The sequence below is a fragment of the Diadema setosum genome, chromosome 14 (genome assembly GCF_964275005.1).
Source record: "Diadema setosum chromosome 14, eeDiaSeto1, whole genome shotgun sequence".
NCBI classification, from domain to species: domain Eukaryota; kingdom Metazoa; phylum Echinodermata; class Echinoidea; order Diadematoida; family Diadematidae; genus Diadema; species Diadema setosum.
In genome coordinates, this window is record NC_092698.1 from 542,171 (window position 1) to 830,528 (window position 288,358).

The window sequence follows — 288,358 nt, forward strand, 5'->3', positions numbered from 1 at the left end:
TCACCGACAATTTATTTCGCCACACCCATTTTTGAGCGATTTGCAACAACACTTGAGAAAGAGCGAATCGCTCAAATATTTGTGTGCTGTAAATAAATTGTTGGTGATCAACATGAACTTGGTTCCTGTTTTACTTTCGATATCATGATATTGCTGCACCAACAAGTAGACTACCCGGTACTCAATCAATATATATATACATATATATATATATATATATATATATATATATATATATATATATAATTATGTATACAGTATATATATTATATGTATATATATATATATATGTATTCACACACTCACACACACACATTACAAGCATGAACTCCTTTCAAGATTGTCTTCCCACAAAAAAACAGGAAGTTAAGTTGGACAGAGTTAATTTTCCTGATTTTTTTACAATTTATTTGACATTTATCAAGGTCAAAGTTGATTGCTGAGAATCAACCACAGTACAGTGATATACCATTTGCTTGAAGTACATGTACCATTATCATACCTATAATACCGCGGCTATAATCACAGGCAGTACATGCGTCAGGAACATATTATGCAAATTAATGATAGGCAAGACCACCAGTGTCGCAAATTTGTGACAACTATTGTAATCACAAAAGCAAATGCATATACAAATGTATACATCTATAATGGACATGCAATAGGGCAACAACATAAAATTCATGAATAATGAACACTGTCTGGCAAGATTATCTAAGGCAATACATCAATATAGTGCACAATTTTACTTGCCCTTGATAGCTTCAAGCGTGATTCAAAAAGAAAATCCTAATGAGTGTAAAAACGCACTATGGTATAGTATGAAAACATATTGTGTTGATCCGCATGCACTATGGCAATATAAATCTACGAATTATGGACACTGAAAAGAACACCAAAGGCAATCCTGGCAACAGTATTAAAGGCAATACATTTGTAAATGTAAGATTTCACTTGTACTTGTTAGCTCAGCATGATTCAAAATTAAATCCTTAGTAATGAGTTTAACAAAAACTATCCCATACACTGTGTAGTATGAAAACATAATTTGGTAACAACATGTAGGCAAAACAAGTATCACAGATATACACAACAAATGTTGTATATCATGAAAGCAAATGCCTGTATAATCAACTATCATGCAATATAGCAAGAACATAAAATCCATAAATAATGAACACTGTCGGGCAAGAATATCAAATGCATTCTTGGCATAACAATATCAACTAAAGGCAATACATGAACATCTGTATAATGCAAGATTTCACCCGTTTGCTTCAAACGAAATTCAAAGTGAAATCTAAAGAGTGTGAAAACATACTACACTGAATCTCAAAGTATGTACATGTAGGCAAAACAAGTGTCACAAATATGACAACTACATGCCTTGTATATCATGAAAGCAAATACATGTACAATCACTTAGCATATGGCAGCAAAATAAAACCATGAATAATGGACACTGGCAAGAATAATAAAAAAAAAAAATATCAAAGGCAATACTGTATAATCCATGATTTCACTTGCACTTGTTCGCTTCAAGCGCAATTCAAAATGAAATCCTTATGAGTGTGAAAACATACTATGGTATAGTACGAAATTTTAATGTGGCAACAATATGTAGGCAAGACAAGTCTCGCAAATACATGTATGACAAATATTGCATATTGCGAAAGCAATGTTTCATGAACATGCATTAAATTGGCAATGTGGCAACAACATAAAAATAAATCCATGAATAATGGACAATGTCTGGCAAGAATATGAAAGGCATTCTTGGCAATGATAACAAAGGCAATACATTCATATACACATGTAGTGCAAAATTGCACTTGTTCTTGTTAGGTTAAGCACCATTTAAAATAAAATCCTGCAATATAGTTTGAAAGAACAGAATTAATGTGAATGTGATAAAAACCTAAAATGGCAATAGACCTCAAAACGCTTTATCCTGGCGAGGAAAGCGCATTATTTAGAAACAAGACACCAAACAGGTTAGTCATCGCATTCTTCATCAGCGACCAGGATGCGATGTGATGGTAGATTAAAATCCGTTTCTGAAGCAGACATACACACAAGGGTATATGTCTGCTCTTGGTCGGACGGATTTCAACACTAAAACTCAAATTTCAAACACCTAACATGCAAAATTAAAATTTGTTCTTCTGCATGTACCCTCATGAGATGTTGTGGAAAGTTGAATAAAGTTGGTACAGCATCTGCCCGCAGCCTTGTTATCTGGCCGGTGCGATCGAAGTACTTCTCTTCAAAGTGGTCAGAACACAAGGTAGAGTATGGTTTGGGAATCCAGTGGTCTCTTCTCATGTTCACTATCCATCTTTGGCAAAGCGCAACACCCCTTCTTGGAAATCTAGGATTTTTAACACACAGAGAACATGATACATGTGAAAATTATTACCATATCAGATTTGTATAGACCTCATATTCATAATCATAAAACATGTGTACCTACAATACAACTATGGCAAGCATGATGATGATTGCATGCATGGACATGCATGGTCCATGGAAAGCTCCTGATAAGATTAATAACAAGGCACCGGCAGCTGACAGTTTATATCCAATATCACCCCTAACTTTGTCGTAAGAAGAGACTTACATGTCAGCGCAATAACAGTTAGTGAGTTACGCATCAGTCAGGTCTAGCTAATAGACAGAAGTAAAAATAAACAGATAAAGGTTACCAGAAATTGGGCAGAAACTAGAATCTACAGACTCAGTACTGACGTGACACTGACATTACCTAGTATCAAAAGGAGGTAGTTTGAGTAATATACTAGAATAGTTAAATTTATTCATTATTATCAATATCATTGGAACTTCAGTCTACCCTATAACTGTTCGTACTACTACTACTACTACTATTACTCTACTTTAATACTAGAGTACACAGTCAGTCTAGACAATCTAGTATCTCCTAAACGACTGTGGGACATAGTGTTGTCACTGACACTGACCCACCACTGGTACTGTGACTCTAGCTAGACAAGAATAAATCTAACGTTACGTGTAAAGTTTACACCTAACACGCTAAGCTCAAATTTACATAAATAGATAGTAATTTTTTTCATGTACAAAGCTGCTTGCCCCAATACACAACGTACAGAGTGTATAGCCCCAGGGCCTAAATTAGGCCTACTTGATCTTTTTTATTTTGCATCATTTTGGTAGTTGGTGGTAAACACATATGTCGACGGCAAACACAAAATCCAGTGTCTGGGACTACCTTTGCTACTGCGCTCACAAGAAAGCCAACATACGACCGATCCGCCTAATTGCAACGTTACTTGGGGAATTAATTACTTGTTATTCTCATCATGGCTTGGTGTCAAACTTACCTGTTTCCAAATCCTTTTGTCAAGTGATTTGTGCAGTTTACAGCCGCACAATACGGCATTTTAATGCCTCGTTCAGGGTCAGAAAAACACGGTGCAACATGCAGTCACTGTATGTGGATAGCGTCTGCTGGGATTTGCACGCAAAAAAAGTTCCGCTAAGCAAAATGGCGGACGTCACGTGACAATGAGTCGAGCGACGGCGACAAAACGGGTGGCGAGTGATTCTTCTATGTGTAAGAGTTCTGTGGTTCCGCTACGTATTTACAAAAGCGATCCGCATTTCGTCATAACGGAGCTCATTTCTTTTGTTTTTCTTTGTCGGTGGTGCTCGGAAAAGACTTCGTAATAACGAAAATTTCGCTATAACCGTGTTCGTTATAAGCGAATTTTTTTAACCATAGACTTTAATGGCAATAATTTTGGGACCAGAAGTTTTACTTCGTTATAACGAAATTTCGTTATAACCGTGTTCGTTGTAACGGGAGTGCACTGTACTTGCTCGACGGACGGTGCACGTAGCACTTGCGAGTTGAGTGTTGAGCACGTGATGAGTGCGTGGTCCGTGCTTATTCGGCACTGCCTCAGCGTGAGTTCAACTCTTCACAGAGCACGCAGATCGTACCGAATAAGCACCTGCACCGCACTTAAACGCAAGTTGTGCGCACTGATTTCTTCAAGGCACACAAACCCAGCCGACGGACGAGTGTCATTAATTTTTGTCTCCAAGATGTTTGCAATTACGTATTCGTACTGTTCTACTTCACTTAGGGGGCAGAAAATTCCCTATTAGGATTGTTGCCTAAAAAAAAAAAAAAAAAAAAAAAAAAATCGCATTCACAGAAAATGATTGTTATGTTACATGAATGAGCTTTCAAAACTCTATCGAATTGTCATCGCAAACCAAAATGTCATGCTATAGGACTTTTCTGCCTGGCAGGCGATGAGTGATAATTACGGTTATTAAAAAATATATAATCATATTTTGCAGAACATAAGAGACAGTCAAAAAATACTTAAAGAAGAGAAATCTTGAGTTCTGAGTGGTCAGTGCATGAAGTGACCAGGTTTTTGAAGTTTTGAAAAATTGTTTCATTGGTCATCATTGTTTTTGTATAGAGCAATGATAAGGTCAGTACAATTTCAGTTAAGCTGAAATTGAGAATGCGTATACAGTATTTGAAATTATGCAAGGAAGAAATTGCTATAATGACAGTATTACCTTATATAAATTGCAAACGCGACACCTTCAGACTCGGAGAAAAATGGAAAACCATAGGCCTACGTTCATCGTTCCAGCAATATGCTGTTAATCTAGCTCAAGATATGACTGGATGGTTGAAATGAACCACTTGCCGCCTCTGAAACTGGAGGCAAAGATGGCAGACTTCATAACAGCAAATAATACGCATCTGAAGTAACAAACATATATTCTCAGCGCATCTCTAGTGCCAATGTGTTAGGCTACTTAAACTATACTAATGTTTTACATTGTATACCCAATAATATGTTTATACACAATAATATGTTTAAACGTGTATTTTCAAATATGTTTAAACGTTATGAGGGCAACTCTTGCTGGAAGGACAACTTCCAATGGCAACAACCAATCAGGAAGCTGGATTCTTGTCGTTACCATGACTATTGCAATTCCAGCAAGAGTTACAGTATGTTTTGTGATGAGATTGTAAAACGCATAGGGAACATTCATTTGCTATATGCGCTATAAAAATGTCATTATTATTATTATTATATCAACTTTTTATGAAATATAGGGCCCAGATGTATTAACCCTTTCTCTGTCAGTGAGTCATATTAAATTCACATATTTTCACATGGAAACCTATGACCATGAAATAAATATGGTACAGAGAAGGTTAAACTGCCATGTACACGTATGATGGAGAAGACGTATGAATATACATCAGAAGTATCTCAAAGCTGGCTCAGTGAATGGTAGAAACATGGTGGAAAGATCCAGAGAATATAAGAATCAAGCGAAATATGATAATACATAAAATGTTATATTTTATCCCAAAACAGAGTTCGGATGATACTATGGATTTGGTCTCGTCGCGCCGCGTCCGCCGCCGCGTCCGCCGCCGCCGCCGCCGCAGAGATTTCCTTGTGAGCGCTCTACCAGCTGCGTTTCTTCTCCGATCATCTTCAAATTTGGCATGAAGGTGTATTATGGGGTGCGTTTATCAACTCCTCTTCTCGGCAGAAACAGGTTATCCAAACAGCTTTCAAGGAATTTTTACGAGTTGATAAACGCAAAGCTGTTTTGATAGCCCTTTAGGAAAGCCTTTTACGAAAGGGTGCGTTTATCAACTCTCCTTTCTCGGCAGAAACAGGTTATCCAAACAGCTTTCAAGGAATTTTCACGAGTTGATTCATACGCAAAGCTGTTTTGAAAGCCCTTTAGGAAAGCCTTTTCGAAAGCCCGAAATTTGTGACGATCCAAACAGGTTTCCTAAACAGGTTATCAGAAACCTGTTTGTAAAAGCCTTTCGAAGTTGATAAACGCAAAGCTGTTTTGAAAGCCCTTTAGGTCGCCCTATACTGTGCGGTTGCGCAACCATGCGTTTCCAGTTTCTGAAAAGACGCGCGCCACGTAAAGTGCACACGAGTACGTGTACACAGGACTGGTGTATACATACAGATGTGTGTAATGCACGCATATGCTTGGAACAAGGAGGTGTTTCTCTCACCAACAAGGTTTGAGAAATAAAGTAACAACAGTCTCATTCCCTTTGATCCCATGTCTCATGCCGCTACTCAGAAATATTTGACGTATGTGCTAAACTGCATGGAGCTGCCTCACAGATAGGAAGACAATTGATTCATGTGGCATTGTATCGTGACTCCTCAGTCACTCTCAAAGGAAGATATGTCTTTATGATGGTAATTGCTTTTCGCCGTCCCTTCTTAGAAAACAAGCGGCACATTAATAGTACAGGCAGTCAGGGCTTTGGAAAGGGCTCTCGAAAGGGCTATGGAAAGGGCTATGGAAAGGGCTATGGAAAGTTGATAAACGCAGCCGACGAAAACAAGCGGCACATCAATGGTACAGGGAGTGGACAGGGCTTTCGAAAGGGCTATGGAAAGGGCTTTCGAAAGGGCTATGGAAAGGGCTATTTAAAGGGCTATCGAAAGGACTTTCGAAAGACGTTTAAACTGGGGAAAGTTGATAAACGCAGCCTTGGCAAGCCGAGGAGGTCTATCGTTTTTGGTGATGGCGCCCTCGCTTGTTCCGTCTTTATACATGAAAAGGTAAATTCAATAGGGTCTGCTTGTGAGTGCTCTACTAGCTGCAGTTCTTCTTCGATCATCTTCAAATTTGGTATGAAGGTGTATTATGGTTAAGACGAATATGCCTATTGTTTTTGGTGATGGCGCCCTCGCCTGTTCCGTCTTTATACATGAAAAGGTAAAATTTTAAGGGTCTGCTTGTGTGTGTGACTCTGGCCTTGTTTCTTGACCATTTTTTTGTTTCAAACTTGGTATGTAAGTATATCATAGTCAAATCTATACATCTATTCCTATTGATAATGCTGCCCTCACTGTTCCACCTTTTACAGGGTCAAAGGTCACCTTGATCATGTCAAAATTTGCAAAATTGCTTATTTATGCAATAACTTGATTGTTACTCAACGGATTTTTATTCAGACTTGCAAGAAAGGAGTATGGGTGATCATTCTACATTAAGGACAAAACAGTTTATGGTGACGGCGTCCTCAGTGTTCCGACTGGATGCCAACGCACATTTCTTGTAAGATTTTCTTTAAATTTGGCAAAAAGATGCATTATATTGAAATGAAGATGCCTATATTATTTTTGGTGGTGGCGCCCTCGCTTGTTCCGTCTTTATACATTTTTCATTCATTTCATTCATTCATTTATTTTTCATTTCCAACAAAAACATATAAATATATTACAAAAATTGAATACAGTGGATACATTTCATCATACAAAGTAAAGGATAAATTTACAGAAAACTTGTAGGTATAGGAAAATGTTGGAAATGGGGAGGAATGCTAAAAAGCTGAGCTTGTAGTCTGCATTCCCCCCACACGTAATACAAGAAATCATATGATCGATAGACTGATAAGCATTGAAAATGGGTGAAACAAAGAAACTTTACTAAGACAAGAACACCTATAACCTAACTTATCCGAAACAAAAACCCTGAACATGAAAAGGTAAATTTTACAGGGTCTACTTGTGTGTGCGACGCTGCCTTGTTTCTTGACCGATTCTTTTCAAATGGAATTTTTTTTTTCAGATGGAGTATGGGAGACGCATTTGTCGGGTTCGGGGATACATGTGCTCGATTGCGAGTGCTCTAGTTTCATTGTCGATTTCTTCATTCCGACGACACGCTCTTGGTAGCATTTCAAACCGTTGGGATGGAACATTACACACCCTGCCTCTATGCAATAGTTTTATTGTATATCATTGTGCTATGTCTATTGACTCAACGTTTCAATGTCTGATATGCAAATACATCGCACATACAGCCAAGGGCGAAAACTGGCGTAGTTTCTCCACCTGTCGACAGCCACAATACACCGCATAATGCACACTTTGCATCGCTCTATGTAAAGATGTGAAAGCGTTTTACTCCATATTCCAATGACTGTAGTCAATAGGCGAACTTTAATAATGTGCAATTTTTGTATTATATTCCATTAAAGAAATGCGTAATTGTGTTTTTTTCTCTCTCTTTTCAGTAAAACTTCACAATTCCACAACGTAATTCATTTTATATTCCATTTTGAACAAATTTTCATCGTTTTGCTTTTTCACCTTCTTGTTGTTTGTTGTTGTTGTTCATTTTCCATCTGTGACGATGGCTGGATAGCCCATATACAGCTACACTAAGCTGGTCTTCCATGCTAGGGGTCCAGTTGGATGAGAGGTTGTACCCTAAATGTAATATCAACGCTAAATGTAATATCGACCCTAAATGTAATACACCTTAACCCTAAATGTAATACATTTTAACGCTAAATGTAATAATCGAGTCAACCCTAAATGTAATACATTTTAACCCTAAATGTAATAACCGGAGACAACCCTAAATGTAATACATGTCAACCCTAAATGTAATATCGACCCTAAATGTAATACATGTCAACCCTAAATGTAATATCGACCATAAATGTAATACTTTTTAACCCTATATGTAATATCGACCCTAAATGTAATACATGTCAACCCTAAATGTTGTATCGACCCTAAATGTAATACTTTTTAACCCTAAATGTAATATCGACCCTAAATGTAATACATCTTAACCCTAAATGTAATATCGACCCTAAATGTAATATTGACCCTAAATATAATACACCTTAACCCTAAATGTAATAACAACCCTAAATATTATACATTTTAACGCTAAATGTAATAATCGAGTCAACCCTAAATGTAATATCGACCCTAAATATAATACACCTTAACCCTAAATGTAATAACAACCCTAAATGTAATACATGTCAACCCTAAATGTAATATCGACCCTACATGTAATACATGTCAACCCTTAATGTAATATCGACCCTAAATGTAATACTTTTTAACATTAAATGTAATATCGACCCTAAATGTAATACATCTTAACCCTAAATGTAATATCGACCCCAAATGTAATAACAACCCTAAATGTAATACATTTCAACCCTAAATGTAATATATACATGTCAACGCTAATTGTAACATCGACCCTAAATGTAATACATCTTAACGCTAAATGTAATAACAACCCTAAATGTAATACATTTTAACGCTAAATGTAATAACAATCCTAAATGTAATTCATGTCAACCCTATAAATGTGATACATCTTGACGCTTAATGTAATTACCACCCTAAATGTAAAAACCTCATTATAGAGAGTGTAACCAACGCAGAATATCGGGCAAAAGGTCAGGGGGTATATGAAGGGGATATGACGCAACTTTTTACAGCACTCTTGAAAGAACAGCAATAGTTGCTTGGATTTGTTTTTGTTGTTTACCCAGGTAAAGATCACACAGTCTTATTAATTCCTTTGTTTGCTGCAAAGTTAATTAGGTACATTTGACATAGTTTTTCTTTTTAATCTATACCTTTATCATACAATCACATAAACATTTTGTATTCCAATCTTCATTCAGTGTTCATGTTAGTTTAAAGTTTTGATGAAAAAGAAAAAAATGGGCAAAAATTCTCTGCAAGGAAATTCTGAATATAAATAATATTGCAAGAAAAAGAAATATACCTACTCATGAAACGGGATGATAGAGCGAGTAGATTGAGAAAATTAGAAATTAGGAAAGATTTAGAAAGATTTCGCAAATTCTTTACGAACCATCATTATCTGATATGTAATGTTTCAATGACGAAATAGCTGTCACACATTGACATGGCAGCAAATCACTGTCCGAAATATTAGCCTCATGACATTGTTCACCGGTACTCCTGGTATTAGTGACACGAAACTGGGACAATTGGTCGTGGGGAGGGTACACGAAATAAATTTAAAAATGCCAGTAAAGCAAAAAGAAATAGATGGTTTTTTTATCATCTTTGAGTCACCATTTGTATATTAATTTTTCTATGATATGTAAATGTATGAGTAAGGCAAACTGACTTAACTTTTGCCCATTTTTTTCTTTTTCAACAAAACTCCAAGCAATAATGAACACTGAATAAAGATTGGAATACAAAATGTTTATGTGATAGTATGATATTTAAGAACTATGTCACATGGACCTAATCAACTTTGCAGCAAACAATAGATTTAATATGACTGTGTGATTTTTACCTGGGTAAACAACAAAAACAAGTCTAAGCAACTATTGTCGTTCTTTCAAGAGTGCGAGAGAAAATTGCGTCATAATTATCTCTTTCGTATACCCCTGACATTTTGCCCGATATTCTGCGTTGCTTACCCTCTCTATAATCAGGTGTATTGCATTTAAGTTCGTAATTACATTCAGCGTTGAATGTACTATATTTAATAGGGTTGACATGAATTACATTAAGTATTTTTATTACATTTAGCGTTATAATAAATTACATTTAGGGTTGTTATTACATTTAGCGTTAAGATGTATTACATTTAGGGTCGATGTTACATTTAGCGTTGACATGTATTACATTTAGGGTCGATATTACATTTAGGGTTGTTATTACATTTAGGGTCGATATCACATTTAGGGTTAAGATGTATTACATTCAGGGTCGATATTACATTTAGGGTTAAAGGACAAGTTCACCTTTATAAACATAAGGATTGAGAGAATGTAGCAATATTAGTAGAACACATCATTGAAAGTTTGAGGAAAATCAGACAATCCCTTCAAAAGTTATGAATTTAAAAAATTTTTGTGCAGCAACCGCTGGATGAGAAGACTACTGCAGTGTATGAATAACTTGCGTACAACAATAATAAGGAAAATATAAAGAGAATTTCACAAAATTCCATCTTTTCAAAAAAGTACACATTCCCCTGACTCGTTACCGACAAATGTTATGGGCAATATCATTCCCCCTGCCTATAGAAAGAGGCAAGTCAAGAGCTCTTTTATTATGCGAAAAAAGTGAAAATATGTTGAATTTTCTTTTACATTTTCTTTATACTGTTGTACGCATATGACTCACAAGCTGTAGTAGTCTCCTCATCCAGCGGTTCCAACACAAAAATTTTAAAAATTCATAACTTTTGCATCGATTGTCCAATTTTCCTCAAACTTTCACTGATGTGTTCTACTAATATTGTTGCATTCTCTCAATCCTTATGTTTATGAAGGTGAACTTGTCCTTTAAAAAGTATTACATTTAGGGTCGATATTACATTTAGGGTTAAAAAAATATTACATTTAGGGTTAAAAAGTATTACATTTAGGGTCGATATTACATTTAGGGTTGACATGTATTACATTTAGGGTTCTCTCCTGTTATTACATTTAGGGTTAAAATGTATTACATTTAGGGTTGACTCGATTATTACATTTAGCGTTAAAATGTATTACATTTAGGGTTGTCATTACATTTAGGGTTAAGGTGTATTACATTTAGGGTCGATATTACATTTAGCGTTGATATTACATTTAGGGGTGATACAAGGTGGGACCACTTCACCAGGTTAAACACCTTGCTGTTTGCGATGAATGCATGAAGCAGGATCTTTTACGTGCATGAGTTGTGACTCTCTCACACACGGGACCTACATTTAATGTCCTATCCGAGGGACAGTGTTTAGCCTCTTGCTAGAGGGGACGGTATGTTTACACACAACATTGCTCTGTCCAGACTCGATCGGGTTCGAACCCGGGGCCGTGGGATCGTGAGGCAGACGCGCTGCCGACTGAGCCAACTGACTGCCCTTCATCCACTGTCAATGCAAATCTATAAAGCAGCGTTTAAGTTTGTCTCCATTTTAGAAAACTGTTATGGGAGAAAGACGTCTGATCCATTCTTTCTTGGCCGAGTGTCAGAGGTAAACGGCACGGAAATTTTTTTTTTCTCCTTTTCTCCTACCCTCTTGTTTACGGGGGGGGGGGGCTACTGTCTAGGCAGAAAAAGATTTTAGGCCAACAGCTGGCGAGATCGAGGGTTTGCAAGATGCACTCTTCTCGCAGCACGGTAAGAAATGCTTGGCTGGGTTTCCCGCGAATTTTGTTACGATTCATTTGGTAATCAATGAAGGCCGCACCCCGGTATTTGAATAAAGATAATGCACGGGAAGCCAAGTAGTTAAATCCGGGTTAATTATCATTGAATTGGTACGGGAGTGAAAGGTTGAAATTAAGGAAATCGTACTGATTGGAGAGTGATAATGTATGCGAGGTGAAGGGCGAGCGAGGGAGCGTGAGAGAAGATAAATAGCGGTGAAGGAGAAGCTAATCCGACGCGAGAGTGGAAAGACCGTTTGTGCCCATTGGGAAGGGTCCAGGCTCGTCGAAATAGGTTCAGTAGGAGGGAATCGAGGTTAATTAAGGGCTTTTTACACTTGTGTTTCTTAACCCCGGACTTTCTCTGACCCAGGACTATCGTTAGTCCCGTACCAATTTTTTCAGCTTTTTACACTCGCCAATTAGTCCCGTACTATCTCTTGTCCGGGGCTAAGGAGAAAACTGACCTTTTTACACTCGTATTTCTTAGCCCCGGACTTTCCAAACCACATGGATATTCATAATTACGCTGTGTACTATACACGTACACGCACGCACCGGCAGCACTTGATTACCTCGTTTCTGATTGGTCAGTGAGGGTCGGACTTCGTCTCCGTCGCTTAGCCCAGGATTATTTTTTCGTTCTGTTTACACTCACTTGCTTGGCACCGCAAGGCCCCCCCCCCCCCCTTAGCCCCACCGTTGGCCCGGGGCTAAGCAAAAATTTACAAGTGTAAAAAGCCCTTAAGACTTCGCGGAAATCCGAGCTGAAAGGCTGTGAGGGAGAAAGCGAGAGAGAAATTGAACCTGTGATACTCCGAGGCCAAAGTATTCCTGCTGCTGAGCGGGACACTGGACGACAACTCCGAGGGCAGACGGCAACTCTCCGCGCGGGTGCAGGGTAGAAATAACTGTAAGTGGAATTCATACGTTGATTTCCGTCAATTTTTATTTCCAGTTAGTTTTTTTAAAGGACTCAATAAAGGCGCTGTTAAAACGAGAGGCGCCCGGTATGAACTGGCAGCATTATGGTTTTTGTATGCAGAGAACGATTTGATGTGTACAATAAGGTGAGAATGAATTGATATGTTGAAGAAAGTAGGGTTGTAATTTTTGTGCAGAAATAAAGGACATAATCATGAATGTTAGATAGGAAGACATCAAGTTTACAGAAGTAATTCCGATATTGTTATAGCTGTTAAACCAGTAGTTCGGCTATTGTTTATGCACACATTGTAATGATTGGTCATGAATTCGGAAGCTAGGAATTATGATGAAGAGATTCCCCAGGTAGAGAATTGTTTTTGTGTGAACCTAAAGGAATAATTATAGCAGTAGTAGGTATTACATTGGCCAGTGGCGTAACTACGGGGGGGGGGGGGGGCGGCATGGGGTAAAATTGTAATTCAAGGGTTAGTAAACTGCTTTTAAAATCGACATGAAAGGGTGATCAAGAAAAAAGATATTTTTCCAAGATTTCTTTTAACCATATAACTAAAGAGGTATATATAGTGAAACATTGTTCAAAAAGCCCGGAGACGACAAAAGATTGTGATTCAGCTCGATTCCTGATTGGCATTTTGAATATAAGGCCAAGTAGAAAAAGAAACCAGTTTCTCGCCCTCGCGCGCATCGATTTTGGCCGCCGCATCGATTTTTTTACTATTTACTATTTTCAAAATGGCGCTGAAAATACCAAGAAATTCATAATTCTCGTCCCAGCCCGCTCCCCGCCCGCATCGATTTTCAGTTGCCGCTTCGACTTTTTTGATATTTACTATTTTTCGGCCGCCGAAAAAAAAAAAATCGACAGTTCACCTACCAGTACCAATCGTGATATCTCATTTCTAATGTTGTACGCCTTGCGTCCTCTACTTAGCTGTAGTATAGCTGTAGCTTCCGTAGTGCGTATGTAATAACGCATGCATTTCATACAGCGAGCTCGACAAGAAGGAATGACCCACAAAGCAGTCGAACTGTAGTTGGAAGGGCTGTGATGGATACAGCGCACTCGGTACGTCATGAACGCGACAGCGGCAACATTTTTTCGAACAATCGCTGATATTCCACGCATATTTCGCGCATTGTTCGTATTTTCCCCGTTTCTCATATTTTAAGCGAATGAATTGTAGCTGTACAAATGCTTGTGAGGATTGTATCGAGTTTGTATACATTTTCATGTCATTGTGACTATGTGCATGTGTGTGCAGTGTCGCGGTACGGTGCCAGTGCACCGTGGCCGTGCCGGTCGCGTATGCGTGTCTGCACTGTCTGTAGGTAGGTGTCAGGGTCCCCATCGATCCCCTGGCCTGTCGGCTGTCTGCACGCACGCATGAACACATTCGAATGTGTAGAGGCCCGTACACTCTGCTCTGTAACGTTGCATCTGACGGCGATGACGGATTTGTTCTATTTTGAAGAGAAAATGAATGCACTTTTCCAGCAAATGTAGAATTATTAAATGGGTGTATCTACAAAATAAATAACTTTTCCACGGATTCTGGTTTGTCTCGTATTTCTGCGGGATACATGTACTTTTCTTTACGATGTAAATTCACGGACACGGCCGTGAGTCGTATCCCCTGTAGTGTGGTATACAATCATTCATCATCCAAATGATGAGTGATTATCAAATGTCTAGAACATGAAGAAACATCTTTAAAGGTTTAATGCTGTAATGCCATATCAGTATCATTTTGACATCCATCTGCAATTGTACAAGCCAGTTTCCAGTTGAATGTGCTACAATATATTTGTACTGTGAAGAGATGCAGATACATACCAGCTGTGTGGACACAAAAAGTCACAAATACCAATGATAAATAAATCAGTGTTTTGAATATCATGGAATTTATTTCAGTCGTACATTGGTATTTTGTTGAAAGACATGTTTTATACCTGTTTCAATCAATAGCACAATACATCAGAATTGCAAGCTTACACTGGTACCGGGTATCAGAAATGCCATTATAGTCTGGGTGCCAGAGGCTGAACCTTGTTTTACCGTCCACCCAATGTTTTTTGATGGTTTCACCCTATTTCGGGGGTGCTGAATCCGAATCCGGATGATGCAACTCTTGCATCCTTGAGGGTTTTGAGATATTCAAGATGGCCGCCAAAATGGCCGCCAAAACCGGAAATTCCCACGTATTTCCTTCTTAATGGTGAGATATTGAAAACAATTGATGGTTTTACCCTATTTCGGGGGTGCTGAATCCGAATCCGGATGATGCAACTCTTGCATCCTTGAGGGTTTTGAGATATTCAAGATGGCTGCCAAGATGGCCGCCAAAACCGAAAAATCCCACGTATTTCTTTCTAAATGGTGTGAAATTGAAAAGAATTGATGATTCTCCCTATTTGGAAGGTGCTGAATCCGAATCTGGATGATGCAACTCTTGCATCCATGGAGTTTTTGAGATATTCAAGATGGCCGCCAAAATGGCCGCCAATTAAAACCGGAAATTCCCTTGTATTTCCTTCTAAATGTTGAGAAATTAAAAACAATTGATGGTTTTACCCTATTTCGAGGGTGCTGAATCCGAATCTGGATGATGCAACTCTTGCATCCATGAAGTTTTAGAGATATTCAAGATGGCCGCCAAAATGGCCTCCAATAAAAACTGGAATTCCCTCGTATTTCCTTCTAAAAGGTGAGATGTTGAAAACAATTGATGGTTTTACCCTATTTCGAGGGTGCTGAATCCGAATCTGGATGATGCAACTTTTGCATCCATGAAGTTTTAGAGATATTCAAGATGGCCGCCAAAATGGCCACCAAAACCGAAAATTCCCACGTATTTCCTTCTAAATGGTGAGAAATTGAAAACAATTGATTTTTTTACCATATTTTGAGGGTGCTGAATCAGAATCTAGATGGTGCAACTCCTGCATTGTTGAAGATTTTGAGATAGTCAATATGGCCGTTAAAATGGCCGCCCAAAACGGAAGTTTCCATGTATTTCCTTCTAAATGGTGACAATTTGAAAGCAATTGGTGGTTTTTATCTTATTTTGAGTGTGCTGAATCCGAAGCTCAGGATACAACTCTTGCATCCTTAAGGGTCTTGAGATGATAAAGATGGTCGCCAAAAATGACCGCGAAAAACGGAAATTCATATGTAGACCCCCTATTTCCTTCTAAGTTGTGTAAAATATAAAACAGTTGGTGGTTTTACACTATTTTGAGTTTGCTGAATTTGAAGCTCCAGTATACAGCTCTTACTTCCTTGAGGGTTTTGAGATAATAAAGATGGCCGCCAGAATGGCCCCTAAATGGCCGTCAAAAACGAAAATTTCCATGTGAGCCCTATATTACCTTCTAATTGGTATGAAATTGAAAACAAGTGGCGGTTTCACTCTATTTCGAGGGTGCTGAATCCGAACCTGGTTGATGCAACTTTCATGTTCTTTTTTAAGGGTTTTGAGATGTCCAAGATGACCGCCAAAATAACTGTCAAAAATTGGTAAATTTTAGGCCCTATTCAGCACCCTCGAAACTTGGTTGTTGAAATTCGTCCATTCTTTAGGGTTTTTAGACGTCCAAGATGACAGCCAAAATAAGTGGCAGAAATTCCGATGTCAATATATTTTTTCTTTATGGTAAAATTTTTAAAATAAATTGATGGTCTTACCCTATTTCGAGGGTGCTGAAGGTCTTTGAAGGTTTTCGGACAACTAATGTCCTGTATGAACGGAAACTCCTTAACATGTTCTTATACTGAAATGGTGAAGTATTGTGCTCCAACGCGAAGCGGGAGATTAAACCCATGCAAGGTGAAAAGCAATAATTCGTATTCTTGAATTCAACTCAGTTGAGCGAATTTGTCAAATCAGCCAAAATTTATTGAAAGTCAAAATGACAGTCACAATGGTATTGTAATATACTGAGATATTCTGATATGTCTCAAACGGAACTTTAACACGTACTGGAAAAAAGAAGAAGTGATATTGACATACTGAAACGTACAAACGCAAAGAAAGATACGATTGAAAATGTCTTTATGCATAATTGTTATGAAATAATGCTTGTGGTTTCCAATGATATGGCTCCATAGATGTAAAGTTAATCCTTTTCGGCTATCAATATCAAATAATGGCATGTTGGTATTTGGTGTTGAAACTTGTCTTGTATTCTGACGAGTCTCGCCTCGTATTCTTGTGAAACTTGTCGCATATTCTGATTAGGTCATTGGAAATGGTTGCATCCATGAACACTATAGTAGATATCAATAAGGGTAATTTCAAAAGCACTCTGCGCGATTATGATATTCGTAAGTACTGGATTATCAACTATTACCTTCCATGTTGTCGTTTGATTTTTATTTAGCTTTTTTTTTCCAAGGCGCGTTACCTGTGATTTGTCCGTCCCCTCGTGTGTGTTTGTAATAGATTATATATACATATATACATACATAATGTTACATCATATTGAAGAAAAAATTGAAGCATAACAATAAAAATGTCCCACTCGTGTCTTCAACAATGTCATCAAGACCACCAATATAAACCAAATAACCAATTTGAGTGTTCATGGATAAAGAGATTAAAACTGCTCATGGATTAAGGCAGGTAATGTTGGGTAATTTCAGTACACTTCTCTACATCACTATCACAATATGATTTAGATGAACATGTCTTGTCCATTAATTGTTAGTGTTCAAAACTTATCCATTATATGTAGAGGAAACAGTGTAATCTTGCAATTATTCAACCGCATCTGTAGTCTTGAAGGGTTAATTATTGCTGGCACACTTGTATCGTACCAACTCAAAGATATCCAGTAGAGCTGGTTTCACTGTATATACAGCAAGTTCAAACTGTGCCATTGACGAAAACCATCAATTGTTATCAATTTCTTACTATTTATAAGAAGGAAATGCATTGGAGTTTCCGTTTCGGCGGCCATTTTGGCGGCCATTTTGACTATCTCGAGGTGCATCATCCAGATTCGGATTCAGCACCCTCGAAATAGAGTAAAACCATCAACTGTTTTCTATTTCTCACCATTTAAAAGCTAATACATAGATATTTCCGGTTTTGATTGGAGGCCATTTGGCGGCCATTTTGGCGGCCATTTTGGCGGCCATCTTGAATATCTCAATACCCTCAAGGATGCGAGGTTTGCATCATCCAGACTCGGATTTAACACCATAGAAATAGGGTAGATCCATCAATTGTTTTCAATTTCTCACCATTCAGAAGGAAATACATGGGAATTTCCGGTTTTAATTGGCGGCCATTTTGACAGCCATTTTGGCGGCCGTCTTGAATATCTCAAAAACTTCATGGATGCATGAGTTGCATCATCCAGATTCGGATTCAGCACCTTCCAAATAGGGAGAATCATCAATTATTTCCAATTTCACACCATTGAGAAGGAAATACGTGGGAATTTTCGGTTTTGGTGGCCATTTTGGCGGCCATCTTGAATATCTCAAAATCCTCAAGGATGCAAGAGTTGCATCATCCAGATTCGGATTCAGCACCCTCGAAATAGGGTAAAACGATCAATTGTTTTCAATATCTCACCTTTTAGAAGGAAATACGTGGGAATTTCCGGTTTTGGCGGCCATTTTTGCGGCCATCTTGAATATCTCAAAACCCTCAATGATGCAAGAGTTGCATCATCCAGATTCGGATTCAGCACCCTCGAAATAGGGTAAATCCATCAATTGTTTTCAATATCTCACCATTAAGAAGGAAATACGTGGGAATTTCCGGTTTTGGCGGCCATTTTGGCGGCCATCTTGAATATCTCAAAACCCTCAAGGGATGCAAGAGTTGCATCATCCAGATTCGGATTCAGCACCCCCGAAATAGGGTAAAACCTTCAAAAAACATTGGGTGGACGGTAAAACAAGGTTAGGCCCAAAAAGTGGCTTTGGCACCCAGACTATTACAACACTAGGCCTAAATACCAGTATTAAGATGGTCATTTTCCCTTGACATCTGTAGTGGAAAGAAAAAGCAAATGTATTTCTGCATGCATGAAGCTTCATTTCAAGTATGGTACATAATTGTTTGAAAATGCACAGAGTGCAGGCAAGACATACACTTGGGACCTGGTCTCTCATAACACAGAAACCAGAGTGATATTTCATTTCATAAATTGGATATAGAAAATAGTAAAGCCCTCTCTCATTACCTTTCTCAAAATTACCGGACGAGAAACGCATATTACTTCCATTTTGACAATCCTCGAAAAAATAGTAAGATATCAAATAGTAAGGACCTCCCTCATCGCCTTGCTCAAAAACCCCGGACGAGAAACTGCTTTCTTTTTTTACTTGGCTTAAGCAGGATGTGCGCAGTGTACTCAGAACATCGGAACGGCAAAAAGAGTCGCTGCAATGTTGCGCAATGTGATGTAGGTTGTACACATTTGCTATCGAAGCTAGATCATTGGCTGTGTTTGGCTGTGGCTGTACTATTAATGTGCCGCTTGTTTTCTAAGAAGGGACGGCGAAACGCAATTACCATCATAAAGACATAATTATCTTCCTTTGAGAGTGACGAGTCATGATACAATGCCACATGAATCAATTGTCTGGCCTATCTGTGAGGCAGCGCCAGTTTAGCACATACTTCAAATATTTCTGAGTGGCGGCATGAGACATGGGATCAAAGGGAATGAGACTGTTGTTACTCTATTTCTCAAACCGTGTTGGTGAAAGAAACACCTCCTTGTTCCAAGCATATGCGTGCATTGCACACAGCTGTATACACCTGTGTACACATACTCGTGTGCACTTTACGTGGCGCGCGTCTTTTCAGAAACCGGAAACGCATGGTTGCGTAACCGCAGTAGGGCGACCTAAAGGGCTTTCAAAACAGCTTTGCGTTTATCAACTTCGAAAGGCTTTTACAAAGAGGTTTCTGATAACCTGTTTAGGAAACCTGTTTGGATCGTCACAAATTTGGGGCTTTCGAAAAGGCTTTCCTAAAGGGCTTTCAAAACTGCTTTGCGTTTATCAACTCGTGAAAATTCCTTGAAAGCTGTTTGGATAACCTGTTTCTGCCGAGAAAGGAGAGTTGATAAACGCACCCTCTCGTAAAAGGCTTTCCTAAGGCTGCGTTCACATAGAAGTATACTTTTCGGGTATTCGGGCTCGTTTTTCGAGGGCACGCGAACAGCTTGAATCGAACGATAGGATTTCCTCACACCGGTTCACATAAGAGGGCACTATTCGAAAGTACGAATAGCTGCGAAAAGTATAGCAAAGTGGGAATCGAGCTTGTTCGATTTTCTTGCAGCGTATACCGTCTCTCGTTTATGAAATAATGACACTTACGGTCTGGATTTGCCCTTTAGCAAAAATAAGCATGTAGACTGACATTCTGACGCAGTTTAGAAATTGTTAATAAGATTTGCTGGGATGCAGGAGGAAGAAATCCTCACTGCATGGGATGGTGAGTTGACGGTGCGGGTGGCGGTGTATTCGGTGCCCGAATACCGAATAGCGAATACCGAATACGAATACCGAATACTTCTATGTGAACGCAGCCTTAAGGGCTTTCAAAACAGCTTTGCGTTTGCCAACTCGTAAAAATTCCTTGAAAGCTGTTTGGATAACCTGTTTCTGCCGAGAAAAGGAGTTGATAAACGCAGCCTCTGATTTTGCAGTGTCGCTTTACATATTAGTCTATATTAAATGCCTTGCATTGTCAATAATAGACTTGACCTTGGCTATTTCCTAACTTTTCAATCTATATGAAACACACACACTCACAAACACAATTAGGGGATGCTCTATATAAAGTGCAGATTTTGGACATCCTTCCCCCGCTTGGTCACTTCGACCAGGGAGGATCCTCTCACCTCCCTGCTTCGACGCACCCTTGCTGGTCATACCTCCCCCAATCATGAACATAAACCGACACCCTTGACTACCAGTGGCGGATCCAGGGGGCGCACCGGGCGCCCCCTCCCTCCAAAGCGAAAAAATATATATGTAGCTACAAACGACAGTTTTTAAACTGTAAAATGTCAACATTTTCAAGCTCGCTCGCTTCGCTCGCTCGCATTTAATCGTTATATATGCCATTCTCATGATGTTACTGCCAGTAACTGCCAGCAGTTGCGCCCGGTGCGGCCCCCCCCCCCCCCTGAATTTCCCAAGCGAAAAAATATAGCTACAAACGGCAGTTTGGGGACTGTAAAATGTCAAAATTTTCAAGCTCGCTCGCTTCGCTCACTCGCATTTAATCGTTATGCCATTCTCCTGATGTTGCTGTCAGTAATTGCCAGCAGTTGCGCCTGGTGCGCCCCCTCCCCTTAATTTCCAAAGCGAAAAAATATAGCTACAAACGGCAGTTTTGGGACTGTAAAATGTCAAAATTTTCAAGCTCGCTCGCTTCGCTCGCTCGCATTCAATCGCTATGCCATTCTCCTGATGTTACTGCCAGCAATTGTAAAATGTCAAAATGTCAAAATGTCAAAATTTTCAAGCTCGCTCGCTCCGCTCGCTCGCATTTAATTGTACCGTTATGCAATTCGGATGTTGCTGCCATGAGGTGCCCCCCCCCCCAATGTCTTGACCCACGGTACGCCACTGACATTGGCCATACAGGGCGCGAATACCATGATGTTATAAGATGATTTTGATATTGATATTATAAGATGATTTTGATATTGCGGTCATAAGAAGATTGTGATATTGATGATATGAGTGTGACACAGAATAGTTGCCATGTAGTCGGGGAACATCAAAGTGAGGATAGATTAGTATTAATATGGATGGATATTATTGTGTTAGTGATGGCTAATTGTAAATTTACAGCCGCATCCTTATTTAGCTACGAGCTGTGAGACGCATTGCTACGAGTGAGGCGCAGCCGCAGTGCTACGAGCTGGGACAGCCGCACTACTACGAGCTGAGTCCGGGACCAGCCGCTGCTCGGTGACTCCAATCACGGTCGTCAACAGAGAGACGCTGTCGATCGTCACTGACCGGGCTCGACTGGTCGACGTCGACACCGACGCCGGTGCGCCGCACCCTAGCGACCTACAAGACACACGAGGGCGCCCTCCAGCTCCGGTCGCGACGTCATAGGACACCGAACTCTGCGAGATAACGCATGACAGTTGGTAGTTACAGGAGCTCCGTAGGTAGTGTAATGTGATTGTAACCGGTAGTTTGATGAGTTTGATTTAAAATCCAGCGGAATATTTTAGTTAAGTATATAAACAGATAATTTATCTATGTTGAATTGCGTTATGATGAGATTTGTAAGAAAACATAGAACCCGCAGAGGAATTAAAATTTTGTTGATTGCATTTTGGACTCAAAGAAAAATCTTCACGCTGTGTTAATTACGTGGTCCATACTAGAGTAAAGTAGCGCAGTAAGCTCCCCCTGACACCGAGGGACGGCCTTATGGCCATTCCTGGCTAGCCGATTGAATTCTTCCTTTACGGTGGATCCGTCTACTGTACAAATTGCACTCCCGTTTGATAACGAACACTGTTAACCGGAATATATCGACATGTAAACATTTCAGACGTAGAAAAAGTCATCTATACCCCTTTACAACCTTTATTCGGCTATAACAAGGGGAATTCCCGGTCCAGCGCCGAGGACTTCGGTTTGATTGTTATAACGGGAGTCGCTTGTACTTTGTGGAAAAAAAAAAAGATTTTTTTTTTTTAAATCATCATTACAGGCAATATAATCCATATCATAGTAATAAGGTATTCTATCAATTGGGCTGATCATCATTTAAACCCTTGTAGAGATTAACATAGTGGTGTTTTATCAAAGGACATCAGGGGGTGTTTCATGAAAGTTGTCAGTCTCTAACAATCACCATGGTAACAGTCAGTGACCAGAGCATCTCAGCCAATCAAAACCAAGGATTTTGCTGAAATTGTTCATAGGAGGGACTGAAAATCAGAATTGGAACAGAATAAGTTGGTGTCATCAGCAAACGTAATACATTGCAGTAGCATAGATGAGTTTGAAATATCATTTATATACACTAGAAGTGGAATAAGTTGAAGGGAATAGTAGAATGTTTATCAAAATGGACATCAGACAAAAAGCTAGGTAGTGTTGAAGTTTCACTGCATTGTTCGGTGGGGTGTTTTTTATTACGTATATCAGTCGCAACCACACATGCAAAAAAAAAAATCTTTTCACAACGCATGATGATAAGTTGTGCTAAAAAAAATGAATTTTTCAAATACTTTAGGTGACTGATTAGCACTACCAATTTTCTTCAAATCGTCTTCGTTGCTGGGATACAGCAAGACTACAATAATTTCACTTTATGTACAACGATACATTTTTAGCAGGCAGGTGCTTTGTACATGAACATGGAGTGCCAACTCTTCGTAATCGATAAAAATGCGTTTGGGTTCTAAAGCATTTGAGACCATGTTCTAGGCACTCTTACTCCAAGATGAAATTTGAAGACGAAGTTAAAGTTTCATTTCACGAAATTTAAAGCCGCATTTCAAGGTAAGATTTGAGATGAAACACTAGAATTCGTTGGGAACAGTTATGGAAAGAAAGGTATACACATGCATTTCTGTCCTCATAATGGGCAAATCAAAATAAAATGAAAATAGAATCATCTTAAGTTTACCAATGATGCATATATTTGCTCATGTTAGTATCCTATCTTTAAATATATTGTCACAAATGTACACTAGTAGTTATGTACATGTATGATGTACTGCATGCATGGTTGTTTTAATGTGTATGTACACAGGTTGACCAGATTCATGGAGAACATTCTATATGGTATAGATATAGTACATACAGGCTGACCAGATCAGTGGAGAATTTTCTAGGTGGTATACAATGAAACTATACAGTACATGCATGTAACAGGAACTACATTATAGCTCACTCAATCTAGAATGATTTCACCCGTTCCAGAAAGTTCTGGGAAGTGCTAACATATTTGGCTGAGTGAGGCACTGTCCCTGTAGCCCAATGTGATTGGTAGTTATTCTTGGCAATGATGTTTTGTACATAGATAGGCAGTGAGTCATCCAGGTTTCCTGGAACTTACACTGGCTAGTAGGTTGGAGAGAGTTATAGAATGTGCTAGAAGCGGGTGAATGGATAGTATATAAGCCAGAGAAATTCTGCAGTAGGCAGAGTACCCAACACCTCTGCTCTGAGAGTTACGTCACTTCTGGCTCTGAAGCGACTTGTTATAGTCAGTCCTGTGTTACCTGCTGACCTGTTATGTTTGTGGAGATACTTGGCCTGGGAGACATTTTGCCTGCAGATAATTAATGTGCCTTCATTGGACTCCATATTTCAATGTCAACGGACATTGCTACGGCAAAGCTGTGACGGGCTGGATTCCTAGCCGGACAATATTAAGTGAATCATCATTCAACGCATCAACTGGACGTGGTCGTCACAACGTTTGGACTCTGCACGTTTCGCCGTGGACATATATCGTGGATTTTACCCCGGAATTATAACGCGGACTATTGTAACCTGTGCCTCTGGATTTACGTCGCAGGAATCATTCATCGGTGCATCGCGGATCATTCATTTGTGCATCGAACATCGTATATGGACACTACCAGGGAACTGTAGCGACTGTGTGATAGTTTGGATGCATGTAAGTGATTCCATTACCGATTTGTAATTGTTTCTATTGATCATTGTTGTACTGATATGACGCCGATTACCAGTCTGTACCCACAATATCATTGTTAATAAACCGCCTGAACATCAGTTGATTGTTTCTTTTGTGCGATCATTCTCAGAGTGATTTTGGTCGTAACAAAATTGGGGGCTTGTCCGGGAAGTGAATTTAAAGCCAAAAGTTAGAATTCGGAACGTTCCGGAATCCAGAGTATTAGTACAGACAAAACACCGGTGGAGTTGATTGTTCAATTGTATATTGTGTGTTACACATTGTCATAATGTCAATCAGTACAATGGATGTTCAGGCATTTGTTCAGAGGACAGATTTGTCCCTGAAAGATTTGCAAAGGTTACGCAAATGTGATTTGACTGCTATTGCACAGCATTTGAATGTAGATGTTCCACAAGGTGCAAGAAAGGTAGAGATTCCTGACTTAGTAGCTGGTCACATGGAGCTCAAAGAAGAAATTGACACTCCAGATCAAGCTCAAATTTCTGATCAGACACGGCTTGAGCTTGCTAAATTGGAAATAAAGGAGAGAGAAAGAGCAAGGGAAGTAGAACTGGAAAAAGAGAAGATGAGATTAGAAATTGAAATGAAGAAACTCGAAGTGGAGCAACAATTGAAATTGCGTGAGATGGAATTGACTCATGCACAGACTGTTGGAAATCGTGAAAGGGCCGGCTCCGCCTGAATTCGATTTGGCCAAGAACATTCGATTGGTGCCAAAGTTTGAAGAAAACAGAGTTGATGCATATTTTGTGTCATTTGAGAAGGTGGCTAACAGTTTGAACTGGCCACAGGAATTTTGGCCCTTGCTCCTTCAAAGTGTGTTTGTCGGCAAAGCAGCCGATGTGTACTCATCTCTCTCTGAAGAGCAATCCCGTGACTATGCTACAGTCAAGAAAGCAGTGTTGAATGCTTATGAGTTGGTGCCAGAGGCATACAGACATAAGTTCAGAAATTCGTACCGCAGACCAGGCCAGACACATGTTGAGTTTGCCCGTGAAAAAGAAATAATGTTTGATAGGTGGTACAGGTCCCTGAAAGTGGATCAGGATTTTGATAACCTACGTGAGGTTGTTCTCTTGGAAGAATTCAAAAAGAGTGTTGCTTTCAGTGTGAGGTCACATTTGGATGATCACAAAGTGACAAGTTTGCATAAAGCAGCCTTGATGGCTGATGAGTATGAGCTGACCCACAGAAATGACAACAGACCACCTTTCAGGAATTTCTCTGGAAATAAGAGAGACAAAAATCAGCCGAGCAATCCAAAGAATGCTGGTCTTGAAAAAGGCACGAGTTCTGAAACTTCATCGGCACCAAAGCCTCAATCTGACAAAGGGTCCAGTACAAGTGCAAATGTCATCAAATGTTTTCACTGTAACAAGACAGGGTATGTAAAGTCACAGTGTTGGAAGTTGCAAAACAAAACAAAGAAGGACTTGGGATTTGTCATGTCAAAAAGTGTCCTACCCGAAAACAGTGTCCCGTTCAGTGAAACACAGGCCATTGAAAGTCAATCTCCCAAATTCAAAGATAGGCTGAAGCAGGTGGATGAGAGCTATCGTAGCTTTTTGTTTGATGGTGAGGTGACCCCATGTACTTCTGGTGAGGCAGGTAAGCCAGTAGTCATCCTGCGGGATACGGGGGCCTCTCAGTCGTTGATGGTGGATGGTGGTATGACTTTTCCACCAGATAGTGCAGTGAATGCAAAAGTCTTGATTCAGACTGTTGATGGCAGTTATATGTCAGTGCCACTGTATAGAGTGGATTTGAAGTGTGACCTAGTTTCTGGTCCTGTCACTGTTGGAGTTGTTCCTGAGTTGCCCATGGCAGGCATTGACTTTTTGTTGGGGAATGACTTGGCTGGGGACAAGGTGGTTGCGTCTCCAGTTGTTTCGGAGAAACCAGTGGTGGTTGCTGAAACTGAGCAGTTGCAGGAGGAGTTTCCTGGGATTTTTCCAGATTGTGTTGTGACTAGCTCTCAGGCTCGTAGAGCTGTTCAAGATGATGCGGATTCTGTTGATGTGGAGGAGAATTCCGGTGTTTGGTTGGCAGAAACCTTTTTCAAGGATTTGAATGATGGGGTTGATGTATTAGGCTCCAAGGCTAACAGTGATGGGCTGTTTAGCAAGTCTTCCTTGGTTGAAGCACAGCAGGCAGACTCTGAGTTGAAAGGCTTGTCTCAGACGGCGTGTTCTGAGGCTGAGGCTGAAAAGGTCCCTGAGTGCTATTATGTCAAAGATGGCATTTTGATGAGGAAGTGGAGACCTCCTCATAGGCCAGCTGATGAGGATTGGACGGTGGTCCATCAAGTTGTTGTCCCTCCTAGTTACCGCGGTGAGATCTTGAGGATTGCTCACGAGTTACCTGTTGGCGGCCATTTAGGCGTCAGAAAGACAAAGGATCGGATCATGAGGCATTTTTATTGGCCAGGGTTGAATGTGGATGTGGCTGAGTTTTGCAAGACTTGTCACACATGTCAGGTGGCTGGTAAACCACAGCATTCAGTGAAACCGGCGCCATTGATTCCGATACCTGCGTTTGAAGAACCATTCAGTCGGGTTCTAGTTGACTGTGTTGGACCTTTGCCTAGGACTAGGTCGGGTCATAAGTACCTCTTGACAATCATGGATATGTCTACACGGTTTCCAGAGGCTATCCCATTGCGAAATATCACTGCTAAGACTGTGGTAGATGCTCTAGTGCAGTTTTTCACTAGGTATGGGTTGCCCAAGGAAGTGCAGTCTGACCAAGGGTCAAATTTCATGTCAGGCATATTTCAAGAGGTGATGTATCGTTTGGGTGTGAAGCAGCTGAAGTCATCAGCTTATCATCCCCAGTCCCAAGGTGCATTGGAGCGCTACCACCAGACCCTAAAGACAATGATTAGGGCGTTCTGTGAGGAGTATCCCGAGGATTGGGATAAAGGCATCCCTTTCCTGCTGTTCGCAACGAGGGACTCCCCAAATGAGTCGACGGGTTTCAGCCCATTTGAGTTGGTGTACGGTCATGAAGTTAGGGGCCCACTGAAGCTCATCAAAGAGAAATTCATGACTGAGGATGATGAGGTCCACCTACTTGACTATGTGTCAAAGTTTCGTGAAAGGCTTTCAAAGGCTTGTGAGGTAGCTAGGGAACACTTGAAAGTGTCCCAAGACTCTATGAAGAGAAAGGCAGACAAAAATGCCAAAGCCCGAACCTTCAAACCAGGTGACAAAGTTCTTGTACTGCTGCCCATACAAGGTAAACCACTGAAAGCCAAGTTCAGTGGCCCATACTGTGTCAAAAAGAAATTCAATGATGTGAACTATGTGATCAGTACACCAGACAGACACAAAGAACAGAGAATGTGTCGTGTTAACATGTTGAAAGAGTGTTATGACGGAAAGTCAGTTGGTGTGACATAGGTAGTGGATAGCACAGTAGAATTTAAAGGTGAAAAGTTTTCACCGTATATCATTTCCAGTGTATGTGTTTAGCATATTCATTAATGTGTGCAAAACAGTTTGATATGATTGTATAAGCTCTGAGAATCCAAGCAATATTATTGTAAATGGTATCCATGAAAAGATAACATGGAATTAATACAGCTATCCAAAAGGCATGTGATAGTATGTGAGTGATTATTGTAGCTTGACTTGAATTTTACCTCACATTCATTGTAAATGATAATGAGAAATTGTGAAGGTAAAAGAAACCCTTGCTACGGCAAGGCTTTCTTTTTCCCATGGGGGATGGTGTCACAAATGTACACTAGTAGTTATGTACATGTATGATGTACTGCATGCATGATTGTTTTAATGTGTATGTACACAGGTTGACCAGATTCATGGAGAACATTCTATATGGTATAGATATAGTACATACAGGCTGACCAGATCAGTGGAGAATTTTCTAGGTGGTATACAATGAAGCTATACAGTACATGCATGTAACAGGAACTACATTATAGCTCACTCAATCTAGAATGATTTCACCCGTTCCAGAAAGTGAAGTGCTAACATATTTGGCTGAGTGAGGCACTGTCCCTGTAGCCCAATGTGATTGGTAGTTATTCTTGGCAATGATGTTTTGTACATAGATAGGCAGTGAGTCATCCAGGTTTCCTGGAACTTACACTGGCTAGTAGGTTGGAGAGAGTTATAGAATGTGCTAGAAGCGGGTGAATGGATAGTATATAAGCCAGAGAAATTCTGCAGTAGGCAGAGTACCCAACACCTCTGCTCTGAGAGTTACGTCACTTCTGGCTCTGAAGCGACTTGTAATAGTCAGTCCTGTGTTACCTGCTGACCTGTTATGTTTGTGGAGATACTTGGCCTGGGAGACATTTTGCCTGCAGATAATTAATGTGCCTTCATTGGACTCCATATTTCAATGTCAACGGACATTGCTACGGCAAAGCTGTGACGGGCTGGATTCCTAGCCGGACAATATTAAGTGAATCATCATTCAACGCATCAACTGGACGTGGTCGTCACAACGTTTGGACTCTGCACGTTTCGCCGTGGACATATATCGTGGATTTTACCCCGGAATTATAACGCGGACTATTGTAACCTGTGCCTCTGGATTTACGTCGCAGGAATCATTCATCGGTGCATCGCGGATCATTCATTTGTGCATCGAACATCGTATATGGACACTACCAGGGAACTGTAGCGACTGTGTGATAGTTTGGATGCATGTAAGTGATTCCATTACCGATTTGTAATTGTTTCTATTGATCATTGTTGTACTGATATGACGCCGATTACCAGTCTGTACCCACAATATCATTGTTGATAAACCGCCTGAACATCAGTTGATTGTTTCTTTAGTGCGATCATTCTCAGAGTGATTTTGGTCGTAACAATATATTTACCTTTTCACTCCGATTAAGCGCGGTGTTCCAACACGTGTTGTTTCTACGTTTTGCTGTTAAGAGTGTAATTGTTATACTGCGTTTTGATTCGCTTCTCCACCAAGCCAGTTCGAAGTTATACATTCTCCGTATGAAGAGGTGAAGGTCTGCTGAGAAAACAACAAACTGGGGCACAGAGCAATAATGTCACGGACAGGGCCTGAACCTGATTTGTGAACAGTTTTTCGGCGTTGCAGAAAAAGTACGCTTTGTATTACAGGCCTACACTCCTTGGAGCCTGTTAGCACAAAAGCAAGTCGAAAAAACGCATACAGCGTACTCGTATATAGCTTGACAACTTTTTCGCTTCGATGGACAATCAGGTTTAAAATTTGGGGTCACTTGTGTTGAACGTTTGTTAACCTGCGAACTGGTCTATTCAAAGCACCCACATTTATTGTTGCCAACTTGCTTGCTCATTGAAAGAAAGATCAACCTGCACAAAAACGAGGAGGACTTGTCTGCTGTGAGTTCGCTTGTACTATTCAATGCGAGACTACTTTTTTTTCGACAGAGGTTTATCTAATGTATTAAATTTGTTTGATATACTTTTATTGAAGTTACTCATTTTGCTAGAACATCTTGATATATATACCACATGCAATGACATGTAGTTAAACACATAAATTCTCCGAGATGTCGCCCATGAATTCAAGAGAGAGCAATCCCAAATGATAAGCTTCTCTGCAAAGAAAAATGTCGGCACTTCATGGAAACTACAACCTAAATATGTGATAAGTAAATATTTTGCCTGGGAAGAACAAATGTGAACTCATGAAGAACTTAGTGTTGGAAAATAACGTGAAGCTTGCGACCTTTTTGTGAAGGACGGCAACATGAATGAATGTGCCATCGTCTACTGAGGAGTCCTGCTAGTCCCATACCACATGCACTTCCAACGGTTCCAAGAAAGCAGTGACTTTGTGAGTATAATATACTACATGTGAGACTCTGACATTGGTGTTACGACTTCATCATCTGTTCATTGCAACATCAGCCTTCTGCTCCTATTTCTAAGACTGTCATAATTTGCAACCTCATACCGGAATTTATGCTATAGCCTATACGTTCATACTTTATTTGCAACTTTGCTGTACCCCAAGTATCTGGTCACTTTGGAAAGTGATGCTCCTTTCGTATAATACCGACCCCGGAAGACAAGTTTCCTGAATAATATCTACACATTCAGCAGTTGTTCCAGTATTTGGTGCGTGATCATTTGAAAATTCAATTTCAATTAGCACTGAGGTGTAACTGTATCCTGTACTGCTTCTCAAAGTTCTGTATTTGCATCAATTACATTCGGGAACTCCATTTCCAAAATGACGACTGACGAATCAACACAAGAATCAACACAAAGGCTCATCGAGGAGATGTTCGCGCGCTTCAAGGCAGAGAACAAGGATTTGCTTCGTTCTATTCAAGCAACTATTGGAGATTCAGTCCAAAAGGAATTCTCCAAATTACACACTGCAAAAAGTCCGGTGTTAAATAGTGAACACCGAGCTGGTGATAAATTTTCGGTGCTCATTTATGGTGTTAAATTAACACCTCCGGGTGTCATTTCCAAATTTTAAACTGTTTTTTGAAGAGTTTCTTAGTAACTGCACTTCTTGTTGATTTTTAATTTAAACAAGACGATCAAGAATTTTACATTAAAATACTAGATTTTGGAAAAAATGTGAAAATAGATTTACACCAAAGTAACACCAGCTGGTGTGGTCTCTTATTGAAGCTGGACGGGTGTTAAACCATTGATATTAACACCAACAAATATCAAATCAACACCATGTGGTGTCATTTTTGAATTAACACCAGCACAGTGTCAAAATAACACCGGGTACAGTGTCAAATTAACACCATGAAGTGTCAGGTGAACACTTTTCAACACCATCACAGTGCATTTTTAACACCTGTGGGTGTGGTCCTTTATTGAAGATTGATCGGTGTTAGATTTAACACCCGTGGTGTTAAATCTAACACCATTGTTTTTACAGTGCACGATCGTTTGAGCTGTATGATTATCTGATTATCTTTGTTTATCTGATTATCTTTGATTATTTTTGATAAACTGATTATTTTTGTTGCGTAAAATGTGTTGATTTGAGCCGTATGACAACACAACATCTGTATTAATTAATAAGTATAAATGACCGGAGTACATAATTAATATAAATTTATTCTTTTATATAATCATTGAGAACAGTTATATATTGTATTTGTAATATCTCTTTTTGTTTTGTATTATAGGTTAATCTAATTGTGCAATGGGTAAGATGAATAAGATTGACCCTTTGTTGTTTTATGTATTTTCTTTTTTCATTGCTACATTGTATTTTGTGAGTATTTTTAATATAAATACATGGCCTTTGTTAACAATGTCTGTAATTCAGCCTCCGGGCTGCGAAAGATATTGATTAATAAAACACCATTTCAATTCAATTTCAATTCAATTCAATTTCGATTGAATTGATCCCACACAAGAAGAGGGGGAATGATGCCGACTTTTCGTAGTTCATCCCAGGTGACCAGCAATAGTCAACAAACGATGTTAACCATGCACATCGCGTCATGTGCTCGAATGAATAAACCTCCCTGATTCAATGAAGTAAATTGTGTAATTGGGAGACAGAGACAAGAGAAGTTGTGACGTCATCACATCTGCCAATTCAAATACACCGTAACTCCTTGTTAGTAAGGCTAACATTACTGTCCGTACGTGAGAGCATGACAATTTTACATTTCGTATCATTCTCATTAACTTAGGTCCAATTTTAATGAAGGCCCAACCGACCTATTCTTGAAACCAACCTGAAAACATTAAGCGATTGTATTCCAGTTATCTTATTCGTGAATTTAGATGAAAGTTCAACAGATCAAGTTTCATGTCCATTATTCTCTGTTACTTTCCTCTCATCACGTCACAGCACGACGATGAATCGTTGGATTGGTCGAGTCGCCCTGGTGACTGGGGCCTCTGCCGGCATCGGTGCTGCTATCACCAAGGACCTTGCTCGCCAAGGCATGCAGGTCGTCGCCTCTGCGCGGAGCCTAGATAAACTGGTGGTAAGCTCCTTCAGTTTTTTTGTCATCATAATGAAGTGAAAAGTGTCACCATCTTAGACCTTGCATTTCTGCCTCAAACAGTAACTAATGTAATGAACTACTAAAGATTGGTTCGACTTCATCATGTCTACAATATCATGCTTTATTCCAGACATGAGTCCATGAATGCTAAATGGCTGTTATGATTGCAGGAAACTAGAACGTATGCCCAGACTTTGGAGTAGAATACTGTTGTTGTAATGTACGTTTACGGTTAAGACGGACTATAGTCGCGTCGGATGCACAGACTTTCTGCACAAGACGAATTCTGAGGCCACATACACCAACATGTAGATTATTCTGTTCAAGTGAACTTAGGTGGATTACAAACACTGAGAACACTATGAACCTCTTCTCATTTTTTTATTTATAATAAATAATAACATTGCATATTACACCCGAGCATAGAGAAAATCAGCAACATATCGGTCTGTAAGCACACGGGCGGTGGAACAGGGAAGGGAGTATAATTCTCACCCCCCCCCCCCCAAAAAAAAGGGTCCTGATGTTAGCTTGTTCCTTCATGACACATGCAAGCAGAAAACATTGAAGAAAGTACGTTAGTCATTCCGTTATGCCAATTTATAAACTTTATCGTTGCTTGCCCTGACTACAGACTCTACGCAAAGAGGTGGAGAGTGAGTCGTGGAAGGGAAGCGTTGCTCCAAAGCAGTGTGACTTGTCCAACTCAGCCGAGGTTGAGGGCATGTTCTCCTGGATTAAGGAGAAGTTTGGAGGTGTTGATGTCTGTGTTAATAACGCTGGGTACATCAGTCCTGACTGTACACTCCTCGACGGGCAGCCATCAGAATGGAGAAAGATGCTAGAAGTGAGATTTTTGAATAACTCTCCCCCACCTGGTTCTTGACATTTACTTGCTTAAACTTCTTCATCGTCCAACGTATAAGCGATTTCACATTTACATACTTATGAAGGAAATATGAAACACGGTACTGCTGCAAATCTTGTAGTATTTCTCTCTCTTTTTTAGCACACAGGGAAATCTACACTTTTCATGTGTTATCATGCACTATGCGTTATATCTGTAAGCACTGTTGATTATTATTATGGTTATGATTATTATTATCATCATCAGTGCAGGGGCGGATCCAGGAATTCCGTAAAAAGGGGGCGCGTTTACAAAATTAAATGGGGGACGCACGCACCCCTCCCCCATTTTTTTTCTTTTTATTTCTTTTGTTTCAACAAAAAATAAAGGGGGAGGGGCGTGCGCCGGTTGCGGTCCTCCCTGGATCCGCCCCTGTCATTGTTATAATTGCTATTATTATTATCATCATTGCTATTATTATCATTCTTATTGTTATTAATGTTATTATCATCATTATCATCATCATCATTGGTAGTAATGTCAGTATTACCCCAAATAACACGATAACTTCAAAAAAGGGTATTCTGAGCAAAAGACATTGTAAATGAAAACACTGTCAGGGCAATAATATTTGTAAAACCCATGACCAATTACTCGTTACACCTTGTGAGGTTTGGAAGGATTTGTCAGGGAAAATTATTAAGTGTCTTAAGTAGATTGTCTACTAATTCAATACGAGATTCTAAAATGCCTGAAAATTCACGCAGGTATAATGGGAAAGAAACGAATGCCAAGTGTAAATCAGCACATGGCTTACTACATTTCACCCACAAGGCAGGGAAGTCACATCTGTTCCAAACGCTCTCAAATTGATGATTGTAGGGAGCTTTAGATTTTCGGGACGGGGACGTTCAGAGGGGGAAAAGATAAAAATCTTAGCATGCGCAAAATTGCGTATCTCAGTCGATCTGTATTTGTAGCTCGCGTCGTCTATTTTTACGTCCGCTCAATTCACGACGTAGAGAGCTACTTCATGCAACGATCATATGGGGGCGCCATTTCATTTGGGGTTGCGTCCCGGCGTAATTTAAAGCTACTTTTCAGCACAACGCATGGGAGAGGAGAACGTCCAGCTCAAGCGTCGTCTCAAACGTCGGCACCGCAAATCTAAAGCTTCCTAATGTTCGGACCACTCGATTCACTGGCAAAGAAAGCGTAAAATGTCTAATGATTTTTAACTCCATTGTCACTTTTTTCATGGTTTCCTGAATTATTAATTTTGTAAAGGCTGAATTTTATGATACGTATTTTGCAATATTTATGACCAGATAAAAAATGTAATAAATGCAATTCGTGTCGTCAAAAATCTGTTTCATTACAGGTGAACATATTAGCGTTGACTGCTTGTAGCAACTTGTCAATCAAACACATGATGTCACGAAGTGTGGATGACGGTCATATCATCAATATTGGGAGGTATGTCAACTTGTGGCGAGGCTATGATGGCATCTAATTCTGCATCTTTTTACAACATATTGTGGTGGATAAATTTTGCAAAAAGAGTAAAAAGTGGCAAAACGTTCAGCACATAATGGAAGAAAAAGAACTTTACCAAACTTTTTTACTTCATATCTGAACATTCTTTTTTTTTCGATCAAACATGCTTGTTATTTAAAAACTGATTTTTTTTTTTCAATCAAACTTGCTTGTCACTTTTTTAGTGTTTACTTATTCTTTCATGAGGATATGATCAAAGCATAGACAACGTGAAACCCATGGAGCATGGAAGGGAACAGAAAAGAACATGAAATAGAAAAAAAGTAATGTCGGTATTAGCTACAATTCATTAGAAATTCAGTTCCAAGTTAGGACCTCACTATAAGTTTGTCAGCATTCAATATCGGTCACTCAAAGTGGCTCCTACAGTGGGAAATGGAAATGTGTATTTTTTTTTTTGTGTGTGTGTTTTTTTTTTTTTATGGTGGAAGTTATTTTGCTTTACATGTACATTAAAAAAAACCGAGGGAATCTGAATTCGGAAATATAACCTAGCCATTCCCTTAAAATCTTAGCTTCCTAGATATCTACAGTGTACTCCACTGAAAAAAAAAAACAAAACAAAACAAAAAACAAACAATAATTGATATCACCTGATCTGAGGCTATCACGTCTTCATTTTGCTAATGGAGAAAGACTTCTCTTTGAATTACATTCTCCTCCAGTTCACTTTCAGAAAATAAAAGTTGGTATCAATAATAATAGGTAACAACAGTATTAACGATGTGCTCATTTTTTATTCTCCATAATTCTGTTTGGCAGCCTCCTGTGTCATCGGGTCGTAGGTGGACGTTATGCTAAAATGCGCTTCCAAGCAGCTATCAAACACATGACTGCTGCCCTCACCGAGGGTTTGCGTCAAGAGTTGCGGGAAAGGAACTCGAACATTCGTGTTTCGGTAAGGTTCGCAATAGCTCGAAATGAATCAAAATCATAATTGTGATTGTCCAAGAAGCAAAGCACAGTAATGACAGTTTCCTCATCTATTTTGACAAAGAAAAGAAAAAAGGACTGTGAAAACACAGCAGTGATTTGCAAACCCAATCATTCACACGGTAGCCGCGTTCGTTTGGCCGTTGGCTGCTTTTTCCACGCATCTAACTGATCGGTATGTTTCCATCTAAGCTATTGTGACCACGTGAAAATGTGCCTTTAGCCTTTGAGGTAGGATAGCGAGGAAAAAAATCTTTGTATCAAATGAATGCTACAGGGCATTCCATATTATTCGTCGAAGAATAATGTCCCTTAATCTCCTGGTACCTCAAAATTTCACATCATTTTGTTTTGTTTTGTTTTTTGGGTTTTTTTTTTCAGAAAGCGGTAGGTCGTTGTTTTTAGTATGGTGACACGACACCTTGTTCCTGCGATTATTACATCTTTCTTACTTTCTCCAAGGACTTATATATTAGGCAGGGCTCGACGCTAACGGTGGCCCGGTGGCCCGGGGCCACCAAAAATGAAAGTCGGGCCACCAAAATTGAAAAAGGGGCAAATTTGGTGGCCCGCCTCGGGCCACCAAAATTTTTTGAAAAGTATGTCAATAAATTCGTAACTTTGTGCGCCGGAATAAGGACTGAATGAGTGCCTGAGAGTGAGCGTTGCAAGTTTGTTGAAGTTTATTTATGAGTAGATATATGTGTAACATTGTGGTTTTTGTCAAAACAAAGAGAAAGAAAGATTTCTAAGAATCAAAAATTAAAACAAAAAGTAACATAGAAATACATTTTCTGGAAAATGAGTCACCCTGCGTCATTCAGGAAGTCCAATCCTTCCGGTCACATTCTCCACTTTTACTTGCCAAATTTGGGCATAATGTCCACTCTCTGCCCTCCTTGGGTCAAGCTATGACCTCATAGCCAGACATAGCCCTCCACCCAAACAAAGTGGCAGTAAAAGTGACGTAGAACTGTGCGTCGGTGGATTGGAATTTAAAGTTAAAATATATCTTTGGAAAGGGTCCTAAACCCAATAAATAGCGAAGTTTTCCTCTCCTCACTTCATATTGGAATCTTTGACAACGAAGAAGCAGCAAGATATTTTGAAGCAGAGCGAGTGATCGGGAGTCAGCTATCTTTGTCTCCGGCAGGGGTAAGTTATCTTCCTTGTCAAGCATAAACTGTGAAGTCTAGTTCGAGTCTAGTATGTTGTCCAGATAGTGTTAGGATTATCTATGAGCTGCTACTTGCGCTATAGATCAGTGATAACATTGTTGCTATTTCAAATAGAGTTGAAATAGGGATCCTCTGTTATGTTGAACAGAGTGATGCGAATGTGCATGGGCACATCATGAGATTTCATTGTCGTTCATATACATCTGACTTCTGAAATGTATGGCTCAAACCTGCCTCAGACTCAGATTGGTTGATATGACATTGTTTATCGGTTATCGAGCTCCTACATTATGTGAGTGGACGTTGAGTTGAGTTGACAAATAGGAAGAACTTGTTAGAAAGCTGGTTAAAAGATAGACTTGACAATTTGAAGATGTATGTTCATTCCTGCTTTCACAACATCTTGTTAGCTGACATTGTGTGTGTGACGACATTGTGGAGTAAACACTCGTGAATGTAATGTTCTAGTCATATTGGAGTATGCACTGGCTAGGAACCCCCCCCCCCCCTCTCTCTCTCTCTCTCTCCTTCTTCTTCTCCTTCTTCTTTATTCTTCCTCTAATTCCTTTCCCTATTTCTATATCTTGCCTCTTGAAGATGATATGAGCGTTTAGCAGTATAAGTCTATAATAGAGAACTTATATGTCCAGTATTGAATGTATACTGGTGGTTCTTTGAGCAAACAGAACCTTGCTTTATTAATGTTGAGTTGTATAAGAGAATATTGAGATATCAATATCTATACTTTGAAGTTTGATTCATGTTGATTCTTTGATGTCTGTTAATTACATTTGCTAATAATTCAGCTTAAGATGCATTACTCTGATTTAGCATGTGATTACTTGCTCAAGTTAGCAAGACATTTATGAATTCAAGAGCATTGTAGAACAATTCATTGTAGCAAGAAACACTGTGACGTCAAGATTCTAGAAAACAGAGCAAATTCACTTTAACCTAGTGAGCGGACTTCGGACCTAAGGTCATTCAATCCTCTCTGGTCAGTGAGAGCATTCTTGACACATTTATGACCTAGGAGCTTTCACATGGAAACACCTGTTAGAGAACAGTATAGCTACAGTTAAGCCAATACAAACGCTTTCACATTGGAGTCTGTATCAGAACTTCTGACATAAAGTCAACTCTTTGGACTGTATAGAGAGAAACCTAATGCGAATTAGAGATTTGCTATTGTAAATATGGAAGCATAATGGAATAGCTATAATCATGCAGTGGAAACAATTAGTCAATGAGCATAGCATGAACTATCAGAATTAACCATTCACTGTGAAATGTCAATAATCAATGACTATGTGCCAATTACAAGTTGCAGAAACTATGCTAATGAATGTCGATACAGAATGTATTACGATGCAATGATGCAATAAAGCATCACAAATAAGAGTGAACACAACTGAATTATAAGACTGTGTATGCTATATTAATGTCAAATATTCATTCATGTATTCAATGACAATACAAATGTACTCATTATCCCTTGTACATAATGTTTACATCTTTCAGGGTTTGGGTTCAGTTGATGATCAGAACCTGCGAATAATAAAGAACACCCGTAACCAACACTGCGAGTCCCGGCTCCATTTGTTGTCGTTACAAAAATTGGCGTCACGGACAGGATCGCAGTTCACTGGTCATCAACAGCCCCCTCGCCGGAGACATGATGGAGAAATCAGCAGAAATCGAGGTGTTGAACGGAAGTAAGCTGAAGACGGAACGGGTGGAAGAACGGTCATGTTCATGGTCTCTGGCCGTGTCTATTCAACTGTAAGGAAGCAAGCGTTCAGTCGCAGTTGTTGAGGAGTGGGATGCCTCAACATTACCAAATGGACTCGTTCTCCTACCTACTTTCGTATAGGGTGCCCTCCTCGGGAAGAGCTCCTGTCCAGATGGTAAACTTCAGCAACAGCGACATCCAGCTTCAAGGACGCCGACAGGTCTTCTGGAACTATCTTCAGGCAATCCCGATTCATCTGGTGAGCGTAATGCTGTTTTGAGAGGATACGTGTGGTTCCTCCTGTGGCCTCAATTGGATATTGAGGATGATGCCCAGATGCGATGACGGAGAACCGGGAGATAGCTTAGGAGCCCTGACGTCCCCAGAGCAGTCGTGTATAGGTGACAACCTGGACGTCAACTACCGGAATGACAGCGACATCGTGCCTGTGGCGGATGACGGCGAAGCAGTCATCATGAGGGAGGACGACCTCCCTGCTTTGGAAAAAGCAGGGGAGCACCCGGAAGATGGACCAGAGTCAGCTCCACTCCCAAGGCGCTCGGCTAGGCTGCAGGGAAAGCCGCCACCAACCGTCACTGAGGAGATTCTCGCAGATGTTAGCAAGTCGCACTTGCTACTCCTTACTCTACTTTCGGGTAGAAATTAAGTATTTGAGTTAATTGATATTAAATAATTATGTTTATTGGTATGTTGTCAGGGATGCCAACATGAAGCAGGGGAGAATGTAACATTGTGGTTTTTGTCAAAACAAAGAGAAAGAAAGATTTCTAAGAATCAAAAATTAAAACAAAAAGTAACATAGAAATACATTTTCTGGAAAATGAGTCACCCTGCGTCATTCAGGAAGTCCAATCCTTCCGGTCACATTCTCCACTTTTACTTGCCAAATTTGGGCATAATGTCCACTCTCTGCCCTCCTTGGGTCAAGCTATGACCTCATAGCCAGACATAGCCCTCCACCCAAACAAAGTGGCAGTAAAAGTGACGTAGAACTGTGCGTCGGTGGATTGGAATTTAAAGTTAAAATATATCTTTGGAAAGGGTCCTAAACCCAATAAATAGCGAAGTTTTCCTCTCCTCACTTCATATTGGAATCTTTGACAACGAAGAAGCAGCAAGATATTTTGAAGCAGAGCGAGTGATCGGGAGTCAGCTATCTTTGTCTCCGGCAGGGGTAAGTTATCTTCCTTGTCAAGCATAAACTGTGAAGTCTAGTTCGAGTCTAGTATGTTGTCCAGATAGTGTTAGGATTATCTATGAGCTGCTACTTGCGCTATAGATCAGTGATAACATTGTTGCTATTTCAAATAGAGTTGAAATAGGGATCCTCTGTTATGTTGAACAGAGTGATGCGAATGTGCATGGGCACATCATGAGATTTCATTGTCGTTCATATACATCTGACTTCTGAAATGTATGGCTCAAACCTGCCTCAGACTCAGATTGGTTGATATGACATTGTTTATCGGTTATCGAGCTCCTACATTATGTGAGTGGACGTTGAGTTGAGTTGACAAATAGGAAGAACTTGTTAGAAAGCTGGTTAAAAGATAGACTTGACAATTTGAAGATGTATGTTCATTCCTGCTTTCACAACATCTTGTTAGCTGACATTGTGTGTGTGACGACATTGTGGAGTAAACACTCGTGAATGTAATGTTCTAGTCATATTGGAGTATGCACTGGCTAGGAACCCCCCCCCCCCTCTCTCTCTCTCTCTCTCCTTCTTCTTCTCCTTCTTCTTTATTCTTCCTCTAATTCCTTTCCCTATTTCTATATCTTGCCTCTTGAAGATGATATGAGCGTTTAGCAGTATAAGTCTATAATAGAGAACTTATATGTCCAGTATTGAATGTATACTGGTGGTTCTTTGAGCAAACAGAACCTTGCTTTATTAATGTTGAGTTGTATAAGAGAATATTGAGATATCAATATCTATACTTTGAAGTTTGATTCATGTTGATTCTTTGATGTCTGTTAATTACATTTGCTAATAATTCAGCTTAAGATGCATTACTCTGATTTAGCATGTGATTACTTGCTCAAGTTAGCAAGACATTTATGAATTCAAGAGCATTGTAGAACAATTCATTGTAGCAAGAAACACTGTGACGTCAAGATTCTAGAAAACAGAGCAAATTCACTTTAACCTAGTGAGCGGACTTCGGACCTAAGGTCATTCAATCCTCTCTGGTCAGTGAGAGCATTCTTGACACATTTATGACCTAGGAGCTTTCACATGGAAACACCTGTTAGAGAACAGTATAGCTACAGTTAAGCCAATACAAACGCTTTCACATTGGAGTCTGTATCAGAACTTCTGACATAAAGTCAACTCTTTGGACTGTATAGAGAGAAACCTAATGCGAATTAGAGATTTGCTATTGTAAATATGGAAGCATAATGGAATAGCTATAATCATGCAGTGGAAACAATTAGTCAATGAGCATAGCATGAACTATCAGAATTAACCATTCACTGTGAAATGTCAATAATCAATGACTATGTGCCAATTACAAGTTGCAGAAACTATGCTAATGAATGTCGATACAGAATGTATTACGATGCAATGATGCAATAAAGCATCACAAATAAGAGTGAACACAACTGAATTATAAGACTGTGTATGCTATATTAATGTCAAATATTCATTCATGTATTCAATGACAATACAAATGTACTCATTATCCCTTGTACATAATGTTTACATCTTTCAGGGTTTGGGTTCAGTTGATGATCAGAACCTGCGAATAATAAAGAACACCCGTAACCAACACTGCGAGTCCCGGCTCCATTTGTTGTCGTTACATATGTCCAACTTCTAATTCTTACTATCATGAAACTTAAATATTTGACTCATTAAAAAAAAAGGACTTTTAATGTTTTTTATTGTTTTTTTTTTCGGGACACCAAATTTTTCTCTCGGGCCACCAAAAATTTGAAATTTAGGATTTTGGTGGCCCCATCGGGCCACCAAACAAAAAAGTTAGTGTCGAGCCATGTATTAGGGTTAGGGTTCTTATAGAGTTTTAGGTTTAGTTTAATGTGAGGATTAGGATTAGGGTTAGAGTTATGGTTGAGAATAGAATTTAGGGTTGGTCTAAAGATATTGTAGGGGAGAAATTGTCGCAGGAGCAAATATCATGGAACCTATGAGTACACTGTCATGTTCAAAAATATACGCACATGAGATCAGCCGGAGATGCTGTTTGATTTCCTTGAAAAGTTGGAAGTGCTTGTTATGAACTTAAAGAATATACCTGGGGGCGTTTCATCAACGAGTTCGTCGGAGGTTTTCACCGACAAATTTGCTATCAGCCAATCAGACGCAAGGATTTCAGTAGCTTTTAACAGTTGTCGGTGGAAATCACTGACAAAAAGTTTCATGAAACACCCCCCTGATGATGATATTGATTCGGGTAAAATATTCGAGACGCAATAGTCCTCTCTGGTCGACGTCCAATTTTACCTTGGAATGTTTTGTTCGTCTTTATTTTCAGTACAGTAATGAGAATAATGGAAGAATGGTAGTACTATTCTTATTCTAAACCCAGTGATATTTACGAAAATGTTAACAACACCCATGTTGAAAATGATACTGCTAATAAAATGTATTATGTAATTTTACTCTTTCCAATTTAGCTGGTTTCACCTAGTGGTGTAGACACCTCGATCAGATCGCTACTCTGTGAAGACCTGACGAATGAAGGACAAAATAACAGCGAACGGGTAAGAAGGCAGATTAAGAGAATGAGAAATAATACAGATAAGGATAAAAAAGAAGGGGAGAAGAGATCGGAAAAACAGAAGGTGCGCTGTATTTTATGTGTTTGCCTCTTATTTTCTAATGGCAAGGTTTAGTGTCTTTTTCAATCACTCGAGGGATGGCGTGAGAAGTTTTCATTCAATGTAGGGATATATTCGGATAGTATGTTTCGGTAAAATCGGATAAATCCATTTTTGAAAATTTTGAAGTACGGTCTCTGTCATAAAGTACAAAATAATAATAATGTGATTTTGTGTCTTCGGCATAACCCGTGATCTTGAGAGAGTTTGTTAACCTCCAAATTTTGCATCGTGAAAGTAGTTGGCACAGTTCTTATGAAACTAGAGTTAGTGTAATGAGTTTCCTTATGTCACCATCTTTCCATGTAGTCAGACTTGACGGATGATTTTATAGCAGATGCGATGGTTTTATCTTCTCGTTTTGCCAATGAAAACAGACGCAACTAATAAACGTGCAAGAAGTCGCCGACGTTGTTGTCAGCGTTCTGCGGCAGAAACCCCACTTAGAGGTATGCTACGAAATAAAAGAGCAACTAGATGTGTCGATGTATTGCCATTACACAATGAGATATGAAATACGTGCGAACATATTCGCTCTTGTAATAGATATGAAAATGTTGAATAGCAATATATGTCAGTATGTGTGCGTCATTGCGACATTACTTACACAAGCAGACACGAATGTCTTTACTAACAAAACATACAGTAGATATTGTTTGCCTATAAATATGTATAGAAACAAGTTTGTATACTTTACGTTAAAAAAAACTACTAGAACTCTCGTGGTAAAGGGCTTCATTCGTGTTTGTATCACTAAGGACATGAAGGAGAATGAGCCTTGAAGTTCAACTATAATACTTTTTTTTTCTTTTCCTCATTTTTTTATTTGAGCTATTAATGAAAGTAAGCTTCGGTAAAATCATTTTCATGCCCATAACTGAAGAAAGACTGAAAGATCATTTTCTTTCAACCCCCTTTCGTCCTTCACATCTTACAGGTTCATGAAGTCTTCTTTAGACCCACTTCGCAGAAAGACTGAGATGGACCTGAAAGTCTTTCAGCAAGCTTGTAACCTCCTACGAATTTTAGACAACGAACTCATATTACATTTTCTCAGTGAAAACAAGTGAATGCCAGATATATGTATACCCATTACTTAGCATTTAGTTTGATAAAGAAAAGGCTCACTCACCACATTACTAAAGACGATAGATATGAAGAATGCATGGAACAGCATGTATTTTGTATTTAGGAATGCATGCATGGGAGATGGGGAATAACTAAAAAATAAGTAGCTTTCTTACTCAAACTCAAGTAAAAAATCTTAAAGGCATTTTTTTCTCATTGGCAGATGAAAATAAAAACTCACTTTTAGTACAGTGTACTGTATACTTCAAAATAGTTGTGAAATGTGAGTTAGGGATAGAAACAACCAGCGTAAAAATCAGTGTGATCAATGTGAACAATAGTTCTAAAGAAAAATGTTTCTAGAATAAACCATATTACAGTTGAGGTTTATTGAGAAAAATAGTGTTACCTCTCTATATTTTAACCTTTTGTGATACAACTGACCAACACATATGCCTCAAATGTGATATCTCAAACATCTTAATTCATATCACTGCCCCCATTGGTAAACAATATACCTTAAGAGGAAAACGTATGAATGATACTTGTCAATTAGCTTTAAAGTTTATGAGGTTCGTCATCGTGTTTTCATATTGAAGGGTATGAACGCGTATATTTCTGTCATGATTTCTACTTGATTTTCATGCAAACCACCAAAATAACATTATGGTACATAAATCGTGTCTAGACTTCATACATGCAGCTTGTAATAGGTTTTGCTCTTATACACTGTCAGTGCAAACTTTACGACACACGTGCAGTCATTGTACTCTACCTGTCTACTCTTTTTTAAAAGGTTAATTCACTCATATTATTTCGTTATTTTAGAACTGCAAACAGTGACATGAAATGAGTAAATTGTCATACCTGAAATATGTAAATAAATACATCTTCAATTTGAATGCAAACAAGTGTGTTTGTAACAAGTATGTGGTTCGTGAACTCTTAAAGGGAACGCAAACCCAAAGAGCAATGTGGATTGAATAAAATCATTAACATTAGTAGAACACATCAGTGAAAGTTTGAGGAAAATCGGACAATCGATGCAAAAGTTATGATTTTTTTTAAGTTTTGGTGTTGGAACCGCTGGATGAGGAGATGACGTATGAGTGGACAACAACATAAAGGAAATATAAAAGGAATTCCACAAAAATTTACTTTTCTAGCAAAATGAAAGAGTCCTTGACTAACCGCTTTCAGAAAGCAGGAGGAATAATTGCTACCCCTGACATATGTCAGTATCAAGTTGATGGAGTGTGTAATTTTCATGAAAAATTAATCTTTATTGAATTCCCTTTATATTTTCCTTGTATTATTGTAGTCCACCCATACGTCATAACCACTAGAAGTCTCCTTACCCAGCAGTTCCAACACCAAAACTTTAAAAATTCATAACTTTTGCATCGATTGCCCGATTTTTCTCAAACTTTCAATGATGTGTTCTAATGTTACTGCTTTCACTCAATCCACATTGCTCTTTGGGTTTGCGTTCCCTTTAATTATGTGAGTATTCCTATACTCGCATAAAGTATTCTGATTCCCTCCTACACGCACATCCCTGTCCCTCTCATATTCACACTAAACACAAACATCATTACCACATCCAAGTTTTCATACAGCTACACACACACACACACAAGTATATGTGTATGAAAGACACATACATAATATTATTTTTTTCATTTAAATTCAGCTAATTTTAAAGCGTCCATTTTTTCTTTTGATTGTTATTTCATTTTCTTCTTTGAATTAAAAGAAATGATAAGTTGTTAGGATTCATAAAAAGAGAGCACATCCCCTTCTGACCTTGCTAAGTTTAATAGAATTATAGTCTAGTAGTATAAACAATATTACAGAATTACATCTTTTGCTTAGATTAAGAATTGCAAACTATCCCCATCAATATGCATTATGTATGTTTTCCAAGCATGCATTATCCAGGTCTGTTAATACATGTATCACTTCCTGAGTAATAACCGCTAATAACCTTTGCGCCTAATGATAATCTCGATACAGATGTGACAAGTTTATTTAAAAAAGAACTTCAACTATAGTTCTCTTTGTGTAAATTACTGAAATTTCTTTTAGCTTAGTTACAATAGGGGCCATTCTTGGTCTTTCAAAAATTTAATTGCTTTTTATGTCATGTTCACACATACACAATACAAACACACACACATACACACTTTCTACGTTTTGAAACACCTCACTTGTTCGTTGTATTCTCCGCAGTGCTAAATAAAGGATGCCAACCAAATTCTAGGTGTCTGTTACTTTTACAATATTTATTTGCAATGTGCCGAATATTTACAAAAACAGATATTACATTCACTGAATAAAGTCTTAAAACCTTGGGTCTTAGGTAGACTATACAGAACACACTTCAGGCAGTACAATATTCAAGATATAGACTCTACTATCAGATTTGCTTGGCACTATGGATGAAAAGTTAACATTCAAAGGAAAAATCTGTGGTTATCTAAACGTTGCAATAAACAATGGAAACTGTTTGAATTAATGCATCCACCACAACCAGTTACATTCAATTACCCATAAGTTCTTTATGATCGATGGGGGTTTCATTTACCTTTGGTATTGACGATAATTATAATTACTTTTGAATTTCATGGAAAATTACATTTTCTCATTATCTTCTCTTGGTTCATTTGAGGAACATCGAAGTTTTAAATTGTTCTCGGTTTGCACTGTTTCAAGTCACGTGTTTAGAAGCGTGTGTGAACGAGGCAATTATTACTTTGACTGTCACTTGTTACATAACAATACTTTCATCTGTAATTAGAAACAAACACATGACATTTAATGTCGTCAAGCATCTTTCGTCTGTTGAGAATGATAAGGGCGTTAAGCTGCCACTAAACCTATAAGTGTTCAAGACCACTTAACGCCCTTCTCATTCTTAACAGACGCTTTTATATACACATATGGCAAAGTCTGGCAATTTAATCAGCGTGTCACAAACATATAGACTACCGCGCGACCCGCAGACGCATACATACCAATATAATAATAGCAATAACAATAATAATAATAATAATCATCATCATCATAATAATAATAATCATAATCATAATCATAACAATGAAGAAGATAATAATCATGATGCTTTCATATCAGGGTATGGTAGCCTCTGAGTGCCGGTACTGCTCTCCAACAGAAACCTGCCACCATTATTATTTCTGCATTGCCATGCACCACATTGTTTATCCATCTAGGTTGAGACGGACATCGAGAGGATGACACAACATCCCAGGATAACTACACGAAGAAGGATTTCAACTTTCTTTAAGAATCTATCGTTCACACCATGATGCTCTGTATTACTAAAGGTTACAATTATTGCAAAATGCTAATTTCATCAGATACGTGAACATAATTGTAAATGCACATACTAATTGTGAAAACACTATTCTTATTTCCGTTACACTTTCATTGGCATTTAGTTTATAGACTAATTTAGTTGTGAAACACTGTGACTTATGTCGGCCATAACAGGGGGGGGGGGGGGGGGGGCTTTGAAATAACAATATCAACGTGAGTTAAGTGCATTGCTATGTCAGTGCATAAATGAACCATTGCATACAGGCCTACTGAAGCCCCCCCCCCCCCCCCACCCCCCCCCCCCTTCCCGGTTATATGGCTGAAATAGTTATTAAAATTAAAGCTCTACCCGGACCATTCTTTTTTCCAGCTACAAAGATTTGAGCTTATGGATCGTAAGGTTACAAATACAGTGCAAACCTGTTACTTGATATAATAATTTTATTGAATGTCAGAACATTCATATAGACTTTGTACATATTTCAGCAACTAACAGTATGAATCAGAATTAGTATTGTTAGAGAAACCTAACAGTTGCTGCTACTTTTACTTGTGCACGGCGGTGACAAATAGAACGGAAGAAGGGAAACATACGTGGCAGTAATGTGCAACACGCGCAGGAATACAATCAACTACCTGTGTCTTTTCCTTCCCGTGGAAAAGGGCGGCCAAACTCGCACACTTATCAATTTCCACATCATAAGTAGAATAATCATATTCTACATAATATATGTACCAAAAGGACATTTACTGTATCGAGAAGAAATTGTGCAAACATTATTGTGCACACATCTGGATGACAAAAATTACGAACCCAGTATCTTTCCAAAAGTTGCTGAGAGTTCGAACAATGAATAGGTGATGCAGTCCAATTAAACGGCAATAAATTAATATATATACATGAATTGTACAAAGTACCGCTGGTAGCATGTTCACATCGTAGTTGAGAGTCAGACAAGACTTTTTTCGCCGCACAAAATGACATTTTCTTTTCATGAAATGACATGAAATGAATTCTGTCCAGACGCAGCGATTTCATTCATTTCATTACGCATGTGCCCAACTCATTTTGGACGGCGGCACTTCACACAACTGCAACGAGATTGAGATGAACGTAACTTGTGGTGTCCTACAGTGCATGAATAATCAGTTCTTTGTCTGCTCATATTTTTATGACATTGTGTTGACGTCGGGTCCGATGTCGTGTTAATTATTATATGACATATACTCTCCATTCTCCATCTCGTCATCATCGATGCTGACCACATGGTCGTTAGGCCTCATCTTCAGAGCTGTGTACGTATTGCCATCGACATATTTTTCCTTCGTTTTGGTAGAGAGATTGTTGTTGTCACTTTCGTAAATATAGGATTGATGTGCAGGGGACTCTGGTCGGTCTGAGTGGTGGTTATTAGACGTGTGAGCAGCAGGAGACTGAGGTCTGCCTATGCTATTGTGTATGCTTTGTCCATTACCAGGTGAATTGGTGGTTTTTGGACTAAGATACGCCTCACTGTCCAACCACTCCTGTGATCCTTGGTAAGCTCCATCATCGAAGTCGTCCTCGTCCTGGCCAACATCAGGCAGTGCAAGAGGTTGATAAACGCTTTCAGGAGAACAGCTTTCCTGTTTATGAGCACCAGACTCGTACACAGGGTCGTATCTGTCTCTCAAGCCGTTACTCAAAGTCGATGGCGATGAGTTTGTTCCTACGTTTCGGCCGTCTGTGGCCGAGGAGTCCTGTGGTTTTGCCATCCCTTGTCTGTTGGGCTGATTTGTTGAGTTAACTAATCCAGGGTTATTATATGTTTCTCTCTCATTAACAGAACTTGCCCGACTCGATTCCAAGAGCTGATAAATAGGGGTGCCGTCATCGATGACAATGGGGTCCGTCATCGAACCGGTAGATCCCCCACCTGTCATATCGGGCAGAGACTTCCACTTGCGCATGCTCTCTTGAGATTTTCGGTTGCGGGAATGATAGAGACCGTGAACTGGTATGGGAGTAAAGGCACCTGATCCACTCTTTTTAGACCGAGGGACGGCTTTATGGCCACTCCTGGCTAGCCGATTGTATTCTTCCTCCACCGTAGATCGTCTACCAGTTCCTGATTGGTTGGGTACGAATCGCCGATTGGCTCCGCCTCTCACAGCTTCTCTAGCCCTAAGTCTGGCCAACATTCTATCCACATCAGCGGCACTAGCGTGCGTGTCTGTAGTGTTACTCCGGTATCTGTGGGGTCTAACTGGCCTACGGTCGTTGGGGGCTGGATCAGACTTGGTAGAGGTCACCTTTAGGTGCATGTAGGGCAGCGACTCTGCTTCAGCATCGGGCTGATATTTGGTGTAGCCATAGACATCGAGAGAGGCTGTTTGACCGTCTTGGTCATCGGCGAGGGCGGGGTTGACGCCTGGGAGAAGACTAAGTTGTCGCACAGGAGGCTGCGGTGCATCACCGAGATCATCGATGTCAGAGGATCTACTCCTGCTCATCGACTGCATGGCTGATAGACTCTCGCTTCTGTACAGAAGATTGGGGAAGGCTCCACCGATGCGTCGAGGTGATGCTATACAGAAAGGGGGACATAGAAAGAATAACATCGTGTGCAGGTTTTTTTTATGTGATTCATGAAAGATCACTCATCACCTGTTTCTCTACGAATTCTCTATTATCAGTTTTATTATTATTATTACTATTATTATTATCATTATTATTACTCTCCTCATCATCATCAGAATCATTAGTATCATCTTCATTTTGTTTGTTTTGCTTTTTAGTCTGACTGCGTCTTGGCGCTTATTGTACGACAGGTCTTTTTTCTACAAGTGCGATGTGTTCTGCACAGAGTCAATCACAGCCGAAGCGATGAGCTAATGGTTGGGCCAGGAAAGACTAATACTGTGCAGTCAAGGGGATAAACTTGATGAACTCGGTTTCTCCAATTTAATCCGGCAATACACAATTGTGAGCGTTTCCAGACTTAATCAAAATTCACCTTGTGTAAAGCAAATTCGGAGCACCTGTACGCGAAGGCATTTACTCTCTCTCCTATTTTGCTGTATTTCTATACAAAGATTATCAGCGTTCGGAGATATTTGATATTCTGATTCCCAAAATAACATCAAATTACATCTAGGAATACAAAAACAGGTAAGAACACACAAATAATCTCAAAGACTTGACCAGGTTCGACTAATGTCAACGAAGTCGACTATATCACAATGATATTATTTTCTTCTTTTTTTCACGTGAAATGAAAAAAAAAAAACACTCTTAAAAGAAGCGCCGACATGCATCTCTGTGTATACTTACACCTTGTAGACGTCATCTGTATTTCTTCGATAGTTGCGTAATCTCGGTTGTCACGGATTTGACCATTGTTGACTGGCCGTCTGTTGCGTAATGAATGAATATAGGAGAAAAATTAAACAAACTCACTATACATATCTGAAAAGGAACAGAAGCACAGTAGGTATACAGGTCTACAGCTGTACACACATGTATCAATGATTAACTAACTGGAGACATCAGGAGAATGTCGAAGTTTGGGGAAATTGGGCAATCCTTTATACAAAGCCATGAAGTTTTTAAGTTCCTGGGAAGTATATAGTGTAATAATCACCGGATAAGAAATTTACAGCAGTTCGTAGATGATGTCATAGTTGCGGAACTGCTTAACAGATATCAGTGACAGGTAAGGGGAATGCGTAATTCTAAAAGAAAAAAACAACAACTGTAATATATGGAATTCTTTCTACATTTTCTTTATACTGCTGTAAGATCGTGTCGGCACGTTTTGTAGTCTTTCCATCCAACGATGACGGTAAACAAATTAAACAAAACTTACAAATTTACAACGGCTGGTCCACATTTCCTTGAACTGATATTTCCTTATTTTCATCTGCATTCACTGAATTCACATAATATTCGGAGTATAACTTTAATTTGGTGGTATTTCGTCGGGAACATACACTCGTCTAATCGAGAGTTCTGTATGAACGAACAGAAAAACACGCTCCTATCCCTTTCTGTTGATGTCACTCAGTAAGAGGTCAATAGCTTTAATATCACTTCCCCTCCATCGAAGTTCCTTGTTGGGTTCAACGTAGGGTTAGAGGAAACGGAACTGTAAAGGTGTTATCAGGATTCATTCCAGAAAACAGACAGACTAGTTCACGGATTCAGGCTGGAGTTTGATACTGTGACATCCCTGATATTGATGATGTAATTGCCAGTCAATCGAGTTAAAAAAAAAGTAGAAACGATTAATGTCTTCCAAAGTTGTTTGGGATGAGATTTCTAGAAGTAACAGTAACTACATGTATATCATGTCTCAATACATTCAACTTCTATGCATATTTCATTCACAACAGATTGCCATCACAACAACAAAGCTTGCCGAAGGCCTGTCCTACCTAGCAACAACGTACTGACGAGTACTAAGTAGATTCCTGCCTAAGAAACTCAAGTGAAGGGAACAGGTGAATAAAATCGTCCGTTACGAGGCTGCAGCACAAAAAAAAAGGGAGACATCCTTAAATTTTGACATAATTCTTATAGCACAAACGTTCTAGGACTCACCTTGGCGGGAGCTTGGGCCTGCGATGCTTTCTCTTGTTATAACAGAAGAGAACAATGATGACGCAGATAAAGACACCGGCAAGAAATGCCCCAACGATAATACCCACAAGTCTCGCATCGTTTTTTGACAGCGCAGCTCCATCTAATAGAAACAAAGACAGGGACGTTTAAATCGCTGTGTAGTGTGGACTTATTAGCACAGCATTGACGAAAGACAGCAACATAATAGTATTTAGAGACCTGGAAAGAATAGATGTACATGTTTCAAACAAACAAAAAATTACTATTCCTCCAAGACATATTGAGAACATCACGATCAGCACGTCCTATATTGGTTAATGTTTAATGTATTCTGCAATTTTCGATACTTAATGACAAGTTGTCACTCGAAAAAAATGGGCTTTAACCTACATGTATATGTAGAAAAACAAACGAAAAGAGGTAGAGAGAAAATTAACTAGGGGACGGGGGAGGGAAGGGGAAGAAAATTGAATCTAATATTTTGATTGCATGTGGTAAGACAACGCATTGTGCTTGAATATTAACGGACAAAAACCAACATTGCATCAGAATGATGTCATGCCTCGAATCTTCATTAAGTACAGACTTCATTATACGTAAACCAGAAGGAACTTCAAGTTTTAATCAACAAGATTAGATACTGTTTGTTATCGACAGCAAGCACCAATACTTCAATAGCCGATATTTCCACTTCTGTTTTTGAACTATTTTGAATTGTTTATACTTAGTACTTGTACAGCTTCTACGCGCACCATAAACGTAAGGCAAAACTGTAGTTTGATGAATTTATAATTTCCTGCAGGGCTGCGCGTAATTAAAGCAAAGCTGAAAGAAACTCGACAAACAACCAGACTCAAACATACTTCCGGGTTCGGTAGTGACAGGATCGGGTGAAAACCTCGGGATGATTTCGTCTATTGCACGAGTATTCATTTTGGTTCTGCAGGGAAAAGAAAAAAAAAATCAGTGACTTGGTCAATCAGCAGAATTATAACAATATCCATCTGTACACAGATGGAGAGAATGAGTTAACAGTCGTGTCAAGATACATTGTACATACATACACACATACATACATAATACAAGGGCTATAAGAAAATTAAAGAATGAGAATCATCGAATACAGATTAGACACAAACATGTTGAATCCAATCGCCCTATCAATACCCAGCTAACACACATCCCCCCCCCCCCCAAAAAAAAAAAATAAAATAAAAATCGAGCTTCAGCGAGGACAAAATTAAAGATATTGCAACGGCAACCAAAAATGCAATTTGTGCATTTGTGCAGGGTTTCTTTATGCACAGGTTGAAAAGAAAAGTAATGAAAATTACACAGCCCGTACGTTGTGGGTGGAGGCACTGGAGTTGTGGGTGGGATCGTAATGCCACACTTGGGGTTACAGCTGGCGAAACAGTATTCCCGGACGGGGTATTTCTCTGCAGGATTTTGACTCTCCCACACGACGAGGGCGTGGTCGTTGCCAACCGTCTCGTTTCTGAAGAGGAAGACGTTTTCCGTACTGTCTTCGCAACTTCTGATTTGCGTTGGAGCTATGACCGCGGTGACTCCATCGCCGCAGGAATTATAATAGTCTGAAAGAATCAACGAAGAAATCAGGACAGACCGATAACATAAAAAAAACAACGAAGTTTATCTTCACTCGAATTGAATACATCTATCTTACTGAATTATTGTTTCAAACAGTTGAAAACAGTATCAACTGCGTTGCCATTAGCCCGTAATAGAGACAAAATTAATGAGTCTGCGATGTTTTGGGCTTTTAACAACAAATGACAAGAAATGAATTCTGTATCCATGAACTGTTGACTTTGAATAGCCTATGCATTGGAGAAAGTTGTGGTTAACAGAATAGAAACGAAAAAATATGGATCATAACATTTTCTGTACAAATGAACCACTATAGAGGAGATTAATGGATCAATGGAAACTACATCATTGTTTCATGAAAACAGCTAAATTTTCCGTATTGTGTCTGATGAAGCTTTAATTAAACTTCTATTATTCTGTAGGTTCCATTTTACTCCTTATTAATAGCAAAATCAATCGAGCATGAGTGGCATTTCATTTCAAGCACGTTGACTATCCAGCCATCTTCTCAGATGGAAATAAACAAACAAACAAACAAACTTCACATACCGCACTAGAACACAAAATGGTAATGGTATACTAGTATAATGGGAAAAGATGAATACATTATTGGCGATAAGACATGAATGTACACTTAGAGCCGTGCTTAGTCTATGGGTGGACGGAGATCTCTGAAATCTTATAGGCAATTTACCGTTTCATCTCAACTAGATTTGAGTCACGCCTGTTTGCAGGTCAAGCAAGAAAGCTTGAAATTCTTGTGGGGACACGGCCTCTTGGTAAAGTGTCTTAGACACACCTACCGCCTCTCATAATCTCAAAATGTGAGAAATTATCACTCTGTTGCTTCCAGCTTCTTAAACATTCGAAATGAGAGATTGCCTCTCAAAATTCATGAATGTCTTGATTCACAGAGAGATCATGCCCACTTTGGCATACTCTGACAACTCAACCATGTCAACTCACAAAATAACGACAAAGTCACCAACGATAAAAGCTGATGTTTGTGGATCAACGGAACCGCTGGTGTCATGTAAGGCAAGGTCCGTATAATAGATGAATGAATAAATATGTTAAGTTCATGAAAAATCACTAGAAAGACAAATAAATAGATAAACAATCCATTAGCTACTTTATGACCTACGAGGAGAATGGGGCAGATGGCTTATTTGTACGTCGTCCATTCAGGTGAACTTACCAAACCCAGCGACAGGTTCGCAGGGAGGCGTACCAAATAGTAACCCGTCTCTAATGTTTGAGATATCGATTGATCCTCCGTTACATCCACACCAGTCGAGACACGCCACCCTGTGAACGAGAGGAAACGAGAGATACAACGGTGATTAACGAATCATTATTCAAAAAAAAAAAGAATGAAGGAGGCATCTGACAACAGATAGATTACCGATAGAGGGAAAGAATGATAAGCGAGCGAGGGAGGGGATGGGTGGGAAGGGAGAGATGAGTGATGAAAAATATCTAACCTGAGAGGAAACAAGCATGCCGACCTCATGAAACGAAAAATGGCGAAGAATTGAGTTCATTTTTAGTACACACACACACACACACACACACACACACACATACACACTCATCCATCCCCGCTATGCAGTGCAGACAGGGTGTAACCGAAACGTTACTTATTTTGCCTTCCGAGACAAGTTTGAAAAATACCAATCGACAGTCAGAGAGGGCGCTACACTTACAGTCCTCTGATGCTGAGCTGGTTTTTAATCATTTTTATTTTTTTATTCTTTTTTAGCGAGAGCAAACTGCTGGGAGGTAGGACGACCTCACCACCTGAATACCAGTATATGACATGAAATCATAATCATGTCTCGTTCAGACAACTCGTGTTCATACGTGACTCAGGACGGACGGGGGGGGGGGGGGGGGGGGGGGGTTGTTGATCTCCTCAGACCTTGGGAGGCCGTTCATCGTGAGACCGAAAGGTACCAGTAGTCGAAATAATGGCAACGTTACGTTCACATTTAATTATGAAATTGATCGATATTTCAACGCCCTACGGATTTCTATCGTTCTCGCTGTCCTTGGTCGGTCACTCAACCTCTGCGCCATGGTGAGGTGAATGATTAATTTGTGCATTGATGGTGATCGCTACATCATATATCATAACTGAGTCATTTTCTTAAAGTGTGACTGTTTCACTATAATCAAGTCGTGGTTTTATTGTTCCTTCCTACTATCATTCGACGAAAAAAAAAAAAGGGGAAAGAAAAGACTGCTCACAAAGTAAATAGGAAGGCGGGTCGCCAGGTAGCATTTTGTTCTCACTGGTCAACTATGATTAGGATGAGTTACATAATCAACATGGCCTCATTACTATGACGCTTTAGAATTATGTTGTCCTTGGCATAGATCAGGTAGTGTGAATTATGTAAGATGAGCTGAATGTTATCCCTATCACATGTTTTCAGGAAGAGGTCTAGAAACCGAGATAAGCAGCTTGTAGGCGCAAGAGATTCAGCACATGTTGAACGTATTCCACGCGATAACATAAGTACATGGTAAGCAAATCAACTGGCGAGGTCTTTGATTATCATGACAAAATGTATTCACATTACTTACTAAGGGCGACGATTGTTTTCATGATTGTAGTCAGCTAGGAAAAAGTAATGCCCGCTGGGTCTTTTCTACAGGGAGATGAGACATCGACCCCTGTTCAATCACAATATTCTAAATTCACTTTATCTGCGCACCATCATGCGCGCCAATATCTGTGCCTCGTTTATGTGTAAAGAAAACGTCGGATGAAGCTTCGAGGGCTGGGAGAGGAGGAGGAAAATTCTTAATCAGAATTCTCCCGATTCCTGGAAACAAGACAATGGAACGACTCCCGACGTGCAGACGACGTTCTCTCCCCAGTGGCTTTCAGTTTCAACTGTCAAATCCACGTCAGGAAAAGGAGAGAGGGCGGAATGGCGATAGAGGGAGAGAGAGAGTAGAGACTGCGTTTCAGACATTATATCCCATCAGATGGTGTGGGGACCCAGATTGGCAGTGTAGGGGAGATACACCAAGTAAACACATAAACATGAAAACACTCAAGCATAACCTTGCATCTGAGTGTTGCCAGTTTAATCACCGGGACCTGAGGCTCGAAAAAAGCAATATGAACAATCACTGCAGCTGGTAATTGGCGCACTGAAGTAATGACCGGCGTAGCGCCATAACTGATGGTTGTGTGTGTGTGTGTGTGGGGGGGGGGGGGGGCTTAAAGAGCTGTCAGTAATGTAAAGATGTTCACACACACACTATTGATTCCTAATTCCAAATGACGTTACGGCAAAAATTTGGATAGGGATAACAATAACGGGCTTCCGTGTGAACACGCAGGGCCACGGCGTCACTGATATTGCAAGACAACGTTTGTCAAAGGGCTACAGGTAAAGCTGTGTGGACATAAATAGCACAACAGAGGATCGAACAAGGCAAAGGAGGACGACGAACTGATAACGTAGCGATGAGTCAGAGAACGGGGTCAGGCGGTTCACAACAGCCTACTGACAACTCACAAATTGTGAGGAAGAGTTTGCTTTGTTTTCATCGATCTGTGTTCCTTATAGTGGCGCCACGAGGGCAGAGTTCGGTCTGCACCTGATGTGAAAAGACTAGATCAGGGGTGAATGGACGCACCTTCTGTTCACTGCATGCATCTGTTGGTGTTTAGGGTGACAGTGTTCACACCTCTTCATGATCTAATGTTGGAAGTTTGTCTTTGTGATTTGAGAGGAGCTTGGGTATTTTCTTTCAGCTTTCAAGGTCTCCTGACATCCAATACCATATCAATTCTGCTGATGTACACAGATCAACAAATAACAAATTCTGGAAGTGTTTGATGAAAATAACTATGTATCGTGGATATTTCATCATAGTTTTCCAGCATCAATGAGCTCTATCCACCATCAAAAAAATAAACAGATAAATAAAGTGAAATTAATAATTGTCTTGAGATTGTGACGTCATGAACAATAGGACCAGCTGAAATGAGCACTGCAATGCCTGATTGTTTGCACCTTATACCTTGACTAATGCACAGACACAATAACATCCCCAAACCCCTCAATTATCACATCAATTGTTATCTGGAAAATGTTACAGTATTGAGTCTATATGGCAAGAAAGCTTTAGAACTATAATCTATATAACCTGTCTAGCTATTATAAGCTGGTGCACCTGGTTACAGCAATATGCACATCAGCAGAACCAATCACTGAATGGGATTTTACGGGCCTGGAATTGGACGTACCTTTAAACCACTTATTAACTTAGATCGCCATGGAGACATAGCTATGCGTATATAACTCTCTTCAGTCGATACTGAAGGATGTATTCTGAGTAGTACAAGTGCAACTATACCATCCCTAGATTCCCTACCCCCCCCCCCCCCAACACACACACACACAAAAACATCGTGCCTAATTGCCAGAGTAGTTGAGAGTTTCATTTTTATGTAGGCCTAAGCGTATAATGGCAAAACGAGATCAATCATGAAGCATGACTTCGTGTTTTCGAGGTTCACACTCTTCGGTCTCAAAGTACTTCGATATTTATAAGTGACAAGCAGAGTGTGTGCTAACTTGGATTAGGACTACAAAATTATATCATGCGTGCGTTTCTGGTATGATTTATCTTTGAAGGTTCTCAGTCGAGACGCATTTTGTCTGCACATTTATACTTAGAAAATTAAGGAAAGCTATCGAACAAGCACGACACAAATCTATTACTGTTATCGAGAGGCAGAACTCTTTATCATATGTCTGCAGGAAATTATTAACATAATCGAATAGACGAAAACACGCCGTGTCCCCTCACATGTCCGCAAGCATATTGGGTGAGCTGTAAACAACACATGAGATGTGTTTAGCCCACCACTCTTGGGCGGTAATAACCAGCGACAACCAAGGACATACTGGAGGCATTAGCGTCATTAGTATGTACATACAGTGCCAGCTCATTAACAGCCAGCCATCATGGCCGTGTGTAGGTACCGACGCCCGTCAGAAAACGATATTTAACTTTTTTCTTCTTCTTCTTCTTCGCTTGGCTATGATAGAATGTACATGTACTGTACATCTTTTTATTTTACATTCACCATACGTTCATAAGACATTATAACTCTTCAAACACTAAATATCGCCAAGATTGGGCAGATGTTGCACGATTTCAAAGACATCAACAACCAATGTTTTTCATTCATATTCATAAGTATTTATTTATTGCAAATAAACACATTCTTGAGCAAATTCAATTCCCAGACGATGACATGGGTTTTCAGAGATGGCAGCTCTGTCCTGTGATAGTTTTTCTTTCCTAACATTGAAAAGGTAGTCACTCCGTGTTATGGGGGAAAAAAAAAAAACATCCATTCTTGGAAAATGCGAATAAAGTTATTCTGATGGAAACAAAAAGACGGAGCGAGTATTCTTTCTTTAATACCACTCAATCACATCCCCTCTCCCTCCCTTCCTACTGAATTACTGATGATGTCATTACCAGTGTCTGACTCTTCCATGTACCTCTTTCAGGTTATGAACTCGGCCGAATCAGGGAGGTGGGACCCACCTCCCTAGCCGAATCAATTTGTGTAGAGGAAGAACCCTGTAGCTCCACAGGGAAGCATCGAGGCCTTCACCCTGGAACTCCCATCGACCTTTCCAGGAAGAGCGAGCAACCCACGCCTCCACCACCAGACGTGGGTGAACTTATATCACCACCACATGTCACTGGCAGGAGACGTACGGTAACTAATGGACAGAATGTACACCATGGAGCAGCTCCATGGTTACACCAAGGCGTGACATTCAACCGGTAGAAGAGACAGGGATTGAATAGCAAAGATTGTGCATGGCGTTGAAGCTTCATACACTTTACTGTGACTGAAATGAAAAGTGTCTGAATGTGGCAAGGTAAATTGTTGGATTTCCAATGACTAAGAAATAAATATCTGAAACAAAAGCAAATGATCCAGAGCCCTTGAAATTCTTAAATTTTGCAGCAGTCTGAAAATTCAAGTTTGTGGTGAAAGGCGTAAATACAACGAAATAAAATTGTCTTAAGAATTTGAATTGTGCAAGCATTTCATCCTACAGCTCACTACAAAGCGGTCATTGTCGTCGGGCTAAACTTTTACTCAGTGTAAACAAAGTATAGGCCTACGCTGATGACATAATTTTCCTAAATCCGGAATACGATAGCAAAAAGGTTGAAATTTGGCAATGTATGAATAAATCAAGGAGTTTCCTTGATAAAATACATTTCCGAAACTACAACATGGTATGAAAACGACACGGCATGACTTGGAGGTTATTGCACCTTGACTTCGATGTGACCTACAGGTGATGATCTTTCCTCATCTGCTCCATCACGAGACTTTTCTCCAACTGAGGAGAGTGACCCCCTACCCAGCTCACCGTCAGTAGCAATCAAGAAAATTGGCAGTCATCATGAAACTGTCCTCTCTAACCTAGATGGTGGTTGTACTGCGGTAAACAGCGGCTGGTTAGAGTCATTCCACGTGGAAAATGTCCCAGAGTGACAGACGGAAAGGAAAAGCTGCGCACCTTGAACTCAACCTCGGAGGAAACGTGCTTTCGTGTTATTTCTGGTCAGATTACGTGAAAACGACAGTAATAAGTGATGACTGGTAACATTGCTTTCCGACAACGTGGTCTACTTGAAAACATCAATATATAGGTTATCTATACTTTCAGTTTTGTTTCGTGCTACAATGTGGTCTGATTTCACTGTCTATCACAGGATGAGGAGTCTTTGTTCTTGTAGCAGAAAAGATCCCGTCGCAAAAATCACATCATGGGCTACCAAGATGCACTATGGGCACGTATCATAGAGTAAGACATACCAGTACATGTGATCACTGGTCGAGTGTTAGTGAACTGAGTATTGTCACCCACAGACATGCCAGAGATGAGGTGGAAAGCAAAAGTCCATTTCCCTGCATGGTGTCGCCCTACACTTCTTCAAAGCGTTCGTTTACTAATTGCTGATGCACTGGTATGTTGGTTTGTAAGATGGCTCCTTCATCACAGTGCCATGGAAAGAATGTTGCTGCTGCTGCTCATGATGCTGAGAATAATGTGATAATGATAATTATGATGATAGTAATAACAATAATAATAACAATACATTCTTACTATTATTATTATTACTACTACTACTACTACTACTAATACTACTACTATCATTATAAGCGTCACTATCATCATCATCATAACCACAATAATAATGATAAAATGGCGGAAATAATGGAAAATATCAATTTATCATTCTTTCCATCACAGCTGAAATAATGATTATCATAAATGAATTGCATCATCAGGCCTATCACTATCACTGTAATCAAATACTACATGCTTTATTTAATCACGATTATCCGACTTCCGTACGCTCTCCCAATAGTATTGACAGCGAGTGACAAGTAGAATACAACAAAGAAGTTTGGCGGACACAATTCTACGCACTTCTGAAATGAAATGTATCGGTGTTTTTCTTTCGTGTGTGTGTTTTTTTTTTTTTTTTTTAATCAGAACGCCATCTATAACGATGCAATAAAAGTGAGCCAAAGTCCCCTTTTCCGTCGGTGAAAAGACAAAACAAAAATATGGACACAATGTATTATGTTAAGGGTCTCATGAACAATGTGAAATACGGCATATCCTCAAGTATACATGAAAGCAGACAAACATACTGGTAGTACATAATCATTGTATTGCAGAATGCACAGCACCACAGCAGCTCAACGGAGAGTTCGCCTGTACTCTGCCGTTGTGGAATCTGGTCTGTCCGATCTCCATTCAACCAGGAAAGCTGGCTGAAGCACCTCGCTTCGCCTCAATGAATAGCATTCATCAAAATGAGTTATTATATTTCTACGCAATATTTACGCACAGAAGTGTATCAAAAGTAGCATCATTAATTTTGTAGTGATCTCTTTTGCTCTTATGTTCATGTATTCTGACATCGTCGGTTGTGTTTGGATGTGTGTCATGTGCGTTTACGGAGGCCAATCAAAGGGAAATATATACTGTGCATCGCGGTTTGATTGTTTTGTTTGTTTGGGGTTTTTTTTTTTTTTTGATGAATAATCTAGCATATTGTACGTCATGCTACCTGTTTTTCTTTCCATTTATTCTCTTAGCCATTTATGAATACCACGACCATGGATAACACATACTTTTGCTAGATCATTTCTTTGCCACGTCTTTCAAAAACTTTCAAAACCTCACGCGTGAAGTATTCAACCTTTCACGGGAAATATGATTTCTGTCAAATCACTTTGCTCTATTTTCAGAGTGGTGGCGCTGTAACAATGATACGTTTGTCTTTATTCACTCCTAAGAACTAAGCCAATCCAGACGCACCGATTTTTACTGCAAAGAATACGTCTCATCCCAGGAGATACAATTCACAATCATCACTGCTTGCTTCCAATAAAATAAATTCTCATTTTGAATTGCTCAGACAGGAAGGAGATATTTTCAGCATTTCAGGTATTGTCGTTCCTTTTCATCACTTTCATGATTCCTGCCCTGAAGGATCCCGGCCACTGGGAAATAAGACAGAGTGAAAAGATAACCTTTATCTTGAGAGAAGTCTGAGAGGTTGACTCAATAGGTAATCACCTTGTGAGTAATGATGCTACGTCCAGTGATTGGTATAGCCATGAAGACTGAGCAAATAGACATTCGCAACACATGAGTCATGTTGCATGGTCTTCACACGTATCAGCCATGCCACTCGATTAAACATAATGATACCATCTCTACAATCCTTCATACCCAGCTACGATATCAAAGAAGATAACTGAAATGAATGAAGGCACAGCAGTGTTGCAAGACTCAACACAGACACACGAGTCGGTGGTATAAACTGATCTGGAATATCTGCATGACCATAATCATTCGAATCAAGCTTCCTATAATTATGTGATAACCTGGTAACGGAAGAGTCGCAAAAAATAGGTCTACCGGTAGTTATTTCCACCTGTTTCTCACATAACATTTTATGTTTGTCTATTCTATTTTCTCTATCTCTCTCCCTACCCTCTCATCCCTTCATCTGTTTTTGTTCCTTATTCTCCGAGTCTGAGCACAATGTGCATGTTTACTTTGTGAATGTATGCGTGATCTATACGTGTGTGTGTGTGTGGGGGGGGGGGGGAGGGTGAGGGGGGGGGGGGGGCTGGTACACCACCCCTATGAACAGCGTAGGTTTCCCATGCAGGAAACTCGCAGTTTTGAAGGCTGGGAACAACAAGGCTTGATCAGCATGACTGTTGAATGATTCAGGATTCAGGATACAGAAACTCAGAGAACTGATATCTATACCAACGACAATCACAGACGTGTGACGTAAAGGTTCGTTCGTCATTTGAAGAATGTAACCCGTGTGAAAGTCATCTGGAAGGCTGGAAGAGCCAATCACAGCACAGTCTTCTTGGCTTTCACATCATGAAGCACATCCCTTGTCACTATAGTTCAATACACTGTACCGAAATATTACCGTTACTAATGGCTTTATGGCAATCGTTCTTTCTTACATACACTGGTATATGCTGGGCAATATGTATTGCGTCGTTTATGTTTTGTTTTTTTACTTTGTTTTGTGGTTGTTTTGTTTTGTTTGTTGTTGTTTTTTTTTTTTTTGGTTTGTTTGTTTTAAGTGGAGGTGGTAGTGGCAATCGCTACTCGAGGGTCCAAAGTGTATCCCTTTATAGATTTTTTTTTTTTCACAAAGTATGGATTATCACATTCTACAGCAAGCTTCAACATTAAGAACGGTAGTCCGGACTATGTAGACCTACTTGTGTGTCAACATCCCGTTTGACATCAATTCTCTTCTTCTACTAACATGGTTGGATCTTTCTATGGAGAAATGTAAACGTTGGAGATTTTTGCTGTTGCGCACACCGGCACAAGAAAAGTGTTAGGTGGCAATGCCTCTTCGAATATTACGGAGTGACAACTGCAGTACGAGCCACATTGACAGAATGGTTTCAGTTACCACGTGTTCCCACATAAAATACATGGAAACAAAGTGACAAAAAAAAAAATGAGTAAAAGCAACTCTCATGCCAAACACAGAAATAGGTCGGTTTGTATGTCGAATATATTAATGTTGAAAAAAAAAACAAACTGTCACGTTGCCATATTGGTATTCTTTTAATGTTCGCATCGCGGCAGAGGGGAACAAATCTATATATTAAGAGGTAACGTCATTGACCATCTTCCTTGAGAAATACTGTCCAGTAAAATACACACAGAAAGTAAATGTACCATCCATTTTCCCCATTAACTCGCAGTATGACTTTAGACTGACGATCTTTCGGAGTCTGCTGTTTGCACTTATTTGTCACTCCTCCTTTCTCTCATGCATAGTCCAGTGAAGACAGAAATATAACGAGAGCACGTTGCCGGATTAACTTTAAAATGTCCTCCATCAAATCACAAATGGAATCTAATTGCAATTTCAAAGTTGACTTTAAAGAAAAATGAATTTGATCAAACTCTTAATTAATTTTGATAAAGGATCAAGGATTTAGGATCTTAAAACATTCACATTAATTATATAGTGATAGTGGATACACACCCTAAAATGCAAAACTAACAGAGGTGGTGGTTGCTTTGTCACTCCAAAGCTCTCTACTTAGTGTAAAAGCGATGGTTGTGACTTACATCTTTTTGTGTATCATACCAAACTTTACGACTTTACCACATTTTGCTTAGTATTTTTTTTTTCTCAGAAAACAGGAACTTGAAGCATCATATTCATGATGAAACTGTGCTCTTAGTGAGGAGAGTCATATCCTCTCCTCTGTCCTCTGAGGTCTTTTGCTGCTACATCAAGTCCTATTTTGATCTATTTTAGAGAACATTAGTCGATGTAGTAAAACTAAAAGCGTGATCATCTATCACGCTCACAAGGCTAATCACGTCGTCCTGGCCGCCATTTTGATTGGCGGCACACGTTAATAACTGATTCCTCATCAGCCCTGCTCACATCGTCACATCCCCTCTCCACCATCTCCCCCTCTCTCTCTCTCTCTCTCTCTCTCTCTCTCTCTCTCCCTCCCTCATTCCCTGTTTAAAATTGTAACTGTATCAGGTGGCCACGGACATCTTCGCTTGCTGTAACAAAGGCCAATGAAAGCAGCTAGGGCCGAGTTTGAGATGCTGAAAATGTATCAAGGTAAGAAGTCTGTTCCTTCGCTGGCTACAGACAAGACAGGCAGGAACAAGGAGTAAGGGGATGCAGATTACTGTGGCAATCAGATGCAATATTTGCCTTGGCAAGACATCATAGATGGCCATCCAAGGCCGGTGACTTTAATTAACATCGTCTATTTCAAGCCAGCGAGGGGAAGAGTCCTGCATGTCATATGGGTGATGGAAGATAGATGCACGACGTTTATTGAGACAATGATTCCAGCCAGCATTCTCATGTCAACACGAATAAGGAAGATATTCAAATGCAGAGCTCATCATCAGGACATCTAACTTTTGTAAACTAAGAGCACGTGGTGGATAACCACGTCTACAAATTATTCAATGATTATCACCTTATAGAAGCATCTGTCACAATAAATTTCTACGAGGTTAAGGGAAATGTGTGTGCACACGATGCTGAACGATGGCGAAGCTAACTAGACGCCATATAATTATCAGCAACCCTTTCTCTTCTCCTTATTGGAGCTCATGGAGTATATCATTAAAATAGAAATTTATACACGAGTTATAAACTATTGGATACTTTTAATTAAAGTTTTGATGTTCTTTTTCTTAATCTTTATGAAACATTGTATTAAGCGCATTACAAATGTAATGTATTATTATTATTATTATTAAAATCACACACAGGTAAAATTTTGTTTTCATTTATAAGATGCATTCTGCCCTTGCAAATGGTTAAATCATTTGATTGCTGACTACGGTTAAGGCGAGACATTTTCAAAATACTATCTAGCAATACTTCCCCCCCCCCCCCCTTCTTTTGATTTTAAGCTCTTCCGATTCATTTCCGCCGCCAGATGAGATGGACTGCATGCCTAAATATAAAAATCGCATGCACAATTTATTACTTTACACAGGAAGTTCCAAGTATCATTACTCATAGATCGCAATATTAAAGTCTATGTCACCAGTACACGTACTCTTCAGCTTCCGTCGCCTTTTCGTTGCCTGCTTCCGAACTTCCCAGCATTGTTGCATAAATCCTGTTTCCGTACTCAGTAATTGCATGTAAAGGTTGACATCAGATATTTCCCCCTCTACAGGTCATGAAGATGGCCACCACTGACCGCACTTCAGTGGTCATCGAATAATGTCCAAAAATTCCAAATACCTATGACATCATATTCACATCCTGCCGTCGATATACTGTGACCAAAAAGTAGACTTGTCCACCAAAGGAGGCCTACTCGGTCGTCTTTGTTTTGTTTTATTTCATATTTTGGGATTTTCTTTTTGTTCCCGATTTTATGTTTAAAAACTGTGTATGAACAATTTTCTGGGTCTTAACACCACCAGGACAACCACTTGTATGTGTTTCTTTGTTGTTGTTGTTGTTGTTGGGTTGTTGTTGTTTTTTTGCAATTCCTGTTGCCTATCATACGTGTGATACAAGTAGAAATTCAAACTACCGCGTTTGATTACAATAATTTTAAGTAAACGAAAAGGGTTTTATTACTCAAACTTGTGAGATGGACAATCATCAACAGAGATTCATTATGACTTCTAATCTTATCAATAAAATTCCGCCGTATGGCTGAGTGGCTCGACATACGTAGGACAGCGGGAGAGAATGTGAATACAGAAAGCACATACAAGTACTGTCTTTAGAACTATCTACTACATTGGCCGTGCATCTCAAAACCAACAAATAGTTTTAAAACCCGATTTTCCGTGAGGACTCAACACAGGTGAAAATGGATCAACCTATATAGTCATTTTTTTTTCTGAGAGAGCAATTCTTGTTCTATGTATTTTGAACGTATTTGATAACAAAACGTATAGGAAATCGTCTCTTTTTAACCGTTTTTTAAGAAGACCCTTTTTCAGATTTTTTCGGATTCGAAGCACGAGAAACTCTCTAAACAATGTTCTCTTTCAATTCCAGTAACAAAGATGCTGCTCTTGCAAGTTGGAAGTTAGTACAGTGTATATCAGTCATAATAAGAATGTTCTAGATAAGTGTGCATTATACCTTCTGTTTAGTTTGATAATTGCTTCATGGTCATGATGGTGGTTGCTATGGGTTTTTATACTCTGTTCTTTCTTCCAATAATTGCACAGAGAACCGCTGAGGTGAGTAGGACCCCTATAGATTCTTAACTTCAAAGCTTTCCCTCAGGCCACACTTTTTCAGAGTGTCTATACTTTCTTTCCATTATTTTTTACACGCTTTACCGAAAGTCCACTTGCATTCAGTTGTGTTATTTGACAGCTTAGAATTTTCTGTTTACCAAACGAAGACCAGCTAAAGTCAAGCTGACTTTGGGTTATCCGCAGCCATCTTTTTATCACAAATGGAAAATTAAACCAAAAAACATCGAAATTCACATCAGGCAACTTTTTGGTAGTATTGTGATGTAGGGTAACACATAAGTATTTTACATATATGCATGTATTTTAAAATAATTTGTATAACAAATTTCCTATATTTCCAGGTTTTCGAATATAAAATGATAAGCAATAAAATGATAATGATATTCATTATTATATACCAAGGCTAGCTTCTGAAAACTCTATCTCGGCCTTATTTTTGCAAAATAAAACTGTGATTCCAGCATAAAATTTGATTATTGTCTACATTGTGCTAAAGACAGGCATTTTTGGAGGATAAGATGACCAAATTTTGGTAACTTTTGTTGTTAGACAAACCACAGACTGCTCAAACATGCAAGGTTCGAGGACAGAGGCGCATGATTTGACTCATGTACAGAAACTAGTCAAGAACCCATTCATCTCGAGTTTGAAGGTAGCTCCATGGTTACACACTTACCACTTAATCTGCTCTGCTACTTGAGGTCACAACGGTCTCGTCGACTGCATACAAAAAATTCTGACTTGGACCTTTCTTGTCAAATTGCAAACCTCGATACTACGTATGCTGCAAACCGCTTCTAATACGGCAACAAAATGCTTACTTCCAACTGCAGGTAGCAGTGACTGTGTCTATGAAAGATTGTCCATCTATATATAGAGATAAATAAAATAGTTCATAGAACCAGTTTTGTGAGAATGACGTATAAACTCGAACAGTCATGACCAAGGGCACGCGAGTTTAACCACAATCCCGACAGCCTTATTTGGACAAAGCCAATATTTACGAGATCCTAAAGTGAAGGATGTCATAACTCATCGCTCCACTCGCCAGTTGTCAAACTTTAGAAAAAAACAAACAGTGGATTGGTACGTGGTTTATGAAAAAAAAAACACCCACTATTGTTAACAATGCAAATAATTATATATGTACAGTGTAACTTTACTTTTCCTCGTGGTAATGAATATCTCTCTTTTGCCAGCAACAATATTCGTTGTAAAATGAAAATCGACACAACGGCACCTATCAAATTTGGACCAAAACACAACGGTTCGCAAAAGATTGAAGACTGGAACTTCCCTGATATTAGATTTTGTACTTTGTACTCAAGAGTTAGACCATTAAAGGACAAGTTCACCTTCATTAACATAAGGATTGAGAGAATGCAGCAATATTAGTAGAACACATCATTGGAAGTTTGAGGAAAATCGAACAATCCGTTCAAAAGTTATGATTTTTTGAAGTTTTTGTGCAGTCACCGCTGGATGAGAAGACTACTGCAGTGTATGATGTCACATGCGTACAACAATATAAGGAACATATAAAGATAATTTCACAAAATTTCATCTTTTGAAAAAAGTACACATTCCCTCGACTCGTTACTGACATATGTTATGAGTAATATTATTCCCATTGCCTTTAGAAAGAGGCAAGTCAAGTGCTCTTTTATTATGCGAAAAAAGTGAAAATATGTTGAATTTTCTTTACATTTTCTTTATACTGTTGTACTCATATGACATCATGAGCCTTAGTAGTCTCCTCATCCAGCGGTTCCAACACAAAAATTTTAAAAATTCATAACTTTTGCATCGATTGTCCAATTTTCCTCAAACTTTCACTGATGTGTTCTACTGATATTGCTTCTTTCTCTCAATCCTTATGTTTATGAAGGTGAACTTGTCCTTTAACTTCATTGCTTTCGTACATTGGATCCTGACCAGAAAACCAAATTTTAAGTTATATCAGACTCATTACATCATAAATCGTGTTACATTACAACGTCCATTCATGAGACACTCGAAATGAGGGCCAGTGAATTAGGTGGTTATCTGGAGGTGGAAAAAAAAAGTAATTTGCTGTTAATCTTCTCGTTTTGTTTACTTTCAATTTATTCTCCTAAGCTATTTGAAACCTGGGTCAATCTGACATTGATATAAAGCACGGCTTGCCTTGCCTCCAAAACTCACCACTTTGAAACTTGAAAATCAAAGCCAATTTCAACGAATTTGGTGGCATTTAAAAGACAAACATCGCACGTTTGTTTGTTTGTTTTTGTTTTCTTTCTTTTTTTTTTGGGGGGGGGGGGGTTTCAAATAGTCCCAAGCATCCAGAGAGTTGATGACTGACAACTGCTCAGAAATTTATAATAATGAAGCGATTCTTCGATGAGTCAAACAAAAAGAGATGTGTTCTTAATCATATCTTGCACATCCTGCATATATAGCAAATAAGGTTTTTACGATATTTAATAGATTCATAATGTACGTTATTATTTTCTCTTCTTCTTTTTTTTGCAAGTACATGGTGAAGATTTCAATTTTTCTTCACACAGAAGTAACGAAATGGATTAATATTTTCTTGCAAGTTTACGTATACAACTGGCAATGTATAGCAAAAGGGTTAACTTCGAATCAAGATTGTTTGTTTGTCTATCTATCTACACCGTATTTGCTGAGTTGAACAGAAACACATGCTGCTGAAACTATTGCCAATTAAAGGAACTATGTAACGCAAATGCATATTGACTTGTGTTGATTAAGTTATTTGCTATACCCCCAACATCACCTATATATATGGGCTAAATGATCTCTAAATGCATGCTACCTATCAGATAATGATGTATCTACTATGCAGATTACTTGGATACATCATTGTATTTCAAAGAAAGAAGAAAGAGAGAAAAATGGGGCCCTATACAACAAATAATAAATACTTGGAAACTCCCTCAAAAAAAAAAAAAAATATATATATATATATATATTAACTAAGATTCCGCAAGTGACATACATCTGTACATACAGCCAATCACTGCTTACAAAATTAACAAAAGACATAGGAATGCACCTTCCCCTATAGACTGAGCATGAATACCATGTTTTCATACTACTATAAATGGTTGGCAAAAAACACTGCAGGGAAAAGTGCAGGTTATGTTCCTTCTAGGGGATGGCGTATTCCAGTGTCTTGTGTTAATCATGCTAGCATTTTAGCAATTACTGAAAAATTATGTAACTAGCAGAATTGCGGTCTGGAAGGAAGTAATATAAATGAAAAATTGCAGAAATATTATCATACATATATGGCATATAATTATGTAGATATTTTTGGCCACATGATTGCTGATTAGGGTAATATGAATTAATACAGGTCAACATGCCTTTGCACTGTATTGGTTTTGTACAAGGTCGACAGGAACATATACCAACATCCCGCGTAAATGCGTGGAACTTCAATTTTGTAGGAAACACTGTCTATATCAGGTCATTGCTATGAATTGATTGTTGCCAAGCAATGCCTTCACAACTGTCTATTTGGTCAGGAGATCACGGTAAAACAAAACAAAAAATCACATGCAGGAAAAAACAAATCAAAACAATGTCTTCGCCCTATTAATTCCTAGATCTGTCAATCCAAGCAAATACATGTAGGCAAAGTCCACTCAGGTCCTACACCATCCACAGAGGGCGCACAAAGCATTCTGATTATTATGTGTGTTTACAATAAATTATTATCTAATATGTATACGTTCATATGTCACACAATTTATTCTTTTTATCTATTCAAATTATTCTTTAAAGTTCAGACCTTTCGACAAATACTGGATTTACGTTAGTCTCTCGCATACAGGTACAGTCTTTAAGGGATTAAAGGGACATTCCAGACGATTTTCATAATTTCACATCATGTAGTACATAAATCAACAACTCCACGTATAGATTTGTGGAATTTATTGTGGTTTTTGAGCAGAGAAACAATACTTTGAAAAACCTTAAACAAATTACACTGAACAAGGATGATGACATAGGAGGTTCACATATTTCAGAAATGTAGCAGTGTAATTCCATTAAAATACCACTTGCTTGCGAGTTCACCTGTGTATAATCTATGCATGCCTTCTTCTTTTGTTCTGCTTCCTTGAGCCCCAACTCGTGCATTCTTATGGTGACTCTGCCATGTCATCATCCTTGTTCGTGGCTATTTGTTCTAAATTTTGAAAATATTCTTACTCTTCATCCCAATTATCACAAATTCTGAAACTGTCCTCAGTATAACTAATTTATAGTTGTTCAATTGTAAAAATCTGAAAATCATCCGGAGGTCTCCTTTAAGGGGTCAAGACAGTGGATCCATACAGGCTTTGTTTTGCGGTTCGTTCTGGGAATGTCGACAGGTGAGAAAAGTTGTTCTCTGCTCGAGGGATGATCATTTCTCCTTTTTTTTCAACGGTACAGAACAAGCTGGGTTGTAATATCACAGATGGTAACGTTTATCCATCATCATCCTTCCTTTAGCTTTACCTGCGGCAGGATTAATGTTCAAAGTTACAGATACATTTGTAAGCCTACACCAACCAGTGGTATGATTGATTAATTACTATTATGATTATTATGATATAATCCAACGACTCTGGGGTCATTCTTTTTTTTATCTCATTTTCTTCGTCCGCCCCCAAACTTTAATGCGTCAGATTCAAGATCCAATCAATATATTCCGTCAGCAGTATGCTATGCTGATTGTTTTGTATTATAGGCTTAATCTAGAAGGATAACACTGTGCATGTGATCTCTTTGCAGACTGGGCGAGTATGTATATGCAGGGAGGTGCCACAGAAGGAGAGACAACTCCTGCTCTCCTTTGAAGTCATGCGCGGCACCGTCGAGAAGTTATGCGCTTAACTACAGGTGGAAACCAGGTGCTTTGACAAAAGAGAGCATCAATAATCGGGACTAGCGCTCTCACATCTAGAAATACTTGCCCCCAATTCGCTCTCTCTTTCAATGTGATGGCAACAGTGAATTTGTGTCCCTTGAATTGGAGCAGCGAATCAAAATGCAGTGTAAAGCTGACAATTTTAACAGCAAATAGTTTAAAAGCACACTGGAACACGCTTTAGTGGAGTACTTTATTTGAGAGATCAAAATATCCCAGATTAAAAGATAGAAAACTAACATGCGGAAATGTGCGCATTATAGAAAAATATACGTAAGGTTCTTAAGAGGGCCTAATATTCATTTCATTTCGATTTGCACATTACGAAGAAACTAGAAATATATGTTTATAATATTGAATTCTTTCCTAAACTATTCTAAATCAATTCGAGTATTTCATGTAAAATTTACGGTGAAATAAAACTTGTAATTCAACGAAAGGTGAAATGCGTTCTTCGTCTCCTAACTTCGTCTTGCAACTAGAGCGGTGCCGAGCATGACTTCAAAGCGTAGTGGAATGCTAGACATCCCATTGTAACGCCTTGAACCCAAACATATGTTTGCATGAATTACGAAGAGTTGCCACTCCATCTCTGTAACACCTCCCTGGTATATGCGTCATGTTATCAGTGATAATTACAATGATAAATGCATTTTTGCACGGCCTAATTTGCTTTATGTTTACTTATTTCATTGTATTTTGTTTGTTTGTTTGTTTGTTTGTTTGTTCATTTCCATCTGAGAATATGGCTGGATAGCCCATATTCAGCTACGCTAAGCTGGTCTTCCATGCTATGGGGTCCAGTTGGACACAGTTGGATGTGAGGTGGGACAACTTCACCACTTCACAACTTCAGGGGGTTAAACACCCTGCTCTTTGCGATGAATGAATGAAACGTGTGGAGTTGTGACTCTCTCATACATGGGACCTCCATGTTATGTCCTATCCGAGGGGCAGAGTGTTTTGCCTCTTGCTAGAGGGGACGGTATGATTACACACAAAATTGCTCAATCCAGACTCGGGTTCGAACCCGGGCCCTTAGGATCGTAAGGCAGGCGCGCTACCGACTGAGCCAACTCACAGTAAGTTCTGTACAATGCATTGCAGTAATAAAACCGAAAGTAAGGGGACTGCATCAGTCAAGTTCGTCTTTTAGCAGCCCCTTGATATTCATTAATGATTCATGTTTCATCACTACATTACTTTGTCGTTTGTAGAATACTTGTATATTGTGCTATGATTTTCATCAATAGTATTGTTTCCCTCTGTATAACTGTATTTTTCAAATCGCAACTGATGATCTACATTTTGACAAACATGTCGGAAATTAACCATTAATCAATAACAATTATGGATAATTTCATACTTACATGTAAATTATTTGAAAATTAAAATAAGATAAGAATGAATAAATCAATTAAAATATACAAATGTTTATAGAATATACCTCCAGTATTTTTCTTAATCATTATTATTTTTACACGCAGGGTCGCGCACAATTCTCCTTGTTTTGAATGCAGCAGGAATACCGTCTGGGGTAGGGTTTTAATAGAGAATCGCCGAAGCGAGGACAGCCCGAAGTGATGACAGTCAAATTGGTTCTCACTTCAAACTGTGCTCTGTGGCTGATTCTATCAAAATAATTCAATCGTGACGTGCAAGTTGAATACACAAGAGATGTTTGAGGGTATAATGGTGCCTGCTTCTCCGGGCTAGACTCGCCTCTATTCGATGGGTTGTGCGGGGGTGGCTTGCGGTTTTTCCAAACTGAACAGCACTCTTGTCCCTAGGCATATTAAGCCAGATGTTTCGAATGGCCGGAATGGTTCACAATTCGCTTAACATGTGCATGATCCATTTCATTCCGCCAAAATTTGGAAAATTAACAAAAATAGGTTGAAAATTGTTTACCCTTTCCCCTAAATTCATATTTGGACTTCATCGTATCAGATCTCTTGGAAAGTGTAGTTGTTTTTCGCAAGCTTTTCACGACGGCAAGTGGGCAGGAAATCGCCCGACGGGATCCTGTTATTGTTCATTTCACGATTGTTTTGCGAGTGGGAGAAGCGACAATAAATCAACTCGAGACTCAAAGTTCATGACATTTACTGCTTGTCAAGTTCCGAAGTTCATGGGAATTTTCGTAAAACCGTATTACTACAGAAACAAGATAAAATCTAGTGTAATAACGCTTAACCTTTTGCTCTTTGTATACAGTCGTGAAATCCAAAAGCATTGAATCCCATAATTCGGAAATATCACCTAAAATCATACTTTCTGACAAGAAGTCATTAGCACTTCACATTATATATGTATTTACATACACATGATGGAAAATATATAAATATTTATTTCATCTATTTATGTATAACATTTTAATATATTAGTATTCACATCATATGCAATGTATGGGCGCAAGCACGATACATATGTTTACAATAAAAATAGAAATAGACACTTGGCAAAGATCAGCACAGAAATCGATTTATAATTGCTGATTATTACGTGAGTATGATTTAGACAGTGTTAACATGTTCAGTGCTGATGTCATTGTACCTTCTTTTTACTTTTTTTATTTCCTGTTTGCTGACTGTGTGTATTTCCTTCTTGATGAACAAGCTTAGATGGGATTATCTACGATGTCTTACGACACGAAATTTCCGAGACAGAACTGCCTTCATCAGACTGTAACATAAGACAAAATTCTCAAGTTTGACTAAGGCTGCTGTACATCAAAGGAGACCTGCGGATGATTTTCAGACTTTTACATTTTGAACAGCTATTAAATATATATATATATATATATATATATATATATATATATACATATATATACTGAGTACAGTCTCGGAATTTATAGTGATTGGGATGAGGAATAAGAATGTTTTCAAAATTTATAACAAATTGCACTGAACAAGGATGATGACATGGCAGCCTCACCGTAAGAATGCATGAATTGGGGTTCAAGGAAGCAGAACAAAAGAAGAAGGCATGCATAGATTTTATACAGGTGGACTTGTTAAGCAAGCGGTATCGTAATTGTAATGGAATTGCACTGCTACATTTTTAAATAATATATGAGGCTCTATGTCACCAACACTGTTCACTAATTTGTTTAAGATTTTCAGAGTACTGGTTTCTCTACTCAAGGACCACAATAAATTCCACAAAGATTACATGGAGCTGTCGATTTATATAGTACATGATGTGAAATTATGAAAATCGTCTGGAAAGCCCCTTTAATCATGTTAATTATGTGTTCTCCCGGCGGGCGGCCTCTGTTGAGCAAATGAGCGATGTGTGTGTATGTGTATGTGTATGTCTCTGTGTGTGTGTGTGTGTGTGAGAGTGTGTGACTGTGAGGCGAGGACACAAAGATAGTTGGGTGATGAGTCTTCAGGCTCAAGCTGGTCGGAATGCTGTGTCCGTCCGTATAACAAAGGGCCAAGAATCCTCGATGTGTGTGAGGACTTTCTTGGAGTGATAATAAGCTGGCCTTGGTCTCTTTGTCTGGATAGTACACGGGAGAAACTAGCGTGCAATGGAAGCCATTGGTACATGTCTTGTATATGGTACGTGATCGTATTATGACGTGTTATCCTTTCCCAAGGGTCTCTACCTTGTTATTATGGCCGACGTGGTCATGCTACAAACATTTTCCTTCCTTTGCCATGTCTTGTCTATAGGTACATCATTACAAGTACCACATTGAGTGACAGAAGAATTTCATGGTATCTTTTTGTACATTTCGTAGCACCAATACTTCGTATTTATTCATCTCTGAAATCTTGACACTGGTCGATACTAGTCACATGGCATCTTGTACAACGCTGCAATATCATGTACCCCCTTCAGCACACATGCACAGTGAACACATGGGGTACATGATGATATTAATTTGATGAGAAGCTCGCCTCTTATTTACCCCGTTTAAAATTTAAGAAAAAAAAAATATATAGACCCAATGCCACTGAATTATAAATATGCGATTTCAATACGTGTCCAGTGATATGTGTACAGACTATTTACATTCAGATTTAGGTGTTTGGTACTCATCGTGACTTCAGCGTCACCTAACCGTATTGATGCATACATGTACACTACTGGATTTGCGTCAGAATACGTCTACGTCATAAAAATGTCAATCTCACACTCGGGATATTTCAGTCATATCAAACACTATTACACCTTACCATCATATTAGGGTTACAATTCACTCGGGCGATTTATATATTTGTTTTAAATGCACACGAGTTTCAACTTTAAAAAAAAAAATCGGGTTGACTAGCTTCTCGGATTTCTCTGTGAATGGTTCTCTGAGTATAGTGATAGAACCCATAATACACTAGACACTGCATACGTCTTCAATTCACCATATGACCGGAAGTCGTTTGCAAATACAATGCAAAGATTCAGTAACAACTCGCATTCCAATTTCACTAAAACATCACTACAACATCCATTATAAGCAAAGAGTGATGACGGGCTGATTACAGGCAGCTACACTGTAGTGGTCAGACATGAAAATCAATCAATGTCAATACAGTACGGCTATAGTTTACTGGCACAAAACATTTCGTCATATTTACATTTTGGTGCATATGAAGCATATGCACCATAAAAAGAGGATTTAACGTTTTGCGAGATATTTAGAAACGACTCTATGAGATGTCAAAGAGCATGCAATTCTAAGGGGTATCAAAAGTTTATTTGATGAAAATCGGTTTTGAAATGGCCGAGATATCCAAAAACAAGGTGAAACAAAGAGATCCTAATAAAAGGCGTGGCCTGTCGCCTTTTATTATTATCACTTTTTTTTGGATATCTCAGCCATTTGAAAACCAATTTTCATGAAATAAACGTTGAATCCTTCTTAAAATTACATGCTCTTTCATATTTCACGAGAGGTTCCTCATTATCTCACTTACGAATGTTCAAAACATGAATCCCCACCTCAACCAGTACTGTACAGTCCCTTTAAGTGGACTTCTATCTATTACAAAATTCCATGATATATTATATCAATCACTGCGTGTCATCAGATATACTGCACACACATGAATATTGACATAGTTCCTTCAAATTGGCACCTTTGCGAAGTGGACATGTGGTTAGCCGCATGTAAGAGAGAGAAAAAAAAAACCCCTCTGTGGTAAATCCGCTCTATCAAAACAGAAAGCTGTCAACTCCTTCACTAGTTTAACATATCCTGTGATTTGGACTTCTTTTCTCTCTTTTTTTTTTCAGTCTTTTAAGTATCCACAATCATCTCTATTACCACAATAATCAAAACTAGACTGTGACTTTTCGCCTATAGTGTGATTATAAATCAATAGTACGTGTATGCGTGTACGCATAATCCTTTTAATACTTATACCACTATTACAACTACATGTACTGATATTAATGATAATAATAATGGCGGTCAAAGGTAATAATCGTCATTACATCATCACACCGTAATGGCACTGTTGACATAGGCTAAATCTAAATCATTGAAAGACAATGATCATAAGAGAACAGCAGACATTGCAATTATATATACCTGTCTGTTTTGTCAGTGTTTTTAGTGTGTTTGATAAACTTTAATTTCAACTCTGCTGTGAATACAATGTACAAGAAACATTTTTTTTTAGTTAAAACAGAATTCTCTTTGCAACTGATTGACAAATTGCCCTGCATCGACGTAAATAAGCACTGAATTGATCAGTGTTTTAGAAGTAGCCATGATAAAAAATCATGGGCGTACATACTCGAGCGGGATTCGACACACGACCTCCTGATCACCAGACAGGCGTCATCTCCACTTGACCACCGAGCTTTCGCCCGACAGCACGTGTCGGTTCTAATCCTTAAAAAGGGAAGGTAAACCCAAAAAGCAATGTGGATTGAGTGAAAGCAGCAACATTAGTAGAACACATCAATGAAAGTTTGAGGAAAATCGGACAATCGATGCAAAAGTTATGAATTTTTAAAGTTTTGGTGTTGAAACCGCTGGATGAGGAGACTACTAGAGGATATGACGTGTGAGTGGACAAAAATACAAAGAAAATATAAAGGAAATTCAACAAAAATTCACTTTTCTAGAATTATGAAAGAGCAATGGACCAACCTCTTTCAGAAAGCAGGGGGAATAATTGCTACCCCTAACATATGTCAATATCAAGTTGATGGAATTTGTAATTTTCATGAAAAATGGATTTTTGTAGAATTTTCTTTATATTTTCTTGGTATTGTTGTCCACTCATACGTCATAACCTCTAGTAGTCTCCTCGTCCAGCGGTTCCAACACCAACACTTTAAAAATTCATAACTTTTGCATCGATTGTCCGATTTTCTTCAAACTTTCACTGATGTGTTCTACTAATGTTGCTGCTTTCACTCAATCCACATTGCTCTTGGGGTTTATCTTCCCTTTATAGCATGCAGTGGGTACTGCGTAATCATTCAAATTCATGAAATTCTTCCGTCGAGATGCTTTCATTAGGCGTTTTCACATCAGCCCGATAAAAATCCAAGCTCGAAATATTTTCCGCCATTGCGAATTAGAGCGCTATTTCATTTCTTATTCACATCAGCCCGAAGAGCGAGTAGCCCGAATAGTTAGAAATTTTAAAATAGCTAATTCGACAGCTGAGTATGTGCAAACAGCATCAGTAAGTTGTGTGCCCTCTCAAAAATTCCTCATGATTTGTGTGCAGTGTGTCTCCATCGATCGGGTCACACACGCTAGGCATGATAGGATTCATCGCGCTAATTTCTCGAGTCGTTTTCACATAGCGCGCTACTATCCCGCTATTTCAGAAATTTCCCGAGTTGAAGACGAGAAATTTTCTCGCTCAGGCGATACAATTAGCGCGCTAATTTGTGTTCACATTATCAAATAGCGCGCTATTCCGCTATCGGGAAAATTTCCCAAGTCAGAAAATAGCGCGATATTTCGAAACATCGGGCTGATGTGAAAACGCCTATTGCAACTGATTGACAAATTGCCCTGCAATGAAAGCATCTCGACGGAAGAATTTCATGAATTTGAAGAATTCTCTTTGTCGTCATCATAATTAATACGTCTGTTTTTTCTTCTTTTTTCTCTCCTAGACCCCGTTTACAGTGCGGGGCTGGGCCGAGCCGCGGCCGAGCCGCGGCCGAGCCCAGCCTCAATTGCGAGGCCGGGCCCCGCAATTTTGTCCGTTTACACTGCCGGGCTCGGCCGCGCTTTTGATTCAAACCTTTCAATATGTTGTCGTAGTGGCGCTCTGCTTGTAAACAAATGCAATTTGGTATTGTCTGGTTTTCAGACCCTTTGCCAAATGAATTCCGTGGCGACGAAGTCGCCGTTCGGGCAAAGGCCTTTGCCGATTGAAGGAAAAATCCTTTGCAGGACAAAACCACCTTAAACTATACTAGTTTTCGACGTTGAGGGGGTTAATATCCTGAACAGCGAAATAGTACAGGCAGAGGGTTTGGAAGCCAGACTAAAATTGGCCGCGCATTTGGCCCAGTTTACGTTTACACTGAGAAAAGGCCGGGCTCGGCCGCGGCTCGGCCGCGGCCGAGACCACCTCCAGAGCAAGGCCAAATGCGAGGCCAATTTTGGCCTCGCAGTTGGCCTTTTGCGCGTTTACACTGAAGCGGGGCTGGGCCGAGCCGCGGCCGAGCCTCGCACTGTAAACGGGGTCCTACACTTCTGGGCAATTCCGCGGTAACGGAATTACACATCAGAGAATTTTGGCTCATATTCTTTCACCCTGTATACTGGATTGATTACTTTGCCTTCTCTTGATACATTTAAAAGATGCAGAGGTACTCACACTGTCACCCCAAATACAAATTTGTTAAATGTTCTCACTTGGTTGGTTACAAAGGAGGTCTATGTGCGATGGTAGCGGAATTACCAGAAAATGGAGTCACAACTTTAACTCTGACTTTGGGAGTTGTTTCTCTGAAATCTATAACACATACACTATAGGTTGTTGTCTGATTTCATCTTTGATTGTGTCAACTTCAATTTAGTTGTATTGATTTTCAAATATTTCATCACATTTTTCCAGCAGCAGGCTTTTTCCCTGTAAAGTCAGTGGTAACGGAATTACACAAATGGTAACGGAATTACGCCTTCTGAAATACACTGGAAAAAATACACATTCTTGGTACTCATGTATTCTGAAATGTCTTGATAAAGATTGTTTATGCCTTTAGCTATAATATAACCACTAAATAAGTACTCTCTAGCCTTTGACCTTGAACTGCTACAAGTGTATAGGTGCCAAATGAGTTTTTATTGTCAAAAAAAAACATAAAATGTTCATGCTAACGAATTAATTTGAAGTTGTAACTATGTCAGTCAAGATCTCGTAACTTGTAAGTACCACATCCATCAAAATTTGTCTACTTTCAAGTTAAGAATTTCACTCTCTGCAAGTAAATGACATCTATACATGGTAACGGAATTACGCTAGAATAGCCCTACACAAGTACAATTCTATAAATCCAGTCAACAATACTCAAATTTTCTTGTATTTCTTTTGTTGATATCATGCAAGACAGATTTCTCTGTTTTCTTCTTCCTAAATATGCCAATAACTGATAACATGTGTGAATTGCTTACAAGTATTGTACATAAATATTATGGGCACATGTACAAGAAGATTATAAAAAAAAACTGTCCGGATTGACACTGAATTTAAATCTAAATCATTAAGTGCCAATTTACAGTGCAAGAGCACAGTGTGCAGCCCCATCATTGAACACAATGTTTAATATTAAGGATGAACACAAAGGATGCTTGAAACTTTTAATTTGTTAAGTGAAGAGATGCAGTTGTGGTTCAATGACAAATATAAGAAATTACAGTTCAATCATATATTGAAAAGAAAATTTTCTTATATGATTATGGTACTGTACCAGTGCTCAATCATTATTATTTGTATGTTGTAGCTTATATTAATCACTAAAAACTTGTGACATTTTACTAATAGCTGAAGTTGCTGCATGGTATATAATGTATAGTGCATAATTTGATCATTCCCTTACAGTGTAAGTCCTACTTAAGCCCACCAAAATAAAATGAACTAAACTAAAATGAAATAGAATACAGCAAAATAACTTGAACAACTAAAACTTTTTGAACCAGTAGAGTGAGTCCACCAAATTCTGTTAATTCATAGAAAGGTAAGAGGGCCTCTTTTATCCATCTGCAGCTCACTGTGTTAGAGTCAGATTAATCAACCTGTGAATTATGTTAGTATTTACTTCTGACCACACAAACTTTCCAAATGACGTCTTCAGAAACATGACAGTGATTTGATCATTGACTGTAATCTTGTCTTGGCCTACAAATTTCCTACAAGTTTCCTGTCTCTGTCTTTCTTCTTTGACTTTGTCTATTTTCTCATCCTGGGTGTTGCCATATATTTACTCAGAAGAAATGTGCATCTTCTCTTTTGCAGTAAGTTGTATTTTGACTGCCTGGAAGCAAATGATAAAATACACTGTAATGGCACTTGTATGAAAGGAAACTCGATTGTATAGCAAATGGTTACATGAAGAGTAAAGGTAGAAGCAGAAGCCCATTGACTTTAATATTTAAAATCTTCTTAGGATGGGAAAGTATAGGCCTAAATGTTTTATTTTAGAGCTGTATCACAATTACTGACTGGGTAAATGTTCATCACAAATGGTGTTTTTGTCTTTATTCATTTTAAAAAGAAAGGATTAAAGAACAAATTTCAAAGGGTAACAGATGTCCTGTATCAAATGGGCATGAAAATCAAAATACATATCTCTGTGGAGGAAAGATCTAAGAAACAGATGAAATAGAAAATAGAAAATAGTCATACACTTACCATTAAAGATAAAGGACTTGAGGATGAAAACAGGACATGTTCAATAAAAGGTCAGACTATCGACGTGGTGATAATAAAGCCTTTAGCATACAGAAAGATCAAAAGCGTCACATTCTGTGGGCATCCCGTGTCAAATAATGACTTCTATCACATTGTGTATGATCCTTCTCTTGAATTCTTGATCTTTCCTCACAAAAATTATCCTGTTTATTTCTCTCTGTCAGTAGCAGTGCTCTTTTTTCCTTTTAAAGAAATTTTATGTCCTTCCTCTTGATCTTTCTAACCTTTGTTCAATTTATGCTGCATCACACCCATTCAATAGTCCCTCATCACTATACTTACTGTATAATAGATTTTGTATGAAACCATGAGACTTTTTAACAAGAAAATATACATTGATATCTCAGAATTCAGTATGATTTTTAACATTTGAGAATGAGTATATGTAGCAAACCTTATAAAGTTATCAGTTAGCACAGTCTCCATGTAGTTCTTGTACATGAAAAAAGGTGAAAGAAGGGAGGAGACTTTCAGGACAAGAAGTCTTGTCAAGCATGTACTCTGATGTCAGGACTCACTGTCAGAGGCATCCAGCTATGCTGAGTCATGTCAGTGTATCATACCATACATATATTTCAACTTTCACTGCTTTACTGCCAATCACTAACACTGTTAAGCTCAAGGATAATGCCCTGAAGCTATTTCATGAACAGTTCACATACATATTGGCACGAAAGTAGGTTATGTCATTCTCTTCCATATTAGATGTGCGTAGTATATGTGCGTGTAATTCCGTTACCATGTAATTCCGTTACCGCAATTACAGAAGGACTAAAGGAGGTATTTCACAAAATGTTTTGTGAGTTTTCAGGGAGTCACATGAAGAGAAAAAATTTACAAGGGGAGAAAAAATCAGTGATTAGTTTGTTCAGGAGAAAACTTTTTTCAATTTTATGGTAACGGAATTACGTCAATTTGTCAGTAGATTTTGAAAATATCTCAAAAAATATCATAATGAGAGTGACTGAATGCTTCATTAAATGTGATTGTTGAAGCATAGGAAGAAAGATGTGGAAGTATGGATAAAGCAGAGAGATATTGAAGTTGTTTCATTTTAAATTTTCATTTAATATTGTAAAATTTAAGATAAATACAATAAATAGTCTTCCAACTTTAAAAGTGTGTACAACAAAAACGAGGAAAGTAGATTGGAAAAGGGTTTTTTGTTTCCGTAAATACAACAATCCGTCAGTACGGGAAACTTAAATTTCTGAGCATTTACTTAACTTTGAATTTTGCTGTTTTTGCCCTTCCCATACGGAATTGCCCTTCTTCCTCTTCCTTTTCTTCTCCTTAACTCTAAAATCAACTGCTTTGCTAGGCAGTCCAGTCTAACACTGTTCTTTCGTCAATCGGTGATAAGATATATATAAAAATGTTTTCACGCAATTCTGTTCATCTTAATAAAGATAGAAATACATGTTTCAGCACAAAATATCGCATATTTTAATTTGTTTGTGTATACGTATCTTTTGCTCGTGGTTATGTATCAGTACTTGTTGTACTTGACATGATAATATAATGTCCAACAGTATTTGAAAGACCATTTTGATGGTCGAATTTTACGTATCTTCATAACAAAGATTCAGACAACTATAATCGCCTGAGACCTTCGCGACAAATCAGCACAGAAATTCATAAAAACTATTTATGATTCAAAGTATAAGAATTCATGGAGTAGAATTTGTGTGCACAAGTGGATGGAATAATTGCCTATAAGGCCCTCAGATGGAAAGAACATTTCATGTATATCATGACATGCATTAAATACATTAGACGACGGTTTATTACAAGGCAATGTGAAGGTCTAAATCCATGTTTCTTCCTTGGTTGCTTGGTAAAAACATTTCGACTAAACAAACTGCGTGAATTCTTAGGACGAAAGGTGCAGGAAGAAAGAATTATCGTTATCGGAATCTGTAATAATAGGAAAGTATCAGGAAATCCTCGCACATTTAAAGGAGAATTAACCCCAAATATGCAAGTGGATTGAGTGAATGCAGCAATGAAGAACTCATCAGTGAAATTTTGAGGAAAATCGGACAATCAGTTGTGTGATGTCATGATCCGTAGTAGTCTTCTGATCCACCGGTCTCATCACCAAAATTTCAAAAATTCATAACTTTTGAACGGATTGTCCGATTTTCCTCAAATTTTCAGTGATGTATTCTACTATATACTATTACTTCATTCACTTAATCAACATGTATTTGGGGGTTAATTCCCCTTTAATAGGAGAGATAGTCGTCTTGCGAAGTAACTCGAATGAAAGAATACGCAGAGTGCGAATACACTACAACATTATTGTCAAGATGTTTATACTGTATATTAATGTTCAATGTCATCTAAACGCACAACTCTTGTCAGTCTGTCAGTCCATAAATGGCCTTTAATGAATGTCGTTCTATAAATCACTCCTGAATGAATATTAACAATAGGACAGAAATTTGACGTACAAAGATGGAAAGCAGACACCGACAGCGAGGACCCGGTCACCATATTATTGTAATCATAGACTTTACGACGCAATAAACGTTTATTGGATAATATTAGATTATCATCCACATCATTAAGACATCATCTCGGGGCTGACTAGACTACCACCAGCAGATCGGACATTCCTTGTTGGTGACTTCTTTCTTTTTCTCTCACATGTTACATTGTATATTGTATCTCTCGTGCCATGGTCTCAGACTGCATCAAACGATAATGAATATCTACCTGTACAAGAATGGAGGGATTTACCAGTTTACTGCAGAAGCGATAAAATCTGATATTTTGCCTCAATGACAACTGCCGGTGTGGAACCCTGGCTGAGCAGCTCCTTACACTTTTGGCTTTTTAAGAACGATTAAAAATGCATTGCTGTGTCAGTGCATAAATCATATTGTTGGCTAAGAAGGTGTACTCTTTGCTTTGGTTAGGCATAATTGAATCCAAAAAGTCATGGTTGAAATATACATCAGCATAAAAATCCACGCCAAAGCCTATCTGGTCTATAAGCACAGCAGAAAATAAAAAAAGTCTTCACTGTCATTAAAATTGAGACTGAAAGTCACGTTCGATGGTAAATGTATTTCCGGTAGAAGGAGAGATCGTTCCAATTCTTTAACTGAGTGGTTACGTAACATTCGCAATGACTCTACAGACATATACATGTACACTACGTCAATGCAGATTATGCTAGAACTCAAAGAAAAACCAGTAATTGGAAAACGTGACGCATACGATATAGCTCACGACGTCTTCATAATATGGTTGGCTGTCTACACCACTAGCCAACAATACTGCATAAAATATGCACATGGTATAATTATTCAGTGATGGTTCTGAATGGCTGGTGCTGGACAAAGAATCGGAATCTTACATGTAAGTATATAAATGTAAAATACGAGCCGCCATCAATGAACACTCAAATTAATTCCTGGGTTTATCCTTGGTCGCAATCAGGGCAATGAAGCTGTGAATTACATACGAGTTTGATGATTGTGATGGCTGCCATCATGTGAGTATGCACATTGTATTCAGCCGTATAAGACGTTATACAATATATTTTTACATGTTGTGCTCTAGTTTTGGAATTGGCGACAACCCGTGCATATTTCTGTTCTATTTAACCCCACTATCAATATGCTTCCCTAAAGACAGTCACATATCAGACACAAGGAGTGGAAAAAGTTTCGTATACAAAAGTACATCAGACATGCAATGTAGCATTGAAGAAAAATAGCAAATTTTCACGAAACAATGGCACTGGATACAAGATTCAGGTGAAATCATAAGTGGTGATAGCAGTTTTACACAACAAATTATTTAGAAAATCATGTCTGTTGGTCCATAATATTAGCAACAATACATTTACAATCATACTTGCTATGCTATTGAAAAGTACCAAACGTGACATGATTCTATGTATTTTGTTCAACTTTATTTTCTGGGGGCATTTCATGAAGCATTTTGTCCGACAAAGTTGTTGGACAAATTTGCTCTCGGCTAATCAGATGCAAGGATTTCAGCAGCTTGCAACAGTTTATCAGAAAAATATCCGACTAAACTGCTTCATGAAATGCCCCCCTGAAATGAAATTATGTTCGAATCACTGCCTGAGTATTAAATATGAAGACTTGTTGGATAATGATTGTAACCTGTATCGCTGATGCGTGAAAGCATGTACAACTTTACAATTTTATTATTTTCGCATATTTTGTCTAATTCGCATGAAATCTGTACCCTGCTACCCATCCTCACTCGTTTTTGTTTTGTTTTTTTTTTTGTTTTTTTTTTGTTTTATAGTCGACTTGGAACATGTGTGTTCACTGATACACGCCTGTAGTGGTGCGTGCACGATACGACAAGTATTGTATGAATATAGACGTCCAAGGCCTGCAAATATACAGAAAAATGGAGGTTCAACGTTCTATTGCAGAATCTATCTACAAATGCAATAATCCAACGCAGTCTCTAGTGGCCAATCTGTGTTGGCTGAGTGGCCACTTGACATGGGTCTGTCATTCGGATATACCTAACTCCCAATGTTCCGATGAATGGCTACATCTCAGCCGTCAACGTTTCAATAATGAATTGCTTATAATCACACCCTGGGGATGCTGCGGCTCTGTCATTATGGACTCACACCAGACCCACAAAGCCATCTCATCCATAATCATATATATATATATATGTATATATTTGTTGCTGCAATAGGCCTATATATTTAAAAACCTTACAATTATTTACAACACATTTCTCTGGACAGGAAATTAGAGAAACAGTTTATTGCTAAACAACACGCCATATTACGGTCCTGAATGGTAGGCCTCTAAAATCACATGAATATCTCCATTAGTGTAAGAACAGTATATTGTCCAGGAGCACACATTTTACTATCAAAATGTTTCACAAATGCGTTTGATTTTTTCATCATCAGAAATTGTGGATATATGGGACTAGGGCAGTACTGAAAAGATTATGGAGTTTGTTTATCAACATTGTGGTCTTAAGATTGTAACCTATAGACAATGTTTAAGTAACAGAGGAGCAGTAATTAAGCCTCTTTCTAAAATACACAGTCTTCGTTATAGATCTGCTCGTTTTGGGGTGCTTTGTTTTACGTTAATGTCTGTTTCAGCCATAACTGTACTTAACATTAGTTGATTTATGCACCAACATAGCAATGTACTTGACTCATTACATAACCCACTGAATCTTCTTTTCTTATTATTTTGGAAGCCCCCGAATTGCCGACATACAAAGTTACGGTGTTTTAAAACCGAATACTATACGCACTAAAAAAAAAAACGGAAGTTGGCCAAAGTTCTCTCCTGTTAAGTATACTAGCAGGTGATGTGAGACAGGAAAGAGTAGGCCTACAAGAAGAATATTCTATCCATTTCATTTTCGGACTATTTTGTACATACTTTGTAGGCCTATAAGGATATCAAGTTTTCATTATGCCATTGGATTATCTTCGTCACATCATGTTCATGTCATGATCTTTTTTTCTTTTCTTTTCTTTTCTTTTCTTTTCTTTTCTTTTTTTTTTTTTGTTTTGGCTGGTGGACGATAACTTACCCTACACTTTATTTTCAGGTGCATGTAATGCACTCTTTCAGATGTAGAATATATATATATATATATATATATATATATATATAATATATATATATTGTCAAACGGAGTATGCCTTCGGGTGGGTGGTATATATGACTTAGATCCTATACGTCATCATGATAAGGGATTCCGGATGACATGGAGAGGCAGTAGTGTCAAATCAATGTGCTTACAGATTACAAAACTGTGCCGATTCGATATTGATCATACTATTCATTTAAAAATGAGCTATAATCGCAACTGATCAAATGAAAAACGGGGATATGAAATGTCATCACTCATTACATCAAAGATTGGATACGACTTCTGCTCGTTCATTTCAGCCAAGAGGATGAGGTAGGATGGGTTTCCGTTTGTGGATACAATGTAAGATTGATGGTACAGAGATCCACACACACTGGAATGGCGATGGCTTTAAAAGCGCATCTTCATCGGTATGTTTAGCAAATTACGTGTCAATTCAAATTCAATTTCGGTTTGATAGAAACAAAATACCCATCAAAAGTCTAAAGACTAAACCATACTACAAACTGACAAGTGAAACTTGTAATAAGCCTTCTTCTCAAAATATCCGATGCACCACTCTTCTATTAACTCCTGATACGAGAAACTGTTGAAAACACATGTATGTATCACACAACTCAACGCTTTTTGTAGAATGAGAAAATGATCATCCAGATAGAAACACTCTCAGTACAACAGACGAAACAAAAATGACTTGTTAGACTAAAGCATGATAGAAATCCAATACACAATGCACGCAGATACATGACAATACATGTTTCTTACGCGATCATTGCAGTCTCTCATGCCTGAAATGAATTCTGCACCAGAGGCGTCTGGCCTCCGTCTGTTTTGAACGGGAATAGATTTTATTCAGTGATGGAACAAACACAAAGTTAAGTGTGTTATGCAACAAAGTGGCTGGCAAACATTGTCTACACCTGTACTGTACACATGTACACCCGTCTCAAACGCCGTAAAGCATTGTTACACTGTTTGAACAAACCATAGGTAAATACTTACAAATCGCACAACGCAACGAGTTGGGCGCTGCCGTAATTCACCGATAGTCCAGCCATCAGGCAAACGAACAGAACGATCTTTTTCCCCATGTTTCCCGTACCCTGGCAGCACGAACCCATGGACAAAAGTTCAGTTGTCATATCCTAAATTCAATTCCAGTGTAATAAATGGTGGAAATTCACCAGTGTGGACAGATGGCACGCGATGTTTTCAAAGACGGTCTATTGGTGGTTGACGAGTGAAAAGGCGGGTAACAAACAAGCAAGCTCTCTACTTCCAGGGCCCGATGTCGAGGCGAAAATGTTATGTTCAAAGCAGATAAACACCATGCTATTTCAGAGCAATTCTAGTAATGTTCTCATTGATTGTCTGTTTGCAGCCACAGCCTGCAGTCAAAAAGTGGTTTATAATCTATATAGAGAGAGAGAGGTACGTAATTACGATTCTCTTCAGTCACACGCCAATAACACACCGCAAAGCCGCTCTGACAGAAGGCATAACAAAGGGGGCTGGCCAGACCGTCGCATTGCTTTCTATCCGTTTTCCGTCAGACGTACTTTCCAGACGAGTAATCCCATCAAAATGTGCGCACCCCGTGTAGCAGTGCTATTTCATCGATTTCCATTCACAAATAATATGTGAAGGGGTGATGACGGTCGTGGTGAAATGATAAGCTAGCATGACTTAGTACCTGATAACGTTATTGTCTGCGTCCTACAGCGAACATGAATGAGTCACAGTAATGCGGGGAAGGCAGGTGTACGTACCGCCACGACCCAGTGCAGTGTGTTATCAGGAGTGGTGTTCATTCATTCGACTGACGCGAAGATGAAGATCAGAGGAAAACAAACCCATGCGGAGTGCAGGTACCGTGTACTGTTATAAACATTAGAGGGCGTGATGCATTGGGTAAAGCTGGAATTCCTTCCCTTCGCAGGTCTGATAACGCCATCAACCATTGTGTGATGCTTAGTGCGTACGATGAATGGGTTTCCTGGAAAGGCGGCTGATAAATATCACCTGACGATAACTACAAGAGTGACCGAAGCTGACCCTATCCGGTCACTTAACATCGGTGGTCATCAGAAGAGGTCGACTGCACTGAAAGTACACTGAATTGAAATCCAATCCTCAGTTTTTTCGCCTCTTTTTATAGTATTATGATTGTTACAATAATAATGTTAATGTCGATAATAATCTTAGAATGATATTCATCAGTGTTAAGATTATATTTGTTACTTGACATCATAACTATTATAACTGTCGTAATTTTCCCATCTTTACCATCCTTAACGTAACTACAAATAGTGTATTGCTGTTCAGTAGTTGTTGCATTCAAATTAAGATCTTTCGTGATTTCAGCATTTAGTTGTTCATTGCTACGCTTCGGAGCTCTCAAATTCATTTGGAAATTAGGTAGCTCTAAACCCCCTTTGTGAATTGAACTTGAACTTTATTCTGTTTCATTTTAAAAATATAACGTTTGTACAATAACAAACTTACTGAAGACAGTGAGCGATTACACAGACATTCATTACAGAACACAATATGTGATATCTTAAAATGAAACATGTAAACCATAAAAGACCAGAGGTCTTGTCAGGGTAGTTCCCAACAAAATAAAAAAAGAAGGTGAAACATTATTGTTTTACGATCACAACATACAAATTGTAAAACAAATGAAAATATTACAAAAACATATAAAAAAATACATTTTAGTTAGAGAATTAGAGAATGTAAGTTATAGTGATTAGTCATAAACCCATGGAGAAAAAAAAAGACCACAAAATTATTTATAATCATTGTGTATTCCATAATGGAAAATCTAACATGTCTGACGATTATCTTTTAAGATTCTTCGTAAAGATATCAGAGGTGGGAGAATTTGTAACAGAGTCTGCTAAAGAATTCCATATTGAGGGTCAAGTATTTATTACTGTATGCATTGTATACGTCTTACCTACTTTAGAAAAAAAAAAAAAAAACTATTTCGTGTGTTATAACTATGAATTTGATCATTAAATTCAAACAAACCAGAAAACATTTCAGGTAACAAATTTGTTTTGTATATAAACATGACCATAAGAATATTAAACCTATTCAATTGATATTCAACGGATTCATTTTAGGAATGCAGTATATAATACGACGACTTGTTTTCGAAATGAGAAGGGGAGAGCGGTGTTCTTCAGAAAGGGGTGAGAGTTTTTGTTTTGTTGTTTTGTGTGGACAGGTTGATCTCTGTATTGCCAGTTTTGCTATTCAAACGAGTGTAATGTGTCCATTTCTTTCTTCTTCTTTTTTCGGGGGGGGGGGGAGGGGTTAAAAGCACTCCCATATAAGGTGACGCGAGAATTGTGTGGAGATGACATCATAATCTGATAACTGAATAGGACCGCGGTTCATGAAATCATGTAAAACATTAATATTCAATAACTTCCTTGACTTCATCACAACTACATACATGAGAGGTGCCTTCAAAGTTTTCTGGATGTAATCATCTGCTATTACCATATCAAGATTGAGATGAATCTGATCGTTTATTCCTGGAAGTCTTTGCAGTAATACTGTTCGTTGAGAGTGCATTGTATAAGATGAGATTAAAGGTCACGCAAACGTGAAGATGTTACGCATGGGTGAAGAATAATGTCTCCAAACATCTTGTATAACATCTCATGGTAATACACGTCAGAATTTTTGAAATGTAAATCAAAATCTAATCCCATGCTACTCGAAAATACACCCCTCCCTTTTTTCCACCAAGGATAACGGTTTGAATTGTTTCGGGTCCGAATAATTCATTGCAAACTTAAGGTTTTGGGGGTTTTCCCTCTATTTATAGAAAGGTTTCAAGTTTAATCATTTTGAGGTCTGATTTACCTTTATACCTCGAAAATATACCAGCTCATGGAAATTATCTTTCTCAGAGACTCTTTCTCAGATCGAATTTTCAGAGTTGCAGTAGAGACAGATTAACTTTAAGCATTAATCATTGTTAAAAACAACAAAAGGTTTAACCCTATAAAGCCCGGTTACAGATCGTTATTCCGAAGGAACGAATCTTCGGAATAACGACCCTTCGGATTAACGCCACAAATGTTCGGATTAACGAACCCTTTTTCATTTTCGGATTAACGAACCTCTAGGTATAGAGAATTTGCGTGTTTCGGATTAACGGAACTTCGGAATAACGAACCTTCGGAATAGATAACCTTCGGAATAACGAACAGCACCCATAAAGCCCAAGGGGGGGGGGGGCACATTGTGCCCCCACCATATTTTCGTTTGCCACTCCTACACCCTTTGCCCGATCTCAACGAAAATATGGTGACTTTTCCTAAAATCTTATTGCGAACATTTTGATATATAATTTAGCTATATATGTCTGATATTGCTGGTTGCCATGGCAACCGTAAACTGACAACCATGTTCGTCAGATTTTGCATGATTTTCTGTTGCAATTTCAGTTAACAATATTTTAATGGCTGAAATGGGGATTTTCTTAGCTGTAATTTGCTGAAGGACCAAAATGTAAAGTATCAGAAAATTATGGTTGTGAATTACCCTGAAATGGTCTTCTTATTATTTCCTTTATTTTTTATATGGCATCAAAAATAGATATAATAAAAATAATCGAAGCATTTTTCAAAGACTACCCTTTTTATTTTGTTTTATCTTCACACAAGCTTAGCCAGTAATATCATTTGTTTATCATATTATCAATTTGCAAACTCAAAATTCAATATTTTGGAAATATGAAATGTGATACCAATATGTACCCATTCCAAGCAATACATCATAGGTTTCGTATATTTCTTTATATTGTAATGAATAGCGCTCCCACATGTTGACCTTGAGAAATTTCAACCATAACTGATAGTGAAGGTTGACTTGCTTTTCTTTTGTGGTGAATATGAAAATGATTGATATAAAATAAAAACATATATACTTGGGATAAAGAAATAAGAAAAAAACATGATTTTAGCGTATTTCCTAGGTATTTCTTTATATATTTGGCAAATAGCGCCCTCAGTGGATGACCTTGAGACATTTCTCATGTTGGGTCATGTAGAGGATGAGTTGCTCTACCCATGTGCCAAATATGACGGTCATACATCATATAATACAGAAGTTATAGGGGGCACAATGTGCCCCCCCCCCCCCCTTGCCGGGCATGGAAGGGGTCAAAATAGCTTGGGCTTTATAGGGTTAAGGATGTGCGCCTGTCAGGACTCAAAATGGGGATTTCCTGATCGAAGAACGAAGTTTTCTCCATTGTAAGACAGTGCAACTCCCACAGACCTGTTGAGAAAACTACTACAGACAGAAGAAAGCCGACTGACAAGTCAACAAATAGACCAGTCTATGATAAAGGACAACTTTCAAGCAGAACGAAATCATGAAAGAAGTCACAAGAAGTCAGGCCCTGATAGGTCGCCCGACAGAAACAACTTTGCTGTGATTTTAAGAAAAAGTAAGTAAATCATTTAATGTCAAAATATATAGATTTTTTTATCTAAAAAAAAAGAAGAAGCAGAAAGAATAAGAGCTGGTCATCAATTCCTCAAAGAATGACAAGGATGCATTTGAAGGAACCTCACATTAAGTGTGAGATAGCAGATAGTTCAGATAGCACCTTACTCCATAGAGCAGATAGTTCAGATAGCACCTTACTCCATGATAGATAGCAGATAGTTCAGACAGCACCTTACTCCATGTACCCAAAACCAACAGTAGAGCGGGGGACAATGCTTTTGTGACGGCTGCACCGCGACTGTGGAACGATCTACAGGGTGCTGTTCGTTATTCCGAAGGTTCGTTATTCCGAAGGTTCGTTAATCCGAAACACACAAATTCCCTATACCTAGAGGTTCGTTAATCCGAAAATGAAAAAGGGCTCGTTAATCCGAAGGCTCCTTTATCCGAAAATGAAATAGGGTTCGTTATTCCGAAGGTTCGTTAATCCGAAAATGAAATAGGGTTCGTTATTCCGAAGGTTCGTTGATCCGAAGGTTCGTTAATCCGAAAATGAAATAGGGTTCGTTATTCCGAAGGTTCGTTGATACGAAGGTTCGTTAATCCGAAAATGAAATAAGGTTCGCTATTCCGAAGGTTCCTTTATCCGAAAATGAAATAGGGTTCGTTATTCCGAAGGTTCGTTAATCCGAAATTGAAATAGGGTTCGTTATTCCGAAGGTTCGTTGATCCGAAATGAAATAGGGTCCGTGGCGAACCTTCGGAATAATGAACTCTGGTTCATTTTCGGATTAACGAACCTTCGGAATTATAAACCTTATCACATTTTCGGATTAACGAACCTTCGGAATAACGAATCTTCGATATAACGAACCTTCGGAATAATGAACCTTCGGACCAAAGAACCTTCGGAATGACGAACCTTCGGAATAACGAATTGTAACCGATCTACCTCGGTTCGTCCGCATTTCCCCATCCCTGAATGTCTTCGAGAAGAATCTTAAGACTTTTTTAATGCTAATCTGTGACTTAATTTTGTTGTGAAGTGCTGTGAAACCAGTCATTGACTGGTTTCACAGCACTATAATGATCCGATTGTATATTGTATTGACAAAACTACCAACGTTTACAAACTCTTCATTGTTCTCATCAACCCTATGTGCCTAAGCATTTAGCTCTAACTTTCCAAGATTTTACATCAGTATTTGATGATCGAACCAAACTTGATCCTCTTTTAGATTATAGGAAGCCCACTCAAGACAACGAGTCTCAGTCTAACTGAAAAGGCCACATGGTGCCACAATAGGAAAGGGGGAGGGGTAGACAATCTCTTTTCGTTGACACGCTACTTGTTACTTTCCAGATATCTGCTCAAATCTGCAAATTATAGTGAAGTTTTCATACACTATAATTATTTTTACTTCTGCCTCTCTACATCCCCCTCTCTCTCTCTCTCTCTCTCTCTCTCTCTCTCTCTCACTCTCTCTACCATGTTTCTCTGGTTAGTCATGTCATCAGCTACTAAAATCAAGCGTTTCTTTGAAGTCTTTATCTAGGGGGTGAAAATCATTTGTACACTGCATAACCTGCAAATCACGGTAGAGGATTGAATATGTTACATGACTAAGTTATATACTGACATCCGTTCATGAGAACTTACTCCATCAGTACAAATCCTGCTAATTCTTTAGTCTTCGTGACCTTTTAGTCAATGTACTTTGTGAAGGACAGTTTGTGGTATAAACCCATGTGTCTCGGCGGTTGATGACCGGTATTACAATGTTCAATTAAACCTGTTTGGTTCTATGACGTAATGCTGATTTCTTCCTGTCCGTTGGTTTTCCAGGATATCACACCGAGCTAGTGGGTCAGTTTCGGGTTTATCTAAAACACTTGCTTGTTAAGAATGGACCATTTGTATTAAAATAACGCACTCCGACTGCTCAAAGGATGGGAAGAAATGAACAAAGGGTAAAAACAAAATCAATGGTCTATAACGAGCAGTGACGAGTGCAATGAAGTTCAGCTATACTCTATATGGGTCTGTTTATTCCATAAGACCTTCACATAAAAAGATAAGAAATACCAACGAGTACACTATCCGTATGTACACAATACTTCGCCTAGGCACCATTTACTACTTAATTGACCGAGTCTATAATAAAGGTAGTTAAAGACGCTGATGTACAATTTGCCTATTATGTTGGAATTCATAGGCTTTTATAGACAAGCTGTTTTACATACTAATTGAAGCCAAGGTCTGATAAAGGATATAGTGACATGAATAATCGTCAAATTGTTCATGCACGATCATCATTATATTTTACAGTGTAAACAAACATGAATTGGTTCGGTACCATCATTGTAATTGGAATTGTATGTCTTTGTATGATCTTTCTATTTTTTGATCGCGCATAGAGACATACACACTATGTGCAATACGCTATATAAGCACTGTTTATTATTATTATTATTATTATTATTATTATTATTATTATTATTATTATTATTATTATTATTATTATTATTATTATTATTATTATTATCAATACTATGTTATCATCATCATCATCATCATCATCATCAATATCATCATTATTACCATTATACTATTATTGTTATTATTATCATTATTGTTCGTATCAATGACAAGTGATTTGCCTTAGTCGAGAACATTTTTCCTTGAACGTACAAAGCGTATACACTCCTCATCCGTACAATGTGGATACCTACCAGTTTTAGTACAACACAGAGCTCAAGTATAGAAAAATATATCTACGATGATCTCTTTTTCCCTTCGCTCTCCTTCGGCTACGGTCACAACTCAGAGCGGCGACCGACCGATTTGTAGCCTGCTCGGTCGCTGCTGAAATTTTGGCACTGCCCAGCAGTTTTTGGAGATGTCGAGCAGGCTAATAAAATCTCAGCGATGCCCGAGCGATGCCCTGTCGATTTCCCGTCGGTCACCGGTCGATTTTAGGTAAAAAATGTGAAACATGGGGATCTTCTCCGCGCAGAGACTGAGCAGTCACCGAGCGATGCCCCATTGGCAACTGGACGACCTCCCACCGGCCACCGGCCGATTTTTACGAAATCGCTCGGAGACCGACGGGTGATCGATAGGTCATCTACCGGTGTCCCGTAAGCGTACCGGCGGCGGCCCGCTGGTCTCTGCAGGAAATTTCTCACGAGCTACCTGGGTTTATTCGTGTACCTATGTAATTTGTGATGTGATAATTAATTAATTAATTAATCAATTAAGGCAAAACTCGAGGCAACAGATCTAAGAGTTTAATTACCAACTATACCTCAGCTTTGTGAAACCACAGATAACTAGAAATTAGGAAATCAAACAAAAGGGAGGAAAATCCAAGATGAAACAAAGATTAAAATAGATTAGATTATTCCAAAATATCTTGTGTGCTTCTTTATTCTACAGTATTTTTCTATTCCAATTCAATTAAATATTTTCCTTTTCCCCATTTCTTGCCATTCATTCAAAATGTCATTACTTCTTCATTGAGTACACCTTCACTAAATGTTAAGATAACCCAACCATAATATCGTCTCTAACTTTTAGCTTTCATCTCTTTTGCCCCAAAATGGTTGTCCCTGTCTCCCCTGTTCCTCATGTTGGTTGCCGAGATGTTGAGATGCTGAGATGTTGGTTGATTTTCCTTGCATCCCTCCCCCTGCGTTCTTCCACATTGCACTGGATTCTCTTCCCCATCTAGTCCCTGGTTTCCTTCAGTGCTTCTGTCATTTTTTTTTATCTTTATCATTTTTAGTCAATAAATCGCTCGACGGCGACTGCTCGATCTATTCCCTTGGTTTTCTTCTGTGCTGTTGTCATTTTTGTCTCTATTATTTTTGTTCCCAAAATCGCGCGGCAGCGACCGCTCGATTAGGTCAGTGCCTTGGCGGTTGCCGCTCGGACACCGAGCGTATTTTGGGCAGTGAGTGAAAACTGGTCGGTCGCCGCTGAAATTTTAACTCCGCGTTAAAATTTCAGCGGCGACCGACCGATGCCTCAAAAATCAGTGGTGCCTAGTCGGTCACCGGTCGGTCACCCGTCGTTGTCCGACCGAAATTGGCTAAAAACTCGCCTACCGGTCGCCGAGCAGGCTGATTTTGGGGGTTGTGACCGTAGCCTTACCCATGTCTATTTCCCCTTGGCCTTCTCTATCCATAGATACATGTATATCTTATTCCATTAGTTTAGTGTATCCAGCCATCCGTGCTTTTGTTGTTTTGTTTATTTGTTTGTTTGATTTTTTGTTACTTTACTCTGCTGGGAGAGGGTATTTTGTGTTGCAGAAATCGTGTTTTACATATCCGTCCTCGTTGGTATTGTCTGTTATCATAATTAGTACCAATCGGGTCAAGATTTTGCTGATCGCAATGTTTATAACTTATACACCTGTTTATATCCGTTTTCATGAAGTAAACGGGAAATCCTCCCTCATCCTTGAAAAGATCGATCTCCGGGTTAAAAGATACCATCGTAACCAGTCCCCCTCCCCCCCCCCCCCCCAAAAAAAAAGAAGAAAAAAAAATCACCCTATGAATGAATGGAGAAAAAAAAATCAAACTATACACTGTATCAGCACTGAGCAGAAATGACAAGGAAGATGGGTAGGTAGGTAGAGAGATGAAGAGACTGTATTTTTCTTTGTTTTTTTGTTTGTTTGCTTGTTTGTTTTTATTTGTTTGCTTGTTTGTTTTATTTTCCATCTGAGTGGATGGCTTGATAGCCCATATTCAGCTGCACTAGATGGTCTTCCATGGGGTCTAGTTGGAAGTAAGTCGGGACCACTTCACCGGGTTATGCACCCTGCTCTTTGCGATGAATGAAGCGGGATCTTTTACGTGCTTTGAGTTGTGACTTTCTCACAAACGGGACCTCCATTTCATGTCCTATCCGATTTGACTCCCGCTGTTGATTACTGTATTCAATATTGCCAATCCATAAGCCAGTAGGCATTGTAGGAGATTTTATATCTGTCCTGCTATCAGTGACTATGTCAGCAGCATCTCGCTTTGGTTCTTGCGTATGATCGCTAAGACGTCAACCTGTTATTTCGGTTACAGTTCGTTATTCCGAAGGTTCGTTATTCCGAAGGATCTTTGGTTCGAAGGTTCATTATTCCGAAGGTTCGTTAATCCGAAAATGTGATAAGGTTTGTTATTCCGAAGGTTCATTAATCCGAAAATGAACCAAAGCTCATTACTCCGAAGGTTCGCTACGGACCCTATTTCATTTCGGAACAACGAACCTTCGGAATAACGAACAGCACCCGTCATTTCAACTGCTAACAGTGTAGGATGCATTGAAACCGTGTGAAATATCATCACTCGCAACTTCTCAAAGATCCACATTGGGCTTTCGTCTTCTCGCTGGCAAGGCATAGTGGGGTATATACAAAATCACGATGGAAAACAAGAATTACTTGGCTTTACAGGCATCAATTGACCACAAACACTGAAAAGAATAGGCCTAAGTGAATCAATGTAAAGAATTCATCATTCTTTGTAAAAGAAAGATTTAAGCACAACACAATCTGAGAGAGGAAAAGTTTTGTAATAGATCTATTTTTTTGGGGGGGGGAGGGGGAGTCTACTATTTTCTTCAAATTCACTTGTGTCCGATGTATGGTGGTACAAGTATACAATGAGTGTTGCTGTACATAATACACTTAAATTGGCATATTTAATGGATATGCTACTATATATATATATATATATATATATATATATATATATATATATATATATATATATAATATTATATTATATATATATATAGTGTGTGTGTGTGTGAGTGTGTGTGTGTGTGGCTTGAAGAAACTGGCAAGCCCCTTGCAATAGGCACAAGCTGAAATGGAAGTCATGCATAATAGTGTTAGAAGTGGCAAATACAACATGTAATATCTTTCAGACTAAGGAATAAGGACAGCACATTTTTATTCAACATTTGCACAATGAATTACACACATTTAATGTATTTCACACAATTGACATAAATCACATAAAGAGCATTTTAGCAAGCACGTGTCATCACTCATAGGAACACAAATTACAACTCCTAAACAATCTACATTTACAGACACATCATTTTGATTGTGTCCCTTACACGACTTTGAAAATGTATAAAATTTTGAAATTACCCAATACATGTATCAATTCTCATAAAAACAGCATTCAAAAAGGCCCTGCAGAGAAAAATATAGAGAAATGCTTTCTTAAGTATTATATCTCCAACAACCACTGAAGTACCGATGAGACACAATGATACCCTACCTCATGAACATTGCACATTAGATCATCCAGAAGCTCTCATCGTAATCAAAACCATTTAGCCAAAGCTCATTTAAGTAGAATGATGGGTAAACTTATATGAAAAGTTTGGGAGTGAGCATGGTGAAGTAGGCTGACCAAGCGTCACAACAAACTGCCACATCTAGCACTTTGACTTGGGGATCTCTGTATATTGAAAATAAACTGAAATTAGAATTGACATATTTAGCGCACATCAACATACACCGTAAATGCCTTTAAAATAATTTTGAAGCCTGACACTTAAGTGACTCATTTTAAAGTCCAACATACAAGTAAGTGAATACTTTTGAAGCCCAACGTTTAAGTGAATCATTTTGAAGCCTGAAAATTAAGTGTTTCATTTTAAAACCTCACATTTATATGAATCACTTTGAAGCCTGGCATTTAAGGGACTACTTTGAAGTCCGACATTTAAATGATTCGTTTTGAAGCTTGACATCTAAGTAAATTTATATGAAGCCTGAAATTTAAGTGAATCATTTTGAAGCCTCACCTTTAAGTGAATCATTTTAAAGCTTAACACTGAAGTGAATCATTTTGGAGTCTGATAATTAAGTGAATCTATATGAAGCCTGACATTCAAGTGAATAATTTTGAAGCCTGACAAATAAAATTGTCACACACTGACAATGAGATGAGGGCAAGGGTTTGTTTTTTTGGTTTTTTGGTTTTTTTTTGCATTTTTTTTTTTACATGTATTCACATGAAACATTATTGCAAAGCAATTTGCAGTATACATCTATCCCTACCAAATAGATGTGCAGTATTCTATATTACAAATGTACTTCGGATGCATGGCCCTGTTTGCCAAATGTCATATGGACCTCGCGAGAATGGACTAAATAAAAATTGGTTTAGGTGAGGAGCATTTGTACTTAATTCCTGGTCATGATACTACACATGATTAATCATTTTGATCTGACACAAACTACAAGGCACCCTCCATATGCGGAGAACTACAAGTCACCCTCCATATTCGGAGATCCTGCAAGGAATTTTTAGTAACATTTATATTCATGATTTTTGACACCAAACACTTGCATTTGACTGAAGACTTACAACATGTTTCTCTGATTCCGAGTACCAATTCACAAATGAAATTCAGGGCAGATCAATAACATACAGAATTACTTATTTTGAATTCATATAAGCTGTAGACTTCAAAGTCCCAAATCTAAAGGTGTTAATTTTAAATTCCAACATCTCAGTTCTAACCTGTGCACATTCCTTCACATCCTGACAGTTTCTCTTTGGTTGGTGTAATAGGAGCATCGATTTCACGTATGTCTGGATGAGAAAACATCTATACCTTTCTGTGTCTTCTAACTTTTTGTTTCATGGCCTTGTAAAAAACATCAGAACACAAACTGACCAATGATACACTGCACATCAAATCAGAAGAATAACAAGGTATATTTACAGCAGGTGGAGAGACTGACTGCTCCTAGTTCTATCTCATGTCTCTTACTTATGAGGGGACATTGGATGGAGAACAATGACAAAAAAGGTTTATAGGTGGGGGTCTACACATCAGCTCCACAACACACTGAAACACCAAATGCACATCAAGGCTATTCTACTTACAATTACTGTTACATTACTGTTATATGAGAACTCTACATTCTGGTAACAGTAAAAGTCAGAAAAAGTACAATCACTATTAGTCATGAGCCATACTGCATAAATTTCACAAGACAATGATTTTTTTTTTTTGTGATTAATTAAAATTCAGCCATATATGCATTTTAAAATAATTCAACGAAGCAAGCAAAATGAAATAGAAAACAAATAAAAGCAGAAAGAAACCTGTCTGGAAGACTTATGCAGAGAAGAAAACTCTCTGGCTCAGATGGTACAATGATTTGTACAAATTATATGTCTTTAGATGAAACAGGGTTAATGGGAATTTCTTTATGTCAAGTATACCTTGAATGCCGTCTTGCTAAGTTGAAGCTTATATTTTACCTTTTGCCATTCAAACAGGTCCATCAAATGCAAAAGCATGAGCTTGAATCGAGTACAGACTACATTACCTAATGCATGTTTAAGGGCATGTGAGGGAGGTTTATAATTCACTTGGGTTTACATGAGCAAGTTCTCAAAGCAGCAGGTCAATAAACTTAGTTCATCTTCACTCATGCCATCGTGCATATCTGTAACCAGTACAATACAGTTTGCTGTACTAGTACTAAATTAATCCAGATACAATGTCTGCAATAATTAATCCACTGATGGTCTTTGTCAACTACACACCCTTAAGAGCTTTTCTGTAAAACACTAAAATAACGCTAAAATGTCTTCAAAGAAAAGAATACCCAAATGTCAGCCACAGAGAACATTTTCTTTTTCTATTATAAAAGGATCACATGAACAAATCTGTTATTTCTATTCGAGCTGTAATGTTGTCACACTCGACGTTTAAAAAAACTTAATTTAAACTAGAAATGTCCCTATGGCGACTGGTATGCCTCCGCCATAATGCATGGTTCTCCGAATAGGCCTATAGCACAATGTCTTGACAATGTGTGATGACAGTTTCACATAACTGGCAAAATATTAAAAATGACAGGTTTGTCACAAATGCTGTCAGACAAATCAAATTCTATTCATACACCAAGACAGACTGCTGATGGGAAAAGATCCATCAATTCTTCCTTTCTGTACAGAGTACACTTTATTCCATAAAATATGTCAGATTATACCTCTGTAGTCCCTAAATTATCATGGTGTAGTATATAATGCATAACTCACGAAAAATACCTGCATCTCTAGACATCAAAGCACAAATGAGGAATATATATATGTATCTTTACAAGCAAAAAAAAAAAAGAGAGAGAGAGAGAGAGAGATGAGCAACAAAAGAAATAGTGCAATGAAAGAATATGATGAAAAATATCATCATCACAAGATATTTTGTCCCACTAAAGACATGAAAGTCATGAAAAGTATAGTGTAAAGTTTGGCCTGTATAAAGATAAAAGGCAAAGTCACAAACAATGGGTGCTCTTTCATAAAATGGCAAATGACCATTCAAATTTCAGTTACAACTGCAAATTCTCCACTAGGCCCAGATGAGAAAATCTAGCAATCCAAAACAGCTAATCTGCCTCCCAAGGTGGCATCAAATAATGCACTGTTTGGCCAGGCAAAATATAACATGTGTCTGTGAGCTAGTGTTTTCTTCCTTATTGATACACTATATTGCAAGAAATAGAAGTGTTTGAAAGCATATGAAAGAAAGCACATGCTTTTATAACACAGAAGACTTGATGATGATATCATTTCACCTGAATACCTTCATTGAAGCATCACTTCAAATTTAGCACATTACCATCTATTGGACTATACACATGAGGTTACAAATATCCACATTCCTATTAAAACATCACATTAGGACAAGATGTGCAATGCTAATGCCGAGTGTTCCTGTACACATCCTTTGCGTATCCAAAATAACTAGAAATAAGTCCCCACCAACCAAATAAATTGAGCACTTACAGAAAAACATAAACACTCAAAGACATACTTGAATACAAACTCTTGTGGATAATTTTCATGCAAGTAAAAAGTGCCCATATTTCAGTTCTTCTGGTAACCAAACCTGAATAAACCACACAGGAAAATGTTACAGCTCATTTGTACGAGCAGAATGAACAAGTGAAGTTCTATGTTATGGAGGGGGGGGGGGGGGGACCACTTGGTTCTGACAACCTGCACTTATTAAATGCTATCCAATATTAATATTTCACTAGTAGGATATGATAGGGAACTTTACTTTCAAAGATGACACACATACAAGCAAACAAAATCTGTACAACAAAGAAGACATAGCCATAACATACAAGCATAGTTAAACCACTGGTCAACACAGCTAAAAATGCATTTACAAAATTCTCTTTGTTACCAACAAGCAAAATCTACATTGAAACACACAAAGAGCCACTAGCATCAATGACATCTTTTTGCCAAGCCGGTTGGGTATACACCAACTTGACATTCAGTTTAGAATGACTGAAAGAAAGAGTGCAAATGAACTGCCTTTGTTTCACATTGACTTTCCTCCAAATCAATGCATGAAAACAACTGCCATAATTATACTGACAACAGTATCACAGTTGAGTCTCCATCGCACACTGTAGGCTATAGATACCAGGTTTGAGTTTCAGATTTGTGCTCAGTATTTTATACAGTGCACTCCCGTTATAACGAACACAGTTATAACGAAATTCCGGTTACAACGAAATAACATTTAGGGCCGCAACATTATCAACTCTATGTATTTTTATTGTTTATTCATTCGGTTATAACGAAATTTCGTTATAACGAAAGAAAAGTGCCGGTCCCGAGGACTTCGTTATAACGGGAGTCCACTGTAGTCTACACATGCCTTTGTAGTTGTAAACCAGGTTCTAGGCATTCTAGGTCTGTTGTGAAAGCAGACTGAAATGAAAGCTCTGAAGATAAATAATATGAAGTCATGAAAGCCACAATGTAATGAAATGAAGTGAATTTACCAATACTCAGTTCACACAGAGATCTCTCAAATAATGTGAAGACTATGATAGCAGGTATCAACCCAATACATCAGTCTACACAACTTTACTAAGAAAATCTCAAAGAGGGACAATACCTGACACACAACGTTTACAAGGACATTAGAGAAATGAATCATAGGCAGCTATTGCAGATGCAATAATACTGTAAAAGTGGAATTTTTTGTGATGTGGAAATTTTCGCGCATTTCGTTCAACCAGAAACAAGCACAAAAAAAAATTACAATTTAATTTCCACATTTACAGTAACACTTTCTATAACAACTTGACTTGCACACTCTGGAGGTACATTGTATGTCCAGGCTTTCTAGAGTAGCACTGATTAGATACATTGCAGAATACAGCATGGCTTGGTGCATGCTTGACTGATGCACAACAGCATTTCTATCTAGACTCCTCACCATTTCTAGACTAGCTCCTCACAATACGAGGACCCGAGTGAAACCTCTTACAAGACAGTGCTAAACGAGAAAACTAAAAGGATGACAGGCAGAGACATTCAACAACTTCAAGCTATAATTCACCATCATGTGAAAGAAACTTTATATTTTTTCTGTCTCTTTTACTGAATGAATCAAAGTGCAACACATTAGATGTCAAAATAATTGCAAAAAGACATTTTTGTTGTTGTTGTTGTCAGTGAAAAGACAACATCTTTAACTGCAATTTTCTTTGATACTCAGAGGTTTTCTAAGAGACTGTGGAGCATGCATAACTGATTTTTTTTTTTTTTTTTTTTAATCCTTTATCTCAAGTAGGGTATACTGAATCTCTTTACAGTAACAAATGTCTGATGAAAAAAGACAGCGCTGTATCCTCCCAACTCTCTCCTTGGACTTAAAGGGACAGTACTGGTTGAGGTGGGGATTCATATTTTGAACATTCCTAAGTGAGATAATGAAAAGCTTCTTATGAAATATGAAAGAGCATGTAATTTTAAGAAGGATTCAACATTTATTTGATGAAAATTGGTTTTCAAATGGCTGAGATATCCAAAAAAGTGCTAATAATAAAAGGCGACATGCCACAACTTTATTAGGATCTCTTTGTTTCACCTTGTTTTTGGATATCTCAGCCATTTCAAAACCGATTTTCATCAAATAAACTTTTGATACCCCTTAGAACTGCATGCTCTTTGACATCTCATAGAGTGGTTTCTGAATATCTCGCAAAACATTAAAAGCTAAATCCTCACCTCGACCAGAACTGTACACACCCTTTAAACTGGCATCACAACTTTGTGATAAGGACAAATATTTGGACCATTACATAACATTAATCAGGTAAATAAAAAATATGACACAATCACATGGGGAAAGGAACGGAGGTCACCTATTTATCAATATCTAGACCTGCAGTCAGTCAGATTGCATGATGAAACTCAACAGACCCACTAGTAGACTGTTATGTGAACTGCTCTGTGCATTCTGGTGGGCATCTTGTGACAAGTGTTGGTGTAGTGTCTTACAGACTATTTCTAATATCTAACATGGATGCATGATATCATGTACAGTATGGGCTCGTGGACTGGGATTACAGACAATATGGATGCAGCAACACAGAGACAATGTTCCCAAAGACCGCCTTTGTGCAGAGTCAAATCCCAAATCTTTACATACAACCTCAGCCTGTAGTGTCAAGGTCCTTATGCTGTGAATATGGTTGTGATGATAAGATGGAGGCGTGGCATGGTAAAAGGGGGCGTGGCTATAATGGTAGGAAGGGGTGTGTCAGCGTCATGTGGAGAAGCTTGTAGAGAGGCGGGACACTGAGTCTGGTGAAACACGCTTCAGGTTGTACCTAGCATGGAAAACAGCAGCATCAAGGATTGAAATCTAATATACTTCAAGTACTACATGCAAGGGGAATACACATGTATATTTTGAGTGCTATAATGGTGATGGTATATCTAATTCAACAGTCAGCATGTTGAAACAAGGGGCAAAATGTGCATTATCTAGCAATTTGTGAAATTTTGTGAAACAACAGGCTATCTAAGATTACACCTGCCATCATTCTAATCCCCTCTTATATAATAATAATAAAGATAATAATAATAATAATAATAATAATAATAATAATAATAATAATAATAATAATAACAAGAATAATAACAACAACAACAATAATAATAATAATAATAATAACAATAATAATAATAATAATAATAACAATAATAATAATAATAATAATAATAATAATAACAATAATAATAATAATAATAACAATAATAATAATAATAATAATAATAATAATAATAATAATAATAATAATAATAATAATAATAACAATAATAATAATAATAACACCATGAATATTGGTGTTGTCACATGGATAGGACACAATGGAATTAATGACTAGTCATGCAAGTGATGTAAACCATTTTGGCTGTCAATATAAGTCATGGTTATCTACAATTTAGGAGTATTAGCATACCAGCCAACATTTCAAGATGAAATATCTTACTCGTGGATTGCAAAAATCTTATTTTATATGCAAACTGAAGTTAAAAATCTTACTTTCAGTCAAATCTTCAGAAAATACACATGAAAGGTATATCTAAATATTTTTTTAAATCTTATTTCTCTGACAGAAAATCTTATTTTGAAATTTTTAATGTAAAAAAATCTTACTGAATCTGATAAAATCTTATTAGTTGGCCAGTATGTATTAGATTATATAGATCAACTTTTATCCCCCTTGATCCTGAACAGTTTACACAAGGTTTACTAGCTCTCAACACAAAAGATAAATAATAATGACACACAATCTGAAATCTCACCATTCTGTTGAGGCCTTGCTGAGGTCTAAGCTGGCAAGATCGACATCCAACTGTGAGTTAAAAAATGGAAGAGGCAGGGGCATTATAAACATGGAAGGTGTAAAATACTGGTTGGTGTACTGTCCAAGAAACTGTACTCCTAAATAAATGCAGAATTTCATAGTACTTTGACGAGTGATGAACTTGGCATAAAACATAAAAGCATTGATTGACTTTGGTAGTTATGTACTCAGTGAACAAGGATAATTAAGTTAAACCTTTCCCAGTGATTTGCTGTGTGAGAGAGCAGTTTTACTCTAGCAGTGCAATTCTTTTGTTTTGTTTTAATCTTTTCCCATGAAAATACACATAAAACCAAATAATGTACACTGAGCAATGTCACTTATAAAACCTGCCTTTATGCTCATCATGGTTGAGAAACTCAACAATAATCAAATCTTGTGAATAATTATATCTCCACTATCACATTGTCACCTAAAAGCCACCTAAAGCATTTTTTCTTGTATACATATTATAACTATAATTATACATAATAATCTTAATCTAAAACACACACACCTTGCACTCATTACTTGTACTATTTTTTAATGATTAGTGCCTTTAAGAAAAGCACCAACTCACCCCCCAAAAAAGTGTAAAATAACAAAGACAAAATAACAAAAACATAGGGAATCAAAGCATTGAAGCTACATTTTGTGTACTGAGTAGCACCTGTCCCTAGATATAATTACCTGACCGATGGTCGGATTGGATAGGGCAAGGAAAGAGCCTGAGTGCTTCACTGCAATGTCTAATGTTCTCTCAGACAGCTCTGTCGATGAGCAGACAAACTCAAATCTGTTGAAACGAAAAGTAAGTTCAGGTGTTAATCTGGAGGGAGAGATATCAAAACATAACCAAATATTCTATCATGGAATCATCAACTGAACACCACCATCTTTCAAGACATGGATTCCAATAGACTAGTTGACATCAATCTAGGTGTAACTCAAAGGTTTCATGGATTCCAATAGACTAGTTGACATCAATCTAGGTGTAACTCAAAGGTTTCATGGATTCCAATAGACTAGTTGACATCAATCTAGGTGTAACTCAAAGGTTTCATGGATTCCAATAGACTAGTTGACATCAATCTAGGTGTAACTCAAAGGTTTCATGGATTCCAATAGACTAGTTGACATCAATCTAGGTGTAACTCAAAGGTTTCATGGATTCCAATAGACTAGTTGACATCAATCTAGGTGTAACTCAAAGGTTTCATGGATTCCAATAGACTAGTTTACATCAATCTAGGTGTATTAAAACTCAAAGGTGGCAGATTCTAACTCATTCTGTGCAAATGAGTCAAATATTCACAGTATTCATACACATCATATACCTACGGACTTTCATACACATCACATACCTACAGACAAGAAACTAATGTGGTGCGCAGAGGGTGTATGGATAAATGACCTGTCTTGAATAATATCATTTGTTGAAATATATGTGCAAGGTTAAGAAAATAATACATTTTGAAGTTTGGTATGATTCTATTCATGATTACACTTTAAATACATACATGAAATGCTTTTTCATAATTTTCTTGAAAAGGGCCCTCATTCATTGACATCCTATTATTCTCCATGTATAAGTTAGCTGACATTTTGCAGTCAGAGAACAGATATAACATCCACGTTACTGAATTTACCTTTAATCAGTAAACATTTGGTTCATATCATAACATGTGGATATAGGAAATATATTAGTCTTCATCACAAAAAAAAGAGAAAAAAAAATCATACAAAGGAAAAGGGATTGTGACAAAACAGGTTATATAGGATCTATGACTAGAGAAGAGAGAAAAATCCCTCATGACATACATTTCATATCAAATTTTTTATCTGAACTTCAATGTCAATTCCTTCACAACTATATCAGTTTTCCTTATCACTGTGTATATTCAGGACATCAATAAAATGTTGTGGTAGGTCAGACTAATATTTATCCATCAATGCAACCTACACACCACATCAAAGAAGAAGCCAGCAATCAGTGAAATCTGTTCCACATCCTTTCAAACCATCAGACATACAAGGCAACGAATAAAAGACGAGTTAAAAAAATCTCTCAAAGAATGACAAATTGCCCTTCATCAGCCTAAGTAAGTATCGATTATTAAATGTTTAGAGTAGTAGCAATGATAAAAATCTGGGCATACATGCTCAAGTGGGGTTTGAACCCACGACCTTCTGATATTTAGACAGTTGTCATATCCACCAGACTTACAAGCTTCTGCCCAATAGCAAGTGCTGGTTACGATCCCTCAAAGCAGCCAGTACTGCATAATTTAACAAGACTAATTCAGCCTTTGATATGAATAGCAAGAAACTTACGTGTGGTCAAAGACCGGCTCTCTGGTGTCCTTGATAACTTTAGTCTTCTGTTTGCCATTCTTGGACTTGTCCGGCAGGAGGTAAGCTCTGATGTAGGAATCAGGCATGCTTTCTGAATCTGGGATGGTCAGTTGTCTGTTAGGAAGAAAAAAGAACAATATTCTAGGCAATGGTATAATTACACCTCATATCACTTTCATGTTGTCATTCTTCACACATTTTGAATGCAAGCAAATCAATGACTTCTCCATTTTGTTAGTCTTTCTATACGTGTTTTACATTCCATGCTTGTTTGTCCTTTGTTAGCTTGTAATACATCATTTTTGAAGAGGAAAAAATCTTTTCAATCATGGATTTTTTCATTAAAGAAATTAACTAAAAAGTCAATGTACAGCTAATGAATTTACAGCTCCCCAGTAACACAAAGATTGTGTTGGCATGTATTCTACTGCTGTGTGCTTGGTCATTATCATTACTGTACACGCTGTTTTTTTCGCGTACAGATATTTTTGCGAATGAGGAAGTCACAGACATTTTTGCGAGATGTTGTTTTCGCCAATTGACACAGAGGCCTTCATAAGTGCACTATCACCTGAGAGCATGGTGACATTTTTGCATGTTGTTAAATTCGCAGTCCAACTGCGATTCACCAAATTCGCAAAAATTAAATCCTCATGAAAATATCAGCTTATACAGTATGATGTCAGGCTATGAGACGAGACATTGGGTTATACTCACGATGCCTTGTGCACCACAACTATGACTCTCCCCCTTGGTGAACTGTATCTTATGGTCATCTGGATACGGCCATATGGGAACGGAGCCTTGGGGCTACGAGGGAGTAGACATTTAGAAATGAAAGAGAAAATCACTGATATAATAATAATAAACATGATAAATAAACTAGAATGTATCTTGTTTTAGAGAACTCTATCATGACAATACCCTTTGTAACATATCTGTTGCTGGCAGCAACAGATCAAAGTTGGTTTGAAATGAGATATTATCTGGTGTCTTGATTAGGAAGAAATGTTCTTACATAATCATTTCCAACAGTGAGTGCTCCTCCCTGTCTCTGACTTGGCCAACAGACTTCTCATATGATATAGCTATGATCTTGTGTAGGGTGAATTTACATGCAAACAAGATAAAATTTAATTTAATTTAATCAGTATAATTTGCTTATAATGACTTGACACTTTAAACTTTTTCTTGCTCTCTCTTGTCAATGTCCGACAGGACAAATAGGCACCACACATGCATTTCTTCTTTCCCCCTCATGTTCCCATGCTCTCTTTGTAAATACCCCCCCCCCCCAACTCCTATCAAGTATCATTTAAACTATTTGCAAGCATATAGATTGTGTGCACGGGGGTTGCAACGATTTTCAAGCTTTAAGCTTATGTTGCAATTCCTTTGCGTGTTCGTTACCTTGAATAATGTAGCTCTCTTAGTGGAGTTGTATACTATCCTGTAACTGCTTCTTATCAATGTATATTTATTGTATATATTCTGCCTTGGCTATATGAGATGTACTTGCATACATTTGTATGCATTCCTATTTTGTGAACACGCATGAAATCTTGAATAAATAAATAAATAAATAAATAAGAGGCCAAATTACACAATTTACTTTTGGATTAATTCTTTTCCCTCAGCTGAAAATGAAGCAAAAGAAAACCTCAACCCCCCATTCACTATTGAGAAGACATTCCTAATGACGCCAACACAGATTTCTACCACCTCTCATGACTACCATCACAGTAAACTGTCTAGACAATTTCCACATCACAGTTTTGTTTTCTTTTGTTTTGTTTTGTTTTCAGACATAATCCAGACCCCACAGTGTGACTTATTCAAAAGACACCAATACTACGGCAATAAACTTAATCAATTATTTATATGATATATTACTATAAATAATAGAGACTTTTCCTCAGTGAGAAAGAATATGTACATTTCATTGACTCTAAATCAAAAATTTTCCCACAGCCTTACCAACAGCCTCAATAATTCACATGAATGAACCCAAATGTGTATTAATCCCATATATCCCTCTCATAGGATACAAAGATCACTTATGAAGCCAAGACTACAGAAATCTCTAGTTCATCATGTGGTACCTGGTCTCTTTACCCATTGAGGATGAGCTGATTTTGCAAGAATGCACATTTCCCATAGAATTGTTCTGTTGAAGTACATCTTTAAGATACTATTTAAATGTAGAAACTGTTCTGTTGAAGTGCAAAATTAGTATCTAATTTACAAATGACATTCATCTTCTAATCAGCCATGAGTATATGTGACCCTGCACCACAAAACAAACAAAAAGTCGCCAGCCATGGATTTTTAATTAAGGGCAGATTCTGAAAGAGCAGACTCTAAGCTTTAAAATGATGTATAACTCAATTTAAATGGACTCCCCTAACTTACCTAAATAATGGAAAGAAAGCACACACTCTGGAAAATGTGAACTGAGAAAAGAGGCTCTGAAGTACATGGTCTATTCAAGGGCTTAATCTTTACCAAGTCGTGCTAGCTGTGCCATGAAAGGGACAAAACACAGGATGTAAACCACTGGAGCAACAACAATGAAGGGATTATCAGATTAAGCTGAAATAAAATATTTTATATCAGCACATTCTGCCCAAGATTAATGATAACTTTCAAAGTAGTAGCGTCATCCTTTCAAAAGTTATTAGACTTGAAAGTGAAGAGTGTGCAAAGGATTTCAAGACATGACAAGCGTCCTCTAAGTCACACCTGATCATTCTACTCTTCCCCCAAAAAAGGGTTGTAGAAAAAACTGCTACAAGAACACTTTCCCATTCATGTTAAGATACCAAACTGAACAGTAATGTAGAAGAAGGATAGCTCTTTCAGAAAATATGAAAAACTCAAGATTGAATGATTGAACCATTTCACCTTTTTTGAGTCCTACTTGAAATCAAGGGGTGCGACTTTTTGTTTGTTTTGTGGTGCATGGTCACATATATACATTGCATCATTTGAGTGACATCTAAGGAATCTAACAAATTAGGCTAAATCCATATCTCCCCAATTCTGATAATGTCTTCACAGCTGACTTCTTCACAATTATCTATGACTGAGGCTGGGGAGCCCTCATTTAATATACAACCAGCATCTGTGGAGGAAATATGATATTGTATGTGTTGAGTAGAGGTCAGTGTGTTATGACTATACGTGTGAGGAGCATATAAATTGAAAGTAAAGAACAAAAATATGATTACTACATATACATACAACATAAGGCTGCCATACTAACATAATTCTATATTAAAACAACAGGAAACCAACCAAAGAGAGGGGGAAAACGTAATGTAATAGTAAAGGATTTTTAAAACATGTGATTTTGTGGGTACACACCAATAACCAAAATATTGAGTAAAAACACATGGCAACATACAATAACAAAAAGAACCAAACAAGTTGCATGCTCCTGTTTCTTTAACAATGATGAAACAGTTACTTAAGATGACAAAAGTATAAAATCTGTGAGAAAATTAATGAAGTATCAACAGCTGACTTACAATATCAATCACGCCTGTCCTCGTACAGATAGGGAATATGCAATACAAATGCATGTTGATTTTTATTGATTCATAATACACATTTGTACCCTGATCATCACTGATGTGGCCAAAAGAATATCTAAATATGTGCCATATATTTTGTTGGTGACATCATCTGTCAATCATTGCGTAAAGTACTAACATGATAATACACAAAAGACGCTGGAATGCAACTTGCATGTTTCCCTGCAATGTCTTTCGTTATTCATATCAGTAACATGGAAATACATCCCACAGTGGTATTTGTCAAGAAAAATTGGCAGTTTCTAATTATTTTTGTGTGCAGAATGTATGAGTTTTACCAGGGAGGTGAGCTCATCTCCCTGGTGTGACAAGAACTGTTGTCAAAAGAATTTTTTGTTGTTTTCCCTCAGATAACATCCCTTTTGGCTATCATAAATTATTCTAGGATAATGAAATATGAAAAACAAAAGATTAAAAAAACAAAGATGTATATAATCTATTAGAAATAGAAATACATAAGCATTGGAAAACAAAGAGATAAACAAGAAAATCATACCATAAAACAGTCTAAAATAATGTCAGTGGATAATTATACATTAGTGGAAAATTGAGCAAAGAAAATGAGATTCCATCGGGATTTGGATAATTATTTCACACATTTCTTTTTTTAAATGTTGTTAATAGTGCCGATGGTTTACTATAGGCGCAGTCAGACTGGCAAAAGATGAGAAGTTTAGGATCATGATCTCTAAGTTTTGACAGTGTAACAACAAATTTCCCGCAAAACTTCCCACAAAACTTCCCTCTCCAACGAGGGATAATTTCCCCACGCCATCCCTGCCAAACTTCTTGGGTCTTTTGCCAGTGTGATCGGATTACAAAAGATCGCAAAGACTTTGTGATCTTAAACTGATCAATCTTTTGCCAGTCTGAACGTGCTTTATTGTGTTACCATCAGTAGCTTTTCAACTTACAATGAAATAATCAATCTTTATTGCTTTCGTATTTGAGCATGCTGATACTATTACAGTCATATCTAATATTTAATTACTGTGAAATATTCAACTTTTTTGTTGCTAATAACTATTCATTTATCTCTATCAATTTGGAAAAGCATTTACCACTTTTTAATTATTAGTCAAACAATGTACACTATATATCACCTTTCCTCAATTTACAAACTTTGTAGGAAACAGATTTCTACCCTGAAATGGTAGTCAAAAGGCAATAAATTCACAATTTTACGAGCATATCTGTGTCATTGATTAGAATCATGAATATAAAATCTCAAAACATTTGACCAAGCCTTCTTTTTGCACACATGACAAGTCACAAACGTGCCAAATTTGATTGCATTTTCTCCATAAATGAGGGGAAAACTGGACAAATTTGATTCCATTTTCTCAATAAATGAGGGGAAAACTGAAAAAAAAAAATGAATTCCTTGGAAAAAAAAAATTACATTTGCACAATCTACAATTGTATTTGTCCAATTAAAAATAACAGAAGACTTCATAAATTTGATTATGGTCAGTTTTACGGTAAAGGGTGTAACTTTCAATTTTTAACCTTTTGGCCCACCCTGAACACACTTATAGATTTACAGATCTCAAAGATTTTTTCCCATGTGAGTCACCTTATGAGTAGCCACCTTGGGTAGCATAATCAGGTCCAGGTATTGATGCGTTTTGTTTTGTCAGTCACATATGTACCCTAAAAATGACTATTTTGTTGCATTGAAATTTATATAACATTTTTGAAATGTTAATAATTTTCTACAGCAACTGCAGAGATCTAATTTTTTATGTTAAAAGCATAGTTGTATGGTCAATTGAAATGACCAAATTAGTTTGGTTTGTATCTGGCCCTTAGAATACTATGACTTCAAATTTGAGGTTTCGGAGGCTTCATTTTCCGTTAACAATTGTTTACAAACTTTGATGGACAGTAATGATCAGTGGATGTGTTTTGGTTACTTTCTTTTATGCTGAAAATAGTAAGGTACAGCTAAACTTTAGACTTACATCAAAGTTTACTTGATTCCAGGGCTATTTGAAATTTTGTGATAATTTTATTCCATCAAGTGAAATTTCCGTTAGCAGTTTTGAAGCCTCCGAAACAAAGTGTTTAGTCAAATAATATGAATATAGATAAGAGAAGTGACCTAATCTATATGTCAAAATGTAGGATATGGGGCCCTAACCTAATAGACCAAAAATAGTTAAGATCTGCCAAACTCTCTGAAAATAGGAGACAATACAAATTTTCCGTTAACACGTGAAGCCTCCGAGACGCATTGAAGCCTCCGAAACAGCAAAAACATCTAATTTGACATTTCTGATAAATTCTTTGAGTGTCTGCCCCAAATTATGCCATGAAATCATCAACAGACATGGACAGACAACAAAAATAATAAAAACATTATGATACTGCAATAATTTTTTGAGCTAATACACTTTATAGAGAAAAAGTGGTTTCGGAGGCTTCAAAAGGATGTTAAAGGGAAGATAAACCCCAAGAACAATGTGGATTGAGTGAAAGCAGCAACATTAGTAGAACACATCAGTGAAAGTTTGAGAAAAATCGGACAATCGATGCAAAAGTTATGAATTTTTAAAGTTTTGGTGTTGGAACCGCTGGATGAGGAGACTACTAGAGGTTATGACGTATGAGTGGACTACAATATCAAGAAAATATAAAGAGAATACTACAAAAATCCATTTTTCACGAAAATTACAAATTCCATCAACTTCATATTGACATATGTTAAGGGTAGCAATTATTCCCCCTGCTTTCTGAAAGCGGTTGGTCCACTGCTCTTTCATAATTCTAGAAAAGTGAATTTTTGTTGAATATCCTTTATATTTTCTTTGTATTGTTGTCCACTCATACGTCATATCCTCTAGTAGTCTCCTCATCCAGCGGTTCCAACACCAAAACTTTAAAAATTCATAACTTTTGCATCGATTGTCCGATTTTTCTCAAACTTTCACTGATGTGTTCTACTAATGTTGCTGCTTTCACTCAATCCACATTGCTCTTTGGGTTTACCTTCCCTTTAACACTGCATTTTTGTGAGTTTCTGTGGACAAAATCAAATTAGATTTATTGTTCACCCACCCAATGATCGCTTATGACATATCTAAAGATATTTAATCACATTCAGTTTTCTGGCTGCTTTGTTTACTCACCAATATAGATTTACTATAGGATTTACCTATTTTTCTTAAACCGTGCAGACGTGTCACACATAACTCACTTTTTCATTCAGCAATAAAATATTAGCAGATGAGGATGTTGCCCCACAAATATGTTTAAACAGTGTATATCAACCAAAAAAGACACAATTTACCCATCACTTTCTACATAACATACATGATTTTCATAAAAACATAGGGCATACCAAATTAATTTTCCAGATGTTTCGGAGGCTTCATTTTATGTTAACAGCATGTAAATGGAATGTTTTGATTACAATTTTGTAATTCTAAGTCTATCAAATAACTGTTTGGACTGAATGAGACTTAATGATTCCTCAAGCAAGGTGTAGATAGTTGTTTAAATGTATGAAAAGCATTTATTTTGTAGGTTTCCTTTTGAAACAATGGAACAGGCTAGATATTGTGAGTAATGAAAGTGACTTCCAGCTTGCGTGCATGCCCACATCATGCAACAGTACTGCAACAAAGCAAGTAGTTGTGGATACATCAATGTTCTTAAGTTGGATAACTCATTTTTACTCTTGAGAGAAGTTGAAGTGTTGTGACCATATTTGTATCACTCTTTTGACTGGTTAGACTTTGATAATGAAGACCAAACAATTACTTGATTATTTAGTGTTAAATGCACTTCTTTTTTTTTAAAAGAACTGAACACTATTCCTGTCCTGAAGATTCATGGACTTTAATGGACGGTTATTCAAGAGGGAAGCATACACTTAACTAAGAAATATATTACTTTTGAATTTAAGGTTGTATCTTTTATGCATGATCCAGAGCAAATGGTGGAAAATACTTTTTGGATTTTTACACTTTCGACTCACTATCATCTGAGTGTAATTTTCGAAACACAATCTTTTACATGTCCATTTATAACCCATTGACAAATCCATTCCATTGTTATTCACATGGCATTTGTTTTTGCCATACTAAAATCTTGACTTTTTCAGCTTTCCATTTCTTAACAAGTTCTTTGGCTTTCATTTCCAATACTTATTTGGAGGAAAATTATTAATCAATAAATTTGTGATTGGATTTGAAAATAGCTAACATCTTGCAGATTATCATTTCTGTGGTGTGACTTGGATCACAGGGTACTGTTTTGGAATTTTGACATTTGATTACTTCATTCAGACAGGTTTTCATATCAATCTGTATGTCAGATCTGATGCACGCAAGGTGCAACACAATCTTGATACTATACCCTATTTTCCATACTTTATCATGCTGGCAGTAACCACTTGACTATTTTTGATTAAACAAAATGTAACTTGTGTTATGAAACATCTCTTCGCATGCTGTACATGTGTGAGACTCTATGACATGTTTGCGGATGTAGTTCTCAGTGCAGTAAATGGACAGTAATGGTTGGGATAGGACTGTTTATAAATGACATATAGACCTCTACTTATGAATAGCCTGTTGCCATGGGGTACATGTAGTTTACATGGGTGGGTTACTGGATAAGTTATGTTCATGAAGAACAATATTGAAATGATTGAAATCTTTATAATCTGTTTAGTCCTGGCTTTTCTGGAAAAAGTTACAAGCCCCTAACTATTTTGAAATTCAAAGGGTGGGTTTATATACTATTTAAAACAAACTTGTGGGTTTCTAAAAAAAACTTAGATATTTAAACACATTTGCTGCTTTTTAATTTTTTGGTAAAAAGGTTGTCATTTTTAGAAACAGTAAAAGTTCTGTTAGCAATTTCTCAATGCGTACCTTCAAAAACAGGCCTCCTAGCTGTCACAGGAGTCACACAAACTGGAATTTTATAAAATAACTATAAAAAAAAGAAGCCTTTGAAGAATTAAAAAAAAAATGAAAAGTAAAATGATATGAAACAGGGGTGACTTGTATACCACAGAAAAAGAAAGTAAAATTCTAACTATCATATATTATAGGGAACTATACATTTGGTCAACATTTTTTTTTTTTTTATTCAAATTCGTACACAGTCATGGGTAGGGTACATTTATCTTTTCAACAGGCGATTCAAAAAGATGAATGGGATCTTGACCATTTCAATTTCTATTGAGCTCCATGATAATATCATCAATATATTGATTATTCCAACTCCATTTTGATGATGACAGTTTGATGATGACCCTTACATGGAATGGCTGATCAGTGTTTGAGATTGCTGTTCTATGACCATGATCACTGCATTTGATAGCTATAGTAGGGGATATCAGGCATGGTCATAGGCAAAAGAATGTTTATAAGCCTTTTTTCCCCTTTCTATATTTTACAATGCTATGTTGTAATCTAACCGTCATGCCATCACATAGTCTATTTTCTATCCCTTTCTCATCAACAGTTGAAATTGATTTCACATGTATATAAAACAATTATGATGGGTGGTTTATGTCAATATACATCCCACAAACTGCACTTATAAAGCAAGCAAACATAATCTTTGCATTAAGTCTATAGCTACAGTTCTAACTCACTGAAAGTAATTCTTACTGCATTATGATGAAAAGTTTGACAAATGCATACAGCTGTACATGTGTGTAGCCTAATCATGTTCTGCATTGCCAAAGTCATGGATATGCAAATACAGTGTATGTATACAACTGAGCATAAAGATTTAAAATATTTTTCTTTGTCTCTTAACATATATGTTGGAAAGTCTTTTTTCTGCATACAAATAAATACTATTTTACATGTTACAACATTGTTAGTTATTTGGAAACAATCAGCTGCATTAAAGTACTTCATATCACCTTAAAATGGACCATTTTTGCATGTTAACAGTCATGATGAAGCCTCCGAAACATGCGTTGCTGCTAACTTTAAGCCGCAAAAAAAAAAAAAAAAAAAGAAGATGTTCCTAATTAGTGAACTTTTATTGCTATTTTTGCAGTTTCCTTTAGAATCATATTGCCTCGTGTAATGTCATAAATTTGAACTGAGCATTGCTCACAGTGTACACAGTTTGTTATTCACTTTTGTGGAAGCCAATTTCCTTATAATAATAAGTACAATTTGTATGAAGGGTAAACATTATGCACTGCCATAAAATGTACATCTGTATACTGTTATTCACATTTTATTGATGCCTTGTTCTTATTCTAGCATGTAGTGATAGTTGCTTACTGTAGTTTTATTATTTTAAGTGAATATAGGATTAGAACTTTGTGTTAGCAGTTTTGAAGCCTCCGAAACACACTAGTTTGTTAACTGAAGCCTCCGAAACTCACAAGTCTGAAAATTTCAACTTTGTCAAAAATAATCAAATTTCTTTGGGATTTGGGTTGATAAATGTTTGTTACCAAGAGATAATTTAGGGCTATGTTTAGAGTGGCTCTTGCTTCTAGAACATTCTTTTAACTTAAAAATAGTTTGTCAGGTACCATTTTTACCTTGGAGTTTGAAGTTCACATCCAAATAATTGCAAGAGCGAATATCTGTTGGGGGAAAAGTGTTTTGATATTTCAAATATATGTTCACAGCAAATGAAAAGTTGCATTACCTCCACCATTTATCTTCATTTGGTTGCTGTGGGTGACCAAAACATTCTTGTTGTTTTTACCTAAATTTATCTAAAATTCCATAATAGTCACTTCATTTTTCATATTTAGCCTAAGAATTAAGCTCTGGAATGACAAAATATTGAAAATATAGACATTCCTATATAAAATAAAGGCAAAGATAAAAATGGAAACACAACTTTAATTTTTGACCCTTGCCACATCAAAGTTACACCCTTTACTGTAAAACTGATCTTATATATTTTTATAGATTATATACTTTAGATAGATTAGATTGAATATATAATTTTTTTTTTTTTCAAAAATACATGATGGGAAACTGACAAGCAAAGTTTGATCACAATCAGTTGATAAATGGCTGGGATTTCAAGGGACCAAATTAGCCCCCTGGGTTACGCAGTTTGAAAATAGCCCATGCTATTCAGGTTTCTTCTAGCAGTCTCTTCTGCCTGTTTGGTTAACATAGTGCTCATACAAAGAGGTTAGGTACATATAAAAGTTGTTTGGGGAAGAAAAGAATCAAGTTTGAGAAATTAATTAAGTTTGCTAATAATTTTCTAACAGTCTGCATACATACTGCAATATCATTTAATTTGAACACTTTATACAGAAAAAATAATTGCCATCACCAGTTAGACAAATAAGCATTTCCCCCATGTATGTTATAAAAAGAGATAAGAAAATTGGGAGAAAAAATATAAAATAATCAACTGACACCAAATCAATGTGTTCCTTTCACCAGATAAGAGAATATTCAAATGATAAAAGGAAAATGAAGAAATTATTACCTTATTTGATTACTTGATGAAATTATGATACCAGTATCAATAGCAGGGTTAAAGTAAGCTAACTGAATACAGAGAAGAAAACCTTTGACTTACTAGTCAAAAATAGGACCCTCATTAGACTCAGAACCATCCCTAAATAAAGACAAGTTCAGAGTTTTGAGGAGAAATAGACAAACAGAGAATACAGGATAGCTTGATGGAGAGATGTTCTGTAAAAATCCACTACTTACAGCCTTCAAGGCAAAAAGCCGTTTTTCCAATGGGATTCACATTACACAGTTCAGTTGATTTGGTTGATAGCCACAACAAACTGGATAGGTACTGTATGTGTGAAATCCTTAACCCATGGAGGACGGTTTGATTTAGCTACAACACGCATTTCCCATAGACACCTGCCCAAGTATACTCAGGATTCGTCCTCGACGGGTTAACTACATTGTTTGACCCAGTGTGATGGCAGTTTTTTTTTTTTTTTTTTGTACCAATACAAATATTTGACTTTGCCCATCACATTTCAGTAATAATATGTGATACAGCAGGTGTGTTTGGCCTAACTTGCAAAATTTAGATAGAATGTCCAAAACACAAATTACATATTATCTACAGGTAAAAAAAAATGTAAGACCTATATCTTCTGTAACTATGAATTCTCCTAAAGATTCAAATCCAATGCACACGTAATCTCATGCGACAAAAATCCTTAGTGACAAGGACAAGTGCCTGTGAAAACTTCTGCAAGTAAACAGTCTCACTTTTTTACATGCTGGTCCATAAGGAAAAACAAAATGTAGACTGTATCACATCTAATGTGTAGGATGACATAAAGGATCAGGTGTTAAAGGTCCTGTTTACCTTTGGGAGCAGTGATTTTAAAAAAAATGTTCAAGATATTACATTTGATGCATACGTGTAGGTCTGTTGTATCACAAAACATCCTACCAAATACAATTTTTGCAATAAAGCCTAAAATATAAGGAGATATCAGTATTTTTCTCAATAGACCATAATGGTAGACGGTTTAGTCTGGAAACAATTTTATCATAACTATTGCTCACATTATCTATATTCCATAATACTTAACATTGATTATACTGATTCAAATTTTTACAGTGGTCGTTTCTATCCCTAACTCACATTTTAGAACTATTTTAAAGCACAAATACTGGGTTTTTGTTTCATCTGCACATGGTAAATTATGCCTTTAACATTGTGTGACTTGCACACAGCAACAGGGAAAGATGTGGGGATTTTGAGGACACTGGGTATCATAAGGTGCCTTTACATTACAACTGGCATGCTATTGCATATCATGGTGATTTGTTGACACCCTTCTCATTGGTGAAATACCACAGAAATGAATTTTACGGTAATTCAATTTGTACCATTCTTATTCACAAAATACCATGGTACAAATTTGTATTTCTGTTGAGCACTGTGCATGTGCATATCTCCAACGAGAAAAGACACAAAGTGTGTCGGGTCATGTAAGTAAAACACAGCAGTACAATTGGTAGTGTTTCACAACACAATTCACACTCGAGTCTAACATACTTCTGGTTTGAATTACCACCCAGAATACCACGGTACTTTGTGGAGTATTTTGTAGTGCTTTTTGCATAGTATTTGTGTTAACATTACAAAATACCATGCAAAAACACTGCAGTGTTTCCCTGTCACTGTAAAAGCATCTACAGATGCAGCCATCAGTGTGTGTATTAGCCTGTTTACTAGACAGTGTCAAGTCTGCATTCACAGCATTAACAAATATCAGATCACACAGCAGTTCACTGAAAGGCAAAATGACTGACACACAACAGGATATTAATCATAACAAACACAAGGAGAAGACTGCAAGCAAAAAAGATACCAGTCAAGACATTTAGTGAATATCCAGGGGAAATCATGTATTGTTTTCTGTTTTGCATGTAATAATGATCACCTGATAACTACATGTGGCAGTTTTTTTGTCTACAAAACCATGAACATAACACATGTGACTGTAAAAGCCTGTCTCCTCACTACATGTGGCATTTGTGGGAACTTTCCATGACAATCACTAACAACTTTCCAATCCCTATGAGAATCACTTACTCATGCACATAGGGTTGGACAGTCCTCCGTCTCAGCTCCACTCCAGCAGCATTACTCTCCCCTACCCCAGGGGAGTTACCATTGGGGGGTGGGGAAGCGGCCTGACTACTGGTGTCACCATCCTCCTCACCATCATGATGACCATTGATGGTCACTTCTTGACCAGTAGATTGACCAGACTCGGTCTTCTCTCCGTCCACCCCAGAGCTACCGGCTCCTTCCTCTGATTTCTCCTGTGTGCCTTCCACTTCAATCTCTGCCTCCTCATCCTCCTCATCAACCCGTCTGTTGGCCTGTCATAGAGAGGTTCAAACACCCAGCAATGAGTTGGTTTTAGGAGACACTTTAGCCTATACTGTAGTATTGCAAGTCAATACCAACTCCTTACCCCCTTAAAAAAAAAAAAAACCAATAACAGCAACCCAAAACTTAGCACCTGTGCAGTGTTTCAACATCTTTGCCATGTATTGCACATCCCACTTTGCAGCACATTAGCCATCATATACACTGTATGTAGTAGTATCAAGCAATAATGTCACGAGATTGCGACCTTGCAAAAATCAACAAATTCATTCATTCATCAGGGGAGGTCACCACAGTATAGCATTCACATCATTTGTAACACTTCCAGAAGGTACCGTTTCCACATTATTCTAGCATACAGTGTAACAAGTGGAAAAAAGAAACACAAAATATTCAGTAAATTTTTTAAAAAACTTAACCCGTTGAGGACAGACTGATTTTGCAACAAAACACGTTTCCCATAGACACCTGCCTGAGTATATTCGGGACTCATCCTCAACGGGTTAATTTAGCTCCTACTGAATGTAACCAAATAATGGCAAAAATACATTTATTGGCCGAAAAGAAACGTTAAAAAAAAAATGTCACAAAAGACCGACATCATACAATCAACTGAATACAATAGAGTTTGGAGGCCAGAAGACAAAACAAAGATGGACAACCAACTCACCAGAACATCCCTTGGGTCTGACAAGAGATGGTCTTCATTTTGCTTCCTCTCAATAGCCTGTTAGAAGACAAAGAATCAGCTAATGTCAGTCTATATTAAGCAAATAATCAACGTTAGTGAAGTTGATGGGACAAACTATCATTTCCGAGGCGATCTGGATGTAGCTATCTTTCCGAAGCACAGCTGAGGAAAGATAGCGTGCACATTCAGATCGCTGAGGAAGTGATAGTTTGTCTCATTGCCTAAAACTAAAAGTTGATTATTTGCTTTATATTCCACATCTAGGGTCCTAGAAATTCCCATTTTATTCCACATCTGAAACCGTTTTAGCTGTCTTTAGGTATCCTTAGGGCTTAGGCTACGTGTGCGCGTAGATGACAAAACAATGAATTTGCTGCGCGCACCGCGTGGCACCGAAGTGAAAGTGCGTTGCACTGTGTACTATCAAGTGACCTAAGTCACATGATAGTCCACAGTGCAGCGCACTTTTATTTTCCGCGCGTACTCATCTTGCGTTAGGACTGTGTGGACTGTGTGGAGATCAGCGAAACAAAAGGGACTATCAACATAGAGTGTAACGAACTTTTCTTCTCAGGTGATGAGATGGGCAAAACTATGCTTCATCACGTGATCAGCTCTGGACCAATCCTATTGCAACGTTCTTAGTTAAGTATGTGGAATATAATGGCAAATATACACAATCTGCTTCCTCTCAATAGCCTATTAGAAGACAAGCAATTCAGCTGTCAGTCTACAATGTATAATATTAGCAAATATAGACACTGCAAGTCTAACAATATACTGAGTGCATGTAGGTGTGGAGCATTTTACAGTGCATACTATCAACCCTACAGGCTGTTAAACCTTCTTGTTCAAGTGTATAACATACAGGTGTTGAGCAGCAAAAGTATATAGGTATTAAGCCTACAGTAGTTAAACCTAGCAGTGTATAACCTAGAGGTAGTGAGCACCTTAAGCCTAAGATGTTAAGCCTTGAGGTGTTAAGCCTGCACACACACTGCAAAATACACAAAGTTAAAGGGGAAGGCTAGTAACTGATCAGTGGGAATCAGTGGAAATGCTGGGAGATGATTGTTCCAATCCTTATGGGATTCATTCAAGAGTTCATTGTATATCTATTGTTGTGTGAAAATGATTTGCTTCAGAACGGTCTCATATTCAATTAATGTGCAGATTAATGCTCCGTCACTGACCAGGGACGCTAACCTGGAAGCATTAAACTGCACGTTACTTGAATATGAGACCATTCTGAAGCAAATCATTTTCACACAACAATAGATATACAATGAACTCTTGAATGAATCCCATAAGGATTGGAACAATCATCTCCCAGCATTTCCACTGATTCCCACTGATCAGTAACTAGCCATCCCCTTTAAAAATCCCAAGCAATGTCCCTTCTGCATATATAAAACATTACACTGACATCCAACTTCTGACTTAGGTTGGAGGCAATTTTTCTTATGGTTTGACATCACTACGGTCTATGCATACAGTTAAAGAGTGTATGACAAACATTGATATTTAATGTTGGCTTGATGGGAACATTCAATCCATTGTCACATTAAATTTTAATTGAGATCTGGATACGATGATAGATAACATCACAAAACAAGGAATTCACTACCCTTTTCCACTATATTATGCAACTCTTATACGCTAGTGATAGAGTACAGGTATACTGTAAAACCAGAAATTTGCACATGCCTGAAACTCTCGTGAATTTTATGAGGAGCCAATAAAGATTCGGGAAAGTAACATGAGTGGAAATGTTTTTGTCCACACAAAGCATTGAATTTAATGCCAGTGGCAATTCACAAAAGTGTCATGTCTCAAATGCTTCAAGTTTTAAAGTAGTCAAATTGTATTAAGAAAAAATATAATAACATAAAAGATAGGAAAAATCATGAATCACAAATCATGAATCATTTGGTTATGTCCCTAACTGTTATTGGAAGGCCTGACCCCAGTGCTTGCGGGTTTTTGTTTTGTTTTTTTTTTTTTGTGTGTGTGTGTGCAGACATGGCGTTTCTTTTTTTTTAAACATATTTATCTATCAATATGTTAAGATCATCAAACTGACAAACATTGAATATGAGAGAAGGAGACAGTGGCTGATCATCAGTCTTACCCTCAGACACATCTTGAGTGTGATGGTGCTTTGAGGTCCAGAGTTACTCAGCTTGAAGGGTCTTTCAATCACCATGTCAGGCTGGGCCAGTAGCAGCTCTTTCAGACCAACACTCAGTGTTCCAAGCCTGTTGCCTTTCTTACTGTCAGTCACCTAAGGTTACACAACACAAAGCAGAGTCTGAAACTTAGTCTCCGCTTTTAATAATCACATAGTGTCGGGCAGAGCATTTCTTAATTGACAAAAGCGGAGACTACTGTAACTGTACAAAGACGAGTACGGGGATGCACTAGAACCCCAGCTGAAAGTAATTTGGTGTTTAGCACTAGAACCCCAGCTAAAAGCAATTTGGTGTTTAGCACTAGAACCCCAGCTAAAAGTGATATTGGTGTTTAGCACTAAAACCCTAGCTAAAAGTGATATTGGTGTTTAGCACTAGAACCCCAGCTAAAAGTGATTTGGTGTTTAGCACTAAAACCCCAGCTAACTGTGATTTGGTGTTTAGCACTAGAACCCTGGCTAAAAGTGATTTGGTGTTTAGCACTAGAACCCCGGCTAAATGTGATTTGGTGTTTAGCATTAGAACCCCAGCATATGAGCTAAAAGTGATTTGGTGTTTAGCACTATAGACCAAGTATCCTGGTATTCACCTTGCAAGTTTCTTGGTACACTCATTTCAAGGTTATGTCAAATACACTATCCCATCTTACCTCAAGATCAAGGGACTGCAAGGCAGGGCTAACAAACTATCCCATCTTACCTCAAGATCAAGGGACTGCAAGGCAGGGCTAACACACTATCCCATCTTACCTCCAGATCAAGGGACTGCAAGGCAGGGCTAACAAACTATCCCATCTTACCTCAAGATCAAGGGACTGCAAGGTAGGGCTAACACACTATCCCATCTTACCTCCAGATCAAGGGACTGCAAGGCAGGGCTAACACACTATCCCATCTTACCTCAAGATCAAGGGACTGCAAGGCAGGGCTAACAAACTATCCCATCTTACCTCAAGATCAAGGGACTGCAAGGTAGGGCTAACACACTGCCCCATCTTACCTCAAGATCAAGGGACTGCAAGGCAGGGCTAACACACTATCCCATCTTACCTCAAGATCAAGGGACTGCAAGGCAGGGCTAACAAACTATCCCATCTTACTTTAAGATCAAGGGACTGCAAGGCAGGGCTAACACACTATCCCATCTTACCTCAAGATCAAGGGACTGCAAGGCAGGGCTAACACACTATCCCATCTTACCTCAAGATCAAGGGACTGCAAGGCAGGGCTAACACACTATCCCATCTTACCTCCAGATCAAGGGACTGCAAGGCAGGGCTAACACACTATCCCATCTTACCTCCAGATCAAGGGACTGCAAGGCAGGGCTAACAAACTATCCCATCTTACCTCAAGATCAAGGGACTGCAAGGTAGGGCTAACACACTGCCCCATCTTACCTCAAGATCAAGGGACTGCAAGGCAGGGCTAACACACTATCCCATCTTACCTCAAGATCAAGGGACTGCAAGGCAGGGCTAACACACTATCCCATCTTACCTCAAGATCAAGGGACTGCAAGGCAGGGCTAACACACTATCCCATCTTACCTCAAGATCAAGGGACTGCAAGGCAGGATTCTTGATGAGGAAGTGATGAGTCTCCTCCCACACTGGTCTCACTGTCTTCAGCTGGACCTGTTACCATGACAACAGGAACAACATCAGATAAGATATTTGTCTTTCTTCTCACAGATTTGTGTAGAACAACTCAATGAATGTCAGCATGCTCACTTTCACAAGGACTGAAGAAAACAGGTTCTGAAGGAACTAACAATGAAGAGCAGACTTACACTGTACTCAAGTTTCTAAACTTGCTGATTGGCCAAACAAACGAACAAAAAGGCATCCATACTTTCCCATGATAGTGGATATATATCAAAGCAGGGGCAGATCCAGAAATTCCGTAAAGAGGGGGCGTGTTTACCAAATTAAAGGGGGGCGCACGCACCCCTCCCCCCATTTTTTTTCTTTTTATTTCTTTTGTTTCAACAAAAAATAAAGGGGGGGGGCGTGCGCCAGATGCGGTCCTCCCTGGATCCGCCCCTGTCAAAGTGCATAAAGTAAACCCTGAAGACAAAAACGCCAAAGCACTCTATGGAAAATATAGTCATGTAAGTCAACCTTTCCAATCATGAATACTCCAGAGGAGTGTGTGATGATGTTGTGAAGCATGCTAATAAAGTGTTATTTCAGAGTGCAGGATATAACTCTGGTCATAAACCAGAGCTATATCCATCATCATCACATAAAAATAACTGTACTATTAGTGCAGTGTTTAAAATATATGACAGAGTAGTGAAAAAAAAAAAACCCACCATAATTTCAATCAAACTGTGTAGGACCCTATTTCTATTCTCCATCTCTTGCATCTACCCAATCACAATCCAGCCATCAGTATATGTTTGCTATGTCATCATAGTCCCTCTATATGTATCTGTTCCATTGGCCATCTGTTTGTTTGTTGTTTTTGTTTGTTTGTTTGTGTGTGTGTGTGTGTGTGTGTGTGTTCTAGGTGGTTGTTTTGTTTGTTGTTTCTTTTTATTTCATGATGCTCCAAACTTTGTTGGACCTTAGTGAAGATATAAGTCCTATAGTTACATTTCCTTGCTCAGCAAATACCTAAAAGAAGAAACCCACAGATCAGTGGAATACTCACATGACTCTTGTAGGTTGTCTGTCCCACAGTAAGAGTGCACACAGGACTGGGCATACTGGTAGACCTAGAAGACACCTGGGTACAGCATACAAGGAAGTGACAGAAATACAGGTTACATGCTTTGTCAAAGCGATCTGTAAATCTCGTGCAACATTAATACCTGATTTCACTAGAAGATTCAAGTCCTTGGATATAGAACTTTGATAAAGCAGGTTTATCACAGGACCTATGCAATTTCCTTTTTATTAACAATATTATAATTTTCTGTTCAACGAGACATCTTGGCATTCAGAAGGAATCTGAGATTATTCCCCAGTTAGCAATTTAAGAAGAGGCATTTTGAAATCAACATATAATATGATTATACCTGATCTATGAGATCTGATCCAATGTACTTACATGTAGTGATAGATCTTTATGGCCCCTTTGAACTGACTTGATTCCCACAAATACTGAGACAATCATTACAATAACAGACATATTCATGATGACATTGAACACTGAATAATGGGATAAATAGCTCTGCTTAGTTTAAAGCTCATATACAGTGATGGTATACTAAGGAGTACAACAATATATTAAAAACAAATTAGAAAGAAGAAAAAGACAATGAAAACAGCTTTATAAAATGCAATCACTCTTATCAACCCAAAAGGCAACCAAAAAAAAAAAAAAAATTAAATAAAAAAAAAAAAAATGAAGAGGTAACAAACATTTCCTCCACATGTATGGAGTTAAGATGAAAGGGAAATACAGCAATAATCCCATGCAGCTCAAAACACTTTATGATAATGAATATTCTATGACCAAAATAAACCCATCAACGTTGCCTATTCAAAGTAAACAACTGTACACATTTGAACGCTACTAAACATAAATGTGAACAAACTAAAGAAAGTTTTACAGCACGGAATTCAGTTTTAGCATATAAATAATTGCATCAGCATGGCTTAATTTTTTAGCCATTTGTGGGCACACACTCTAGCATAACGAAGTATGATCATCATTTGTCAGAATTGTACTCTCCTCTGAAAATTATAACTGTCATTTATTTTGATGAGTGGTATATGCATTTTTCTATTATTATTATTATCATTATTATTATTGTTATTATTATTATTATTATTATTATTATTATTATTATTATTATTATTATTATTACTATTATTATTATTATTATCATTATTATTATTGTTATTATTATTATTATTATTATTATTATTATTATTATTATTATTATTATTATTATTATTATTATTATTATTATTATTATTATTATTATTATTATTATTATTATTATTATTATTATTATTATTATCATTAACATTATTATTACTTTCTTTTCTTTTTTCTTTTTTGAGGGGGGTTGGGACATCTCATTACAAGGTGGTCCAGGGAAAGTTATTTCCTGTACAAAACACCCCATCCTCCCACCCCCCCCCCTCCCCCTCCCCCCCCCCCTAAAAAAAAAAAGGGAGGGAGAGGGGGGACAAACAGAACATAATGGGCTTGATGCACTTAGATGACTGATGAAGATGCAGCTTGAGGCATGTACAGTGTATGTCTACATAATTATGTCCATAGATCATCGCTATATATCAGCACTATATCACACAATTATTATATCATTACTGGGGCCTCTTTCCATGCTCAGGTCCTCCCCACACCAGCCCCCCTCCCCTCCCACCACCACCCCCCCCCCCCCTCCTTCCCGAACATGGAAGATTGCCAAGTGTTCCCTAGCCCATCATTACATGTAATGGCAAGATTATTATATCATTTGATAACTTAATGATTGTCATTGATGAGGGGGGGGGGGGGGGATGAACCAGCATTGCAGGCTTTATATAATGTTGTATAGTCTTTGCAGGTATGGCATTTGAACAATGATGTACATAATGCCAGTGAAATGACTGTATACATGCATTGCATACTGTGCTCTCAACATGGTACACTGGTAGTGATTCAAACTGTCAATCAAGTTATTGAAACAGAAACAAACAATCCATAAGAAATGTTTTGTTACCATGGTCAATTCATATGTGAATGACAATAAAATGAAAAAACAAAACAAAAACAAAAACAAAAGTGAATTCCAAGAGTACACATTCCCCAATGAGAGTCAACTTCAACACATTTAAAGAGAGCAGCATAGTTTTGGCTTGGTAAGACAATATTGCAAGATCTTTCAAAGGGGAAAAATACATGTTTTCCACGAAACATGATCATGAATTGTGAACAGGCCTGACAAGCAACTTGAACTCAAAAGGAGAATAGTAAAGCTGATGCATGTTACGATTTACAAACTCAGTGTAATACAGTTTTATAGAGCTAGCTAACTGTTTATTTTTTAAGGAGTTTTAATTTCCTGATTGCTGAATATGCATAACTTGTGCTGTCCAAAACTATACAGTTTTCCACAGCAATGAATGTGTTATCAAAAATCGATGGGGGAAAAAAAAGAAAGAAAACTAAAGAAACTCAAACAGGATAAAAGGTTGGGGGAATTGTATACTTACAACACCAGGTACCACTTTAACTACAGAGAGTTTCTGTACAAAGAAGTAGCAAGTGTCTGTCTCAGCTAAATCAATATGTAACATTGCAATAGCAAGCTACGTATGAGCAAGAACCTATCCCTTTATAACCTCAGATACACACAAAGCAGATCCATTGGAAGAGCTGTTTCAAAGGTTTATCAATACAATATCTAACTTGTGTGAAGCAAAATTCAAACATATACAGGAGAGACAAGTACTTTGTTCAATGCGCTATGTTTTTTTTTTTTTTTATGGATGACTGACTGTCAAAAAAAGAAGAAGAGAAAATACTAAGGTTTGTTTGTAACACTACTATTGGACATGCCCATATGTACTGTAATGAACGAGAAAAGATGTTTGAAATATATTATAACCTGAGTCTGTGTAAACTGTGTGCCTCAGTTTAACTATGTATATTATTTATTATTGCAATGTTCATGAGGTATTTGCTCTGAAATATCTGCTGGTGTGACACAGAAAATGCGCTGGTATTATTACTAATGGGGCTTAATTAAAATGAATAAGGCTAGGGATACTATGCCATTCCACATTACACTATTGTTCCTGATATGTCTTTGCATACCACTTTGTATTTTGCCAATTAATATATAACTGAGTATACACCTGGCAAATTGATCTGCCTTACTTCATGGATGTACCATACACATATTTAAAGATTGCCATATATTCTGGTCAAATATTTAATCTGGGGTTTAAAAAAAAATCCATAAGCTTTGTTTGATTTTTTTCTTTTTATATCAGCTATGAAATGACATAAATTCTGGGTAAGCATAGCACTGCATAATTCTTTGTGAAACATATTTGCTACTTTCTTCTTTTTCTTTTTTGTGATCATGCATTGCGCAATACAGCAAAGCATTTGTTGTTGTTGTGGCAAATTTGGACTGCGTCACACCTACCGCTGACTCATAGTAAGGTATTTGTGCATGCTTTGAAAAGCGACGCAATTGAGAAGTCCTTTTTACCTGTAATGGGATGTGAAGTCACATAAATTTTCATATACATATCTTTTATCTTAAATCTTACATAGAAAACTATATGAAGAAAGCAACAGATTCAGTGCCAAGTATTCTCAGCAGGTGTCTATGGGAAACGTGTGTTACAGTAAAATCAGCTTGTCCTGAACAGGTTAAAGGGATTGTACAGTATTGGTGGAGATGAGAATTGGGCTTGTAACTTTTTGCGAGATACCAAGAAAACACTTATGAAATAGTATAGAGCATACCATGTTAACCCTAAAGGGGCCGGGCTTTTTTGGCTATGCTCAGACCGGGGGGGGGGGGGGGGGGGGATGGATTATGTATTTCTCTGTTTTTCAACTTTTGTTTTTTCTTTGTTTTTTCATTGGAAATTGTCACTGACCACTTTTCTACCATAATTAGCACAAAATAAATCAATGAAAGTGATTAATTGTAAAAACAATCAGGTTTTTATGACTTTCATGACAGAGCACTGTTTTCCATAGGAAATGTACACAAAATCACAAAATTTTGCCCGTTTTGGGGCGACATTCCGTTACAAAAATGGGCGCGAGAAAGTTGCGCGAGACTTGAACGAAGAAAGTCAAGAAGCCTCGCGACGAGGCCTTCTCGCGTTACAGAATTATAGCGCGAAACGTCGAGGGGGGGCGGATTCCCCCCCCCCCCCCCCCCCCCCGGCCCTTTTAGGGTTAAGAGGAATTCAAAGTTTATTTGATGAAAATTGAGTTTGGAATGACTGAAACATACAAAAACAAAGTAAAACAAAGTGATTGTAATAAAAGGTAGTTTCCACACTTTATTAGAATCGCTCTATTTTGGATATCTCAGCCATTTCAAAATCAATTTTCACCAAATAAACATTGAATTCCTCATGGAATAACATGCTCTTTCACATTTCATAAGAGGTTTCTCATTACCTTACCAAAAAATGTTAGAAACCTGAAATTAGGTCTCAACCAAAACTATATGATCCCTTAAAGGATTTTGCTGTAATAGCGGATAGAAGTGTATCGATGTCAGGTTTGTTTTTGTATCATTCCTAAATGATTCTCCCATCCCAATTGTACTTGAAAACAATGTTGCCACAAACAATGATAGGAATGATGACTTCCATATAGAAAAAAAGCAAACAAAGAGAGGCAAAATACAACCTTTGGCTGTCGGTTTACTAATCAATCTAACCTTCTTAAATGTGAATAAATATGCAGTAACACTACAGCTGCCATAAGGGATCAGCATCATCACTGGCTATCCGGCAGAACTTTAGTATAGAGGAGGTGACATCTGTCTAGCAATCAGGAGATCATGGGTTCAAATCCCACACAAGAATGTATGCCCATGATTTTTATCATGGTAATTGTTATGTATTTATGTCCATGAAGGGCAATTTTTCATTCTGTCGCCATTTCATGATCTCCCAAAATAACTTCATGAAACTATGAAGACCCAAATAAAAGAAGCTGATAATGTCCAAAAGTATGAAAATCAGCCAATTTGGGAGGCAACATCCGAATAAAATGTGTTCAAACTGTGATACCCTCCCCCTCCCAACCCCCCCCCCCCCCCTCCCAACCCTCCATGATTCCTGGCAAGTTTGGTCATACACAGCCACCTGTTTTCAAAAAGATGAAAATGTGTGAGAAAAGTTCACACATGACAGATTAAGCAGGGCTGGCGCACTGTTTTCAAAAGTGTGGGGCCCACTTCCGGGTTTCATGAGCTAACAAGCAAAAAAAAAAAAAAAAACTCATCTCTCCCCGTCCCCATCCACTTCCGGGTTTCTTCAGCTGACAAGCAAAAAAAAAAAAGAAAAGAAAAGGTCCTCAGCTCATCTCTCCCTGTCCGCTTCCAGGTTTCTTCAGCTGCCAAGCAAAAAAAAAAAAAGGGTCCTCAGCTCATTCTCTCCCCTCCCATTGTAGTGCCTCTTACGTACTTCCGGGTTGAAAAAAGTGTGGGGGCCCAAAGTGGTGACACCTTATGTAATCCTTTGTATGGTGCACAAAAAGTGTGGGGGCCCGAGCCCCCAAGGCCCCAACGGCTGCGCCACCCCTGCTAAGGACAACGGACGAAGGCTACACATGTTGGATGCTGGATGGTGAATGATTGCAATAGCTCACCTGAGCCTAAGATTATGTGAAGTCTGCTTGATTGTATGTTCACCATGTCAACTGTCTTTGTTCACATACACATCTTTTTGCTTATGACAGATATTGCACTGATAACATATTCATAATGTTATTGGAAGACATAAAATCAACAAATCATTTAGGATCTTATGATGTACATGTATTAAGCACACAATTCATGTTTGTGTACACAGTTAAAATATGATTATATAAAGTAGACATCTGAGCTAAAACTTCTACTATTCAGCTGAACAGATATGTACATGTATATTCTTGTTAATTGCACAATGTGCTTTGACATAACACAGTTAGAGATGCACATTACTCATTTTAGATGTAATAGTTACATGGTACGTGATAACATGATTATTATTGACGGAGTAGATGTTGTGTACTGACTGGTAAGTCTTTGGCCGAGTCCAGTTTGACCACCAGAATAGCACACGACAGGAGTTCAGTAGATGTTGGTGAAGACACTTTAGCACAGTCTGCAACTTGCTGTAAAGAAGGAACACAAAAACTGTGTGTTTTCCGTAACTGTTTAAGACACAATTTATATATACAGTCAACCTCGCGTAAGTCGACATAATCGGGACTGAGCAAAACACGTTGACTTACGCGAATGTCGACTTACGCGTATGTCGACATTTTGTCGACTTATAAATGATAACTAATTTCCCCTGTACAGAGTAAGATTTGGATCACGATGTGGATCGCTCCCCAAATCTTACTCCTTTCGCCGCCAAAACATGCCAACTGACATCAGCAACAATAATGTTTTAGTTTATGCATAAATCTCGCGCGGGTTAGTAATGACAAGATCTCTAGAGATCTCTAGATCTCTAGAGAGATTTTGAGAGAGCCGGATCGGAAACCTAGGCCCGTCTCTAGACACTTTACGTTTTAAATTTGATTTGAAATATCAAACGCAAATTCCCGAAATTGCATTAAACTTGCGATTTAAATTCAAGTGCGTCGCTGCAAAGATATGCGTGTGATTTCGTATGATTCTGTCGAGATAATATTTCAGTGCCGACTGAGTTGAAATATGTGTGATTTTCCTTCCCTAAGTCGCCATATTTGTTTTGCTTAAATATCTATTGCCATACTCTGAAAATGAATTGTTCTCGCGCTCCCATTCGCAACATTGCCGCTCTGTACGGCGCGGGCCCGTTTGAAATAAAAAGAAGAAAAGTTTGTTCATCCGAAAACGACATCTTTCGGACTACTAACCTTCGTAAAACCAAACCTCTTTCCATTGTCGGACTAATTCAACTTTGGACTGAGATTTAAACCTTCGGCATAGCGAACTTTAACTATAATTTGTTATCATTTTTTCATTGACATTTCGTGAAGCAGCATGCGTTTCGGTAGTTAGAAACGTGTAAATGTTGCGATGTCTTTCCCTGCAATTGCAGACTAAGTTCGGTCACGGCGAAAGTTCCGTTACGAAATAAAAAATAATGCGAGTCTTTTCAGCAATAACGCACTTTCGTAAATTTTTATGCGTTTAAACGCAGTTTCTAGTTTCGGACAAAAACCGCAGGTCTTTTCTGCAACGCTCTTGCGGTTTAAATACAGCGTTGCTTGTGATTCGATGGATTTGCATTTGATTTTTAGAGTTGCATTTAAATGCAATTGAGTTTAAATTTCCTACAATTTTCTAGTTTCATATGATTATCAAACGCAAGTCATTTCAGCATTCCGTATGATTTGAGGGACTTGATTTTCAGAGTTGCGTTTAATTCTTAATTTTGCTTACGAAATAAAAAATAATGCAAGTCTTTTCAACAATAACACACTTCCGTAGATGTTCAGAGATGCGTTTAAACGCAGTTTCTTATAGTTTCGTACAAAAACCCCAAGTCTTCTCTGCAACGCTTTTGCGTTTAAATACAGCGTTATGTGTGATTTGATGGACTTGCATTTGATTTTTAGAGTTGCGTTTAAACGCAATCGAGTTAAACAAAAAGTTTCCTACAACTTTCTAGTTTCGTATGATTATCAAACGCAAGTCTTTTCAACGTTCCTTGTGATTTGATGGACTTGCATTTGGTTTTCAGAGTTGCGTTTCAATTTTTGATTTTGTTTACGAAATAAAAAAAAGTAATGTAGGTCTTTTCAACAATAATGCACTTCCGTAGATGTAAAGAGATGCTTTTAAATGCAGTTTCTAGTTTCGTACGAAAACCGCAAGTCTTCTCTGCAACGCTCTTGCGTTTAAATACATCATTGCGGGTGATTTGATGGACTTGCATTTGATTTTTAGAGTTGCGTTCAAACGCAATTGAGTTGCAGGTTCGTACAATTTAGTTTCATATGATTATCAAACGCAAGTCTTTTCAGCAACGCACTTGCGTTTAAATGCAAAAGTTGCGTGTGATTTGATACACCTGCATTTGATTTTTTGAGTTACATTATTAGTTGCATTTTAATAAATTTTCTAGAATGGGTCCAGGTTTCTAATACCGCTTCGGATTAATCAACATTAGAATATTCAGATTAACAAATACACCTATTTCATGTTCAGGTAATGAATATCTACTGGGATATATAGGTGTATAAAATTTGTGCGTTTTGAGAATAACGAGAGGGAGAAAAGGGGTAAAGTGAACTGCCTTGGGTACTACATGTAATACTCCAGTGTAAATGAGTGTATGCCCTTTCTATTCTGGCATACAAGACAATGGACGCATGGCGCGAACGCTACCGCGTCGTACACTAGTGAATTACCGAGTAGAAATGTAGTGAATCGGAGCGGGAAAACAATTCTTTTTCATAGAATGGCAATAAGATTTTGAGCGAAAAATTATGTCCACTTAGACGAGAGAATTAACACGTATTTCAGCTCAGTTGGCAATGAAAAATCAGGTCGACTTACGCGAGTTGTCGACTTATAAATGTCGACTAAGACGATGAAATTTTCAAGGAATAACAAAGGCAAAAATCTTGTCGACTTAAGCGAGTTGTCGACTTATGCGATGTCGACTTAAGCGAGGTTTACTGTGTATATATATACAAGGAAACTATCAAACCTTTAGGCATGAAGGTAAAAATGTATAATATCATAGGAACACTGTATAGATTTATTACAATGTAATTACAATCTGAGTGAAGCAGATATATCAAAATAAGTTGTATGTCTTTCTGGGCAGAATGTTTGCTGGATCAAAGTAAGCAATTGATACAAACTTAAGTTTCCGAATATAATTTTCTTTGCAATTGTTTTGGGATCTATGCAGGGAATATATGCAAAAAAAAAATGCCAGTTTTCAAGCTGTGGTGGGTTATAGTGTTTCATAGTGTGATGGTTTAAACATAAATTGAGCTAATTTTTTAATCCACACAAGACAAAAAGTTCGCCAAATTCGCTAATACTATCTGACCATTTTATTTATCTAAGATAAGAGTGGATGCTTTTTCTTCTCTCTCTTCTTCTTCTTCCTCTTCCTCCATGTAAATAGTATCATTATATAAACTTGACATCACTAAAGTGGCTGATTAAATAATGGTCCACACAAAATGTCCACAAAGATTATTTTTAACACACACAAAAAAAAAACAACAACAATAACGAATGAATGGTGTTGAAGGCCATCTTACCTCAGAAATGACATCATAGTTCTCTGATGGGACAAGCCACTCCAGTTTGAGATGGAGGTCTCCATGTTTGATGTCTTCAAGAGGCAGCCACTAAAGAATGGAGATAGAATCCCAGGTTAACTCTCTCACGGTTATACTCACAAGTGTTATTGACATTCTATTCAAACAGGTGGCAGCTAGGAATGGCAGAGTTAAATTGGGGCAGGATGCTACATAAGCACTTGCCCAATTTCCCAAGGCATGGGAAAATCAAATTCGAGCAAACATTTTTGAACACTGAGAACAAATGCTTGCCCGAATGGGTCAAGTAAAAAGTTTTGAAGCAACTTTTTTCCCTTGTCCCCCCCCCCCCCCCCCCCAAACAACAAACTCCCAAAGTCAACCATACAGAAGCCAAAAGATAATGGCTGTTTCTTTTTGGGCAAATAAAATCAGTGTTCGGCAAAGTGTTTTGCAGCAAATTTGAAAGTCTGCTTGCCCAACCGGGCAAGTGGTAAAGTGGTAAAGTTATGTAGCACCCTGCATGGGGAGCAACCAACAGCCTCATTTGGCATATACATGTAGGTGTCCTGTTTCAGAGCAAATCAATTTTCCTGGAGCTACAATTGTGATTCCAACATGTACACACTTTTACAGTGAGTCTAAAACTTTACTGAAAAAAGGGAAAAAAATCTTTACATATGGTCTGATAATTCTTGCTCAAAATTCCAGAGTGTGCAGATGTGCCCTACAGAACAAAACTTATGATGACATGTTCTTTTCTCAGTCTACTGTCATTACCTTACCAATTTTCTTCAACTAAAATAGGAATAATTCCTTATGCCAGAGATGCTTAGCAAACAAGCTTTAATAGCTTTCTTATTTATTCTTTACAACTATTAGTGACTAGCTGATACACATTACTCAACATGAAAAACATATTACTTCTTAAACAAATGAATGATTTTCAGCCATTTCCAAGAAAATTGAACAAAGAAAGAACAAAATTTCATATCAATTTTGTTAATCAATACAGGGATATTAATGCTTATATCAAGGTCATCAGATCAATTTAGAGTAATTGAAATGATGCAAAGTCAAATGTTGGAGTTAAATGCTTTCAAGGCAAACTCATAAATGCTATCAAATGACAGATGGATAAAAGTATGCAAGCAAAGTGAGCTGACTAAATGACCAAACGACATCAATATGCATAACGTCCAAGTTACGCTTATCAAGACAAACTCCTTGACATCTAGATAAGTGCTATCAGAGGGATAGAAGTACATGTAGGCAAAGAAATTAACTGCTGTAAAGGTCAAGATTTCAGCTTACTGAGTCAAAAGTTCCCATCCGGGAGATGTAATGGATGTCGATGCTGATGCTGTAAAAGAGAAACAAGTGCATTTATTAAAAATCATCAAATTCACAATGTTAAACGAGATACATTGCACTCCCATTATAATGAACACGGTTATCAACAAAGTAAAAATTCAGGCCGCAAGATTATCAACTCTATGTATTTTGATTGTTTATTTGTTCTTTTATAACGAAAAAAAAAAACGCAGGTCCCGAGGACTTCGTTATAATGGGAGTCCACTGTACAAAATTGGTGTAACTATGTGAAGACTTTGAAGAGGTTCCTCTGATTGGTAAATCTCTTCAGCGTACATTCCCATTCTCTCGGACTGTAAGACTGCCGATACCCCATCTACGGCAAGTCAACGCCAGTCTGAAGAAGCCTGCAGAAAACAGTAGGCGAAAGCTCACTCAAGGTAAAAGATTTTGGATTGTGAACTAATGAAATTTGCTTTTATCATGTGAAGACTGTTCAAGAGCTTGTGTAGTTATAGTATAAATAGGAGGTACACTCCCCCATAGATGCATTAAAATGATTATACTATACATAATCATACAAGTTCCTGCTCTTTTGTGTGCGTGCGTGTGTGTGTGTGTGTGTGTGTGTGTGTGTGTGTGTGTGTGTGCGTGCGTGCATTGGCGTGCATGTGCTGGCAACCCTGGTTATGCAAATCAGTTCTACAGCCACCTCTCCTTGAGGTGAAGGGGGATTCTTCCTGTAGTCTGTGACAGGTCCAATTGTTCACATCGAGTTTTGAACACTGTTTAATAGAAGGTATCAACTGACTTTATTTGTCCAGGTAAAAGGCATCATTTCATTACAGCCTAGCAGACAGGGATCAACACAGAGAGTCTACCAGGCAGGGATCAACTCGTCAGTGTGTCAGGGATCAACTCATCAGTGTGTCAGTGCAGACTCATTCTTGGTTTCCTGCTGGACTCACAGCTTCCATTTACTTTGTATTAACTGTCCAGGGTCAAACATTTCTCAACTTGATTTTGAGCAGAGAGGAAAGGTAAACAAACAAAACAATGACTTTTTTTCCTTTTTTTTATTGGCTTTTTGTAACATTTGGGGATCATTAAACTTTTAACAAAGACAATAATTAACACTACTGCTAATAGAAGAAAACGAATGTAAGTGCTGAGCACTTGGATATCAGTACATCATTTAATGCCCTGGCATATTGGCACCTGATAAACCTGTTTAGCTGACCACAGTCTGATGTTAGATGTGCAGCTGACATGGTTATTGTAAGGTAGTAAATATTTATTGATTAAAAAAAAAGTATGTTCATTATGTATTGAAAGCCTACTGCAGGTACTTGTCTGGGGTGTGCGAGGAAGGGAAAGTGGACTGGGAGTGTCTTACTTGCCAAGAGGGTCATCCTTGCTGCCTGGATCCTCATCCCAACAATCCAGATCCAGGGTCTGTCCATGTTCCTCAAACACCAAGGCCTACCAAGGTAAACATCAGCAGACTGGACAATCAGCCATGTACTGCCCTATAATCACATCACTAATACACAATTTCCAGCCTCTCTCCTTCTCAATAAATTACAGCGATTAAGAAGAAGAGGTTAAAATGGCACATAAGGTAATATCTCAGATCTATTGACTCATAAGAGAACTGTCCTGGGTAGATTTGGATGGAAATGATTGGCATGAAGTTGAGATTTATCAAGCATTCATAATCTATGCTATTACTTTACATTCTGTGAAAAAAAAAAACACATCATGAGAATGTAATATAAATCACCATCGAAACACTTGGATTGTCTTAATATCACCATTCCTCATTAAGTGTGCACTTTAATAATCTTTAACAGAACAATTTGCACAGCTGAGGGAAATTGCAAGAACATAGTATGAGGGATTTTATGTTGGAAATACACTGAGGGTTGTCAAAAATAAGCTATTCATGAAAATACTTTGTCATTGGTTATGTTTATTCTAAAACCTATCTCAAGAAGCCTATGAAATCACTTCTAAGACAGAAGGAAAATTATGATTGATTTCACTTCATATTTACATGCATACTTCTACTGTACTTATTGATTTGTTTTTATATGCATTACTGATCTAATGGAAACTTGACTGAGTGTTTCGTGCAATACTAAAGTAACTGCCAGCACATGAATTACAAGTACATGACTATGACCAATAACTTACAGATTCAGTCTCATATCTAAAACAATTTATCTCCCCCACCCACTGCTGATCACACTCACAATATAACATTTTGTGAGAAGCCCTCTTTCCAAATGACTACCAGTCAAATATGTGAAGCTTCTATCTTTTCTTTTCTAGCTTGAGGGGAACCACACCAAGCATCTTGTTTCAGTGTGCTACACATATCTTTTTCAAACGGTAACCCAATTATGAAGGCAAGCTTCCAAGTTTCTATTAGCATGACTCACTGTCACATACACTATAAGCACAACGCATCTCTTCTGTTGGCTTGTACATCTGCCAAATGTCCAGGTTATAATTTTAATCTATATAAAGGGCAACAAAAACATTAAAAGAATTAAAAAACTCATCCAGAAAATGACTGTAAGCCCCCTCTACATATTCTAGAAAAAACTACACAGCTATTGCCTGGTCAGATGCTGACTAAACCTGGAATACACTCAAAGCAATCACGAGGCAATAATCTGTTAAAGTATTAAAATTCCTGCAGTAAACAGGAAGCACTATGTACAGTGCATTTGGAGTAATCTCACAGAAGCATCTGATGCCAAAATAGGCAGGTACATTCTACAGACTCCCTGGGCTGGGCTACAGTATGGCTGTGACCATTACACATCTTATCTGTACATGTACATGGCACTTTAATGACATTATGTTCACTGTGTTTGTAAGGGAAAATACACTATTTCTCTCTCTTAATGTGCTGGTAAAACACTCAAGCAATGATAAACACATACCTCAAATGTCTGGTTCCACACTGGGTTGAGATTGTTGTTAATCACTTTGGTCTTGAATTTCTGCATACCAACTAGAAATAACAACATGAAGGATGGATATTTAACTTTTATTCAACTTTCAATCCACATACAATATGTGGATTGACTTTAACCCGTTTAGGACGTGTCCCGAGTATACTCGGGCTGACGTTTTCCAGGCTGTGGACTGGTCCCGAGTATACTCGGGCTGAGAGAGTGAAATGAACACGCATTTTTAAACTTAGAATTTCACCAACAATACGATGCCTATGTTGAAAATGATTTATATTTTGTGGGACTACATACATCAAAGTTGCCATCTGTGAACATTTTGTGATGATTGGTCATATCTTATGTCTATAAACAAGCAAAATATTGACAAACATGAGCGCAATTTTCACGACATTCAGACCTTCGCAACGGTCGGGAAACTGACCAATGACGAGCGACCAGCCGCACGCTCTGGCGATCTCATTTGCATCGGTATGCAAATTGTCACACTCAAGTGAAAAGCGTGCGTGCGGCGGTCAAGACCGTTGCGTGCACGCACCTACCTTATTAGCACACATTTACATGATAAAGTATTGTAGCATACTACTTCGTGTTATATCAGGAATGCAATGTCGTACTTATGGATCCTCTATGAAAGCCACCTCGGCATGACAACCCGCTTACCATTATTGCCATGAAATGTTGGCCTTCTTCTTCCGCTGCCGAGTCCTGGGATTTGCCAAAACTCGGCGAATTGAATAAATTCAAAAGTAAATCTTTTGCGTGTCCCTGCATGCATGTGATGTGTGTGAATGTTTTTGTGTCTGTTTGTTATCATGACAGCGATGTTACTTGTAGTTGTTTGAAGAGTTTTACCAATATTCTGATTATGTTATAAAATCGTTTAAAAAAAAGAAACCACTTGGCCAAGAACAAACCGAGTAGGGGATGTACTGCATACAAACAACGCAGTCGATTGTGCTACTTCATCGAAGTCGTAAATTCATATAAATTGAATAGACCAGGTGGCCAGAGTATCAGGTTACATTGTACCTCCTTGAATAGACAGGATGTTGATACAAAAACATTCCTAAGACGCACTCGTAGACGCCATCTGAAAAGTCGGGGATTATGAGCATAATAGAGAAGTTCAAAGGCCGATTACAGACAGTATCTTTTTTCTGCACCGGTCCATAGAATGCATTATAGTGATGTGCTTCGTATGTATTACGTAACCACTTTTACGGACCCCAATGGTTTTATGGTTGTTGGGAAGTGAATGTGCAAGTTCTCATGTGGTTGTAACCAACATATATGTATAGAATTTCAACTTCGACAACGAATTACGCTGCAATAAAGCGAGTAAACAAGACATATGGCATTTTTTTCTCTCTCATACGCTTAGCATTCGCCAAAAAATTGTAGATATAATTATGATGTTCGGTATTTGATGTTTTACAGCATTTCAAAGAAGTAGTCAAAATAAAATAATATCCCATATTTCGATGATACCGACGATGGTGATGTCGACTGTTTAGTCTTTTTTGTTCTAGTTCTGTATGAATTCCTCATAATATGCTAATATTCGGCTATAGTCGCTCTGTCAATTACTTATACATTTAGAAGTCTGAGGTGTTTTCAGTCCACTTCTTTTGTAAGTTCACGAGTCAATTTTTTTTTTTCGATCATTGAGTTCAATCCATTTATAATCAGTCAAATATGACAACTTATACCGAAAAAAAAGATTTTTCTTTTTTTTTTCTTTGTAGAAAGCGCTCCAAATTTGCGAAGTGGTGATTCAATTTTGCGAGAGACGGAGATGTGATAACCACATCGCTTCAATTGAACACTTTGTTTAGGAGCAAGGTATTTCGGGCAATAAAAACATGAAATTAATGTTCTTGTCTTATCTCATGTTTATCGATGTAATCAAATTTTTTTCATGTTGCTATTGAAGTAATTTATGCACTTATCGTGCCTGTGTATTTTTTTATGTCTACGTATATCTCTGCATTTAGGTATGCCTACATTCATTCATTCCATTAGACTTCGTGAAATCGCATTGAAGCATTTTCATATTCATAAACGATTGCAGCAAATGCTCGTTTCCTTTATACATTATGCTTATTGAATGAGATTGTTAGTACTTCATTTTTGTTTTTGTCTTTTATCGGGGGATGACTGGTATACACAATGAAAAAAATATTGATTTACACTCATGACATAAGAGAAGATCATTTCAGCAAAATCAGCCGTCTGTTATGAGATATCAAAGAATGCCGGGAGAAATGTCGTTTATTTCAACAAAAATATCGTCTTTTCCTTATTTTCTGAAGTGATGTAATAATTGTAGGTCTTCAAGCCTGTGTGGCTTGTACTTGCCATACTTCCATGATCATGTCGGCTTCTATGTTACAGCTGCCGGATGACCAACCTTTTTTGTTGCTAAATTGAATGAATTTCTCCGTCGAACTCGGGAATGCTCACCTGCGACCCTGTTTGAAAAGACGCTCTCTCATATTGAGACGAATTTGAATTCTCAATGGACATTCTAATTTAAATTGTGTTTAGGCTATAATACGTAATTTGAAGTGATAGGATATAGTGAAAGGAAACTGAGATTGAATGAACATCTTCATTGCGCGACCTTTTTTTTTTTTTTTTTAGGCGATTTTGAATTACCTAACTGTGAAATTAGAAGACAAACGTACACACACACACACACACACACACACACACACACACACAAATGACTGCAAAATCTTTGCATAATGTTGAACCGTTTTGAACACTCGAATATGCCGTTTTGCTCTTCCTTTGTAATACATTTGCCTCGATTAGTGCTGCTTCGATTTATCTCATTGCATCTCATTACTTTCCTTTCCAGCTCTCCACTTCTTCATTCCCATCATCTACAATTAATCGTTTAGATTGAATATCCCCATTGATGGTGGCGATCACCTTTCCAAGATACTTAGATACTTTGCCCGTATTATTATATATAATCTCATAAGATATCACCATAACACAGATTATAGGCAAACCTAGCCGTGTGTAATATTTCATTTCGTTTGCAAAAGTGTGTTCAGATTACCGTCCATGGAACTAAATTTAGAAGACCAGCCTATATTTTTATCTCTTTATCTCTCAATCTTTCTTCTTATCGCATAGACTCCGATGTTTCGTTTGCAGACCGGAAGAGCTCATAAATGCTCCATCAACTGACTTGAATAGGTGTTATATATATATATATATATATATATATCGGAGTCTATGCGATAAGAAGAAAGATTGAGAGATAAAGAGATAAAAAAAAAAATATATATATATATACAATAATCTATCCCATTTGCTGATGATTATCATATCACTGTGTGACATTTAATTTCAAGTGATGTGCAGTGAACAATACCTTTCCGCCATTACGGTAGAGTTGTAAGGGAATCATGATTGCACATAAAATTTGCAACATACAACCCGACAGTAAGCTTACAAATGCGCTCGTTGATCTCCTTTATTCATCTCATGGAAACCTAAGTCATATAATTATGGTCGAAATCTGGAGGCAGTCATGATGGATAATTTCACAAAGCAAACGTCTTTATACAAAAATGCATGGAGTTCGCAGGTTTAGTCACCATTAGCTGTCAAAGATTGCAAGAAAGATGCAACGATTTATCTGAATATTGAACATCCCATCAGGCTCTTGTCAACATTATGAAAATTGTTGAAACAAAACCAAGAAACAAACTGAAATGAAGATTGGTTTGAAAAACTCAACTTCGATGTTGCTTGAAGTTTTTTTTTTCTCTCTCTCTCATACTTATGAATGACAGCGTGATTATGTTATAAGATCGTTCAAAAAATCTACTCGGCCAACGAACCAAATAGAGGATATACTGTATAATAGTCATCATTTTCATACAATGCAAGAGCCGATATTGCCACTATGGGGTCTTACAATATATTCATCATGGTGAAACGCAGCGTAACATGTGCGCGTGGTATAGGCAAGAACACTTTGAATAGACCAGGTGGCCAGAGTATCAGGTTACATTGTACCTCCTTGAATAGACAGGATGTTGATACAAAAACATTCCTAAGACGCACTCGTAGACGCCATCCGAAAAGTCGGGGATTATGAGCATAATAGAGAAGTTCAAAGGCCGATTACAGACAGTCTCTTTATTCTGCACCGGTCCATAGAATGCATTATAGTGATGTGCTTCGTATGTATTACGTAACCGCTTTTACGGACCCCAATGATTTTATGGTTGTTGAAAATCCAATGTGCAAGTTCTCATGTACTTGATACGAACATGTATTACAGAATTTAAACTTCGACAATGACATACGCTGCAATAAAGCGAGAAACAAGACATACGGCAGAAGTTCTCTTTTTTTCTCTCTCTCTCTCTCATACGCTTAGAATTCACAAATAAAAACTATGATGTCCAGTATCAATATGTTTGCAGCATTTCAAAGAGGCAGTCAAAATAAAATTACATCCCATATTACGACGATACCGACAATGGTGATGCTGACTGTTTAGTCTTTTTTGGTTCTAGTTTTGTATGAATTCTTCATAATATGCTAATTTTCGGCTATAGTCGCTCTGTCAATTATTTATACGTTTAGAAGTCTGGGTTTTTCAGTCCATCTCTTTCGGAAGTTCACAAGTCAAATGATTTCGCGATCATTGAGTTATAATGGTTTTAGCAACACACTACCGTTTTGTAGCTCAATCGATTTATAATCAGTAGAATATGGTAACTCATGCCTAAAAAAAAAAAAATAAACTTGTTAATGTAAATTTGTAGAAAGCACTCCAAATTTGCGAAGTGATCATTCAGTTTTGCGAGAGACGGAGATGTGATAACCCGTCGCTTCAATTGAACACTCTACTTTGTTTAGGAGCAAGGAATTTTGAGCAATAAAAGCATGAAATGTTCTTGTCCATCTCATATTTTGATGTGATCAAATGTTTTCATGCTGCTATTGAAGTGGTTTATGCACTTATCGTGGCTGCGTATTTTTTATAATAATTGCATTATACATCTCTGTATTTACGTAGACCTACTTGCATTCATTCCTTTAGACTTCGTGAAATCGCATTGAAGCATTTTCATATTCATAAGCGATTGCAGCAAATGCTCGTTTCCTTTATACATTATGCTTATTGAATGAGAATAGTACTTCATTTTCTGTCTTTTACCGGGCGATGACTGGGATACACAATAAAACAAAATAATATTGATTTACACTCATGACATAATAAGAGAAGATCATTTCAGCAAAATTAACCGTCTGTTATGAGAGATCGAAGAATGTCGGGAGAAATGTCGTTTATTTCAACAAACATTTCATCTTTTCGTTATTTTCTGAAGTGATGTAATGATTTTAGACCTTCAAGCTTGTGTGACATGTGCTCGCCGTTCTCCCATGGTCATGTCGTCTTCTTCTATCAGCTGCCGGGTGGTCAACCTTTTTGTTTCTAATATGAATGAACTTCTCCGACGAACTCGGAAATGCTCACCTGCGACCCTGTCTGAAAAGATACTCTCTCACATTGATGCGAATCTGAATTCTCGATGGGAATTCTAATTTGAATTGTGCTAATGCTACATTTTTTGAAGTGATAGGACATAGTGAAAGGCAAACGAGGTTGAATGAACATCTTCATGGCGCTATCTTTTTTGCTTTTTTCTGTTGGCTATTTTGAATTACGTAACTACGAAATTGGAAGGCAAACGTACACAAAAAAATGACTGCAAAATCTTTGCATAATGTTGTACCCTTTTGCCCTTTTTTGCCGTTTTGCTCTTCCTTTGTAATACATTTGTCTCAATAAGTGTTCCTTCATTTTATCTCATTACATCTCATCACTTTCCTTTCCAGCTATCCCCTTCTTCATTCCCATATATACAAACGTGTAGATTGAATATTATTATCATTGATGGCGATGATCGCTTCTCCAAGATACTCTGCCCATAAAATCTCTCTCTCTCTCTCTCTCTCTCTCTCTCTCTCTATATATATATATATATATATATATATATATATATATATATATATATGAAGAGTTTGTTTGCAAAAACCGATAAGTCCATATTTGCCAAACGGAGATATTTGCGATTAAAGGTCAAGAAAAATAAAGAGAATGATAAGAAAATCTTTGCTTCTTTTGACCATAACTTCAAAAATGTACCTTTATAAGTAGTGACCAATGTATCATTTAAAAGGTATTATTTTGTACTTTATGACAGAGCTCTACTTCAAAATCTTCAAAAATGGACTTATCGGTTTTTGCAAACAAACTCTTCATATATATATAAATACATTACATATGTATTATATAAAACGTAGAAAGATATTACCAAAACACAGGTTGTAGGCAAACCTCATCTTGTATAATTTTACATTACGTTTGAAAAATCTTTTCAGATTATCTACCGTCAATCAAACAAAATTTAGATGACCAGCCTATTTTTCTCTCCTTTTCTCTTCTCATCGTATAGACTCCCCTGTTTCATCTGAAGAGCTCATACATGTTCTGTCAACTGGCTTAAACAGGACCGGTGTTTTATTCTTAGTTTTTGTTTTTTTTTCTATGTAAGAAATAACGATACTCATTTAGGTTGGTGATTACTTTTTTATGATAATTAAATATATGTCTTGTATCACTGTGTGAAATCTCATTTCACTTGATACATAGTGAATAATCATTATCTTCCCGACATTACGTCGAAGTTGTAAAGGAATTGTAAGATCGCACAGAAAAATAGCAGCATGAAATCCCGATAATAAACTCACAAATCCACTCGGTGATATCTTGTATGCATCCAATGAAAACCTATTATAAGTCGCATGATCGAAATTTGTAGGTAGTCACGATTGATGATTTCAGGAAGCAAACTTCTTTATACAGACTTCTTCAGGGGATGGCAGGTATCGCTCAAGCGTGGATTATGCATTTTTATTCGTCTCAAAGAAAGTTAGAAAGATGCAAAGATTTGTTTGAATATTGAACATATTCCAGGCTCTTGTCAATTTTATGGGAATTACTGAAACAGAACCAAGAAATAAACTCAAGTGGACATTATTCTATTACGAAATTCGACTTTGATAAATCAGTATCACCAATTTTACTTGTGATATTACATCGTTGATGGTTTGCCTAGTGTTGAAATAAAGCCACGTGCTTCTGTTACAGACACGCGAGCTTTGTATTTGGATACAAGTAGCGGGGACAAACAAGGTGTAACAGATTTTCAAATGTTGTATACAATGAATAAACTTCCTTCTGTTTCCAAAATTCATTGACTAGTTATGGTAAGGAATTTAGTTATGGTAAGGAATTTTGTGAACAACAGGAAGTCAAGAGTGGGTTCGTGTGCCTTTGATATCGCCACAATACGAGATTTACTTGGCGTGTCTTACAGTCGTGTAAATGGAAAATGCAAGCCTGTACACAATCCTCCGATCGATCGCTTTTCATTGAAAGACTTTGAAGGCTTGTGATCAACGGATTACAGTTTCCATAAAAGATTGCCTCCATGAATCAGTAAATTCAAGACAATTATGTAGTAGAAATTTGCGACACCCTCGACATAGCCTGGTGCCCAATAATAAAAGACGCTATTCATTTGAGTTGACGAGGGAACGTAAATTGACGATCGTACAGTACATGAAGTTCAAACCGCGCGCGCGAACCCAGATAGCGAAGGGAAGCGACATTATTATTCATGAGCGGTCGTTATTCATCCAATCAGAAAGCGGATTCCTACACCGCATACACGGCAATTTGATGATTGGGTAAAGCGGGACCGTAAGTCACACCCCCTTAGTAACCCTCGGTTCGGGCTTGAGTTTGGAAAACCTGTCCGTCTGTGGGGGTGTTCGCTCGCCAAAGCAAACCGTCCTAAACGGGTTAAATAAGATTATCAATAAGTCCCTTAGCTGCTACCAATGCACATACTACAACTCTGCACTTGTGCCATTCAAATTAAAAATCAGGTTGATGATACCTTCAGGGGATGAAAGTTTGAAAAAGATGGGAAAAGATCACTTTCACACTTTTCTTTTTCTTTGTATTTCTTTGTGTGTGTGCGTGTGTGTGCATGTGACTTTGATGGTAGATATCCTGTGGGAGTCTGATATACATTTTATGTAACAATGTTCTGACAGTGAAGTAAACATGATATACTATGTTAAATATCTTTTCAACTGGGAATAATCTTGGCAAAAGAGGGTGGCTAATTTCTGGGGGGTTGGAGGGGGGAGGGGGAGGGGGGAGGGGATATCAGTGAGCCTCTGGCTGCTTCCAAACATGTTTTACTTTCTAGAGAGTGATGTTCTAAACACAATAGAATCACACTGCACCATTGCACACTCAAGTAATTCACATGATGCCATTTCCTGTCCTATGAACTGTGCTTTAAACCAAGTATCATGGCAACCAAAGCCAGGTTTTCTGACAATATGTATAAGTTGTATCATTTACTTAATGAAAATATTACGATACCGATGTTTCGAATGTGAACAGTGCTTTTGTCCTATTTTGTCTCTTTATTCTAGATGATCAGTATCTGTATTTCTCATTTCCAACTCTTGGACCATTTACTGTACCATGATGAAATGATCATACATCCTCTCTGCATCAGTGTTGTGACTCAGTGTTACAGACTTGGTAACATGGGGGAGACCATGCAGTGGGAAGGCTGGTCTGACTCAGATAAATTTGAAATCTTTGTAACAAATCTAGTCCAGCTTTATACCCAGCACACATGCAGCTGAAGAATTGTGACTGGACTCAAACATTATCAATGAGTGCAAGCTTCGGTGCACATATTCACTAGCAGGATTGCCCTAGTCATGATTTTATTTTTCATGTCCAAAGTGTACCCCGGTGTGCAGTGAATGAAGATTGATTCCATTGGGTCACCCTTCTCTCCCCCACGCTGCTGGGTCTTTAACCCCTTGAGGACGGACCAATTTTGCTACAACACACATTTCCCACAGACACTTACCCTAGTATACTCAAGACTCGTCCTCTAGAGATTAACCCACTGCTTACAGGAAATGGGTGTGTCATGAAATAACTGATTCAGGTCAGATCAAACCATGTACAGAAAAATGACAATTACTGCAGTTGTCACTTACCATTGATGTTGAGGTAGGGGTCAGACTTTCCTTTCTTGATGAAACCAACATCGGCCCTCACCAGGTTTCTTGCTTCTACTGCTGTGATGCGCAACACTCCCTGTAAACATACCATCAAAATAATTAATCAGAAGGATTTTGTAAACGCTGTCAAAAGGAGGCATAAACTCAGCAAGATTTGAATATTCAGGATGGTCTGTGTAACTGCTGCCCATGTCTTTCTCTCAGTAAATTTCATCTACAATACTTCCAAAGGATATAGTGTACCATAAACTTCAGGGGCAAAAATATCTGTTTAACCACAGATGTTGCACGCCATAGAATTTGTGCAAAAATTTTACCCCATCAGATCATCAAAAAGATTGCAAAGTTCAGTCTACAGAATGATGCACTTTGTTGTAGAAGTTTGAGTCTGCTCTTAAAAAAAAAAAAAAAAAATGAATGAACTTTGAAAGCAACTTCCAAGATTCCTACACCATCTTCTTCTATACTTGTTCGAACTGAACTTCATTTTATCAAACTCTTTGGGAATGTGTGCACACTCATTGGCACAATGTAATTTGTCATGGTAATGAACTCAAGGCAAACCTTGAGGAGATCTCACTTCCTCCTATATCACAGGGTGATTGTCATAACATGTGTTTCCTGTTGCAAAGTGTTGCCAAGGTTAATTTTTGTGGCCTTAAATGAACCTTCAATTGTGGCATGCACGTGATCAGCATAAATCAGCTAAACAGAGGAGATATTACACTAGGATATAAAATATGGGGAAAAAAAAACACATTTTATTGGATGCATTCGGTGATGGCAAGCACTACTCAGTTGAAAGACTTGATGGCATCATTGGGGGTGTCATCACTCTCTTTTAGCATCATTAATTTTTACGTACGGTGTAAATGCATTGCATCATCAAGGGTGATAGACAATGGGCAATAAAGATGATTTGACATAGAGCAAAATCAACTAATAAATTGTGGGCCTAAGATTTTGATCCAAGCAGAATCTTCGTCAAGAGGTAAAATCTTTTGACTCCATTGCACTCCATTGGCTCAAGCAGTTTTCAGCAGTCCCCTCCACGTCTAATAAAACTGTATCAGACATATGAGTTAGTGTGTGAGAGTGTATGTGTGTACATGCACCTCTTTGCCAGAGCTGACATGAATGCATGTGTATACAATGGGTTTATTTCCCATACATAGAATGTAGCTTTAAGACTTCAAATAACACTTGGAGCACCATAGGAATCTCTGTCTTATCATGGGCCTCAAAGTACAGCACTTTATCAGAACATGACAGGTGCCATACTTGCCAAAGTGCTTGACAAAAAAAAAAAAAAAAAAGCATTGTTGTTATTCACAGGAAGGAATGCCACCATGATAAGAGACAGAGATGTGTACTTAAAGGATTATTCTAAGGTCAGGAACTAAATATGTGACTATCCTTGTAAGTTATACATAGTACACGTACCAGCCAAATTAGTATTATCTTCACTCCATCACACTACACTTTGATAGGCTATAGCATGTGCTAATATACATATGTACAAGTAAGCCACCTAATTTGATGAGAAAGTAATGAGAAATGCTTCTAGGATATCTGTTTACTTCTCATACACTGGCTCAGTCTCCGCCTGAGATACAGTTATCGGTATTTTGTGTAATATTTGTTTAATGTGCAAATACACTGCCATAACACATAAAAGCAGTGCTATATGAGAAAAGCCTTTATTACACTTTTAGTTACAATAGATTGTAAGATACACTTCCAACAGGAACTTGTACAGAACCAAACATCTCATTAGCTGAAAATAGATTGCCAAAGAATATAACTCCCTGGCAATAACCTTTCTGGCTTGTGATTTATGACCATCAAAAGTACATTCCAAGTCCTTGCTCATAAAGATTCACTGCAATCCAGTTTGTCTGGAATGCAAAACTGGGTCACACCAGCATAATTGTCATTATTTGAGAATCCTTTGAACTCATCGCTGTAAACAGTCACTGTAATTCAATACATTAGAGCACTTGAAAACTTCTGTATCAAGCACTATATGAATCCAGCATTACTATGGTGATTATCATTTCCATCATTGTGAGATCCCTGGCTGAAGATGAATCCAGAACCAACAGACACTAAAGCCACATTTAGCTTTTGCAGCACAATATGATAATCAATTTTATTTGTCACTGTTCAGACCCAGCAAAATAAAAGAATTACTTGGCTGCAAATCAAAGCATTTTGAAGCTCCAGACTGGCATGCCTGAACGATTACCGGAGCATGGCCTTGGCATCTGGGTGTGCAAACCTTGTGTGCCAAGTTGAACAATGGCATTTTAAATATTGATCATTTCTTCACGTGGCATTCACAAATGCCATACACGGTAAATTATTGCACGAGATTTTAAAAATAGATTGAATCAAGGGGAATGGATTTTCACATTGTGATGCATATCACAAGAGTTCACTACTTTTTGAGTGTCCACGTACAAGAATAAATGATTTTCGGATCCCATTGCAAAAACTGATTTTCAAAAACCACTAATTTGGGGTTTGTGTGAATATACATGTGTAGTTCCAGTGAGTCTCCTGACAAGCTTTACCTTGGGCATGGGGTATCTGAGATCATTGGTTTACTTTGGCATGGGGTATCTGAGATCATTGGTTTACCTTGGGCATGGGGTATCTGAGATCATTGGTTTACCTTGGGCATGGGGTATCTGAGATCATTGGTTTACCTTGGGCATGGGGTATCTGAGATCACTGGTTTACCTTGGGCATGGGGTATCTGAAATCATTGGTTTACCTTGGGCATGGGGTATCTGAGATCATTGGTTTACCTTGGGCATGGGGTATCTGAGATCATTGGTTTACCTTGGGCATGGGGTATCTGAGATCATTGATGTCTACACTGTCAATCAGGGTGAGTGGGATACGGTTTGGTAACACCAGGAAGCAAGCCAGTTGGTCCTCCAAGATCCCATGCAGCAGATTGCTGGTGGTAAATAAAGGGAAAGTACATATTTTTGTTGGTACCCTTATATGCATGGCCAAAAATTTACTTCACTTACAATGTAGTGTTACAGTCAAAGAAATTTTGACACTATCTTAGGGCTGTTTGAATATACACTCTTTCTTGATTGAAGATTCACATTAAATCATCAAAGCACTCCACTCATTGTACAGAGATATTCAAAGTACATCTTAACTTTGGCGCTGCAATATGATGAATGACAGTTTGAACACATATTACCAGGGCATTTGTTGCTATTCCTGTAAAAGTGGAAATTTTTGCGGAGTTGAAATTTTCACGCATTTCGCGCAACCAGAAACTAGCGCGAAAATAAAAGCATGCGAATATTTTTGCTTGCCATGTGTTCAAGAAGCTGATGGCTTGATTCCGCGGAATTAAAAACACGCGAAACTCTTCTCACTCGGCTGAGCGCGAAAAATTAGTCACGCAAAAATATTCACTTTTACAGTAATACTCTTGGCAGAAGGGAATGTGCACGACTGCAAACGCTATTACATGAATCTTGCACTTACAAATCGTCCCTTGGGTAACAATACCTTGTATCTCATTTGGCATAAGTATGTTAATTACCCTTTTTAATATCACAAGCACTGATTTTAGTTTTTTTTTCAAAGACAGAATAATTATTCATGTAATGCAAACATCAAGACCATTTTATTTATTACAACATACCAGAGTTGTAAATAAAATATATTTTACCTTAATCCCGGGACATCCAGAAGATCTGCCAAATTGGTGAGATTGAAGTCAATTGCCTGCAGGTGGGACATAGGGGAAAAGAGGAGAGGGGGATGTGAGAGATAGAGAGGTAGAGGGAAGGGGAGAGGAGAGAAGAGTAGAGGGGGAGAGGAGCAGGTTGATTGGATGATAGAGGGTAGAAGAGTAGATGGTTAGAGTAGGAGCGAAGTAGAAGAATAGAGAGACAGAGTGGTAATGGGATATAAGGGAAGAGGGGAAGAAATGTAGAGTGGTAGAGGGGTAGAGGAGTAGAAAGGCAAAGTGGTGGCAGGTATGTATAGAGTGGAAGAGGGCAGCCGAGAGGAGTAAAGAAGGGCAGAGGGGGTGATGACGGCAAGATAAAAAAAAAACATGTTTGAAGTGAGAGGATTTCAAACAGGGAAGAAAACAATCTTTTGCATATGCTTAAAATAACAGAATGCCTGCATGATCAATGAATGTAAGCAATGGTCTCTGAAATATCACTATGTGACCGTGCACCTCAAAACGAACATAAAGTCGCACACACTGATTTTGCGGGAGGACTGAAAATAAGTGAAATGGGTCAACCTAGCCGAACTTGACTTTTTCATATTTTCTGAAAGAGCGGGTCTTCTTTTACATTATGCTCAAATTTGGTATCATAAAACGGGCAGGAAAGTGTGTTTTTTTAGCAGTTTATCTCGAACATTTTTGGTAGAATAGTGTGATTAGGTGTGTCTTTAGAATCCCTTTTTCATTTCTGAAAAACCTTGTCCACACTCTTCACTTTCAACTCTAATAACTTTTGAAAGGATAGTGCTACTGCTTTGAAAGTTGGCATTAATTATGGACAGAATAGGTTAATAAGGCATGCTTAATTTCAGTTCAATCTGATAATCCCTTCATTGTTGTTACTCTGGTGGTTTACTTCTTTTTTTTTCCCCATTCATCGCACAGCCAGCACGGTTTGGTAAAGATTAAGCGCTTGAATAGACACTGTACTTCACAGCCTCTTTTCTCAGTTCAGACTTTTCCTGAGTTTGTTCTTTCTTTCCAATATTTAGATAGGTTAGGAGAGTCCATTTGTTTTGAGTTATACATCATTTTAAAGCTTAGAGTCTGCTCTTTCGTAATATGGTCTTAACTAAATATTCATGTCTGGCGACTTTTTGTTTGTTTTGAGGTGCAGAGTCACATATAATCAAATCTGCCTTTTCTAAATGTAAATTCAGCCTGCACCAGATGAGATGGATCACTGTGAATTTACAATATTATTCAAATTCAAATTCAAATTCAAATTCAAATTTATTTCACATGCTAAAAAGAAAACATCACGTTCACAATCAAACAGAAGAGAAAAATATACAATCAAACATAGCACGTGAGGGATCAGTAAAGGCCGTATGAAGCCTATCGAGGCCGACTCCCTTACAAACAATAAATAGTACGCAATTTCCATCAAATATACATCAAGGAACAAAAACAACAAAGAAACATCACAAAAAAAAAGCACTATTGTATCATAAAGTACTATTGTAATCACCAAGCACTGTACTACCAAAAAGCAGGGCTGCACACTAACCCATTTTTTCTACTGGTCCGACAGACCAGTCGGACCAGTAGGTACCCAGTTTTTCCATGTTTTACACGTCCATTCCTGAAAAGGGACCGTTGGACCAGTGCCAGTGTGCAGCATTGCAAAAAGCACTATTTTCAACATTATTTTCTATAAATGCCACTTGTCACAAATGTACTCCAGTTAAAAATCAAAGACAAGTTTCACACTTTTAAAATGCCTGGGCATTATCCTGGTGTAACACCATCTGCATACAAATGAATATTTTGTCACACATCTGTTGAAATATATACTTTTGAATGATGTTTTTGCAATATTAATAAAAAACAACAACAAAGGCTACTCTTAGTCTCTTTGGTATGGAACAATATAGAAACTGCAATCTAATGACTGAAATCAAGAAGTGTTAAGAATGGCTGCCGTTCTACATGTATGTATATACATAGTGGATGATATCTCTCTTTGCACACACTTGGACGTGTGCCACTAGGGTAACAAGAGCAGTGTGTAAACATTAATATTGATCTAGGACAAACAGCTCTATTACTATGGTATCAGGGATGATAAACAGACACACTGTTTACAAATAATGGGCTATCGCTAAATGCTTCTAGCGCCGTGTAATGCCAGTTTGTCCATTACATGATCATCTTGAGCCACACTAGCTAAGACTGTTTATTACAAGAATGATGACTGTAAGAAGATGCTGAGACTTCAATAAGAATAATAGAGAGGTACATTGTAGGACAGAGATGATAAAACTCAAGTAAGTGTAGAAATTATAGGAATGTGTTTTTCTATTTACATCACTGCTTTCACTCAATGTGCACATATATATTTGAACTTCATTCCCCCCTTTAAAAGCGTGAATGTCTTCAACTCTTCTTAAAGGTGTAAAGGCAATTATGGAATGCCACAGCTGTCACAAGTCCTTGGGTTGATGCTTCTGTGTTGCAAGTCTACAATGCTAGCTATTCCTTTCATGTATTCCTTTCATGGATCAGCCATTGTACAGTCAGTTGACTGTCTCTCCTAACCACTTCATTTGGATGTAATCTACAACTGCAGTGGTATCTTTAATTTTGTTTCAACCGCCAGAATTTTGGTTCTATAACTTAAATTGATCTCCAATTTCTTTTTTTTTTTTTTTTTTTTTGCATTTTCATTTCCTCTATATCAGACTTCTGACTCCAGAACTATCCTTCACTTTGTCTGCCACTTGTTCTACACATGCAGATATTTCTTTGGAGTTTCTTTCATGCTCCCATTCCTTCTAATCATCTCCTGAATTCTGTTGATAGTTCCTTCTCTTTTGCTTCGCATTCCTGACACATCTTAATGCAATATCTTACAGAAATATAGTCCAATTAGGAACAGTAATTAATGTGTAGTATATACAATGTACATTATTAGTACAATGTATGTCTAGTCAGTAGTGTATTGTTTGCTCAGAATGTAAAAATCAGTGTTTTATGCATGTTTTTAACAACGCATGCACAGCAGAACAGATGATGTGTTAATACCAACTGCATCTTAGTATCACCTTCCAAATTTAAAGGTACATTTCAGATTTTGGTCAAAGCTACTGAGGATGCTTTTGTTCAGAGCAGTATTTTCAAGACACTGGAGATAACCATACAGCACTGCATTTCAGGCATCACCACTGGGTATATTCACTTATTTCTCTCATTTTTTTGCAAGTCTGTCATTTGTTGTGAGGCAAACTTCTTGTACTGCAGCACACTCCCTTCCTCCCAGTGGCTAATGTGCCATGCACATACAGTAGCTTTTATAGCATGGCATGAAAACTATGTGAGTGAGCCAGAAAGCATGACGGTATTTCAGTGTCTAGAGACCATATCTGCTGCATCATGATGCAGGAATGCATCATCTGCAAAGGATGAGAACCATCCTTGTGGCTCAGTCCATGAAATTACTATAGCGTTTGATTTTGTTTGTTTTTATTTCTATCTCATCTTGCTATGGATGTATTTATAATGCAAGACTGCATGCTGCTGGTAGATACCAGGAAGAGATGGGTGTGGTACAATAAACAGTGGGCCATTTAACTCCTCTAAAGTGACACAGGTCTCTTCTGATATCCTGTTACTGGAAGTGTGGATATACATTGTAGATCACATTCAAGACCAAGGAAGGATATCTGCTCACAGACTTGCAGCAACACTAATGTGATCCTATTTCATTCTGGCAAATACATTCAGAGACTGCTGGTTTAAATATAAAGTTCAATGCTATTAAGCACTGATAACATTTTGCATTTTGATATAATTTACATAATGAATATTTTATAAAAGTATACTTTTACAATAAAGAGTCAGTACTTCTCCTCTTTTTCTGATGTGTCAAGTCCAAAATGACCCAGATAAAAAAAAAAAAAAAAAAATCCATGGAACACAGTGAGATAATACTGACATACTGATAGCTCAAAAGCCATGGCATTATACATATCCAACAATAGCTCCAGCCTACAGATTCACTTTTAGGCTATCTGCACCATACATTCTACACTGATACTTGAAGAAACAAAACATTGCATGATATGAAAATATGGTGCAAGCCATTGCCCACCCAACCAGAAACATCTTACACTAAATTTCTGGAGATTCTGAGGATAGAAGTTAATAACAATATCTTTGAAAAGAGCAGTCTGAAGAAGAAAAATGTACATGATATCTCATAGGTCTCTGTCAGGCGAGGACTTTGATTTTGCTACGTACATTGTACGACAGTATGACAGTGATAAAAATGTACAGTGTACACTACTCACACTTAATTAATGTATTTTCTCACAAAAAAACCCAAACAAGCTGATTCCACAAGAGGACAACATATTGTGCAATCATGTACCAGATTGACCCTCTGTAATTCATGATACATCATGCCATGCAATCCATGAAACATAGAGCAATGTATCGTTTGCCCCCTCCATGCACCCTATCCAAGCTACAGTGTATGCTGTCAATAGGTAAATGCACATGTATTTCATCCTGCATGTGTTTTTGAAGCAAAAGCAGGCAAACTAAAAGTCTTCATCAGCAGTCCCCTTTTATGTTTATGAAATTTATGTCATTAAAAACCATGTCTCATATTTTCATCCCTGGATTATACTGGTAAGAAAAAAGAGGCTACACATTGGGCTCCTTTGTACTATAATCCACAGGCAAGGGTGCCTGTGAGTTAAATGAACAAGAGACACATTCTGACATTCTACAACCTACACTTCAATGTGAAAACACTAACCACAATCAGGTCATGTCTATCAAACTGACAGTCACCAAGAGTCCCTGATGGTAAGCCTCAATAACCACACACTTCCTGTCTTGATGGTGTCCAATGCCCATGTTAATATTTGGAAGATTGCCGTTAAAAAAATAGATAAATAAAAAAAAGAGAGACCTTGTTTTTCTTTTACCCTGTTTTGAGCTGAATTTCAGATCTCCTTGAGGAGGTTTAAATACCGCTTGAATACCTGCTTGAAAAAGCGGTCTCTAATCTGTTTATACTGCGCGAGCTGATTTCGCTGAAAGCAGGCCCTTCACTTAAATAGAAACCTGTAAAAATTAACTATTCATGCAAATATCAAAACAAACATTTATTAATGACACATACCTTGTCTTTCTAATTAAATGAGTGTCACGTGCAAGTGCCACGGGTACCAAGCAGACCTCATGATTTTTCAATCGATCTTATTATGTCTGAATATTCAAGCTAACAGCAATAGAGTCTATTCAAAGCTATGGAATGTGACTAGGTAAGGTTACAAACAGGTGGAGATGCACAGCTCTGTATGTAGAAGTGAAAGTGTTGCAATGATAAGGATAGAGTCAACCATAGAATTTCTTACCGGTCTGTTGAGGAAGTAGATGGACATGCCACCAATCAGAGGCATTTTATTGACAAGAGGCCTCATCTCTACTCTCAGGTTGCCATGGAGCTGTGTCAATAAAGGAGATGATCACATGTCAGCAACACTCTACGTACACTTGAATGTCAACGTGCCCTACAAACATATTGACAATGAAAACGCCACAAACACTGTCTTACTGTGTGAAATAATGAGAAGTTTTTCTCTGAAACTGAGGCAGACATTGCGTCTTGCACAGAATTTTCTGATGAAGGGTCATGTTTGGGAAGATCAAGTTTTGTCATTGTGTTTTATGTTGTTATTGGTTGCTTTTTGTTTCTTTGTTTATTAGTAAGCTTCTTTTGGGAGAGAAAAGGAATTACTGGAAAAAAAGTTTCATATTCATTGACATGTACAAATCTTGAATGTGCCTCTCAAAACCAAAGCAAGAAAGCTGCCATTATTCAATATGTACAAATTTTATATCCCCTAAGAACCAAAATTAAATTTCATTGTCACTGACATGGTATAAAATATGTACAAACAAGTTGCTGTCAAAGATAATGATAAAGGGTACTTAATCCGTTCTGTGCTGAATTCTGGAATTCCTATAGACTTAATACACAGGCCACCAGGTTCCCATATGGAACGGGTTTACACTTTGTGTTGGAGTGAAACATAAGAAAGTACTAATGTACTGAGTGATGAAGGTTACCTGTAGATCTTGGATGCCAGCTTTGAGTCTTTTCACTGTCTTCACACTGATCTCAATGTCACAGTCTCCAGCATAGCTACAGCAAATAGATTCAATAGGATATAGATGGTCCAGTCAAATGTGCAACAAGAGACAAAATACTATGAAACCAAAACAAACAGGACACAATCAGAGGGATGTAACATTCATCACAACTAACCGGTTCATTGCATGCTGTCTTTAAGAAACATGATATAATTGCTGCAGCTATGACTGTGCTTATAGAATTGATTAAATAAAATATGTGATGCGCTCCGTCGGAATGAGTCAAAAGTCGCAAAAAATGAAATCGTAGTTATGCCTATATGTGAATTCTACAGACTCTAAGCTTTACACTGATATATAATACAACTCATTTCGACATCCCTATAGATCATAAAAACGAATAGTAACTACGCTTATGATGTCAGTCCATTTTCTAAATAACGGAGAAAATCGCTCTCAAAGTTCAGGCTATGTTCAAGCTCACGACCTGTTTCTTTCACGGGACGAAACAATACAACAGTCCTGCTTAGCGACGGCGTTTACGCTCCATCGCACGCACTACCATATAAGGCGATAGCTTGGGTGTGTAAGATAATTAACCAATCGCAGGACAGGTCTATCATTAACGATTCTGACCAATACGGCAGCCCGAATGTAAACTTCGGTGCGTTTGTGTCCGTGCCGCTGCCGCCGCATGAATGAGTCGGTACGCGTTGTGTGTCGGCCGCGGTGTAGTTTGCCGCAAGTTTTGAACTCACAAACAATAGGAAACAGTAGAAAGAAAAAAACCCACGCAATGCGTATTACGAGAAGCGTCTTTTAGTAAGGGCGTTGATCGCTTCCATTCTCCTCCCATGTTGTTGTCAATGGAAACGTTTAGCAAGTACCAATAGCTAAATAGAACCTGTGAACCCATTGTAGGCGGGAGTTCAAAAGACAGCATCGGTAGAGAAAATCATTGAAGTTAATTAACGATAGTCGTCTTTTGAGATCGTGTTCTTTGCATGTACTAAAAACCCTCAAATTATGCACATGGTCGTAATGTTGCAGAGCATCAAAGACTGCTTTCGCGTCTGTTCTGCTGCAGCTGTATACAGTCGTAACATTCTGAATTCCCGCCATATTAGGCACATTCCTTTATAGACGTTGCATCCACAGTAATTATCGCTTATCACACTTTCCAATGCTGCACATACTATACCTATCAGAAGCAAAGGTTGATGTAGGCCTGAGAGCTTCACGTTGGGTTTATATTATGATTGTATCATAAATATACTTCTTATTCTCGGTCACTTTTGTAATACCATAGCAATTGTATAAAGAACCATTAACTTGTGGCTTAAGCTTAATGCTTATTACATCACATTTACAGTTACAATCTTTCTGCATTTGAGATAATTATACTGACAAATATTCGGAATTAATACTTAGGTCTTCCTCATTTCGTTTTGTATTCACAAACCTTACTAAAATAAAAATGATTGCTTGATTACTTTCGGGTAAAGGAACCACCGGAAAAGGAACCCCATTTGATTTTCTTGTTAACGAACCTAAGCTAATAGCGAACCATATTTCATTGTGATTAACGAACCTTCAGAACAATCAATTGTATTACCCCCCCCCCCCCAATAAAAAAGCATTTCAATGTCATGCGTTGTCAATAGTGATAAAAGGCCCGTTTTTATTTCGCAGTGTGTCTCAGTACTCCTGTGTTTATTTTTAAGGATGTGCCTCTCTTTATGATTTGCGATTGATGTTCAACTATTTCTTTCCCGCAAGCTTGAAAAGGAAGAAGCTAAAATTGAGGCAAGGAGACGAGTTTTCTTCCATGAGATACAATCATTAAGACATACATTTATTCCCGAAAGTTGTGTGATTGCTTATGCACTAAAGAATTATGTCCATTACATGTATCAGGCACTATAAAAAACGGTTGAACTGTGCTGAAAGTCGAACTTCGTTTTTTTTTTTTTTTTTTTTCTATTTCCATTTCAAGCGGGGATAGACTAGAAATTAGTTTGTCTATACTGGCAGGAGACATTAGTTTTCCAGTACATACTCCGCATTTAAACAGTCGCCCTATTTTCGTGGTCAGAATCAGATAATGGACACGTGATATATTATAAAAATGAAAATACAAAACAATGAACATGTCATATGTACAAACATTATGAATTTATACTTACCTGTAATATTCTGCATAAAAAACAAGCACGCCAATTAAATACTTTAATAGAATTAATAGAACACACTGTACACAGCGATATCATGCATGGCAGATCCACCGATCAAATCAAGTTCAATTGGTGAGAAAGCCAAATGACGTTAAAAAGTTGACTTCTTTACGTTTCTCTTTCAATTTATGAAAACAGAATTACATTGTACATCTATTGAAGCGGATTGTCTCTGTTGTGAACGATCGTCATACATGTATATAGCATTGTTAGTCTTCTGAGCAAATCCGAAACCCAAATACTTTAATTTTTGCTTGATAATGTAATAACCCTTATAACTTTATAAAGGACTCGCAAATTCAAAGTTTCAAACCGTATACTAAAACATTACATTGTACACGATGTATTTTAATGCGTTGTGCGTTAGCATGTTAATAGCATCAATCTGCCTTTTATTTTCCGTACGTAAAGCGCACAGAAACGTAACCAAACGTTACCAAATACAGTGGAATGCATTGTACGACGTGGTATCATCATTAAAAGTATATCCCATTCCTTTTTACTTTTATTTGCTTGAAGCAGTAGTCAAACCATGTGTCATTTTCGTATAGCGACATCACTTAGGAATTAGAATGTATGAAGATAATCGTTACTTAAATATTTTTGCGCTAATACAGTGTAGCATTTACATTTTCCAACTGTTATTGACAGGATTATGTTACTGTGATGGTTACGATTACGAATGTTGGTTATGAATTCAAAAGACTGGTTCATTAATCGAACTATAAAGGTAATATTGAAAGTATAGTTCGGTACAAGTTCAAAACGCAATCGAAGTCATCGTCATAGGGGGAACTGATAGCTCTAGAAAACTTGTTTAGGCCAGTAAAGATTGCCGTATGCAATCTTTGTAGAAAGTTTTGACTTAGGCCACCTTTTGAGTATTTTGAGAAATTATATAAAGAACTATTTGTTTTGATTATGTCAAGAATTAGTTTGAACAATGAGAATAAGGCGCGGTTACCTCAGCAATGTCGTAGTGCGATTAGACATGATGGGTAAAGTGAATTCATGACTTGTTGACTTATCCTTACGGAATTGATGATCACTTCTGTAAACCATCAGTTAAGTCTTGTAGATGATACCTCTGTAATCGTAGTCAAAATTCTTTTGAGCGATGAGACGAAAACCAACAAACAAAATGCCATGTATCATTGCTCGAGTTTCCAACATTTGGCGTCACCCGACCAGCAATAAGTGCCGAATCAAATGGAACATTATATTGTGGTATAGCAGACTGTGTTACGATTTTTAAATATTGCGAGCAATTGTTTAAAAAAAAGAAAGAGAAAATGAGGCAAAGTTCAAGAAATTCGAAAAAGCATGTAAATGCAGGCGATCATGTTTAATAGTCAAAGTGAGAGATTACAATCGGCCATGCGGATGTATATGATTGCCTTATTTACATGTCTGATTTTTGTAAACTATGTTATATTCAAATTTAAGTTCCCTTCCCTCGATAAAAGTTGTGTTGGGTTTTCGCTAAAGGCATTTATTAGGAAACGCTATAAAAAACGACAACAAATGCCTACTATTATACATCAAGAGATGACCTACACATACATGAAACACAAAAATTCTGTACGTTCTAATATAATGCAACTGCTTGTTTATTTGTTTGTTTTGAATTACCATGGTCTTTGTCGGGGTAAAGATGAAGAAAAATAGTAGAGTGTATCACTCTCAAATCCGGATTATTGCGATAAGTGTGTATTCCCGCCCTTTCTATACAGGTTAACGATTTAAGCTTGGTATGCTTTTATAAAAGCCTGGTGTCACGCAGAAGAACTGATTCCGCGATCGCTTTTAACTTTTCATAAAATTCACGTTTTAAGATAGTAACGATAGCTTGTAAGAGATAAAGTAAGTTAGCGTCCCTGACTGTGGTTCTGAACACAAAAGGGACTGAAAAATTCTTTTACAAATTAGCAGACATAATGCCGATCCTCCAACACTGTTGCTCCATTACACTATGTCACTGATTCTGCTATCAATGGCGAAGAAAGAATACTGGTTGCGTGATTATCCACCCCTTGATAGCAGGAAGTTTACCTTTCATTGTTCAAGGCTTCGTTGATGCGGGGTACTCGGATAAAAGGCGTGAACAGTGTCACCCGAGTTCTTTCATTCGAATTCCTCACAATACACAATGTTTATTCAATAGGCAATTAGCGCTGCTACTTTGCAAAGCTGTTAGCCAAATTCTTTGCAGACTTGACCTCTCACATGTCAGCTACACGTAATACACGACAAACAGCTATCATTACAAACATTCTGATTTAAAAAAAAATGAAGAAGCACACTTTTGAGTAACTGTAGCGACACAGCTTTCTGTCACTTTCTCAAATAGGTCTTACTTCTAAAAATACACAGATGACAAGAGTCAGAATATCCTGTAAAGGAACACGAGCTATTTGGGCATAATAATAATGTTTGTCTTCCGATTTCTCTCCATGCCGTCACGGCCCAAACCATCATATTAAAGTAAATAGGGCAATAATTTTTATTAACCAGGGAAATAATATTACGCATTACCGATGGTACATACATTTGGCTAATTATCACACGAATTGTCGACTTTATAAAAACGAGAATAATTGACAACTTAGGCCCTACTATATCTCCAAAGATGAACTTTAAACAGCAAGTCACATACCAGGGAACGAAAGTTATAATCATTTGAATGAATTCATTAATGAGGCCAATAACCGTTGTAAAAGTACACACACGCATCACTAGGGAGGTTTCAAGTTCGATATGTGATCATTTTAGCTCATTAATAAAGTATCATAAATTTTGCGTGATCGTCGTTGGAATAAAATTTGTCAGCGCCATTTGTGCGTCACATCAATCACCACTTCATGAAATGTGGTGCATGTTTTGTATCAAACGCAACTCGCTGGTCATGCAGTTGATAGCCTTGGTCAGCTCACTGTTATTGCGTAATTCTAAAGCCCTCGCCGCGGCGGCCGCCGCACGCACCATGCTTTGTTTTGTCTTCAATGGGGTCAAGAGCAATGCTTCATTAGCATACGCCCTAGCAACGGAGGCGGAGTCTCGATCGGGCGAGAACAATAGGTGCGAAAACGCAACGCAAAGGCGAGCGTTCGAAAAAAATGTAACCGAAAAAAATGGTCTCAGAAAAACTGTGATTTGGGACACTTGTACTCATTTTTACACGCTAAAATTTTCTGTACAAATAGATAAAACATCAAGGAATCAAAATCCGTCATAAAAAAATTTCGACCCGAGCAGTGCTTCCCCTTCATTTTCGGCTCATTACGGGAAAACTCCCCGTGCGACTTATGACTCATTTTGTTGGAGCGTCACACATATATATTGTACCTACATCATTTTACATGCAATACTCAATCTCTGTATGCCACAGCCATACAGCTGTACAGTATGTACCTTCAACTCAGCAAACATGGTGTCAGGTTTGCATCAATTACTTTAAAACTGTGTGCATGCTACGATACATGTATACACTGGCTGTAAGTAAAACATGTGGCATAAATGCAAACACCAATGCATACTGGAACACCATACTTAACTGTGAAATACTGTGACTTGGGCAATGCCCAGCTGCCTTCCCCCATGCACTATAATTTTAATAAGGCACACAAGCCATTTATTTAATTATACAGTACACATAAAGACGAGGCTCTGCATTGTCTGTTCACCTTATCCCTCCTATTTCCACACAGTCTCAAATGTATTATCAGGAAAAGTGACAAAGAGTACAATATTGACTGAAATCAAGTCATGCTCAAATGTCAGGTGAGAGACAATATTCCCAAAATACCCCCTGCCTTCCAGGTGCTGTCTTTTGTGCCATTCTTCACTTTTCCTGTAGGCGTAATCACACAGGGCTGTCATACATGACTTCACCGTGGCAACAAGGGGCTAAACAACAAGAGGCAGTCTACATAAAATGGCTTTCACAATGTGTGGGAACCGAGAGGTTTGAAAAATGGCACAGGAACCTGAAAATTGTCTTCAAAAGTAGTTGCAGCACAAAATCATTTATCAATGTATGTACCTTACTAGAAACAAAGAAAAAGAAATGAAATCAACAAGCCAAGTTTTGAGGGTTCTGAAATAAAAGACAACATGGCATCATTTATTTGAAAGGAATCATTGTCTTTGGCAAAGGTGTGTAATATGCTATAGATCAAGTGCTGTCTAAAAAAGTTAGTACTGTGTGCAAATTTGAAATATTGTGGAAATCTACAATTTAAATACCGGTACAAAATCACATAGAGTAGCAATACAGAATCTACATATGTATGCATTTGCAACCAAATGAAATAAAGAAATGGATATGATTATGTTGAGATTTAATGCAGATAATAGATAAAAGATTCAGTAACACTTGATGCTTTTAAGCATTAATAATTTTGTAATTCTCCAAGCTTTGAAAGAAGCAGACCTAATCAGAAGAGGAAGGAGAAGAAAAACTTAAAATCTTAAATCCACAAAGATATACAATGTACATTGTACATTTATGAACAGCTTTAGTACAAGTATAATGGCTAATGATGTCTGTGAAATATGCATGTAGTAACAGCTGTTGTACTTTGCAGTTGGCAACTTTTGAACATTGATAACTGTGTTACATCTTGACAAACCTCTAATCCTTACTGAATTGAAGAAAGTAGCATTGTCAGCATGCATCTTGCTATTAATCGCTGGGAAAAGCTAGAAAATGCAAGCATGAATTTCAAGATGATTTCTATCCAACAAAGTCTGAAGGTAATTACACTATTTGAACCATTTCCTCTTTTTTTTTTTTCTTTTTTTAATGAGCATTCCCAATGCCTCTTGTTTAGGTAAATTCAATGCCCATATTGCTGTGTACAATGCAACATATTACCGGTATGTATCTTGCTCAATGAAAGCCATGCATAGTACATGCATGTTTTAAAAGAGGGGATTGTATCCTCAGTAGCCCAATACTTCAATAAAACATTTTATTGTTTATTATTTTCTCTCTTTTTTTTTTTTCTTTTGAGAGCAAGCTCAACTCTGTTTCATTGGTTGTTGAGTTTTGTTTCCAATTCACGGACATTAGGCATCAAATGGCACACAAGGTGCATATACAATGTACCCATAGCTTGCCATTGTGTGCTTTATACTTTGTAGATCAGTTTGTTTCGGGCCAATAACTGTGGGTAATAATCAGTCAATAGCATGTGTGCTTTTGGAAAAATTATTGAATCAAATTGTGCATAATCTATAGTTCTGATTACTATGCGGCTGGCTGAAAGTAACATGAGGTGATGGAAAATTGAACTTCTAACAAAAATTTGTGCAGTACATATTGTAAGTACTAAAGCTTTAAATAAACATGATGTTCATGTTTTTAACAACTGCATGGCCTATCAGAGTGATCATCAAAAAGAACATAAAATGGGCTCAATATTGCCTCATGCCTTCATACCAGTAATCATTTCAATACTGTATCTACAGTAAATGGGCTTGACAGGTTAAAAAATGAAGACAACTGTAAAGCATATTCACCTCTTCAACACGTGGTACCCTATGCTTAGACCTTTGTACTGTAATAAGATGCAACATTTGCCTCTGGCATCACAACCTTCCACTGAACATGTGTAACCATGAACTATCCAGCTCAATGAGCTAATGGTGATAAACGCGCATTCTGCATCACTGCTCATGCACTTTGGGGGCTTTCGTTGTTGTTTTTCTCTGCAGGATGTGAGTTCAGTCTCTTAGTAGTGACAGACTGACAACCATCTGTGCTTCACGTTCACAAGCATCAGAATATTGGCTGGATCTATGTACAGGCATATCTTGCTTTGACAGCCTTTGAAGCCATTGTACATGTATGCTGTTATAAATTTATGGGAAGTTTCAGTGACAACCCTGCTATCTCTGTGGTGATATAGAGTTGTGTATTGCACACTGTACTCTGTTCAACATCTTATGCACTTTCAGTACCAGCTACAATTGTAGCCTCACTACGTAGACTCTAAATAGTCCTTGGCATAACAAATTCAGAATTGAAAGTCAAATCAACTTTGTACAACATGCATGAAAAATATGATAGTAAAAGAGCTTGTACGTATGGTGTTTTTTCACTGATATCAAGTTGTTTAACACTCAACTTTGATGCATAATGTACTGTCATATTAATACAGGGAGCACTGCTTTGGATTAGCAAGAGCACTGGAAATGTTTGTTCCTTTTAAATAAATTTCTGTGACAATTTCCACATTATTCATTCATTTGCATTGTGAACATTATATTCTCTGAAGTCTCTGCAATGTCTTCATTAAACATGCTCACTAGTTTGAAGCAGTCAGCTATCACATGCCCATCCTAGTTTGCAAGGATCAATCGAGTGGCCCTTGCAGCAAATCTACATCTCCCAACTACACTTAAGATGTCTCCATTTATTTGAGTGAGACGAGTCAGCAGGCATGTCATCACTGCACAGATAATGTAACATGCTGGAACGATGTAGCTTAACACATTCTTTCTAGCCGCAGACTGATTTGAAATGTTTCCTGGGATGCCGAGCACCCAAGAAACCCAATCCTTATCAAATATCAGAGCATGAATCATTCTGCAATCGAATGATCCACTACAAAGGATGCTCTCCGTGTTACCTCTTTCCTCAACATCGCTCCATCCATCCATCCCCCCGCCCCCCTCCCCCACTCAAAGATGTATCAGGTGGGGTGGGTACAAAGTGGCAGACAAGGGTTATGGTACGGGACTGTAAGCCAGAGCCCCTTGATCCCCCGTACTCACTGCTAATAAATGCCACTCTATCCTTCTGCCAGCTCACTATGACACCATCTGGACATTGTGAGTGGAACACAAACTTTTCTATTCAAATTGATGAAATTCAATGAATCCCATTGTTTTTCTTGTAACTGATGGACAAATTGCCCTACATCAACAGGAATAGGTTCGAATCCTGCACGAGTCTGTACCCATGATTTCTTTTGTCACAATGTGGCTAAGACTACAATTGTAAAAACACTGATCAATTCAGTGCCTATTTAGGTCAATGTCTGGCAATTTGTCAATTATTTGCAACGTTTTTTAGTTCCTTTACTGTCAGATTCCACTCATGTGCCTCTACCTACTATATGACAAGAACCACTGAAAACTAGCCATAATGTACCAAAAAATTTACCACTGGGATGATGTTAATACTGCCTTGAATAGCTACATGTTTATATTGCCAGCTATATTTGCTGTACAATGTTCATTAAACATTATTCAACTTTGTCCCAGAATTCTTGGAATGACATGGGCAGTATATTTCTCATGTTCCTATTACAGTGAATACAAGGTATAAAGGAATATCTGCTTGACAATACTGAAGCTGAAAATGTCACCATGTCATCACATTGTGATTTTTCTTTGCCTCTCTCCTTCTCTCTTTCTTTTTTTATCCCTTCCTCACTCCTTTTTTTTTTTGTTCTTTTCCTTCCCTCTCTCTCCTCTATTTCTTCCTATCTTCATTCGTTTCCTTTATTTTTTCTCCCTCTCCCTTCTATATCCTTCTTTCTCTATTAAAGTTTTCTCTATTCTTCTCAAATCATTCAACAAATATGTTCACTATTCAATAAGAACACACTCTTACCAAGTTCACGTCATGATAGCAAATTATCACAGGTCTTCCTTAGATTCATTCTGCATTCAGGAAACTTTCTAAAGAAGTGATAACTACTTTGATAATTGGTGACATCCTCACCAGTAAAATAAAACAGGAGTTTGATTTTAGTTTTGTGTGCTGCTGTGGAATCTTGCCACTGCTTCTGGCATTCAATCTTTACACATCGTGTCTTGTAAAGAATGCATGCAAATCATTGATGGCAATTATTCTACCTATTGAGGTTACTTAGAGTTTCTGTGCACTGCGTATCCACTCAATAATCTACAAGACACAGTATGACACATGTCAACAAGCTGAATTAGGTTTGTATTCCATCAAACAAAACACTATTCAGGGCTGCACACTAACCCATTTTTTCTGCCGGTCCAACCTGTCTCTGTCGGACCGGTAAATGCCCCGTTTTACCATTTTTTACCGGTTCGAACAGAAAATTTACCGGTCAACAACGACAACCTGAAAAAAACATTAAATGACTTGCAAACTAATTTTCTTGTTTTTTTTTTATGGACGTCCCCCCCCCCCCCCCCCCCCCACCCATGTACATTCTACAGATTATTATTTTTTGGAAAACTTGCATTATATATTGCACAAGAAATTTAAAAAAAAATAGGAAAAAATAGAATGTTTATTTGTGAATTACAGTGTAAAATGATAATGAACAAATTCAGATTGTGTCAAATGCGTTTGTGACTTTTTCTAAACATCGGCGCACGAACTTGCTGCGTAACCTGCTCTTGGTGGTCAGTTGGATTGCGACGATTTAATGAATTATTTTAGCTGTGATATTTTCTGATGCACGCGCTACAAGGGGTTCTTTATTTTTCTCCCGATAATCTATTCACATTTGTGCATGTGTTCTTGAAAGGTACACGACATGCAGGGCCGAATTCGCAATCCTTTTTTTGCGCCCATTTCCACCTCAAATATTAGCGGGTTTGTGACAATTTCATAAATTACTTCGGCTGTAATATTTTCTGATGCACGCGCCAAAAGGGATTGAAAATGCGTCCTTTATTTTTTCCCGATAAACTCTTCGAATTTCGTAAGTGCGTTCTTAAAAGATGCACCACATGGCCGAATTCATGATACGTTTTGCGCCTATTTCTACCCCAAATATCAGCGGGATTGTGACGATTTCATAAATTACTTCGGCTGTAATCTTTTATGATGCACGTGCCAAAAGGGGTTGAAAATGTGTCCTTTATTTTTTCCCGATAAACTCTTCGAATTTCATAAGTGCGTTCTTAAAAGATGTTTCACACGGCCGAATTCATGATACTTTTTGCGCCTATTTCTACCTCAAATATCAGCGGCATTGTGGCGATTTCATGAATTACTTCGGATGTAACTTTTTGTGATGCTCGCACCGGCTAGAATGGTTGATAATGCGTCCTTTATTTTTCTCCCCATAATCTCTTCGCATTCCGTACATGCGTTCTTTAAAGGTATACGACACGGCCGAACTCACGATCCTTTTTGCGCCTATTTCTACCTCAAATATCAGCGGGATTGCGATGATTTTATGAATTACTTCGGCTGTAATCTTTTATGATACACGCGCCAAAAGGGGTTTCAAATGTGTCCTTTATTTTTCCCCGATAAACTCTTCGCATGTCGTAAATACGTTCTTAAAAGATATACGACACGGCCAAAAATCATGATTCTTTTTGCGCCTATTGTTTCCTCAAACTTCAACGGGATTGCGATGATTTCATGAATTATCATTCGGCTGTAATCTTTATGATGCACGGGCCAAAAGGGGTTGAAAATGTGTTCTGTATTTTTCTCCCAATAATCTCTTCGCATTTGGTACATGCGAATACGACACGGCCGAATTCAAGATCCTTTTAGCGCCTATTTCTACATCAAAATAATATCAGCCGAATTGTGGCGATTTCATGAATTACTTCGGATGTAATCTTTTGTGATGCATGCACCAGCTATACTGGTTGAAAATGCGTTCTTTATTTTTCTCCCCATAATCTCTTCGCATTCCGTACATGCGTTCTTTAAAGGTATACGACACGGCCGAATTCATGATCCTTTTGGCGCCTATTTCTACCTCAAATATCAGCGGGATTGCGATGATTTCATGTATGACTTCGGATGTAATCTTTTATGATACACGCGCCAAAAGGGGTTGAAAATGTGTCCTTTATTTTTCCCCGATAAACTTTTCGCATTTCGTAAATGCGTTCTTAAAAGATACACGACACGGCCAAAAATCATGATTCTTTTGCGCCTATCGTTTCCTCAAACTTCAACGGGATTGCGATGATTTTATGAATTATTATTCGGCTGTAATCTTGATGATGCACGGGCCAAACGGGGTTGAAAATATGCCCTGTATTTTTCACCCAATAATCACTTCGCATTGCGTACATGCCTATCTACATCACGGCCGAATTCACGATCCTTTTCGGCGCCTATTTCTACATCAAATATCAGCGGGATTGCGATATGTCATTAATTATTTCGTCTGTAATCTTTTGTGATACATGCACCAGAAGGGTTGAAAATGCGTTCTTTATTTTTCTCCCGATAATTTCTTCGCATCTGTGCATGCGTTTTCAAAATTATACACTGCATGCAGGGCCGAATTTGAGATTCTTTTTGCGCCTATTATTGTTATCTCAAATTCCAAGGGGATTGCGAATTTTCATGAATTACTATTCGGCTGTAGTCTATATGATGCAAACGCCAAAAGGGGTGAAAATGTGTCCTTTATTTTTCTCCCGCTAATCTTTTCCCATTTCGTACGTGCGTTCTTAAAAGGTATACGTCACGGCCGAATTCACGATCCTTTTTGCGCCTATTTCTACCTCAAATATCAGCGGGATTGTGGCGATTTCATGAATTACTTCAGATGTAATCTTTTGTAATGCACGCACCAGAAGGGTAAAAATGTGTTTTCTATTTTTCTCCCGATAATCTTGTCGCATTTGTGCATGCGTGTTTGATAACCAACGCGGCATGCAGGACTGAATTCAAGATCCTTTTTGCGCCCGTTATTTCCTCAAATTTCAACGGGATTGCCTTGATTTCATGAATTGTTATTCGGCTGTAATCTTTTATGATGTACTCACCAAATGTGTCCTTTATTTTTTTTTTCTCTCTATAATCTCTTCGCATTTCGTACATAAGCTTTTGCAAGATACGACGCGGCCGGTCGAATTCATGATCCTTTTTGGGACGATTTCTACCTCAAATATGTAAGCGGGACTGCGATGATTTTATGATTTTTTTCTCCCTAGTATTATCTCTTCACATTATGTGCATGCGTTCTTAAAAAGTACACGGAAGGGCCGATTTTGTGATCCTTTTTGCGCCTATCTTCATTATGAGACCATTCTGAACGAATGAAAATATTCATCTGTGAAATGACTGTGTAAAATGAAAATAAACGCAATCAGATCCATTTACTGTATCGTTGAATATCGAATGTCTTTTTACTTTTTCCAAAAAAAATCAACACAAGTAAATTAGTTCTAACATAACTGCCACGCTGCTGCGAAGCCGGGATCGGATTGATCTTGCGTTAAAAAATCATGAGCAAAATGACTCAGAAATGCGTGCGTTTCTATCAATGCTTCTTGTCTGGCATGACCGCCGATCGCAAGCAAACGAAAAGCAGTTACACTGTTCTATACATGCTTTGCATGTATTGCATTGCATGGCAGTGCGTGAACAGCGCCAAATGCGCAAGCGATCGCGAATAACTGGTCGACTGCTAGTGCTCAAAACTAATATGTTTACTGTACAAATTGCACCGGTAGACATAAACGAAAACTTGCGTAAAACTTGTTGAACAGTGCGATATCTTGCCTTCTGTTTTTTCCTGATCGGGGCTGCTCTTTTTCTTTCTACTGACCCCACCAATGCTTTTTTCTTACTGGTCATGTCGGACCGGTAACTTGTGGATTTCCTGAAAAGTTACCGGTCCGACAGTGAATTTTACCGGTCTTTGACCGTCGGACCGGCGCCAGTGTGCAGCCCTGCACTATTCATTGTGGTTCTCTTTTGCTTGTCTGTTTCGTTGTTTTAAAAAATAGCATCACATTTGGTTTGGCGGTGAGTAGAGATACAAAACAGTAATAGTTGACCAATGAGAGACTGACGAAGCAACCATTACGCTTTTCCTCTCTTTATCAAGGTATCAACCTCGGTGACTGCATTATCAGCCTGCCCACACCACACACTAAACCTTCACTATTTTACCACAACATCATCAGTGAGACAGCAGGGAACCAATACCACACAAAGTTTATAGAGTTAGATATAATTTATATTCTTTTGATTATTATTTCAATGTCGATGATTAGATTGGTATAATAGATAAGAGAGCAACACTCACTGGAACACATGAATCATGTCAACAGTTATAAAATGAATGACATAATGTTTTTCACTTACAAGATCTCAAGGTCTAAGATCATTTCATCTCTCCCCACATGTTCCGTGTACACCTTGACTCCTCCTATTCTTGGTGGCTGCATAAAGAGATAAACAGGAGCAAGAAACGATAAGATTTAAGGCTAGGTCTTCATTCTTTCTACAGACGTAAAACGCATTACATTTGAGACGGGATATACAGCTGTATTGGAAAAAACATTGACAAGTGGTAAGAAATGTGTTACAATGTAATAAAGAATGTATCCATGTGTCAAAAAACAAATAGTGTTACGATTAATTCCTCGTAATTATGAGTGCTTTAAAGATGTATGTTTTGATACAAGTAATTAAAAATTAAAAATGTTGGAAATACAGAAATGGTAAACACAAATCCACAAATGAGCAATGCATGAATTTTGCCACTCTAATTCAAAGGTATATTGCACATTGAAAGCCTCTGTCAGATATTTATATGAATAGTCAATGATAACATTATAAATGTGTCAAAAAGAGTGCAGTGAAACATTGGCATTAAATATTGTGTTCACGATTTATTTACACTATGAGGGTTTATCTTAAGATTTGGTTGAGTCTGAAGCTAAAGACTAGGAGCCAAGTTGCCTGAAATCACACAGGTCAAAGACTAGACACAGATGGTGATATCACATATGGAATCTTGATGACACACTCTTTGTTGTTGCGACGGCCAAGACTCCCTCCTGTGAAATATTAAGGTCACAGGTATCTGAACATGCAATGCATCGTAGCAAGTTAAAAATAATCTCCCTTATCACTGAAGTTACATGCCTTGGGTAATGATGTGAATCATGTGCGTGCAAACATGATCAACTACACATAGTCATGGGAAGAGTGTGATGATTGCCCAATCTGAATTTGACTATGCGGTTTTTGTTTTAGTTTTCCTCCATTTCTCTTTGTAATCCAACCCTTGTCACTGTCCTTAAATGTGAGAGTCCAAATGCAAAGCATCACAGTGTGAAATATCTACAGGCTCACTGCAGCATAAACTGACAACTCAAGCATTGCAAAAGATCAAAACATTTCATGCAAATTTAAATACAGCTGTAGCTACTGACACACTTAAACTTTCTAGAGTAACTTGAGATGATGACTCAAAGCAACTCAACAAAAAAAAAGAAAAATGTAACACCTACATGTCATATATATATTTCAAGTTTAGAGGAAGCAGGATGTCATGTAAATTAGCACCAATACTGTGAAAGGTAGTGGGTCTAATGAACAGAAGATACACTGTATCTAGTGGGAACTCATTGTGGGACACAACAACAACTCTTATGAAAAACACTGCCTACAACAATTAATGGCAATACTGTGAAGACTGAGTTTCAATTTAAAATAGCAGAGCTGCTCTTTATGACAAAGTAACTGGAAGAAGGCCCTTGAGGAAAACCAAAAATACTAGGAATATATATTTGCTTGCTTGTTATACGGGGATGCAGTTTGAGCTGATATTCATAACATGTACATTGTATGCATGCTTATTCTGACTCCAGACGAGTTCTTCACGTAAGTTAATTTGAAAAGTGAAGTGAGATGGAAGACAGATTTCCTACAGGACAAAAGGCTGCTAACAGGAACAATCATGATGATGAGTAATGGCATTATTATATACCGTACATACATCCTATGAGCAGCAAGAATGTATACTGGCTTAAATATTAAATCAGCAGAGATTAGAACATAAACATTGGTTGCTGTACTTAACCCGTTGAGGACTGTTTGATTTTGCTACAACACGCATTTCCCCATAGACACCGCCCGAGTATACTTGGGACCCGTCCTCAATGGGTTAATATCCTGTTTCAAGATAAAAACGTGTGTTGGTGTTTTGGTGAGGGTGCATAAAGAGTACTTTTTTCTTTGATCATACTTTATTACACTCTTTTGCTTCACCATCATTTTAATAATTACCTAATTCACTTTCATAATTTGATGAATATTTCTACCACTCTACTACATAAATATAATACATAAACTTTGGCAGTTGCAACAACTCCCTTGCTCTAGCTATTAAAGCTAAAAGCTTTTGGCTAATATTGCACTTATCTCTTATTTCTTTTGAGGCTATTTTTCTCTTTTATCTGTTTTTGTTTGTGTTTGTTTGTTGTTGTTGTAGTGTGTGTGTTTTGGGGGTTGTTTTGTTTTGTTTTTTGGGGGATGTTTTTGTTTTTGTTTGTTTTGTTGTTGTTTTGTTTTGTTTTGTTTTTGAGGGGGTAGCTGGGGTGTCACTAAAGAAGACAAGAAGATAATGCACTAATGACTACCAGTAAGTTAGACAGGGTCAAGACAGATGACTCATTGGCAGTGAAGCCAGGGTGATTTACAAGGAACGAAGAAATGACAGGAGATAATGAAAATAGATTTGCAGAGCTGTCGTCCCAGCTCAGGTATGAGATGCCTCGTACAGGGTTATACTGATTTATCTACAGGAGCTTTCTATTGTAGACTTAAGCCTAAATTGTATAAAGTGAGTGAGGGAACAACTTCATCATTTTGATGAGAAAATTTATGAACTCTAAGATCCTTTGAGATGTTCATTTAGCTATGAGACTGATTTCGATTCAACAGATACTTCTGTTGTTCATCTGAAATGCACTTGTCTAAAAGTTCCTGGTAGCTGACTCTAAATATTTAATAGCTTATCATATAATGCTTGTGGGAGAATGTAGAAAAAAAATCCTAACAGTACCAGCATTTCACAATATCACCAGGACCCTAGAAACTGTAGCAATGCAACGTTCAACTGCTCTTTACAAATAGGAAATTTATACTCTCACGCTCAATTATTCTAAATGATGGCACTCTTGTGCCAAGAAACCTTCACCTTGCATTGTAATGTGTTTATACCAATGGTAATATATTAAAGCTTTGGCAGGCTGAAGATATGTACTGGCTGTATAGTTTGCATAGCTACGCAACTTTCAATATGTATAGGCTATATATATCTATGGTCTTATTTATATTCAAGGTACAGTGTATACACACTAATAACAAACATTGAGTAAAAACAGATGAATGTCCTCAAACAACCATAACTTTTCTACCAACAAAATATGCCATGGTCAAAACAAACACTCACACACAAACTGAAAGCATCCTTCTGTAAATTCACCACAGCAATTTAAAAAGCTGCCATTTTTTGCAGCATTTGATTACCACAAATTTGTATAAAAGTGCCTGACTTCATTGGAATCGCATTGCATATGGCCATTTTTACAATCAGTGGTGTAAAACACGGTTTTGGCACTAATTGGTGTATAACTTTCTTATACACTGACAGATATGCATTATTTTTTCTCATAAACTTACCACCCACATTGTCTACCTTGGGTACCTTAATGAACTTTCCTCTCTTTTTCTTTCAGATGTGGCATGCACTTACATGCTTGAAATCCAACACTTTTGGTGTATGCACTCTGACATGGTTTTTTTGTCAGACCTAGCATATTAAATTGTTTATTCCTTTTCATTATTTTTGTTGTTGTGGTGATAGACAGGTATCCAGACTTAAGAACTATTATGTTTACCAGGTTCTGCTTTGTCTTCTTTAAAGACTGAAATTGTCCAAACTTTATGTTTCGGAGGTGACATTTTCCGTTAACAATTAACCCCTCTTTTGAGTTAGCTCTTGCTCACAATTATAAAATTCAACTTTGCTAATTTCCATCAAAACAGAATAGTAATCAATCTGACTTAACTTTGATCCAAAGATTATTTTATTCAAATAGCTTATCATTTTTGGGTGAGTGTTTATAAATTTATGCAACTTTTCCGTTAACTTTTCTGTCACCTCCGAGACAACAGATTTATGTATTTGATATTTTTATTCTTGACATCAGTTATACATTACATTTACAAAAATGTAACATATCCCCTCACATTATCTCTGAAGGAAGGTAGTAGAAATATAGCCTGTTGTTTTCATTTCGGAGCAATTTACAATTTTCCGTTAACACTTGTCACCTCCGAAACAATCGTCACCTCCGAAACAACAAGCGTATTATATTTGATAATTTCTCGAAGACAAAGCAATTTTGTTTGATTCTGTCCAATTGACAGGAATCTCTTTTGGATGAAAATAGTAATATGGCAACAGGAAGTGAGAATTTTCTAGAGATTAATAAAAGATCTAATAAAAACTAAGAATTACTGTTTCGGAGGTGACAAAACACTGTTAACAAGAGTTTTTGCTCATTTCTATTGAAGAGAAACCATATCATGTACACCAATGGTTTCATTTATTTTAGTAACATAAGTCTCAAAGTGGAGAAATCAATTAACACACTCTCACTCTTATTTTTATTACTATACTGTACGTTTTAGGGCAAATTTACATTTTTTCACTTTTTTAACAAAGAGAATGCACAAAATACACCCATCTGTTGTATATATAATATTGTAATCAAGATCAATTATCCTGCTTTAATTAAGTAAACATATAGATGCTTTCATCTTAGAAGCTTGATTTTCAATTTAAGCAATTTAGTTGTGAAGATTTACCAATCACAGCTTTCCATGTAGGTTGCTTTTTCTTGTGTTTCGGAGGTGACATTGTTTGTTAACACCATATTGTTATGTGACAGTGAAAGGCAAGACTTCAGTTCCTTTTCACTATCTATTAACATTTTCAAATACATTTAATATCTACAAAATCATCGCAATAGAAGTGACTTTTGTATACCTAGCTCACCAGAATTCCCTTGATACCAAAGTGATACATGTGGCAGTTCATGCATGCCCTAGTCCACAATCTTAAAAAAATCATAAAATGATCAAACTCCACAAAAAGTCCACATGCCTATAGCTGGTGCACAACTTGTTCTTGAATTCTTAGTTGTTGTTTTTCCTTGTACAATGTGGTAATCATAAACAAAATTATGTGATTTTTTTTTTTAATATGACAATAATTATTACATTTTCCAAGTTGAACCAACTGTTTATGACATTGTATTTTTTAAGATTATTGAAGTTATCTGACAACTAAAGTGAACAGAGGAACAAGTCCCCAGGACTGGAAAGGGAAAGATCCAAAAACAAGATTTGTAGTTCTATCTCAATATAATTTTGATGACGTGTTTACCTTGTTTTGTTATTATGTTTTATCTTAGAATTTGGCTTTAAGTACTGGAATTTCAAGGAAAAGAAAATGGTTTCTTGAAGGACAAGTCCACCTTCATATATACATGTGGATTGAGTGAATGCAACAACATTAGTAGAACACATCATTGAAAGTTTGGGAAATTGGACAATCCATTCAAAAGTTATGGTTTTTTTTAAATATCTATGCAATCACTGCTGGATGAGATGACTACGACAATGTATGATGTCACATGCATACAACGATATAAAGAAAATATAAGTGAATTTCACAAAACTTTACTTTTTGAAAAAAGTGCACGTTTCTTCAACTTGCTACTGGTGTATGTTAGGGCAATATTATTCACCCTGCCTTCCAAAAGAGAGAAGTCAAGTGTTCTTTTGTTATGCAAGAAAAGTGAAAATATGTTGAATTTTCTTGATACTTTCTCTATATCCTTGTACATGTGTGACACCACAAGCTATAGAAGTCTTCTCATTCAGCTTTGACTGAGCAGAAACTTCAAAAATTCATAACTCTGGAACGGATTGTCTTATTTTCCTTAAACTCTCACTGATGTGTTTTACTAATATTGCTGTATTTACTCAACCCTCGTGTCTATTGAGGTGAACTTGTCCTTTTTTGGTCCCTTATAGGGTTATTTGAGACCAGTTTGTGTCCGGGACCTTCTGTGAAGTTGATGGGTAAAATTACTGAACTAAAAAAAATTTTCCCCATAAGTTCACACAAAAGCATTATGCTGCTCTCTTCAGCTGGGAAACACAAACTGTTGTCTTTACCAAACTGTAAAAATTTGCTGAAGATTAGTATGAATTACAATCCAAAACAAAATATGAGCTGGTATCCACTATCATGAAAGAGAATAACTAAACAAAATAACAAGTAAGAACTGAAAGAAAGAGCTTATATTTGAAAATTAAAGCCATGAGGAAAGACATGAATGTTCACAATTGTATTAGTTAACACCTGAGAAGTTGGGTTGTCTCTGTGTTGTGTCACCTCCAAAACAATAAAATGATTTTTTCTTATCTTATACTTTTTACTCTCAAAAGTGACTAATATATATGATTTGCTGGTAATTTTCAAGCAATTCAGAAAGATACATAAAATATATTTTAGTAATGTCAACAGTTTAAATGAATCTGGTATATAGAAAATTTATCCCAGATGAACCAAACACCTTTCACCATGCCAGTATTATAACATTTGTATGGTGGCTATCAAGAATGATGAAGAATTCATGAACATCCTTGAATTAATCTATTTAATACTATGTGCAAACAAAAACATAATACAAGTCAAATAAGAATTTTTGCTTTTGGCATTCATAACCTATGTCCCCACCAAAAAATTACAGTGGTACCCTCCGCAACGATAACTTTAAAGATAGTGAATCAATCTAAAATACAATTTGAGGGATTGAAACTATAACTCATTGCCCACACCTTACAGAAAACCCCATTCAATTTGCTTCAGAGGTCAAAGACAAATGAGGATTTTTGTAGAGCATGTCAGGAATCCCTTCCCTCCAAGTTCTGTATATTGTGTTTACACATTAATATGCAGTTCCAAGAGCATCCAAGTGCTAAACTTGGAAGAATCAGACTCCTGACATCCTTTATAACAATCCACATTTCTTTGAGACCACTTAACCAAATTGACTGGGGCTTTCTGCAAAATAGAGCTAAGATGTTATAATTTAAGACCCCAAAGTAGATTTTAGCTGATTTAATCAAAAGTCTAATTGTATTTTTTTTTTTTGGGGGGGGGGGGGGACATACTATATGAATACTTGAACACAATGTTAACATTGAATGTCACCTCCGAAACAAAGTTATTCTTCCCTGGTGTTGTGGAAAAAAATGTTCTGAGAGCAAAGAAACATTACTAAAATGATCTTACACACTCATTTCAATTTAAGGTAGAAAATGGAATGCCATGTTTCTTCAGATTACAATATCTAGCTTTAAATATGTCCGTCATATTCTTACTGTAAATGAATATTTCAACACAATGTTAACATTGAATGTCACCTCCGAAACGAAGTGATTCTTCCCTGGTGTTGTGGAATAAAATGTTCTGAGAGCAAAGAAACATTACTAAAATGATCTCACACCCTCATCTCAATTGAGGGTAGAAAATGGAATGCCACGTTTCTTCAGATTACAATATTTAGCTTACAACCTTCGTCCAAATGGAAGGCAAACTACCGGTGCCCATGCTAATTAATGAAGTGTAAAAAAAACACTTGTTCTGTGTGGTTTATCTGCTTGAAACAGGAGTTAATTTCTTGTTCTCGAGTTATAATTATTAAAAACATTGATAAAAAGAAGAAGTTTTGTGTTATTGTCACTTATTCTCAAAAAAACTGAGTGTTAATAGTAATGTCACCTCCGAAACATTCTATTATGTTAACTGTCACCTCCGAAACATCCATGTGTGAAAAATCCAAGATTTAAAGAAATGATTGGAATTTCCTTTAACCTACATAGGAAGGTAGCCCTTCTTAAAGACTTGTTATAGTATAGAGTTTGACCTGGCTTGCCCTCCATTAAATAGTTAAAATCTTAAAAATTGCATGTCAATTGGTATTTTTACCAAAAATTTATAAATCTCATGTATTTTTTTTTAATTCACTTTATATTCAACCCCCAAATAGTTTTGATTCACAAACTATATATTGTTGTTAACCATATAAACTTTGCATGGTGAAGTTTGACTACAGAGTTTTGTCATTATGGTGCAATTCATGAAAACAAAATTTTGCTTAAATTTACTCCAGGTGCCAGGGTTTTCCTTAAATTACACCAATAACTCTTCAGCTTTAAGGTCTGAAATGTTATTTTTTCAAAAATTTGAATACTTTCCAACAGGAATCAAACAGAATAATGAAAAAATATTTTGTTTGAAATTTTGACCCTCTGAATACAAAAGTTACACCACTGATCGTAAAAAAGGCCATATGATCTAATAGAATACTTACATATCTTCCCAGTCGGATCTTCTCAAAGCGGAATGACTTCAGGTAGGATGGTAGGTTGTCTTGGACGGCTGGTTCCACAGAGGTTCGCAAGAGATCTTCTACATACCCCTCCACATACGGCCACAGGTGTTTCACAATCTACACAAAAGAAACAGTATGTAAAGAAAATTGCGCTTGCTAAAATCAGATTCTGCAATGCATTATCGGTACGTGTTTTGATACAGCAATTAACTGCACACATTTTCAAGAGACTCAGCTACACCCCTGACAAAGTATGGGAAGGCAGAATGCTTGCTCCATTTAATCATTTTATGGTTTCCAATGAGCAAACAGACAAATAAAAATTTTTGACTGCCTTCACCACAACCACTGTGGGGTGCATGAAAGAATAAAAAAAAAAAAAAAAATGTGTGTATGATACTGCACAGCTGACTTCATATTAAAATCTATTCTGTGCACTGATAAGAGCAAGATTAGTTTGACCTCACAATTTCAAATGAATATTGAATAATCATTCCTTATTTTTATTCAAAGACTATGCAATTCAAAAATACATTGTGTTTCAGGTTACTTGTGAAATGGACACACACTGTTATTGCTTGATATGCAAACAATGTAAAATGTGTTTTCATTGTGAGTTACCTTCTAAACCATGGTATTGTTTATTTTAGTAGAAAATAGGTATGTTGTGATGCATTGCAGTCTACTCCTTTTCTATATGTCACTAATGTGCACCTTTAAATCCACTATTAAAAAGAAAACTATGAAGATGGCTTTGATCTCACTGTGCCCAGAATTCATTCCAATCTACTCTCATTCAGAGGCATAGTACACTCAATTTGAACCCATGACTGAAGTTGGTCGTGCCTGGTCATGCTTGCCCATCTGGCCAATTCATTTGGCTCTCAGCGGGCCTTTGGGCCTTCCACACTGACACCAGTCTTGGTTGTGAAACTCTAGCATCAGCAACAGTTATCAGTCATGGCCAATAGGAATCAGTTGGTCACAGTACTATAGTGGCCATCAGACATCCTGGGAAGTAAAGCACTCATGTCCACTGAAGCCACGTCCCAAGAAACTGCAGTATGCTTGGCAGCTGAGGAAATATTTACTTCTGAAGCATTTTGTCAACATTTCTCCAGTACTACACATGAATACGCATGTCTACAGTGTAAGATAGGATGACAAGTGATTAAGGCATTTAATAATAATGCCATTCATAGCACATTTTTTTTTCTATTATTGTCCAGCAACAGTTCAAATGATCAGCAGTCCCTCCCTCCCCCCCCCCCCATCTTCAAAAGCATTTCATGCTAATGGCTGACTTATTCTGTAGCATTAATCATTCTTTCAGCACAAGCTATCTCAACTACCAGGTTGATATTATACCTTTAATCTATCTTCTTGACTCGAGCCATTGAACTCTCGGTGGTACTGTATAATGTAGCAAGCGGTGGAGCTGTACTGTGATTATGGCCCTTCATAAGAAGGTCCATTGGTGATTTACAGATGGTACACTACTGAAGTAATGCTTGGACCCACTTAATGCAATATTTTACGATGTATGTTTGTGTTTTCAATTAATATCATCATCCTCACCTTCAATCAACTCAAACAGCTATTTTATACGCATTTTGCACTCCATGGCTTATGCATTTAAGATGATGTCCAAAATATGTCTCTGTATTTATAATCAGTATAATACTGTAAAACATGATATATTCGCGGCATGAAATTTTCGCTAACTGCCACTGGCATTCAATGTATATAGTGTAGAAACGAACTTTCACGTGCATTTTAATTTCGCAAAACTTTTATGAATGGGTGGGGGCCAAAGTGGCCCACGCCAGGTGCAGACTAATTTGGCACTGCTGCAGCTAGCACCAGGTGCGGACCAGGCGCCGCGGGCCTGGCGCTGATTGAAGAGTTTATGGACGATAGCAGCGCCAGGTGGGGGCCAAAATTCCTTTCACGGTCAAAGGTCACAGCTTGCGCTGCTCAGCTCATAAGCGCACGGCACGCACATCAAATATCACGCGAAAATGCACTTCCGTTCTGTCCATGAGGTGTTCAGTTACCATGGCAGTTATCCCTTACTTGACCAAGTTTATGAAAGGGTTATCGTAAAAGTAGCGCGGATCTGCCATAGTTACTGAACGCAATTTTTAATGCTTGGCACGGGCTAATTTAGCTCGGACCAGGAGCGGGCCAAAAATGCATGAGTTACTGAAAGCGGTATTTATGACACAATTTTCTCTTGCAGACCACTGTACTACTAAAGCATCAAGGGCAATCTTTCCTCCTTTGAAGTGTGTGCATAGGAGTAATTTGTCAGGATGGCCACTTCTCAGCTGATACTACTGAAACCAATGATGACAGGAAGAGTCCCATACACTACAGGGCATGCACTGTGCATACACATGATCTACATAATTTAGAAAAATCATTAGCATTAGGAGACAACATGACAGCCTTCATCAACTCTAAGGTGTGCATCACTTGATAATGAGGAATAAGACATTCTGAGAGCTGACATCATACAAAAGTTTGTAGTCAATCTACAGACAGTAACATCATCCACTGTGCGGCATTTTAACAATTCATGGAAAGCTGTACAAATGGAATTACCAGTTCTGTAGGACACAACTGTTAACACCTTTCCACAATCATTTCCAATCATTTTAACCACCTCTTGCCAGTTTTAAGATTTTTCTAAGACACTCCCTTCTCTCATTTTCACTTCTAAAAGCACAGGTCTAACTAGTAAAATTTGTTTGTCATTGTTTGTCCTTCTTCCTAGTCTAACTCAATATTGAAAGCCACTTGAACTTTTTTACTATTCAAAGTCATGAACCATGACCTCTGACAAGTCAAGCTCATTAATACACGTACAGTGTACATCATATAAATGCCTACAGAATTCTTTGCAAGTCAGGATTAATATTCCAACATACCAATTTTTTGTTTAATTTTGAAAAAATTTTCACTCATTAATGAAAGAACATAAAATATCACAATTTCCTCTTGTCCTCAAGCAGATTTTAAAAAAAAAAAATAGAAATACAAAATTTCATCTGCTGATGAGCATTCCTGTCCAAAGTTTTCTGAGGACATGTCATATGTTTGTACATGAACCACTTTTTGTGAATCAAAAGCACAAATTTTATACCCTACTCACCTTGTTGAGCCATTCTGCCCTTTCTGTGTCTGGGAAATACACCTGCAGCAGAGAAATCAGGTTGAATGAAGTTTATTAGGTATCACAGTGTACATAGAAGATTAAAGTACAAAGGTGTCACTGTGTCAATGAGCACACCAATCATTTTGCATGCATAACACACAGAAATCATAAAATGTTAGAAATGTGTAATTAGAGTATTTGTTTCAAGTAACTCTTCACTCTGGAATAGGCAATGATATTTGAAAATCAGTATCAAATGAGAAAAAAGAGGGGGTAAAGCTAAAGAACTAGTTCAAATGAAATTCAGAAACACATTAACAGCAGTGCATCATACAATTAGCACCTTGTATATGGCTAGCTAACTAGGTCATGTGACTGAATGTGCAATATTGGTAACCCTGATTTGTTTGTCAAATTCAAGGACCAAAAACTTTTGAATATATTCTGTTTCATTTGAGATGTAATGCAGCCACCACAGTGTGTGTCCTTGATAGAAACCTTGCATTGATAAAGCAAGTTTAAAATACTTGAAATTAAAACACAAAGAGCAACATGCCATCAATCCTACTCAAAAAAACTTTGGACACACTACTGACATTTTAAATACAGTACTTTAGCTCCAAATTGGATTGCAAATTGAATGATTTTTTAATGATTTTTTTTTTATGATCTTATGATCCTAAATACCACACTACTTTTTTCCATCAAGGTGTGTGAATGACTAAAAATCAGTAAATTGATCATTGAACAAAACAACAAACAAACAAAGAGGGGATACTGGGTAAATGTACCAGTCAAAGTACAGTCAAAGGTAAAGCACAGAATTCAGTCATGAAAAGAATAAGCTTCCCCTTCTGAAGACTGTTCTTACACAGTACAAGTCAAAATACAAACTAATCCCATTGATGATCAACAAAGCATAAGCGGACAGTTAGGAGGGCTTGGCAGGGGTATTGATTCTGAGACACTGAAGGAAATGCTTCAAAGAATACCTTCTCAACTAATGAATAAAAAATTCTCATCGGGCTCATTTCAATGAAACGCCTCCAGATACAAAAGCCTAGAATGGTATCCATCCACATCTAGGAGGATTACAATCATGGCAAGTTTCAAAACAAGGAAAAGTAGAAATTACGCGGTGCGTAATATATGCCCCGCCGGAAGTAGCATTTTGTAGCAAAATGTGCAATACAGGTCAAAAAATCAAGGTCAAAGGTCAAAGAAGTCAAAGGTCAAAATTCTGTGTATAAGTTTTGAAGCCCTCAACTAGTGCCATCACATAAAGCAAACGGAATCGAAATCGGGTTAGAAATGGCAAAGGAGTAGCATTTTGTAGCAAATGTACAATATAGGTCAAAGGTCAAGGTCAAAGGTCACAACTGAAATTCTGTGTAGAAGTTTCAAAGCTCCCATGTAGTGCTATCATATAAAGCAAACAAAATCAAAATTGGCTCATAAATGACAGAGAAGTACTAGCAAATTGAAGATTTTGATCACACATGGATGCACACACGGACACACGGACACACACACGTACGGAGCCCGTTTCATGGTCCCCTGCTCGAACTCATTCGGCGGGGACAATGATTTGAACAATACACTTGAAGAAACATTGGAATGCTAAAAAAAAAGGGAACTCTTGCAACACTTTAGAATTCATTATAAACAAAAATGGGCGTAATTTTCATTGGTTTCTGATGGAAAGAAATCATTGTTGAATACAAAAATTCACATGGATATCATTTGTATGCTTCGTGTAGTGTATTTCAGGAACATCAAATTTGTGGCATTTAAAGGACAAGTTCACCTTCATAAACATAAGGATTGAGAGAATGCAGCAATATTAGTAGAACACATCAGTGAAAGTTTGAGGAAAATTGGACAATCGATGCAAAAGTCATGAATTTTTAAAATTTTTGTGTTGGAACCGCTGGATGAGGAGACTACTACAGCTTGTGAGTCATAATACTCATATGCGTACAACAGTATAAAATGTAAAGAAAATTCAACATATTTTCACTTTTTTCGCATAAGAAAAGAGCACTTGACTTGCCTCTTTCTAAAGGCAGGGGGAATGATATTACCCCTAACATATGTCGGTAACGAGCCAAGGGAATGTGTACTTTTTTCAAAAGATGAAATTTTGTGAAATTCTCTTTGTATTTTCCTTATAATTGTTGTATGCATGTGACATCTAAGTTATTCATACAATGCAGTAGTCTTCTCATCCAGTGGTTACTGCATTAAAACTTCAAAAATTCATAACTTTTGAACGGATTGTCCAATTTTCCTCAAACTTTCAATGATGTGTTCTGCTAATATTGCTACATTCTCTCAATCCTTATGTTTATGAAGGTGAACTTGTCCTTTAAGTTTTAAGGAGCACTAGCAAATGGAAAGATAATGTTTACAACAATGATGTATGGTGTACTATTTCAACTGGACATGGCCTTTGTATCAAAGCTGCTTCCACGAACTTATCCCATCTTATAGACCTTTAAAAAAAATGCAGTCTGCCAGAACTGCGCACTTTGTAGAGCAAGAAATAGAGAAAAACACTTTAAAAATAATGTAATCATCATGATTGACATCAAAACAAACTGTTTGATACATCGTATGTGAGGTGAGAAGTTGCAGTTTTAAGGTTACCCAGGTGTTCTGTTGACTCACAAGCTTGGTTCTAACCACAAATGATGATACACATAAAAAGACACGTGCATGCAGGCTGCCTATCTGGCTTATTCAAGGCTCTCTGCAACCACAAGCAGACCATCCTTGTATTATGTTGTAATAGTGAATGGAAACTCATCACTTCCAAATACTCTGCTCAGTGAGATCAAATACAACCTTTTATAATGATTGTCAGAAAGCATGGAATGTAACACACTTGCTTATATTTCAACAGTGTCAAACCTTGACATTGTGCATACACCATCAATCTGGAAAAAAAAAAAAAGACTGGCTCTATCACTGCTCAAATCAGAGGAATACAAATTCAACACATTGAAGAAGGTGCTTCTCTGCTTCTGGTTAAATGTGCTTGCATTTACACATTTTCATTATGTAAACTACAAGGTAAAACCTGAGATAACTGGTTAAATTTTATACATCAACAGCTACTGATCCATCCCATGATATGCATTGCATCATTTGCATGTTTACTTTTAAGATTTGTAAGATAATTATAATAAGCATCAAGTGAAAATAAGGTCATACTGATATAATCAGAAATCTAGGTAATAAAGATCTTTACTAAAAAATACAAAGCACTCTTTGTATTTGATGCACCAAAATGATATTTTGTGTAAACATTACATTTACTGTGGCAACTGAATCATTTTCTCCAATTCTATTTTCTAGAAATGTCAGACTGATATTTATTTCTGTGTGTTTTGAATGATTTCATATTCCTCTCCTTATTCCTTCCTTTTTTGGCTTTTGTTGTAAAAAGTATCCATAGTATTTTGTGTCACTATACTGCACCAGTCTACTAGCATTAGTAGTTGGTCATGGCATTACATTACAGAAATTCTCCTTGGTTTATGAAATGGATGTTCATCTAAAAAATTAAAAAAAAAAATAATAAAAGCAAAAGGAGTAAAAGTATATAACCAATATTATCAATAAGAACTCTACTAGACAATATACAACAGTGAAATTCTAAGGATGAAACCCAGGTTAGCAATAATCAGGGGTTAGTTTGAGACTTTGATGTTGGTTTATAAAATTTTATGATTTATTTAGCATGACCCCATTCAAGCCTCAGACAGTTAAAGATGAAATGTCATGTAACTTATTGAATTAGCATTTCTAATTAGTATAGTAATAATTATGTTCTTGCTCCTTGCTTGATTTTGCATGGACTTTACCTCACTAGACATGACTCATGAGCACATATCAATTAGATAATCTAATATCTATTGCGCCACTTTTTATGAAACTAGTAGATCTGCAGGTCTAGACAATGGAAGGATTCACCCAGGTGAATATAAAAACAAAAAGGGGTGCCTATCTCTCTAGACTATGACTTGAGTAATAGGAGTCCATCTCTTGTCAGACTTTTGGGTCTATTTACTGACAAATAGACAGGACTATTGTCTAGAAATCTACAGCACCTCCTAAAGTACTAGTAGAAGCACTGACGTGTTTCTCCACTATTTTTCATGGCTTATTGTTCATGTATGATATGAGTGAAAGGGTGGTGTCTTCTTACCCATGATGGCAGATCTCGAACTACTCCGACGATGCTCTCTCGTTCATTCCTCACTGCATGCCTCGCCAGAGCGGTGGTAACGGCTTTGCGGCGGCTGGCCCGCTCTCTCCACACGCTGACAACAACGACGAGAAGAAGCCATAGCACGCTGAATCCGAGATACCCAGCCAGCCAGACGATCAGTAAAATGATCAGGGTGAAGCTGTGCTTCTTTACAGCAGTAAACAGATCATGCTTTGGTTCCTCAGCAAAGACTTCATCTGTGGCTTCCTTGTCCATCTCTTCCCCACCTTCAGAACCTCCTCTGGACACCATCCTGAAGCAAAAATTCCGAAGGGTATCTACCGCATCTGCGAACAGCACAGACCCAAACAAGACACAAAAGATAGTGAGTGAGTGGTAATGCGCGCTGTAGATGAACGGTCGGTGCGGTGTACTAGTGTGGGCAGAGCTCAACTAGCTAGAATGATGAGCTGAGGAGTACCAGTACAAGCGGTTTGGTGGTAATCGATAGTAACTGTCCGATCCGATCCGATCCGACTAGATCCCCGAAAAACAAGATAACGGACGACGCGGGCCAGTGTCACGAGAATCTCTTTGATATTGTTAAAGGATTGGGATAATCACCGTACAGTTAAAGTGATAGACTAGCCGCATTGCGACTGTCAATTAAAACCCGACCGTGTTAGCAAACACACACCTACATGTAGAGCTCTATAATAGCTACTGTTTGCAAAGGAAGAGGCACCGTTGCACTTCACGATAGTACATGGGGAGCGTTGCTCATCAAGGTGTAACATCTAGGGTGTGGTATTGCCGGAGAGTTGTGCTGGTGTGCTAGCGTGTTGCAAACACGTATTTTTTTTTTTTTCATTAATTATCATTATTGTTTGTTTACTATCTGTTGGGACGCGAGGTTGGGATCTGCCAACAAAAACGACGTAATTTAATTAGACCTGTTTTACCATTTTATACTCTTCATCTTCACCAACCACCACGAAATCTTCGTTCATCGAACTCGCAAAAATTACAGTACCTCGAACCAGGGAGGTGAGACACCCTGCTCGAACTAACAACCATAAGATATAGTTGGGGGACCATGCTTTTTCATACATAAACTGGACCAAAAACTTTGTAATAGTCTTATCTCTTCGGCAAGCATCTTCCTTTATTGATGCTTTTAAAAAGAACCTCAAGACCTTCCTTTTGCAATTTAACCCTTACTGTACTGGGCTATTTGGCTCCATGAAAATACTGGGGGGGGGCCTGGGAGCCCCCCCCCCCCCCCCATTGATCTCGGAAACGCAATGTCCGATGAACTTGACAATTTGCATGCTGATAGATCTTCGCGTGCTGAATCTGATGGTGTAATTTATTTTAATCAATTATGCATTTTTTTGCATAATTAGCTAATTAATTATTCATAATGCGTATTTTATGCATGTGGGGGATATTTTCATAATTTCAGCCTAAACAAGTACAAAATTACGTGAAAACTGTGTAATAATGAAGAATAATGTTTCCCAAATGTGAAATAAATCAATTCTTATCTATTTTTATAAGTACAGCAGATTTACATAAACTATTAATATGCAAATTTACTACTTATGAATTTTTGCATACTTTTGAAATGTATGACGTACTAAAATGAAACTGGAAGTAAAATTATCCTTTTACAGGACCCATGGGCACTACCATACTTTTCAACTGTATTCTAATGTCCCTGATATTGTAAACTTGAAGTATAATTTATGCAAATTTTTGTAAATTTATGATTCTTTTAATAAAAATTAGCTTATATGTGGTTTTGCGTGCAAAATATAAGAAAAATCAATGAATACAAAAAGTATAGAAATGTGAGAAAAATCAAACAAGTTATTTGCTACACTCATAAAACATTTTTGAAATTAACTTTACAGAATCATGTTTTTCAAAATGTCTCAAAAAGTGAAAATATCACTGTTATTCTTTTGTTTTACCAATGTGTTTATTTCTTTTGTTTTTACTGTTTACATTTGTTATGTATTTTATTGTTTTCTAAGAGTGCCCAGTAAATCATGTGGAAGGATAAGAGTTATTTGAATCCTCTATTTAAATAAAAACTCAATTTCCCCCTCAGAGAGAGAAAAAAAAACGAGAAAAAAAAAACTTTTTGTGAAGTTTCGTATTGTTTTTATTTCTTATGTTTTCTATTGTTTTATATTCCTTATGTATATCATTGTTTCTAAACTTTGCCCAATTTATTTCAGAACAATATAGAAGCATGAACCAAGTGGAAAACCAATTCCTGAGCAAAATTTATAAAGTAATGCAAGCCATGGTCAATTGCATGTAACTGTACACAAACATATGCAGCGATTAGCCGTTTTAATGACATGTGCATACTAATTGGCCCATAACACCCCCTAGGTAGGTCCGATATGGACAAATGTGGTATCAAAATGTGCGCAAGACTTCAGGGGAAGAAGTCATCAAGAGAGAATCCGAAATTCCCAGCGGTCGCGATGCAATCGCCAAAAGTATGGAGGGGGGCCTCCCAGGCCCCCCCCCCCCCCCCCCAGTGCAGTTAGGGTTAAATTGACAGTAAAAGTTTACCCTATTACATGTATGTTGTTTGTTTGTTTATTGTTCTTATATCTTCTGTGATACTTGACAGTGACACTGTAGGCCTATACGTAAGCCTACTCTGTTCTACCCCTATGACAGCGTAATGAGTATCTTTTTAGGTAGAGTGAGCGCTTTATAAGAGTCTCCTCTATTAGTATTATTATTATTATCATTATTATTATTATTATTATTATTATTATTATTATTATTATTATTATTATTATTATTATTATTATTATTATTATTAGGCACTATTATCATCATCATCATCATCATAATACTCCAAGAAAACAGCCTGGGATGAATACCATCGTAAATCATGTGTGATAACACTATTTATTCTTTTTTCGGAGGTGACATGACACCCCTGGGGCCAAGTCCTTCTCCTGAGAATAAGCAAACAGTGTCAGGAAGGGGACATAGGGCCTACATAGCCGAGCTCGAAACAAACTAACAAGGCTTTTGGTATACTGGTATAGTGATAAATCAATCAGTCTTCCACCATTTTAATTTAGCACTAAGTAATAAAAGTCTCATTTTGATCGAGTTATCCTGTTGATTCATTTAGGCGTCTTTTAAAATCCTGTACGGGATGGGCACACACTAACTGAAGAGAAGACGACAAAATAGATGTTGATGTGAACAAAGAGACGATTATTTGTCATGTTACCCATCAATGGTTTGCACATGTAGCCACATTTTGATCATGATTATTCGCACTGACGTTGCACCCTGAAGAATTAAACACTTAATCACAAGAGAAGAGACGGATATTGCATTATAGGTCAAACCTTTTATTGACTCGAAGTTTGTATGGTTCAAACTTGCATAGGCCTACCGCGCTGTTTCTGATATCCAAAATGGCGCTTCGCTTAACGTAGACCTACACCCATCATGCCCATTGCAGTGAAAGCTGGAAGATTACAGATCTTATCTCCTTTACCGACATAAATGATGAAAGCATATAGCACAGTGTCTGTTCGGGGGGGGGGGGTGGGGGGAAGAAATGCCGCAATATGAAACTCATTATGATTCCAGTTTACATTATTACGTAATACAAACACACATTAGTGTATGTTTGCAGCTAAAACCACCCCTTCAATTTCAGCCTACACACATTTATATACATACGAAAGGAAAAGTGATATTTATCACCATAGATATGGTTACTCAATATACCCAGCATGGAGCACGTGTGGACGCAAATACATTATAAAAAGATTTGCTAGTTATCCAGATAAAATCAACATTAAGGCAAACAATGCAGATAGTAAACTTAAACTTCTCGATCTTTTTGCCAGTGTAACCGCGGCTATTGATGGGAGCGATAAAGTCGGGAGTAGATTAAGAAATAGGATGATAAGGAGTTATATCGCTTTTATTTTATATCCTACAAAAGAGAGACTAAATCAATAAAACTTCAGTTGGCGAGGGACAGGTCTTATTAGTGAGGGTCATTCGTACAATAGTTTTAAGAATTATTAATGTCATGGCGATAACATCAATATATTAAGGGGCTGTCTTTACACTCCTCATTTTCATATTGTTCTCAACAATGTATTATGAAGATGTATTTGATTTATGAATGCGGAAATGAAAAATGAATATCCATAAATTTATGCAGTTTGAGATATACAAATTGATAAGCTTGTGACTTCATGTGAACTTCATTAATATGTTAACAAAAATATCAGTTCCATATTCGTGTTTATGAATTATATATAATTATATATCTTTATTCATAAACCCACTTCATATTTCATATCTATATTGTTTGGAGGACAATACCAGTATATTGTTCGATAACAAAGACCACATTATGACCATGCAGACATTCCCTTACTATAATGTCATCACGACACAGATACTCAGAAATGACGGAAACTGCTCCCGCCCTTTGAAGGTTTTGGTTCAGTTTTCCTCTTAACTTTATGTATTAGGCCCTACATACTTTCAAAACCATCACGCGTGTTTTCACCACATCATATGAATTGCAAGAGTTGAGCATGCATTCATCACTGGCATTCTTAATCTGCATCCTTGTCTGCAAAGCTTTCGAGGCAAACACAAGGTCAGAGCTTGCTGGAGATTATAGCTTCGAGCATCCACCGTCAGACTGCCCTGAATACAGTACTAGTATTAAACAATAATTTGAACAGAGAGGTCGCTGTTGACTGATCGCGCAAGGGCAAAATTTAGTGTGCACACTGCAGGCTTCGGGCTAGTCTGGTATTTTGTGTGGACGAAACTTCCCCCACCATGTCCCAAATAACTGTATTACCTTCAAAGGATGAAGGCTTAACCTATGAAGATGGAGAAATGACAGTTAACTGTTTACCATTCAGATTTTATTCATCGTAATGCTGTGAGTTTTAAGAACGAACTCAATTGATTCCCAAAATACAGCTGCTTGCTGTTGATCCAACTCGGACAGTGTACGACGATACGAGAAAGTGTATACTGTATCACCCACGGAAGAGACATTCTACTGTATTCTATTACAGTAGATGGCGCTATCCGATGGCCCTCGTCCTGTTGATAGGCCCACAATCATTAATTTGTTAAGCTGAGTTTTCACCCTAACAAGAGATGGGTAACTGCTTAGACCTCTTCATTTTACACTAAATGTCAGAGAAACCATAACCATGATCACACCCGGTGAAACTAAGCTTTCTTACCACTTCGAATTCGCCTTGCCATTGTCTCAGCCGAAATGCTTGCCACCGTGTGCACCACCTCTCGCACGCCTTTTCCGACGGCAAATTCCAATATTCCGCCTTTGAAAGTCTTCATGCTATCTTATTTCTTCAATGACGATGTTTCTTTCCTTTGTAGCCTTGAAAAGCCTCAGAAGGCTAATCTTCTATGGATAATGTACTATGATAGACAAACTAAATGCATAATATCAATTCTACAACGATGAGGAAGTTGATAAAGAAATATTTTCACACACTTTCGCGATCGGTATACTTTCGAATGGTATAAATGTGAGTATTCGATTGGCTGCAGTTTGTTCAGATGTTTTTATTGTGTGTGTGTGTGTGTGTGTGTGTGTGCTTGTGTGTAGGGGTGGGAGGGTGAGTATGAGCATGTTGTTGTTGTTTTTTTTAGTGTGTTTATTTTCATGTTGTTGTTACTGCTGCTGCTGTTACTTTATCTTGGGCGTGATCGTATTGTGAAAGAGAAAACGTGACCAGGAAAGGAGGTTGAGGGCACAACAAAAACGCGTATTGGTGTTTTAAGTAAAAATCTAAAGAAAGAGTGACATTCAACGAACATGAACCAAGGCAAACACAAATGAGATAAGTAGTGAGTCCCTGTTTACACTCTGGTTTAGTCAGAGTTAAGTGAAAACACTGACGCAATTTTAACCAAAGTGTTTGATGGAACCTTGTTTCACAGTGTTAGTGTACAGCGCGTACTAAGGATATAGTTCTGACTGGAAACCTATATGCTGAAGCTCTATGTGATGACGAATATTCATTTTGGTATTTTGAGAAAATCTGGTTCCAACATATTGAACTATTCAGTGATTTATCACTTTTGTTTGTGTACCACCCAATTAAATGTCTTTTATTGCGAGGTGTTCCTTATCTGTCATTTTATCTTTCTTTAATTTTTCAATACTAAAAAAAAAAAAAAATCATGTCTGTGAATATGTTCGTTTGTACAACCGTCTGCTTGTCTTTAAAGGGGATGGCTATATAGTAACTGATCAGTGGGAATCAGTGGAAATGCTGGGGGGTGATTGTTCAAATCCTTGTGGGATTCATTTAAGAGTACATTATATATCTATTGTTGTGTGAAAATTACTTGCTTCAGAATGGTCTCATATTCAAGTAATGTGCAGATTAATGCCCCGTCACTGTACAGGCATGCTAGCCTGGAACCATTAAACTGCACATTACTTGAATATGAGACCATTCTGAAGCTAATAATTTTCACACAACAATAGATATAATGTACTCTTATATGAATCCCACAAGAATATTGGAACAATCATCCCCCAGCATTCCCACTGATTCCCACTGATCAGTTACTATACATCCCCTTTAATATTTGTTTTGTCTCGGAAGTTCTTGTTATGTGCGTGTGTGTATGTGTGTGCATCTGTGTGTGTGTGTGCGTGCGTGTGTGTGTGTTTTGGTGCCAATTTTGCAGGTTCGTACATTTTTCTGAGATCTTTACACATTCTGAAAAAGAAAGCGCAAGTTCAAAATGATTCAATTGGAAAGTAAAAGCAAAAAAAAAAAAACAACTGTATTAGTCAATACAATGTAATCATACGCAACTCGTTCTATACCAACTGTATACGTTTCGATTGTAGAACAATGGCAATTTTAGGGCTATGATTTTAGTGCTGAAAAATGCAAGACTTTCTTGCCTGATGTGATAAAAGCTGTAATGGCAATTCTAAATCAGATCTTTATAATTTTGCGTTAATTCGGGTAGTTGCAATATAATTGATTTTTTTTTTCTGATGTAGTCATTCTTATCTGATGGTGGCTTAATGCAATCGATGATAATTCACGTAACGGTGCCATGCATTATCAGATATTATCTTTATTCCTTCCTCTTTTTTTTTTTTGTCTAGAACACTCTCAAAATAATGAATTCCTGTATCGCCTGTCACTTACTTTGGACAGTAATATTGGAAGAAGATGCAGCTGCTTTCAGACAAATTAATGTTGCTGACGAAGTAATAACAAGGGAGGGAGTAATCTATAATGAGATGTCGTAAAAATATAGAAAGACAACACCATCAGTTGCTGATGTACTAAAGAAATCATTATAATCTGGCGAACCTCGGGTTATGACAACACAACAAGAGGAGGAGTTTTCCGATGTAGATACAAGAATTGGCATGCATGGATTTACGACAAAACACTCATTATAGCGAACTAATTTCGGAAACACACGAGATTTCCATATCATTCTCCTTACTTTCCTTCTTCGTTTCAACGAGGACGGGTCGAGGAGGGTGGGGGTGGAATAATCGATTTCCTGTAATAAAGGTCTACCTTCTTCACAGATTCAGGTCTATGTAGGCACCTTTAATACAAACATAATGACGCACGTCTCACCTCATTACACACATCGTCACAAAGAGGAGGCCTGGGATATATTATATTAGCATGGTGTAACACTCGTTGTGTAATGTACCGGAGAGTGGCAACTCTTAATATACGTAATCCATGCAAACAACAAATAAATATTATTTGATTTGCATGGAATATCTAACATTCCTCTATACTTTGAAGTCATGCTCGGCGCCGCTTTAACTCTCATACGAACTTTAGAGGAGAAAACAAGTTTAAATTTCATTGAATTATCAGCTGTTTCTATGTTAACTGTGAATAAAATACTATATTTTGTTTAGAACAGTTTCAGAAAGAATTCGAAGTTACACACTTTTATTATTTCTGTTCTCGTTGTGCAAATTAAGGTTGTCTTTATTTTCCAGGATGAGAACATTTGCCTGTAAATGTCGATTTCCTCTCAAATCAATAAGATACTAAGACTATCCCCATAGCTATGATGGAGAATTCTCGCGGTCTACAACGGGAACTATATGTTTTTAACAGGCTATTAATTCCCATTGAATCTGACTTCTATTTTCAAGTTGACGTACAACTCTGGCGGTTTTTGAGCTGATTTTGTTTACAAGAATGGTCTGACCAGAAATACACAATGCTGAAAAACTTGCATGAAATTGTGTTTCTATATTATCGCAGCATAATGTCCTTGTCAGCAGACGGAATTTAGGTCAGTCTGGTTCATTTGTTAACTGCAGATGATTATGTGGATACAAAAGGTCGGTTTTTTGACATTTTTGTTTGTTTTCAATGGAAGAGCATGCAGCAAAGAAAATAAAATAAATAAATGAATAAAAATCTCTCTCTCTCTCCATCTCTCTCTCTCTCTCTCTCTCTCTCTCTCAATATTCAACGAGATTATATATCAGGGGGCGATGAAATTAGAGATTGATATATTCATATGTATGTATATATATATATATATATATATATATATATATATATATATATATATATATGTATATATATTCAACAATTTTATCAGCTCTATTCACCGATGGTCGTCCGAGAGAATGTGATGACTGCGTTCCAAGGATTAGCTCTCTTACAGAAAAGACTTCGTATCCAGGGTCACAAAGTGATTCTGATCTGAAAATATCGCTGTGATTAATGCCTACGGACTGGATTTTATATGATCAGACGCGTCGTATTCTTTTCTTTTTTTTCTGACAAAATTTCTAGGTTTGTGACCGTGTTGGTGAAAAGGCTGTACGTTCCAGGGGCCGAGGATCGGAACCCGGAGCGGGGTTGTGCCCATCCCCCCCCCCCCCACACACACACACACACTCTCACACACACACTTTTTTTTATAATATTCTTTTCTTTGAGTTTCATTCAATGTGAAATCCATATTAACAATAAAATTAATACGTCCACCAACAAAAAAAAGAAAGCAGCTGTATTCTTCTTTCTTGTGCTGCTAAATCATTTTTCAAACATACAGTACGATTCTTTTTACCAAATCATACCCTATTTTTATAAAAGAAATGACATAAAAATCTGCATAATTCTCAGAAAAAGCTATTTTGATCAGCCTAATCAAGCCAATCCGAATGTGCCTTATCACTCACACACCGACTAAGAAATGTGTGCTACTCAATCACTTTTTCACTTAACTTCTTTTGTTTTTCTTTTTTTTTCTTTTTTGGCAGAGCACACACTATATACATAAATATATCAGATAAAGTATAACTCTTAAAGGAAAAAAAATCTTGATCAACTTGATCAGATTGCTCAATATCCACTTCATTATATAAATTCTCTTACACTCTCTTGAGAATACAGCAGTTCCTAAAAACATATTTTAAAAAAAGCATTCTTTACTTAACCGAACAAAACTCATCATTTTTTTTCTCCATCTAACCTATCAACCACCCCTCCCCCCCCCCCGTACAAGCACAAAATAACCATATGTGTATATCATCAAAACAAACCATATTCCTGCCTGACCCCTTAACCACAAGCACACACACACGCACACACACACAAACACACACACACACACCAAAGCCCACGCGGTCCGTGGTAACTCTAAGGGTGGGGGAGCATTAAATCTTGACCCCCTCCCCCGGACCCGCATCACCCCCCCCCCCCGCCCTGAGGTCCCAGGTTTCTATTTATAACCACATAGCGCGAAAATAAAATCATTGAACTTACAACCACCAAATTGCCAATACACAGCAACAGCACGAGGTCTTGCCCGTGACATATTAGAACCTCGAAAATATCAGAAATTCGGACGCAGTGATTTTGTTGCTAAAAAGTGACCCCGTAAATTAAAGTATCGCAAGAATTTCGTTAGACGTCCTGACCCGAGTGGGTGGACAATGATTCACAGCAGTGGAAGTTCCTGCCTTTTCTCATTTAGTCTATAGTCAAATGTTAGCAAATGTCGCTAAAGCAAGGGTGAGTTGAAAAAAAAGAGACATGTCTTGAATAATGTCCAAATCTGAGACTGAGGAAAGCAAGACGCTATTTTTGTCGAGCGTGGGATTTTACTCCACACAGTTGCGTGGGTAGTGAGGAAATCAATGGCGGCATACCAACTCACAACCATGAAAAAAAAAACAACAACAACACACAAACACAAGCGAACAGTCACTCGTATGGATCTTTCGAAAACCTTAACTATACAATCATACAAAAATTATATAGCATGGCGCTTGCGGATCTTACTCACCCTATACCCCTCCACAGTTATCAATATTAATCAACCTTATCATGATAAGGACCATCATCATTATACATCGATGATGCGACAAATTTGAGTGGCAAATGGAGGCTATAATGCTCTACTTCTCGCATCACGTCAGAAAGACCAATGTACAAATTTCGATTTCTTTTGACCCCTATAAAATGATTTTTTTTTTCTTTTTAAATGGAACATACTTGCATATACTATATTCACGCGAATCCAGATTTGTAATATTCCCAGATTGCATGAGCCGGTCATGCTGTTTGGATAATGTGGATTTATGCTCCTGCCAATTCCAATGACGAGTCCCTTTTTTCTCCTTCATTCTTTTGTTTTCAATTATAAATCTATTTCTGCTATGAGGCCATTAGGCCCGTGAAAGGGAGAGTTACAGCTGTAAACAGCACAGTGTTAGTGGGCATAGTTTCTCGTGACGTTCTGTTGTGATCTGTGACGTATTTATGATGTTTGTGCCCTCATTTTTACCAAGCGCTCATCATTCTTTTCTCTTTGTTGGGGGGGGGGGGCATTTCGGTGTCATGATAACATCCAGATCTTGTGAAATGTCACCACTCTGCAATATGTCATAATGTGTAACAGTAGTTAGATGTTATTAATAATTATATATATATATATAGATACTGAAAGTCACATTATGCACCCTTAAGTGTACTTGTTATTTATCAACTTTTTATGAATTCAATATATAGTCGGTCTTGAGTAAGGTATAGGCCGATATTACGTCTAATCGAAGGATATCTGCATTCTAAAGGGATCCATCATTATACCTAACATGTATGTTAATTTTCCCTTGTCCTCATCATGTGCATTTTACTCAGTAAAAGTCGAGTGCCTGTGAACCCCTGAGATTAAAGTTGCAAAATTTGACAAACACCCCAAACGCCATGGACAAGGTTGTAATGAAAAAAGAATTGTTACCGTCACTTTCAAAGGGTAGCTATTTAACCAAGGTTTCCCACTTGCCCCTCCATGAATATCCCAATACTCACCCCCCCCCCCCCCCCCCCTCACAACTCTCCACCTTTATCTATACAACCAGTGGCGTATCTAGGGAAAACGGCGCCCGGGGCAAGCACGAAAATTCCGCACCTAATTTCTGAAAAAGTGTTCAACCCCAACCCCATCCCGGTAGGGACTTTAAACAAAGTCCACATTATGCTTTTTCAAGCACTTAAAAGGGATCTTTTGAGGGTGATTTACATGTAATGAATTTTGATAGATTTTGGCGAGCGAGCGCAGCGAGCGAGCCGAAAATTTTTGTGTTTCAGCTTACAAAACATGGAAGTCTTGTCATTTTTTGCTTACCAAATCTTACAATTCTAATCAAGATATAGTGACGGCCTTATAGATAACGATTTATACCAAAAAAACTGAGGACTTTAAAAAATACTCTAAATTAGTGCGCGCGAGTGAGCTGAAATTTGTATATGTCCTCGTCATCATCACGTATTGTTCTTATCTTTTTTTAAAATTTTGACGAGCGAGCGCAGCGAGCGAGCCGAAAATTTTGTGTTTCAGCTTACAAAACATGGAATTCTTATCATTTTTTGCTTATTAAATCTCACAATTATAGTGACGACCTTATAGATAACGATTTATACCAACAAACTGAGGACTTGAAAACATACTCTAAATTAGTACGAGCGAGTGAGCCGAAATTTGTATATTTCCGCGTCATCATTACGTTTTGTTATTATCTTGTTTGATTCGGGGGTTTTTTGCGCCCCCCTCCCCCGTATGTTCGAAACCATTGGCGTCCTCTTTTGATCCAATCGGCGATCGCTTCAGAACGAAAGAAATTGCAGCCGCTACTCCGTGAAACATTTTGCCTGCTAAATATAAAATGACATGTGTGAACACAATAGACGCTGTCATTTTGTCATCATCACGTTTTGTTCTTACCTTCGTTCTTATGTAAATTTTGGCGAGCGAGCGCAGCGAGCGAGCCGAAAATTTTTGTGTTTCAGCTCACAGAACATTTTTGTGTGAACACAATAAACATTGTCATTTTGTCCGCGTCATCATCATGTTTTGGAGGAGTGGCGCCCGGGGCACGTGCCCCCCTTGCCCCCCCCCCCCCCCCCAGATACGCCACTGTATACAACTAAACATCAATCTTTACCATGTTCAATTGACAATGACTGTTTAATGTGCAACCATGTAAAATTGTTTGCTACTCGATGTCTATACTATATACTGTATAAATCAAAAAGAGTAGTATAAAAGCTAAAACGTCATTTCTGTCCATCAGAATCTAAGCAAATAATATGTGTGTAATGTTTTATTAAATGTTTTCGCGAGCATGTTCAATCCTTATGCACGAATGAAATATATAAAAGACTTGTACATGAATATGTCTTTAAATCTGTGTTGTCTCGTGAGTTCGTGCAATGTCCATCTTGGCCTAAGGAACTGCTCTATAATATCAAGCTGTGATGTAATAGGAGAACTGGATGTAGGCCATTCTAAACATGCACCTCACAGTGTACTCGATAAGCGATTAATCAAGCACACGAAATTGGACCTCTTCTCACGTCATCACAGAATGTTTAAACATATTGACCTCTTTCAGACAAACATAATAATCTCTCCTCAGTCTTTAACGCATAGCCTATAACGTGTCTGCTCTTAGCAGTTCATTCTGTATCAAAATAATGTAGTACACGGTTTCTATTATAGGTAACCTTGTTTTTAATGTACAACTAGCCTGAATTTTAACTCCTATACACCTTTTAGATCGCACATCAATTCTTGCACCACACAGTCGCGATAACGTTGCAGAGGTTGAGACGATTGTACGGATTCAGAAGTCACCGATGACCGGTATGATATATCAAACTGATACCACGGACATAAGTACACATCAAGCCCTTCTCATTAAAGCTTTTATATTCAGTGCCAAGTTGGCATCTCGGGCTTGATATCGATAACGACCATGATATTATAATAATATGGCAATATATGAACAATAATAATCATAAAAATAACCTCAACAGCCCCAATGATGATAATAATGATGATGATAGTATAATAATAATGATAATAATAATAATGATAACTATTATTCTTATCATTGTTATCATTATCATTATCATTACTGCTACTACAATGTAAATACAGGGCCCTCTGACCATTAGGGCTGTATATGGCTGAAAAGACATAGATGGATCAAAACCGATGAAAGTATCTGTCCGGATCTTGTCATAATCTTCCGTATGTTTTTTTTTCTTTCTTTCTTTCTATAGAATAGAACTGATGCATTATCATGATTGTGTAACACGTATGGCTAATGCTCTGGATTACAATTTGATTATTCACTGAACAGCTGAAGACCGTTTAAATCGGTAAAGATAACAATAATAGTTGTGTGTTCCGGATGCCACATGAGGAAAAAAAAAAAAAAAAAAAAAAAACTTCCTCCTAGGTATACTCAAGAACCTCTCTTATATCAAGTCTCAAATTACTTACAATTCTATTATAGGCAATCAAGGAAACATAATTGGCGCTTTGATTACGGACAAGAATAGTTTAATGTCTCTTTATATAATATAAATGATTTTCTCCCCCTTTGCTGGATGAAAAGCCGCCTCTCTTTGAATTGACATGTAACAGTGTCCCTGTCACTGAAGGAATGGTTTTGATAGGTAAAAAGACATTCCAAAACGCTCATGGTTTGTCGCTCTCTACTTTTCTGGTCATGTCATGTAATACACGCCATGTCGCTCTTTCTTGTACCACGTTACCTCACCTTACATGCACTAATATCCTCCTATTTGAAACTTCGCGTGCAAGTGATAACACCTTATTCGTGTTGGCTTTGATAATCGCATAATTCAAAAGGACAAAACGGTATAGAGGTTTATAAACTCAAGACTTATTGAGACAGGCATGACAAGGGGAGAAAGGTTTGCGGTGACACCATGACATTGTGTACATAGTGGTCCTTATCCGGATCGTTGCTTGGCAGAAGAAGAGCCTAGAAAAGGGAGAATTAAAGAGGGAAGCGACATGCATATGGGGGTTGTAAGGAGGGCAAAAGTGAAGAGTGGGGCAAGCAACACATAACTTATTGAGGCAATTGTGAAATTCTAAAACTGCCATGGTTTCATTTAGTGAGAGAAGTAACAACCACGTATTTAAATCTATGGATGTGATGATTTCACCCCTCCACGTTTTATATTTTATTCATACCCATCCCCACCCCCGACTGGTACACAAGTCATCACTAAGATCCTCTCGTTTTACAATAAATTAGTGAGAATAACTTGTATCCTTTACCTCATATGTGATTGTAGTCTTGGGATAACTTACAGAAACAGTTTTACCCCCAGAAAAATTGCAGTTGCGAATAGACCACATAAAACCATGAGTTTACTGATACAATGTACTTTGATAAGCAAATCAACGGGAGAGTTAATGTTTTGAGAGTCCAGTTTGCGTGCACTCGGAAAAGACGTGACACCTCAACATTGCATAATTTCCTTATGTAATGTCCGGTTTGATGAATCTTATTTTTATTTTCTCCGTTTGATATTACTCTGTTGAATAAAGCAAACTGTAATACGGTGTGGAACAGCAGACTACTCACGGTAAGTTTGCACAGTAATAGACACGGTAGTATAGCGAAACAATTATACCGGGAAGTTGTAATAAATGTCCCGGTTAATTCACAATAATACTGTTTGTGTGTGTTTTTCCACGGGAGGTGAGACAAAAAGCTCCTGTTTGCTATGTTACCTTTGTGTATGCTTAACTTTCTTATTCCAATCTTTGTTGTTGTTCTTTATTTAATGATAAAATATTTGCTAGTTTTTACAGTCTCCTGCAATCTTTATACTGAAAATCTTGCAGTAGCTTCAGTGCATGGAAGACTGTATACTTCTTTGCAAATCATGCGATTCTTAGCACTCCTTGGAGGATTATTTCACTTTTTGTGGTTCTTTTCAGTCAGTGGTTTACAGTGCTCTATACAGGAACCACTCAAGTAAGGCACTTATTTAACCGATAAACGGGGGCCCTAACAGGTACACTTGCACCAGGTTATAGAACGGACCTGGGAGCGATGGCAACTACAAGGGATAAACCTGGCCACCGCGCCCACATTCCCCACAACTCCTGTCAGCCTATGGAGTGGAGTCTTGCCACCGGACCCAAGGCAACTGACAAAGACTACTAAAAAAAAGAAAGGGGAGCTTTATCTCCGATTTTGAAACTTTTAGCCAACCCCATTGATTTCAGTCTTGATTACTTCTCATCTTACCTCCGCCATCAAACACACTCCAAGGGTAATGTTTATTCATGTATGTGTTTATCCTATGTTCATCTGTATATCTATTGTTTTCCAATACGGAAATGAGATTTTCAGTGAATCAATACATTTAAAACATGCTAGCTGCTACTTTTGTCCTATAGATCCCTGTGTTACAGAGCTTCAAATCAAGTGTCAGCTATCGCCATAGGCCATCACAAGCATTTTGCTCTTTCCTGGCTGATGGTTACGTATGTGTTTTTAAAATGTATATCTTTTTCTTTCATTGAACCATTTATTCTTGTATTTCACATGCTCAGGTCTGGTTTATCTCTTTAGTTTGTTTCGTTTGAAATTAGTTCTTTCTTATTCTTATTATTAGCATACGCGTTTATCAGTCGGGCAATGCAGGAAAATCTAAAGATTTTTTTTTTCTTGCTCGTACACAAAAATCCTTATGTAATTTCTGTGTTGTACAATATCAATCGGTTTGACAGTTATGACAAAGATGTCATGTATCAAGGTGAGCCTCAAATATCCGAGCGCATTCGTATGGACTTCGATCTCTCACAGTACACGTGTCGGATTGTACCCTATCTATCATAAATATGTATGATCATAAAGTTGAATGCTCTACCACATGCTTGTGTTATCTATAGTGTGGTGTGAATAATATATAAATGTGGAGAGCGCAAACATCAATAGATCGGAAGGGAGACTCGGTAGAAAGGATGAAGGAGATAGACAATAAGCAGGAGAGGTGAAGAAAAGGGAAGGAAAGAAAAAGAAAAAGAACAGAAGAAAAGAGCGATCAAAGACAGAAATGCTGAGCAATTTACCAAAAATATAGTATGGTCAAAAAAGAAAATGCACAGTGCGTTAAAAAGTAATCCCCAGTTTGTTAAAAGTGATTGTCTTTCGCATGTATATCTCTTTAATGACATCGTAAGATCCCAATCAGCGTAAACAATGCCATCAAACCACGCAAAATTTTATGATCCAGCCGATAAGAATCATTAATTTTGGTGGAATGAATTTGCTCTCAGGTTTAGTTTTCAAGTAGCAAACAAACGTTACAAAAATCAAGCGTCTCTGTCTTATTTTGAGCAACGATAACAGTAATGTGTTTACACGTACTGTGTGTCATCATCATTGAAGAGACGATGAGTTCCTTTCTGTGAGTATAACAATGCCAACAACAACTATGTTGTTCATTTATTTTGGCTGATAATTTACAGGAATATTTGGCTGCCAAATCAACTGCGCTTGTTGGCAGCTAAAATGAGCAACTCACGTGGCATATTAGATTTAACATGGAGTCCACTGTCATGCTCTTAATAGCTTCCACAAGATATACATTCAGAGATCTCGTAAAGAGGCGGCTTAAACCAATCAGCCTTCATAGACACTAAACAATGAAACAATGTCTCAGCCATGTAACCAAATATTGACACAGAACACTAATAATTAACGATTATCTTTGGTGAAATCATCACAGCTGTATAGGGTGAAGATATTAATCATATAGTGATATGCACTCACTTCGAATACAGTACTTATTTTCTTATCAGCAGTACCCGTGTCTCCAGCTGCAATGATGACTAATCAACGCGTATCTGTATTTTCCTGTGCACGAATTAATCACTTTGCTCTCGAATTTTATGATTACGAAGATATCTAAAAAACCATGGAGCTCCAACGTAAGTAGCTCCACGCTAAAACCATGAGGCCAGGGAGCCGAGAAGTGAGGCCGAGGTATAGAGGTCACGCCCGTTCCCCCATTAGTTAGTCTCCAAATTCAGACCAATCCATTTCCTCTTGATGGTTATCTTGAATCGTATAAGTTTGTCACTCGGTGCCAGTATAATGTTTTGCGAAATCGATGGTTGTACACAGTAAAGTTATATGTTAAGTTTTACTTTTGCAAGTATTTCTGTTCAAAACATTACTGTGATATTAATTGGTGAAACTCTTCAGAGGAGTGTACACGCCCGGTGTTAAAAAATAACTGAGGGTCGCTCGGGGGATTCCCCCTTCCTGCCTCCGCCCTACCCCTATGTATACCCACCGGACCTGCTCGCCCCGTTGATATAACAATAATCGTAAAGAAATAATTGCTGTTTGCTTATGTGTAATACGTACCTTAAGAGCGGTGTATTTATCTGGAATGTACGACAGTCTGTTCTCAACTCCTCTAGACATTGATGAATAGCTGTGAATATAGTTCCTTATCAAGGCATGTCAATTTGGTAGTTCATGTTTGGTGTACACAAAAGGAAGATTTTTAAGTGTCAGACTCACCATTGTAAATTCTGGACCACATGTTGCCGATGGACGTCCAAAACCGCTTCCCGAGCTGTGGATTCAGTTTCTGTCCCAGTTTGTCGGGATTCAACTTTTTCACAAAGTCCGGCGACTGCAGTGGAAACGGCCTGTTGAGTTTGGATACTGATATCCGAGACGTGCGACGCTTGTTTGCTATATCGGGCATTGTGGCTGGGTACTGGAGCTGATAGGAAAAATACCAAACTGGCCTCGAAGCGAAGGTAATTTTCGCAGGACAATACTAGAGGCGTTTTTACCTACAGTGTAACGCACTGAGAATTAATTGGCACAGCAATGATGAATATGAATTCAGTGGATCCCTTGAGCAAACAAGTAAAGTAGTCATTGCTTGAGAGCGATTACATCCACACAACTTACAGAGGTCGTAATATCAATAATGTTGCGAAAGTTAAATGTTATCAAATACACCGCAAAATCATTCCACTATAGTATGTGATGATCAAAGCCTGATAATAAACGGTGAGTTTTCCAAACCGACAAAACAAGCCATAATGTTGCACTGTTCATTCCTGCAGTCTCAATCGTTTCTTGGACAATTGCATTGATGAACCGCGAGCCCCTCAGCTCTCCGATACAACGCTGTCTTGAATCACAGCTTCCAAACTTCCGGCAATTGAAACAAGTTTACGTAATGTCAATGGCAGGTGGTTTCTTTAGCGTGGTGTTGCAAGTTGGCAAAAAATCCTTCACGTCACAATCAGTCCAATGATGAGAACATAGAACAGCGTTGAGCACGCAGAGCTTTGTTTTGATGTAAAATAGAGCTCAAAGCGCTTCCAAGTTTTCTTTGAGAATTTAACAGACAGCTAGCTGCTCAGTTGATCGAATGAGATGACATGAAGTAATCGAAGAAGCAAACTGCAGCATGGAAGAAACTTGGTCGTCGATTAAAGGGCGAGATATTGTCAGATTGTTTGATAGTGAGTCCCTATTACCTCTGTAACTGAAGAATTAAGCAGACAAATCCAGTCCAACTGGGAAAGTAAATTCTAATGTGTCACTCAGTTTAATATTAGTAAAACACGAACAGACTAGGGCGTATTTACAGCCTTCTTTGAGGCAATGCCCTTGCCTATTTCGCTCGATATCCAATATTTCCTCATTCTTTTAACCGTCAATTAAGTCCGGAATATCTCGATACACCTCACTAGCATTCTCTGTTCTTCGCTGCACACTCGTAGGGCAGAAATGACTCGTCTTGGCAAGAGTCTTCTCGAGCGGGGAGGAATTAAACAGGATTCTCTTCCCACCTCCCTGATATCATCGCTGAACTCCCCAGATCACTGTCACTCCGTGCCCCTGAGATGACATCCAATGGTTTTGCTCTAGTACCTGACCTATGTCGAGGCAAGTCACCAGTTAGTGCGTAGGTTCAACTTCAAGCGTAGGCGAGTGCCACATACCTACGGTCCTTATACTGCAGCTGTCTCTTTTTCCCCTCGTTTTTTTCAATACTAACTCATACAGGCAAGGAGTGCAGGACGTAAACAAACATCAGTCTGAGTGCAACAAGCGTAAAAGGCAGATCAAATGGGGCAGAGATCATAACAAATCAACCAGTGGTGGAAACTTCTCGCACATTTAGGAACCCTCCTGGTGGCGGAAATATACTCCAGTTTTGTCTGGGCACACTGCATACCAGAGATGGTTGGTTGTCTCTACTGGGATCAAATGATCGGATTTTATGATTATTATATTGATGATATTCTGAAGGGATCGTGCAAGCTGAACTGTAAATAGCTTTTCATTGTTCTATTTGAAACAGTCCTCATGAATCCTCATGGCATGATATCAATCCAATTAGGGCCCGCTGGAGGGTGTTTGATGGCAAATCTCCAAATAGTCATTCCAGTGTGCTTGTTTAGTAATGGATTAATGACAATACCACATCGCACTTCCTCATCGCTTATTGATACTTTAAGTAATAATGATAGTAATGTTATTGTCAAAATTCATGACGTTTAATAATTTCGAGCATATACGGCAAATGACGTAGAGTATGGAAGGATTATTGAAGTGATGATAGCTGCAATCTTGCAAACAATTTTGACATGATCGAGGGCTTCAGAAGATGGAGACGTTGCGTTGTTATATCGGAAGAAACTGCCACAAAGACGGGGAAAATAGCGTCCTGCGTGTCCATTCTCGCTGACACGTTGTGATTGATTTGATTGAAGAACCCACCATGATTAGGTGGACATCTACATCCTTCCATTCACGTCAGATAGAACGGGTTCCGAAAAGTTACAGATTCATATCTACATTCGATAACGTATAATGGCAATCGAGCACTATAGTAGTCCTCAATCCAAGGGATAAATGAGTTTGTTTACGTACAATCCACAATATCAGAATCAAGCATCCATTGCCACACTTTTGCTGTACACTGTTCCTGCGTGTCTCTTTTGCTTCACCCGGTGCACAAACTGTACAGAGTCCTTAACAGATGATCAGGCTTTTGAGTTATTCACCGCCTCGGTAAACGCGCCTTCGCATAGAATCAAGAAGCTCCAATGTTTGAAGCTCTTTGGTAGAACCGTGTCTCGTTCTTTCCTCTCTGTTTGATTTTACCGAATAGGTTACAGCGATCTAAGCAAAGTGGGCAAATGTCAATGACTGGCAAGACGAATCACGAAAATAACCAAACACAATTAAAATAACGCCACCGCCAAATAACTCTGGGAATAATAATCCGCAAGGACAAACTATGGAAGTCAACACGAAGCCCACATTCCAGAGATATAACTGCTGATTTTAAAACCACCAAACCGTAACGCATGACATGAGGCCTATAGGGGCAAAGGTAGACCCATGGGCAAGTGTAAGCTACTTATTTACAGACACTCCTCTTTTTTAGTCAGTTCCATAGAGGGGAGAAATGCCGTCATTGAATGAATGATTACCAACCCATGTCACTCTGTCCTTTCTAGATACACTTAACGGGTTAAAGCAGGGAGACCCGGAAACCCCGGTCGAGCACCTATAGGCTTTGATAGGGACTACCCTAGCCACAGCTAGCTGAGATTCAGTCTTGTAATTACGAGTGTTCGTAACCATAGCGACGGTCGGCAAGTCATACTTCGATTTCATGGGTAAAGCTATTTCGGTGACTTATAGCCATCATCTATAATCCCCTTCACATAATTTCCTCTAAAGACGCCGTTTCCCATCAGAATTTCCCATCAAACACAAATCTATACAAGGAACTGTAATGATGACTAGATGATGTCTTCTTTCCTGTCACTTCATGTATTTGATTGTGGGGTGACGTCTGGAGCGATAGCGAGCCTTTTGGACTTCACTGATTGGGACTAGATCCATGATAATGTCATGGCATGATGATGATGATGATGCTAATAATAATAATAATAATAATAATAATAATAATGATAATAATAATAATAATAATAATAATAATAATAATAATAATAATGATAATGATTTCTTTATCATTAGGGTATATCCTTTTCAGTGTTGCCACTGCTCTACCATGAGTTTCAGATTAAAAAATTTCAACGAAGATCGATTAAGGCAGGCATTATATTGCTATCTTTCTCCATCTTTTTATTCATAGGTGCTACATGTTGAATTAGATGGCACAATGGTGACTTGAAACATGGAATCTCACACCGTTAATCGTCAAACTCAATGCTTGGTGAATTCAACAATTTAAGATGTTATGCGAAAACCACAGTCTTCCCTTAAAATCCAGCGTTTTACAATTTTTGCATGTAATATCAATTGCCTCAGAGTGATACAATTATCTTGCTACCTGACTGTCGAAGTCGTTTCTTTTCTTCTTCTTTTTTTTTGTTACAAAGACCGAGTTTAAACTCCTGAGCTCTTCACTTATAGTTTTAAAACGAGACTAATCACGGAAAACAGCCTTGCCATATTTTATAACAGGCCCTCACGCCATGCATGTATCATGTAGCTAATATTATTTCATTGTTAAAACTATGATCAAAATTTTCTTTCTCTTATTTTTTTTTTTTTTTTTTGGGGGGGGGGGGGGGATCGAGGTACCACTATGTGCGGGATACAAGTACATTATGTTGAAATCGGGATAATGGAGGGGAAAGATTACATCACGATTCGCCACGTTATCTACTTTACATTATAGATTCGATATCTGTATAGTTAGCTGGCTAGCCTGTGAAAGACGTTTGATGTTTATCCAGGGATATTCTGTGGATGAGGTGACATTGTGCAATCTATAAGCTGAGGGTCAATAGGGGTGTAGTCTTCATGACTTTGACTTCAGTGGAGAATACGAGTGGAGTCCGCTGATTCTTCATAGTAATACCGTGTCGGTCCCTGTCTTAGATAACATTCGCAATAAGGTTTGAATATTATTCCTTCTTGATATCCTTACGATCAAGGGATGTTTCATTCAAATTATTTTCACTTAATTCGAAGAGATTAATTTGACCTTGTTAGTCCTTTGCACCGTCACTTTGCAAGTGAAGATTACGAGGCACCTGTCGAGTATTAAAGGATTACCTTATTATAGAGGAGACAAGTGCTTTATGTTTTGCCTTACGTTCTACCTCTAAATCTAGTGGGTAAAATCGAGCGTCCATTCCATTTTGGATCGTCTCTGTGTTTTCTTTTTGTTGCTTTTCGGGGGGGGGGGGGGGGTTCCCCGGCAAATGTTATTTCTTGGACTTACCGCTTCCACAGACCGTCATCTTACTTTATAACACTAATCTGTGCTTTTGATTCGTTAGCTTCAGTGCATTCAACAGCCTCGAGCAGATCTTCATTTTTCCTTTCTTGAATTTCTATAATCTGACGCCCACCCTCAAATATCCCCGCTCTGTTGGCTTTACGTCCTTCAATGCAGTACGTTCGTTCTTTCGTACAGCGCGTCTGGTAATGCGCTGATTAAGAGTTTGTCTGAGCATAAGGTGGTAAGCTCATCAGAGCGCTCTTCACAAAAGTCTTTGCTGCCCTCACTCGTCATTATTGTCTTAACGTGGCTCTCTGTACGACTGTACGAAGGTCAAAGATCCGTCGCAACTGTATGGCAACGTGATGGAACCTGATAAAAGTTTCACTAGTTTCGATAGAATAGCAGGGGCGGATAACATGGGTCATAAGAAGCAGTTAAAAAAAAACTGCGAAAAAATCGGCTGATGAATAAATGCAAAAAAGGGGGTGAGGTTAAAAAAAAAAAAGAGGAACCCCCTAAACACCCCCTCCCCCGATCCTCTACTGAATAGCGACATCGGATACACACGCATTGAAAGAGGTGACGATCAATGTCGTCTACTCACCACTGTATAAAAAGAAATGAACATAATATTGTCCTTCAAATAGTCCGGGAGCCAGCGGGGGTCAGCCTAGCTGAAAAGGTTACCAATTTTTATGTGTATAGCAATTTAGTACATATTCCCCTGAGTATGGAAATGCACGTCTGGCTGGTCATCGGTAGTGGGTGTGGCCAGAAGGGCCACAAAAAGGACCCCCCAAAATTAGGCTAGCCTAGCTGAAAAAATGTACCCCATGAAAACAACTGGAACTTGTTCGTTACACTTACAGGATAAATGAATGACCATTGCCAGACGTTTTAAGTGGTGGGGGGTAGCCGCCAGACGCTCTTAAAGGCCCAACTCCAGCTAGACTAGCCTAGCTGGAAAAGTAACCTCATGAAAACCACTGGAACTTGTTCGTTACACTTACAGGATAAATGAATAACCATTGCCAGACGTTTTAAGTGGTGGGGGGTAGCCGCCAGACGCCCTTAAAGACCCAAATTTTTCCAGCTAGGCTAGCCTAGCTGAAAAAGTAACCTCATGAAACCCACTGGAACTTGTTCGTTACACTTACAGGATAAATGAATGACCATTGCCAGACGTTTTAAGTGGTGGGGGGTAGCTGCCAGACGCCCTTAAAGACCCAAATTTTTCCAGCTAGTCTAGCCTAGCTGAAAAAGTAACCTAATGTAACCCACTGGAACTTGTTCGTTACACTTACAGGATAAATGAATGACCATTGCCAGACGTTTTAAGTGGTGGGGGTAGCCGCCAGACGCCCTTAAAGACCCAATTTTTTCCAGCTAGGCTAGCCTAGCTGAAAAAGTAACCTCATGAAACCCACTGGAACTTGTTCGTTACACCGTTACAGGATAAATGAATGACCATTGCCAGACATTTTAAGTGGTGGGGGGTAGCCGCCAGACGCCCTTAAAGACCCAACTTTTTCCAGCTAGGCTTGCCTAGCTGAACAAGTAACCTTGTGAAACCCACTGGAACTTGTTCTTTACACTTACAGGATATATGCATGACCGTTGCCAGACGTTTTAAATGGTGGTGGTGGTGGTGGTGGTGGGGGGGGGGGGGGGTAGCCGCCAGACGCCCTCAAAGACCCAATTTTACCAGCTAGACTAGCCTATATATAGCTGGAAAAATAACCTCCTGAAACCCATTGGAAGTTGTTCTTGTGATACACTCAAAGGATAATTGAATGATTGTTGCCAGACAATAGCAGCCAGACGCCCCAAAGACCAAACTCTTACCAGCTAGGCTAGCCTAGCTGAAAATTAGGAAAGTAACCCCATGAAACCCACTGGAACTTGTTCTTACACTTACAGAATAAATGCATGACCGTTGCCAGACGCTTTAAGTGGTGGGGCGTAGCCCCCAGACGCTCTCAAAGACCCAATTTTACCAGCTATAAGGTTCACATATTTCAGAAATGATAGCAGTGTAATTCCATAACTATACCGCTTGCTTGCGAGTTCACCTGTCTATGCATATACCTTATTCTTTTGTTCTGCTTCCTTGAGCCCCAACTCATGCATTCTTATGGTGACTCTCCCATGTCATCATCCTTGTTCATTGCAGTTTGTTCTATTTTTTTGAAAATATTCTTATTCTTCATCCCAATTATCACAAATTCTGAAACTCTGTCCTCAGTATAACTAATTCATAGTTGTACAAATATAAAAATCTGAGAATCACCCGGAGGTCTCCTTGAATGGGGGAGTTTCTTGAGCGCACAGGGAAACATGCTTTGAAATATCAATAGGGCAAGTGTTGAGACGAAATACTGTAGAAATATGAGAATATACAGTGCTGTGGTTTTGGTACAAGAAATAGGGTATCTGTCCATTGTCCTCAGTGATAACCAAAAAACTTATTTGGAAAGAATAATAGACATCAAAAAAGAATTGCCCAATCAAACATGTCGGGATTTTTCTTAAACATCAGTGTTCTCATTTTCTTCGCAGTGTAAAACAAAAAACAAAAAAGCAGGGCCGGGTACAGTATCCGGATGGAAATTGGTGGGATGGGCGTAAACCCGCGGTTATTATAACATACTGACGTGAAAAAAAAAACCAAACAAACAAAAACAAGACCAAAAATTACTTTCTTTCTGTGCCCTGGGGAGAAATATTCATCAGTTGCATTTTGGAAATGTTGGAAATAACAACTTTTGATGAAATTGTCTCCTACAGTATCTCTTCTTATACTATGAAGGCTTTTTTTTTAATAATTAAGTTTCTTTCCTCTATGACCATGATAAAACAAACCCCTGATGATTAAAACAAAAGACAATCAAAACTTGGCAAATGAACTCTTTGGAAATTAGCAAAAGGGAGTACATTAACAGTTTTTGCAAACACTTTATACAATTGTCTAATACTCCATCAAGCTCATAAAAAATACAATTCTACTGCAACAAGAAATCCATTCAGTAAGACTCGTCCTCGGTGTACATAGCTTAAAATGCCAACTTTTTAAAGATAATGGCCTAGCTCTTAAATTTACTTTAAAAAGGGAAAGTAAAGCTCAACACCTTTGGCCTATGACTTTTTTAGGTACCGTATCACCTTACGGTTGAGGAGATGGGTAAAGAAAAATTATTAACGAAATAAAACTTATAGGAACATGCTTCACATGACCTCAACGTTTTCTTCTCTTAAGAAAGAAACGAAATCTGAAAATTGTTCAAGAGTGTTTTTGAACATAGTACATTGCAAAAGCAGAAAAAAATCAGTGTTTTTAAGAAACATAACTCACAACAACAAGGAATTCCTGTCTTGTCTAGTATTGCGCGTATTTTGGTTTGGAGGGTTTTGGATGCTAATATTTCAAGACAAGTTTATGCTCCGGCACTTCAATGAACTTAAATGTAAAGTAATGATCAACCTCTCTTGGCAATAAACTCAACATTTGCTGTTCTTCAGTAAAGCATATGACAGAAACATATGAGAAACATGTCTAAAATTCATATGAATAAGCTCACAGCAACAACAAAAATATTATGTTATCTATAAACTAATACTGCATGTACTTAGTTTCGAGGGATTAAGATGCAAAATGTTATGACAAAAGCCCCTACGTGGCTACCAGGAATTAAACATCCTTCAACTTCTTTAGCAAATGAGCTCATGTGTATCATCTTCTTGTTGAGAAGACAAAGATGAGTAATGATAAAATAACCAAACTATCAACTTTCCTTAACATGTTTTACATGAAATCATTATTGCCTTCTCGTAACGAAATAGAAAAAAAAAACAAGAACATCTGAAATTGTTCAAAATCGCTTCTTGATAACGATGAAAGCAAAGGAAATTTAGTGTTTGTAACCACTATGACACGTGTCTACAGATCTGTCATGCTCATAAGAAACGTAACTCACAGGAATATAATCTTATGCAGTGTGAAAAGTACTTGGTTTGGAGGACATTTAGATGCCAACTTTTCAAGAATAATACACCAGCACTGACATTAACTGATGAAAAAAAGTAATGTTCAGCTTCTTTATCCAATTAGCTCATAGGTAATTCCTTGTAGTTGGAAAAAAAAAAACCGAGTACACATAAAAATATAGACTTTCCGTAACATGTATCACAGGTCATGATCTCCACATTTTTGCTCCTCTTAACTTAAAAGAAATAAATATATATTTAAATTTGTTTTAAATGACCTTTAAACAATATGAAGAAAAAAATTCTGTGTCTGCAAAGGCTTGACACGTGTCTAATACTGGGTCACGCTCATATTAAACGTAGCTCACAGGAACAAGGAATTCACGTGTGTATAAAATAATACTGCAGAGAGGGTGCAAAGTTGAAACCTTTATTGAGGGTGCGAAAATGTTCCCTTGGGTACATCTTTCCACCCACACTAAGTGGTGCTAGATTGCACCTCTTCTTGAGGGTGCATCTTTCCACCCACACTAAGGGGTGCTAAGTTGCACCTTTCTTTCTTGCACCCTTTACCTTTCGGCGCACCTTTGCACCCCGTGTAGCCTTTACATGTTGATGCCACTTTACATCCTTTCGTGAGGGTGCAAAGAAACACCCAAAGTTCCAAGATTGTGCCTTGTTTTGAGGGTGCAGTCTTGGAACTTTGGGTGCTACTTTGTACCCTCAAGAAAGGGTGAAAGTTACACCCTCGGGAGCAACTTTGCCCCCTTGAAAAAGGCGCAACCTCGTACCTTTAGGTGCAACTTTATGCCCGAAGGATGCAAGAATGTACCCTCTCTTGAGGGTGCAATCTTGTGCCTTATTGGTATGATGTTGCACCCATGTGGTGCTTATTTGCTCCATGACTGCTGCAAAATTGCTCCTTTAAAGGAGCAAGTCAGTGTCACCGCCTGCTCCTTTATAGGGGCAATATTGACCATCATCTCAAGGTGCAACTTAGCATCACATAATCGGGTACGATTTAGTTCCTTAACTACTCTAAACCTTGAATAGTGCGAACTGATGTAAGCCTATTTGCTCAGTATATAACTTATGTTGTTGCACTCTGCAAAGTAAATAGGATTAGTGTAACTTGGATCTTGTGAATCATGAAATGTGTGTGCGTGTGGAATTTGTGAGTTGTGAAAATGTTAATGTAAAAGTTAACTTAGTTGTGTTTGAATAATAAACTGAAACAAAAAATTTACCCAATTACCTTTTCAATATTAAAAAAAGGTAAGCACTATATCTATCAAACAGTTAACCTTCTCGGCAAGAGTATACATCTGCATGACCGAAGAGAAAATATGATATGCAGTTGTCTGGATACGTTTTATTCAAAACGTTCTTGAATGCGTACTTATTCACATAATCTATAAGAATAACATATTATGCTTCTTACCAGTACTCAAAGCCTCTAAAACAAGAGCATGCTTCTTACACTTCTAAAGTATACACCATATCTTAAAAACAAAATGTAAGAGGATTTAAGAAGCTGTTTGTATGCATTCAAACGAATCCATATTTCTATCTAAAATCTAAAGCGTGTCTTGTAAAAGGGGAATTCGTTTTATAATGACGATGCCAAATATTGTCTGAAAGTCCTTATCACGACATGTCTTGGAGTTCACGCTTATTGAAAACATGAGATTCTTGGCACGTAGATTACAACTATGGTTTAAAGAGTTAACTGAGATACGCATACCGTATACGGGCATTTCGATGAAAACATTTAATACAAGGCACTGTAAATAATATGAAAATCAAACTTGATACCAGCCCTTATCGGCAACCAATAGAGACTATGGAGGACTGCAGTTATAATTGTGTTCAGATATTGTTTTGGGTGATACACGCATGCCGACTGATTTGGGATCAATTCGAGTCCCTCGAGCTGAGATTCCGGAACTGCAATGAGCAAACCATCATTATGCATAACAAAGTGACTGAGGATAATGCATGCACCAGTTTCTGTTTCGTTGTTCTATACACAGAAAGCTGTTTCGTTTTCCAATCCTGTGCAGGCACACAGAGATTTACAGAATTCAGTCATCTCTGGCTATAACGCCATGGTCGCGTGCAAAATGAATGCAGCTTATCTACATGTGTAACTTAACCTGTAGTTACTGAATAGGGGACTACTGTATATTCAATTTATACATTATTAATCGGATGATAGAACCTGTCAAAGAGTAAATTGCGGATATCATATACCATTGTCAAATTCACTTTAATTCTATACATAGTATCAATGGAATGTTATGAACCACTTCAGCATTAACAATCATTATCATAATTATTTCCCTGAAACGGCTGCATTTGTATGAGAGGGAAGAGTTTGGCATCATACATAGCAAGAGTCGTGACTACAAAACTAAATACATGTATTATACAAGGTTTTAGGACACTATGAATCATGCCCCCCCCCCCCCCAAAAAAAAAACAAAAACAAAACAAAAACAAAACAAAAAAACAAAAACAACAAACAAAAAACAAACAAACAAACAAACAAACCAGCAACTTAGTGAAATGTTGTACAATGTATGCCCTACTTCCATTAACCTATGATCTTTGACCTTTGAATACATGGCCCGCATTTTTTTCAACGAATAGGCATTTGGATGCAACGTAGGTATTATATAAAAGAAAAAATGTTTTAGGAAAATACATTTAACCACTTCAGAAATAATTATGGAACAAATAGCAAAATATTGACACGTTCACTTCTTCCGTAATGACATGACAGAAAACTTTCCTCACCGAATCGTTCTGCCGTAATTCATGAGCAAGTCATGGATATATACTTAGTTCGATTAAAAGTATACATTGAGTCATTGCAAAAGCATCTAATGAAAAGTATGCTTCAGAACTACATCATTGTCATTTATTCTATAGCACTAATAATATCGAGCTATTGGTCCGCCATATTGCCTAACAGGTCGTTGTCCTCCTATCACTATACCACGTTTGTTTAGCAAATAAGGCACAGAATTTAATTTTACACTTGTTGCCAAAAACTAATCTTCTTTACCGCTATTCCCAGACATGTATGTTGGTGCTGTATGAATTAGAAACGGAAGCTTACAAATATTAACCATCTAACAAGGCAAAAGCGAAGTGATGTCTCGTTCACGTATCGACTTTGTGATTACAGAGATTTTCAAATGGCATAGGCCTAGTTCATTGACTTTTTGACTGTTGACGTAGTCGGACTTCACCAATATCAACACTTCATCCCAATCATTAGATGATCTGAGGAGTGAATTTGGTGGTCATACAGCTCAAAAGTGTGGAAAGTTATTGAAAGAACTCCAGAATACTATGTCGACAGTGTTTATTAGGTGAGATACAAACATAGAACGAGTTCCAGTGGGTTTCAGGAGGTTACTTTTCCAGCCATCAGGGCTATAGTCTAGCTGGTAAAATTGGGTCTTTGAGGGCATCTGGCGGCTACCCCCCCCCCCCCCCCCACTTCTTAAAACGTCTGGCAACGGCCATGCATATATCCTGTAAGTGTAAATAACAAGTTCCAGTGTGTTTCATTAGGTTATATTTTCAGCTAGGCTAGCCTAGCTGGAAAAAGTTGGGTCTTTAAGGGCGTCTGGCGGCTACCCCCCCACCACTTAAAACGTCTGGCAATGGTCATTCATTTATCCTGTAAGTGTAACGAACAAGTTCCAGTGGGTTTCATTAGGTTACTTTTTCAGCTAGGCTAGCCTAGCTGGAAAAATTTGGGTCTTTAAGGGCGTCTGGCGGCTACCCCCACCACTTAAAACGTCTGGCAATGGTCATTCATTTATCCTGTAAGTGTAACGAACAAGTTCCAGTGGTTTTCACGAGGTTACTTTTTCAGCTAGGCTAGCCTAGCTGGAGTTGGGCCTTTAAGAGCGTCTGGCGGCTACCCCCCACCACTTAAAACGTCTGGCAATGGTCATTCATTTATCCTGTAGGTGTAACGAACAAGTTCCAGTTGTTTTCATGGGGTTACTTTTCCAGCTAGGCTAGCCTAATTTTGAGGGGTCCTTTTTTTGGCCCTCCTGGCCACACCCACCACCGATGACCAGCCAGACATGCATTTCCATACTTAGGGGCGTATGTACTAAATTGCTATATACATAAAAATTGGTAACCTTTTCAGCTAGGCTGACCCCCGCTGGCTCCCGGACTAAAAGCTCTCGTTGCCAATTTTAAAGTCACCACAACACATTAAAGGGTGTGTACAGTTCTGGTCGAGGTGAGGATTTAGCTTTTAACGTTTTGCGAGATATTCAGAAACCACTCTATGAGATGTCAAAGAGCATGCAATTCTAAAGGGTATCAAAAGTTTATTTGATGAAAATCGGTTTTGAAATGGCTGAGATATCCAAAAACAAGGTGAAACAAAGAGATCCTAATAAAAGGCGTGGCCTGTAGTATTTTATTATTATCACTTTTTTTGGATATCTCGGGCATTTGAAAACCAATTTTAATTAAATAAACGTTGAATCCTTCTTAAAATTACACGCTCTTTTATATTTCATAAGAGGTTTCTCATTATCTCACTTAGGAATGTTCAAAACATGAATCCTCGCCTCAACCAGTACTGTACGGTCCCTTTAATGCGAAGGATACGCTCTCATAAAAGAAAAGGAAATTTAGTGAAAATATGCGTAGTTGATTTTGAGACTTGTGCGGTTGTAATGGCTTATAAATCATCTCTACTGTTATAGTGGTTGTGACTTACATCTCAATTTTGTAAATTATGTTGAAATTATAATTTTAAGTTTGTTTGTTTTGTTGTTGTTGTTGTTGTTTTTTTTTTTTTTTGGGGGGGGGGGTCCGATTTCGGTTGAACTTCCATTCTCCTGTTTGCCGAATTTCATTCCATCAAAGCAAACTACGATATGGTGCGGAATTTTACGTGGAAGATCAGAAATGACAATCACTGTCAGTACTGATGTGGCCTACCCTCTGTTTTTGTTTTTTTCTTCTTTATTTCTACTAAATACTAAAAAAAATCTCATATTCAAATGTGATTATTTTTTCATCAAGGAAACAAAATCAGCAATCCGTCCACAAGCCCGCTCGAACACGTACTATAATAAAACACACACATACATACTCACATCCACTCAAGCACGCGCGCGCACACACACACACACATACACACACACACACACACACACGCGCGCACATACACACATGCTTAGAGCTTCGAGCTCCTTCTAATCATTTTTAAGAATTGCGAATTGCGAGGGTGTGGTGGCGTGTATACGCCCTATTGAGTTTTTTAAATTGTGCTCCTGAATTAGAGGAATTCATCGTCGATGCCGTTTCCCGTTTTATTATCGTTTTTATTCCAGCATTTCTTTGCATTCATTACTGCCCCCCCCCCCCCCCTTCACGCTGTTTACTCCAACTTGCCTTTCTGCAGTGAGAACTACCATGATAATTCAAGCAGTAAATCTGCTATGGGTAGTTCTTTATCCCCTTTTATACTCTTTGTGATGGTGCTTTTCATGATCATTGACCAAACTCTTCAGTTATTCTTTACCATTACGGTAATTCTCCCCTTCCTTGTGCAATACATCAGCTTTAAACTTTGTATCATTTATCTACTCTGGTTTCTGTTTGTAGAAGATTTGAGTGTGATTCAATAGAGACTACATGTATTTATATCCTGGTTTTCATTTCAAAGTAAATATGAAGTTAACTTTAGAATTGGCGAGACAGACTTGGTAAATATTTAAACATGGCTATAAGTAATAGCCAAATTAGAGCAGCATCAGCTAAATAATAGTTTTTGGCTGTTACCCTGTGTACACTGTGTATGAGAATTAAAGTGCTGAAAGCTCAAGTTAGATTCCTTAACATTTAAATTGTAGTATGACTTAATTGTAAGAACTAAAGGCCTGTGATAAATGATTTATAGAGGCGTGGTAGAGAAGAGTTGGATTGCATTTTGACTAAAACACTGGAAATGTGGTGTTTGTGCATATTATTTGGATCTGATCCAGGTGATCACCAGATGAATGACAATCACATGATAGTTTTAGATGAAGTACAGCAGGAATGCTGGATAATGAATTCAACCGCACAATTTATGATACTGCATTTTATTACAAAATTTTGATTCATTTCCTTAATAGTTTCATTTTGATTTGAGACATCATGGAATCGAAAAAGTAGTATTTTTCATACATATAGGTGTATTGTACATAACTGTAATCTAATATATGGTACAGTGTATATTGAAATATAAATGACACTTTTTCCTCTCCCTCTCCAATCAAGTTTCATAACACTTGTACACCTCATGATATCTCGCTTTCAATACAGTAAGACTCAGACATATATATTATTGGCTTTATTTATTGAACATTCATAAACATTCTTCTTATAACAATGTTTTACATACCTATTACTTTCAAAAGTAATCGCTTTGAGACATTTTTGAGGTGAGCTCTGAATGTCCTTATGCATCTCTCCATCATTCTGCATTAAATGTCAAAGTTAATATTTTCTTCTAAAGAAGCAAGAGTTGTTCAGTGGAATGTAGAGTATAGATCTTATTCACATGCAAAAAAAAAAATAATAATAATAATTTTGTCTTTCACAGTATTGTCCCTTGTTGTAGCATTTTATAGACCTATTCAGTCTTAAGGCACTGTAACTTACGTCATTCATAACTGGGGTGGGGCTTCCAAAATAAGAACAGAGGATTCAACAGGTTATACAATGAGTCAAGTGCATTGTGAAGTGAATGAAGATCTACTCAATCGGGCCAACCTCTCTCCCCACACTACCCGGTCATTAACTCTCCATGTGCCATGGTGTAAACCCCCCAAGTGCCACATTATTCTGAGACACCAACATAGTCATGTATTGGGAAAATATTCTGTTTTTCAAGTCTATGTACTGTAACTTCTATAGATTCCTGTTGAGCTGCACAAATAGTGAGTAAATTTGTGGAGAAAATGCCAAATTTTGCTTGGATGTATTATTGTGTGACAAATTTATGATTGTTTTTCTTTCACATGACCAGTAGCTACATTACTGTAAAGGCATGACTTTTGCACACAAAACAGTGACAGAAACTCACAATTTACACCCAAATTCAGTAGAGAACACTACTTGATAATCAATCACTACACCAAATGCAAGCTACATGTATGTGTGAGAGGAATGGAAGCACAAGAAACGCTTTCATTGTACCATGGCATTTGGTGATTTATCGATTGGATTGGGGGGTTTGTGCATTTGAGCAGAATATGCGAAGTTGGCATGCCGTCGACTGAGTTGGACGCGCGAACATGGCACATAAAGAGTTAAAGATTGCTGGCAGTATCAATAAATATAAGTGTCTAGCATTTGGTCCTAAACAAGGATGTCAATACAGTACTCTCCTATTATAACGAACACAATTAACAAAATTATGGTTATGGCGAAGTAAAATTTCAGGCTACAATATTATCTGCTATGTCTTTTATTATTTATTTGTTCGGTTATAACGAAATTTTGATATAACGAAAGAAAACTGTCTGTCACGAGGACTTTGTTATGACAGGAGTCCATTGTGGATACTGCCATAGTAACAGGCTCACTTTGTGACTTTGAGATAGACAATGTGAGGTGGGTTCCTATTGTAAGAGTGAGAATGGGGTATACCTGTACAGCTCCAAAACTTCCATCTGAGTTGCCATCTTTAACACACTTCAGATTGATATTGTAGACTTCAATTCATGATTTTTAATTTTGGCTGACTGAGAGCATACCATCTCACAAAAACACTTTACATGAGTAGCTGCAGGACATGCTTTAGGTTTCCTTTCAACTGGGCTAAGAGAAAGAGATTGCATATTACTGCAGAGGCATCATGTTACACTCAGTTTCTTTGTGTATGTGATTTTTTTTTTTCAATTTGTCTTGAGAGTTGCTTCCTGTAAGGCAGCCATTACTCAGTGTCATGCATAGAAAAAATACATTCATATGAAATCTTCTCAGGTTGCATATATCTATATAATTTTAATTGCAATGTAATTATATCCTACAGGCGTACCACATTCTCAACATTTGTACTTAGATCAGTATGAAAATATATCAATATCAGCATAAACAAAGCCATACACCTATCATATCCACACAAACCTGCACACACTGTATGCAAATGTCTGTGCTATTTTTACAGAGGTATGTAAATAAAATACGAATCAGCAGAATCTTACATAGAGACTCTAATAAACCTGCAAAATAGGTCTCTCTCACTAATCCAAGAATACAGGCTGCATGAATTCCAACACAACCAAAATTAATCCCACTCGCTAATCCAAGAATACAGCCTGCATGCATTCCTAAATCTGATGCTGTGGCCCAGACAACATATAGGTGTTAGAGATATAAAGAATCTGAAGAAAAGGAAATACATGTATAGACCTGCAGGTCAAATCATATCACATATAGCAAACAATCATATCAGAACCTATGAACCCCCTACGTACACACAACGTCAGTGTTAGACATTTTGTGAGGCTTATGTACGCAGGTCATATAAAAAGTTTGCGAGATATGGTGCATACTTAATGCAGCTTAGTAAGTTTATATCAGGCATCACTAATTGTAACCACAGTTATTAAGTTTAGCAAGAATCATACCGATCACAGAGAGATAAAATAAATGATGCAGCATTTTCAGGTCCCCTTGTAGTTTACTTCCTTTGCACATTATTGGACACAGACAAATGCTCAAATGTAAGAGCAGCATATAATGATATCAATCTAAAAATACTTTGTGGTTAGATGATTCATGAATAGACAAGTGGATTTTCACATAAGTTTAACTCTATCCTAGACTGTCAGTAATCAATTCTTTAAATGTCTCTGTAAGTGGGCTAGGTAGCAGAGATATTTTCAGGGTTATTGCTTATGTAGTATCTTGGCATGCATAGTTTGTGAGCTTTACATGGGAACACCCTAATCAATACTTCAAATACAGATGCTACAAATCAAGTTTTGAGTGCTGTGATACATGAAGCAATTTCTCTAAAAGTTTGGCAATGAACCAGCTCAAAACTTAACTGGAAAAACTTGGGGGGAAAAAAATAACTCCTCCTGTACCATGAATGCAATAGAAAGCTACTTCAGAAATGTACAGTGCTGTCATCGGCTGTATTTTTCACAGAGTTTAAACATACATTAACTTTCATTTAATGATAAACATCAGGATTTTTTTATATTTGGTTTTTCCCTTCTTTCAACCTTTGTTTTCGAAAAATACTTCTTGCTACTAATGCAATAAGAAATTCATTCATATAAAATACTGTTACATCCCTCTGATGCCTCTAAAATACATTTGATCTTTATTTTACCACAATTCTACACACCATCAAATTTCTGACACACTTGCAACATCAGTATTGTTCAAAATGTTCTGATACTATTTCAGTTTCAAGAAACCTATATGTGACAGTTCCCATCTGCATCATTGTCCAAACAATTCCTATTTGCCACAAAGAAGATTCCACTATCATGAGTATGACAATCATTCATGGAATGTATTTAGTGAAACATCACTCCTACTTAAAGCAGAATTAAAGATAGAAATGCAAACATCCTAAATAATAGGATTGCACAACTATCACATATTAGTTCAAATCAAGTTTAATTCATCTGCTAGAATGACCACACTGCCAAGAGAATCTGGTGTTACTCTCACAAAGTCTATTGTGAATCGCTTCATTGATGTCAGTGGATAAACTAATGGTGATCTGTATCCACAGGTCCCAAACCAAACACACTTCCCTCCGCGAGGTACATGTTAAATACTCACTCTCATTATTTTGTGGCAAGAGCAACTTGATTCATCCTGTCTCAGTAGCTGCACCAATATTGATGAGTAGTGCCAAAGTGGCAGTACAGATACTTCTCTCATTCGGATTGTTGGTTTTACGTCCTCTCTTCTTCTCAATCAATGATTCAAAAGCGAGAATTACCTTCACACAGTAAGGAAGTACAGTATTCCCTTCAATGCACTAAATCCACTACCATGTTTGGATGGATCAAAGAATCACTGAATACCGTCACTTCACCTCAGTCTCTGCAGCATTTATTCTTTACTCTTCCATTGATGACATCACAGTTTAGACTTGGGTCCACTATCCTCCTCATCATTCCAGCTGTATGCAGGCATGTTGCTGTGATCTGTATGGGCATGCAAAAGCACTCAACAATTCACTTCACTGATAAGGACCCCATTTCATAAAACTTGTTATCAGTGACAAGTTGTGATAGTTGTTACAAGCTACTGAAATCCTTGCATCTAATTGCTGAGAGCAAATTTGTCATAGAAATGTGGCAGTTATCACTGATAACAAATTTTATGAAATGGGACCATGGTCGGTCAAAGGAAAACAAGTGACCACTACAGACAGGTGACCAAAACAATCAGTCCTTATGCACAGAGTATAATGCTTGGACTTTTGGGATTCCCACAAATATGTATGATAGGGAAATTAATCAAATAACTCTAGGATGGTAATTCACATTGAACAATAGTAGGTTTTATCTTCATTGATTGACACATAATTCTCTGCACATTAACACATATTCTGCACATTTCCACAGTTCAAGTACTTTTTCAGTCACCATTAATGATATCCTGAACAAATTGCATTCCCCTGATGTAAAATCAATATGAAATTATAAAAGTATGTGCATTTCACTTTAATAGGTATGACCAAACCCAGGGCCTTTCCCTTGGTGAACATCATTCCAGTGTCCAATGCAATACAATAGTCATCTGATCCTTAATTGATATATTCACTTGAAAACTCATAATGTGTATTACTTAATTCTATGGGAATCTAAGCAAGAGAATTATGCAACTACAAGGTCCTGTGAAACGAATCAGGGCACATAATTCACTTGTCAATGTTATGAATTATGGTCATCACTGTGATGTTGTACCATGACGTTGTGACAAACTTTGATACTTTCTAGAGAGCAACTCCACTAATCTTTGCAAAATACGAAAGTGATTACCTAAAGCTACATGATATCCACTGTAACTGAAATGATCACTATCAACACATTATAACTATGTTCAACACATTATAACTATGTTGTTATCATCAGTACTCAATAATGCATGGTGTGTCAAGATTTCTCTGAAATACGTGCACACATTTTTTACTTTTGAAATATCACTTATTCTATCTTGGCTGTGATAGATGTAAAGCCAAGTTTTCTTACCTCTAACCATGTAGTTACCAGGTGGTCGGTATAGACTGCTACCTCCATCAACCTTGATAGTTTCCCCAGTAATGTACGCTGCTCCTGGTGACAGTAGGAATGACACTGCTGCAGAAACCTTTACACAAGAATACACACAAACAATAAGATGAACATGTAAAGCATTAAGTTCATTTATATACAAGAAATTTCAATTCTCCTTTGAAAAAAAAAAAAAGATAAAGAAAGCAAAAAGAAAAAGTATTGGCTGGTAATGTCAAAATCAACTTTATGGTTTTCAAGACTACATCTTGCCATTGATATATTCTGAGCTACCAAGAATGTGGCTTCCATTTACTTTGGGGGATGACAATTTGCCAAGCATTTTAAGACAAAGGTTTTAACCTCTAACATTTACCATCTCAAAATCACCATGCTACAGCAAACATAAAATCATCTATTTTTGTCTTCTGAAAAGTTTGTTGGCATAGAAGTTAATTGTTTTATTGGTGGCAAAAAACAATTAATCAAATGGAGGGTAGATTTTAAAAAATTATAATAATAATAATACAGATAGTTGAACAAATGGTAAATGAAAAAAAGAATAAAATGCATATGGTCTATGGTACAGGTCATACCAGTGGTTATTCAATCACAATCAAATCCTGATAACAATGCATGGGCTCTAGTTTTCTATTTCTCATTAGTTGATTTTTGCGCTCTGTTTCTCAACCATTCTCACCTCTTCTGGTGTGCCTAGTCTCTTTGCTGGGATAGCTGGTACGGCTCGCTGGAAGATCTCCTCTGTCCCATAATGCTCTGCGGCTTCCTTTCCATACACTGTCCCCTATAATTACGGAATAGATGTGACATATCTCATCTGAATGATAATTATCAAAACTGCAAAAAAAAAATGTCCTGATCTAAGTCTTTGGTAGCGCACGCAGCAAAATGAAAAAGTCATTACTTCTAGGCTATGCAGAAGTCATATTACAATGTGTGAAGTCTTATTACAATGTATTATGGTTTAAACATTTGCTTCATAATCTTATCTACTCTACAGCACATGTATGATTAGCATGGTTGTGCTTGAATGAGTGTAATAGCCAATTCTATTGAAAGATATGGCAAATGGTTTCTATGGGAAAGTTTATAGAGGAACTATGGTCACGTGGTCACTAGCATGGGCCAGAGAAAAAGAACTGTAGCAACATATATTACAACCTTCTGCAAAGGCTTACAAAGTTTTTGGCAAATAACTGAAACAGTTTGTGGACTCTATTGGCACACTTTTTGCAACCTTCTACAAACCCCAACAAAACCCCTACTTTGCTGCATTCAAAACTTTGCCACTCAGTGAGACTTATTTGTAAGAGATCTGTCCAAGGTAGCAGCACATAATGTCTTCACTGGTGCTCTGGTTGTCAGCCCTTGCTGGGGTGACAGTATGGTAAACCACTTTGAGGTGAAATTATGGAATGTAGGGATGAGTACTCACTGGGGCGACAGAGTTGATTCTGATACCATAAGGAGCCCACTCCACAGCAGCAGTCTTTGTCAGGTTCTCAATACCAGCTCGAGCTGCACTTGTATGACTGTAGGCAAGATCATATTATACAACCAACACTGTGTTTGAGCTTGTTTGTATTTAAACTTATTTTACATGGTCAAAACAGGTAGCAACTATTTCATGCTTATGAGTACAAGCTACCAAAGAACCAATGGCTCTAGGGGCCATACAAAGGACTAGGCCATGATGATAGAGTACCTCAACAAGTGCCACGACTGCTGCTACCAGAGGATTTGAACTAAGGTATTATCCCCTAAGCCACAATGATACCTTATCATTACATCTTCACTGATATAAATCTTTCTGACCATTGACTAACAAAGATATTTAGCAAATGAAAGAATATAAATACATTTGCCAAACAACAAAACAGAAACATCAAATATATGATACATCGAAACCATATACATTTCCTTTTAAAATTTTGAAATCATGAACCTTTGCGAGCGTACAGTAAACTGTGCCAGCATAGAAAGTTTTTCCTCATGACAACAATAGGCTAGCAGAGTCCTTGAACATGTGGCACAAGGTTCCAGTTTGATGTTTTGCAGCCAACAATTCTAATCACTGAATCAATTCTGGGATGATTGGTCTGTACTGCATGAACATGGAATACGGAAGTTGAGGGCTTCTACACTTTCACTGCAATAGAAAATACACAGTAGAAGAGTTGTGTGAATCAAGAGAGTGTAAGTTCATTATTGTAGGTATCTTGATCAAGAATTCCCAATATTACATTCCTGCATTTCAGGTTCTTCCACATTAACTAGACAGCCAGTAAACTTGACCTCTGTTTCACTGTGAATGTGACAAAAAGACCAGCGATAATGTAGTCAACCTCACCCCATCATTGGGAAGCCCTTCCAGAGATCAACAATAATGTTAACGATAGCTCCTCCATGCTCTCCCATCCATGCTTGAAAAGCTGTAATCAAAAGTTTGAATAACATATCTAATTTTTTTTCCCTTAATGAAATAAATGAATACAGATAACAAACAAATACTTGATACCTGAATGACACAAATTATAATGCTTCATAGACAAAATTGTGATAAATTAGATAATCCATGAACATTCTGATCAATCACAATACGGTGAGTAGATGGGTGTAGTTAGCTGAGATAGAACATGAGAAATTTTGAATATATTGTGCCTTGAATGGAAACAGTTGGTAGATATTCAATTTCAGATGGAATCTGTCTGATGGAATCTATCTGATCAAGAAAGTTCCACCTATTCAGTCTGTTTCCACAGCAATATGAGCATATTTTTAGATAGAAAGAGCACTGTATATGAGTCAACTATTATCATCTTGTTTTTTGTTTTTTTGTTTTATAAATCATCATATACTGTGTAATGTATACATTAAAACAAAAAACATGCCTTGAATAAATAAAGTATAGGACTGTTATTTTGTAAACTAATTCATTGATAAAAAGTGATTAGAAGAGAAGCAGTGTACAAAATCTACTACACAGCTGCTCTTACCTTCTCTACAACATAAGAAGGTCCCTGTAAGGTTAGTATCGATGACAGCATTCCATCCCTTCATTGAGATGTCTTCCAGTGGACTTGGGAACTGACCACCGCCATTGTTCACCAGGAAGTCAATCTTTCCAAACTGCTCCACAGTCGCTTTCATGAGTGATTTTACCTGGCAACAAGAAGAGATGAAATGTAGTGATGCCATGAAAGGTAGTAGTGCCATGTACTAAACTCTTTGAAGCAGACACAGCAAGCCTTTTATTCCAAGTTGAAGAGAGCTTTGTTTAAATTATTCTCATTGCATGAGGATATATATTTTTTTTTTTTTTGATATATTTGATACCTAACACAATGTACTTTAACAGGGCTCAACATTAAACTTTTTCCTCTGGTCAGTTGTGGCACATTCAGGCAACTAAGATCTTTACAAAATGAACATATGAAATTTTGGTGGCCTAAAAAAGAAATGTTATGTCCAAAAATAAAAAGATACATAACAATCTATTTTGAATTTTAAGTGCCTGATCAGCCCATCAAAAGATAGCCTTTTTGAGAATGTGGTGTCCTGACATCAATTTTTAGTGGCCCCTGGACACCGCTACTGTCAAGCTCTGTTAAAGAAATTGAATGCATCATTAGAGTATCAGTCAAAAAAAGTGAAACTAGTTTGTTATGAATGTGATATCTCTACCAGCAAGAAATTGTAAAATGTCTCAAAATAATACAGGCAACCATTGGAAGACTTAAAATTGCTGGTTCCACCACTGAGTTGTATACCTTTGAGACCAACCAGAAGTGCATCAAGGAAGCGATTATATTGATAGAGACTGATCGCTAAAGGAGTGTACTCTGAGAAAACCTGGGTGCACACCACGAGACCTACACCACCGAGTCATACAGCCTACGAGTTATACGGCATACGAGTCAAACAGCCCATGAGTTCAACACTAAGCAAACAAGGTCCATGAGACCGACGCATTAAACCCCGTGTTGTATCTGTCGAACTCGTGGGCTGTTTTAACCTAGTGTCTGTCTCAAGGGCTTTATTTGCCTAGTGTCAAACTCGTGGGCTGTAGGACTCGTGGGCTGTAGGACTCATGGGTATCAAGTCTTGTGGGATGATCCCGAAATCCTATGCCTACCTCTTCCTCCTGCCTGATGTTACATTTCATGGTCTGGATACTAGCTGTCGTTCCTTCTGGTAGTAAGGCATTGAGCTTCTCCGCTGCTTTCTGTAACCTATCAACTTTCCTTGAAGCAATAACAACCTTACAACCTGAAAGTAGAAACATACAGAATTCAAGAAAGGGCATCAGTCATATGAACACTTTGCACAGGTTTGAGCTTATTTCAGCAGTACAGTTTTGTTATTGCTGAGATAAAGCTAAATAGGTCCCTATTAAATTTATTTATTCCAATCCAAGTGTAACTAGATCTACAGACAAGTTCAGAGAAGTTACAAATTTGTACCTACAAGGGATTAATTCACACTATAAAGTAACAACAACAAAAAGGAAGTCTAAAATAGATCTAGATGCCTTTGGCTTTACTTGGATCTGGAAGAATCAACAGCTCGTTGGAACATAAAACCTTGAAATTTGGTATTGGCCTCTGCGGCTCTACCAAATCTTCCTTCAAATCCAGCCAACACTAATACTATGGTCCATGGACAGCCTACAACAGGTACGGTAGATCTAAACAGCCCATTACTCTACAATTTCTTTTCTTACAGTTAATGACACCTAGTAATTTATTAGCATAGGTTTTACATGTAGCAGGCGCGAGGCTAGGCGCAGGCAGTCGAATTTTGGATGGCTTTATGATGGTCGAATCATGGGCAGCTTGCTCGATATATAGGGTAACATCCCCAGTATTCGGTCACTTAAGCTTTTTTGCAATATTTTTCAAACTAAAACAATACATACATACATCATATCTACAGCAATGTATGTGAAATATATCAAATTTCTGTAATCTCAACTTCCATTTTGTTAAATATCTCACAGAATTGCAGAAAATCCCGAAATATTTCACCTTGAAAATTCCCCAGTATACGGTCACCGGCACCAGTATTCGGTCACGCGATGTGCGCGTTCAAAGTCAATGCGTATTCAAGGCAGCTGAAAAATGCGTGCGCGCGCTACCTTGTTGGCACAAAATTGCATCGGGGACGTTGCGGCAACCGTTGGTGACCGAATACTGGGGCCTCGGCACTTGCATTCAACCCTTGTACATTGGGACACTGTATCGCCACGTACGGAAATTTTGTTTTTCTTTTGCGTTTTTGAGGATACCATTACACTCCAAGCTTGCGATAAGCAAAAAATCCCGCGAGAGAATAGCATATTTCTCGATTTTTAGCTCTTTTTCGGCGACCTGTACTCTTAAAACTGGGCCTTATCCACGCACGCTTTTGGAAAGTAGCGCCGATTCTGCACTTTTGACGGTAAAATTCTGGATTTTGGATGGATTTTTGGAGGGGCTAAGGGAGTTTCCTGTTTTGAATGAGTGTGCAAGTATGTGAATTAATGTGATTTGCGTGTGTTGTGACAGTTGAACTTATTGGCTGGTGACTAGTGATAAGTGACCGAATACCGGGGGCTGACCGAATACTGGTGCCCTTACCCTATGTCATGATCCATGCCATGTTCTGTATTCTGTTCCAAACTTGTTGACTCTTCTTCGAAATGTTCAGTAAAGTTTCAAGGGATTCTGGCAATCCAGTGGATTAGGAACCACGCTCTGAACATCCTCACACTCACCACACACACAGAGAGGGATTTCAAAAGGAGATGCAGGCATGATTATGATACCCAACATAAAAGACTACATATGGGACTACATATTTCGGACTATTAATTACATTCCCAATGCGAAGCACGGTCGCGATTTTTACCTAAAAAGAGCAGTTCCTTCGTTATGGCACGTCCCAAGCCTGTTCCACCTCCGGTAACTATGGCAACTTTGTTTGAAAACAATCCTGACCGGAAAACACTTCTGCTGGCTTGATTCATCTTGTCTGTATACGGTTGACCGGACGAGGAGCTACCTGCAGCGACGAGTGCCCGCGATCCCGATGCGACTTTAAATTATCCCGAGCTAGCACTGTATCTTGTGTGCTTGTGTAAAAAACAGTGAGCTGATCGGCGAGACTGACACTGCACCATCTACCAGTACCTCTCTCGCTCGTGCATCGTATCGTAATGGAGGTGGTACCTTTACCCGATTAGGCCGGCGGCTGGCGCTTAGTGCGACCTTTGTCGGGAGGATTTTGTACAGAATCTGCCCTTATCTGCGGGTCCATGAGACCTAAATTTCTCCACTTGATACATCAATGATTAACTTGACCTGTCTCTGACATAATATCTGTAGGCACCCTATATGATGCCCCGGCCATCCCCTAATGACTGTCTCTTTTTTTCCCCAACATTAAAAAAAAAAAAAAAAAAAAAAAAAAAAAAAAGGGGGGGGGGGGGGGGTTAACGATCTGTACAGAGTCTGTATCGGTTTAACGGTAACCGTCCTGTAATGTTATAGTAAAACTTAAAGAAAAATGAAAATATCCAGATGACTCACTCTCGCCGTCTTACACCGTCTTCCTTCTTTTGGAAGCTATAATTATCATGGGGATTGGACGGTTCTTACGGATCCTATACTGAGTACTATGCATCCCTAGGTTGCCCATTCGTTCTTCCCAAGAACTGTAAGGAACTGGAATTCCCTGTCGTCAGACATTGTTTCTGCGCCATCTGTGGGGTCATTTCGAAACCGTCTAACGGTTGATCACAGTGGCTAGTTGTTTTCGTCAAATTTTCTATGTGCTTGTAAATATCTGTAAATAAATTGTATTATAATGTAAATAGCACCAGTCTGCAAGAATCTTCAGGCTATTGAAGGAGGCAGACTTAACCAGAAGAAGAAGAAGAAGAAGAGCACTCTCCCTGCCAAAGTAGTAACATCAGGTACTTTGATGACCTTTAGGAGTGCAGCCCTCCCTGTCATTAGACATATGGCACCGCCTCAGATGCTGTACCTAATGAGAGGCACACCCACACCGAGCACCTGCACCTGTATATAGATGCACCTGAGCTCACGTCACCACAGGCACATGCTACAGCACACCGCACAGCACAGCTAGCCCTCTCCAGGACAGCGTCTTCCCTTTTGGGAGAGTACTCATTCAAGGTTCAAGGTTCAAGATGTACAATTTGTCTGAGCTCCCCACCCACCCCCTCCCCCCCCCCCCCCGTATGTTTAGGCCTACTATTAAAACTGGTTGTGAAAGGTCGACATCAAATTAATAGGCCTAAACAGCGTTTTATACAATTGAAGGGGTCGGTGCAAAAAATACATGCATTCATGTTTTATTAATGTACAATGTATGGACTTTCCAAACATTCAATAGCGATATCTCAAAATGACCCTTGTGTGGGTTAGCACTATATTGCACCGACCCCTTCAATTTGTCGAATTCATTTTCATTCATTAAAACGCGTAGATCAAGCACTTTAAAACATTACACGTGATGTAGTACACTAACATTGCGATTTCTCCTCGTATAGGTAGTCTACCTACAGATTATACATTGGCATAATGCATAATTGATCACAATTCATTAGGAGATTTGACACATTTTCATCCCCTTCCTCCCCCCCCCCACACACACACACACATACAAACAATTTTTTTTTTCCAAGTTTCGATTTGGTCTGATAGATGATAAGGGTTAATCGCAAAGAAGTATTTATAGAAACACTCAGACTGAACTGTAGTAATCAATCGAAAAACAAACACTTAATGTTAACGATTAGAATAGTAACATGAGTTCGTTATAGGTACATTGAGGTAGAGACCTAAATTTGGAAGCATTGTTTACCCGAGCGGTTTATTGACTGATGTGATGATAATACAGTAGGCCATATTATATACTGTGAAATGCCCGTTTACATTATTTCAAATAGTTTCATCCCGCCAAACCAAAAATATAATCTCAAGAAAATTGTTTTCTTCTATTGCTGAAAAAAAGTAGAAGAATATCGGGAAGTATAGTATAAACAACAGCTCATAAGAATCCGACACAATTTTGTGAAGGTGATGGTCATAAAACGTCAGTATTGTATTTGTGCCCTTGATGTGTGGCACGTACGTAGCTGCTATCAGGTGGCAATTAAATTCGTTGTCTTCTTGGGCATAAACTGGCATAGTGTCAGCTATAATGATATCAGTGTATTCAAGTTTTCACATTAGCTCTACTTTAGTTTATTTCACCATTACTCTGCTGATTTTGTTTGTTCCTTTTAATCATAGAATCTGCATCTTCCAAGAGAGTTATTGCACGATCATTTTAGAATCACGCCCCTCCCCCTCACACGGGATCTATAAGGTGTGACGTAATATCCATGTGAAACATCGCATGGCTCGCCAACTAGAGTTTTAAAAGGTCGATACTATAAAAAATGCATCAAATATGAAATCTGTTATATAGTCACGACTTTTATAAAAAGTCACGCTTAACCAATCGGATTTCAACTGAACGCCCACCTACAAAATTATGTATGATAATGATAATGATAATAATAATAATAACGATAATAACAAACGCATGAAAACTGAAATTATCAAACGCGCACACAGCCATTCCTTATGCATCACATAAAAATCATACAAACATGCACATCATGGGCACCAACGAAAGTTTACAACCAGCTCTAAAAGTGGTTTGCTCAAAAAGGGGGAACGAGTCGGAGGGAGGAGAAAGAGAAAAGGAATTAAGGAGAAGAAGCAGCACGACTACCATTAAGTATCTTTATTCAATCTGTTTATTCACATTGCCACTAAACCTGATTGTCCATTTAACGTCATTGCACTCTGTTTGCGAAAATTGATCGCGTCCTGTGCGTAAAAGTGTAAGCAAGCACAACATAATTATATCATGCATGTATTATTGCAATACTAATATAAATATCATTTTGAGCAAGGCTTCACTGCTGTTTGCGCTTTTTCAGCTCATAATGAGTAGTATACGGGTGACTATAAATCGTATGGTACCTCTACTGCTTCACGCTTAATATACGTTTGAAGGGGACCAGTTTCTATATCGACCATGAAAACACTGTGTAAATAAACAAAAGATGATAATAATGATTTTGGACACTGATGTAGATTTTGCAGCCATGACGACGGGAATGATAATTCTATCAAAATGAACCTTAACTACCGAGCTCATGGTACGCTAAATGAAGGCACATCCGTGATCAAAAAGAAAAACATTTCCATATCAAGCAACTGCAAAACATTACAGATGCATCAGAGCCCAGAGTCATGTCGATATTTTGTCAAACCATTCTCTTCGATCATGTCGGTATCTCGAATTTAGATTTGACATGATACGTAGATCGACAGTGGAATAAAACTTTGTGTAAATAATGATATGACAAACGATTCTAAACGAGAGAACAATCATTAATGAAAGCAATCGACAAAACGGAGTTATGTGTTCGTTGATGCAATGCTGAACAAACGAAAATCAGTATATGACAGATCATATTTTGCAACACATGCGGGAATGACTGTGTACGTAATCACAGTGAGTCCAGGTCTTCTCTAACTAAAGCTTAGCGGTTTCTTGACAAGTTATTTGTATCTACTCTTAAAGTACTTTGACTTATTCTCATGATGCAACAGATGATAATTTGGTTGTGGAACGTGGAATAATATATTATGTTCTATTGCCTCTGGATCTGAAAAATGCTAGTATTCATGAGTTCCCTCTACCGACAGTTACAAACTACACATTTTCATCTGAGAATGCAAATTGCAAATTTTATTTGTATTTCATCCAAAATTCTCCAGGATGAAACACGTTAAACAGAGAATCATAGGTAGAACCTGCTTTAATAATTCACAAGCACGACATATTATTGAAGGGTGCATTAATGTCAGATAAAATATCCATAAGCAATGAGTGGCAACAGCTATACCTGTATACACTATAAAGAAAAAAAAAGATCACACTATACATTGTCTTTAATAATAATTATATTATATAGACTTCACTCACGATACTCACTGTAATAGTGTCAGTCATGATTCTATACCAGTGACATATTATACATAGGTGCATTGCAGTAATTTCTCGATCTTTAAAGTAGTCATTGCGAGATAAACTTAAGATTTTCGCCAGAGTATCATCATGTCATATTGCTTCAAGTAACACACTATATATGTCACAATGAGGATCTAAAGCAGAGCTCAGAGACAGCGGATTAAACAGCAGATAAACTATAATCAGTGCACCTGCACTGTAAAAAGAGAAGTGTTGGATTTAACACCATGGTGTTAAATCTAACACCAATTGCGTCTATAGAGGACCACACGGACAGGTGTAGAAAATAATAACCGTTTTGACGATGTTAAAAAGTGTTCACCTGGCTATCTCTTGTGTTAATTTGACACTGTAGCTCATGATGCTTTGACACTGCGCTGGTGTTAATTCAACAATGACACTACCTGATGTTTATTTGATATTGCTGGTGTTAATGTCAATGGTATCACCAGCCCAGCTTCAATAGGAGACCACACCAACTGGTGTTACTGTGGTATAAATGTGTTTACAACTTTTTTTCAAAAACCAAATACTTTAGCGGGAATTTCTTGTTTGTCTGATTGAAATCTAAAATCAACAAGAAACATAGTAATTAATTACCTATCTAAAAATTAGGTTTATATTTTGAAGTGACTTCCGAAGGTGTAAATGTAACACCACAAATGAGCACCAGAAATTTAATACCAGCTCGGTGTTTCATATTTAACACCCGACTTTACTTTTATTTTTTTTTTCAGTGTGGTAGCCATTTCTCAAAAACCGAGGAGCATCATATCGTATACCTCGACACGGTGGTTACATTTTACTCTTGACACACGTTACAATGCAGATTGCATTCTATCTTATATAAAAACACAAAAGACATCGATCCAACGCACCTCCAAGGTAGTAGTAATGACAGCGGTGGAATCATAACAATCATGGTAATGACAGCGATAACAATAATGATTATAATTAAGCCTCAGCATTGATAACAAACATTTTCGTAAAATATGGATTGTAGTTTCCAGGACGAGATACTTGAGTATGATTATAATTAATTGATGATTTCCTGAATGAGCAATAAGCAACATAAAAAGAGCAGCACTAATCTGCTCTATCTCTGAACTTCAGTCCGACTCAATGTTTTTGTGTTTTTTGTGTTTTGTGTTTTTTTTTTCTTTCTTATCATCTTGTTACTGCTTCGGAAGTGTTTTGATGACGGCTACATGGCCATAAAATGTGCAACCAAACCGTTTTTTTTTAATCATCTCCACGGGACCCATGTTTTCAATGATGATATTTGAGAAGAGTTTTGTCCTTTGCGGCAACTTTGATACCACTTGGTTTCAGACAAGGGTTTTCTCTGTAACCTCCCAACCTTAACGTCCCGGATGTAAGGCAATAATCTGCATAGTGCCTCCCTTCGAAAGGGAGGATATGCCTTCTTGATTGATCCCAAGCTCCTCCACTTAAAGTAATTGAGGTACAACCCGTCATTCTTGGCAACTACCTTAAGGTAATCGGCGAGAGCTTTGGGTGAAGCAAAGTCGGCAGCATGTATGTAGGAGCCTGGTGGAGCGAATTTGAGGAAGCTTATTTTTCTGGCGCCATACACCACAGGGATGGTGTTATGAAGGAGAGCAGTTTGCCAGAACTGGTTTGTGATGTACTGTTGGCATTCTGCGTCTTCAAAGGCAATGAAAAACTTGTACTGACCCATTAGCATTCCACATTGCTCTGAATCCATAGGGAGACATGTGAGATTGGTACAAGGGCCGTATCGGTCGATCTGAATGTGTTTAGAGAGCTCGTTCAAGTATGCGTCTCGAGGCCAATATGTGTCCGTCCCACAGTTATTACCCATCCATGCCACTATTTTACGTTTTCCTGAATGGTTTGGAATGACCACATTGGTGTCCATTGGTTCATCTGGAACGTAATACCCAAACGGTGTCGTCAGCTCAGACGCAGACATATATGTCCAAGAGAGATGAACGGGAAAGCTTCCAAGTTTGGGATTTAGTTTTATGGCTTTAAGTGGTGCTAGCATCGACATGAAAACCCAGAGTTGGTTGGGTTTATGTAGGGAATCTGATTTCAGACCGTCTACCCTTCCTCGTAACGATGAGGGAGACAGACCAAAGATAACTACATCCCTGTGTTTGAGGTCAGTCTCATTGGCAGATACACTGACTCGGAGAGAGCATGGTACTTGTTTTGGCTCCGTATCACATTCAACTTTGACATCACGTCCATGCCCAGCAACTCTCTTCAATTGTGACGTCAGACTAAGAAACTCAGACTGTCGACTCAGCAAAATTGGCTTAGCGAAGATGAGGACGTCATAGACGCATTCCGGAAGTGATCCGTCCGGAGCTGACAAGGCCACTCTGTCTTCCAGGGCCCCTTGGAACTTGATGACGTAGGGTGGATCGATGAGGTTGATGACTTGGAAGACGGCTACGACGGTGACGATTCCCAAGAAGAAGGCGTAGGGATAAAGACATGACTTGGACACCCATGCCTGTGTACAGGAAACAAAAGTGCGTTTATCATATTACTACGAATTGTTCAGAATTACAAGTGCTACTTAATGATTGAATAATAAGACTCAATTGGTCAGGTAATGAGTATAGCAAAATGTAAGCTCAAAAACACTTCTGTTTGAAATCGGTGCACTCAAAGCAATAGATCATAGTAAAGTTTCTGGAAACCAATCACAGAAATTTCTTGTGTTTTCAGAACACCACGTGATGTGATTATGCCCTCAGAATCTATGCCCAGATTGAAAGTTTATGCCCGGTCAATAATCTATTAATTGCCTCTAGTTCTTGTGCCCATCTTTCTTAACATTTCTCATGGTCTACTAGTTCTGGTAGTCCATTCTCTACCCCATTTACTAATACACGTCCTTAGACAAGCATCATTTGTCACGTGGTCAACCCTTTCCCCGTCACCTAATGCACAATAACCATTAAAGGACAAGTTCACCTTCATAAACATAAGGATTGAGAGAATGCAGCAATGTTAGTAGAACACATCAGTGAAAGTTTGAGGAAAATCGGACGATCGATGCAAAAGTTATGCATTTTTAAAATTTTTGTGTTGGAACCACTGAATGAGGAGACTACTAAGGCTCGTGATGTCATATGAGTACAACAGTACAGGTATAAAGAAAATGTAAAGAAAATTCAACATATTTTCACTTTTTTCACATAATAAAAGAGCACTTGACTAGCTTTTTTCTAAAGGCGATGGGAATAATTATTACCCATAACATATGTCAGTAACGAGTCAAGGGAATGTGTACTTTTTTCAACAGATGAAATTTTTTTGAAATTCTCTTTATATTTTCCTTATATTGTTGTACGCATGTGACATCATACACTGCAGTAGTCTTCTCATCCAGCGGTGACTGCACAAAAACTTCAAAAATTCATAACTTTTGAAAGTATTGTCCGATTTTCCTCAAACTTTCAATGATGTGTTCTACTAATATTGCTACATTCTTTCAATCCTTATGTTAATGAAGGTGAACTTGTTCTTTAATAGTGATATCATGTAACCACTCGATGTACAGTTCATTCACGCTCTGTCTCCACATTAACCGTGTCACGCATCCCTCTTGAATCAAAAGTCGCTAAATAGAAACACAAAAGTATTTACGATATTTATCATTTACCAATAAGTAATTCAGTTTACCACCATTTTGTAATGACCTTGAATAGATGACAACATGACCATGGCGTAACTTACGTAGAAATTATTATTCGTTGTGTTTGATAAAAAGTCAAACTATATATAGGCATATAGCTGTAATCAGTCAATTAGTCGACTTCATGTTTGTTTGTTTGTTTGTTTATTTGTTTGTTTTCTCAGAAAATACACGATGATACAATGCTTCTAATGATTATCTTGGTGTTTTCATTAAGGTAAAAGTAATGTTTCCGTAAGCACATTAATTAGGAAATACAAGTATTAGTGACGTCACAGACAAGAGACGGAGTCGAATGTCACTGAGATCAGCATGATAACAGCCTTTGGAGTGAGGCAGAGAGTTAGTTAGGTTTTTATGTCAATCAAAAGGGAAATTGAACCATACCTCTCTCTGAAAGAGTATCATATTCGATCTGTTTTGAAAACTATAGTGTAATATTTGAATACGGATTGATAAATTTGTACTTCATGTATCATAAGATGATTTTAGGAATGCCATGGAAAGCGTTAACGTGTGTTAGTTCAGAGAGGTGGGAAGAGATCTTCCCACCTCCCTGGTTAGTTCCAGAACATAGTACACTCAGTACTGTATAGTAAAGCAAATATACCTCTTTCACAGTCACCATTGCTCCTATCAATATATTGCTTTGCTTTATACCTAGCATATTGGTTCGATTAACTCATTAGACATTTTCCTCTTAAGTAGATGTAGACGTGTTAGAAGTGAAATAGGAAAGTTGACCACGCTCTCCCTGAGTCTCCCACTTCCCGGATTAAGTCAAAAGAAGACAGATGGATGTTTACCGTCACACAACTGACCAATAACTGCATTGCCCGTCTGAGCGCCTCCAGAAAAGATTCCCATTTCGCACTCTTGGTGGCGCTTGTCATCATGAGGCAGGTGATAAATTGGACTTGATCAAGATGTCAGGAATCCCCGAAATCGGTTCGCGGCTTTTCATCAAGAACATTTTGAGTATCTACCAACATCAGGATCTGTGATCATAGGCGTCATAAGATAAAAGTTGGAAGCACTAATGCCATCAATATTTTTCAACAAATAATTCAAATAGGTTTTGTCCATTATCGGTATAATCATGCACACCAGGCTCGCTATGGACAAAGCGTATATTGAAAATCACGTATGTTTATACACAAACACTCTCACACAAACGCAAACGTATACATACACTAACAAACATACACACACGTGTAAGTATGATTATCATACTACAATTTTTTGGTAGTTGTAATTTGGAAACAATATTGAATGCCACCGTAGGCCTCTAAGACAGCAATATAAGAACATGATATGGCGTACAGTGTTTCATTACTAAGATGCATTCTGATTTGATGTTTACCTGATGATCCCTACATGATAAAAGATACATTGCTGTAATTTCTTGTGGTTCCTTTAAGTTTGCAGATCTTTTTCACAGATCTTCAATGCAAGCTATAATTCCATTCATACATTTTCCACTCTAAAGTCACACTTCATGGTTGCGCTGCAAATTTGTGTCAGAACCCACACAAAAATAAGGACTGAGCTAAATGTATTTGTAATGCAATTAACGTAATTGCTCGTCAATAGAGTGGCATGCAAATAAAATGGGATCAAAGTTTGATTTCTCTGTGAAATATTGTGACCACAGTTGACATTACGATTAACGTCCAAAGGTTCAGAGATACGTCACAACAAGTGTTTAACACTAAACTGGTCAATTATGGAGATGGGGAAAAGAAGAAACTCCTTCATGCAATATGATCGAACATTCAGTTATGTGTGTGTGTGTGTGTGTGTGTGTGTGTGTGTGTGTGTGTGTGTGTGTGTAGGTGTGTATGAATTAATACTACCTAATATGCAGCCACATACTGTGTACACAGTAATCCGCATGAGACACTCGGGAAATGATTATGAACTTCTTAATCAGTGTCTCGCATTTGTTACAGAAAATGCACAGTTATCGTGATTCAATTATTCATGTTAATGATTTGATTATCGACCAGACTGAAAGTAGACAGCATTCGTAACATCGATGCCCAATCGACAGGTAATCATACAACCTTCTTAATATTGCCGCTGTGAACCAAGGCATGGGAAAAAAAAAAGGATAATGATACCAGTCCTGTACTGCATGGACAACCTTTCGGCCTGTTGGCCCCTATGAAATCGTCTTACCCAATCTGCCTTTGGGCAAACATAACTTGTTGACCAAAGTCGACATTTTAGTTCGTAGAAGTGGTTGCTTGGATCGAGGGGTTGAGCAAATTCATGCACGGCTGCTATAGCCCACGTACTGACGAACGTTTTGGTAGAAAACATCCCACGTATAGAAAGGAGTGGGGATGACCGTCTAAGAGTGTGCTGCTAATATGATCAAGTCTTGCTTAACTCTTTCCTCGGCCAGAAGCTACATAAGACACCCATTTTATGCAATGTCCTTCTGCGATCAACAACTCCATGTTCCTATTGTGAGTATGAAGAAACTGTTTTGACCTTCATTTATTGTCCACTTTTCTTGAGTAGGTTTCATCGAAGTTAGTGCCTGGACTGCTTTAAGGCGTGATTGAGCAACACAATACGCGAGCTTTACGACCGTGTCGTATCCAGAGCAGCCTCAGGAAAGAGTTGTTTGGCATTGGTTCTGTGGAATTAATTCGGCCATTCGAATGCGAGCTCGTTAGGTCAACTGTTGATATTGAGTTCTGTTAAAGAAAACGTCCCTCTTTTTTATATTACTCACTCTCTGCATTCCGTATTATTGATATGTACCATAGTTTCGTCAAGCAACCCTTTTACCGTTTATGGAAACGCATCTTTTTTTAATTCCTTGATCTATTTCTGTTTTTACTTGCAACGTGACTATTATTCTCTTTCTTGGCTATTTATAACAGCAGATATAGCTTGTTGCTATATTATTATGGAAGTACAGTGTACTCAAAACGTGTTGATATCAACGCTACAAGGCAATTCCGATGGACCCTCATTTTTCATTGCCCAATGAATATGAAAAAACAAAGAAACAACACAAAATAAAGTACATCCCTGGTCTCAAACCCATTTTCCTAGAAGATTGGCAGTTATCCAGGGAGAAAGGAGTTAAACCTGCTGTTGAAAGGGATTAGGTTTTCCTTAACTGCACAACAGAAGTTCGATCGTTTGAAGCTTGCATTTAATAGATGAGGGCTAAAATTGAGACGATGAAAGCAGATGGCATGTAATCATCTATCGTATGTCTCCACAGAAAAAAAAAAAAACCCAGCAAGTTTACACATTGTTCTCTAAACTCATAATCACTCAGTGCACGTTTCCTCATTATTCTGTATTATCGATCTGATAACTGATTTTTAAAAATGCTGCTAGAATAATGTGCACGGTTTGTTTGTGTGTTGTTGCTTTTTATCGAATCATTACAATGAAATGCATGAAGTGGGTTTTATGTATGATTGATCCAAATATAAAACCTACTTCACCTCTTTGCGCACAATCATGTCATACTGACTGTTCATTTTCAGTGCTCACACATCGATTCCAATGCATATGACGTCATGACCCTTTACATTAGAATAATCGTATTACGATTAACTGCAAATCTTGCAATAGTTGCAACAGTGATGTGATTCGTGCATTTGAGCATTGCAGTCAACTGTTCCTTTCAAATTAGGCCTACTTAATACTACCGGACCGACAATTGGTGATTGCGATTGATTGGGTCTAGAACTACTTTGTGATGTCACGATCACACTTGTATACCTAACAACTCAACTCCAAAGTACAGCCTTGTCTATTGGCTAACAGAGATGGTCAATACTGTACTATATTCTTCTCTTTTCTACAAGTTAATCTCTGCTGCAAGCGGGAAACAGAAACAATAACCACACAGTCTAAAGATGTCCTCTGGGCAATTTCTTTGTTTTATCGTGTCTCATCATATCTGTTAAAATCCGTCTGTCAACAGCTATTATAATGTCCGTCTCTATTTGCAGGCCGTTCTTGTTGAATTGCATCCATTGTTTGTCTTCTTGGTTGAACTCCCTTTCCCGTCTTTTCTAATATCTTTCTTGCCCAGCCCTTCCACTTTCGTTCCCCTTACTTTCTTTATGTGGACCTTTATCTTTTCTACAATCACCGTCCCATTGTCCTGCAATCGGAGTCAAGTGTCATAGCCCTGCTCAACTGAATGTTTACCCGCCACTTATGACGTTGGAAACCATGGTCTCACCATATACGCGTTTGTGGGAAGCGGGATAAATATGACGCTGTATGCATGCTGTACCATTTATCAGGTGTATCAGGGTATACGAATGATAAGAACAAAGTAGATAGGGCCTATATTGATCCTATTGGAAACAAATACTCAAATAATGCTCATGTTTACTGACATTCTTATAACATTTTGGATACTGACATCGATCATCTGTACTTGTGATTATATTCGTCACATTTGGTTGATAATTCATTTCTTAAAGACATGAATACCGCAGGGATACTATTTAAGTCATGACACTCTTTATAGTTGCTGTCGTTATCAATCTCAATATTATTATTATTATTATTATTATTATTATTATTATTATTATCATTATTAGTAATAGTATTATTACTATTATTATCATTATTAGTATTAGTATCAGTATTATTATTATTATTATTATTATTATTATTATTATTATTATCATCATCATCATCACTGTTATTTTGATTTTTATGGCGCGCATCATTCAGTTGTAAATATTCACCCCTATGACTGAAACGTTGGATGCAATGGTTACACATTAATTTTAAATGCGTTGTAAGGACGATGTACAGTTATGGGGAATATTGAATGTAAAAACCCTCTATATCCTCGATATCTGAGAAAATTATTAAGCAACATCTAAGTTGCGACGCCATCACGCCTTGGGATAGTGATTTTATTTCGGTAAATCGGAATATCTGTTTACGTATAGCAATAATCCGTTGTGCTGCTTCATGTCTTTCAAGTGTAGCTGCATAATTCACTTTTAAGGGAAAGGGTTGCTAAATCATTGATCAAAAGCATGATTTTGTGATGTCACTTTGTACAAACCGACGGGAGAGATAGAACGTAATGACATTATCTCAGGTAATTTGCATATTGGCAGAATTGAGTTGTAAGCAACATCACTATTCCTTTGATAGTCGGTGAAAGCACATGAAACACTAACATTTGATAATTTCCATATCCTTAGTCTGATACTGATGAAATTTGTACATTTTCTGATTTTAACTCTTTTTATGAAAGTCAGTTCAAATGAAGCTTAGAATTTAATTTCATAGTAGGTCTATTCCCTTATCTCTAAGAGTGACCGTTGTAGTCACTTTTAAAGAAAAGCATTTTGAATAGCACTATATGAACGTTGGAAACACGTTATATGCTAGTAGTGATTGTGCATGTCAAGCATTGCAGAGCTTTTTCCCCGTATCCAAATATTAATCGAATAGACTACTCTCAGGAAACCAATGCTGTCTTTTATAGCTAGCGTATGTAGCAACGTCCAAGTTTATGATCGAAAACGCAAATTAATTTTACTCGACAGCAACCAATAGCTTTAGTGTAATTCACTTCTAAGCTGAGTTTTTTTTTTTCCTTGCACTTAAAAAACAACAACATGGAAGGTCAGAGTAAATCAAAAATCAATTATTCCGTCACATTCAGGCTGAGGAAAAGCTACATACTGTACATACACACTGTAGCAGGCCCAGGGAAGTAGGCCAGCGTAAAATCACAGTCAAACAGAGATGTTGAATAACTGACAGTACAGATAAGAAGCTCTTCTAGAGGTGAACGTAAGCTGAGATTTAAAGCCAAGTATTGTTATCTTACCTTTGATTCGTTTGCCATGTCTAGCAATACTGGACAAATCACATTAGTCTTGAACAACCAATAGGCTACGTAGATCGTGTCATGTCGCAGTCCTCACTTTATAATGAAAGAATCTGGGCACCTGTTTCTACGGACGCCTTCCTACCGTCAATCTTTTCCTCGAGTCCCATCTCTTAACTCACAAGATATTTTAAGTAAGGCGTATTGTTGACTCTTGTTTGCTTCTTCCCCGTAGGGCTGGTATCCCTTGATTGAATGGAGAAAAAAAAAAGTCGTATGTCCATTCATAAATGACAACCGAAGGCAGGGGTAGAAAGGGGTCTTACAACTCCTTCAAGAAGCCGTGTAAACGGGATCATCAAGTGACATAAAGACAGCAGCCTATCGTTACGTAATTAGCAGACCGTCCTTACTGTGGCTTAGCGCATAACAAAGGGCAAATACTGGTGTACCACTTGTTTGTTTCCCCAAATCACCTTTCAACGAACCGGACAAATAATGCCTGTACATCGTGTACAGCTAACGGGCGCTACGAATTTTCGGGCATGTATTAGTAAGACTTCTATGGCCGACATGCATTATGTCTGCTATACAACATTATTGTTCATAGTATGCAGTGCTGTACAGATTATTCCCTGAAGTGTAAAATGCGGAAGGCGAGGCGTTTCAAGATGCAGGGCGCCGTGAGTATAATCAGCGCGGATAATACTGCATACTGTCTTTTCTTAGATCCGTAGACCCTGGTATTCATAATTGTGTCGGGTTATGAAGGGAACCCTTCGAATAGACCATTTTTATTTCTTGGCATGATCGCAATACAACCTGTGAATCGGATGATTAAGGGTGTATGTATGCACTGGTCCATTATGTACACACTTCACCCATACAAACATTAAGTTCGACAACGTAAATCCCGTACCAAAATCCCTCATGTATAGGCCTATAACCAAAATATTGATACAAGTACTTCTCATCAGTGTTTTTTTTAAGGAGAGTATAGTTACTCAAGATATGAATAGTAGTTCATATATCATACAGTGTGACTTGTCGTTTTGTTGTGAGTACATTGTGAAAGATTTAACCCTCACGAATTATCAAGGTGATAATGAAATCATTGAGTGAGTGCCGAAATGAATAGCCAAAATATATTTTTGAGATATAGACTTGTTAAGGAACGTTCCTTCCAACCACTATAGTTGATATCTAAGTTTGAATCAATACAAACTAACTGTGGCATAATCTACTCTCAAGTAAGGTTCTATAGTCAGTGACAGTTACAGTATAGTTAACTGTTATTGCGTGAAGTGAAAATGCTGTGACGGCATATTTCAACAAATGAAAACTCTTCCGAGGATGTTCACTCATGCAGCTATGTATACTCCGACAAAAGTCCATGAAAATAACATTTGGAGATTTGTGCAGTATAATTTGTTATGTTTTTATCTTCCTCATTGTTTATTTTTTATATAGAATCAATATATATGTTTTGTTTTCATTTGAAATATCCTCATCTTTTGTTATTTTGGATTTCAGATATTTAAGTTATGCTGACAGGAGATCGTTCCAGTATTACTAACCTTAGCCTGATGAACGGGGAGTCTAGACAGTCAGACATGATGGGAGCCAGCAGAACGTGTAAAAGATTACTGGTAACTTTTTTTTTAAACATTTCTACATTTTGCGGACAAGAGCACAAGCATTCATATGATCAAGTAATGTGAATGTCAAATAATATTGTTGGTGCTTGAGTATCGGACATTTGAATAATACTACATGTATATTGAAACTAAAATTTTCATACTTGCTTTTCAATAAATTACAAGATAATTTCAGTCATTTTATTCACTCGTTAATTGTCTTTATTTCGATTTTTATCCAGGACACCTTCCATTTTGGTAAGGCTGCGGAGCCGTTTTATGATGAGTGAAATGTTCGTTTTTCGAGGGTCTTGTTTTAGCATACATCGACATACTGTGGTACATGATGTATAAGACGAAACAGAGTACCACATGACATCGACAACATACTATAAAAGGACATAAGTGAAATAACAAAACATAGAAATAATATGTAATATTTTACATTTCAAGACAATATAACATAATCAAGCATTACATGTATTATAATCAACACGAAATATATGCCGAAACGTAGCAGTATACATAGACGTATATACTGTATCTTTCCTTCTTTTTCTTTTTTTTTCATATCTAGCGGAATTGCTTTTTTAATGATTGCTCTTTATCTATCAGTTTAGGTTCAGCAAACAAAAAATATTTTGTTGATGATATACTGTATGTAATTTCGTTAGATTATGATTGTCATTGTCCTGATTTCTGCAGTGCCGGCGAGTGAGTCTCCTCCATCTCAAGGCCACAGCTGTCATTCTTGTCTGCATCTTCAGCTTCTTGACCTTTAGTTACATCGCAATACCGGGCACGGGGCATCACAATAGTGGCGCCAGCAGAGACCAAGTTCGAACTAACCAGGGGCCAGAGTCACATGATACACAAAACAGCGATGAAACGAGAACACATCTTGGAAAACGCCAATCAAGCAAGGTGTCGCGAAAATCTCATCCGCCCAAAAATGTTACGCGTCGTTTATACATTTACTGCGAACTGAGAGCAATATTGACCTGGCACGAACTCGAGGACTTGGTTTTGTGCGTACGGGTGAAAGAGGGCGAGCCAGACACCAAGCCCTGTTTGGTACGCTGTCCACATCATGATCAGCAATTAGAGATAAATCTTGGAACAGACTTGCAGGAAGCTAGGACCATGGATGGAATCTTGTTTGGTCTGTCTCCTTTCACCATGGTTCATTCTTTTCAAAAGGTTCTTGGCTACACACCACCAAGTGGCCAGCTGGTGGTATTTTACAGCATGGAAAACGCGCTACGTATGCATAAATGGAACTCCCGACTTGGTATCATGAAGTATCATATAGACATGACCTACGGTTCATATTCCAACATCAGCATCCCATACGCGTATTTCCAACCATACGAGCACAAAAATACCAGCTTGGTGAGTAGGAACTGGCTGGAAGGGAAAACAGAGCTTGTGGCGTGGATGGCCAGCAATTGTAAAGAGGTTTTTTGGCCTCGAAATGAGTTCATAACCGAGCTTCAACGATTTATCACTGTCGACACGTATGGTCGTTGCGGAAACCTCACCTGCCTCCCGCGCCTATCTGAAAAGTGTATTAAAATGTTGAAAAAGTACAAGTTTTACCTCTCAATCGAAAATTCAGAGTGTGACGATTACTTGACAGAAAAGATCTGGGCGTCGGCTCTCGAAAACGATGTCATCCCTATCGTGTACGGCCCACGAAAGGCTGACTACGAGAAGTATGCCCCACCAAACTCGTACATTCATGTTAGTGACTTTTCCTCGGTAGAGGAGCTGGCTCGATACATCCTGCGGGTGGCAGACGACGCCAAGCTGTATAACAGCTACTTCCGATGGCGGGAAGATGGAACAGTCTTCCAAAAATACCCCAAGCTGCAGACGCATTACTTTTGTGACGTGTTACCTTACTTGGACACTGTTCCAAACCACAGGACGCAGCTGAAGGATTCGGAGTGGTTTAACTCTTGCAGGCATGATATCAAAATCTACAAAAGACATAATTTTACTGAAATCCAACGGCTGAGCGAATGGAAACCCTGGAAGTAGATGTAAATGGGCCTGTATTTGAAGAAAAATGCTAATAAAGTAGAAAGAAGCTAGTAAACGTAGTACTTCCAGAGATCATTTCCAACATGCATTCGAACATCCTTAATAACTGTCTCATGAGTAACTCCGATGAAAAACAGAATGTGTTCAAAGCCTCAACTGCAGTTCAACGCATGGGTATCCCCAAACTTGCCTTAAGTACCCGTGGATTAGTAGGTATCGTTTGCTTAAATGCCAAAACCAGCTTTGGCTCTGAAACATAAAACAAGAAGTGGCCTAGTTAATATGGTTAATGTGAAAATACCTGAGGAGACCTACATGTTCATGGAGGAACCTAACGTGTACAAGGTCTTTGTGGAGAGCCCTTGGGATCCTCAAACATGAGTTTTGCCGTTCGATTCTTACCCAGCATGCCCAGTGCATTTATTCCTTGGACATGGTGTTTCATCGGGTGCACGTCACAAGTCCAACACCCAACAGTCATACAGCTAATGAGTCATACGATCCCCGAGTCATAAAGTCCACGAATCATACAGGCCACGAGCTATACGATCCGGACACCAGTTCAACACTAGGCAAAAAAGGTCTATGAGCTCGACGCTATAGGATAACAAGGCTCACGAGCTCGACACTAGGCGAAACAGCCCCCGAGACCGACATGACACCACAGGGCTAAATGAACACAGTGTCAGTATCGTGGGCCTTTTTTGCCTAATGTCGAACTCATGAGCCTCGTTTGCCTATCGTCAAGCTGGTAAGCGTTTGTTGTTGTTGTTGTTGTTGTTGTTGTTGTTGTTGTTGTTGTTGTTGTTGTTGGGGTTTTTTTACGTATAGTGTCGAGCTCATAGGCTGTATCTCAATGACTCACTGGCTGTTTGACTTGTGGGGTGTATGATTCGTACTACTCATGAACTTTTTTTTTTTTCAATGTCGAGATCGTGGGCCGTATGACTCGTTGGTGTCAGGATGACTCCGATGCATTCACGATGTCCCTCTCGATGATGTAGATTTAAACTGTGCACTTGGCAGTGTTGGCGCCATTGCAATTGAAAGGATAACAGTAAAGAGGTTACCCAAGGTATTTTAGGTCACAATATCATCGTTATTCCTATTTATAAAGTGTTACTCAAGATCCACTGTGGCCTGTTTTTTTTTTTACTTGTTTGTTTGTTTGGTTGGCTGGTTGGTTTTTTCTCTTTTAGTAGAACGTACATGTGCACAAATGTTCAATTTATACTACAATTGTATTTATTTGATTGAGAGTCGTTTGCCTGAGATACAAAGAAACGTCTTGCTGGCATTTACAATTCATCTATTCAATATTTAAAAGTTTCTTTCAACTAAATAGGTTGGAAATCTCATTGGATGTTGCAGTCGTATAAAATGATATACTGTAATGTATGCAGTATGTATATGATAGAGGCAAAGGTTTAGGTAGAGGGACACTCCACTTCACTCCACTCCACTATGTGTTTAAGATGGTGACACGACATTTGCTCCTGCGAAAATGGCTGGGGGGGGGGGGGAAGACGGGGGGGGGGGGGCTTTTTGCCCCCCCCCCCCCGACATTTTTCACGATAAATCTGTAACGTAAAAATCTCGCGCCGCGACGTTTTATGACTTTTTTTTTCGTTTAAGTCTTGCGCAACTTTTGAGACCAAATTCGCGACGCCCGGGTAGCGTACGTGGTTCTGAAGTTACGCAATATTTGTAAGTGCATGTCAGACCCGAAATTGCTCAAAAACGTGATTTCATGTACAAATCCAATGCAAATTCTGTTTCTGACCAAAATTCATAAATGTATGATTGTTTTTTCTTTTACTGATCAAAATCAATTAATATCATGTTGTTTATGATCAGAATAATGTCGCCGATGATTTCCATTAAAAAACAAAAATCAATGAAAAACAAAAAATTGAAAACAAAGAAATACATAAGAAATTTTAAAAACAATAAAATACATAAGAAAAAAAATTTGATACCGCCTTTTTTTTATGTACATTCAATAAAAATCCTACAAAGACTACCTTGACCAAGAATTAGCAGTTTTGGACCTTTAATTACAGATTTACAGCCATTTTTTGATTTCATGCATAAATCAGCATAATTAATTTGTTAAAAATGAATATGAATATATATTGTGACATCATTACCGATTCAGTTTTAAAGATTACCTTGTGGGTGACGCGCGTGCCACTTTCCTTGCGATCACGCGGTCAAGGGCCGAGATCTTGGGGGGGGGGGGGAGGGGGGCAATGAGCCCCCCCCCCAGTCCTACGAGGCATCAAAATAGCCCATTCTTTTTAGGGTTAAGAACTTGGGGTTAGGGTTAGGGTTGTGATAGAATTTTAGGTTTAGTTTGATATGAGGATAATAATTATTGTAATGCAAATGTGAGAAAACTCGATGATACTGAAATGTTTAGGGGCATGTCACTTTACGCAATTTCTACGATTACCTGCAATGTTGTTTGTTTTATTGACTGATTATGGAATCAATGAAATAGGACTCTCTGGAATCTGAACACTGATACAAGGACACAAGAAGCTTGTGCTGGTCAATGATTTAATTTTGATCTTCTAACATTGTGGAAGTGCAGTGCTGTTAACGTTTTTAACATCACAAAAAAAAAATAACGTATTACGCATAATCTAAATATGAAATGCATGTGAGAAATTGTCTCCTTACTCTGGTCTAAGCTTGTAAATCTTAGAGGTAATCAATCGTTTATAATAAAGCGCTTTTTAAATGTCAGTTTCTTCTCCTGTTCGACATTAGTTTGGTCCTTACTTAGACTTCGGTCGGTGGAGAAAGGGTATAATAATGTCGTTATCTTTAAGGTTTTACTTTACAACCCAATGTTTTGAATTGTGAACTTTCAGTAGCACATCGTATTATATCAAGTTAGTGCCTGCAGAGTCTGCAGTCTATGAAAAAAAAAATAATGAGTGTCCATGGTCTTTATTGTCATATAGGCGTGTAGTATGCATTTGCACAACAAGGTACGCCAAAGAATGGTGAACACTGAAATACAACTTAAAATTTGTTGATGTGCTGCAATGGATGAGTATGGTCATACGTATATAACTATGGCTGTGTGTGTTTGTGTGTGTGCGCACGTGTGTGTGCGTATGTATAAATTATGTATGTCAGAACAATAACTTTGTATTCGATGACTTGTTTCTCAATTAATATTGCAGTAAAGTTATGCATAAACCATGATTAGAATTGTGATGCCAGTTTTGTTGAAAAACAACAATGCCTTATCCTGATTCCGCCTGATTCCGATAAATTGAGATTGGATATCATTCCGGAATCGGGTACCCATGTAGCTAGAGCTTGTAGCAAAGTACACTACACATTGCATTGGCAAAAATTTACAGCTAAACGTTAAAAGTGCGAAGTCAAACCTATATACTCTAAACAAAGAATAATATAAACATGTTGAGAATTCACGTATTGGCTCCACGAAGAAATGAAGAAATAAACTGGTAATGCATAACGAATAAACTCATTCTTTATTTGCTAAAAATGCATTACCAGTTTATTCCTTCATAATATATATTATATATATATATATATATATATATATATACATATATATATATATATATATATATATATATATATATATATATATATAAAGGTTTATTTATTCGTATCATACCTCGTAGCCCAGGGGCTAAATTGCCTATAACATTACAAATACTATGTACAGGCAAATTCACACCTTCAGACAGTTAAAAATATAGCATTTACACGTGTGATAAAAATGCGTGAGAAAATATCGTCATTACACAAATCAATAGGTTGAGCAATGTTCTATAATATAACATACACAATGATGACGCACTACACACTTTTGAAAACAAACAGAACTAAAAAGGAAATAACTAAAAATACTCTGGCGACGGGTTTGCCCCCTCCATATCTCACTTTTCCTCCAATAAAGCTACAAAACATCAATAAGACAATTTCATATGACTGATGATAACCAAAAATAACATATTTAGAAATGTGATTGAAAAACCCCCAAATATATCTAGCTGTCCCAAAATATATGGGCCCTATATAAAACTAAAATATCCCAAAATATGCATATATAAACTAAAATATCCCGAAATATCCATATATTAACTATAAAATGCATCATAGCCTACACTTATTTATGATTTCTTTTTTTTTATTACAACACGGTATAAACTTAAAGTTGATGCATTTATATCTGGAGTTACGAAAAAGTTCATTTTCGCATTAACGAATCTCATTCCTAACAAACCTATTTCATTTTTGGATTAGCAAACCCACATTCCTTTTTCGAACTGATAAACTTTCTCCTTGCATTAACAAACTTCATTTGTAGCAATATGAATATCTGAAACAACAAACCATCGGAATAAAAAGTTGTTACCAGATTTACATGGACAGAAGTATGGGTGTGCAGAAAAAAAAAATAATACAGACAGATAGACAGAGAGAGAGAGTGTGTGTGTGTGTGTGTGTGCGTGTGTGTGTGTGTGTGTATGTATGTACTACGTATGGGGGGGGGGGCGGAGGGAAAACTCTACACCTGCACCCCTATTATTTTCCTTTGAATGAGGCTTAGGTGAAATGGCATAGAGAGTCTCTCTCTCACCACGCTTGGACGCGTCTGGTATCTCGAAGCTACCGATACGGAGGTTGGTTGTTACACGGGATTTGTGACACGGTGACTCCATTTTGTAGTACGTGTACACGGCCCACAGTGTGATGAACGGAATCTTTATTGTTCCTGTTAACCATCGTTGTGACAACATCATACGGAGAGGGCAAATATAAGGTATGTATGAGACAACAACTTTTTTTATGTTTGCCCTGACCAAAATCTCAATTTGTTAATTATATCCGAGGGTCAGGTGAAACAAGTATTGTGAAGTGTTTTTTTTTTTTTGTGCGTGTGTGTGTGTGTGTGTGAGTGTGCATCAATATCCGTAAGCTGGCCGCATGTTCTTTATACAAGTAAGAGTGCGGTCTTTCATCAAATACATGTATATTTGGATGCTTGCTTGATTCAGAAGAGACGGCACTGACGTTGTTTTGCTTGTTGCTGTCGTTCTGATTTCCAGCATTATCTCAACTCGTGATGAACGGCACCAAAATCCACACTTGCTGGAGTTTAAGTGGTGTAAATGCCAGAATTTGTCCTGAATGTTTATTAGTGTTCTCATATACCTGTAATATAGTAAAGTATATATATATATATATATATATATATATATACATATATATACATATATATATATATATATCAGACGGAGTGAAGAGAATCTTTGTGAGTTCTCACACCTTTAGACTGATCGATGCAAGTATAGAACAGTGGAGATGGGCATTATAATCTTTTAGTGGTCTGAAATTGAGACTAGAATACAACAGTGCATTGTTTTCAGCATAATAATAGCTGCACGTAAAGCTCCTCGGACTTGTCTACGTGATCAGTAGTTATTGCATCATTAGTTGCAGGGGCGAGTATTAGTAATGCTATAAAGACGCGTGTGCCACAGCACGCTGATGATGAGTACACGACTACACGTAGTATCGATCTGTCTCTGTATATGAGACCAGGGAGGTGGAAGCTCTTCCACCTCCCTGATGTGACTGTCTTCTTAGGTTTGCAGTCCAGACTAGCACACGTGGTTTGTTTCAAATTGAGTATATCCCTATCATGGAGATTTCAACATGATAATTATTGTGGAAACAACCAAAAGCACCCTCACTAACGTATCAGAACTCATGAATCCAAAGCTATAGTGTTGATAGGAGCTCAAGAATTACTTCTTAGAAAGATCCTTTGATACAATAGGCCTACACCTCACAGGCTGCACCATGATTTCTCTCAACAGTTGCTAAGGCTGTAATGTCGCTACAATATCTCTCACACACATAAACACAGCATACACACAAACACGCACTTAAACACACACACATGCACACGGCACACACACACACACACACACATACATATACAGATATCCAAAACTAATTCACTGACAATTACTTCACATCAAGTTCCCATGCTGAACCTACATTCAGGAATTCAAATTCTGTTTGGTTAGTTAACATTATTTTGTACAGTTTTATTTTTTGCTATTCTTTTTCTTTCTTATTTCCTTTGAACAAAAATTGTGTGAATCATTATTTCCTTCAAAGGTTATGAAAACTATGACTATAAAAAGAGTGATTCATCTTAGGAATGTAATCTACAACTATGTATATGATTTCACACATTTTTAATAATTTCGAAAGCAGAGAGAATGTTCTCTTTGGCGTCGTTGCTTGGAGGATTTACTCCCATGACATGTTATAAAAATTATCACTAAAATAAAGTAAGAAAATTACACTTTGTCATCTGTGCCGAACAGTACAATGCAGAACATTAAAAAGGAATTTCACTCTAGTTTAGCTAACTGTAATGAACAGAGTAAAACCGTTATCAAACAAACAGTATACCGGCCACACAGAAACGCTGTTAGTGGGGGCTTACTAAGTACTTCGTTCCATCGGGTGATCGTGTCCGTGTCGGGTGGTCGCGTTACACGACCTTTCGTAGATTACATGTCCTAATATACGAAGCGTCGGGTGGAGCGTTTGAGAATCAGACCCCTATTATTTACGAAGTGTCGGGTCCAGCTTACCCAAATGTTTGCGGAAAAAAAAAAATCCAGTGCAAATTTACGAATGTTCGTGTGTTTCAGGCGATAGTATTGCTGTGCTTAAACTCTGAGAAAAATATCACAAGCGTTCGTACACAAGCTAGCAGCACAGTAACTCATGGCACTGTTAGAGAGTAGGCTAACAGCGCTGTTAGTGAATTCGACTAACATCACGCTCTGCGCAGCCAAAACATCGCTATCGCACTATCGGTACTGTTAGTGTGCTGTTATATAGCGCTAACAACGTTTCTTTGTGGCCGGCACAGATCAATAGTAGTTTAAAGGAAGGAATACTCAAATGCATCAGGTGATGACGTCATAAAGTCTATCTTTTCATGTCGTCTTGGTTGGCATTGTTATCTTATTTAAATTTCAATCAAACTCAAATCAAGGAGAAGAACTTAATATTCAACTGTTGAATTTTTTATCATCAACTTTTGTTAAAATTTATCAAAAACGTCTTTGCAAATTTGTTTAACCTTCCTTTATTTATCATGTCAGGCTGAGATGGAGAGGAGTTTATCTTTTGTTACCTTTATGTCAAATTGTTCTCATCCGCCTTACTTCGCCATTCCTCTTCCAGGGCTGAGGACTACTTCATCGTCATTTACACAGAGGCCAAGAGGAATGCATGACAGGGACAGTATGCCACGCTGCAGAAGGTTACTGGTACGCTTATTTACGTTTTTGAACGATTTAATTACCTTTGAAATCTAAGTTATATTGATGACTACTGACCTTACATGACTGAGTCTGTCATAACACAAGCACGTACGGTAATTTCTGTGACTTCCTAAATCGCTTACAGGGTGATCAGCTTTAGTATAAGACAAAGAACAGAGACAATCTTTTGGCACTGACAGTCGTTCTGGAACTCTAAATTCTAAGGAACTCATAGCAGAGCTTCAATAGCAGGCATAATAACACGCAATATTGAACAGCGCCTTCTGGTAACATTCTTGGTATATTTTATTGAACACTATAATGCATAATGTATGTGCAAGTGTACCTTACAAATACTCACTTAGGCAATATAATTGATCATAACTTTGGCGTTCTTATATCTCCCTTCTATGTCAAGCATAATTAGAAAGTGCCACGGAATATAAGACATTGTCAATGTTTGCAAACGTCATTGAGAATCACTTAAACAGTAGTCTGTCTTTGACCTAGCAAACTTAGAGTTTGATCACTGATGGTTTAAAGTGGATAACAGATTGCATGACTAAAGCAAATGACAATTACTATTTCTCTTTTGATTTGCAGTGTCGCCGTTTCTCCGCGACCTACGCTCTTATTGCGTTCATCGTCTCCATCACAGTCTGCTTTGTACTCCTGCAACACGGCATAACCCCGTACTCGGTGAAACAGACCTATTCGTTCGGTGGAACCTTCCTCCGAAACCACCAGGATCTTGATGAGGTCGATGACCTTAGTCTTGGGTTGCCTAATCGCAACGGGGAACGGACTGGAGAGACCAAACGACTCTATATCCACAGCAAACTAGAGGCCATCCTGACATGGCGCGAGCTGGAGAATCTCGTAGATTGTGTCCGGGTGGATGGAAGTAAGACCCAAACCAAACCTTGCCCTGTCCAGTGTCCGAGCGGGGACCGACTGGAAATCACTATGGATAGTGACCTGGACAAAGCCAGAGATAAGGACGCTGTGATAGTCGGTTTGTCGCCCTACACCATGAATCGCCCTCTGGAGGCCATTGTAAACTATGAACCGCCACCAGGACAGCTTGTGGTCTTTTACAGTATGGAGAACGTAATGCGAATGCATTACTGGCAAAGCAGGCTAGGGAAGTTCAAGTTTCACATAGACCTAACATATGGTTATTATTCTAATATCACAGTGCCGTACGGTTACTACCAGCCAGTCACTGGAAAAGGGCCCGACATCAAACTTAAAAACAGACTGGCAGGTAAAACCAAACTCATTGCCTGGATGGCTAGCAATTGTAAGGAGACTTTCTGGCCACGGAACGAGTTTGTTGCCGAACTCCAGAAGTACATTGACGTCGACACTTACGGTCGTTGTGGGCAGCTACAATGCCAACCGCGCCTTTCCCTTGACTGTAGTGAGATGCTTTCAAGTTACAAATTCTATCTGGCACTGGAGAACTCGGAATGTAACGACTACCTGTCAGAGAAGATATGGAATTCGTCCCTTGAAAATGACGTCATTCCCGTTGTCTATGGGCCAAGCAAAGCTGACTACGAAAAGCTCGCACCCCCGAATTCGTTCATTCACATCAGCGACTTCGATACTGTGGAAGAACTCGCGAAGTACATTAAGCGCGTTGCAGAAGACGAGAAACTGTACAATAGTTATTTCTATTGGAGGGAACAAGGCAAGGTTGTCCAGGTATATCCGAGACTCCAACTACATTACTTCTGCAAACTGCTACCGTACATGAAAAATGTCCCGAACACTATGATTAAACTGGAAGATTCTGGTTGGTACAATTCGTGCAGAAACAAACTCCAGCATGGTATTCCAGTAAATCTCACCACGCTGCACCAGTTTGATAACTGGAAACCTTGGTAGGAGGGTGTCACATACACACTTTACACCACCAACAAATATCAAACACCACTGTTAACATGACAGGAACAACCCTTGATGATATGCCATTAACTTGAACTAGATTTCTGTTTTCATGAAGTCATGGACATAAGTATGTTAATACATCTTTGATGCATGTGAATTATGCAATTATGCGGAATAGTCTAAATGTCCTTATAGCTTGTCGTATTCCTTGTGTCACCAAGGCAGTGGGTTGAAAGTGATTAAGCACCACTTTTCTGGGGCCTACATGCACCTTAGATGACGCTTAGAAACACAATAACCCCTTCCCACTACCCAGCACATGACATCAAGTCGTAAACACCAATTTAATATAAATGATCGTTTCTGACATTCGTCATTTCTTAATCATGAGTGATTGGGACTTTCTGCTCTTTCACTGTTGATAAAATCTAAAATCAGCCTGCAGTGGTTGTTTGCTTGGTCCAGCCAACATCAGGCAAACCACAAGCAAGTTTAGTTTTTATTACTGAGAAAGGAGAAGTGAGTACGAAGTATTGACAACGTCGCAGACTTCAAGCTCAAAATCCGGATTGTTGCTTATAAGGGATACTGTGGGGCCGATAAGCTTTTGCCTTAGACTTTACAACCTACCAGATATACAGGCGCGCAAGCCCATTGCTTGCTGGCGCTCTGGTACACTACAAAGTTGACTGCTTCAAGGAAATAAAGGTTTGCTATCACACACAGGTGTGAGTTAGGGGGAGGGGCTTGGTGAGGTAAAATGCTCTTAGGGAAGCGTGCCCTGGTGACTGCATTCAAGGTAGCACATGAGTACATCATGAACTAGCTCATAGAATACATTTATCATGTTCAGGAGTTGATCATTTAATTCTGTCTTTGCATTAAATTTTCTATACTAATGTCATCTATTTGATATCTGCAGCTGGAATTTCTAAAACTTCAGACAGGTTTTAGTTTTGGGGTTGGTATTCGGAAAGTGGATGCACTTTACTACTTCCCACGGTGATTTATATGTTTTTTTCTTTTCTGTCTGACTCTTTGTGAGCTTCCATTTCCAGTTCTATTTTGTCAATTTAAAAAAAAATCTATTTATTCTTTTTTCTGCTGTTACAATTATTTTCGCTGTTGTTCCTTTAGACATTTTTGTTGCTGTTCTGATGCCGATTGTTACCAATATCTTCACTGATTCTTTCTCTCCCAAGGGGCCCACACTCTACAAGCTTTGTCTTTTCAGTGGGTCCCTCGTTTTTCGCCTTGTGTACGTTAATATTTCACTTTGTTTCAATTTACTTCAGGCATTATAATGTATCTTTACTGTAAGTATACAAGTACTGTTTTACTCTGTTAAACTCACTTTGTTTTCTTGATACGATTTCTATCACTGAAGAAAGAGTGATGTATGTTATGTCATTTGAATGTCATTTGAATTTGAATTTTGAATTTAGATTGTAGAGTTTATTTGTGACCCTACAAAAACAACACAAATTGACAAAAATTAAATTCTAAAAGAATACGTTCTCATATCTGAACTGATATGGGACTCATTAAGGGTGGATAGGCCAGACTCACATGAATGTGAGACAGGAAATAAACATATAAGAATCCTGCCACCAGTACCATTCAGGAAAGAGACTTGAAACTTAAGGGTCTTTCTAAGTGATGCTTCATTGTGTGACCAAAAATGGTTTAGAGTCAATGGCCACCACGGTGAAGGGATTATTAGATTAACCCGCCAAAACTGTGTATATTTATTAATAACATTCTATTTATACGACTATATCAAAGTATCAACACTGACTGATTTGTTAAACATCTAAAAGATTTCTTGTAAATTTTTACAAAATTAATCTCATGTGGGGTAAAGTAAGAAGAGAAAACAAAACTTTGGAAGAAACTGATTAGTTGTTGTTGTTATCGTTGTTGAAAATTAATCACGACCTACGTCGAATGGAATGCTGGTAAAATGAAAAGGGTTTTGTCAGACATGTCAGAACCCCACTGAAAACATCGAATCAGCAAAGTTAAATCACAATGTAATTGATTCTCGGGTACCTGGTAAATCAGTTCGTGCGGTTTCCACTCTTTTGTAATGCATGGTCACACTTAAATGTTACTTGAGCTTTAGGCATGGCTAAAGTCATACGATTCCGTGGGAAAGTGTTGATTATGCATACAAAACTGAATTGGCCCGTGAGCTACTCTGTTGTCAAGGAAACTCGACTTTTTACTACAATCTAAATAAGATGTTTGAGTGCTTACCTATACTTCAGATATTACTTAAAGAAGGTGAGAGAAGATATTCGGGCTTTGGAAGGGAAGAAATGTGGGTTTTTTTTACAGGAAAAGTGAAATGATTTATGTAAAGCTTGGGATGAAGGTTGACAGATTCGTGGTTAAGATTTGCATATAAATATATCTATGAAATGGATAAATCCAAAGGTAGACTGATCTGCAGGAATATAGGTTCCTAGGAAAGTGGTCAATGACATTTAGGGTTTTACATATTGTTCCCAGTGAGTTAACGTAGTTTTTTTTTTCCTTCTGAGGACTATACCGGAATAACATAAAATTGTTCTGTAGCTCTCATCGCAGATTAGTCTTGGCACGCGTGTGATGAAATAAGAAGAATACAAATTGTATATAACCAAAAGTTTCATACGCAAGATCTATGATTGTTTTCATCACCCTGTACTCTTCAAGCACGTGTTGTATGAAAGTGAGAATGAGTTCTTAATATGTTAAACGATTGTATTCATTGTAATTTTACATATTCGACAATAAATTCATTTTGTCAGATGTTTGTTGTTTATAATGTTCCCCATACTTCTCGTATGCTTACAACGCTAAATTGAGCTTCTTTGGTGAATTGTGGTGAGTTATCGAAGTTAGCTGAGTACGTTAAAGGTAGTGTTTACTAATGGGAATAATGATTTCATAAAATGTTCGAGTTATCACATTTTGTCACAAAACATCCTGCCATATAAAAAAAAAATCGTAATGAAGCCTGAAATTTTTCTCACTGATTCTCACTATTTTTCTCACTGATCCATAAGAATAGACGGTTTAGTCTACAAACAAATTTTATTGTAACTATTGTTCTTATTTTGCATATTTAACAATACTTAACATTGATTATAATGATTAAAAGTTTTACATGGGATGTTTCTATACCTCGCTCACATTTTACAATGTTTTTAAGAACTATTTTGAAGCACGAAAGCTAGGTTTTTTGTTTCATCTGCAAATGGTAAATAATGCCTTTAAATAGAATATGTATGACGTAATTGACATTCAGAATTCTTTAAATGGTCTGGAATTTTTTCCCGAGTAATCGATCCAAGATACGAAAAGGGAAAAAGTACGAGAACTAACTGATACACTCAACGGTACCCTAAATATTAGCTGACTTCGCTGTGAAACTGCGTTGTACAATTTCCCTCTGATAGATAGACTAAAAACAGACAACATTGTGGAAGATTCATTACAAGTAGAGCAACATAAGAATGTTGTCGAATATCATCACCTGTCACTCAAAGATTTCCACTATCCTCTTTTTGAAGTTTAGTGTTTATTTTCAGACCTAATTGTCATTATAAGCAAACTTTAGTGACCTTGGCAGCATCATTGTGATACAATATAGACCCATGGTAGCATGGGGGCGGAATCGGGAAGGGGGAACGTTGTTGAAGGTCCTGTTTACCTTTGGGAGCAGAGATCTGAAAAATGTTCAAGATATCACATTATTTTGATGCATAATAGGTCTGTTGTATCGCAAAACATCCTAACCTATAAAATTTTTTAAATAAAGCCTAAAATATAACGAGATATCACCATTTTTCTCATTCAACCATAACTGTAGTTAGTCTTTAAGCATTTTTATCATAGCTACAGTTCACATTTTTTTTTTATATTTAACAATACTTAACATTGATTATACTGGATCAAATTTTTACATTGGTTGTTTCTATCCCTAACTCACATTTTAGAGCTATTTTGAAGCACTAATGCTGGATTTTGTTTCATTTGCAAATGGTAAATTATGCTTTTAAATAGTGTCCTCTTTGCAGATTTCCATTCAACACTGAGCTCACGCAATGAGACCACCCCTCTAAATTATTGAAATTGCTCTGGCGATGCGTCACATCTCTGTATTTGTACGTGTTGTTCATTGTTGTTGTTGTTGTTGTTGTTTTTGACATTTTTGACGAAATAATGTTCAATGTGCGTTGCGACGACTTGGTACACATTCATATTATTGTAATATGATATTGTATATTCTTTCTCAATATTAACCTGCGCTATGATAATCAGTAGGGGAGACAGCAAACCAGACATACATACACACATCCACACACACACACACACACACACACACACACACACGCAAACCAACAAACACATACTGCCATTCTCTTAGCTCCCTCTCCCTTCCTTACATCATCCACCCCCCCCCCTCTCTCTCTTTACATAGTTATATGTTTTTATGCCCCATGCCCCAACATACCCTCCTTCAGTATCAAATGGGACGATTACCTTGGAATTTTGTGTAGCTTAATCGTGATTTGTCATACACCATTAATACAAACAGGAACTATCTTGACTATAGTAGAGTAATCATTCGTTCTGTTCGTTTGAAGCTGTCTCAGGTTTAGGCAGTACTCTTCCTATGACCAGGGTTTACATTGTTGAGTTTCAATTTCAGATGACGTGAAATATGCTGAGACCTCGTGTGAAGCACACCTATATATGTGACTGTCATTCCTTGAACAAAAAACAAGATATACATAAAGTATGTTTTCAGTGTCTCGCCACATGTATGCGTTAGATGTAATTATGTTGCTAATAGAACCACCTACTAGAGAAAATTCGAATGCTATGAGCAAGAGAAAAAAAAAATCAGAGAAAATAAATCAGGCTTTGATTAATACTTGGAGCTTGATGACACAAAGACAAGTGAATTAAAGATAAAATAAAGTCATGATCACTCCACACCTTTGTGAAACACGAACATTAATCAATAAAACAGTCCGATGCAAGTAAGTTCAGGTATGTTTTATTTCGAACAAGGCATTCTTCGTATGAGGGTATGAGTTCGGAGCAGCGGGCTGAGAGTATGATACGCTGTGCGAACGTTTGAACAGAGAAACATGCCTTTCTGCAGAGTATGCTTGTATCTGTGGGTTTTGTAAGTGTGCGGCGCTATCTTAAAAGACAATTTATATTGATACCGATAACAAGGTGAGAAAAAGAAATATTATTTTTGGTCTAACGGACACTCTATTTGTCTTTTGACGTTCACGTCTACCTCATCCTAATTATCGTATCACTGCTTTGGGGAAAAACCAGAAGACAATCCACTGCTTTATGAATGAGAATGCAGCTTTGTTTAATCTTGGAAAAGTGGCGAAAGACTGAGCATGCTTAAAAACCAAGGTATGTGTGAAAAGGATTGATTCTGCAATCCCATGAGTGGATTAAGTTTTGGATTATTTCGCCCTCAGACGAATACATTTTAATCCTCCGGTATCACGACTCTTTAATTGAACACAAAAGAAAGAGATATCTAATGCATTATACAGGCGATGTACTGTCTTAACGAGAGATAGTAACAGAGAGTGGTATTGCTAAAGTGTAAATGGGTTGAAAAAGAGTTGAACTAGCCCTGAAAGGCCGGCAAAGGTAGGTTGTGTTGGAGAGCCATCGCTCTGCTGGTCACTTTACGCCTTGTTGTAGAACCGTTTTGATGTCACGCCCTCCCAATCGTAGGTGATCACCATCTGTCCCCCGACGATCTCCCTCGTCGCCCCGTTGACTCCCTTAGGTCCGGTCAGTCGAAGCTTGGCCCCGTCCCACGATGGCGTCACTGTGATCTCCTTGCCTCGGAGCTCCAAGATGTCGGCGTCGACGAAGGGTTTGCCGATCGTAAAAGTGACCTGGCGAGGAACATCAGATCACAACTAGGTTTTTGAAACTTAAACACTCAGATCTCTCGACATTTCTTTTTGTTTGGCACAAAACTTAAGATTTCTTTTTTTAAGTTTCCGTTGTCGTTCCAGAGCTTTCATTTAGGTTACAAAAAGACACGAAAAGTGTACAGTAAAGAGGCACGGATTTTTGGGGAAAAAAAGGTTGTGTGTGCGGCTTGTAACGTTCAATTTGTAGAAACACGCAACATGATGTATATGAAGTTGTAAGTTAGGCAACCCAACATCTCATTGAAATACAATGAGTAAACATGAACAGCGCTTGTTAGTTTATACTTAACACAGACGATATTAAGAAAGTGAAATGGCCACTGAGTAGAGAATATAATAAAAGGGACAGCGTCGTATTCTCGCTAAGTGTTCAGTATTCGGGACTTTAACCAATACGTAAAACACAACAGTTGATCCTGCACAATGTACAGGGCCCTGTTTCATAAAGTTGTTCGTAAAGTTACGAATGAATTACGAGCGACTGGTGATCAGTTCTTGTGGTGAATTATTGAAATTCTAGTAAGTATAGCACATCGCAACTGATCACCAATCGCTCGTAAGTTGTTCGTAACTTTACGAACAGCTTTATGAATCACTCCCCAGTAGATGTATTATGACGAGCTGTCACGTGAATCCAGAATCAATCTGCTGTCAGCGCTGGCTGTGCGTTTAACCATCAATGCATCATTTATTCAAAGGAAACTGTACATCGAAACACATTGTGCAAAAGAATGAATACCGGTTGTGCCCAGTCTTCTAGTCGTATTCTCTCACTAGCCATCTTTTCCCATTAAGTGAGTCCTAGAGTGAGTTCCTTACAGGAGTATTATTTCATAATAGAATAACACGTAGTAACTCGTCACTGTCCACGTGTAGGGCTACTATTCAATGAAGCCTCGACGTCGTGCAAAATAACTCAAGTGTCTTCGTACATTATTTCTGATATATAGCAAGCAAATTCCCAATGTATGAAAGATGAATGTTAAGGTCCTGCCGAGTACTGTTTTAGATTTAACGTAATTAATAGCAAGATTTTAGGATAGTGACGACATCTCGGTATTATCTGAAAACCTGAGCGGTTCACTGTGAGATCTGTCGTTATGAGATCAAGGTTGAGGAGAGTGATAAAAAAACAGTTTACTGTATTGCAAGATTATGGGTGAGATGAAGCATTCTTATTATTATTTCCTCCAGGTATGAGTTTTGTAAGATGCTCTTTTGACGCATTAGTGGTTGAGCTTGCAAGGAGTAAATTTTTGTTACAAAATTCGAGTAAGCCGAAAAACAAAAACGAAAAAATTCCAAAATGTTATCTGTGAAATTAACTTCAATACAAGACATGCTACGAGAGCAACTTAGTTGATTTTGCCAATATGTAGTATTGTTATTTGTGTGCTTTTTTCTGCTTTGTCAAAATTATTGTTCTGTCATGATAGCTTCTTTCACTGCGTAGCAAGGTTACAATAATCTTGGCAAGCATTCCGGGGTATCAAGATATGAACCTGATAGATGTGATGAGTACACATGATTGTATAAGATACATTATACACTGGCAAGCCAATGATATACTCGTAAACAAAGAAACAATTAAAAAAAAAAAAAAACTTACATCGCGTTTCCTGCCTCCTCCTACAGACACGATGTGGAAGGTGTCACCATTCTGCTCGATGTCCGTGGTCGTACTCTTGTCCTTCGGGATCTTGGCGGGATCGATGTTCAGCTTGTCGACCAGGGCCTGCATGTTTTCACCGTGGTCAAAAACCCATTTTCCTGAAAAGTTGGCCATTGTAGGTGTCTGGAGTTGGTGTAGTCAGGAACCAAACCACGCTGAAAATAAATATCACATCAAGGTCTTACTATAAGCCCAGAATAATTTTACTTGCAGTAAAAGAAAGGTTAGCAACGAAGTTACATTAATGTTAGCAAATACAGTTCATCTGTAGCAGAGATGATATTTATTTCTCTTAAAGTTAAATTCTCAATGGTTCTTAAATGATATTTTGTAAATAATGACAAAAATGAAGTTGTTTCGGACAGCCTACATAAATGGTCATTCTTGCGATTCAGAAGGCAGTGACCCCCCCCCCCCAAAAAAAAAAAAACACAAAAAAACAACAACAAAACAACAACAACAACCAAACAAAAAAAGAAAAAAAAAACCGTATTTACATCTGTATGCAATTTATAGTTGTACAATAAATAACTTCACAGAGTAACTCTAGTGATAATTGAACTTTGATACGAATAAAGCCATTTGACGCTGCGGATAATCCCCGAATCCTGATTTCCTTCACAACGGATCTGCTACATGATCCATTACCATTATCATGTGTATACCTATATCATACATAAGTGTAATATATATTTGCCAAAGAAAATTTGCTTTTAAGTACACAAGCAAAGAATACTCGACAATGATGATCTCGACAAGGAATTAAGCAAAGCGCCAAATAAACGTAATTCTTTGAATGCAATATTTATAAAGTAATAGGAGAGGGAACGCTGATTAAAAGCTAATAAGTCTTAATCTCTGCAAGAACTATTCCTGTCAAAGAATATCTATCAACTTACAAAGTGAAGATAGAAGTGAAGGGAAGGAGCTGGTCCGGGCCTTGCTGAGCTGTGACGGGGTGAAGTTGGCTCATCTGATTCTCCCGTTTTTATACCGTCGAAGGCCAACCTTTCAACCGTGCATCACGTGACCTACTCAAGTGGCGTGTGCGAAAGTTTGTCACGTGGTTTTTATGACACCTTGTCGTTTGGAGGTGTTCCTGTAACCTGTCCCTCTAAAAATAAGTATGTGCTAACAATTGTGGGTTTTATGTAAAAAAAAAAAGAAAAGAAAAGAAAAAAACTTGTGTAGACTGAATTGAATATTTTGTTGATCGATGACTATTGAGTTTAATGAATTCTTCTTATTACCAGAAGTTTTTGTTTTGGATTGCTTTAAGTTACTGTGATGTCAATGTAGACTTGACCTTGTTTTATATCTCTTTTTTTTTTTCATTGACATCTTCATCTGCACCTTCGCAGATACCATGTATCTCCTTCTTTCTTTCTTTTTTTATTTATGTGCCTGTCGCTTGTGGTTCCAGTCACCTGGTTGGTTTCAGACATCGATGTTCCATAACGTGTGTGAAGTCGACAGCAGCATTTCACTGCTCTTAGTACAAGGGAAGTGGTGTATTCCTCGTACATGTGGCTGTGACTCTCAAACTATTTCATATTCGAATATGAAAGACATGGGTTTACAGAGGGGAGAGTGCTTTAATTCCCCCCGCTAGTCTTACTCAAACTCGAATCAGGGAACCTATTTTTTACACACCTTTCGCAGACTTTGCAGGCATCGTCTAATGTTGTAATTAATGGTGTGGGAAGACTGATTTGAAGAAATGTATGCGCTTCAATCAAAATTCAATCGACAGATGTTGACATATGACTGTTTGTAATCATCCTTGTAATCATCATTCAAATTTATTATATTCTTTATGATATAGAGTGCGTCTATATATCATTCATTTCTTTCACGTTGTCCCGTTTAGAGTACATTAATAATTGTATAGAAACACGGTATTCGATCTACGTAACTTTGGGTCAACCAAACCACCTGCCAACAGTTTATTGAAATTCAATTAGCAAAATGCTGGTATCTGATGCATGTGTTAACTAAGTAAATACAAAGTGAGCCACTGTACCAACGAGCCTCACTTTCATCGCCTTTTCAGGTGCGAGGAGGCGAAAAGCCGAGATGAGATAATCTCATCTCTTCGACATCTCGGTTGCGAGAAGGCGAGTTTTCTCGGCATGTCGTGTCTGAGATAGCGAGGGGCAAGTTCTGGGATCTCACCTCATCTCCACTTCTTTTCTGGTTTTATAATGAGGCAGAGAAGGCGTGATGCCATATTTTGCTTGCTTGACTTCTTTGGTGCAAGAAGGAACAAACACGAGATCTCGGATCTTGCCTCCTTCTTGCCTCCAGAAAAGACGAAAAGATAGAAAGAAATCGTACAATCGATGTAGTGCTTTGACGTGCTGATGTGAGTGAAGCTTTCAAGGTCATTTCTTAAGGGATTTGAAAACAGAATTGAAAGACTAGAGTTAGACTGAATTTACAAGATTGTCGAAAGGAGGATGACTGTACATCAACAATTAACTCTTGGTCAAGAAAGACCAAACATGACGATTTACGTGAAAGACATTAAGAGTAAAACAAAAGTTCAAAAAATACGATTCATTGAATTTGCCGTAGGAAAATTTAATGTTATGAAAGAGCACAGGCAAGATTAACTTGAGCAGATTTGTTAAAAAATGACCACCTTGTAGAACAAAACTAAGAATATAACATTATGACTTTTACAGAAAGATTTGGATCCTGTGTATCAGACTTTTTTTTTCTTTCGTTATCCGAAAAGAAAATCATCCTTGAACACTATTCTACAATTGATGAGTAGTACTATCATTGTTACATTGTGTGCGAATCGAAATTATTCAACCCCAAACGGGTATTTTACATTTTAAATTTTGATGTTGATGACAAAATAAAGTCACCACTTTTCTTGCAGCTGATTCTCAGTCGATGTTGTCTTGTCTGAATTCAGTGTTCAAGGATATTGTTTCCATTTTTTTACTTGACATTTTGAACGCTTGACCAACGCAATCGCTAAGTGCTTTCTTATCTACAGAAATATCTGATTCATATCGAATGTTACTATTGTCAGGAAATCCCCAAGGTCCATTACATTCGCTCCCTAAGTGTGGAATTATGTTAAAAAAACGAACAAATTTGCCTAGTCAGTGTTAGTGTGTGAGCAACAACTTACAGAGATTCCAAGCCTTGTTTCTATCTCTCCGTGACATTTTTGTTTGTTTGTTTGTTTGTTTGCTTGCTTGTTTCTAAGGGAGTCGTACAGCTGATTCGAGATCGGTGTTGTCTTGTCTGGATTCAGTGTTCAAGGATATATACTTTCCATTAAATTACTCGACATCGTGAACATTTGACGAATGTAGTCGCAAAGTGCTTTCTTACCTATAGTAATATCTGAATTGTATCAGATGTTATTAGTATGCAAAAATGACCAAGATCCATGATGTTTTCCAAAACTGTGGAATTATCGTAAAAAACGAACAAATTTCCGTTACCGTGTCAGTAACAAGTTACCTTGGTTACAGAAATGTTAAACCTTGGTTCTATCTCTCTTTGGCATTTTTGTTTCTTGGGGAAGTCGTAGTGCGTAAGTGCCTGTGTTACTGTCGTCTTATCAAAGGCATTGTCACCATTTGCAGATGAAACAAAAACCCAGTTTCAGTGCAAAATAGTTCTGAAATGTGAGTTAGGGATAAAAATTACCAATGTAAAAATGATAATCAGTATAATGTTAAATATACAAAATGTGAACAATAGTTATGATAAATTTGTTTCTAGACTTAACCGTCTACCGTTATGGTTTACTGAGAAAAATAGTGATATATCCTTATATTTTAGGCTTTATTGCAATATATATATATATATATATATATATATATGGTAGGATATTTTGTGCTGCAACTCACCCACGCATATGCATCAAATGTGATAACTCGAACATTTTAAATCAGTGCTCCCAATGGTAAACAATACCTTTAATGGCCTGAACATTGCTGAACCCACTCGAAGTCCTGCTTTATCATCTCTCATGTCTTTGAAATGATCTTATTTAATGAGCAAGTTCAATTGTTCTGTAGGCCCTATAATTTTTCCTAAATGATTGCAATACGAAGTAGTTTGTATTCACCAGATAATGATCGAAGCTGTCTACGATTGTTTCAAGGTCTGCGCGGAGGTGATGAAGACTTGGTTAAAATTTGCTCTAACATAAAACTAAAGATGGACATAATTATCCTATCGTCAACACAGACTTTAGGCAGACACACTTCAGAGAGAAAGAGAGAAATCAAAACCTCCCAGGTCAATTCATCCATCAATCAATAATAAATTGTGATTTTTATGACACGTAAATGTTTGAAGAGGGTTAAAAATGTTTTTCATTCCGGTCCCTCGGTGAAATTAAAGCGGATGCCACTTGAGACGATTTGCTTACGGTTATGGATACTCTCAATCACGCAGCCAATCTTCGATAATGTCAAGAGGAAATAATTGCGTGTATACACTCGGTTGTCGGCAATTAGAAGCCCTTAACGACAGGGCATGTTTGGATTGGCGGTGAAGCTATGCCCAAAGTGCAAGGAAAAGAAAGACTTATTGATTTTTGGCAACATCGGAAATACTCACCCACTCACCTTGGTGTCCTAGTTAGTACAGTATGTAAATGAAAAAAAAAAAATACATTCGTATTTATTGCAACGATAACCTTAAAAGCAGTGAATCAATCAGTATGCAATTTCAGGGTATGAAACTATCAAGTAATACCTACATCCTGCAGAAACCCCATTCGAGAAATGGGGATCTTTGTAAAGCATGTCAGAAGTCCCTTCCCTCCAAGTTTTGCAAGGGGAGGCTTGGCCATTGTCACAAATGTACACACAAGTAGTTATGTACATGTATCAAGGCTGTATGCATGGTTGTTTTAATGTGTATGTACACAGGTGGACCAGAATAATGGAGAACATTCTATATGATATAGATATAGTACATACAGGCTGACCAGATCAGTGAAGAATTTTCTATGTGGTATATAATGTAGAGCTACAGTACATGTATGCATGTGACAGGAAATACATTATAGCTCATTCAATCTAGAATGATTTAACCCATTCCAGAAAATTCTAGGAAGTGCTAACATACTTGGCTGAGTGAGGCACTATCCCTGTAGCCCAATGTGATTGGTAGTTAATTTTGGCAATGATGTTATGCACATAGTTAGGCAGTGAGTCATCCAGGATTCCTGGAATTTGGACTTGCTAGTATGTTCAGGTATGTGGCCCCAGGTTGGAGAAAATTACAGAATGTACTAGAAAGGGGTGAATGGATAGTATATAAGCAGGAGAAATTCTGCAGTAGGCAGAGTACCCAACACCTCTGCTCTGAGAGTTACGTCACTTCTGGCTCTGAAGCGACTTGTTATAGTCAGTCCTGTGTTACCTGCTGACTTGCTATACAAACTGTGTTTGTGGAGATAAGGCCTGGGAGACATTTTGCCTGCAGAGAATTAATTTGCCTACATTGGAGATAGACTCCATATTTTAGTGTCAACGGACATTATTACGGCAAAGCTGTGACGGGCTGGATTCCTCGCTGGACATTATTAAGTGAATCATCATTCAACGCATCAACTGGACGTGGTCGTCATAACGTCTGGATTTTACACGTTTCGCTGTGAACATTATACCGTGGACATCTATCGTGGATTTTACCCCGGATTTATACTGTGGATTAATGCAACCTGTGCCTTTGGAGTTACGTCGGAGGAATCATTCATCGGTGCGTCAAGGATCATTCATCGGTGCATCGAACATCGTATCTGAACATTTTCAAAGGACTACTTGATAACATAATATGTAAGTGATTCTATTACTGATTTGTAATTGTTTCTATTGATCATTATTGTACTGATGTGAAAACCGATTACGAGTCTGTACCCACAATATCACTGTTAATAAACCGCCTGAACATTAGTTGATGGTTTTTTTTTTTTTTTTTTTGTGCGATCATTCTCAGAGTGATTGTGGTCGTAACACCATAGTGTTCATGCCTTACAAATACCAAGTTTTTCATTTTGCGGCAATGACTATGAATGGAATACTTGAATGATGCATAACCAAAGGCCGTTATGCCCCAGTCACATATAAACACGGATACTCAAGGATTTACACGGTGATCCGGGGAGATCTGGGATTTTAGTATGACTGTACACACGGTATCAACACGGCAGCTACACGGATAAGGCCGGAAGAGCGCAGCGTCTACACGGACAAACACGGCATCTACACGGATCAACACGGCAGCTACACAGCAGCCACACGGACCACCCCGGATTGCTCTGCCAACACGGCAATCCCCGGATGACGCCGGATGTTTTTGACCTCCAAAAGTTGCCGTGTTGGCCTCCCGGCGTCAACACGGATCTCTCCCCGGATCAGATCCGGGGTGGTCCGGGGTGATCCGTGATGTCTATGTGACTGGGGCATTATCAAACAGTCTAAGGGGGTGCATTCATCTCTAACAGTGCACTTCCGACAGACTGCTCGTCAAATAACTATCTAACCTCCCTAGAGTTGCAATTACGATTTGAGCAATGAAATCTTACTCACATAATTTGGAATTTGGACTTTTTCAGTTACGTAATCTATTCCTGTAGGCCCTGATTTACACGATGTCGTTATAGGGTATATCTTATTGCACCTATCAAAGATTTATCATGTCTTTAATAGCTTTCATTCTCATTTGCTCTGTGCGCAAAATTATACGAAGACATACATTTTTTGTAATTTCCATTTAAGACATTAGGTTTCTTCCCGCAAATTCATGGTATAAAATTCGTGAACAAATACAGAAACTGTTTCTCTTAGTCACTGTTTGGTAACCAAGACGGATCTCTACAAAAGGGAAATTATAATACACTGTTGGTCATAAAGGTGGAATATTTTTTCTCTCAAATTTTAACCCCATATCTATTACAATGTGCTTGGAAAATAATATGTTTGATGTATGTCAATCACTTAACTTTGTTATCATGCTACTTATATACTTTCACAGTGATTTTAACAAGTATAAGTCTAAATTATTTAAAACTACGGGCATGAAACAAAATTGATGATATTACAAAGAAACTTTATCAACAGAATATTTGTTTTAAACGTCATTCAATTTTCCAGATGACTCTTTTTTTGTGATTCCATTGACAAGTTCACATCAAATATTGCATTTTTAGTCATTGTTCTTAAGATTTCACTAATATCGGGTATGCCCACCCGGGTATATCCACCCCTAGCACGAATCAGAGTGCGTAGGCGTTGTGGCAGGCTGTCCACCAGGTTGTTGCTGACGTCGACAGGTATGGCTTCCCACTCTTCCCTCAACGCAGCTGTCAACTCCTGCAGATTTTGAGGAATGACCTCCCTGCCGTTGATGGCTCGGCCTAGGGCATCCGTGCATGTTCTGTGGGGTTCATATCTGGCGAACAAGTTGGCCATGGCAACTGCTCAACCCCCTCTGCCTCTATAGGAATTCTCTAACTACAGCTGCCCAGTGCGGTCTAGCGTTATCATCCTGCAGTTGGAAATTAAACCCATACACATGTCTTTCATATGGAAGGCAGTGAAACTCCAATATCTCCCTGTAGACAGCGGTGTTCACTAGATAAGTAAACGCCACTAGTGGTGCCATCCGGCACCACTAGTGGCGTTTTTCCTCCGTAATGGATTCTGGCCCAGACCATCGCTGGGTCTCCTCCACCTTGTGTTGTCTCGTGGACACAGTCATCCAGAAGGCTTTCCCCAGCTAACCGACGAACTCACTGTCTCCCATCCCTACGTTCAAGGAATTCTCTAACTACAGCTGCCCAGTGCGGTCCAGCGTTATCATCCTGCAGTCGGAAATTAAACCCATACACGTCTTTCATATGGAAGGCAGTGAAACTCCAATATCTCCCTGTAGACAGCGGTGTTCACTAGATAAGTAAACGTCACTAGTGGTGCCATCCGGCACCACTAGTGGCGTTTTTCCTCCGTAATGGATTCTGGCCCAGACCATCGCTGGGTCTCCTCCACCTTGTGTTGTCTCGTGGACACAGTCATCCCGAAGGCTTTCCCCAGCTAACCGACGAACTCACTGTCTCCCATCTCTACGTTCAAGGATGAACCGGCTTTCGTCCATGAAGATAACGTGTTGCCAATGTCCCAGTTGAAGCGTCCTGTGCTGCCTGGCCCAAAGGAGACGAGACTTCCCCGTGGCTAACCGTCAGGCGTGGACATCTAACCAATCATCGTGCTCGGTAGCCATGTTGTATCAGTCTGAGATTGACTGTTGATCTTGAGACGTTGATTCCATGATGTCTCCTCCACAAGCGTTGAAGACGACTCGCGGGTAACTTCCGGTTTCTGCGGCTAAGATTCAACAGTTGGCGACCATCTCTAATTGTTGTCAGTCTGGGACGTCCTGGTGATTTGCGTGGCAGCACATTTCCTCTCTCACGATGACGCTTAAGGAATTTAGAGACTGCACCCTGTGAAATCCCTAGGATTTCTCCTATACGAGTCTGCTTGTAGCCCTCCTGCCTAAGCGCTATCACTCTCTCGCACATTGCCGTCAGCATTGGACCAGGCACAGACTAGGGGGACTCTCTACCAATTTTTTATGCAAACAGTAACGGGAACTTGGAAAAAAAATGAACTTTCTCTACACGGTGCAAAATCAGCAAAAAAAGGGCAATATTTCAACTGCACAGGGCTTTATAGTCTGCACAAGGTAACTTTGTTCTCTGGCTCCACTTTCTTTCAAGTGGTATGCGTTTTAGGGCGAGAAGGCATTAAAATATAAACATTTTCAGTGGGACAGCAATCTGTGGCATAAACGACAAAGCCATAACGTTCGTCTGTAAGATACTGATAATGTACCTTAGGAAACTTTATAGCCTTGTATTATGACAACTATCCGTCGATTTTGTCAGTATAAAAGCCTGTGAAGATCAATATAGTAATTAAAGGAGATCTCCGGATGATTTTCAGACTTCTACATTTAAACAACTATAAATTAGTAAATGTTGAGTACGTAGTTTCCGAATATAGTGATTGGGATGAGGAATAAGAATGTTTTCAAAATTTATAACAAATTGGATGATGACCTGGCAGCCTCACAACACGAATGCATGAGTTGTGGCTCAAGGAAGCAAAACAAAAGAAGAAGGCTTGCATAGATTCTACACAGGTAAACTAGTGGGGCAGATATGTGAAAAAGATGCTCACATCCGGCGGAAAGTATGAAATTTTGCATATAGGGGTATTTTTGGGCGCTAATTTCAAAAATTGCCGGATCCAAGAGATCATTTTGAATTCCAATATGGCCGCCGTCAATGATCCCTATCTTCAGTTCTGAATGGCATAAGCCATTGGAATTTGATACATAAAAGCATTGTGATATGATGACTTCAATAACAGACTTATTTTATATGTCTGACAAGCTGCACGGCAGCCAATATTAATTTTTATACAAAGTTGTCATGTTGGAGTGTTGAAAATCTCTATCTCGTGTTTGTAAATTAGGCTACCTGATTGAGCGCGCGTTTGTAACTGATTGAGTGCGCGCTGCTGTATTTACATTGTGACGTCAGTGAAAGGTGCATTATGCTTCCTTTTTGCTGCACTTTTTGACATGCCCGTGAATGTTAGTCGTGGTGTTTGTCTTCGTAGCCACATTGGAATTCAAAATAGCAGGCATTGCGTTTGTCAGACACATCACATTAGTTAATATTTTAACTCAGTATATTAAATTACTTGTTTACACCTAATTCAGCGTCACTCGCCACTTAGAAATCGAGATAGAGATTTTGAATATTTCGTCGAGGCGGCCATATTGGAATTCAAAATGGCGGCCATTCGATGTTTGTCAGACACTTCAAATCAATCTGTCATCAAATTCAATATGTAAAAACGCTCATGTGTGCCAAATTTTGGTGCCACAGGTCATTCAGAACTGAAGATAGGGATCTTTAGATTTGTTTTGTGATGGCGGCCATATTGGATTTCAAAATGGCGGCCGACCCCGTGGTCAGATCTCTTGGATCCGGCAATATTTAAAATTAGGACCCCAAAATACCCCTAATGCAAAATTTCATACTTTCCGCCGGATGTGAGCATCTCGGCCAAATTTTGTTACATAATTATCTGCTCTACTAAACTTGTTGAGCAAGCGGTATTGTAATGGAATTACACTGCTATATTTCTGAAACACGTGAGGCTCCTATGTCATCAACACTGTTCAGTGTTATCTGTTTTTTCAGAGTATTGGTTTCTCTGCTCAAGGACCGCAATAAATTCCACAAAGCTATACATGGAGCTGTCGATTTATATACTTCATGATGTGCAGTTATGAAAATCGTCTGGAAGCCCTTTTAAGACTGGATGATTTCATTCCTTGCTTGGCAATCGCAATTCTTTCTTGGAAAATAAGTGATCATACGTGCAACTTTTAGTCCGTCAGGGGGAGCTCTGTTCACCTTCTTCTGGACTCCCACGATGAATTTATGCGTGCGATTGTATTTGTTTCGACAATCAAATGGTTCTATTGTTTTACAATGTTTGCAATGTGTAATTGCAAAGCCGTTTGCCTTCCACTCTCTTTTGAACTTCAGAACTTCCTTCTGCTTTCCTTCTTAAAGTATTTTGAAGCAACATGTTATTTTCTCTAATTCTTACCCGATACACATCAGTGTATTTCACATTACGCTAAGTGAATTTCAGTCATATTAAAGGCCTATATGATCAAAATGGTTCTGTGACATTTGCCCCTGCGACAATTGCTCCCATGAAATATCTACAAGCTAAAGTCTACCTACAAATTTACAACCATAATACTAATCCTAATCCTCACATCAAACTTAACCTAAAACCCTATCACAATCCTGACCCTCAAATAAGACCGTGCAAATGTCGTGTCACCGATCAAAATTTAGTAGACTATTCGAGCTATTGTCATAGTATCTCTTCATTCATCCGTAAAATATAATACTTCTTCGATAATAGGAATCATGGAAACCTAGTTAAAAGCAACACCTACATTTAACATACCATATTATCAGTGTTTTGTACGTTTGGATCACCGACAGGGGAGGGGGTACATATTTATTTATGTCTATTTCCAGTTCATTATTCATTGAAATAATCCAAAAGTAAACAGTCGACATTAGCGGTGGGGTTACCAGATTCCCTCCCCCCCCCCCCCAAAAAAAAAAAAAAAAAAAAAAAAAAGGTATTTTTTGGTGGCCTGATCGGGCAACTAAGAACCAAATTAGTTTGCTATGTTTTCTTTTATTTCGGGCCATTATGTTTTTATTTTTCGAACTACCAAACTTTTAGATTGAAAGAATTCAGCAGCCCGAACGGGCAACCAGAGGAAGAAAAAAAGTTAATGTCGAGCCCTGAAACTTTATGTATAATATTCCAAGGTATAGTTTATAGATCACCTGATAATTCCATGGATCATTTCTTTGATAAAATCAGAACTTGTTTAAATCTCTTTTCACGACAAAATAAACACGTTCATTTAATGGGTAGCTTGAAAATGGGTACGAATAATAAACAGAAATTTGCCAGATATCGTCAGTCCACGTCACCATCGCAACTCGCATTTCGACTATATCACAAAGTTCCTTTAAAATATAATTATACTCAGATAATATATCCCACAACACCTCTCGTAATGTTTTATTTTGTATGATTATGACATATCAGACCATTAACCAATATTTACTATCACTGACAAGTTGCAGATCACTCCGCCTTATAACACGACATAAAAGAGCGTATATGAAAGAAATTTCTCGGAGATCGACCTTTTCATTTCCGATCTGGCAAGTGAAGGAGTCTATTGGGCAATTACCCCCTGGGCAATTACCCCGGACCCTTCCCCTGGCCCTAATCCTAATCCTAATCCTGGCCCTAATCCTAACACTAACCCAAACTCTAACCCTAAACCTAACCCTAATCTTTACTCTAACCTTACCGGAACCAGTATTTAGCCACGGGGTCAATATTGTCCGGGGGGGGGGGGGGGGGGGGGGTTATTGCCCTGATACGAAGTGAAGGCTGGTCAGAGGTGTTTTCATGAGTCCAATGCCGACAGGGCTTATCTAGTATATCTATAGGTTTAATGATTGATATAAGAAAATAATGTACCGTTGACTCTCATAAAAACTAACAGGAAATATAAAATCTCGGGTAAATAATGTTATAAGGCCTACTGGAATCCATAAATACTCGTAATTAGTTATAGGGGAAGTTCAGGCGATTTTTATAGTTTCAACTCATTGGCCCGAATTCACGAAGGTGGTACATATGAAACCATGGTTTAAACCATGGACAAAAACCATGGAGCGCCAAGTGTCGCACAGAATATTTCGTTATGAAATTGGTCACTTTGTCGACAAAATGACCGTTTCGTTAACGAAATTATCATTTCGTGGACGAAATGTTTATTTAGCTACAAAATGATGTCATTTCGTTACAAAATAATCATTTCATCGACGAAATGACTGATTTCGTATGGAAATATTTCATGCGACACTTGGCGCTCCATGGTTTTTGTCCATGGTTTAAACCATGGTTTCATTTGTACCTCCTTCGTGAATTCGGGCCATTCAGTACAAAAATCGACAGCTCCATGTTTAGATTTATGGAATTAATTATCTTTGAGCAGAGAAATCAATACTTTGAATAACCCAAATGAATTACATGTACACTGACCAAGGTAGGAACTCCACCATAAGAATGCATGAATGACCGGGGCTGACCATGAATATGCATGAGCAGAGGCTAACATATTTTAGAAATGTAGCAATGCAATGAAATTCCATTACAATACCGCCTTAACAAGGTCACCTGTGTAGAATGTATGCATGCTTTCTTCTTTTGTTCTGCTTCCTTGAGCCCCCGCTCATGCATTCTTATGGTGAAGCTGCTATGTCATAATCCTTGTTCATTGTGATTTGTTATAAATTTTGAAAACATTCTTATTCCTTATCTCAATCACTATTGGTTTTGAAAGTCTATACCAAGTATAAGCGATTTAAATAGTTGTTATCCACCGTAAAAGTCTGAAAATCAGCCTGAGTTTCCCTTTTATGTTGCTGTAAAGAGTCAGACATGACCACATCATTTAAAATACCGACGCTATAAAAATAAACTCATCTCTGTTATACCACTCTCTTGAAACGTAACTACTCACCGAAAATAGAATCACGTATAAATGCTCTTTGGTATATTGTAAACAATATATTGGGTAGGAAAATCCCATAAAATCACATGTGATTTTCACGTTGAGGATGAGTTGGGAAATGATCTAGTTAAAATTATAGAAGAACGTTACACTTTTTTGTGGAGATGAGTTGTCGTCTAGCCTCCACCACACGGCGGTGCCCATTTTACTCAGTATTTGCCAACATCTCCAAAAAAATCCTTATTTCTCACGCCTACTAATCATCATGCAATAATTGAATATCAAAACAGTAAAGGATCTTAAAACTATCTGTTCCAAGGGCAGTATGAAGGGGCATAATGGGCTGAATGTTAATCTTGTGAAGCAGATAATTTGTTACATTTAGCTACTCATTTTCCCATATTTTCAATTAACTCTTTTCTATCAGTTCGATGCCCAAACTCATTAAATGTAGGCAAGGTTATACCAATCTACAATAAACACTAATCGTCGCAAATGAAGAATTATCGTCCACTTTCTCTACTTCCCGCCGTATCTTAAGTCCTTGAAAAGATCGTATACATAATTGACTGTATATGTTTTTGAATACATGTAACAATGCATCATTTTTCCGTGGCCAATTTTGCTTTGGAAAAGGACACTCAACCAATTATGTTATTATGCAATTAAATCGTTAAAAAAGAAAATGCCACTGGTATCTCAATGGACCTGAGTAAGGCATCTGATACCATAGATCGAGATATTTTATCATACAAAATAGAAAAATACGGTAGGCCAAGCTCCTGATTCTAAGATATGAGTTTTATCAATCAACTGAATCCACTAAACAAAATATCCTCTGTGATGTCTCACAAGGATCGATTCTAGGACCTACATTGTGTTGTTGTTGTTTTTTTTATATTAATGATTAAGTATATTCATCTCCGTTACTCAATTCTATTCCGTTTACATAACAAGGTGATAAGCATTTTCCTTTCTCATAAAACTGACATGCCCTGACCACAGTAATCATCTTAAAATTATTTAAATTACTACAAGATTCAAATGAAATAAACTGTCATTAAATAATATTGATAAAACGAATCATGTTCTTAAAAAAAAACGCACACACACACAAACACACTCCAACACAAAATATCATTATTCACGTATAGAGAGATGGTAAAAGTATAATGTAATATTTTGGGGAATAACCATTGATTCACACTTAACATGGTCCGATCATGTACACAGGGTTCATTCAACAATTGCAAGAAATATCGAGGTCCTCTGGACAAGTTAGAGAGCATCTAACTAAATACACACTAAAAATTCCTTTTACCACACAATATTACCTCATATCACCTGTACTGTAATAATTATTGTATGGGTAGATTGTGGTAGGTGACCTACATGTATTTTTTATAGCAAAATCAACTCTGTTTTATCATATACAAAAACATGCCGTAAGACTTATCACTAGTTATCATAACTTGGCACCCACTGAGTGTTTGTTTCATGACTAAAAAAGACTCCGAATCAGTAATATACATACAGGGCACACCGCAATAATAATGTACTAATTACCAGCTCCCTGAGTAATATCAAGATACGTTTATTTCAAACTTTAGCATTCATTCATATCCTTAGCCATGCAACAGAATCTCATGTAAAAAATCCCTAACTTATCATAGCTCAAAAACCTATAAGACACCATGGACCTTATCCTGGTAAACTATGTGGAACTCATTGTCTGATGATCTTAGACGCAGTCCTTAGTGTATAGTGTTTTAAAATCCTACATTTAATAATCGTGTAATATTCTTCTTGCAATGTATCACTCGAATTAGAAATCTTGCTCATCGATTCATTCTCATAATAGAAATGATCATCACTGGTCATCAGTATATATATATATATATATATATGTAAGGTTTGTGTGTGTGTATGTGTGTGTGCACGTGTGTGTGTGTGTGTGTGTGTGTGGCTCCAAACTACTAAACACTGTTACTGTCTCTTCTCTTCTCTCAACTTTTCCCCATTCAGGTATCTTCTTATGGTATTTGTCCTTAGACATGTTAGATTCACTTCAATCTGCCTTCTTATATTCACGTTCTATTATCATCCTCTACTAAATCGTTGTCAAAAACACTCGAAGTTCAAGTAGCTTGTTTGTGTGAATGTGTTTTATTCCTTCAGTTAAAAATAAAAGAATAATAGTAATAAGATGCCATATCGACCAGAGGGCGTTATCCCAGTCAAGAAAACCTCATTGATACTCTCTCCTACACCTGCATACGATACTAAGCACACTTTGAAAGGTATGGTCGTATATTTGTTATGCACATAATCATATTCATTTTCCTTTTAGTACCCTTGCTTAGTTTTCGACATGAAGATTGTCCGCATAACGATTTTATTGTAAGAGTGGAGAAATAAAACAAAATAAAACTGAAACTGAAACTGTCGGTCTGTCTTTTCATTGTCAATCAGAGTGTGCTTCTTCTTCTTCTTCTTCTTCTTCTTCTTCTTCTTCTTCTTCTTCTTCTTCTTCTTCTTTTAGAGGGAGAGAGAAAGAGAGTTACAAAGAGACAAATGAGAAAGTTCATGTTTATACTACAGACAATAATGGTCATAATATTAGCGTCATCCTACACATATTTTGTAGCGTATAAAAAGGGCCTGCCACGATAAGCGAATTTATGTCAATGTTAAAAAGCCGTCTTTTTAAATGGTTCGTGATAGAAACAGTTATTCTAACATTCATAAAGTCTTGTCATTTCTGTAGGCTTGAAGCACTTGAGACAACTAGCCGGACATTATCAAAACTACTAAGAACTGGACGTAACAGGCATTGTAAGTTGGTCCATTCTCAAAATTATTCACTTGATTTAGGGCCCTTTCATGTAAAGGGATTATGCGCCTACAAGCAACGCTTATCATGAACCTTGTTACTGATATTTGACATTTCTACTTGGAATGCCCACTTGAAATACGATGCAGTCGTTTACCACACATAACCCCATATGGATATAGTATTATCACAAAAAAAGAAAAAAAAAGAACCCTATATAATTAACCCTCTCCATCTCCATCCTATTATTCCCCTATACAAGCTAAAAATCTTCTCTGTCGACATGAATAACTACATGTAATTGATAGTAACTGGGGAGAGAGCGAGTCAAATGACTTCCTGGCCTTTTTTCTCAAATCCACAGGTATCAATTTAAGGGATTTTTACGAAGCGTGGTTACCATGTCAACGGAATCACTGATTACCAGCTGATGAAGCCGTTGAATCATTGAAAAAAAAAAACACACACAGAGACAGATTGAGCCATTAAAATGTTTTGAGTTTGAGGAAGTGTGCGGTGGTGAGAAGATGACAGACCGGATCTCGTGAAGGCCTGATGTCTTCCTTTTTGATGATACTATAACTTTTTTACCTTTTTTCATAAGAAAGACGAATACGACTCGGTTGTCTCGATATATAAAAGCAGGTATTGCCATCGTCTTCACAGACTTCTACGTCACCACATTACTAGCGGTAGCTCCAGGGCGACTTCGGATAAACTACAAGTAAGCTTGGAAGGATTTTTACTTATTTTTGTGTATTTGTATCGTAGGACGATTTTGGTATGGATGTTTGGTTTGTCTGTATAGTGTTTGTTTGTTTTTTTATGCTGCAGACATTAGTATTATTTCCACAAATATGACATAGGTTGTCCAACGTATTTCCGTCGTGATTACGTGTACAGACAATTATTGTCGATGGTTCTCTGACATTCAATTTAATGAACAACTATAATATTGAGATAAATCAAAGTATGGACAAGTTTTAATTGAACTTGTTGTATTACAGGTAATTAATAATATTGTTGACGATCATTACTGAAAAGAAGGCATACACTGAAATTCATATGAGGATGTCTGTTTGACACACACAAAAAAAAAAAGAACAAGAGAGAGAAATTGCCTTGTCGGAAATCTATTCTCAATTTTCTCGTCTTTTTCTTGCCATATAAGCCAAATGTGGACGGAGCTGGACGTCATGTGTACTCAGAATAAACTCTGCCCAAAATGCTGAATTAGTATCTTAAATGAGTGCGTATGACCATATTCACTACTAGAGCTGAAGTCGAAAAGCTTTGCTAGAGGTCGTTTTTGACATTTTGGCTACTTCGGAAAGCTTTCAGAAGCTCAAGTCCACGCGCATCTTCATCCATGAAAATCTCACCACCGAAAAACAAAAGTTGCTAAGCACCGGCGCCGGAAGTGGGGGGGGGGGGGGGGGGGGGGCGGCGGCGGCGGCCGCCCCCCCCCCCCCCCATCCAAAAAGTGAGGGGGCAAAACGCATTTTGCCCCCCCCCCCCCAAAAAAAAAAATAAAATAAATAAAAATAAATAAATAAATAAGTAAATAAATAAATAAATAAATAGATAAATAAATGAATAAAAATCAAATAAAATCAAATAAATAAAAATAAATAAAATAAGATTAGAAAAAAATATATAAAAAAATACAAATAGGGAAATTTATTAGCTAAGACTAGTAAGTCTAACTCTCATAAATGTTTAGACATTCATTTTTTCGTTGCGTGTGAGCAGATTATCTCAATCGCATTCAACGGTAAATATCAAAATGTTAGCTTTAAGCACTGGCGGATTTAGAGGCAGGCACAACTGGCCCATGCCAACCCTCCTTTTGCAGCAACTTTTTAAAATTCTTCTTTGTTTTGTAATTTTTATTGAGAAAAAAAAATCTTCCATACGTCCCGCTTCCACCGCTAGTTGTTACTAACGTGACACCTGACGTAGGTAGCGCTACCGGAAAATAGTTTTAACCCCCCCCCCCCCCCCCATCCCCGCTCATCTGTTGTTTTTTTTCGGCGAGTTTCGACTTAAGGTAAATCCAGAGGCTGGGAAAGTACAAAAATTGCGCCACCACCCCCCCCCCCCCCTTCTAAAATCCATATCACTACACTCGTCAGTCGTCATTCTCCAGCTTATAAAACACAAAACAAATAGGGTACCTCCTCCCTTTACGCAAAAGGTAGGGTCAAAACGCATCCCCCCCCCCCACAAAAAAAGAAGAGAGTGAGTGAATGAAAGCAAAAGAGAACGAAAAAAAGAGAGAAAGAAAAGATAGAAAGATAGAAAGAAAGAAAGAAAGAAAGAAAGAAAAAGAAAGAAAAAAAAGAAAAAGAGAAAAAAAAGAAATAAAGAAAGAATGAATTAATTAATTTCAATGTGAGAACGAAAGAAAAAAATAATTAAAAAGAATGAACATTATAAAGAAAGTAAGAAAGAAAGGAAGGAAGGAAGGAAGGATTATTGGCATAGGTGTGAGGAGGCGTAACTCAAAAAGAAAAATTAAGGAAAGTAAAAAAAAAAAAATGTTTTGGAAGGTAATTGTAACGATGAATGCATAATTAAACAAATACATGTATAACAAAAGCCTAACATTTATGAAAGAAATACCGGGAATTTAAAGGGTAGGCCTAACCTTGACTACTAGTCAAGGTTGAAAATTTTACAAGAGTGTTGGTCCTTGCTGATTTTATGCTGACAGCATTACTACATTTCCACGGAAGCCTAGTATGGAATCAGTTCATCTAAAACGTGCTGAATATTTTAGGATCACCAAATTAAAACGTGCTTGATATTTTGCGCCCCCCCCCCCAAAAAAAAAAATGTAAACAAAGCAAAATAATAACCGCTATGTCATAAACATACCTTTCTGACAGTTTCTGTTAACACGAATTACACGATGATTTTTTTTTTTGTTTGTTTTATAAAGAATATTCGAAATTTTCCCACATATCTAATCAGACTTGGTCAAATTATCAATAATTTGTTCGGGAGAACAGTATATTTGAGGCTTGATCAGGGACCTTTGTTTCATTCTGCAAGTACTCCATCTTGTCTTAGGAGATCAAGTGATTTGACAAATAATATAAACATTAGAATTTGGAAGATTTGCGGTGGACATGAACAGATATCGTTAAATCTTTTTTCCCCTACAGCATTAACTTTCAACGATATTTTACACAGAAAACGTAAGAAGTCAATGTCATCAATGATGTTGCTCAGTTGTGCATTATTAGTGGTATACGCAACATTTTCAGGAAACTGGACATGTTACAGAATATTCAACGCGTTGACCAATCACCGCCCAGATATCGCGTAAATGCCGCTCCGTGATGCCGTGCCGGATGCGGTGTAAACGCGCCTTTAACCAGAATAAGGCAAGTTAATGGTCATGTTGGTGTCCGATTTTCAGTGAAAAAAAAATAGTTAAAGGGCATATCTTTGGTTTCTCATTGTTGAACTATTGCTTAAATACCAGATGTTTTAATTGCACCTTAACCTATGAAACAGAAGCTACAAAATTAATATAAGTTCAGGGGCGGATCCAGGGAGGACCGCAACCGGCGCACGCCCCCCCCCCCCTTTATTTTTTGTTGAAACAAAAGAAATAAAAAGAAAAAAATGGGGGAGGGTGCGTGCGCCCCCCCTTTACTTTTGTAAACACGCCCCCTCTTTACGGAATTCCTGGATCCGCCCCTGAAGTCCGCCCCTGATGAAACTACGAGTCTATTTGTCAAGTTGCAGACAGGGATCCCGTGGGTGTCCACTGAATTCAATTGAATTTATTGTAATCAGGAAAAATCGACATGAACCTCGGCTACGAGTCATGTAGAGAATTATCAAGTTTTGTCATGTTCAATGTTACTCGAACTTGCAAGAAAAAGCAGCAAGATTGGTGTGAGTTACACTACAGTAATACATTTGTTGTAACATAATATTTAGTGTATTTGATAAATGTTATAAACAAATATTTCACTGTATTTCTT

The 288,358-nt window shown here is 37.9% G+C and overlaps 7 protein-coding genes across 7 annotated transcripts; 3 read left to right on the plus strand and 4 right to left on the minus strand.

Annotated features, from left to right (window-relative positions):
* The first annotated feature begins 32,473 nt into the window (after positions 1-32,473).
* LOC140237811 (dehydrogenase/reductase SDR family member 11-like) lies at positions 32,474-43,719 on the plus strand. The gene is made up of 7 exons (XM_072317740.1): positions 32,474-32,605; positions 33,261-33,473; positions 34,855-34,949; positions 35,793-35,928; positions 42,537-42,623; positions 43,118-43,189; positions 43,678-43,719. Exons 1-7 carry the CDS (start codon positions 32,474-32,476, stop codon positions 43,717-43,719), a joined length of 777 nt encoding a protein of 258 aa, XP_072173841.1.
* A 4,184-nt stretch (positions 43,720-47,903) lies between these two features.
* On the minus strand, positions 47,904-88,721 carry LOC140237812 (uncharacterized). Its single transcript, XM_072317741.1, has 7 exons — positions 88,194-88,721; positions 54,560-54,669; positions 53,096-53,345; positions 52,614-52,690; positions 51,730-51,871; positions 50,461-50,540; positions 47,904-49,714 (listed from the first exon to the last, which is right to left on the minus strand). The coding sequence occupies exons 1-7, from the start codon at positions 88,331-88,333 to the stop codon at positions 48,354-48,356; spliced, it is 2,160 nt and encodes a 719-aa protein (XP_072173842.1). The 5' UTR covers positions 88,334-88,721; the 3' UTR covers positions 47,904-48,353.
* A 16,528-nt stretch (positions 88,722-105,249) lies between these two features.
* LOC140237813 (extended synaptotagmin-2-like) lies at positions 105,250-208,292 on the minus strand. The gene is made up of 25 exons (XM_072317743.1): positions 208,103-208,292; positions 190,135-190,484; positions 185,919-185,960; positions 182,741-182,878; positions 174,639-174,715; positions 160,311-160,386; positions 159,596-159,685; positions 154,155-154,210; positions 153,296-153,416; positions 150,425-150,524; positions 141,254-141,324; positions 139,696-139,781; positions 138,300-138,348; positions 136,986-137,075; positions 133,782-133,880; positions 127,716-127,790; positions 126,608-126,694; positions 124,950-125,150; positions 122,846-122,902; positions 121,873-122,165; positions 109,457-109,549; positions 108,719-108,853; positions 107,075-107,180; positions 106,344-106,393; positions 105,250-105,361 (listed from the first exon to the last, which is right to left on the minus strand). The coding sequence occupies exons 1-25, from the start codon at positions 208,290-208,292 to the stop codon at positions 105,298-105,300; spliced, it is 2,796 nt and encodes a 931-aa protein (XP_072173844.1). The 3' UTR covers positions 105,250-105,297.
* Positions 208,293-222,941: 14,649 nt separating this feature from the next.
* LOC140238155 (peroxisomal trans-2-enoyl-CoA reductase-like) lies at positions 222,942-234,173 on the minus strand. Its single transcript, XM_072318095.1, has 8 exons — positions 234,002-234,173; positions 232,248-232,381; positions 231,109-231,274; positions 230,463-230,544; positions 229,548-229,644; positions 228,792-228,896; positions 228,071-228,188; positions 222,942-227,020 (listed from the first exon to the last, which is right to left on the minus strand). Exons 1-8 carry the CDS (start codon positions 234,117-234,119, stop codon positions 226,953-226,955), a joined length of 888 nt encoding a protein of 295 aa, XP_072174196.1. The 5' UTR covers positions 234,120-234,173; the 3' UTR covers positions 222,942-226,952.
* A 14,136-nt stretch (positions 234,174-248,309) lies between these two features.
* LOC140237443 (3-galactosyl-N-acetylglucosaminide 4-alpha-L-fucosyltransferase FUT3-like) lies at positions 248,310-251,435 on the plus strand. The gene is made up of 3 exons (XM_072317370.1): positions 248,310-248,438; positions 249,289-249,404; positions 250,098-251,435. The coding sequence occupies exons 2-3, from the start codon at positions 249,300-249,302 to the stop codon at positions 251,433-251,435; spliced, it is 1,443 nt and encodes a 480-aa protein (XP_072173471.1). The 5' UTR covers positions 248,310-248,438; positions 249,289-249,299.
* Positions 251,436-258,661: 7,226 nt separating this feature from the next.
* LOC140237815 (4-galactosyl-N-acetylglucosaminide 3-alpha-L-fucosyltransferase FUT5-like) lies at positions 258,662-260,680 on the plus strand. Its single transcript, XM_072317744.1, has 2 exons — positions 258,662-258,793; positions 259,391-260,680. The coding sequence occupies exons 1-2, from the start codon at positions 258,662-258,664 to the stop codon at positions 260,678-260,680; spliced, it is 1,422 nt and encodes a 473-aa protein (XP_072173845.1).
* Positions 260,681-265,765: 5,085 nt separating this feature from the next.
* LOC140237970 (fatty acid-binding protein, intestinal-like) lies at positions 265,766-269,359 on the minus strand. Its single transcript, XM_072317901.1, has 3 exons — positions 269,230-269,359; positions 268,268-268,485; positions 265,766-266,616 (listed from the first exon to the last, which is right to left on the minus strand). Exons 2-3 carry the CDS (start codon positions 268,442-268,444, stop codon positions 266,401-266,403), a joined length of 393 nt encoding a protein of 130 aa, XP_072174002.1. The 5' UTR covers positions 268,445-268,485; positions 269,230-269,359; the 3' UTR covers positions 265,766-266,400.
* Positions 269,360-288,358: the final 18,999 nt, after the last annotated feature.

Coding starts and splice junctions, on each gene's coding strand:
- LOC140237811 (XM_072317740.1), top strand. CDS start 32,474: ATGAATCGTTGGATTGGTCGAGTCGCCCTGGTGACTGGGGCCTCTGCC. Junction 34,950..35,792: donor CATATCATCAATATTGGGAG/GTATGTCAACTT, acceptor TCTGTTTGGCAG/CCTCCTGTGTCATCGGGTCG. Junction 43,190..43,677: donor GGCAGAAACCCCACTTAGAG/GTATGCTACGAA, acceptor CACATCTTACAG/GTTCATGAAGTCTTCTTTAG.
- LOC140237812 (XM_072317741.1), bottom strand. CDS start 88,333: ATGACAACTGAACTTTTGTCCATGGGTTCGTGCTGCCAGGGTACGGGA. Junction 53,346..54,559: donor CGAACCTGTCGCTGGGTTTG/GTAAGTTCACCT, acceptor TGATTCTTTCAG/ACTATTATAATTCCTGCGGC. Junction 51,872..52,613: donor TGTCACTACCGAACCCGGAA/GTATGTTTGAGT, acceptor TGTTTCTATTAG/ATGGAGCTGCGCTGTCAAAA.
- LOC140237813 (XM_072317743.1), bottom strand. CDS start 208,292: ATGCCCGATATAGCAAACAAGCGTCGCACGTCTCGGATATCAGTATCC. Junction 182,879..185,918: donor GGGCAGAATGGCTCAACAAG/GTGAGTAGGGTA, acceptor TCTTTTGTGTAG/ATTGTGAAACACCTGTGGCC. Junction 150,525..153,295: donor TCAGATACCCCATGCCCAAG/GTAAACCAATGA, acceptor GTATGTTTACAG/GGAGTGTTGCGCATCACAGC.
- LOC140238155 (XM_072318095.1), bottom strand. CDS start 234,119: ATGAATCAAGCCAGCAGAAGTGTTTTCCGGTCAGGATTGTTTTCAAAC. Junction 232,382..234,001: donor GAAGGAACTGCTCTTTTTAG/GTAAAAATCGCG, acceptor TTCTACTTTCAG/GTTGTAAGGTTGTTATTGCT. Junction 231,275..232,247: donor ACATCAGGCAGGAGGAAGAG/GTAGGCATAGGA, acceptor TCTTGTTGCCAG/GTAAAATCACTCATGAAAGC.
- LOC140237443 (XM_072317370.1), top strand. CDS start 249,300: ATGCTGACAGGAGATCGTTCCAGTATTACTAACCTTAGCCTGATGAAC. Junction 249,405..250,097: donor GAACGTGTAAAAGATTACTG/GTAACTTTTTTT, acceptor TGATTTCTGCAG/TGCCGGCGAGTGAGTCTCCT.
- LOC140237815 (XM_072317744.1), top strand. CDS start 258,662: ATGTCAAATTGTTCTCATCCGCCTTACTTCGCCATTCCTCTTCCAGGG. Junction 258,794..259,390: donor CACGCTGCAGAAGGTTACTG/GTACGCTTATTT, acceptor TTTGATTTGCAG/TGTCGCCGTTTCTCCGCGAC.
- LOC140237970 (XM_072317901.1), bottom strand. CDS start 268,444: ATGGCCAACTTTTCAGGAAAATGGGTTTTTGACCACGGTGAAAACATG. Junction 266,617..268,267: donor GAGGAGGCAGGAAACGCGAT/GTAAGTTTTTTT, acceptor GTTCCTCGCCAG/GTCACTTTTACGATCGGCAA.